The following is a 288,358-nucleotide window of genomic DNA, read 5'->3' on the forward strand; positions in this document are numbered from 1 at the left end:
TTTAGGATTCCTCTTTTAAATAAACCTCAAGTTTCATCAATCTTCTGCATTTGGGTTCTGCCTCAACTGCCACATAAGACACAGGGGCTCTAGATGAACAGTAGCGTGTGTTGCTAAATCTGCTGCATTTACATAATGGACTTCATTAATGTGCATACAGGGATGGATGCTATTTAGTCACCCCTGATATTTTTCTACGGTGCTCTCAAAAAATCAAGAAACGGTAATTACAGAAGTGTTCCAGAACTTTGATAAAACTATTTTTAATCAGAACAAACACTAATGGTTCAGAAAAGTTTCCTCCCTGCAGTAGATTTACTGTATATGAACAAGAAAAGATCAAAACACTTGGCTTTCAAAGGTTGAATAGTAATTTTCCCAAATACATGTTAATTCTTTACAAATATAGTTAGAAAATGAGAACACAGTTAACAGACTTCTTTCCATTTAATAAATATGATTGTAAATGCATAAAACAGTTACACACAGCACAGTTGAGGTCAACAAAAACACTGTAACACTTTTACCATCTCTTCTTATACAAAAGCTGTACAGTAATAAAAGTCTTTTTTTGTTGTTATTATGAATATTTCTCTACAAAAATAATAATTTTGCTAATTCTGCGGGGTGGAGGAGAGAGATGAGGAGAGTGTAGCTCAAAGCTAGTCCAGATATGGTTTCATCCTCAGGTGCTGTCCTAACCAGGAGGTCAAAGCTCCAGGACTTCCTGTCTGTTCAACCTGGCTTCCTCTCAGTGACAGTCAAATATAGAAGGTGCTTTTATCATGGCTGACCTCCTCATTTTGTCTGGCAGAGTCATTTTCTTTCCCCCGGGGTTCAGATTAGGATTTTCAGACTGTTATGTACAGTATGAGGTTCCAGGCTAGTGAGTACCAGCCTGAGGGAGACAAAGTCAGAGGCAGACAGACAGAGAGAGGCGGAAACTCCTTTTCTGAGTTCAACACTCACTAAATCCTCCCAATATACACACTTACATTCTCACTCTTGCAAAACTGCTTGAATTCTGAAGTAGCCAGTACTTCAAAGCCTGAATGTCAAGGTCTCTATGACAGAACTTTACTGTAACTTAAATAAGAAATGATATGTGGATAAAATGAAGACCTCGGCCATGTTTTGCTGATGCTCCTATATGCAATTATAATGTACAAAGTACTGCTGAGGCTAATACCTGCCAGTATTTTGAGATAAAGTGACAAGTTAATTAAATTCTGATTTGATGAAAGTAAAGTAATTACACTTTATCCCGCGATTGTGTGTTAAATTGCAGTGACGTTCATCCAGGATTTAGATGTCAAGGGTTGTCGAAATGATATCAGATTTTAGTTTCACGATTATCATGACGAAAATAACACAATGGTCTTATTGCAATATAGAAGGATATTTTGAACAAAACACGGGACAACGTTATCTGTCGGTTTGAGCTTTGAATTTGTTTTCAGCAAATGAACTGTAGTCAAAATATGAGTGAGTTGCGGTGGAGAGTTTGTAACCATAACAGTACCAAAAGAGCAATTATGCTTACAGACTCTCCACCTCAATTATTAACAAGATTGTCTACATTATTAACGTGATGTCAATATTCCGTTTTTGCAAGGACATGGTTACCTTGAATACCGATACACTGTGACAGTCTAACTTGGAACCATGATTCTTGGTGGTTCTTGTTGGAAGTCATTTTCGGGCTCAACTTCGACATGAAGACATTTTTTCCTGGATAAGTTAGAAAACTTGATCTGCCGGTGGAAGGGAAACACAGTTGATAATTGCGCGAGCACTTCAACCCAATATCAAAAGCAGTTTACCAATTTTTCAAAATTAGATATAAAGATTTCAACAAAATGTTCTTAAAAGTGTTGAACAGTTCAGATTCGACAGTCAGTTTTTGACTCCTGGAAAGTATGAAAAACAAGTGGTTTCCCTCAAAACTACAATATCTCTGAAGTGTCCCCTCAACCTAGACACAAACATTTAAGCTGCTCTGTATGATAACATTTAATCACTCATTTTCTTTCACCTCCACTCACTGGACCTTTCCTGAAACCGTCCCTGAGGAGAACTGAGCGTACGGCTGGATTATACAGAGCCAAGTATTTCTGAGCTTCCGACCAAACATAGTTTTACCGTTGTTGTAGCAGTATAAGTACAAGTCTCACTGAGAAGTCATGCAGGGAAAAGATTGTGTAACGGTGAGTAACTGGAATACAAATAATGATATTTATGGTGAAGTATCGCCTGAAGTGTTAAGCAAGTTTAACAAAAATACTTTCCGTAGCTTCAAGATAAACGGGCAAATGCATCAGGGGACCAGCATCCCGTCTCCAGAGCCATCCTGCCAACGTAAACGTCTTAGCCTTGCTTTGCTGTACTTCCTATAGCAGCCTGCCTTGCCTGATATCCCACAATGCCTTGAGAAGTGAGTCCTGCTCGTGACGCGCGTGCTGTCCTGTCATCACTGCTTGATGGCTTTGTTACGCAGGGCCTTTGTGAATAATGGTTACCACAGTTGCAGCTGTACAGAGGCAGTTCTCCAAATAACAGTGTGTCTGCTCTACCTCCACAAAGTAACAGGACAAAAGTAATCCTATGAAAGTTGCTTGAAAAGATTTGAGAAGCATCAATCAGGCTTTTACATCTGTCAGATTTTGTACCAAAGTACCAGTGGGCTCGACGGTCCTCTGAACAAGCTAATCATCCATGCGGCCTGCTAGCAGCTGTGCTCCATTTCTCCTGCTTGTACAGAGCGATATAACGAGCCGGGATGAAGGTGCCTGCTACTCCAAAGCGGGCCGGCACATTAGCCTAAATGTGTCGCCAACCTTAGCCGGCCTTGAGCTTGACTGGCCACATTAAGCATTCAAGAAGTCAACCTCTTCTCATTCCATCCAATACAACACACTTAATGTGTTACGTCCTGAAAAAGCACTCTTCCATCTCTCTCTCTCTCTCGCTCGCTCTCTCTCATCGCCATGCTCTTTGCCTTTTACAGCTAAAGCACTCCTTTCAACTACCACCATGAATCTGAGCTTTGATGAATTGGACTCTGCCTCCAGAGGGGACGTCAGCTGTGATCGTCTGTGGCTGAGGACGACTTTGGAATAGTTTTTATTAAGGGACAGTCCTCCTGCCCCCCCCCCCCCATGTTTCTTCTTCTTCTTCTTCTATTCCTAAAATGAGTAATGTCTCTTGATATTCTGGGGATCACTTGCGGCGAGTGGTCTCTTACTTTGAAGCACAAAACATTTTACAAACTGGCATGTATCATAAATACAACCAGAAGAATAACAGTAGAGTTTAAATTAATCGAGAACATTGTTAATAAATTTAAATCAGAAAAGAATCAGTAGAAAATGTGTATTGTGCCATGAGTCAGCTTTCCAAGAAACAATGGACTGAAGGCTTTGAGGAACCCTATTCATTAATTAAAACAGCGTCTCTGTTAAGTATGACATTTGTTATTGAAATACACACATTTCTAACATAGATGAATATTCATGATTAACAAATTAAATGTGTAATTCACTTCAATAACAAAAGTATATCATAAATAATACACTACTGCTGATAGCAAACCAATCTTAGCTATGTAAGCAAAAATCTAAACATTGTTTATGACATTTCTTTTTTTTTTTACCCAGTTTCTTGGTCATGCTGGCGTTCCCTCGAAATTATGTATTTGACTAGATGACATTTTTAAAATGTTATCAATTTATTGGACATATGATAAAAAGAAAAAAAGAAAACCTGTACACAGTTTCTTCTGGTTTGAACGGAGCACAGTATGTGTCAGCAGGGTCCAACATGCACAGGTATAAAGCTCAAAACCATTGTGTCCCAAAATGGTAAAAAATATCTATGATGCAGCTGGAGGGGTCATCCAGTCCACACTTCAGACGATGTATGTGGGGAGTTCTGTGGAGAATTTCACATGTACAAGAGGTTTCATACATCCTGGAGGAAACAGAAAAAAAGGTATGAGAGGATGGTTTTCTAGAGGCTGATGGCGTGACAGCAGGGGATGCTTTAAAGCTCCACCCCCAGCTGACTTACTATTTGAATTTAGCTGGTATTTATGTTAAAGTGATGTAGCACTGAGTCCAAAACCTGGCCGTGATTAGCATGGTTGAACATCTTAGTCCTTCGTCTGAAAGTCACTGGTATTTTTGAACATGTTTCTGGTTACATGCCTGAAACTAGGTCAGTGCTTCATACTGGTGTGACATATTTTAATGACTCGTTCTACAGAATGAAATATATTGACCTGCACTGGCATTACATGTGCTTTACGCTTCACAAGTCATGACAGCAGTCCTCATTTGTGAAGATCATTATTATTATGAGCAAGAAATGAACTTTCGTGTGTAAATCTGCCAGTAGCTTGAGGTTGAGGTCACTCATGGCAATGCTAGCTAGGTTAGCCTACAAAAACGCATCATCCCTGCATCACTCTATTACCCTATGATTCCTACTCATGATATTCAACAATAGATAGATGGATAGATAGATTTCTATGGTTTGAAATGGACTGATGAAAGCGGAGTATGTCAGCTGCTCTACCAAAACAATGAGTTAAAAGAGGCTAAAAAGCCCCAAAGAGCTGAGTGCAACTTGCTGACTTAAACAAAAAAAAAATAATAATTTAAAAAAATAATAATAATAATACTCATCCTCAACATGTCATTCTCTTGATGATGATTTGTTGATGAATCAAGACAGCAGTTTGTTTGTTTTTCTATTACAGGTTTTCTGTTGTACATCTAAATATGTACACAATGTTGAATAAAGCTAGGTTTAAATTCTTGTTTCATTATACAAATAAAAGTCCAACATTTGGTGTTGCTAAGTCCTACTTTTTTGGTCAGGGAATGAAAAGAGAGGAAAAAAGTCCTTGCAGGTTTAGCATAAAAATCCACTGGGAACTTCCCCAGATCGTCTCTTATATTAAGACCATTTTTTTCTGCAAGTTTCTGAAATGTTTATGCAAATCCCCTATTATCTCATTAAATCTGTGCTCATCCACCAGTCTAAAAGAACTCATTTGAAGACAGAAAAATAACTAAAAATATCAGAACCAGCCAGTGCATGAAAATTATGGTGGTTTTTGGGTTTGTTTGTTTTTTGCCTGTAGTGTCCCGTCTTGAAGTAAAGAAAAAATGATAAGTAACTTCTTTTCTCTCGTGCTTCTTTTCAAAGACAAGTAAACCGAAGCTATTGAACAGCCATGCAAAGTTTTTTTTGGAGTGTTGGACATAAAAATGAACATGGAAAACATTTAAATTGGAGGACAAAGAACAGAAAAGGTTATGCATTTGTATTGGCAGAATGCACTGAATAGTTCATTAGTAAGAAGTCTGTAGTTCCTCTCTGTTGTTTCAGCGGATGGTGTGATGAGGATGACAAAGAGATGAACTGATGCCAGAGGTGGGAGGCCACAGACAACTAGTAGTCTCTTCTCCTAACTCTTTTATAATCAAGCTTGAGACTTTAGTTTGAACGTATTTGAGCAGAATCATTGATTTTTTCCCCTTCAATCAAAGAAGTGATGTTGTCACATAGATCCAACTATTTCAAGTTTGCGCTGCGTATTAGATCATATTATATTACATTTTTATTCATTTATAAATTTATCATTCATAGGGGTCATCTGCAGAACTGTCCTCCAAATGGCTTCTATCTATACCTCAAATACATTTTTGAGCCTATGCTCATTGGGTAAAGTTGATAATCAGTACATCTACTGATTCTTTCACTGATCACTTTTTTAATGACACAAAAGTGCACTTCTGCTGAGTCTGAGACAGGCAGAGTCAAATAGATTTGTGTCTTTATTTTCAAGTCGTTATCAACTGTTCGACTGAGGAGCAACTTTACTGTTGATCGTACTCGTTTAGCTTTAGTTTCCATGCACTCCTGGAGCGGACCCTTTCACTTCTGAGAAACACAACAAAAAGCACAGGATGAGTCTCAAAACACAACAAAAACATGATCACACTTACGTGGAACAAATGGCAAACAATGAAGTCAAAAAAGAAAATCAGATGCCAGAAAGTCAACCGTTCTGTGGCTGCATATTTACCGACGGGCCGTGAGTTAAACTCTGTGTCCAGAGTCTCCAAAGAATGCACCAAGTCCCGCTGTGAGCTGGGCGTGGCCTCTGTTGGATCAGCTGGACTCATCATTTCTTGTTCTTTTTCGTTCTGCATCTGCGCATAGACGTTGAGGCCTGGGATCTTCCTTGAGAAAAGATTTACAGTGAGGCAAGGGGACACAAGGAGCAGCCAAAATGAAACAACCAGAGCCAGGCTATGGTGACCTGTCATTTTATATCTCTGTTTTTTTTGGTTTTTTTGGGGGAGGGGGGGGTTACTTTCATTATTGATTTCTGTTTTTTTCCCCCAATATATTTTATTTTATCTCTAAATTGACATAAGTACCTGACCACACCTGACATCGACATACTACATATATTATTTGTGATTCAGTGGAACTCTATATTGGTCATGGTTCTAACATTAAAAGCAAATGGTATAAATATGCAGATAAATAACAATAATATAGAGGTGGTGTGAAAAACAGCTCATTTTATAATCTAATTTTAATCATTTAAAAAAGGAGAACCAAAGTGAACTGCGGCCAATGCACACACAGCCTTGTTCTCCGACACACTTTTATATGACTGTTAAAATAAGAAATTAGAATGAGAAAAATACAAGGACAATTTAAGATTCTATTTTGATGAAGTGTGAGTGGATTATAATTTAAAATAAAGCACGGAAAATAGGCAGGAATCTAAATATAGGCAACCATTAGCCAAAGGGCAGGATATATCCTTTGGAACATGATGTCCACTGGAGTGGACGCATCTATTTTTAGTTACAGAGGGAAAAAAGGACAAGAGTCCCCCTCCAGTTAAGATGTGTTTTTATTCCTCTTCCTGCAGTTGAATGTTTGAGATTTACTGTTCAGAGTGATGAATGTGCAGAATTTGACACAAGAAGACGCATTCGGAACTGAAATGTCCACTTCCTCTGTGCTCATTTGAGAATTTGAATTCTTTTCACGAGGTGGTCGAACAAGCATCATTCAGTATGGAAGGAAATCCAGGTCTAACATTCAAAGATTTTTAATGTAGCAATGATACTTTCAATGCAATATGCTTGTTTGGAAAGGATCTTTGAAATTAGCATCAAAGGAAAGGAAAGCATCATCTTATTTAGTGAAAAATATTTCTACACCTTTATAATGTGATATCGCAAAATGACACACGCAAAGATAATCGTCAAATTGCTTCACACTGATCTATTTAAGGTTTTGCTCCACTGGATTCAGTACAACAGTTAATATGATACTTTTGAAATTCAAAGTTTATATTTGTCTATAAAAGGGCGGTTGCTAACAAGTGGCTGAACGAGACAGCAAATGTCATGCTGAGAGCAGAAGTACGAGGCTAGTTGTCATGCATCGTTCGTGCGGCGCCACCATATCTTTGTACTTCTAAAGATGGAATCTAAACTCCATATTTGTCAGCAGTCTCATAATTTTTTTGTTCACTGCAGAGCTCATTTTTAATCCTAAATCTAATGTAAAGTCCATTTGGCTTTTGGCGGAGGGAACCCATGACGATGCTAACTTCCAGGTTGGCCTACAGAAACACATCGTCCCTGCAACACTCTTGTGAACTCTTGGGCAGTTGGTCTCCTGGTTGTTGGCTTATATGTGGCGCCTGTCAAGGATACTGTGCATTAAGGGGTTAATGGGCATCTAATAAATATCGAAAGTTTTGTTCTTTTCTCTAACTGTCCGTGCATTTTCATGACCCTTTGGTGCCCTTTTCCCTCGCAACTGCACCTTGGCGAGCTGACATGATTTAGCATTTGAGAAAGGTCAGCTGCGCACAATCAAAGGGCTTAATATTGATAATAACTGAAGGCTGAGTGACATTTATTTTGCAAAGAATGACCTGACAAAAAGAATTTCCATGGGATCCTTGCAGGTGTGGGAGTGAAAAGCCATATCTCTGCCGAGAGTGCACAGGCGTGGGAGTTTGAGTGGCAGATATCAAACCCTGTAGCAGTGCTAGCAGCTAACCCCCCTCCCCCCAACACAAGTACACACACACACACACCTACCCCCACCTCTCTATCTCAAAGACATGGCGTTTCATTAATACTTTACCTCTTGAATTTGTAGATGACAAATACAGCTAAACCCACAACCACTACTGATAGCAGCATTAGCATGGCAGAGCTACTGTGGTTCTCGCTGGTGTCCACTAGAGGTGCTGCAGAGACAGGAAGACAAGTAGCACACAGCGTAAACAATACAACAATGGGCAGCAGCTGTATTTCCACCTAGCTGAATCATGCAACGAGCAGTGACAATAAAAGGATAGCTAACACCTATAAATCACAGAAGAATTGTTTTAATATACAGTAGTATGGACTTCTCTTACTCTTTATCTTATAAGCAGCATCCCCAATAGAAGGAGGCACACATACTTGTAACGATGCTCACTCTCTGAATGTCTCTGTGTAGCTACATGGTGGGAGCCAATCAGACACAGGGTTGGAGTTATTAGTGAAAGGGGGGGCAGCAAAGATGATAAAAATATACTGTCCACTGTGTCTGGATCTTCTGATAGGCTTGTGATGTACTGTCCACTTCCTGCAGGAGGTACCAGAGCAGCTTTACACGGGCAGCTAAGCTTGTTTACCTGCTGATAGGTGCGCAGCGTACACGGTGACCTGGACCCCCGGCCGCAGTGTGAACTGGACAAGGTTTTGATTCAAGGCACTGAGCATAATCTCGGAGAGCTGTCAGGGGCACAGAGGGATACGTGGTTTGAGTGGTGTGACATGTCCGTAGCCCTGATCAAAGGATTTAAGTCCAAATATGGCTTATTGAAAGGTTAAAGAATGATAGGCCTTAATCACAGCAACCCCTGTGGCATAGGATGACACGGTAAACACAGGCGCAGAGCAGCACTTTGATAGGCCAAAACCATGAACCACCAACAGACTGAGGAGCCCACAACCACGTTTTTATAACCTGCCTGCAAACTGAAAAAAGATCTTAAGGCCAGAAAACTGGTGGATACGAGTGTTAATGTGAGGCATCAGCAGGACTGTGACTATTGATAAAATAGCTATCTTCATATTGAACTAGATTTTGTCGCAGGATGTTGTGATATAGCAACGTAAGACAATATGTAATTTAATATTAAACTAGACAACATATATCGAACTACATATTGTCTTAGGATGTTGGGTTAGAGCACATGGAAGTTAAAGTTTTTCTGGGTTTTAAAGGTTGCATTAAAGTAAAGTGATGTCATATCCTGATTTGAACAGATTGTTAAGATATTCTATTCACATTACTGGTGATTGTTTCTCAGAAATTACATTGTGTTATATATTTTGTCAGGGAACCAAAACACATCCCCCTTCATCAGCACTACAGTAGTGATACCAAAGTATTTGATAAAAACATAAAATATTGTGATTTGTGTGAAAACTGTGGGAGTTTCAGCGTACAGACATGTTAAACAAGCAGTAAAATAAATGTAGGTTAAATACAGTAAGTCAAGATATCTGATGTTTTCAGCTTCATACTGACATTTGCATTCTGCGGTCATTCAGCCTTTGGTTGAATACACCAAGATAAAGAAGTACCAATTTTCTCTCATTAAAGTCGTTTTTTTGTGTGTTGGGTTTTTTTTTTCGTAAGGCACCTTAGAAATGACAGACAGATTACTTTATTAATCCCTTTTGGACGTTCCGCCGGGGAAATTGCAATAATATAAATATGCAGATTATTTCCCTTGTTTGTAATTCATCCCAACACAGCAGATTTTTGGCACGGATGCTGTGAAGAGGGTCCATCATTAGAACCCAAGGGAGGAAATAGATCTTTGAATCAAATAGGATTCCTGAATTCAGGGGTTCCTGTACTGGTGGCCATGGGTTAAATGTGAGAGGTCAGGTGAATATAACCAGCAGATGAAACGTCTTTCGCTGAGTTTTGTTCTTGTGAAATTCTTCATAATTCTATCCCTGATTGGGGAAGGCAGTTCAACAGAAACAAAGAGGCCAGTGACAGTTCTGAACGATCATATGAGGCCACACAGAGGCAAAAAGGTGAACGCAAAACAATGACACATAATTACATGATAAAGTTGTCATGGTGTGGTGAAAGCATCCGGGGGGAACATTAACATTCATGTGTTCATGCCCATGACATGGAAGTCCAGTGTTGATCTCCAACAAAATATCAAGCTCTGAATATTCTTTCAGTGAGTTCCCATTAAATCCTTGAGCCTTTATTAATCCACTGACAACTTGTGGTAGCTTTAAGGAAAGCTAAGCAGGCATTCCACACCCGGCTAGAGACCAGCTGGTTCCGCGTGATCCCTCACCACCTCTGACTGGAAGCAGCAACAGAAGTGAATTCAAATCTGTGTGCTGCAGGTTAAGATGAGAACGTTACAACGGTCGCGTTTATTAGCTAGCCACTGAATTGACTTGTACAGAGTGTAAGCGGCCGTGACCCTAAGGAACCTACTTTCTTCCACCAACAACCCTTTCTGAGCTCCTGTGTTTATGTCAGACTCTTTGTCTGTGGGACCTCTCTGCTCTGATGTATAATGCATGAGATGCAGCCTTACTTGATCTCTTCTTGCCCGACTGGCAAGTAACCTTCTGCACCGAGAGCATGGAACTTTGATATAAATCAAGCAGATTAGCCCGACCTGAATACTGAGAGTCAGCGTCCAATCTCACGTCTTTCATTCAGACGATTATAAATCTGTCCTGTAGCTCACCTTCTCACACACACTAACTCAAATGTGATTCTTTAACTTTGATATTCATCTTTACCTCTGAAACAAACACAACTCTGAGGAAATTTGCAGCAGGATAAGCAGAATTACAAAAAAAGGAAGCAGAATTTTGTAACATTTGATGAAGGGATGAACCCATGACATTTTGGGGGAGATGAGTTTAACACAGCAAAAAGTTGCATTTTCCCACATGGAGTTTGGCTGACTTCACCCCGGCAGAAGCATGTCCTCTCTGAGTGCTTTCTGCCTTCACTCCTGCAGCACTTTTCAAGTTACAGCCTTCCAGAATAAAAGGAAATTGATGTCCATGGAACACAATAACATACAACAAACATAGGAACATGAAACAGCACTGGGCAACCTCTTGAACAGATGAAAGCGGAAGCATCAAGTGAAAGAAATAAACTCATTCATAACAGATGATGTTGATGTGTGCAGATAAAAATATACGAACTGATGAGATGAAAAAAAAATCAGAACATTTCAAACGAAATACATTAAAACAACAACCTTGAAAATAATATAGGAGTACAAATGAAACCCTAAAACAAGTGCAAATGACATTTTTAGTGACAGCCAGATGAAAAATTCAACAAAATCAAACTTATGCAGTCATGGAGAAGGAAAAGGGAGAAAAGACACAAAAATTAAAAAAAAAAATCCCACCGCAGATCCCATTTTTCACTCTGCAAAGGCTTCATATATCTCATCTGCCTCGTTTTCCAAATTAATTGTGATATGAGTAATTTCTTCAGTCCTTCACCCCCTTATGTTTCTTTGTAGTTTAAATTTAGACTCTGCTATGACTAATTACATTTTCCCACTGTATGCCAAGGTCAGTAAATCTATTATACATTATTATAAGTGCAGAGTATGCTACACTTTTAAGATGTCAACCTTGAATGAAGATTTATTACTGGCTTGCAGGGGAGAGGATCAGCCAGGTGTGAGGGGGGAGGGTTAGGGGTGGGAGCCAATTGATTTCCTTCCTTCCTTTCCGTCTCCACACATGCTGAGGAACTCTTCCCACTGAGAGCACATCCAATATGATTATCAGTCTCTATCTGTTATGTGAGGCTCAAAGCTAATTTGGTCCACCTTGATACACCAGTGATTCAATGAACTGATCAACCATGACCCTGTCTGCTGAGACCCCCCCCCCCCCCACACACACACACACACACATAGGAAGTGTCTTGAGGGAGTTGAAAAGCCATTCCCCTGATAACTTGTTAATAGTTGTCAGGCTTATTGATAAATCTATTTCTGAGGTTCCTCAGGCATGTTCTCGAATTAGACTCATGTAAAAATGTTGACATGCTCCAGTAGACCAATACTGACATCTGCTGGAGGAAAGAGGAACTCTGTTTTTAGGGCGTTATCGCTAGACAGACTGAGAGGCCTCCTCTATGAAAGACAAAACATTTAAAAGGATGTTTCTGTTCTAGATGGTCGAATTAGAAATTAAGGAGGAGAAATCCATCTGCCTACATTACCATGGAGAGTAGGGAAGGAATGTTTCTGGTGTAAACACGGTGATGGACACTGTTCTTACCTGATCTAAATGAGCCAAGTTCTTCTCTGGTTTGCCCTCCATCACCTGTTTGTCAAGCAGGAGGAAAAACTCTGCTGCAGTGGGCAAACCTGGCAGGACAGTGACCAGGAGCTGGTCCTCTCTCACACCTGTAGCCTGGCGGAGGACAACAGAGAGAGAGAGTCAGCGGTTACAACACATCAGTCAGCTGTCACCTGGTGAGACGCGTAACCTAGAGAGAAACTTATTACGCACACTGAGTCAATAGCAGAGATATTTGTCTTTGTATTATCCAGTCACTAGAACTGAGACAAACAGAAACTCTGGGTTGATCAAAATCTGCTCATTTGAGTTGCTTTTAACTTTGGGTAAAGGCATAAAAGCTGCGTGATAAATCCTTCAACTTTTAAACTGAACACAATTGTTCGAGTATTATTGACAAAGTCTAAAGAGACAGACATACTCTGAACATTGACCTTATTCTTAGTAAGACAATATTTGAATGAAGTGTTTTCATGAGTTTCTTATACCCAAATACAAAAGCTAGAGGTAACAGTGTATTCCTAATGGACATTGGACAATGCAAATTGTTTTGGGTTTTTTTTGGGGGGGGGGGGGGAGTTTGAAAGCTAGTTGTATAGCCTTCATTTCACTTTCTTCCCATTCTACTCTTCTGGCCTCTTGAAAAGAGATATTGTACATTTGATGTAACAAATGTGCCTTTGAGGGAAAATTCTTCAAACCTTTTCTTTTATTGTACCTCCATCTTTGAGTGTGTATAGCAAAAGAATATCTCTTCAACAGTTTTTAGTAGTTTTCTCTGATGGTTGCCCATCTTTTCTTTTATGTCTCAAGGGAATTCACTTCATATTTGTGTAAAATCATTTTAGCATGTATCTTTTTTAGAGGAGTGAGTTACACCCGTTTGTATCCTTAGCTTGCAGGTTCTCTCTAGGATCGACTTTTCACAAATATGAAGACATTTTCCAACATCAGTCCAACTGAAGCAAACATCCTGAAAACACAATGAATGCTGAAGTTCTGTTCAGTGTTTATGTCCGTATGGAAAATATCAACGTCATGATTAAAAAATACAAAAAAATAAAAACATTCTGTCTACTTATTGAAGAAAAAAAACAAAAACAATATCTATGTGCTACTAACAGCTTTGAAGTCATTCAGGGTCTTGTTAGCGTCACCGTGATGTATTTATGAGGATGCTCTGCCAGGGATGTACCAGTACATTCAAACTGTAATCGTTATTGACTTCAGTCGCTTGCTTTTACTGATTCTTCAGTCTCTGGTTCTTGTTCCAGCTCTTGCGTGTATCTGCTGCAACTTGCAAATATGGATGTTTTCAACCATCATGTCATATTTTCATCTGATAGTTTGTGTTTGTGCGTGTGTGCATGCGTGAGTGTGTGCGTGTCTTCCTCCTCCGAGGCTGAGGTTGTCATGAAAAAATGATGCCAATAACAAATAACAGAACAGACATGTTCACTGAAGACTGAAGAGTCAAGTATATTTTTGGCATCAAACTTTATTTTATGGGATCAAAAAGAGGGAAAAGATGATGCAACAGCCAGATTGCTTTTCCAAAAGAAAAATCTGACAATTGATGTTATGGGGATGTTGTAAAAAGCAGATAGTTAATGAGGCAAAACCTGTACCTGACATGTCTTGTGGGGTTGACTCATGTCTTACACTTGACAGACTGCAAGCATCCCTTCAGGTCGGGTCACATTGGGGGATTAAATCTTCTATACACCTAAACATCCAGTCTGTGTGGCCATGAACTCACCAAGTGTGTGCAAGCCGGTGCAATCAGCACACTCTTGAACTATATTTTCCCCCTCTTCTCTCACCGTCTTGTCATTTATCATCATAAAAGTCAGATTCACATCTGAAAGCCTCAGGGAGGTCACGCTGCACTCGTAGACCGTCACAGATCCAGTCAGACACCGCTGACAGTATTTACTCCAGTGAAACAATGTTTTCCCATGAAGAGACCTGAGAGCTTTACCTGGATAAGAGAGTTCTTGATGACTCGGCTGACATCCAGCCTCCACTCCGCAACATCGGGGTTGTGGTCGTCCAGATTTGATGAAAAGGCGAGAAGATGAGAGCGGAAATATTCTGCAGGCAAAATGATAAAAAAAAAATGAAATCCATGAAAGATGTTTTCATGTGTCAATAACTGCAGAGTGCATCCTTCCGAATGCTACTTTGTCTGATCCTGTTTATCTTCTTTGAAGAATAATTCAAACTTATTACAACTTGGGTCTTATTTTTGGCAGTTATTTCATGTCACACAATAGTCATCCAGGAAGGAACAAAGCAACTTTGATAATTACACATGCAGGAGCTGTTAGATGATTCAAATCAACAGTTAACGGTGTATCAAAGCATTTTATTTTGACAAGAAACCTAATTTGATCAAACCCAAACATCTTTGTAACATTCACCAAGGTTTGTGTGTCTGTCAGCAGGATCAAGTAAAAACTACGAGGTAGATTTTCAACAAAACTAAGCGAGGGGTGTGGTATGTGCAAGATCGAGCCTGTTACATTTAGGGGCACGTCAGTTGTAGCGCCACTTGGTGGCAATAGCAAATTACACGCTTTCTTTCACCCTTCTCCACCTGTTGTTTGGCCAGATCCATCTCAACTTTAGTTAGAATTTGCTTCATAGTAACTTTGTCATGTTGTTTCCTGTTTTATCTTGAAATCACTTTCGTTCCGTGTCTGGTTTGCCTTAATTCCTGTCCTTGTCTGTTTCTCTTCTTTTTTGTATGCTCACCTGTGTCTCGTTTGTGAATCAGTCTTTGCCTGTCCAGCCCTGTCCTCGTTCTTCAATCAACTCCTTCCCTGCCCTTGTGTTATCCCACGTTTCTTGTTGTGCGATGAGTTCAGTTTATCTAGTTTTGTCTCAGTTTTCAGCCTTGGACGGATTCTTTCGTTAGTATTTTGGCAATGAATCCCTTCAGTTTTTCTGTTACATCCTGCTATCTGTTGAGTCTTTGCATTTGGCTCCACCTGCCTCCATCAACCTTGACATGTAGCTGTCATTCAAGCCAAAATCACTATAAATATTTGTTCAAATGTGCACTGGTATAGTTCTAGTCGGCCACGGAGAGGCACCAGCCCAGATATTTTCAATTTCAACAAACATGATAATCATAGTTACTACTGTCAACTACTATCAGTTACGAACTGCTAATTCCCATTTACAGTATTTTTTTTTTTATTTTGCAGTATTCAAACTGCTAACACTGAAGTATTAACACAATCATTGTCAATTTGATACATTTAATACAAATTGTAATAAACTTTCTGATTTTTGAACGGTTTTTATTCTACAAGTTCCACAGATCTTAGGCCCAATGGGAGTGAGCTCCAGAGTTTAGGACGCATGGAATCAAAAGCCAAGTCTGCTTTAGTTTTAAGCCCCCAGCGATAAAAATCACATCAGAGGACCTTTGTATGTATGCAGGTGCGTCTGCATGCAGAGGGATATGTGGTACAAGAATCTTGAGTAAATGAACAAGTGGGTCAAAGCTGCACTAGGAAGTGAGTCTGTAAGACTCTGACTGATGTTTACAACAGACATATTGACTGTTCACCTTATGACCTGTCTGATTGTCTGGCACCTCACGTCTCCTGCTCCATTTGAAATGAAACCTTGTCAAATGTTAATAAGCAGTAACTACTGACTTCTTAACGTTATCTAAAAGCTGTTAACAGGAACACATTTTTAACATAACAATAACTCTTTAACAATGGTGATTTATGTCAAAGAATACGGTGCCAGATCACTCTGTCTGGTTACAGAGCTGCTGAATCCCAGAGGAGGGAGAGTCCCAGAGTCGGCTCACCGTGGACAGCAATGGCTTTCCGGTCCTGCAGAATAGTATTCCCTGCAGACACCTGCACAGTAACTGTATTGATGCCTTCCCGGGAGAATGTGCATGCCACACTTCCCTCGAGGGTGATCACTGGCTGCTGGGGGAAAGAAAGAGAGAGAAATAGGGTGAGGGAGATGACATGGGGAGAGTCAGAGTCTCTGGGCTCCCATGAGAGACCCTTATCAACGGCTGGTTAACATCTCACACTGCTGTTATTTACACTGCAGAGGTGTCAGCCTGCTGGCAGATTCATACACACACACACACACACACACACACACACACACACACACACACACACACACACACACACACACACACACACAGGAATGGGGATACACAGAGAGATTTGCAACGATCTGTGCCGTGCTGCACACAGTATCAGAGCCCGCTGAGAGTCTCCTATGTGACACCAGCAACTCCTTCCTGTCATTACTCATGTCTTTATTTGTTCTTCCAGCGGCTCCAAGTTGCTAATATGGCTGCGCTTTATTACCAACTGACATAACTGGCTGTCCTTGTAGAAGGCCCCTGTTGGTGCTGAACAAACACATTTACACAACTACAATTATGAAGACAGATTCTGGTGGCAGCGCTATAGTCCAGGGAGACGGAGTTAGTCTTACACAGCCTCTTTCATTATTGCTCCCCCTCCCTCTGCATGCATTTTGGAGGTAGGGACAGCAGTTCATAACTTACTGATTACATCACTCCTGTGCTGTGACCGTGGTTGAACAAGTCAACCGCTTCACATGCTCACATGTGTGACCCTGTAAAAATCCCAAAATCCCCATGACCTATGACCTGCACCAACGCTACAGTAGGAACATGGCTAAACCATACGTAAGTTGTACTGTCAGCAGCAGCAGAACAACCTGCGAGCCTCATTGAAACATTGCCTGCATATATATTATATATATATATATATCATATATTATAGTTTCAATGGATTTTTGATAATTGTATATAAATGCAATAGCTTGGAAGTGAAAAAATCAACGTTATGTTATGAATGTAATGTCTTTTCATGTCTTCGACAACCTCCTGCCAGTTGACAGCAACCAGCACTCAAAATTCAGGGGTGAGTTATTTGCTGTTGAATTTTATGCCATAAAATGAAATGTTAAAATATCTTCAGCTCATTTTAACCATAAACCTTCATTCAGGCATTTCATCAAAACCAATTCAACAATGCTTATTTCTGGGTTTTAGACCCAGACGGCAACAAGCTTGTTGTTGTACTTTATATGTCAACATATTTTGTCAAGATTTTTCAACCTCCCTGCACAAAACATGGCAACAAGGTAATGAGTCTCTTTGTAATTAAAGAGTCAGCAAACCCACTAGAGGTCTTTACAGCTATACCTGAACCATATGATCGGAGCCCCGACTCAGAGCAAGTATGGGATTGGTTCCGGGATTGTTTTACTTGGTTGCTGGGGCCTGTTCTGTTACGGTTGGTCTGTTTAACATTACGTGTGACTTATGAGCAAATGTGCGGCAGAGAAAGTGTCGGAGAGCAGAGGTGAGACTTTAAGAGTACATAGCCATGGTAACTAAAGAGACACCATCATTGTTCAAAAGGGTAACAGTGGAAATTGACAAACTTGTTTGTAATGTTTCACCATGACGACAATTACACTTTTAAAATGAAATATGAGTGGATTAGATGTTATTTTACCAACTTTCTTGGCAAGAAGGATGATTTATGTGTCCTGTCCAGGAAGAAATATATATATGTATAAACCATACAGTAAGAACTTGCAGAATAAGATGTTATGCATGGATCCGAATCCCAGTTCTGTTAGGAGCATCTTACATTTGCATGGGTGTAGGTCCCAGTTTTCAAATACTGACTGTTCAATTCTGGCTTTTTCTGGGACTCTTGGGGGCTCAGGAACAATTTCCAACTCTAAATCAGTAACAGTGAAACAGGCTTGCAATCTCTAGGAGATCAAGTGTGGAGTGTATGGCACCTCAGTGTTATTTCCGATCCACCAGATGTAGGTGACCGTTCCCACTTGGCTTGGCCAAAGAACAGCAGTCAGGTTCACTTCCTTATTCCTCACAGCCACAAAGGGAGCTGACAAATGGATGTACTCCAGCTGACCTATTCAAGCACACAAATGCATCACAGGGTTAACACACCGCAACACAATGCACAGAAAGGAAAAGAGAAAGGAGAAAACCACTTTTCTTTTGGTCAAAGGAAGGAGTGAGGGAGAGGCTTGAAGGTGAGGGACTTTGCTGGGAATTTTTTTCCTTTGCTAAGATGGTTAACTGCCATCTGTGAGCTATTTTTCATGCGTGGCACTCCTGGGCCTGTGGCGGCTCTATCTGTAGGGCTGGCACATAGGATTGACAGATTGGTGGGGGCGACGGTGCTCCCTGATCAATAAGTGAGCTCTGTTACATCTGTCACCCCCGAATACACCAGGGGTGGTCAGCCCTGTTACATATGGAGCAGCAGGGGCTTCTGCAAGCGGAGCAGCTATGAAGCATAAGCTGACTTGAGTGGAAATGTAATGGGATTTGTTCTATCTCACTTGTTTGTTTGGGTATGGAAAGGGAGCATGTTCTGTGAAGAGATAAAGTACAGAATGTGGTGCTCTGTACAGGCTGACAGCCACAATTTCACTAAATCTGATAAAAAAAAAAAAGAGCGGGGGCAGAAGCAAATGCATGAGACTTTGGTAGAACTCTTATCTGCATAAATACATATTTGTATGCACAAATCTCACAGAACTTGTCAATATCTCACATGTTATGTGCAGGTAGAGCACAGCGGTCTCTGAGCCGAGACTGTTCTCCCCAATGGCAGTCACCCGGTAGATTCCCACGGCTTTGTAGATGTGTTTGATTCCCTCCTCGATGGAGCTCACGTTGGAATACGTCAGAGCATGTCCGTCTCCAAAGTCCAGTGTGATGCTTGTCCTCGCCCCATCACCCTGGAGAGCACAAAGACTCTCAGGAAATTGTTCAGTCTTATCATTTCATAGGTGTTGGAGTTGTTAAGATTCATCTAAAAGCAAAGGACGCTTTCTCTTTCTTCCTGTTGAAATAAGAGCTTTACAGAGTCTGAAGCTTTTTTTGTCCCCATTCTGGTTTCCATCTAAATATATAGAAAATGTTCACGTCACTTTCACTCCCTTGGACCCACCACCCATAGGAGGGTTCTGGTGCAATGTGGCCTGGGTGGCAGTCCAAGGTGGGGCCTTGGCTCTCTGAACCCCAGACATGGAAGCTGGCTTTTAGGACATGGAACGTTACCTCTCTGGCGGGGAAGGAGCTGGAGCTGGTGGAAGAGATTGAGCGTTACCGGCTAGATATAGTCTGCCTCACCTCGACACATAGCTCTGGGTCCGGAACCCGAGTCCTTGAGAGAGTTGGACTCTCTCTTTTGCTGGAGTTGCTCCAGGTGAGAGGCGGAGGGTGGGGGTGGGCTATTTGGTTGCCCCTAGACTCTCTGCCTGTACGTTGGGGTTTACCCCCGTGGACGAAAGGGTTGCTTCCCTGCACCTCCGGATCGGGGAACGGGTCCTGACGGTGGTCTGCGCTTATGCGCCGAACACCAGTTCAGAGTTTCCACCCTTTTTGGAGTCCTTGGGAAGGGTATTGGATGGTTCCCCGGCTGGGGACTCCACTGTCCTACTGGGAGACTTCAACGCTCACGTGGGCAATGACAGCGTGACCTGGAAGGGCGTGATTGGGAGGAATGGCAGGCCCGACCTGAACTCGAGTGGTGTTCAGTTATTGGACTTCTGTGCAAGCCGCAGTTTGTCCATAACTAACACCATGTTCGAACATAAGGATGCCCACCGGTGCACGTGGCACCAGGACATCCAAGTTTGCAGGTCTATGATCGATTTTATAGTCGTATCATTTGACCTGTGACCACATGTTCTGGACACTCGGGTGAAGAGAGGAGCTGAGCTGTCAACTGATCACCATCTGGTGGTGAGTTGGATCAGGTGGCAGGGGAAGACGCCGCGCAGACCCGGCAGGCCCAAACGAGTAGTGAGGGTTTGTTGGGAACGCCTGGCGGAAGAACCTGTCAGAACGATCTTCAACTCCCACCTCCGGCAGAGCTTTGACCACATCCTGGGGGCAGTGGGGGACATTGAATCCGAATGGGCCATGTTCCGCTCTGCCATCGTCGAGGCGGCTGCTGTGAGCTGTGGCCGTAAGGCTGCTGGGGCCGGTCGCCTCGGGGGGAAGGTGGCAACTTGCCCTCACTGTTTACAGTGGGGATGGGAGGCTGCTGACATCAACTGGGGAGATAACTGGCGGTCGAAGGAGTACTTTGAGGAACTCCTCAATCCAACCAACACATACTCCATGGAGGAGACTTTGGGGAGTGCTGGGGGGGGGGGGGTTGTCCAATCTCCAGGGCAGAAGTTGCCGAGGCAGTTTAGCAACTCCGCGGTGACAGAGCTCCAGGGGTGGATGAGATCCGCCCTGGGTATCTCAAGGCTCTGGATGTTGTGGGGCTGTCCTGGTTGACACGTCTCTGCAACAGTGCGTGGACATCGGGGGCGGTGCCTTTGGAGTGGCAGACCGGGGTGGTGGTCCCCGTCTTTAAGAAAGGGGACCAGAGGGTGTGTTCCAACTTTCAGGGGATCACACACCTCAGCCTCCCTGGTAAGCTCTATGCCAGGGTACTGGAGAGGAGGGTCAGGGCGATAGTCGAACCTCAGATTGAGGAGGAGCAGTGTGGTTTTCGTCCCGGCCTGGGAACCGTGGATCAGCTCTTCACCCTCACTAGGGTGCTGGAGGGGGCATGGGAGTTTGTCCAACGAGTCCACATGTGTTTCGTGGATCTGGAGAAGGCTTACGACTGTGTTCCCAGGAGCACCCTGTGGGGGGTACTCTGGGAGTATGGGGTGGATGGCCCTTTACAAAGGGCCATTCGGTCAAGCGAGAGTCTAGTCCGCGTTGCCGGCAGTAAGTCTGACTTGTTCCCAGTGAGGGTTGGACTCCACCAAGGCTGCCCTTTGTCACCGGTTCTGTCCATAACCTTTATGGACAGAATTTCTAGGCGCAGCCGGGTGGTGGAGGGGGCCGAGTTCGGTGGCGGGAGGGTGTCATCTCTGCTGTTTGCAGATGACGTAGTCCTCTTAGCGCCATCGGGCCACGACCTCCAGCTCTTGCTGGGACAGTTTGCAGCCGAATGTGAAGCGGCTGGGATGAGAATCAGCACCTCCAAGTCTGAGGCCATGGTCCTCAGCTGGGAAAGGGTGGTTTGCCCACTCCAGGTTGGAGGGGTTGGTCCTACCTCAGGTGGAGGAGTTTAAGTATCTCGGGGTCTTGTTCACGAGTGAGGGTAGGATGGAGCGGGAGATTGACAGGCGGATTGGGGCAGCATCCGCAGTGATGCTGGTGCTAAACCAGTCCGTTGTGGTGAAGAGGGAACTAAGCCAGAAGGCGAGGCTCTCGATTTACCAGTCAATCTACGTTCCAACCCTTACCTATGGTCATGTGCTTTGGGTAATGACCAAAAGAACGAGATTGCGAATACAAGCGGCCGAAATGAGTTTCCTCCGCTGGGTGGCTGGGCTCTCCCTTAGAGATAGGGTGAGAAGCTCAGTCATTCAGGTGTGACTCAGAGTAGAGCTGCTGCTCCTCCATGTTGAGCGGAGTCAGTTGAGGTGGTTCGGGCATCTGGTGAGGATGCCCCCTGGACACCTCCCTTGGCATGCCCAACCAGAAGGAGGCCCCGAGGCCGACCCAGGACACGCTGGAGGGATTATATCTCTCGGCTGGCCTGGGAATGCCTCGGAATTCCCCCGGAAGAGCTGGTGGAAGTGGCTGGGGAGAGGACAGTCTGGGCTTCCTTGCTGAGGCTGCTGCCCCGCGACTCGGACCCACCGGATAAAGTGGTGGACAATGACGACGACAACTTTCAGAAATTTAGCGAAAGAAAATGCAAATGTAATCATGTTTCCATCCCCTAATCTTATGTGAATATAAGGTCTTTGTTAATTAAAATAAGCAGATTTTGAGCACAAAGTCATACATTTCTGAGAATATAGTTGTAATTTAATGATAATGAAGCCATGATTTCAGTCTCTAACTTTAAATATTTCATCTCTAGGCACATCAGCACCACATCATCGGAATCAGGAATTTGAAAAGAACATGCAAGAAACTGCGTCTATTCCAAAGAAAGGACATGACTGACAGGTTACCAAGGAGGCTGCCTGTACTGTTTAGTTTACTTCCGTAGCAGGTACCGTGATGTTTTATTTTTCTTGTAAAATTACGTCTTTATTCTCATAATATTGTGCGACAAAAATATTACTCATTAAAGTTTTTCCCTAAATGTGGCCCAAATAATCGGTCATATAATACTCTCGTCTATCACTGTAGAAGATGAGGTCATGGTGAAGTAAGCCAGCCAGTCAAACTTCAAAGGAATACAGATACAAAACAGTGAGAGGGATTTAAGAAGTACTGAGGGAAACAAAGAGCTTGGAACAACTAGTATTCCAGCTGTGCCACTGGAAGAGTTCTGGTAACAACCCGGATGACCACCATGAGGTCTGCCCATAACATGATCCAAGTGCATCAGTGTTTATTGGTTGAATCTGTTTCCATTGCATTTATTCATATCTATCTTGTATCGACACACAAACTTTTCCACCTCCAACAAGCGAAAAATAACCTTTTTTTGTAAGATCGTCTTTTGTAACAGGTATTCCAGGGGTCAAAGCTCCTCTAATGCCAAGAGAAAGCTGAACAGAGTTGTCTCAGTTTGCATTATGAACATAATGACATTAATTTGCCGTGATATCCGTGAAACTGAAGAAAAGTGGATTACCTCCTCCAGAAAAACAAGGAAGGTGACATTGGTGCCCAGCGTGGCTGTCAGTGTGCCCTCGCTGGTGACCAGGTGGAGACCTTTGGGGGCTTGCATGGGGCACTGCTGCCTGCGGGCAGTGTACTCCACACTGACTCCAGCTGTACAGTTGTTGGATACCACCTTCCTGTAGCTGGAGAAATGGTAAATGGTTTAATGGTAATAAATTCCATGTTATTTCACAAAGTCAGTGGGAAAGTCTCCCATCACAATTGCTGTGTTTACTCTGCTGTGGTCTACACACAACATATGGAGCAACCCATATGGATTATCCATATAGGTTAGAACAAACACTCAACAGAGAAAAGCTGTCCCTTAAGTGTCTGTAGAGTGAGAGAGAGAGAGTGTGTGTGTGTGTGTGTGTGTGTGTGTGTGTGTATACAGGGTGCCCTTTGACAGGTAATTGAAAAAAATATGTGAAGAGAATATTAATGTTCCGGAATCACAGAGCCATGCTATTCAGAGGGACAGGCTCTTGTGAAGGCGACACATCCACTCACACACAGACAAAAAAGCATTTTCAAAAAAGTCCTGAAAAATATTCGCTTTACGTATTTATACATAAGTGGATGTGATGACACTCCATATGTGAAGGGGCAGAAACTGTATAACTGACCGTATAAGCATTTGTTGCTGTTTTCCACTTGAAGGATATTAGTGTGCGCTTCAGGAATATCCTCAGGTTTTGTGTTCTTCATTTTTTTGGTCTACCCGCAGAGGAGGGTTGATTCAAGCAAACGCGTGAGATTCAGCATTTGTTAATTACGCATCAGTTTCAGCCATTTTTGGGACACCTGGTTATTTTCTTGATCACCAATTTTGCTTCTGTGGGATCAGATCAATGTGTGTGGAGTCAGAAAAGTGGAACCTGAACAGGTGTGTCATCTGATTTCCCACAAACTTGCAATCAAACTGCTGTGAGCTCATTTGAGTGTAAGCTGCAGGCTAGATGAGAGACAGCTCAACTTCTTCTTCTTCCTTCTTTTTTTTTGCAAAACAGACATATTGGTAGCCAGGTTCTGTATTATTCTTTCTTTAAGAGAAATACACAAATTAATGCTGCATTATTTGTTAACACAACTCAAAATGCAGTTTGAATCAAAGTTTATTGGTGGATCAAACCTTACTGGGTGAGCACAGAAGTCGTCACACCCTTTAAGCTTTATACAATTCAGGGGCTACATCCCCTAAAAGCTGCATTTTCAAAGGTTGTTCCATCTCACACCTTGAAATGTCACCTGGAAACGCAGCCTTCTTTGTGAGGGATCCTTCACAGCTTAACTTGGTCCAGAATAAATTTCACACCATGAGTGGAGATACTGAGTCAAGCTAAGTGTAACTGTATCGCTGTCGCTTGTGTCACACTACGGTAAAATCAATGATTCTTTTCAAAAGGGAGTCTGGACATTTAAAATGAGAAGACTTCAAAATGTCCCATTTCTATCACTGGAACTTCACTCTGAAGCAGAATGTGACTTTTTATTTTGGTTTTGGGACTGAAAACCTGAGCCTAGAGTGAGTATAAACAGACCAGGAAGTCAAGCCCAGAGTCAGCTGATCGTGGCCAGCCCACATCAGTTGATGAGCAGTTTCCTGCTTATTCAGTTGACTGTCTAAGCTCATTGTCTGCTATGGTCTTTTATTGATTAATGACATTCAGGGCGCCTTACCCAAGCGTCCTCTGTGTGGCGTCTGTCATCCCTGCCACCCAAATATTCTGTATCTGGATTAATTAATGTCACTTCTGCCGCCGTTCTCCCTGCCTTTGGCTCTCCATGTGTGGAAGTGCAGGGAGGTCCCAGGACCGACCCGTAACGACTAATTAAATTCACTGTAAATGACTTAGGTTATACTGACTGAAGTGGCCCTGACTGAACCAGAAACATACATCACATTTCAATAAATACGAATGAATTTTATTAAACTGATCAGCTCATTTTATTTTATCAAACTACATGACAGTTTTTATTAGCTGCATCTGAAAGTGAATAATATTGATTACATCTCTCTGTCATGTCAATGTTCTTTACAAATATTTGAAGCTTAAGTATAAAGTATTAAAATTAGCTCATGGAAAATGAGTATAATTAAGTTCAGCTGCGCGGCGGTGTTGGTGCTGGACCTGGATGAGCTGTCAATGTAATAAATTCTGGCTAGCTGTGTCAGCTGTCAGGGTTGCTCGGTGACAGTGTAGGCCAGAACGTCCCATTTCATCAACGTTCAGTGTAGCCTTCGTGGCCCGTGAAGAAAGCAGCAGCAGCCTACCCAAACCTCATAGACCACTGCGTGCAGGGATGCAGCTCCAGAATTGAGTCACGCTAGTGTTGTGTCACATGCAGCTGAGAGTGTGTACTTAAACAAATCTGTCTTTGTCAGCATTTGCTGCCTCTTAGCTTTTGTTTTCCCCTACATTCAAGAATCAACATATTTTTTTGCACCTTTTTAGTTTTGTATTTTCTGTTGTGAGCTGAAGATGTGAACAGAAGGCTGGTGGGAACATCCTTGACACACAGTCTAACATTTGTTTTTCATTGCCTTAAAGACACAGTTTGAAAACAGTACATAATTTGTTATCGTTCACACCTGCTGCAACATGATAGTTTTTAAAAGCGCTTATTTGATTATTCAGACCACATTTGCCCCTCTGTCCCCGAGAAACTAATTAATGTTCAGCTATTCAACTCAAATCCGTTCCTTGTACTCAAAGCTTGTGAGTTACTCTGTGTGTGTATGTGTGTGTTTGTGGTGTTCCGTCTTCCGTGTTTACCCAGTGCTGTTAAGGAACGTCATCCCGGTGGTGCAACTCCTGGACATCACTGATGGATGGAACCAAAAAGCAGGGGTGCACTTGCCATCGGTGCGTCTCTCGTAGCCATAATCACTGCAGTGATGCAAACAATACAAACACACGACATGGAAACAGTTGTCAAAGATTGATACGGTAGTCAGACGCAAATATTGCTGAGGTTCCATTTGGACAATCAAGATCAATAAAATAATATTTGTCTTTAAGAATCAAATTTCAACACAAAACAAGAGTGACTACAGCAATTCCTCTGTGTTTTATGGCTTTTTCAGAGATACACCGTTGTTTGTCCAACAAATTAAATGGCAGAGCAGCACTGTGTCCTCAAAATGATAGGGACAAATTGGCCCAATTAGTGCGACATGCACACAGATGCAAAAGTGTTGTGATTGTTAATGAAAGCTATTAAGCCTGGTGATTTATGGGTTTGATGGAGCTTATTCCAAGAGCTGCCTCACTCAAGAGACCTGCAAACACATTAAGAAAAAAAAAAGAAAAAAAGGAAGAACATTAGTACTGCTGCTAATTCAAAGAAAGCCGGATGTGGGAAAACATTTTCTGTGGAAGCTGTAACAGAAAGAGACAAAAGCAGCAGAGAGAGAAAGCAGCGGAGAGAGAAAGCAGCTGATGTTAAGAGTTTCTTTGTCCTTGTGAATGCTGACGAACATGTTCAGGTGAACTCAAACGGGAAAATACTCCACATTTATCATCTCGAGCATGTTAGCTGTGACGGTGATCCCAGTTTTCTTGAACCATGGGTAATTTATTTTTACAACTCTGACAAGACTAACTAATATATAAGATCTCTATTAATACATAGCCTGTGTTGTGTCTTCACTTGTTTTTCCAACATATACAGAACGTTTCATTGTGCTGACACTGACAACTTTGTGTGTTGCATTGAGTAGAAATAGTGTACATCAAGCAAATTCTTTTATGTGGAAGTAGTGACACTAGGGTGACAAATAGGGATCAGTCAGCAGTTGAAAATAGCCCTTAGCCAATGCACTATATTTTCCTCTTTTTAAATTGCTGTTAAGAATAACAATGCCCAGCTGTTGTAGGCTTTACGACTCTTGCACTATAAAACTACATATTCTAATTTCAAAAGTGCAATGGACAACATTTCTCAACACAACCTCCTGGTAAGTAGGTGTTTCCCTCTCTTGCTGCAAGCATCTATTCTACTGGTTACCAGGTTGACACAACTAACCACAGGTTGTCAGAGGTTCAAAAGATAGTCAATTCATGTGGTCAATCTCGTCGTGATACATTTGGTGACATTGTCACACTATATATAATATAAATTGCTATTGTTAGTTAGCAAACGTTAGCTTACGTAACGAGCAGAAAAGTGGTGACCTCAGCATGACTTTTAAGTTTTAGCATGACTTTTTGTTGTATTTCAGGAGCGTTACTTTTAACGTCTGATATGCAGTCAGCGCCCTTCATACTAGACAAGCGTCGCAGTAAAAGCAGCGCGGAGAAGAGCAGCAGTGTTTCTTTTGAGTTCTTGGTATGTTTTCAAACTCTGACCGAACAATGTTAGAACAATGATTAGATTGGAGCAGGGATTCCTAAAACGTGGTGGACGCACCCCTGGGGGTGTGTGAGATAGAAAATGGGATGGTGGTTTGGGCTGTTTTTTTAAGTGGGATTTTACCACACAATAAAGATGCGTAAGTAAACATTTCCTTTGTAAATTTAAAATCAAAAGCTGACATATTTATTAACAAATAAATGCAGCCTATTCAAAATGCACCTAATGTTAAGATGAAGTGTAGAAGAAGTTATCTTCTACACACTGTATGTGGCGTTTTGTTTCCTAAAGGTGAGGGCAATTGGCGGTGCATCAACCCTGTTGGGATATAGAAGGGGGTGCGCTGCCAAAAAGTTTGGGAACCACTGGATTAGAGGGATGATTAAAAACAATCATTAAATAAAATAAAAATAATATTAGACAAAAGCAGGTGCTAGCAGATTTTTTGGTGTGCCGGAAAAAGAGCTACAGAGTCGCACAAGTAGGATTGGATGAGATGGGATGGGTGTGAAAATCCGTGCCTCTATCAGGCTCCACTGCACACACAATGTATCAAAAGGTCACACGAAAGCACCCCAAGCTGTCGGTTCAATATATTTGGTTTGACATAAAGTAGGCAAGAGACGGTTAAAAGACAAGCAACACATTAAAAAGAAATATCTTCATGCCCTCATTTATGTTCCATCTGCTGGACCTCTTCCAGTCCCCATGCTTGTGAACTGTGCTGGAGCCCACCTAGCCCTCCTGTGCTGGGGCCAAGCAAACGCACAGGCCCACAGCTATGAATGTGGATCGAGGTGTGGGGCTGCAGAAAGATCTTGAAACCACTTTGCCTTCTCTTTGAAGGTTTCATTGAATAAGTGTTTAAAAAAAAGTTAGGGTGACGTCTTGGTTCCTTGTGAAAAACTATAATAAACCAGGATAATGTATAGTTTGTACTCTGTATAATTACTATGTATTAAGGCAGCTGGAGCAAAGAATTGGTCAGGTGGGCACACATGGGTCACTGGAAAACATTTTTTTTAAATGCTTTCCATCAATGGAATCCCAATCTCAACAGCAGATAGAATTTTCATACAACCCACCAGCTAAAAAAATATATTCTACTTGAGAATGTTCCAACATCTGTGAGTACCAGCAGCTCTTACAGTAAGTAGTACAGTAGCATCATTCTGTCTGCTGGGGAAAACAACTTTCAAAGTGTTACCTTTTCAAAAGACACCCAAACCATGCATGCGCTCCAAATACTTTTATTTTGGGTATGCATACTTCTACAGGAGTGGTAGGGTGTTAAATATAGCAGCTGAGAAAAAAGAACACCAGGTTAAAGTGCATCTTTTCACAAGACTCTTTCTTTCTTCTGAAACACCCAAATTTCCCAACTATATGCACCCGGATTTAATGCATTCTTTGCTTCAAGTCAGCTTCCAAACTCTAGCCTCTCTCTCAGTCTTGACAATGGAATGCTCATAACTGTGATTTTGAAAATACCCCCTTTAAACTGATACTTAGCCCAAAAATGTGTTTTTCCCTTCAAGTGCAAACAGGTGTCTTGAGCTCAAAATGACATTTACCCCCCGGCATCAGTTCTTTGTGACTGCAGAAAGCAGAAAGAGCTGAAAATGTATATTTAGCTTTAAGTTACAACAAGAGCCACCGCTGCAAAACAACAGCAAAACTGGCCAGAACACTTGTTTAGCGCCGGAACCAAACTAGAACACTTCTGCTTAAACGAGAACGAGAACTGAAGGTCATAGTTAGTTTGCTCAACGAAGTGCTTTGACGCTGTTGCTAGCAGTCAGTCGCCACCAGCTTCAAGCTAAAAATATCATTACCTTCTTATAATAATCACCTAAGTCATTTTTCAAGTTATTCAGAAAATACAAAAAAAATGGAGATAAAGCATTTGTCGTTTAAGGCCAAAAAATGAATAAAAAAGGCATGGTGGAAATAAAAAAATGTAATGGGGAGATTACTAATAACCTCAGGATAACTACTGTATATGTGAGTTTTTGGCTGTACTCCACCTCTACAGTGGAGATGCATACGGTACTGATTATCAGAAGGTTTTCAAAAAAGGTCAGCTCACCATTCAAAGTCAGCTTCGGTGCAGTCGCAGGGACCCGTTGTCATTGAGACAGAATACATCTTCCCCATAACACACCTGGATGTGGGCTTCAGCTTCCGGTAGATTCTTTTCACTCCCATGAGGCAAGGCTCACCCTGCAGGCCCATTTCAAAGAGAACCCAGAGGAAAGTTACACAGAGTAAAAAACAAAAAAAATCCAAACAAAAAACCAGCGCCTTCTGTCACACTTGCCACCATGAATAATTTAAATGAAGCAACTAGGCGTGCGTGCATCATGCTGTGTGAGAAAAGCGCCTTGTTTAACTCTGCTCGCCATGATTTATTTGCGGGCTCATGTTCTTTGCGATTGTCACACTGCAGACTGCGTTTTTTTTTTTTAATAGGATTTTTTTTTTTTTTATATGATACACAGGGTGAAGCTGACCAAATAAAAAGGAGCTTCTGTCGTAAAGCTTCCAGCCCCTGATCCATTTTTAGTAATGCATCTATGCATGGGAAGTGAATATGAAATCAGCTGGAGCCCAGAGAAGATGAAAAGTTAACACCAGCCTGTTTCACTGCAAACTATTAAACTGCTGCTTTTTATGGCAACATTCTGTCTTTGTGCATTAGGTGTCAGTAGTGAGACGCTTCAAAAAAGTCTGTTTCCACAAATAGACTGCCGGCTCCTGAAAAACCTCCCTAATTTTCCCAGTACATCTCCTCTCTGTTTTGAGATACTGTTTTTGAAGCGGATCAGACCTACAGGAGGAAGGTTATTAGCTCGGACTCCTTTCGTCTTCCCTGCTATATGTTTTGATCATTAGCAGTCTCTGAGCATATGGATGTCGAAACAAATTACCAAACTGGGCCGTGAATAAAGGAGCGAGTAAAGTCTCTGGCTCGGCTTCAAGCCTGACCAGGTTGAAGGGGTTTTGGGCAGGTTTAATGTATGCAGGGGAGTGTGTGTGTGTGTGTGTGTGTGTGTGTGGGGGGGGGGGGGGGGTCTCTCTGAGCATCAGCAGGAAGAGATGGAAAATCTGCATAAGTGCTTTGGGAACTGAGAACTGTCCAGCTCCAGTCCACACACTAAAGCGCTGCAGCTAAAAGGAGACATCAGTTGGTTATTACCTTAATAATCAAACCCAGCCCAAAGCTCGCAGGGACCAGATTTCATTTTCATGTAGAAGTATTTCATTGTGGAATAACAGTTAGTTCAGTTCAAACTTTAACATTCTTCAGGGCTTTTGTTGGATAACAGACTGGAGGTGCTAAGACACAATGGCTTGTTTTGACATCTTGGAAATTGTAACCTCAGGAATGGCAAGCAACTTTGCAGTAAGGTCCCTTGTGGTCTGGTTCTGACCCGTTTCGGGGGACGCAGCTTCTACTCACGCAGGGATATTTCAAGATAACAGACGTCACTCTTTGTTGGGGCGCTGTAATAGTAAGCTGTTATCGTGTCAGTCGAGGGACGTAGGTGGGCGGCCACAGTGATACGGGCATCTCTGTATGTTGAATGGCTCAATGTGTAGAAAAATGTTTAATTGTTATTGTATCACAAAGGAATGCAAACAGCCCAAACTCTGTCCACCCACCCAAGGCACTTTCCCTGCAGGGTGCCAACACTGGCCACAGCCTGCCTCTGTAGCTCGACCCCCTTTGCTACACACTGATGTCAAAAGTTGAGTGTGTCTAATAGTCGTAAAAAGGTTTACAAGGAAGACAGCTGAGAGGCCTCTGTGTCTGCTACAGACGCCCACGGGTGTCTTGTGTTTTGGTATAACATGCTGGGGGAGGCAGAGTCTCTACCTGACAAGCCGAGCGCAGTGAGATGGGGATGTGTTGAAGATATCTACCCAGCTTTGATGAAGTTAGGTTTTTACTACACTTGTCAGTGACAGGCCTGTAGCGACCACTGAGGACACATCCTTGCTATTTTTTTTTTTCCAGGGATTATGTTATTTTTCTGAATTTTATGCACGGGGGTAAGCTTTAACACTTGGATAGGGTAATAAATAACTTTTACATTGGAGGTATTTCTGTCCTATCCTAACTTCAGATAGGAAAAACTTCTCTAACTTCACAAAATTGTAAACTCTTTAAAACTTTAACTCTGTCCTAACTTCTACATTTACACCAGTCTGTTGCTCTTTCATTACTTTTCCACAACCATCAAAATGTCAAGAAGAAGAAGGTCATTTAGAGACGGATTTTAACGATGTGTTGTTGAAAACATACAGATCATCTTGGGCTCAATGAGGAGCAGAGTCGATGTCATAGAGCTCAAGAACGAGGTTCTGTAAATTAAAAAAATGCATTCATATTCTACAAAGAAGCATCTCACCACGAGCCAAAAGGTTGTGAAATGATGGTAAATGCTCAAGTTTGCACAATATCTATTTTGTTTAAAGAAAAAAAAGGCTTTAATGGGATTCACACGTCCTACACTACCCACAATTCTCAAGAACCTCCATGCTTGAAAGTGTGTGTTTAGTTTGATAAGATCTACTGAAACATGATTTCTCTTTCTGTTTCTATTCACAAGTTGATACTTTGATGCTAGCAACAACATAAAATGGTTATGAAATGTCGTCGTTAACACTTAAGATAATTATGTACACGCAGAGTCTTGTGTCTTTGGCCTTTTCTCCTCTTTCCTGTTATCTTGTCGTGCTGAATCTAATATTTTATGGTCACGATTCATCAGCTCGCTGCTTGGCTTGGTTCCAGCACAGAAACTCTTTGTATCAGCATTTGCTGAAATGTCAGTGGAGAAAGTGAATGCATGAAAGCTGCTGTTTATCTGTATGAGGAGATCCTGCGTATGTTTGTGCCCCTCACTACTACACAAGAGCAGAGGAGGACGACCACCGCGATGAAGGTACGATCCCGCCAAATACAAGGTTTGCAAAAGGCCCCAAAAAGCGGTGTGTGAAAAATGCACAGCCAAAATTTGGTTTATGTAAAACATGAAAAAATAACTTCATTTTGTTACTGCAAACTCTATTGAAAATCCATCCATTCATTGTCTTCCGCTTATTCCTATTAAGGGTTGCGGGGGGGCTGGAGCCTATCCCAGTGTCAACGAGCGAGAGGCGGGGTTCACCCTGGACAGGTCACCAGTCCATCGCAGGGCCAACATGAAGAGACGAACAACCATTCACACTCACATTCACACCTACGGTCAATTTAGAGTATCAATCAGCCTCGTCCCCAATCGCATGTCTTTGGATGGTGGGGAGAAGCCGGAATACCCGGAGAGAACCCACACAGTATGGAGAGAACATGGAGACTCTATTGAAAATAAAGGAAAATAAAACTTTCATGCTTTACTTTAATTTCATCCATTAAAAAAGACTGATAATGAAATTTAATCCTTGTAACCCTTCACTGATGCACATGTCAACTAGTTGTGTCTTATTATTAAATGGAAGTTTTTGGTGATCCACAAACTGTTGTAAACATAAAGTAGTCAAAAACATCCTATGAACTGGAGGGAATATTGACTTGAGCCACAATAAAAGCGATCAGGTAAAAGTGGTCCACATTTCAACTCAGGTACAGTTTTTCTTCCACCAGCAGGCAGGAATGTTTCAGGGTGTATGATAAACTAGTCTGTGCTGCCATGAATTGTACCTGGTTGTGTAGGTGCCACGTCTGATAATCCGCCTCTGTGCACCTCCGGTTGAAGATGGACCTGAAGTCTATTTTCACCAGCTGCCACTCGGAGCGATGACTGACGTGCCCAAATATCCTGGAAAACAGCCATGTGTGCAGTTGGTTGTTACACACAAGAGATGCTGCCACACAATGATGAAGCTGAAATGGCGCTCAAGGACAAATCCTGTACAGTGTCATCCAATCCAGGTCTTGTTGTTGCTGACGATAGGGGGTTGGACTGTGTGTGTGTGCGTGTGTGTGTGTGTGTGTGTGGGGGGGGGGTGATGATTTTAAATGCAGACTTCAAACTACAAGTAAGCAACAAACATGTCATTGATACTAGAAGCGGCCATTTGTTCCCAGTGGTGTTTTAAAAATCAAACTTTTGACTTTCCCTTCGGTGTGACTTCGGTGTCGACATCCTCCCACTCACAGAAAGGAGAGATAATGAAATCTAAACAAGTATGAAGCATAAGGAATGCACAGGGAGAGAGAAGAAGTCCATCAAATAAACAATACAGGGTGCTGCATTTAGTCCCCGTTCTGCTGTGTGTAGCTCCAAAAAAGTTCCCAAGAGCTCCTCCCTTCTTCCTCTTTGCCTTTCAGCCTGCAGAGCATGGTTTCATAGGACGCTGTCTCCACCATTGCTGCCAACCACTCTCTCAGAGTAGGAGACACATCTGTCTTCCAATGTCTTAGAGTTACTCTGGCGGCCGTGATCAGGCCCACCACAATAACCAAAAATGTTCCCTTAAATACATTTGGTAATTGAGACCTGTCCCCTATCAGACACATCTCAGGAGTCAAGGGGGCCACTAAACCGCTCCATTCACTCAGGAAATTCACAACGTCTGCCCAGAATGGAGCCACCAATGTACACTCCCATATTCAGTGCAAGAAGGTTCCCAGTCCTGTTTTACATTTCCAACACTTATTGTCAGTCAACAGTTTCATTCTATGTAAACTCACAGGAGTGTAATCGTATCTGTGTATAATCTTGTACTGTGTCAACTTCCCTCGTGCCTCCTTTACATTTTTCCCACAACCTGCCAGCATGTCCAGCCATTTCCCCGGAGCAAAATTTCTTCCCAGATCCCTCTGCCACAACAACTTTACATTAGCGGACTCCCCACTTACAGCAAGATTTGTTATTTTGTAAAATTGTGAGGCTGTGCAGCGGTCCGGTGACATTTTCACATTATCCATAATATAGTTCTCTGAAGAGTTACACAATCCCTAATTTGTAAATATTTCCAAAAATGTTGTTTTCCTTCAAGTTTAGAATGACTGATTAATTCCTCATTAGACATAAATTGTCCATTTTTATATAGATCTCCTATTGTACATAAACCTCTGGAGTGCCACTGCCTCCAGTACACCGACACCTTACCCATATGAATGGCAGGGTTAAACCACAATGAAGCGTAAGGCTGTACACAGTGTGAATCCTTATACATTTTATGTGCCTTGGCCCAGACTTCCCTAGAGTGGACTAATACAGGACTCTCTGTATCACTGCGCTGAGAGAGCATCTCCTTTACACTAAATGGTGAACACAACTCGCCAATTTAGCCATTTCAAAAGATATGGCATATAACCTCGGGTCCGGTAAACCTAAACCCCCCTTTTCCCTAGGAGAACAAAGTTTGCTTAGTTTAATTCGAGGCCTTTTGCCTTCCCACAGAAACTGTTTGACCACATCATCATATTTCTTAAAAATAGTGAGTGGTAACGTAATTGGCAACATCATCAACAGGTAATTAAATTGAGGAGCTATTATCATTTTGATTATATTAATTTTTCCCCACAACGTAAATTTAATCTTCACCCACTTCTCCAGATTTGTTTGGATTTTTTGTAACAGAGGATTAAAATTTAACCAAGGCAGCTCTGCCAGATCTTGACTAAGTTTAATACAGAGATATTTGATACCTTTAGATACCCACTTAAATTTAAATTTTTTCCACTATGTGTCAATGAAGTCAATGGCATCGCCTCAGATTTATTCCAATTAACTGTGTAACCTGACAGCTTAGAGTAGGACTGAATAGTTTCCATCAGGCATGGCAGGAATGTCTCAGGGTCCGTCACCACAGCTAAAATGTCATCTGCAAATAACAACAGTTTGTGTTCTTGGCCACCACATTCAACCCCTTGACACCTGTATGATTTCTAATATTGACAGCCAGAGTTTCCAAAAAAATTCTAAACAATAGGGGGCTCAAGGAACACCCAAACGTGTGTTTGAGCCTGTGCCTTGTTCTTTTTGTTTATTTGTTTGTTTTTGTTTTTATTTTTCTGAAAAATTCAATAAAAATTTGAATGACAAAAAAAAACAAACAAAAAACTTCTGACTTTTTCCAAAATGAGTCCATCAATGATCTGGTGAATTACTGGATGGACTGGGATTAGAATTAAAAAGACCATTTTTACTTCGAACCACCAAGGGGTCATTTGTACCCCTCATAGAAAACGTCTGTATAAGGCAGTACACCTGGTTATGTAACAGCCCGCATTGTTTGATAAGCAGGTGCTCGAACCATGAGGCTGAGGCGAGATTAGCGAGAACAAGCAATGAATATTCAATACATAATAGCAATCTTCCAGGACATAAGTGAGGGAGAAGAGGAGAGATCAGTGACTTGTCATTTTCACTTGACGAGGAGTTTTAGGACGATGATTTGACATTCCGGTCGTTTGTGGAATAACAAATAGGGACAAGAAGACGTGTTTATACCGTTTACTGTTTATACTAAACTCATTAGTTGCAGGTAACTACTGCTAACATGTACATGATCCAAGTGAGGAGATGAAGCGGCTTCACGTGTGTGTCATGGAGAGACGCGTGTAAGAAAGCTGTTTTTAATATATAAAGTAGCACGCTATAATCCACATTTTTTTGCTTTACAATAATTATTGTATTGTGTCATTTTTTAAATTTTTGAATATTTGTCATGACCTTCAGTTGATTGACAGATTAAATTAAAACAAATAGTGAGCGTAGTAGTGATCTTATTCAAGAAAACAGCACGTTAACATCCATTTTTTCTTCTTTTCTTCTTCTATTTAATCGTTTAAATGTGTTAATGACTAATTTAATTATTTTTTTGTCTGTGGCCTACAATTTCACACACATCAATATTATAATGAAGCAGCCTCAAGCAATTGTGAATGGAATAAAAGCCATAAACTGAATTTTAAATAGTTATTTTGTCAAGACTTATAATTCAAAAGAAATAGATGAAAATGAACAACTTAACTGCCTAAAGACAAGACATCTTAGAAGAAGCGTTAGATAAATACCACTCAGACGGCATCACACTAATAGATACGAGAGGAAGGGCGGGTCCCAACAAATGTACATTTTTTTTTCTCCTGTTTCAGAAGGTTTTGCAGCAAAATTGCTGCTCTACACTACAAGTGGGAAATATATTTAGAAAGTGATATTTTTTCAAGCTTGGTTTACATCCTCAGTAGGAACAAATCGGTGTGGAGCGAACTGCCGCAGACACAGTGAGGAAGTCGTGACGAATTAAGAGTGAGACTGACACATCATTTGTTTGGCCTTCAGAGTTTTTCGACAGAACGTAAAATATAGAATGACAAAAGCGTTGGCCTTTAAAACTTGGAATGTGATCTTTAGCGAGATTGAACAGATATATTATTATTAATATTATTAAAGAGTCAGGGACTGCATCGGAATGAATATGAATACATTCTTAATGGCCAGAAGCAACAAAAACCCCAAGGTTATGAGGCTAAGCAGATAAATATTCCATCTCCAGCTAAATGAAGTGGTTGTGTTTTTCTGCGCTGACCCCCCCTCACCATTCATACCACAACATATTTATCACAATCAATCTGTCAATTACCGGTCTGACGCGCCTGACCGGGGCACTTAAAAATGAGTCCAAAATGAGAGGAAAATGGTGCATGATGGGCTTATGAAAACTAATGGTGTTTCTGTCCGATGGGAGGTTGGGAGGTAGGAGGTTGAAGACTATTTGTTCTTAGTATGTGTGTGTGTGTGTGTGTGTGTGTGTGTGTGTGGACTACCAAGTAGTCCTGGTGGTAGCTGTACCCCCTCTGCTGCTCGCAGGAGCACCATCGACTATCGTGTTTGTCATATGTGGAGTCGTCAGCCACATTTTTTCTCTTGGCTCTGAGGAGGGGAAGAGCAGCAACCAGGACTCATACTCCCAACCAGCAACTACAGGTAAGACCGACTTTGTCTGTACGGACACCCAGCAAACCCGGGGAACCAGAAGGCTGTGCTACCTGGGCATTCTTACTATGTATTTACTTGCTTCCCACTTCCTCAGTCAGTCTGGAGTCACTGATGTCACGGCTGCAGAAACCCTTTGCTGTATCCCTTTCTGAAGTCCTACATCTCTCCTGCAGTCAGGGAGTGGTGCTGGGTCATGATATATGCACACACTCAGGGCTATTCTAATAATAAATGTGCACAAGCACAAAAGGAATGTCCATAAATCTGTTTTCTGAGGACACGCTGAGAGGCTCGACACACTTTTTAATCCTGTTAAAAACTTTTACAGCTGAAGTTTCTGGTCTGTTTCCTCAGCCAATTATTTGATCGTATTGATCATGTTCCTTCATGTTCTTCAAATGGACCGTCACGCTGTCACTGGCTGTCGAAGCATTGATCTGCTGTGATCATAATCTGGAGACAGACAGTTTTGATGTTGGGTAGACCTTGAGAGAGATGTTTTTATTCATGAAAAGGGAAACAGGCAGTCAGGAATGCTGAATCTATCAGGCTTGGGCAGAGATGTGGAGAGCACAGACTTGAGTTGAGGCACAAGAGAACACACAAACACACACACACACACACACAGACACACTTACATTCACACAGGCTATTTGCTGTTCCTTTGATACATGAAGTGTGATTGATAGATTTCAGTGTCAACAAATGTTCACTCACGTCATGATGAGAGTTTCCTCCCCAGGCTCTCCCAGCACCCCGTCCACAAACAGCGGCGTACTGGTGAAGCTGTACTTGTTCCACTGCCGTCCTTCGTCAAAGCTCAACCTGGAACATAAACAGCCATTTCACAAGGGGGCGTCACTAATCCCCAGACTGTGTGCTCAAGCTAATGACCCTGAGAGTTATCTAACAACTTTATTTCATATTCTGTGCAGCGCTCAGGCTCTGCTCAGTGAACACTGATCAGTGGAAGCTAGACTCATTATGACTTCAAACGCGGAAAGGTGAAACTGAATGACAATTGTCATTGTTTTCCGCAGCAAAGAATAATATCCTCCCCCAGCTCTAAGACAATCTCATTTGCCTTTGTTTGACTAACTTAAGACCGGGAGCTTCCTCTGAGGGGATTAGTCATGCTGTGACAAATGGCGCCTCTGTCATAATGACTCACCACAGGTGTCGGATGGGAAGCGGAGTGTGTCTTATTGCTACTAAGGCTCCTCCTTGGTCGAGATACAGCACCGCATACTCTTCATCGAAGATCTGCGGGGAAAAAAGTGGAAAAATGAGAGGGCTCACTGCAGTGGCCAACACACACATCTCTATAACCAGGCTGCATCATTAGCAAGGTAATTATACACCGCACAAGCACAGTAAACGTCAAGCTTTAACTTTACCACATCAGCTTTCATTGCTGCATTTAATCAGAAACAAGTCCAACAAATAGAAGATGCCAGGATCTGGCCTCCCACTTACATTGTGGATTAAATTACTCTTCAGGTTTCATTTGATTATGGATCTTTAAAAACTTGCTAGAGTATGCAGATAAAGGGCTACATCATAAAATAAAGCAGAGAGAGAGAGCGAGCAAGAGAGAGAGAGAGAGTGAAGAGCATGTCAGTTACTTTAGTAGCCTCCTCTAACAGGCCAGTGGATGTTTTAAAAATCAACTGGATACATTATTTGAAAAATTCATTGTTAAAAATTGTTTTTATGGAAATATTTTCAGAAAAACTTTTACATCTGGCCTGTTATGCATCAATAAGTTTATGCAATATCTCTTTGGACGGATATTACCAATAATTATGCATTCAAACAGGCAGTAAACCAGCATCGCTCGCAGTTCCTAAGCCCTATCTCTGATTTCAGTACCCTGCACTTGTGTTGTCTTGGCAGGATAAACCATATGGGCAACAAGGGCAACCATCAGGGAAACCAAACAGCCATACAACAAAGCAACCAAGGTTGCTGCTGTTGTTTCCTTTGTGTCTTTAACTCTGCATGATGTGCTTGGCTGCACTGTGTGAGCGCAAACAGTCCCAGTATGTGAAGAACAGGGCTCCAATATTTTCCCTAAGCTCTCAAATGATCAGAATCTCTGATATTTGTGTGTCTCAAATAATGTGCTTGTGGTGGTCCGGCACAATAAAAAAAACAACAAGAGGCTGTAGTCACCTGACAACCTCATGAACCCTGAAATCTACAGCAAAGCATGTGAGACTTTATGGTGTATTCAGTACTTTTCTATAGGCATATTCAGGCCTGTAACCGATATAGATATTTCATGAAGGCCAACAAAGGGGACACATCGACACACTGTATTGTGCTGACAAAAACAATTGAGTACGGCTACATTATTCAAAGGTTGGTTGGAAAAATGTCATGGTAATGACTGAATGAAAATTTTTGTTGACAATGTAAAAGAAGATTACATGACATAAACAAGTAAATAATTGAGTACAGACTAAAAAGCACCAAAAAGTCCCCAGGTGTGTTTCTGTTGTGGTTCTCAGAGGTTCCTGAGTACCCACCTCTCACATGGGGTTGACAGAGAGAACAGATGTTGAATAAATGCTAAGCTATCAGCTATCTTCAAATCTTCCTGAACCCCGCTTCTCACCCGTTGACGCTGGGATAGGCTCCAGCTCCCCGCGACCCTTAATGTAGGAATAAGCGGAAGACAATGGATGGTTGGATGGATGGATGGGAAATTGACCGTAGGTGTGGCTGTTAGTGTGAATGGTTGTCTGTCTCTTTGTGTTGGCCCTGTGATGGACTGGTGACCTGTCTAGGGTGAACCCTGCCTCTCGCCTGAAGGCAGCTGGGATAGGCTCCAGCCCCTTCACATGATAAGTGGTAAAAAAAGATGGATGGATGAATGGATGGAGCTTGCCATATTCAAGTTTTGAAGTCAATGCAGTTTTACACCTTCAGAGGTTTTCCAAGTGCAGAAGTCACTTCTTCATTATCCTGCAGCCCAAAAAAATCTGTGCACTCATGCTGTGAAGGATGCACGCATGCATCCTCACTGCATATTACTTTTTGTAAATAGGCTGTTACAAGTAAAACGTAAAAATTGATGAATGTTTTGTCACATACAAAGCATTTATACATCTGACCCCAAGCTTGGTCTAAATGCTTTACCTTCATTTTAAGCTTGTATTCAGTCACACAACAAATAGAACCAGGAGAGTCAATTGCCTCCCTGCACCTCAGGGCAAACCCACTTATGGATCAGATTGATTTCAGATAGGGCCTCTTGGGGTAAATCAGAACTCGCAGCACTTCATGATGAATGTTTGGATGACACAGATTAAATCACAATCAGCAGTTGGTAGCTACTGATGTGCACTTGAAAAGGTGTAAAAACATCAACATTTGCAGGCTGGACAGTACACGGCAGAAGTTGCAACACCTGCTCTCATTTGTCTACTGCTGTTCGTAGAAAAACAAGGTGAGAGGCTTGAAGCTTGCATGTTGTTTACATGTCCACAAAAATAATGTAATTCTCTTAAAAATGGTAATATAGGCATAAATGCTTCAAAATTCAATGGATCAGTTCCTAAAACAATGGGTAGCCATACCTGTCTCCATGTGTTGCCTGCGTCTGACGTGATATACACACTGACATTGCTGGTGGTCAGCTCTGCGCCGATGGAGCCTGCAATAGTGAATCACACACAGATCGGAGACAAGTGCATAATGTAGACACGGAAATAGATTCTGTTTAAGATCAAACAAATCCAAGAGGTGGTGGGACAATGGGGGGCTCCAGCATGTAGCCACAGACTCAGGTTGTAATTCGAGCACACCTGAAGATCTACCGAGCAGTGCCACATTCAAATTATCCTGTAAATGCGAATAACTGGATCCACCTTCCACTCGTTTGCACCATAGTACAGTGTTCACTCGTGTGCTCTCTCTAATGCAGTGCAAACTGTTCAGATTAATTTAATTTAGCCACTAATTGGTGCCAGGTTGGTGTGACATTCAAAGTTGTCTCCTTGTTTGAGTGCTTTTGACAAAGAGTTTTCTTTATATATAGTGATTTATATCTGTACGAGAATGTCATTGTCAGATGAGTGACTATGCACGTGCAATCCTGCACTTCCCTTGCCAGCATTTTGCTGTATTTCAGTGTGAACAGCCTGCTGGCAATGGCATACAATGGGTCATTGAGTAGGCAGAATGTGGTCCATCATGTTTGAGTATGTCGTGGGCAGCACATTCATACACAGTCCATAAAGACTCTAGACAGCTGGTCCATAGAAGCTGCAGGAGGTTGGAACTTATGTCATTGCAGTTCTGTATTGTAAAAAGGGCAGATAGGTGTCAGTATATGTAGAAATTATTCAATCACCGTATTTATATTTTGAATGACACGTGATCTTACTGGGGAAGAGTGACAGAGTGCAGATTGACAAGAGCATCATCTCCAATATAGACTGTTTCCTCTCGGTAATGTCAACACCAAAAATATATGAGCTGGGTATTTTGAGACTCCAAAGCGTCCTCAGTATTTAATATAGAAGCTGAAGTTTTAATAAAAATGATGTTCTTTTTCTCTTGTTGTTTCTTGGGGGGAAAAAAAACAAAAAAACATCTTCTAGTTTGATTTAGTTTTAGTTTCAGTATGCAGAAGTTTTGCACCTAATTCAAGAATTCAATTTTTCAATGAAATTATTTGTTTCATTTATATGATTCAAATGATTGTTATTATTATACAAATTAAAACTCAGTCTGTACTGACACATTTCTAACTTGCCAGCCTACAGTTTGTTACATAGAACCACCAGAAGATTTTGGAAAAGGGGGATGACAGGATGAACCATCAATCAGCGTCTATCACAGGCTAACTTCAACCTACCAGATAACTGATGCAACAGCAGCATGCTAATCACTTCAGGAGCCGCCACTGTTGTTTCCAATGGACAGTCGTGCTGTCGCCACACCCAAACCACGCCCACATCCCATCAAAGGATGCTGGTTTAACCACATTCGGAGGGGATGCAAGCCCGTAGCTTGAAGCATGACAAGATGGGTTCCGGTGTCGCCTCAGACATCCAGCTGCCTCGCGGGTTAAACACGTCTCTGCCATAGCAATATTACATAATTCACTCCTGGAGTGAATTATGTAATAATTGTCTATAGTTTACGCTACTGGACTCTTACATTATCACATTCCCCGATTTCACAAATCATACTGTAGCTGATGGCCAAATCTACTAATGATACAAAAAAAATCATAATTTCCATGAAGGTTGGACTTTTCATCCAAAGTGGGAGGTGAAGAATTTAACCAAAATCCCGCAGATGTCCTCTGCTGACTAATCACAGTCTTTAAAATCAATTCTTTTATCTCCACACTCCTAAAACCTGTTTCATTCAGTGTCCCCAAGGTCCAGACAGACAACCACACGCCATCTCCAGACACCTGAGGCGTGTGCTGATGTGTTATTGACAGTGAGGATGCATGCAGGAGTAAATATCACTGAGGTGTGAAGTTACCTGGGGGAGCTGCTGCTCTCCTATTCCATTGTTTATTTGTCTTCTGTACACTGAGACAATGAGGGTCCCCCCTCTCTTGGAGGGGAAACCAGGAGGTTTTCATAGTTTTTGGCTGTCTTTTGTCCTGTCATTTTGGCATGTTGTCAGACACCTGTGTGAGCATGGACTGATGCTGTCCATGAACAAACAATGGAAGGTAGAAAGAAGAGCCAAGCTTCCAAAGACAAATCCAGTTAAGAGCTGCAGTTCTACGCTGGAAATACTGCTGGTCTCAACTTTTTGTAAGAGCTCTTTTGATTTTGGAATTGATTTATGTCGTTTGTATCCTCAGAAAAAGATTGAATGTGTTTTTATGTATCTTTTGTTTTCCATTAGTGAATTAAATTTAAGCAAATAAGTTGATCGTTCGCCATTGCAGGTGCAGTTTGTTTTAGATATTGATGCACTACCTGCAACAAAAAAGAAATTAATGCCTGTTTTAAATAACAGCTTAAAAAAACATTTTAAAGATATAGAGGGAACAGAACGCTGATTAATTACTACGTGAGTGCAAAAGAGAAGTAAGAGAGAAAGGGACTGTCAGCGTGAAGAGACCCCCCACCTGAAGCGACAATGATCCCCGGCGCCGAGTCCCTGCTGGCTATGTTTCCAGATGTGTAGGGGTTTGCTGACACGTGGAGATGGAGATGTAATGAACAGTACGGCTGCGGAGAAGAAGAAATCAGAAACTTAATTATCAAAACTATCAAGCGGAGCTAACAGCATCTCTTCAGAAGACGCTTCAGAATAAAATGGCTGTTGCAGCGATTCGGATGCACAAACCTCCCGAGTCATAAGTTTTATCACAAACACCATTCCCCTATTGGCTGGTCTCACCATTAATTTTGATTGGGTTAACCTTTACTGACACAATTCTCATTACGACCCAGTGAAATGCCAATGGTGCAGTCCATGTTGTGACGGGCTGTTTGGAGGTTTATTAAAACTCTGACATTTCCTGACAAATGACTGTATAATATGTGTGGAAGGCGAGGCATGCCAATGAATCACTAATTGCTCTATCAAAAGAGGGTGATTACTTTTGTACATAAAGTTGTGATAAGAGAAGATGTAACATCAAGAAGATGTAACATCATCTCAGTTTGGCAGATCCTTAGTCAGAGGTGACTGAAACCATACTGGGAAAGGTTTATGAGGGTGCAGTAATAACAGTACTTGACAGTTAGTAATGCTTAACAACTGTCAGTTAACAGCTAACTACTGTGTCTATGTTACTAAAAATGCTCATATTATTGGTTATCATGAAGATGGATGGAAAAGTGGGGATCTACGGGGTGGGGGTGAAGGTTAGGGTGATGTTACTGTACAGGATATCACAACAAGGATCACAAAGGGAGTTAATAAACGTTTCATTATACTTTAGTAATGCTTACTCATCTCTGTAGTGGTAAGCATCAACTAAGTGTTACGAATGTACCCTTGCCTAGCAATTGAATGACCAAATATTTGCCGCTCAGATGAAACTTCTTGACTCTGAAAAACAACTGAGCCAGCAGGCTTTAAGGAAGGAAGACAGATAGAGCTATTGCATTTCTGTATGACACCTCCCTCTCTCTGCGTTTCTTAAATGGGAGGTCAGCCTATTGGACTGAATCAAAATGGCTGACCTTTCAGCTCAGCCGCCTCAGAGCACTCAGCTTTGACGAGCACTGCTCTTTCTGAGTTCAGCCTCTCACTGCTGCCGGGATCAGTCAACTCCTGTCAAGGCCTCTCTTTGATGGAAGCGCGCACTTGTAAAGGTGTGTGTGAAAAGACTCTCACCAGCACACAGTGGATGCTGTTGCCTCTCAGGTCTTTGCTGGGAGCCTGCAGTAACCTCCAGTCTCGGCCTCTGTTGTAGGTAATGTGCGTCTTCACTTGGTTATCTGTCTTTTTGTTGGCTAGGAACATCCCCTTTATTCCTGCTACCTGTAAATGCAGACAGCAAACGGCTCAGAGCTGCAACACAAATTCAGACATCACACGTCTGGAGAACATTATGTATTTCCATACCTTCCAGTCACTGCCATGAAATAAAAGCAATGCAGTGGAAAGCAAATCACAAGCCCCTGGGGGAACACAACCATGCTTACTTACCTCTTTTGTATTCCCAACAAACCCAAATAGAGCTACAAACAATGAGTGGGAAATGATCGACTGTCTGGGGATTTGCATGTAATCAATGTGTTTCTTAAACGAATCTGACTCCTTGCTGGACGCCAAGAGGAATAGCTCAGGGATGTTGAATGCAGTCAGTGACAGCCGCATCAGGCAATGAAATTCCACTTCTGTAACTGGCATACTCTTCAATCTCCCCTGGAGGGGAGATTTAGCATATCCTACGTTTTGGGTGCTGACCCCAATCAAGACACTGGATTTGATTCCATTGGCGAGGACACGGCGAGGCATGAGCAGCATCATCAGCTGCGTAATTATTTGATGCTGAGATATAGTTCGAGTTAACTTCATATATATATATATATATATATATATATAACAGAAAGCATCTAGCCAGCAGTGGTGGAAAAAGTACACACATTCATTGATAAAGTACATACTCATGTAAAAAGACTCTGGTAAAGTAGAATTCCACCTGTTTACGCAAATCAATGTGAAAAAATACACTTGATTTTCAAAAATTGTCTACTTAATGCCCGTCCACTGTGGTCCAGTGTCCTTAACATGCCTCTCTACTTATTTTTAATGAGTGAATACAGTCTTCTCTGTCCTTCTTTACATGTCGAAGCAAGGGGCCACCAATGATAACGCGCATTACTGCCACCTATGTGTGAGGTTGAAGAAGTCCCCTTGTCCCCTTTAACAAAACATTTTTATGTCATTTTTGTCTGTTGTGCATCAAACTAAAGCATCAAAAGTAAAGTCAAAACAAAACATCGTTACTTACTAACTTCTCATCTCTGCTTACCAGAGTGCAAAATAAAGTAATCAAAAGACACACTTTTTGTATGGTAAAAGGATAAATGGGCGTAGATAGATAGAGATATTGAAGAATACATATAGAGATAAAGTTAAGGTGCAGGATAGACCCATGTTTTATGGTGACAAATATAAGTTATATATTGAAGAAATAAGACTTATAGAGAATCAATTTCATACGTAGATGGAGCCAAAGTTGAGGAAACATGGAAATAAGTGAATGGATAACATAAGACACTTTTTTCAGATCTTTTTTTTAAAAGTCAGAAATGATTTAGTTCAAAGAAAGTAAAAGACACAGAAATGAAATATAAGGTAACTACTATTCAACATAGGCTGACGTGTCTTTAAATGTTTGGACACAAAGCCAGGTTTCAGAGCCACTGCAAAAGCTGCAGCACCCTTTATTCTTGTATGGATTATGTGCATTTTGTCCTCTGCAGTGATTCATCAGACAAAAAATCATTTCAGCCTCGCTAGTATCTCCATTCCTGACACAATCTCGTCTTCTCTTTGTTGATGTCAGCATTTCCAAGCGGCTTCGTATTCATACAATGAGCTCTGAAGTCTGAAGGCCTACAGCAGCACGGCTCGTCCTCAAGTGACAACACCACTCCATTTCTTCATGTCTGCCTCCCAGCAAGTACCGAGGCTCTCATCAGTCAGGCTTTTATTTGACTAAATGAAGACTGCAGACTTGCAGAAAAGAGCCACATGTTCAGCTCGCTCAGTTTACTCCCGCCACAGCGTGATACTGTCCTCACATGCACCTGGTTAAAGAGATTAGTCTTGTTTACCTCATACAGGTCAACCATGACGTTGCCTTCAGGGCCCATGCTGCTGACGACGTTCTCCAGAGCCAGAGTGTAGAAGACGCCAGACGTGTCTGACACATACAAGTTGTAGGTTTCATTCTGGTTCCATTCCTGTACGGCCGCCACCACGCGGTTTTCGTCCGTACTGATCACATGCAGGTCCTGGAAGGAAGAAAACGTTTCACATTTATCCTTTTCACTCCTTTCACGTTGTTTTTCAATCCTCAATCAGGCACGTAACTTTGTCTCAAGATATTTGTTATATTGTAATGATAAAACAAATATGATGAACTTTCATTTCATTATTACAATGTGTGCAACTGCAATATAAGTTTGTGGGTTTAATAGCATACACAGAATTAATGTATTACAATACTGAGAAAAACTGTAACTTATGTACCAAGAGAAATTGACGTATGGTTATTAAAGAATTTATTAACTGTTGGTTCTTAAAATGGAATGATATGCAATAATGTACAAGAAGGTTCATATCAGGTAAACAATATTCTGCTGAAATACGAAAATGATCTCATTGCTGTTACAGGCACAAGTACGCACACGGTAGGGGACAAAATGTACAACAGATATTACAAAAAATTTAATTTTCTCCACTAAAATGATCTTATTTTGTTAATAATTATTATTTAGGATCATAGATTAGTATAAATAATGTGTGAGATCACATTCCCACTAAAAGCATGCAGCTACTTTTATCGGCAGTACCCTTATGAAAACACACGACTTCACTCGGACACAAATATCTGCTAATATCTGTGGAAAAACAGGTCACAAAAGACACTTTCAAAACCTCCCTGAGCATCCAGATGGGTCTGTATGAATCTGACTCAAATCAGATTTCCAACCACTGCTAATGGGGTTTGGATCAGATGTGCAAAAAATCTGATTTCATGTGGTTTTTGGCTGTGAAAAGTGTCTAAAATCAATCTGGAACGCCACAAAGATTTGGACCAGCAGGCTGAACAAGACATGAGATCTATTTGTCATCAGTTGCAAGCGTTTTCATGCTGAGTCTGAGGTGCCACTAATTGATGAGTCCTACTACTGGATAGTATATATACAGGAAAAAACTTCATGATGCGGGGCTTTCACTGACTTATAGCTGACATATATAGTACATGCACATACAGAGTTATATAGTTACTTTGACGCATTCATATTAGACAAAAAAATAAACCCAATTATTTATACTACCAGTTACTAAAACTGGAATTTGCTTTCAGTTACTGACAACATGTCAGAGTCATCTGATCCAACTGCACTTGTCGCCTTTGGAAAACTACGATTTTATTGCTGCTGATGCCAGTTGCCACATGAAGGATACAAATCGCAACAGAACAGCAAGAACCATGTGAACACAAGTCTTATATGAACAAACAAATCAAACCTAGAAATAAGCAGCTGCGGAGGTTGGTTTTTTTCATGCTGAAATAAATCAAACACAACATGCATCTATAATTTAAACACAAATATGGTCCTTCAATGAAAAATGTGATCTTGTGTCCCAATGACAAATATTAAACTCCTGCTTGCTTCACCATGACCAAATATCAGAATGTCCACACATATTCTCCATATACATATTTTCAGTGGGAGAGCCCAGCGACTGTCACCACGGTGTTAGGCTCATTATGCAGCTGAGGCCATGCTGGGTCTGACTGTGCCAATAACACCTTGCAGTGAGCTGACAGCAACTCAGCGCCTTGGGCCTGATTGAATAAAACATGTTTAATTGTCAATGAGGATTTGAAAAACGAGGCCATGTGCACATGGAGTAGCGCGGAATAACAATTCCGGAAACACTGGGAGAGTTACTTTTGGCCTTGATTTGTCCATAAATTTACAGAGAGAGAGTGACATGCGGAGACGATGATGAGCTGCTGTTCTACTGTGACTTCAGCCCCTCTACCCTCCAGCTGCAGGTGACAGGGAAGTTCCTTTGACTGCACAAACCTGCAGCAGCACCAGAAACCAGCAGGTCCTGAGAACCAATCAATTATTGTTCACTGAGACCTAATGAGATCTCCTCATTTACACCGTAGTCTGGTTGAATACTCGGGGTGTTAATCTGAACTGCAAGAAAGCAAACTGTTTAACACACAATCCCTGATTGAGCACACACTGACCTGCAATTTTAAATTTTCACAGGGGAACAAAAACTATATTAGAGTGTGTGTTTTTTCTGCATGAGCATGCACACACACACACTTACACACACACACACACACACGCACATAAATGACTTATCAAGTGAATATTGTGTGGGGATTCCTCCCCCATAAACTCCCTGCCTTCCTGCTCCCGCTGCTGCATGAGGAGTGGGCGTGGCTCCGGCAGCTGCACACCTGGGAAGAATCACGTCATCACCCACCTACAAAACCGGCTCGTGGAGGCTTCACCCTTGCCAGTGGATTCCACGTCTTCTGTGGTTTGTTGGCCCTCTAAGAAGCTTCTAACTACGTACGCTAAGCAAGCTTGATCTCCTTCTTGGAGTATTCTGGCCTAGGCCATTAACATATTTATGTTGCTGTTGCCCACGTGTTCATCGGCTCTCTGCTTGTCTTCTCTCTTCGCAGTGCCTCCACGAGCCCACACCACGCCGGCCCTCCTCACAACCCATCACCTTCCAGTTTCCACCTTGTTTAATAAATCCATTTTCTATTGCACCCTCAACCCGTCTCCGATTTAAGCTCTTGGATCCTCCACTACAACCCCCGGTTTCATATCATCACATATTGAATTCAGTTGAAATGCCCATAATGTCCTTAAGAATGACTGCTTTTCAAAACAGTGAAAATATTGTGATGTAAGACTATATGATATTAAAAGCAAATAGCAAAGACTGCAATATGTCACCTTTGTAAGTTTTAACATCTAGTATCACCATTTAGATGCCCAATGTGGGGTTGGTTTAAAGGGGTTAATGTTTGCTCGGACTTTGGAAACTTTCCTGGTGTGAGTCGACGGACAGAGAGGAGCTTTGTCTGTCCATCGGCTGCTGCGGGAGCTGCAGCCCACCACCCACTCGCTGCTTTGCCCGCTGAATGAACCAGGGACCAGACATAACGCTCTCTCTCAGACCATCCTTTCTTTTAGTATTCTAACTTCTCACTGGAGTGTATACTCTGTATAAATTTGATAGCTCCCTTAAATTATTTACTTTATGATGGGAGAGGATTTTGTATGAGCTCCCTGAGCTTCCTTTCTGTCCCAGCACTCCACATTCTGCCTATTGATTATATTATTTGCTGTTTCATGGGGCAAATAAATCAATCAAATCTAAATCTAAACTAACAGGTCTGAGCAGCAAGACAGTTTCACAGCTAATAAAATGAATCACGGACCTTCTTTCAAAAAATTGGGAGAAAAGTAAATGACGTTGGCAAAGTCCCAACACCACAGGACTGAGACGCATTCACTGTCCCTCTGAGGGTGTCACCACAGTTCTCTGAATGTCTGGGTATTGATTTTGGGGCAATGACCTGTCTAGATAATCTTCAAATTAACAAACTATTAACTCTTATTTACAGTTTGTCATTAAAAACACTGTCTCTAACTTTGAATCATGCTAACATAATGTTCACCTTCCAGAGAGTCGCTGAGCTGGGCTGGGCTGAGTGGATATCCGTGCTTCATACTGTTTAATGGAGTAGTTAACAAAGTTTTCATTGAACCGTTCAAGAGGAATTTTCCAGTTATTAGTCAAACCCTCAGATATTCCTGTAGAGAAAGTCTTATGGCTTGAAAAGTCTCTATAAACAGATGAAAATTTAAATTAACGTCTTAGCATTATTTTCTTATGTGAGCAGGCTAGGAGAGGGATAATCACTGTTAATCAGGGATTAATGGTCTCTCCAGAGAACCGGTGTCCTCTTTTATTCCCGATAATAGACACTTCATATGGCGTTACCCTTGATTTAAGCCAAGCTGTGCTGGTTACCTTAGGCAGGGTGTACTTGGGCAGCTTCATGGGTGTGAAGACATCTCTTTTGGCGGACACATAGTAGATTGGCCTCCCTGCGGTTGACACCTTAAGGTGTCGTTGGGCAAACACATTAGAAACAAACAGAGAAAAATAAATAACACATTTTTCACAGGACAGTGACACATAAAGCTCCACTAATAGCACCTCTCCGAAAATGACCTTAGACATTTTCCACAAAATCCTCACATCTGCTGCCTGACACACACACACACACATGACTAATGATTTTTACTGAGCAAACTTGACATCACCTACCTGGACAAACACATACTCATCTTGCACCACCAGAGAATTGGGGTCAATGTACCCGGGGAATGGTTTGCCCTTGTTGGCATCTGTGCAGTTCTGCAGCTTGCAGGTAACATACAGCGCCTCTGCTCCACACACACACACACACACACACACACACACACACACACACACACACACACACACACGTCAAGCCAAGGCATCAGCGGTGGAATTAGCCATTGAAGAAAGGCAACCTTCACACAGAGACAAGCCACCCTTTTTTGGCTTCCTACATTACTTGTGTCAATAAAGTGGTCCCACTAATCTGTGAGCCAGGTGGAGGCGAAGACAGATGACCAGAGAGGCCAATTGCAGTCTCTGTCTTCAATCGTGGTGAGGAGAGAGAGCCTGTCCCTGCATGTTAGCTTCTGCCAAATACGTGTCGCCTTCCTCCACATGCACATGATCAATAGTGATGGCGTCTGGCTTCATGACCGCAACATCTGACACAACTGATGTTTGCTGTGTGTGGTTGTATGATTGGCTGTGCTCTGTCGAGATGGTGTCACAAAGGATGTTCTGACATAAAGGTGGGATCGGTCGGCGTGTTTGAAGACTTTACCACAACGCATCTTGCAGAATCTTTTTGTTCGATGCTGCCTGTGTGGTAAACACCAGTGTGTCTGTCACACTGCTGGCCCTGAGGCTGTAATGACGGCTGTCGGCTATAATTGTTCAAATCAAGATAACGTGATGCAACAGAGTCAATAAAGTAGAAGTTTATCTGGAAATATGGTTTCATTAAGTAAAACAAGTTTCAGGCTGAATTTGTATTTCTAGATGAAGGAAGGAAGAGATGACTAGAAGGATTTAGATATTATATTGAGTAAGCACATCAAGTAATCGTAAAAAAAATCAACCTGCATATCCCAATGTCCATTACCGTTCTGAGGATATATAAAAGCTGTCTTATGTATGCATTACTTTTCTCTCCATTGTCATTGTGTGACCCCCGACTCGTCCATCTCTGCTGTCCCTTTGCGTTACCCTTCAGCAGACCTCCCCACTCCTCTGTGCTTTAGCACAAGGCTCAACCATACAGCACGAAAGACTGAACTCAGAATTCAATTACTCACGTCCTTCAGAGATGCTGGTTTCCAGGTGAATTAAGCCCGGCTCTTTGTCCAAACCCATTTTTGACCTGAAAGGGAGACAAATGTGTTTCAGGAACATCTCAGTTGGTCTTAGGCCTCCAGGCAGATGCCAGCAAACATCGCTACTGTCTGACCTGCAGACTGTGCAATCAGTCAATGATTACTTTCAAGATACAAGAGATTCTGAATATGCAGTCGGGAAAGTTAGATAACAGGATGGCAACAGATATACTTCTAATACTCAAATGTTGTTTTATCAGGGTTTTGTTTTTTTTGTTTTTTTACTTTTTCATGTTCTGGATGTCTGAGATCAATCTCACCAAGCAGCAGAACCCATTTGATTAGAGGTGGCTCGAGATGAACCCTTTTATCCAGATATATTTTGGTTTGGGGTCAAGCTTCAATGATCAGACCCCAAAGGGAATAATTAAAAGATAATTAGAGATTTTTTTAAAATTTTTGTCACATTATTTTGTAATTTAAAAAAAAGTCTTTGACAGTATTCTGTATGATTTCATTGCTAATTTGTTAATCTATTTTTTTATCAGCAAAGTCACTTGGGATTTTGCATTAATGTGAGAAAAAGTGAAATAAAGATGAACTAAAATGAGCAAGTAATTACTAAATGATCATAAAATACAAGAGGGAACTCACAGTGTACACCTCCGCACATAAATTACAGAACTTCCTTGGCAGGGAAAATAATAATTTTTTATTTGTGAGAAGCCAGATATATTTATAAAGACTTAAATGATCAGTGATGCTGTTTGTGATTTTGTGTATTGCTGCTGATGCTTCTAGGAGACGACTATTTAAAGAAAAGTCAGATAAAGTGAGTTCTTTTTTCACTGAGGAGCCCCTGGAGGCTCAAGACCACTGGAGAACCCCAAACCCGACTTTGAGATGACCCACAGATGAAGTTACCCATGCATTAGCGCCCTTAGCATGATTCACTTATGTATCACTACAGGTACACATACACAGGTTATTGTTGTTTTTGTCATGAGTACTGTCACCGTCTGAATGTGACTATTGTGCAGAGAAAGCACTTTCCTTTTGGCTGAGAGAGAGGATTTTTTTAGAGCTTTTGCACCACAATCGATTGCAGCAACCAGTGACATGCAGAAGATCCATCGCATCCACTGACATTGACAGACCTTTGACTGATGCTGCTCTGGGTCCAAAGGGCTAAAAAGAATCCCCATACAGGCCTCAGTCAATCCCACTGAAAAATACTTCCAGAATTTCCACGTTACAGTGGATCTTCAGCATCTGTTCCAGGCAGCAGAACTCCTCCTCTTACCTCTCTTTACTTTGTAAATTAAATTGTACCAAAATCTCCTCTTGTAACATTCGAGGAAGACAGTGACAGTCATTTCCTGCATTAACAGCAATTCCAAATATGGCCACAAGGTCCCCTTTGTTTTGGTTAATGTGCCTGAAACTGAGCGCACAGCTATGCTACAATAGAGAACTCTTCTCAGTAACAAGGCAGTGCAGGTTAGGATGTCTATGTTCAGCTGCTCATGTACGACTAATGTTTCTACTCATGTAGATACCAGGCTCTGTCTGGTCGACATGAGCAACCGTGCAACAAAAGAACAGCGTGGAGTTCCGAAGGTCGACTCTGAGCAAACTGGCTAATCCCTGTTAACTGTTGGCACATGCCGCTAACCTCTACACATCCATTACTCGACATTACAGGAGGACAAGATTGCTAGATGATGTTGAACCCATCGTTTGCGTGTGAGTTGCATGAATATATAATCAGCTGTCACAATGTCCATAATTGCGTTCACCAGCGTTGTGAATCAGTTCAATAGGAAACATTTGTGGGGTTGAGTATTCATCACTTTTGTAATGTCTTTTCATCGAGCTCCTGGTGTGTAAAGGCCTTCACGACCAACCCTCACATGCGCATCTGGATATACTGGACCACTAAACACTGGCTGGAGATCAGTTTTGACTTAACTGTTTTCTGTACGCTAACATTTGAGGCCTACAGTCTCTTGCCTCACCCACTTTTGCCCTGCTATCCAAATCCAGATCATTTTGTTGGGAAACAGTATGAGATATCAATACTGACATCAACAATTCCAGCGATAAGGCATCCATGAGCACTGGCTGCATGCAGCCATCACTGTGTCTTCACGGTGGATGGCAGTTGAAAGTGTGAGGAAAACGAGGCTCAGGTTTGCCACCTGATCTAATTGTTCAGGGCCAGCGGAAAGTCCTGCTCCCACTTCCCCGAATGATGGAGGAAGACGTCCTGACATCATTAGGAGAGGGAAAGCCATTGATTTTCTCACTACAGTAGGGATGCCCGCAGATGGAATAGCATATAATCATTAGGGCATTAAATATGTATTAAAAAGACTGGAGGATCAGAGGGGAAGCAGAGAGACAGCACACACAAGGGGGAGGGGGGTAGAAGGACAGAGAAAGGATGAGAAAATGTGTCGACAGGTAGCACACACATAAATGTGGGAACATTAAAGGGAGTAGGTGTTATGGGACTGAGAAGCAGTCAGACGGAGACCACCGTGGCATTTCATCATTATCCTTATTGTTATACTTATTGATTTCCCAGATGAAAGACAACTGTGAATACGATGGCCTACTTAGCTAAACCATATTTCCATTATCACTGAATAATCTATTCAGTTACCCAAGAACAGTGTGAGGTAGGTGAGGACTAACTCTTTGAGTTAGTGGAGCTTCATGGTTTGTTTAAACTTTTATCTTTTCAGCACTTAGTGATGGCAGGCAGGAATCCCCTGGTGTGTGTCTGACACTGATTTGGACGACGATGTGTGTGAAAACTTGATATTGGAACAGGTGGCAATAAAACAGAAGTTAGTCAAAAACATCACGTGTAGGTGACTGCTGCCGTGGGGAATGAGCGTGATAACACACTAGACTTGCAAATTGATGGGATCTAAATGTTCACAGCGACCTGTGCTGTCGCCAGGCTCTGCTGACCACATCACAAATCAGCTTGTGAGGCTCCCTTAAATGTTTGGTTGCAACATGTGCAGCATACAAAGGCTCCCTCCGCAGCCTCATTACCAGACCTACCAAAACACCCATCACACAGGTGCCTCCCAAAATAAAACTGTGAAAGACTCTGCAGCAGCAGCCCGCCAGGCTCTCCTCTCTCCCGGCTGTCCTGCGTGTTAGTACCCCACCTCATGGTTACAGGCCAGAGCCACCGGTGTTATGTTCATCTTAGCCTCATGGTGAATTTCATTTTGATCAAAATCAATTGGGACCTAACTTTTTTAACATGTTGTCACATTGAATGATGTTTGATTACACTTGCACCTGCACAATTAATCACAAGAAGGTGCAATACTTTTAAAGCCTATAGTTTTGTGTCAAAAAAAGGGCCCACATTATGTAATCCTCACCTTTTCAGTACTGTATGTATATTTGGTTCCCTGATGTGCCCACTAACACACACACACACACACACACACACACACACACACACACACACACACACACACACACACACACAGAAATAAGAAATCATTGTGGGCTGGCTTGCATTGTAGTCTTGTGGGTCAACGATTCGTTCAGATTAGACGCCCCTTTAACGCATCATCATCAAGGGCCTTCACTGATTATTGTAATGAAATAGTTACACATCATTCTGCACATTCCATCCACAAGGCTTTTTTTTTTATTTCTTGAGGTGTTAAGGGACCCCCTTAAAGAAAAAGGGTGTGATATTTCCATCACGACCGAAGCAGCTGGCCAATCACGACATAGTGGGCCTTTCAGAGGAAGGGGCAGAAGGCCAAACAGTCTCTGACTGAGAGTTGGCTGGAGTCATGGCCTGTAGAGCTGTAAGTAGGAGCTGTTTGACCATGAACACATGCTCATGTTGTGAATTCACCATCCAGATGAAAAAAGATTACCAGCCCTTTAACTTCAGCATTGCGCTGCTTCAGACTCGTCCTGCCTAAACATCATTTTCTACAGATCTAGAACACACGATATGAAGTTGATACAAAACCACCACACCATAAAAGGGCTTTTCAATGAAAAACAAAATAATGCAGTAAAAAAAAATCAACATTTCAACTACTGCAAATCATATCAAAATATCAGTAAAAAAAAAAAAAAAATCCCAATTAGATATTTTTAAATGCACAGCCATAATTTCAAATTAAGCAATACACAATGTCAACAAGAAATATAACGTATGTATCATTGCACTGCTCCCAGCCATCCAAAGAAAAGGGAAATGTCAAACAATTCTTTAATAATAGTCATATCCATTTTCCCTCTTTTAATCAAGTACCCTGTAAGCAAGTTATAGAACAATGAAAAAATTTCTGCTCATGGAAAACGGTTGCATTAATCTTCATGAGCATAAGAATCATCTTAAGTGCCTGTAATTTGTCACAGAGAATGCATTGCTGACAAAATAAAAATGGCAGAAATTTATTTACGCCTGCAAAAATAAGCAGGCTAAGTGCAGGTGTGACGTGTTCTTTCTATGGACCTCTTCTGCTCTCTTTCCGTTCCAAATACCACAAAATGACATCATACACACAACCACAAGAAAGCTGTAGAAAGTTCTGAGGAAGCAGGCAGGGGATATTTTTTGCTATTTTGACAGACTACACTCAAAAGAGGTGTCAGATCCAATCAAGGTGGTGCTGGATACCAGCAATGTTACACTCATTCAACACAAACATGGGAACCAACACACCGTCCACCTTGACACCCTTCACATTTCACAAGTGAGTCACAGCAAACAAAGTCTGGAGTCAGAGAAATAATCTTGCATGCAAGCAGTTAACTTGACCCCTGATCCACTCCTCTGAAGGCATCGAGCACTTTGCTGTCCTTCTCACTCAACAACCAAACTTTCCTAACCCTGAAACACTCTGCTTTTTCTATTCAGGTTGGTAGGGCAAGGGAAGCAGGTCATTTTTATAAAGTACCCCTTAAGCCAAAAAAGAATGGGCATCCATGTAGTACAGGCCAGCTGCAGCACTTATCAAGTCGTGCACTTCATATTCCTTCAGAGGAGAAACAAGACAGGAACAGCTTTAAAAGTAAAGTATAATTATGACTTTTAAGGATATCATAAATAAAGTTTAGTATTACAATGTTAGTTTTGTTGTTTGTCTCCTCAGAACGAAGAGTTTGCAGCACAGAACCATAGTTTATTGGAGTGGAGAAAGTTTGATCTGTGTTGATCTTCCTCAGGTTGAATAGACACGATGGGCAGAAATCTCTAATGCTACATATTATAGGTCACATGACAGCCAGGAGAGGCACTTATCAATATGGCTGGAGGTAATTTGATGGAATCATCGTATTTCAAGCTGTCAATAGTGTCCTTTTTGTTCCAAGTGATTTTTTTGCCAGTGCATCTGTTGCCCAAATCTTTTGTCCTCATGTACAGACGAATTTTTCTTATTTGTCTCCTCTGAAAGTTTGTTGTCCAACTTGCTTGATGATGCACAGAGATTTCTTCTCAAATTGTTATTTTGAACCATGCAGAGAGAAAAAAAAAACTGATTACATCAATCTTGAGATGATGTATTTTATCTCGGAAGACAAGCAAACTGAGATTGGAGCCAACCAGATTTGGAAGGCTCGCTCCAGCTGGTCACATAATAAAACTGTCGGCCACAGAGGAAGATCAGGCATGTCAGACACATGAATAATGAAAACCTTAAAAACCTTTCTAGCTCATCCGCTGCTCACTGTGTGGAGAAGTGATGACAGTCTGGCCAGGATATTTCCAATATCGAAATCTCTCCTCATTGGAGTCCAACTTTAGTTTTACTGACTGTTGTAAAAAGTTATTGTTTGTGGCAACAAAACAGGAGGGTGTGTAAATCTGCAACTTTGCTTTGTCCCAATAGTGTAGCTGCAGGGAGCACGCGACCAGTCCTGCACGCTTGCAGAAACATTGTTCCTCTGTCACAATAGTAAGTTTAGCAGATGCTATGACTTTTAGCCCTGATATGTGCAATAACTGACTTCAGACTATTGTTATGGCTCTATGGTGAATAATCAAAACAGATAGAAATATGAAGAACCATGTTGAAAAAAAAGCTACAAAACAGAAACATCCCCATAAGTCGTGACACCTACTCAGTTTGGAGGCGGTGTTGTCACCGCGTCTTGTGAAATGACACAAATGTCTCGGAAACTGTGCGTCATTGCAGAAAACGTCTAGTGGGGCTAGACGAAGTGGAGCCAGCTGGCTGATGAGCAGCATAAACATGACCCGTCAGATGTATAAATAAATTAATAAAAATATTTTTTTTGAACAGTACAATGTGTTTAATTCGGGCCTGCGCCCCTGCATTAACTTTCAGATTCGGTCCTCCAAGAAATGATGAAATTGAAAAAGGCCACGTCATTCACGTGACTTACCTTTGACTATCATGCACAGGTTGACCTCTCTTTTAGTATTCAAGCTGTGTCTCAGGAACTGCACTGCATTTTCCTCAAGAGATTCACTGTCTAGTTCTAATGTGCTCTCTTCTTGCAAAACACTACTGCTTTGTCTGTTTTATGTTTGGGAAGTCTTTTTTGTGTCGCTGTTCACGAAGACCAAGAGAGTAGAGAGCTCTTTCACGTCAAGGCCTTTCCACACAGCTAACAAGTTACCAGCCAGCTCGGTAATGCACACGAGTAAATCATTGATATGTGCTTCTTATTTCCCTGCAGCTGAACTAAAGATCCTGAGCACTCCAACTGTGGACCTCCAGGGTTTGAGCCTGTGAGGCAGGTTGCTTGGTAAAATTGCCAGCAGCTTAAATGTCTTGATGCTTTTCTGGAAAGCAACTGCCCATTGCTGTACACCAACTGACTTGCTATGCCCTCTCTCCCCCACCACTTACTCAGCCAATCAGCGCCTTAACTGGCAGCAACTGTTAGAAAATGTCCCAACCTGTTTGACTGAGCACATCAGATTACATAAAGTGGCGGATGGAAATACATTTATTGATTTTACTGATCCGTCTCTATGATGTCACATGCATAATGCAATGTTGCCCTCCCCACTGGGAGGTTTTCAGAAGCGGGGCCTTTGTTCAGTTGGCATTGTAGTTATATCATCTCTTTTTTGTCTGTTTTAATTTTATTTTTGTTATTTCTGAGAATGTTGCCCTCTTGAAGTTGTTATAAGTCCGTAAAACTCACATTTCCAGATGCCTGAAAAAGTCTCTGCCCAAATATCATTAAAGAACCAAAATCTGCTAAATAACCACATGCAATAGCATAATATGAATATTTTATACATGCAGTAATATGCATTAGCATCCATCTTTACTAGTTTATCACCTCTTGTTTCCGTACTGTTTTATATATTTGATCTAGCTTTAATGTGTCTGCTTGTCCGTGAAGTTTTATAGGCTATGTACCACAGGCGACACCAAATTTCACTAAACAGTTGAAGTGAATTTGCGACCTGCTGACCAATCATGATTGATCAAATGAAACATCTGTGGCTGTGTTTTGATTAAAGAAAAGTAGTGTTGATGTCGTGATGTGAAATAAGATGTGCTGATTTATTTTGAACATGGACCAAAGTCTCGGTCTCTTGACAAAGAGACAAGGTTGCGTTTTCTTCACTGAGCAGATCAGGGAGCCTTTTCTAGGCTGCCTCATCCTGTGGTGTACCTGATGGAAGGCTGGGACCATCTCCACATCTCCACCTGAAACAGTATGTGACATGTGGGATGTGTTCTTCAGCGTGGAACGTGCTTTTAAACCAGCCACACTGGTTCCATTTGTTCAGGCCGTTTATCTGTGGTTCTGGCCACGACTACGGTCCCTGCAGCAAAAATGAAGCTGTTCTATGGAGATTCGCCCTTTTAAAATGCTTGGAAAAAGTGTTTGAAGGTGAAGAAAGAAGAAAAATAAACCTGCCATGAAAAAATAAAGATGTATGTGGCATGATTTTACACTTTTGATTATGATGTGTGTGTAAAATCACAATGTTTAATTCACAGAGAGTAACTGCAACCGAATCACTCAGCCCTAAAGTAAAACCACAGTGGATTTTTGCATCTCTGCCTCTTTGCTTGCCAACAGATTGTTAAACAGTGTCCAAAGCTCTGTACTCACCAGTAGAAACGATTGGGAGCCACTCTCTCATGCACCAGTTGCCACCTCCTTCCAAACTCCACCGAGCTGTAGAGCTGTAACGAGACAATCATGCACCAGTGGGTATTTAGTCACATAACTCTTTAACAGATGATCAAATTTACCATGTTGTACCACACAAGTTTGTCTTCTTCCTTAGTGGGTGTTTGCCCTGTAAATGATACACATTTGCAGAGGATTTTTCCTGATGTGCAAACATGTTGACGTACTTATAGCTCAGTCATCCTTTAAAGAGAGTGGGAGAGGAGCTTGAAGTTCAAGCTCCTCAACTGAACCAAGGAAATTAGATTAGAATGTACATTCTCAACAGTGCGGGGGAATAAAATGGCTTCAGTGTGTTTAGGGATACAAGCACAATTGTTTGCCTCCCAAAATGATAACCCATCACTGCAGAAACACACACTTACTAAACAATGTGCTACGAGTCACAATAGAGGAAACAGGGTGCAGGTTTTGCTGTAACATACGTGTGAGTGGGGGAGTCGGTTGAGAGGAGGAGGCCGCCCTCGATACCGCTACTGTTCATGGGTAAATCACTGGATTGCTGAGACTTCACTATGCTAAACAGAGAGGGCGCGGAAACGTTGGAAATCTCTGGGTAATCAAACTAACTGTCCATGAAAATAAGAGTGTGTTAATGTATCCTGCTGCCTGTTCTCACTGAGATGTCAGGAGTCCCCAGTCTCTGATATTTATTCAATATTGTTATTATAGTTTGTTTTAGCATGAATTTGACTCCTCACACTGTCAGCAAAACCGAAATCTATGTGGACCTAATCACGAAGCAAAAAATGTCCAATGACATTTTTAGAAATGATCATTCTCTCCCTCCTACAAATCACCATGGATATGCAGAACTATTTTTTTTTTCTTAATGTTGATGGCAAACTTTGTGCAATTTCTCCAGGAAAACAACTAAAACTGTATTGGAAAATCAATACTCAATGTGTCACTCAATAAAGTGAAACAAAAATCATTCCGAGAGCAGCTGATTGCAGTTTCAGCTGAAAATAAGCCCAGGTGACCTGTTCTTAGTGTCAAGACATTAAATCACTAATCTAATCATGATTCTAATTAATTGCATATATTGTAATAAATTAATCTACATTGATTGCATGTATAAGTTTTGCCGTTTTCTTTGATGGGTATTGACATGAGAAACAAGTAGCTTATTTTGTGTTTTACAGTAGAAAAACATAAGCATATTATTTTCATATTTGCAGGATACTGCTATTTTCACTATGATAAAAAAATGCAATAAATCTATGGTACATTAATGAAAGAGTGATATTTTATTTTTAAAGGAGTTAAATTCCATTGTCAAAAAAATGCTCAGATTTGAAGTTTCAGTTATGGGACTTCTGTGCTAGCCATGGATTGGCCGTATGCATATCAGCATAAAAGCAATACTACTTGGAACCTGAATGCCAAGGGTCAAAAGTCAGGGAATGAATTTTTGGTGAAATCATAGCATCAGTAGTCATATTTATCAGGAATTTCTCCTGCATCTCAGGGGAATCTGGGGAGATGAACTTGAATGTTCAATACATCCACTGTGACTGTGTGCAGCTGAGGTCAAAAGGTCATTGTTGACTGTCATGGCATCTGGGGGACCCCAGATGGTGCAGTTCTGCTTTTACATAAATGTAAAATATATATGTACTAGTGCAGTACTTGGTCTTTCTGTATGTCTGGAAATATGTACTGTATATATGACTGCTATACAATTATCCCACTGACTGATCAATGTCAAACGGAGCATGTGACCTGCTGGTGCCTGGAGGATCTGAGATGACACTGGAGGGCGATGTCTGAGATGACAGATGAAAATAATGACTGCGTGACATTGCACTGCATGCAGTATCCTCATCACACAGTCCATCCCAACTAGCTCAGAGCACTTGGCAGTCACAGTCCGGCACCCGGGGGAACTTGCCTCCACATTCAAAGCAGCTACACCAAACCTTGTGTGTGTGTGACCCCTGCGTGTCTGTAATCGGACGTTTCCTCTTTGTCGACACTTCCTCCTCTAAATCACTGTCTGCTTGCTCATCTATGAAGAGCAGATCAAAGACCTTTTGGGCTGTAAATCTTAATGCCAGTCAATGAAATAGCAGCTAGTAAAAGTACTACTATCGCTACCTCTACTCATGTTTCACGATCAGAACTTCATCTTTCGATCTAACGGTGAAAAATCTTTCTGTATCTGTATGTCTGTGACTTGATTGTGTCAATAAATGTTGACAAGGTCAGAGGTTATCAGGGAAATGTTATATCGAATTACTCACAGCCCTGCCCTTTAACCCTAGAACACTCATGTTAAAATTAGTAACGCCATCACTCACATCAGGTATATTTTACCTGAAATAATATCTCTGATAAAATATCCTTTTCATCAAAATTTATTGAAGGTCAACACTGTGTGGCAAACTGATTAATTTCCCAATATGCAATGTCACATAAAATGAAAAGAAGGTATCATGGGGGACCTCATAGAATGACATCACGTGGGTGAAAATCACCTGCGTTACTGTTCTAGGGTTAAACAACTGGCACTCAGAGTTGGGGACTTGCACACAAAGTGACTTCAGACTTGACAATAGATTCAACCCCAAAAGACCTCAGCCTTGAGTCAGACTTGAGGTTTGGGACTCGTGAACAATATCATTCATTTCATTTTGCGATGTAAAAAGGTCGTTCTGATGACCTGAATCTTATAATGCGCGTGTGTCATTGTCCATGTGCGATCCACCATCGCTAATCTGACTGGAAATAAACTACGTGCTGTCGGGCACCATGGTGAGGACATCCGCTGGAGCTGTTGCGTCCTATGGATATGACAAATCCACTCAATCTCTAAACCAACAAACTGCCAAGTGCAAAGTCTGTGGCATGAAAATAAAGGGTGCAGGATCGACAGCTTCAAAGTTCACAAGGCACCTTTGAAACTCATCCCGATAGGTCAGTCACCTGTGGTGAGCAACACGTTTAGCTCACTCATCCAACAGCTCTCTTACGTTACCGTCACTGTGCTGCAGCTGTCTGTCGCTGCAAGCAAAAATAAAAGTTACTGAATTCAAAGGAAATTCTTTTTGTGTTTTTTTCATGTTTCATCAGTGTTGCTACTTGATGAAGGAGGGATGTTAGTACACGACACTCTCGAGGTTCTTTAGATTTAGAGTAGAGTAGCTATGCTGTGTTCTACGCCGACCGACAGCAGACGACCATCCAATAACACCTTAAGAGACTGGAGACCCACCTTGAAACTCGAAGTCACCGACTTGAGACTTGACTCGGACCTGAGACCTGAGCAAAGACTTGTAAGCATCTCTGCTGGCACTGCATTTGGTGAAGGGGCAGGACATGCGGGAGTAATAACATCACATTAGGATTGGCTGCTTGGATGTTTGGTGACATCACCACAGATGGTGCCGCCCCTCAAACTAAATGCCACAGTCCAAGTTACAAATGCCAGTTTCAGAGAAACTCGGAGAGAAATGATGAATGTATGAATGAATTTGAATCAATGTATCTAAATAAGATGCTGTTCAATAACCAAACAGGGTATTGCTATGCATAAATATAAAGTACAATAAATCAGTGTATTTTTGTATTTTAGAGTGTAGCTGAGATGAAGGCCCGGGGGAAACTGCATACATTCATCTCTCTGGATGAGGAGGGACAAAAAAAAAAAAAAAAACGTGTTAGGATGCCATGGACATCAGGGCCAGAGAGGAGCTTACATCACAACAAGTGCAGCTCTGTCCAGTGGTGCTTCGCTGTTACACAAACACCTCACTGGAGCGTACACTGTAGAGAGGTTCATTTCTTTTCGTGACGACCTGCATAATTGACTTGTGCCAGCAGATGCTAAATACCTGTTGTATAATGTGTTATGTCACCACTCTGCTGCAGTCACACGCTGCTGCACATTCCAGGATGTCAGTGCTACTACTCCACATAGTTTATGTTCACCATCCACATGACCAGATGTCCACCAGGTGCCAGGAACAGAGGGAGTGGCCACACCTCTCCTGATGACCGCCAGGGTGGCTCATTCTGGAGGATGCATGGCCAGACCAGACAGTGGATGTGATGTAGAGCCCAAATGCAGGAGAGGAGGAGAAAAAGACCTCTCACACACCACTGCTGCACAGTATAAGTACTTTACTGGATCATAATAACACCCCAGGACAAATGACATCATCTTTCACAAGTGCATTGTAATAAATTCAACTGATATGAAGCAAATTGCTGCACATCTGATTTTTTCTTATAAAACATACTTGTGGCATTAATGGCGTTATATTGTTGCCTACTGATAGTTCAGGTCAGAGTGTTTCTAGGGACATTATATGCACTCACAGGGAGAACTGTCGCCAGCGTGATGGAAGCAAACACTTATATTTTAGAGACATCTGTTGGTTTTGGAGGTGAGATATGAAGTGTGACTGTTTAACCGATGTGAATATTATTGCAGATGTTTTTTTTTTTTAATTTCGTTTTTTTATTTAACCTTGATTTAACCAGGTAACACGAGGGTGACCTGCCTAAAATGTTAGCAGCACATGTCATTAGAACACATTAAAGGAAGTGACAGTATAAGTGAGCAAAATAGCATTTTCAGTAAAAAAAAAAGAAAAAAAAAGTGGGAGCTGTACCACAACAATAAAACAACATTTTAAGATTTTAAAAAGACAGGCACTGTTCAATGGCCTCACACTGTCTGTCCCTTGGGATAGAATGTAAGGCTCCGAGTGGAATAAGTTCAGGCAGTTTCAGTTCAGTCTGTAGCATGTTCCATACCGAGGGGGCAGCAAAGCTGAAAGCTCTTTTTTCCTAATTCATTTCTAAAATGAGGAACAGATAGAAGTGTGGTACAAGAATGCAATGGCTGCTTGTTCTCTGCAATAAAGTACACAAATAAGCTGGAATCACATGGTGTGAATGTATGATGCTGCTGTCTTTTTCCTATTTGTAAACTGCAGGACCAGCTGAGAGTCCACGACAAGTTTCCCTACAGGGACAATAAAGTATATGAAATGAAATGAATTAAAAGAGTCTTATAAATCAGGGTCAGCCAATGCGTGCACTCAAAGAAGGCAAGTTCGATCTCATATACAATCCATAGTGGTGGGTAAGACGACTACAGCCAGTGACAAATCTCAGTACCGAATGAAAAAAAGTGTCCAAGGACTCGAGACATTTGCATGACACACTCAACTAAAGCATGTCCCCATAGTCAAGAATGGGCAAGAAGGTCACTGACACAAATTTCTTTCTGACCCTGAGAGAGAAACAGGTTCTATTCCAGAAAAAGAACCCGAGCTTCACCCAAAGTTTAGTGACCAGAATATTAATGAGAGCGCCCGATCTAGGATAAAACCCAAGTATTTGTAATTTAAAGCCTGCTCTGTAGGTTTTCCTTTAGATGTTACAATATTTGTAATGTTCTGTGGTTCTTTAGACGATGGAAGACCAGATCAAATAAACGAGAGTGGATCACATTAAAAGCAGCTTGTATAGCCTGAGTGAGTGAGGTTAAACAGCAACAACTAATGGTGTTGTCTGCATAAAAATGAAAAAATGCATTTGACAGGTTATTACAGAGATTGTTTATATAGATTGAAAATAAACTGGGTTCCAGAACTGAACCTTGGGGCACCCCTTTGGTTATGTCCAGAAAAAAAAGGTGGTTCCAGCTACCTGAACACATTGTGTTCTGTTGGATAGATGGTTGCAAACCAAGCAGCTGCTTGCTTCGATAAACCAATGTAATGTAAGACTTGTAAGAGCAACTGTTTTCTAAAACCAGGTTGGAGTGGAGATAAAATATTATTTGATCCTAAAAATTCCTTTAGTTGGTCACAGATTATCCTCTCAAACATCCATCCATCCATTTTCTTCTGCTTATCCTGTTAAAGGTCGCGGGGGTGGGGGTGGAGCCTATCCCAGCAGCCTTCGGGCGAGAGGCAGGGTTCACCTTGGACGGGTCACCAGTCCATCGAAGGGCCAACACATAGAGACAGACAACCATTCACACTCACAGCCACACCTACGGTCAATTTAGAGTATCAATCAGCCTCGTCCCCTCTTGATGTCTTTGGACTGTGGAGGAAGCTGGAGTACCAGAGAGAACCCACACAGGAACAGGGAGAACATGGAGACTCCACACAGAAAGATTACGTACCTGAGCCAGGACTCAAACCAGGAACCTTCTTGCTGTGAGGTGACAGTGCTGACCACTGCACCACCGTGCCGCCCTTCCTCTCAAACAATTAAGCTAAAATACAGAATTCAGGAAATGGTCTCCAGTTAACTACTTTCATTTTTGTATTTTGGCCCCTTTTAACAGGGGGAGAATAAAGGCTGTCTTCCAGATTTTAGGAATTTTATTGCTGGTCAGACTAAGGTTAAAAACATGAGAGAGAGGCTCACAATAAAATCAGCAGCCAAATTTAAGAAAAATGGTTCAATTTTATCAGGTCCCGCTGCTTTGCTTGTGTCCAGCTTCTTTAGAGCATTGTTTACCTCAGTGACAAATACAGATGCGAAATCAAACAGGCAGGTGATGGGTCCACTCATAGCCCGCAGAGTCAAGGGTGTGCTGACACTCGCCAGACCAGCATTTGTCAGTTCAGGGTTTAGCGACTCAAACATCCAGCAAAAATAAAATGACCATAAAACAATTTAGTATGTCTGCCTTATCAGACAGTGTACCAGACTGAGTAATTAAAGAACTTGGCAAGTCATTAGTTGTCACATGATTTGAAGATTTTATGACTTGCCAAAATTTTTTAGTGTCTTTTATATTCTTTATGGATTCATTTGTCGAAGTCAGACTGAGCACTCTTAATAAAGGAAGTACATTTATTTCTGAGCTGGTGCTGGTCCCAAGCAATGTCTCTCTCTTTGAGGAGGTTCCCAGTTACAGGGGAAAACCAGGGATAATTTCAGCCCTTTACCCTAAATTTTCAAAAAGGAGCATGTTCACTGACTATACATCGGAATTCATCATAGAATCATCTACTCCACTCAAAGGCAGCTAAGTCATGCATAAAAGCTGAGGTGCAGAAGTTTTTCACATCTCTTTTGCGTATTATATTGGGCTTTGATTTTGGAAGCTTAGAGTTTCTTACAGCTGCGATGGTACAAGGATCACTCGGGTCGTGAGCAAACACACCTGTATCCGTGAAGTTGTGGGACGCGTTTGTTAAGATAGGGTCAAGTAAGGAAGATTTTGATGGGTCTTTGGTACTGGGCCGAGTTAAAGAATTGAGTTAAATTTAACGAGTCACGGACAACTGTTTGATTATCGGGTGAGGCAGTCAGCCAGTCAAGCTGTAAATCACCCACTGGAAAAAAAAAATGACTGGAATCAAACCAGTCACAAGACACAAGAGAGACGAGGGCTTCGGGGAGGCAGAAGGAGGTCCATAACAACCTATAACTGCTAAAGTTTGAGAACACGTTCAACGTTTGAAAAAGTGGCGGCAATAACGGCAGATTCTTATTCACATTTGGAGTAAAAACCTAAAGAATATAAAGAATAGGATTTTCCTCACAAACATGTAATGCTACAAAGTCAAATGAGTATATAAAATGAAAACAAAATCATCTGCACGGCGATCTTGCTCACTGCGACCTCACTGTGCTGCTGTTTTTTTTTTTATACAATATTCAAATAAGGGTGTTTAACGTGTTTCATCTCTGCAGGTTCTGAGCAAAATACATGATTGCTGCTTGTATTATTCACAAAGTACTGTGGGTGAATTCACCAATTAAAAACACTGCGAACAGAAGTAACGTAGCTGTTTATTTGCATCAAGAGTGGGGAGGCATGACTGGAGACTCATGTAGAGGCGCATTTACTGTGATTTCTGGTGCATTCATGTTGACCAGCCTCCTTGTCTGCTTGCGTGTGAGAAAGGTCAATCAGAGTTTATCGAAGTTGAAATAAAACTTGCATGTATAAAGGACACCGAGGTCACGTGCAGCAGCTCTGCTCTCCCAGTGAAACTGCTCACTGTAAGACTGCAGACTAGAACTGCAGAGGGTGTATTTTTTCATCCAGTGTACAGTCTACGGTGTGGCTACATATCAATACCAATCTATGTGGGATATTTCACATATTCGGATGGTTATTCAGTGAATGGGAAACTCTGAGAGTGACACATGGAGTCCTTCAGAAGCAGTCTTTGACAAAGCACAACAGCAAATCTGTTGACTCTGTAATTTAATGAGGCTTTAAGTGTATTTCAGCGTGTCTGGCTGGACTTTTTCCATTTTAAGCATGAGCAGCCATGCATGATGTGTAAACAATTATTCATTAGTGGATAACAAAAATGTGCCTCTGATTGTTTATATTAATTCATTTTGTGATGGTATTATTTACTCCATCCCAAAGGGTGAAGCATAGAGCTGCATGTAGAACACATCGTCTCGTTTTTATACCAGACAGATTATTATGTCTGTTTTGCTAATATAAATTTTATTGTTGAATTTTTTATGCGCTTCTGTGTATTTCACTATATTTTATTAAATACAAACTCATAAATCATAAGTGTAGCACTTGTCACTGCGTGAACAGAAATCAGCCAAAGACAGCAGTGCTCACATTAGGAAGCAGATACTTGTATTTTTTCCTCAAGTTGTGCTTCATTGGTTTACATACACAAACTTCACGCTCCCTGCGTGTTGCCCTTCATGACATCTGGTACAGGAGTCTTCTTGAGTCAAACGGCGAGAGATGAATGGCACACGTGATGAGATTTATCATGACATTCATACCAAGCTGTGCTAAGCAGATGCAAGAGGGATGAGGCTCACTTTAGCTCAAAGATGTGAGTGAGGATTAAGTGCTCTACTGCGTATGATGTCTTGCTCAAGAACACTTCAACAATGCTGGGGCTTAAACTACTGATTAATGGATGACCTACAAGTCCATTTAAAAACCTCCACCCCAGCAACAACTGTGTCTCCAAGGCTTGATGTTATCAAGTTTTCCATCCAATTCTGGTTAAGATAATATCTCATGCAAACAGAAGATCTCATGCAGTGTGACCTTCCCCTTTGACCTCTAAAAACTTTTCCGTTCATCCATCCAGTGTCCCAGCAGACATTTGCGTAAATCTGAAAATGTTTTCTAACAAATATCCCATCGATTAGAACAGGAGAGAAAGTCGTGCCAAGCCGCAAAGCAAGGCCATCTCATTAGAATTAATTCCAAAGAATAAATGATCTGTGATAAGTTGTTTTGACCTCATCATGAATCAAAATGGAAGTCAAACGTTTTTATGAATAATAATTTCTGTTATAGTTCAAAACGGTGTGATGTGCTTGAAACACAGTTATTCGCCACTTGAGTATTGGTTTATGATTTTATTCAAACATCTTTGACATTTATTTTTGTTTGATAGGACTGAGGAGCCATGACTGTATTATAGTGTAAACAAACACATACTCCATCCATCCGTTCATTCATCAATTTTTCTACCGCTCATCCAGTCAAGGGTCGGGAGGGGGTGGAGCCTATCCCTGCAGCCTTCAGGCGAGAGGTGGTTTCACCCTAAACGGGTCACCAGTCCATGGTAGGACCAACACATAGAGACAGACAACCATTCACACTCACAGCCACGCCTACGGTCAATTTAGAGTCTGGATTAATCTGGTCCCCTCTTGATGTCTTTGGACTGTGGGAGGAAGCTGGAGTACCAGAGAGAACCCAGCAGGAACAGGGAGAACATGGAGACTCCACACAGAAAGATCCCACGCTCCAGCCAGGACTCAGACCCGGAACCTTCTTGCTGTGAGGAGACAGTGCTGACCACTGCACCACCGCGTTGCGCCCCCCCCCCCAACACACACACACACACACACTACCATATAGCACAACTTCTCCTTGTAAAGGAGGACAGCTTCATTATTCATCTCAACTGAAACATTAGAGCCATTGAAGGGCTGAGCTGCAAGAAAAGCATTTTATTAATGCAAAAGGTCATTTGCAAATGTCTATAAATTGCACCTCTCGCTCGTTGTCTCTCTCAGGCTCTATCCGTCTCACTGTATCACACATCATTATTTCTTCCCTCACACATTAGCTGGTAATCATTGCATTAGTTGACAGTGGCGAGGCTTTTGATGAAGCAGTGATAGTAACAGTAATGACAGCTCTTCAGTAGCAATACCAAACGCTACCTTCATTGATACTTGGGAAATATTATACAACACAATTTTCTATTTTTCTTTGGTTAAAAAAAAAAAGAAATCACGAATGACTCAATTATGTCCCCCAAAACGAATTTGAATGAATAAAGGCAGGAGATAATGAAGTATAACAAGTCTCGATATATTCAAGTAGCTCATTTAGATTTAAATCAAACATCATCTGAGAAATTATTTTCGAAAACTTATAATAAATCTGACAAGACACTCAACACCAAGATATTCATAAATCAAGGATTCTCAAACTGGGGTCTCGGGACCTTGGGTGTCTTCAGGGGGATCCTCATTTTAATTTCACTTTTATTTAAACACTTGCAAACATTTATGAATCCCCATCACTGATCTGACTATGAAATATATCGTCTGATTTATTGGAATATTGTTTTCATTTAAAAATATTTCATCTATTTCAAATTTTTTGGGGCATATTTTAGTAATTTTCCTGTCTCTAATGTCTCTACTGTAAATTTCAGCTAAGCTCTCACTACTTTACTCGTGGCACTTCGTTGCTCATGAAAGAATTCTTGAACAAGGGATTAAAAAAGAAGTGAGCAAAAAAGCACAATAAATTAAGGATTTGACGAGACATGAACAAAAGCACTGTGTCCAGGGAGGAATGGGATGCTGTCTGAAGCATTCAAGTAGGTTTGCTTTCACAACCATCAAGGAAAAGTAAGAAACTAGATGAGGATCACCTCTTTCACTCTGTGCTGCTGCTGCTAGTAATCATTAACTCCTCTGGCTACATGAAGTTCTACATGCTTGTGTGTAAAAAAAAGAAACATTGGTTCATTCTTAAAAACGATTATATCAGTAAAGTGTCATTGTAAAATGTGATGATTCATTTGTGTGTTGGACAGACAGTCTTTGTTCCGCCTGTGCATGTTAAAATATGTCCAAATGAGGTGGCGCTGTCAGCAGCTCAGAAGCTTCAGGATTTAGCCAGTGAGATGATTTATTTCAGCTAAATAACAAATCCCTCTGAGTTGTTGCTAAACTTCTCCCCTGTGTGCTGTAGCCACAGGCCACAAACATGAGCTGAGTGGTGGCTCTTGAATCAGTTACTGGAACTTCTCACTCAACCAAATTTGAGAGCAGGCGATCTGTAGTTGGAGTTCTATTTATTTTTCTTTATGAACATTTCTCGGCACCTCCGTACACAATAGATTGAAGGCTAGCAGCATCATGTGCAAGGCACTTTTCTGCATCCACTCAGGAAGTGTTTTTGTGGCTGGGGAGACGATGCAGCACTGCTAAAGAGCCACCGTGTGTGTGTGTGTGTGTGTGTGTGTGTGTGTGTGTGGTACGACAACACCACCACCACTGAGAGGGGACGGTTGGAAAGAGTTGTACACATTGCCTGACTGGCTGTGACTTTCCCTCTGTCTCTCATATCTGCCACATGCTCTTGCTTTCTTCAAAACCCTCCTCAGAGAGGAGATCCAGAGTCTCAAGAGCAGGACAGCGCGCTTCAGGAACAGCACATATCCTGAGGCTGTTCGGTACTTGAATTCTGATGCAGGGGGACAAGGAGCAGCCAACATGCGCTTGAAAAAGTGGGAACTGCACAAAGTAACACACTTTAAAATGGATGTTGCAACACTGAAATGTTGCGACTTTCCTATGTTGATTTATTGATATTATGTCTGAGTGTGCATGTTACAGCTGTTTCCACTGTTCTTGTTTTGAATGTTTGCAGTTTTTATCGTTTTAAGAGGCAAATTCCTTCCAATTTCATCAACACGAAATTAAAATTTTTAATCTTGAACATAGTGATGATTACCGTAAATTCTGGACTATAAGCCGCGACTTTTTTTCGACGCTTCATGCCCCGCGGCTTATGCTCCGGTGCGTCTTATACGAGGATTTTACCTTCACCCTGGGGTGTGGCGGGCAGCAGCAGCGGGCAGTAATTCCCTATTGTTCCTGATGGTAGCTCCAAGTACCGTACTTAGGGAAATTCCTAGCCAAATGTTATGGTAATTTCTCTAAGTACTGTACTTGGAGCGTCCAGTCCATGCCGCGGTGCAGTGTAAAAAGAGCATCATACGATATTTTCAGTCATTTGTACTCACCCTCAAGATGGAGAGCAGAAGAAGGAATGCTTATGATGCAGCTTTCAAGTTAAAGGGAATCAATCTGGCGGTTAAAGATGGAAATAGAGCTGCAGCACGTAAGTTTGGCATAAACGAATCAATGGTGAGACGCTGGAGGCGGCAACATGACCAACTGACCCAATGCAAAAAGACGACAAAAGCTCTCAGAGGTCATAATAGCAGATGGCCCGGACTTGAAAATGCTCTGGAAGACTGGGTCATCACGCGAGAATGGGCGGCCGAGGTGTTTCCGCCGTGCACCGCGGCTTATTTACCGGTGCGGCTTATACGTGTTCAAAGTTGATTTTTTTCCCTAAAATAAGCATCTACGGCTTACTTAACGGTGCGCTCTATCGTCCGGAATTTACGGTAGCTTGCCATGAAGCCCTCCATGTGTAGCGGTGAAGGCAGAAGTTCAATGGGTTTTGTATTTTGTTTTTGTTCCAGTCTGAAATGTTTTCATATCTTAACAATATTACATGCAAACGTGGTTTCTGACATCATATGAAGGAAAATATCCATCCATCGTCATCTTCCGCTTATTCCTTACTAGTAAGAGTCGCGGGGGGCTGGAGCCTATCCCAGCATCTACAGGCGAGAGGCGGGGTTCACCCTGGACAGGTCGCCAGTCCATCGCAGGGCCAACATAGAGACAGACAACCATTCACACTCACAGTCATACCTACGGTCAATTTAGAGTATCAATCAGCCTCGTTCCCAAATTGCATGTCTTTGGATGGTGGGAAGAAGCCGGAGTACCAGAGAGAACCCACGCAGGCACAGGGAGAACATGGAGACTCCACACAGAAAGATCCCGCACCCAAACCAGGACTTGAAACCGGAACCTTCTTGCTGTGAGGCCACAGTGCTAACCACTGCACCACCGTGCAGCCTAGGAAAACATCTGTCATAAAAAATTAAATACCACCAAAAACTAAAAGTTCTTTAGCTCCAGCCAGTCTGTCCACCTGTCATCATCATCATCGCCTCACCTGAGACAAGCCCAAACAAGAGCCCAGCATAACTATTCCTGACTCAGCGAAATACTGTGAGGCCAAAATGACATAGTATGTCAAAGTTTGAGGAATAAATCAAACTTCTGACAAGCTAAATTCAAACTGGTCACTGTATTGATTATTCTTCACAGCAGACTTTGACAAAGGTGTGATTTTAGCAAAAAATGATTGACACCAATTTAAACGTTGGAAGAAATTCATAAATTTGGCTGCATGGTAGTAATCTGTCTGTCTGTCTATGATCATTTTTACCTGCCATTGCAAAAGACTTGTGTAATTTCATCAGCCCATTCGACTTAAACGCTTGAAGCATTATCTGTGTTCCTTCTTCTGGAGAAATGTGACTTCTTGAGAAAAATTGCAAGAACTACCTGAATTATAAAATTCATCCAACCAATAAACCTCATGAAGTCTGATGGTGTGCTTCGAGCCAAACTCTTGCGTAACAGGATTTCACATTTATCCAGCGTGCTCTGAGGCACTTGCAGCCTTGCTCACCTGACTTGACTCTTGGCCTCTTTTGATGCCTTTGAACAACAGACAGCAAAGCTAGCCTTGCATATTCTCTAACCTTCTGGTCATGGCTGTAGGCCAGAATCCAGTCCTCTTGCTCTGGGTGGAAGAGCAGACTTAGGATGTAGAAGTTCAGCCGGTACTTCTGGTAGGTTGCTCCTTCATCGGAGCTGATCAGGAGACTGCTCTCCACTTCTGGGTCGGTGAGCAGCATGATCTATGGAGAAAATGACATAGATAAGAGATTCGCAACTGCGGAAACAGATCAGTGTAGCACCATCACCTACACGTCCTCCTTTTAACCTTTCGTGAGCTCCACTTGGTACTGAAGGAACATTCAGGTCATTTTCATCCTGGGCCATTATGTGTGTGGGTTGAAATGACCGGCAACAGCTTCAACTAGCACGTACTAGCAACCGTCACAGTCCGTCCACGAAAAGTCCTTGTTCTTTTGATGCATTCATTTATTTTTCTTCAAGCTGAAAAATACCATAATTTCCTTTTAAGGGCAAACAAAAATGCTGGTAAAAAAAACTGGTAAAATTATGTTTTCTTTACGGAATTCTTTCCTTTCCTTTTCAAATTGACTTTATCACATGGGAACATAAATCAAGACTGATTACCATATCTGAAATATAAAGTGCATTATTAATTATTATTATTATTATTATTATTATTATTATTATTATCCATAACCTCAGATTTGCATGTGAACTGTTCCACTGATGATGCCATATCTTAAGAAATGATATATTTATTTTCGACATGGCGATAAAATCATTTTGATACATCTTGCAGCAAGTGTGTGTTTTTCCTCTAAGCGTTCTGTGTGTGTGTGTGTGTGTGTGTGTGTTATCATCCTATCTTTCTCTCTCTCCATTTTCACTGCCTGTGCTCAGTCAGGCCTTGAAAGCACTAATTTCCCATGAGCTTCAGTCTTTTCTTAGAGGTCCGTTTTTTTTTTTAGGGTCAAAATTCTGGCAGAGTCCCAACACAAATGACAAAGAAATCCCCAGATAATGTCAGATGCAAATATTATTGAATCATTCGACCTGAAGACACAAAAGACACTCATGGGTTTGTGCGACTGAATCTATATATTTCTGCAAGACTGAGAGACAATGAAATATTTCCGGCACATATTCTGCTCTAGGTGTCAGCTTCATGTATGAATGTATGTTGTAACATACAAAATTCTGGTCAGCATATTCTATCTTTAGCTTCCTGAAAAGTCATTAGGCTATAGAGTGAGTGCATGTGAGGTCACAGTGGACAGATGTCATTGTGGTTACACCCACTGAGCGGCAGAGAGATGAGTGGCGCCTTCAACTTTCACCTTGAATGCAGCAGGACGCCTGGGAAAATGGCTTCCACATCAGATGTATTTATGTGACTAAACTAACAAGAGCATTTAAAACATGTTTGACAAGAAATGACAGCCTTATCTGTGCAATGTTCTGCATGATGCCACATTTGTTTCTTCTTCGCTGATCCGCATGGTGGATCAGTGAAGACTTAACCAAAGCAAATGTGACTGCCTGAAAATCTGGTACTGACAGCGGACAACAGTTCTATGGTTTTGTTTTTTGTTTGTTTTTTCAGTGTTGAATGTTCATCTGGAATATCATGTTCAAAACCTGCAGTGTGAAGTATTTGTGCAACTAATATTCAGGCAACGCTACCTGTTACTCCAGCATCAAAATCAGGCCTCCAGAAAGCTAATTTCTAGTTATGCTAATAAGGATCTTAACATCTGACCCGACTGCTTTCAATTTATGTTGATAGTTTTGTCCTGGTTTTGTAGTTTCCCATATTGAAGGCGGCCATGTTTTTCCACTCTGACTGAGGGTGTGTTTTCCGTTGGGGAGTGGCTAGGGCAGGAAACAGGCATGATGATATGTTGTGATATATGATGGTCCATTTCCATTTCTTCGACAGAAACAAGATCTGACACCACAACTGTCTCTGGACTCCGAGCAAATATATGTATTACTTCTGTCTGTATGAGGCAGCTCTGCTTTGGTCCAATCATATTCAACGTCATGTCAGCTTTGTTTTCACCCTTCCATCAATCTGCAAATCAAAGGCAGAGTAAGGTGGGTCTTCACATCGTGCAAATTAGCATCCTGTCATTCAAACAGTCTGAGGTGCAACTCAGGGTTGACAGCTGGACATGAATCAATCTAAATGAAATTTGGCAACGCAAAAAGAAATGGACTGAAAAATGTGCATCCATCCTCTCACACTCCTCAAAGAGGACTCTGCTGCTTTGATTGATCCAAAGTCTGCAGCTCTCTCTCTCTCTCTCTCTCTCTCTCTCTCTCTCTCTCTCTCTCACCTGCTTGGACCTGCCCTGTGATCCAAATCTATCACCAAATTAAACTGGTCCCTCCTTGTCCCATGTGTGCTTCCATGCACGTTGGCCTGTTGAGTTTTTTTTTTAATAAACTGACCTTTGTGTTATTGAAAATTTTCACTGAGCTGCTGGAGGATTTATGTTTGAGCACCTTGATGCCTCATAGATCTTTTACTCAGAAATACCTGGAATTAATATATTAAACTGTCAGCCTATTGCAGAATACTAACACATTTGTGCCAGACACTGAGCAACAATAAAGTAGAGATTTTCTTCTCATTATAAAATGCTCTCTTATATTTTTTTTCCCCTTTACTGGATTTAGACAGTAAAGCCAAACTAATTTTATAAATGAATAAAAAAAAAATTACATGCTCAACAAAGACAGCACAATAGCAAAATACAGATGTTACTGAGGTTAAAATGTAAATTAAATAAATAAATGAAATAAATGATGATGGCTGTCTTTGTTCACACAGTTGTTTCAAATGATTCACGACAGAATGTTCATGGAAACTAAATGGCTTCTGTTCTTGAATGGTCAGTATTCTCTTTATGCAGGTACTCTCAGCACAGCCACTTATTCTGACCCAGCCGACCTCAGCCGTCTGCAAGGCTTGAGCTGGGTCAGGAGAGCACGTGAAAGTATTTTGGCTCTGTACCATTTAGTGGTCTGTGGTCCAATAATCAGCTAAGGGCTAATTTTAATATTTTATCTTGCTCATAAACCCCAATTTTCGTTTGTTGGACGAGAAAAAAAAGTCACATTTATTCAGAAAGTGCAGCCAGGTTTGAAGACCAAGTGTCCTTCTCATATGCAGACATTTCTGCAAGTATGTACAGTTTTCACGTCCGCTTAAGAAAAAAAAAATAGAATGAATGAAAAGATTAAAGGTGTGTGTTATTTTTGTCAATTACCACTATAAGCTGTGCCTCACGCCTCTGCTGCCAACTAGTCAATGAAGGTGTGAGAGCAGAGAGAGTACAGTCCCTGCATCACACACCAGGGCTTACATCTGATTTAGCCCTTGGCATGACAATCTGTCTGTGCCCATTATGTTGTCAGACAGCAGCAACAATGTGAATAAACATCACCCTCACAGTCAATATCCTCAATATGGCAGCTGCATATAGCAACGTGATTCTGTGTGCCAGTCATTTGTCAGCACTGGCTTGTGTAACAGCCACCGTGGGCCGGATAGGCAGACCCACTAACACCAGTTCATCAATCACACAGGGCAGATATAACCGCATGCTGACCAATCCAATCAAACACGGTCTGAAACACAAATCCCCATTCACGTGTCTCTAACTTTGAAATTGCAAAACAGCTTAAAAAATAAATACAATATTATAATTGGATGATGTGTTTCTGGAGAATGGAGGATAATGGGAACATTCTGTTATTCCACGAATATACATCGGAATATAAAATACACACAGGCTAGACGCTTTGTTTCAGGTTTATTCTCAAAACCACCTTTAATATTCTCAAGGCTGGAGGACAGAAGCCTCAATGTTTCCAGGAAATGATGGTGTGTAAATATGTGTGCTTGGCCTTTTTGGCATTCTCCAGTCATCCCTTCCTCTCAGTCCTTCCACACACAGCTTTCCTGCATGCACAAGAAGCCCCCACCGACTTTAACGTGGTGATTTTAAGGCAGCATGACATCCCATGAATTAATTTTGCGCATTATGAAAACAAAACAAATCATTCCACAAAAAGGTGCCTCAAATTCAGTTGGAGAATAGCTTTGCAAACAATAAGCATTCATGTTTTATATCCATATTTCATACAGAAATGCAGCTTATTCATGTTCTGGCTCATAGCTGTGGCTCAAAATTTCAAGCCCATGGTTAGCATTTCCTGTCACTTACATTAATCAGTATTTGAAGCTAAACAAACCAGTGTTTTCAATATGAAACTGTAGTAGGGGCACAACGAATACTCCCACATCCATACATTCCTTTTACTTAGAAACTTAACTATCAGCATAGAATTAAAAATTCTCAGGGAGTAAGAAGCAGTGGCACCACCCCCCCCCCAAAAAAAACAACAACAACAACAAAAAAACAATGTTTGCCAGGAAACATTTTTACAGTTACAGCAATAGGTGACTTTACACCATTCTTTCAAGCCCATTGTGATCAAATGTAGACCGGATGGATGGAAAACTGCCCATTCGGGCAACATTGGGGCTCGTGGGTTTGAAATAGTCCCCAATCAATGCTTCAAAAAAAAAAAAAAAATCAGCTAAAGCAAAATAATTTGGGGGGGGGGGGGTCACGGGTCAGTGCCACCCCGACATTCTAGGTCTCCACCAGATAGCTGAGAGAAAACAGAGCTAAGAGGAGGATGGGTTTACTGTCCCTAAGTGACTAAAAATTATGAATGAAACAGCAGCCTAGATTTTGACCAAAGTAATCGAGACAAAAATGGAAGGTCCACTTGTTAGATATTGACACTCAACTGAAATCACTTGGGCATGATGGGGAAATGTGCAAACCCTGAGAGCAGCAGGTAGGTTCCCCCCGCACCTGAGCGTCTTGCAGATGTACGCCCAGACTCACTGATTTGTCACCACTTTGTCTGAAGTTTCATGAGATGAATGACTGTCAACTGAAGCTGGAATAGAAATTGGTACAAGTTTGTCGACCTCCCTGACAATCCTCCATCCTCCTTGCTGTTGAATTTAAAAAAATAATAAATAATATAATGATAATAGGACGGCGCAGTGCTGAAGTGGTTAGCACTGTCGCCTCACAGCAAGAAGGTCCCAGGTTCAAGGATCTTTCTGTGTGGAGTCTCCATGTTCTCCCTGTTCCTGCGTGGGTTCTCTCTGGTACTCCGGCTTCCTCCCACAGTCCAAAGACATCAAGAGGGGACCAGGTTAATCCAGACTCTAAATTGACCGTAGGTGTGACTGTGAGTGTGAATGGTTGTCTGTCTAATGTGTTGGCCCTGTGATGGACTGGTGACCCGTCCAGGGTGAACACCGCCTCTCACCAGAAGGCTGCTGGGATAGGCTCCAGCCCCCCATGACTCTTAATGGGATAAGCAGTAGAAAATGGATGGATGGATGGATGGAAAATGACAATAATATCCTAAATAAATAACACATTAGGCAGTGTGTTGGCTGTGAAATATAGTGGATGTTTTGATCAGTATCAGTGCAGATTACTACATGATATGGTAATACTTAAGTGTTGCACCAAAGCACACACTCCGTGTATCTTGGTGCAATTTTTAATTTAGCTTTACCACGACATACAAAAACCTACTCAATGCCGTGTGCATATCGTTATATCAAACTGATGTATAGCGATGTAATATTCACATTTATTACAACTACATCTAACTGGAGGACACTAACATTTACATGTAACTTTTTTATATTTTGATCAACAGGGCTGATCACTGAACTGAATATGTCACCTGTGCTTGTTCAGCAGAGCCTATTCAGGACGTCCCAGATGGCTTCTGACACAACAATTTTGGTATCACAATTGTCAAAAAGCACCAACTTGTCTTTGCTTTACACCCACAAGCTTTTCAGTTTACAGTTTTCAACTGTGTTTGCCGGATGGATCATGAAACATCGGTCAGAGTCATAAACCTTTGTACCTGCATGGATTGTGAAACTTTAGCTAAAGCCGTTACACTAAAATCTTGCTGGGGTGAGCATCTGCAGGTGTTTATTACATGGGAGATGTTTTAAGTGAAGATTAGCACTTGCATTATTTCACTGATTTTTTTCCATCCATCCACTTCCCCTTATTGCTGTTAAGGGTCGTGGGGGGGGGTGGGGGGTGGAGCCTATCCCAGCAGCCTTCTGGTGAGAGGCGGGGTTCACCCTGGAAAGGTCGCCAGTCCATCACAGGGCCAACACATAGAGACAGACAACCATTCACACACACAGTCACACCTATGGTCAATCAGCCTCGTCCCCAATTGCATGTCTTTGGATGGTGGGAAGAAGCCGGAGTACCGGAGAGAACCCATGGAGGAACAGGGAGAACTCCTTATCCGTCATAAAAATGGCAAGGAAGAAAAATAATGTATGTATGTAACAGAAACACAACAGTCACACATGACATGACCAGAAATATGTTGTTCTTTTCCTGGAATAAGCATCACTGTGAGCTTGAATCCCATAAAACTTTTCATCAGTTTTGGATGATGTAAGTCTCCTCACATCCACACTTGATAGTTATTAGGCCATTAACAATTAGCTTTAAGGTCAGGGTCCAGCATTTACTGTAGTTGAATGCAGTCATCGCCTACTCACCGTCATGCCAACAGAAAGTTTTGCGACATTTTTTTAGTCCACAAAACGCTGCTGCCTCCATGCTGCAAGACGAGTGACATTTTATGGTTGTACTATGTATTTTTTTTCTGTCACCATTTCACTCCATGGTTTAGGAGATTACTGCAAAACCTTTTCCTGTGAAACTCAAAGAGTGTTTTGTGGACTAAAAAAATTCACCTGACATTCCCACAGTATGAGGGAGAGATGAATTTTCAATTTTGAGTGAACTATTACCTTTAAGGTTATGGTAAGAGGCTGGGGAATGCGTTATATCAGTGAAGGTCCTCGCAGAGATATACGTGCAAGTGTGGGTGTGGGTGTGGGTGTAAATTATGAGGCCAAAAAGGTTGAAAATGACAAAGGTTAATGAAGCATATGTGCAGGCTAGAGGACATTTAAGATGTGTGTAAAGAATACTTGAGCTAATTCTGCTGCTGCAGTACCATAAATACTCACAGTTAGAATATTAATGAAATCAACTTTTTCTTTTCCATTTCACACAGTCCTCCAGTAATTGGATTATGAGTCCTCTCTATAAATCTGTGCCTCATTTCCTGCCGTACCCGGCAATAAAATGTTGCTGTCAGACTTTGAGTGTGTTCATGTTGAGAAAGAACAGGACAACTACAAAAAAAACAGAAAAGAAAATAGCTTGTGATTTATTTTCTGTGGTCAAGTCAAGTTTGTAGCTTTACAGTGGCAGCAGTTAAACTGGGAAAGATTTAATATTGGTTAAGAACAGGCTTCACCCAATTCCTGTTTGTCATGATTTAAGTGCAAATAGAAAAGATCCACCGAAGGTTGCAGTTCTGAACTCAGACTGACAGGCGGCAGCAGGAACCTTGTATTTGACAGTAATTTAGCATGACAGAATACAACTGATACCCCTTTCCCACCGACAGAAAACGTGTTCTGTTCTGTCTACAAACCTTATTTTGAACCATTCCGAGCTTCCTGACCCTTCCATTAGGTTTGCAGCATGCAGGAACCGCATAATACTTGGAGGCTTTCACATGTTTCTACACCTGGCTTACTGTGCTCGGGTCAATAGGGGTATTTAAAACGATCAAGATGATAAGTTACCGATATCATAAAAGATAACAAGCTGAATTATCACAGCTCATTTTAATTCTCTTGCTTTCGACATATTTTTATGCACCTCACAAATATCAGAATCAACAAGCAGATCTAATTCATAATTCCCCATTTGGCTACTTAGGTTATATAAATCAGTGACAACGTCAAAATTTAAAAAAGGAGTCTAGCAGAGCAACAAATAAAATAATATTTATAATCGACAAAATATGTCTCAACTTAAACACCAACCGACCTGCCTCCACGTGGATTTTCTTGTGCCATACTGATGTCATAGGATTTCACTCTTTCCCAGGTTATAATTTCTACAGCCACTGGATGGCATCTGTTCCATCCATTTTCTTCCGCTTAGTCCTGTTAAGGGTCATGGGGGGGCTGGCGCCTATCCCAGCAGCTATGGGTGAGAAGCAGGGCCAACACATATAGACAGACAAACATTCACTCCTATGGTCAATTTAGATTATCAATCAGCCTCGTCCCCAATTGCATGTCTTTGGACGGTGGGAGGAAGCTGGAGTACCGGAGAGAACCCACACAGGCACAGGGAGAACATGCAAACTCCAGTGCCCGGGCCGGGACTCGAACCCGGAACCTTCTTGCTGTGAGGTGACAGTGCTAACCACTACACCACCGTGCCGCCCGGCATGTATTCCTCTCAAGTCAATAATAGCTTGTTTTCACCATGTGCACTCAGCTTGTGACAAAAGTAGAAACCTTGCAGTACTGCACTGTGGTTTTGTGGCTCCACTATGTGTGTCCTGTGACCTTGACCTCGACCACTAAAACAGTTCGTCCTTGAGGCAAAGTCGACGGACAGATGGACAAACAACCTAAAAACGTCATGCCACAATCCACAATCCCTGGCGTGTTAGAGGATTAATTTTCAATACATTTATCAGATGATTTGAAACTTAGGCCACATTCAATAAGAGCATCTGAAATTGCAGCACCGAATGAGAGAAAAAATGGAAACGCATAAAACGTAAAGCTCATCCCTGACATAAATGTCTGCGGGTAAGGTAAATATTTAAGACCCACCCAAAGCAGCACTGAGAGGAAAATGCAATATATAACTGTGAGTGTGGTGAGGCACACTGCCTCTGTTCTATACAATAGAAAGGATTATCTGCTTTATTTGTATAAATGCTCCTCCAAGCAACAGGGGGAACAGAGGATTTCCTCGCATCTGTATCAGCTGTGGCAAAGGGAAACAGAAGAGATAGCTTGGCATGTGCTTAGGCATGAGGCTGAGTCTGAGAATCCAAAGGGCAGTGAAATGGGTTTATAGCCAGGAGAGCGTATACACTAGAGGTTAATGAATGTCAGGTGTAAACATGGGCTGGACCAGCTAAAGGTTTCAGCATCTCCTGTCATCCCCTCTAGCTACAGATGTTACAAGGCAAGAGCCAAGTCTTAAATCCCCCCAGAAGCAGGTTTTGTCACATGGGTTACCCATCGTCTTGCACATAGTTTCATTTTTACATGAAGGGTCTTCCATTTGAGATTTCTGTTGTTATTCTAAAACATTGTAGGTGGACATCATTGAAACATGAGACTTGAATATGAAATGAGACAAAACCTCTCAATTTATGTTCCATAAGGTCACAAGCTTAAGGTAAAGCCCAAAAGAAGATCTCTGATACAAGCGGCTGAAATGAGTTTCCTCTGCAGGGTGTGGGGCTCAGACCTAGAGATACGCTTATGGATGTTGCATGTTTTTCAAATCAAGTGCATTTAAGGAGAGAATTTTTTTCCCAAGATTTACCACCGGCACACATTCTGAGATAAATAAGTGTTACGTTCTTGTAAATGGCCACAACTAATATTCAACGGAGCAGCAAGACAAAAGTTTCAAATTTCCTCTATTCTTGGGTTTGTGGTGTTCATGGCGTCAGCTTTGATAAACTCTGGCAGATGAAGGGTTGTGTCGTCCACACCTAATCGGCACTACTCGGTCAGTCTGTCTGTTCCTTCACATGACTGATTTTGCCCTCTTTCCAGTGATTCCCATCTCTCTTTTTTTCCACAGTCCTGTCTGAACCATGTGGATTCATAGTTTTGGACTTGAAAATTTGTGATTTTGTATCGTTATGGACTCAGTTTTCAGAATATGCTCTAAAACTTTTCTGTTGTAGCTGCTATCCATGATAATACATCTCTTCATTGATTTGTTCCGTTCTTGTGTTTTTAACATCAATGCTCTTTTTCTCAGACCGCCCATCTGAACCATCCTGTTACCACCTCCACTCAGCAGCAAGGTCCCTATTGTGAACTTATTTTCTGGCTCTCTGTGATATCCCTGCACGAGTCCTTATGCAGGTTTTATGGGCAACATTTTCATTTAAAAAATCTGATGTTTCAGTGTCTTAAAGTGAGTCCCAGCAGGTAAAGATGTCATTTCTTCAAACACATGCATGTTCTATAATATATAAGTTTATAATTTTGATAATTTTACAGTCATATAAAAAGTGTTATTCTGAAGTACGGGGGAAAAGTTACAGAATTTTTTTCCCCTATGCGCTCTACACAGGCTACTACAGCCAACTGCCATGTTCATGTCTAAACAGAACAACGATAAAACCATATAACCAGGTTTGTTTTTTTTTAATGACATTTACTGTTGCTGATTATTTGTGATGGGTCTTTACGGTTACACCTGCTTAGGTTCAGGCATGAAAAACAATTGATTAGGACAAAGAACTTCACTGCTCTGTGTTACAAACAGGACTTGAGCGGGACTCAAACTCCCGCCTGGACGTGCTGCTCACTGCTCTGTGGACTGGGTAGAAAGCAGAAGATGACATGCGCTGTCCTGCCAAAGACTTCTTCAAAGACTGTCCTGGTGGTTGCTCCACCCTGTCTGCTGCTCTGGGGAGCATCACCAGCTACCACACGCTTCCTTCGTCACATCATCGGACTGCACTATTCTCCCATTTCCCCTCTTCACAATTAAGCATCCTGACTCACCAGAGTAGGCGGGAGTTCAACGAAGATGTCACATGTTCTCATCGAGAACTCAAGGGTTGGTAAGCAGTTCAACAGACTGCTGCATGACCTGGGTGCTCACCGAGAGCCTCCTTCACGCAGGCTTCTGGGGTCTAGCCCTGTCATTTAGACTGTCAGGAACGGAACAGTTTGTTTCTGCTCATAGAAATTGCTATCGATCAAAAACTAAAGAAATGGTACATCATCTAAACCATTTTTAGGATTATCAAGCATGTCTTTTTTGTGGTAAATTTCACTGGAGATTCACAAGTCAAGACATGAAATGGTGTAGTTAAAGTTTGCCATAAGGGGAGTGAGGAAGGAGCCATCAGACTCAGACATTTGATATTCAAAATTATGACCTCCCTGTCTCTGTCTCTGTCTCTCTCTCTCCACTGCATCGACCAGGTGCTCTCAACTGTTTGATTCGGCTTATGAAACCCAGCACCTCTCCCTCGATCTGAGGCATTTAAGCCTGGCCTAATTGAACGCTGGTTGACATTTTAGCTCAGCCGAGCCGCTGCCAGACCTGACAAACAGTAACATGTCAGTTTCCGCCTTTCAGTGTAATTGGGTTTCATCTGGGCCTGCGAGCTAGCTAGTCCTCATGGGAGGACGTAGGTTGGAGGCTATGCAGGCTGAGTGCGAAAACACAAAGCTACGGATTCATTATTTATGAATGAGGCGAGTAAAAGACAAACACGACATATTTAGTTAATTAACCAACAGCATTCCCACTTTAGACATCTTGATCTGCCTTGTGCAATGATGAATTATTCACAGTGATCATTAATTAACAACATAACAACATATGCTATTTGGTGGATGGCTTTATTGAGAGTATGTTAGCATGAATTACTTGTCCTGTAGTGAGATTTGGATATCAATTCCGACAGCGTCAGAGATATTGTATGGCTTCCATGTTGGGAAAGTGGGCATTGTCCTGGAAAGACACGTAAAAGAACATTGATGGAATCCCAAAGCGCAGCTAGATTCAGCCTTCCCATCTGTTTTACCGCTGCAATTCTCCCCCCTTGTTTTATCACTCGGGCCTGTCAACCTGCCTCCATCTCTCTGTCCGTCTGGATTTGTGTCTCTTCCTCTGTCGATGGGTCTTCTCCTGGGCTCAGGCGTGCTCGCCTCTTTGCTCGCTGCAGCCATTTGGAGGCTGTGCCGTAGGGTTGACAGGTGTTAGATGCCGTCCACCCTCACCTCGAATGAAACCATCATCCTTTAGCCTGTCCTCGATTGTATCTCCACTGCTGTGTGTGCAGCGTTCCAGCCAGTAAAGCATGGCTGATTCGCTGCACTTCATTTGGCATTCGTCGTGTCCTTAAGAAGCCGTCGGCTGAAAGACAGTTCACCTCCATTTCCTCTGTCTATCCCTACACAGCATGCAGTTAAAGATAGTGGTACTTGCTGCAGGTGGGATTGCTCCAGGTATGGCTGCTGTGCATTTCCATGTCGTTTAAAATTCCCTTCTGCTGTTATCTACTTGATGCAACATCGTATGCTGAAAGTGGGAGGAAACAAGGTTAATTCTCTTTGTTTTTAATGTTCATGTTCCTTTAATGCTCAAAATGGAATATCTGCTCTGCTTTGGTATCAGCACATCTGTGAGTGTGTTTATGGATCCACCAGTGGCTGAGATGGTGAAGTCAGCACAGTCATGCACAAGGATCACCCTCAGCAAGTCTTTTGTTTGTTTGAAAGAGCAAATCACATTTGATGTATTATTAGAAAGGATAAGATGTGACACCTTTCCATTTAATACAAATGACTGCAAGTTATTTTTTAATGCCAACTCATTACTGTGCTTGAGTCAATAAATTATGTTTTGTGGTTGTTGTTTTTTATTCTTCTTATTATTATTCTAAGCACATTTGTCTTTAATTGACTTTTGGATAAGCAGGGAGACCCAGGTGTTATTGTTACAAATGACAGCTCATAATCAAGTGTCCAAGTGAACCACAGTAGAGCCGAGTGAGCCAGCAGGCACAACACGAGTCTCTGAATCCTATTTACTCCTATGACGTCCTACAGTGGCATGACCAAAGAACACGTAGGGAGGACAGAGCAGGAACTGCAAACATTCTTCCCCTTCTTCCATGATTTTAATTATTTCGCCCCATTTTGGGGTCGAGTTACAATGAATAATTTCCATTATAATCCATGTCATGCACACAGTTTTACCAATAAACATCCATGATATGTCTGTAATGTTCCTATGAGAAATATTTTCATGACCAAACATTGTCAGAAACATACAAAGTAAGCTATGTATGCTATGTATAACTGTAAGTAAGCCATGTGATTTGATACAATATGACTGGGCGGCATGGTGGTGCAGTGGTCAGCACTGTCGCCTCACAGCAAGAAGGTTCCGGTTTTGAGTCCCGGCTCGTGCACGGGATCTTTCTGTGTGGAGTCTCCATGTTCTCCCTGTGCCTGCGTAGGTTCTCTCCAGTACACCGGCTTCCTCCCACAGTCCAAAGACATCATGAGGGGACTAGGCTGATTGAATCCTCTAAATTATCCATAGGCATGGCTGTCTGTCTATATGTGTTAGCCCTGCGATGGACTGGTGACCCCACCTCTTGCCTGAATGCTGCCTGGATAGGCTCCAGCCCCTCCCCCCCACAATCCTTAACAGGATAAGAGGTAGAAAATGGATGGACAATTGGACAATATAAATGTATTAAAGTAAATCTCTCTGTCTCTGTCTCTCTCTTTATATTTCTATCTATCTATATCTATATCTATCTATATCTATATCTATACACACATATATCTACATATATACATATATATATATATAGTGCAGCTCATCCAGGATGGCACATCAGTGTGAGGTGTGGCAAGAAGGTTTGCTGTGTCTGTCAGCATAATGTCCAGAGCATGGAGGTGCTACCAGGAGACAGGCCAGAACATCAGGAGACGTGGAGGAGGCCATAGGAGGGCAACAACCCAGCAGGCCACAAATGTGCATGTGTCTGCTCAAATGGTCAGAAACAGTCTCCATGAGGGTGGTATGAGGGCCTGACATCCACAGGTGGGGGTTGGGCTTACAGCCCAACACCGTGCAGGACATTTGGCATTTGTCAGAGAACACCAAGATCGGCAAATTCACCACTGGTGCCCTGTGCTCTTCACAGATGAAAGCAGGTTCACACTGAGCACATGTGACAGACGTGACAGTCAGGAGACGCCATGGAGAAAGTTCTGCTGTCTGCAACATCTTCCATCATTACCGGTTTGCCGGTGGGTCAGTAATGGTGTGGGGTGGCATTTCTTTGGGGGGCCACACAGCCCCCCATGTGCTCGCCAGAGGTAGCCTGACTGCCATTAGGTACCGAGATGATATCCTCAGACCCATTGTGAGACCATATGCTGGTGCAGTTGGCCCTGGGTTCCTCCTCATGCAAGACAACGCTAGACCTCATGTGGCTGGAATTGGTTAGCAGTTCCTGCAAGATGAAGGCCTTGATGCTATGGACTGGCCCGCCCGTTCCCCAGACCTGAATCCAATTGAGCACATCTGGGACATCATGTCTCGCTCCAGGAGATGGCGGATGCTTTAGTCCAGGTCTGGGGGGAGATCCCTCAGGAGACCACCTGCCACCTCATCAGAAGCATGCCCAGGTGTTGTAGGGAGGTCATACAGGCACGTGGAGGCCACACACAACACTGAGTCTCATTTTGACTTTGTTTTAAGGACATTACATCAAAGTTGGATCAGCCTGTAGTGTGGTTGTCCACTTTAGTTTTGAGTGACTCCAAAACCAAACCTCCATGGGTTAAAAAAATTGATTTCTATTGATATTTTGTGTGATTTTATTATCAGCACATTCATCTATGTGAAGAACAAAGTATTTAAAAGGAATATTTCATTCATTCAGATCTAGGATGTGTTATTTTTAGTGTTCCTTTTTTTTTAGCAGTGTGTGTGCATGTGTGTATATGTATATATATACATACATATATATACATCTATCTATCTATCTATATATATCTATATGTATATATATACATATATCTATCTATCTATATGTATGTATGTATATATATATATATATATATATATATATATATATATATATATATATACATATACAAATACATATAGATATAGAGATATATATCTTTATATCTATATTATGGCATGCCGTTCAGGAAATTAATCTTTGAATATATTGAGTGAACCTCTGAATATATTGAATGAAACTCTGAATATATTGAATGAAACTCTGAATATATATACGAAACTCTGAATATATATACGAAACTCTGAATATATTGAAATAAACTCTGAATATATATATGAAACTCTGAATATATTGAATGAAACTCTGAATATATTGAATGAAACTCTGAATATATATACGAAACTTTGAATATATACATATATATATATATATATATATATATATATATATATATATATAATGAATCCTGAATATATGGAGTGAAACTCTGAATATATTGAATGAAACCCTGAATATATGGAATGAAACTTTGAATATATTGAATGAAACTTTGAATATATTGAATGAAACTCTGAATATATATACGAAACTCGACTGACGTCAGACTTCACGGCAGCGCCTGCGGGAGGCCATGTTTTTCCTTCATAAAAAAGCAGAACTATTAACGGAACACTCTGCTGTGTGTAGAGGTCCGTATTTAGATCTGTATGGTTCGCGCGATATAGTTTTCAGGTGGTTCAATGAAGGTAAAACAGTGATCGTATTTAGATCTGTGTGGTTCGCGCGATATAGTTTTCAGGTGGTTCAATGAAGGTAAAACAGTGATCGTATTTAGATCTGTATGGTTCGCTCGATATAGTTTTCAGGTGGTTCAATGAAGGTAAAACAGTGATCGTATTTAGATCTGTATGGTTCGCTCGATATAGTTTTCAGGTGGTTCAATGAAGGTTAAACAGTGATCGTATTTAGATCTGTATGGTTCGCTCGATATAGTTTTCAGGTGGTTCAATGAAGGTAAAACAGTGATCGTATTTAGATCTGTATGGTTCGCTCGATATAGTTTTCAGGTGGTTCAATGAAGGTAAAACAGTGATCGTATTTAGATCTGTATGGTTCGCTCGATATAGTTTTCAGGTGGTTCAATGAAGGTAAAACAGTGATCGTATTTAGATCTGTATGGTTCGCTCGATATAGTTTTCAGGTGGTTCAATGAAGGTAAAACAGTGATAGTATTTAGATCTGTATGGTTCGCTCGATATAGTTTTCAGGTGGTTCAATGAAGGTAAAACAGTGATCGTATTTAGATCTGTATGGTTCGCTCGATATAGTTTTCAGGTGGTTCAATGAAGGTAAAACAGTGATAGTATTTAGATCTGTATGGTTCGCTCGATATAGTTTTCAGGTGGTTCAATGAAGGTAAAACAGTGATCGTATTTAGATCTGTATGGTTCGCTCGATATAGTTTTCAGGTGGTTCAATGAAGGTAAAACAGTGATCGTATTTAGATCTGTATGGTTCGCTCGATATAGTTTTCAGGTGGTTCAATGAAGGTAAAACAGTGATCGTATTTAGATCTGTATGGTTCGCTCGATATAGTTTTCAGGTGGTTCAATGAAGGTAAAACAGTGATCGTATTTAGATCTGTATGGTTAGCTCGATATAGTTTTCAGGTGGTTCAATGAAGGTAAAACAGTGATCGTATTTAGATCTGTATGGTTCGCTTGATATAGTTTTCAGGTGGTTCAATGAAGGTAAAACAGTGATCGTATTTAGATCTGTATGGTTCGCTGGATATAGTTTTCAGGTGGTTCAATGAAGGTTAAACAGTGATCGTATTTAGATCTGTATGGTTCGCTTGATATAGTTTTCAGGTGGTTCAATGAAGGTAAAACAGTGATCGTATTCAGATCTGTATGGTTCGCTTGGTATAATTTTCAGGTGGTTCAATGAAGGTAAAACAGTGATCGGCCGTACGTAATGGCACTGCACCCTGACGCGGCACTTCTCCGGGACTGGAGAAGCTGCTGCGGCTGCAGGGATTTCGTGAACTGAAAGGGTAGCTCTTCATATATTGTTCATATACAGTAAGAATCGCCCACATTCATAGACCAATGCAGGCTGAACGTAAGTTTAGTACTGAACATATTTGATGATCGGCGACACATTGTCAGCTTTGGACACGTTACTCACACAGCGGACTGTGGACAGACAGACAAATGCAAATGAGATTTGCCGAAACCTTGAATATATTGAATGAAACTGTGAATATATATATATGAAACTCTGAATATATTGAATGAAACTGTGAATATATATGTATGAAACTTTGAATATATGGAATGAAACTCTGAATATATATATTCAGAGTTTCATTCCATATATTCAAAGTTTCATTCAATATATTCAGTTTCATTCAATATATTCAGAGTTTCACTCCATATATTCAGGATTCATTATTTATATATATATATATATTCAGAGTTTCATTCAATATATTCAGAGTTTATTTCAATATATTCAGAGTTTTGTGTATATATATATTCAGAGTTTCATTCAATATATTCAGAGTTTCATTCAATATATTCAGAGTTTCATTCAATATATTCAGATTTTCACAAATATATTCAGAATTTCTTTCAATATATTCAGAGTTTCGTATATATATTCAGAGTTTCATTCAATATATTCAGAGTTTCATTCAATATATTCAGATTTTCATATATATATTCAGAGTTTATTTCAATATATTCAGAGTTTCGTGTATATATATATTCAGAGTTTCATTCAATATATTCAGATTTTCATATATATATTCAGAGTTTATTTCAATATATTCAGAGTTTTGTGTATATATATATTCAGAGTTTCATTCAATATATTCAGAGTTTCATTCAATATATTCAGAGTTTCGTATATATATTCAGAGTTTCATTCAATATATTCAGAGTTTCATTCAATATATTCAGAGTTTCATTCAATATATTCAGAGGTTCACTCAATATATTCAAAGATTAATTTCCTGAACGGCATGCCATACTATATCTATCTATCTCTATCTCTCTCTCTCTGTCTCTCTCTCTCTCTATCTCTGTCTCTCTCTCTCTCTCTCTCTCTCTCTCTATATATATATATATATATATATCATTCAATGACTTTTCCTACTCTTTCATGACCATATAAACCCTGATTAATAATGATTTCTCTTTATCAGAATTATCCCTTCCATCTCTGGACTCACATAATAGATAACCTTCAGAAGGGACTCACAGGAAGAGATGCATGCTTGTAATTCAGCATAATAAACTCATTAATAACAGATTCACTCTGTGCTGTATTTAGTTCCTACCTTTGTTCTACAAAACAAGTCATTTAAAACAGGTCAATTTTAATTCATAGTCCAGTGAAAAAAGATGCAGAGTCAAAAATTCACTGATGTGTTGTAACTCTCGAAGTCTTTCATATTGATAACATTTAGACACGTGTCACTTGGTTGTCATCTTGTTTCAAACATTTAATTTGCTACATATATCAGCCTGGTCTTATCAATTCGTGTTGGTTTCTTAAATCAGTCGGCATGTTATTTCACACCATTGAGATTCCATACACCTCTATTGTACAGGCAGTATTTCATTTTCTCTAGAATCTTACAGAAAAAAAATGAATGGACATCCAGTTTTCACAGTGTCTCCAGTGACTTAATCAGATAAGATAAGATAAACCTTTATTCGTCCCTCAGTGGGGAAGTTGGCAAAAAAGACGTCATGTCATTTCCAGACATTGTTAAATATCTATATCAACCCAAAGCATTGTTTCTTCTTCCTAACCATACATTTTTTAGTGCCTAATCCTCACCCAAACACTCATAAAGTGCTGCATTTACTGTTGAAAAGAACAGGAATTTCGAGTATTTTGGAGACCACCGCCCTGAATCACTCAGCAGAGACCTGTGTTCTATCGTCTGGGTCCGCCTTGCATTGGCCTCGACCTCATGATTACTGTGGGAGACAGACGCACGACCCCAGTGGATAACCCCCCCCATCTACTGTTGCGTGTCATCATGTCCCTTTTACACCGGAGCTCTCTGGTCCCCTTCAAACAGACCCTGGAGTGTTTCGTTGGATAGTCTGGTTGGTTTGTGCTGGTGTGAAAGCTCAACTGAAATTAATTCTCAACAAAACAGGATTTTCGGATCATTTCCAAGTGAAAGGGAACAGACAAAATATACAAAAAAAAAACATTAATTTAATTGGCTTACACACAGGTGATAAAGCAGTGAGATGATGAAGCACAGTGGGACGCACATAAATGGATATAAAAAAGGAAAATAAACGCTGTGCTGTAGTTCGACAGTTTTATATGACACCACAGGACCTTTTATAATAACAGTGGAAAGGAAAGGAAAAGAAATGAAAGGTGTTGAGAGACTTTCCAGAGTTGGGGGGGGGGGACATTGAAGGTCAGGAGGTTAAGAACATAACTTGCATTTTAATATGACAAAAAGACCCACATCTCCAACAGAAACCCTCCCTTTTTGTAGTTGTGCGGGGGACAAAGTAAAAATACTGCATAAGCATTATAAAAGAAGTGCCTGTGGAATTCCGGCAGCTTTTGACCGCATGATGTTTGTTTATGAAGTTTGGTGTGCTTGACAAGGTGACAGTGTGAAAGCAAACCAAATTAAGTGTGCAAATTTGTTGCAACTCCTCCCCTGAGTCCACCCAACTATAGCTGCGACCTTCTGGTCCATCCAAAACCAGGACCCACAGGGCCGGGACATGAAGAATCCCATCAAACGATGGAACTGCTCAAATATAAATGAAGAATCTGTTTAAACATTGCATGTAATCTCTCCTCAAATGTCTTTAGACATATACTTTATACTATTTGACTGTAAAAAACAATATTCTGTCACTTGGCTGCCATGTTGGAAACAAGATGTCATTTTGCAGATGAATAACGCATCACCTCGTCACACTGGAAGTCTTTCTGACACGCAGGAAACTACAAACATGCAGAAATGCCAGGGTCCTTAAAATTACTTATTATGCGATGTCACTGTCAAATAGATAAATAAATAAGTGATGTATTGTCTATTTATAACCTATGATATTGCATTGCTTAAGGTGCCAGTGACCTTTTATTGTTTTTTTAAATGCACTTCCTATGATCACCTCACTTCAAATCTGTGTGTGTGTGTATTTTTACTTTTTAACCCCCAACACACACGCACGCACACACACACACACACACACACACACACACACACACACACACACACAAATCATCAACTTTCTCCTCCCTTTTCATACCCATCGACAACATTTTGCATCTTTTTTTGGAAATGTCAGCCTCCTCTCTGCAAGTGCACCTCTGGAAAGCCAACAGAACCTGAGAGGAGAGTTTCTCTGCATCATCCTTGACAGTATCTGCACACATCCACCTTCTTGTCCAGCTGCAGAAACATGAAAATCTACTAGCCTCACATGCTAAAGAATCTAGCAATAAAAAATAGCAAAATCACAAGCTTGACTGATTTATTATATCCTTGTTTATTCTACTGCCTTGTTTTTCTTTTCTTTGCTTTTCAGTTTTAATCTTCATCTGCCATTGCTGCCCTGTGATGAGCTGGTGACCTGTCCAGCTGGGATGGGCTCAAGCTCCCCCTGGCCTGAGTGTAAATTCTATTTCAAAAACCCGTGAATGACTCCTCTGATAATGTCTTACTCCTCCATGACCCTGATTATCTGACTAATTGGCTAAAATACAACATTCAAGCATATTTCTACTTTAAACAGTTAAAAAAAATGGAGTCATTTGTATCGTCCCAGTACCATCAGCAACATTCCAAGCAAAGGCAAACACTTTAAAACTCCCAGGAATATTGAAAAGTGGAGAGGGAATGTATTTGGGTGATACTGTCATCAGGTGTTCTCCTGCTTCATGAATATATCAACTCCTCCAACCTTCCTGTAAGATGAGACTCCAGTGCTGCAGATAAAAGCATCAATATTATACAGCAGATATTCATGTTTGAAATTCTTTCTGCTTTTTGCATCATACTGTGAGTCTTTGGACACTGTTTGTTTTGCGATTTTCTGTTTGTCCTTTGGTTCCACACTTTCTTGCTGTTTTTATTGCTGTTTTGAGGACATCTCAAGGATATGAAATATTGAGGTTCACTTTTAAGTCTACAAAAGTGATACAATGAATAGACGTGTTTGAAGTTCATCAGTGGGAGAGGTCTCATCTGACGTGAATTTCTATCTCACCCACCTGCCCATTGTTCTCGTCATCTGAAGCTATAATTGTGTTTGAACACGAAGCGCGTGCACTGACAAGCAGGCAGAAGGACACAAGCGAAGAGGCTTTTTTCATTGAGCTCAACAACTGTTGATGTAGTTGTAACACTCATGAGAAAAAGAAGTTACGTATTCCTTAAAGAGATTGGGAGCTGACAGGATCCATCTGTCACTCAGACACTTCCCGGTTGTTTCAGACAATTAGAGCAATAACCCATTTGTGTGAGAGTTCAGTCTCTGAGGGGTTTTGTTGTTTTTCTATCCAACATCTCCATCCCCATCCATTTGCTGCAATAACGCGCTCCCACCCAAAATCCCAGGCTAAAATCTGAAATCACTCCCCCTAATGTGCACCACAAATGTGTCCTCTCATGTGCGACCTCAAAATGAAGCCACAAGCTGAAAATTGTTGTAATTGTGTTTTTCAGTCTGGTTTCTCTCCACGGGTGAGCCACGAGCCAGCTCTCTCAACATGTTTTGCTTTGTCTCTCCTTTTTTCTTGCTCGACCAACAACTCGTCGACGCTCACTTGCTGTCTGTCACTTACTGTGCCCCACCACCACCACCACCTCTCGTATGTCTTTTCTTTTCTTCCTCGTCTGTATCTCTGTCTCTCCTGCTATCCTCCATTGCTTTGCTCCCTCTACTCCCTGCAGTCACAGAGGTCTGATCTACTTCCAGTCCTGCGTGAAGAAAGGGGCTTTTGTGTACCACCAGTAGCAGTCACATGGCGCCATGCCAGGGGGGTGGAGTGCCCTCCACATGCGTAAGCCAGGAGTAAGAGTCTGTGTGAATGAAGTACATCCATGATTTTTTGCTCTTATGATCTGTTTTGTTGTTTGGGCCACTCTCTAGTCCATGTTGATATGTTTAACCACTGCAGACACATCACAGCTTCCAGTAGGTGGCTGTATTGTCGATGGACGATGGTGAGCGCTGACCGCCCAGTCACTGGCAGTTCACGCGTGGTGGGGCATGTTAGCAGGGAGTACCATTCGTGTCCAGAGAGTAGTACTGTAGTACCCTGAGCTTGTTTACACTCTTGGGTAGCTGCAGTAAAAGCAGCATGGGGGGACAATGACAGTGCTTCTGTTGTTTTTTGGTTGTTGTTTTTTTTTTGCAGCAGTCCATCTTCAAACGCTGACTGAATGGTGTGGCAGACAGGTTAAAATTTTTAACTGACATGACAACAAGTTGCAACAGTTATTGTAGGTTGCAACAAAATTATTAAATCCAATGTTGGCGGCCCAGTGGTGCGTAATTCTATGTTTATGTAAGAGTGTTTGGTTTGAAGAGTAACATCCCATCAGGGTCCAGTGTGGTCTTGTGTTTAAACTGGTGCTGTTGAGCTTGTTGGCTTCCTGGAAGTACATGGTGCCTCCCTTCGGTCCCCTGAGCAGATCTGCCTCATTACAGTAGGAATGCTTCAAAACCTCCACAGTCCCACAGAGCACACACTCTTCATCGCAGGGAAATGTCTACCTGACCCCGCTTCCCTCGCACTTGCAGCATGTAATAGATCAGTGGGAGTGCTGCAGTGATACAGTTGAAGCTCCACAGTGAGACAAAATTCAATTGAGTTAACTGGAGTGGAATCAAACAACCAAGTCACAATGAATCTCTGAGTGCTAAAAAGTGCAAGAGAAAAGCTTGACAAGCATGTAGCGTTTGATGCTCACACCATCTTTCCACATTGTTCTCAGAGGTGGCGAGAGTACACACATTTATTACTCAAGCTGAAGTACAGATACTCATGTGAAAAAGGACAGGCTCTTATATGTACTCAAAAGTAAAAGTATCAAGTCTTTTTACTGCCCTCTCTGCAGAGTTGGGTAGTTGTTGCTCATGAGTAATACCGCTCCTTACCTGACTGACATCATTCTTTGCTACACTGGATGCTTGAGTGTCCCTGTTCTCCATGTATGAGTGACTCCGGCATCGTCTTCAGGCTTCTCAACTTTTGGCTTCTCAACCATTTTTAGGCCTTGAACCTGGGCCGGTGGTGAACCAAACATCCTGGCACTGCATATATAACTGTGGTGACGGAGCAGCATTACAGATCTCCTTAACCAAAACGCTCATCTGCTTCTCTTACTTTTTTATTGTTTTTGTCTGTTTTGCCTCAAAGCTTGTTTTTTACAATGTAAGTAGAAAGTATAGATATGTGTTAAAATCTTTAAAAAAAAATTGTTATAAGACAGTAAAGTACAGGTAGTTAAGAAATCTACTTAAGTAGAGTAACTAAGTATTTCTCTTTCCCATCTCTGATAGTCTCCATCAGTGCAATCAAAGTAGGAAGAACATTTTCTTTGAAGCGTTAGAACTAGCCAAGGTGGATGTAAATAAGGAGATCCAGATGTTCTGCCAGAACCAAACAGAACCACGACAGAGTGTCCAGGTAGTCCCTCCAATCATCTTTTCCTCAACACTTTTCCTTAACCCAGAATGAAAATGTCAAGAGGTTAAAGAAAGATGTGAAGAATTCATGAGAACGAGGGAACATTCACGTGGAACCTGAGAGCACCTGAGCTGGGTGATGTGATAATGTGGCGGTGGATGATTTGATGTGCGTTTGGCTGCTGTGGTGAAACCACAAAGTTCCTTGTGGAGCAGCTTAATATGTTAGGCCTACAAGTGTAGGCTACAAATCCTTCTCCTTAAGTCATTTGAGAAGCAAGTTTCAAGGTAGCTAAATGGAAAGTGCTAGATAGTACAAAAGTTGATGTAGCCTCAGTCCAAAGATGTTTTCAACTTATTTTTAAACAGAATAAACAAATAAGTCATGCATATTTATTAACTACCTGCAGCGATACCCCCTGCAGCAGAAACAATAAGTGCGTTGCCCCATTAAGAGAGACGCTGTGTTCATTTACACATGAGACACAGCAGCGTGACAGCACCGATCAGGGCTGTTTAAATCTCACCGCACAACAGAATCAGTGAGACAGATCTAGTGGTAATTCATGTTCTATGTTCCAGCTGATTTGTGTTGATTAACGTTGTCGATTCACTGTAAAGGTTTCTATGTGCACATTAGCATCCCTGCAGCAAATATAGAGGAACACTGAAGCAGCAAGACTTGACTAGTTCTAAACTTGACGGGACACGGGAAACTCTCCAGGGGGAACACTACTCAACTTTTAGCCTCTGAAATAAAGTTTTTGTGCAGACAAGTGGAAATATGAGTTGCTTTCTGGCTCTGTTTTAGTTTTCATTCAAATTGCTGATTTCAAGACAAAAATAGGAAAAGCACAAGGATTATTAGTATCAATGTCACAGAAAAAAAGCAAAAAAAAGAATTACAATTGTTTATGCTGCTAGCTAAACAGCTGGATACAGCTTTGGACAAAGGCTCGTCTGCGTCCCTTGTCCATCATGATTGTTTTCCCGAACAGCTGAATAGTCAACATTATCTTCATCTTTCATAAAGGATGGTCCAGGGTCAAGAGTGACATCTCTATCTGTTTCTTTGTCTGTATGTGGATAGTAGACAGGAAGTGGCCATGGTCTGGACAGGAAGGTTTTTTTCAATCAAACTAATTGTATTTGCGCTTTGGCCGCCTAGTAATCAGAGGGTTACTTGTCCAATCTTCAGCAGCCCCAGAGACGGTGTTGACAGTGTCCTTGAACAAGACACTGAAGCCTTAATTGCTGCTGATGCCGTCACCATCAGCTTATGAATGTGTTGGCAAGTTGGCACCTTGTATAGCCGGCTGTGCCAACAATGTTTGCGTGAATGACTGAATGGGAATGTGTTGTAAAAACACTTTGAGTGGTCAGTTGGCTAGAAAAGTGCTGTATAAATGCATTCATCAAGTCCTCAAGCAACAGGCAATTAGAATAAATCTGATGAACCCATATAAGGGCAGCAAACCTGTGTGCAGTGAACACACCACAAACATCAGAGCAGGCATGTTAGACCCTTTTAAAACCAAATCAAACTTTATTTTCATAGCACTATGTCACGCAGAAGCAGGTCAGCATGGTTTACATCACAAACCAATGAACAAAAACAAACAGAAACTTGCATTGAAACAACCAAATATGCAAACATACATAAAGCCGTAAGTGTGGCACAATCATTGCAGAGAAAGCTCGCTTGAAAGCCAACATATTTGTTAGGGATCCTCCCAGTGCTGTCCACGGCCCTCGTCCTCTGGCTGGGAGGACCAGCAGCACAGGTGCTGCTAATCGGCAATCAGCCACGCCTGCAGCCGATTACCAGCCCAGCTATAAGTGGAAGCCTAGGCCTGCATGGTAACTATACTGACAGGCTCGCTTTGGATTTTGGTGCCATTTTACCAACACTCTATTTTTTGCTCTGCGGATTTACTCGTGTTATTTTTCCCCTGTTTTTCCTTCCCTGAGAGTTTGTCTGTGACTCGAACGCCTCTCCAGAACCGCTCCACTGCCTCCTGAGTCCTCCTCCGTGAGTCCTCTGGCTCCCAAGACCTCAGTTCAGTTCCTCTGGGACCTCTGACCCCCAGTGTTAGGTCTTCCCACCCTGGACTGGTTAGCGCACTCCACATTTCACGCAGCACACCGTTACTTACACATCCCATTCATATAAAGCTTAAGCACCACATTCCCCCCATTCTAGCCTCCCTAGTGCAGAGTGGGTTTTTTCTCTATATCACTAATAAATAGCCTTTGGGCATTTTCCTTCATCACCGGTATCCTGTCTGTGGTTGCGCTACTCGGCTCCAAACTCAGTTCATTTCAGCGTAACAATATTCAGTGTAGATTTACAGGAACATTGTTGAGTGAAGTCGAAGATCAGCAAGTGATTCCATTTTTAGGTGCATGAATACTGAAAGCCAAGAAAAGACGACAAAGAAACGGGGTGAAGGAGAGTTTCTGATCGGATACGGTAATAAAGTGTGACTCACTGTCTGGTCTCAACATCATGTCTGTGCTCTGCCGCATTGCAATATCACATAGAACCCAGTGGCCATAATTTTAGATGGTGAATTCAAAGCGTTCCTCCCACTGTAGCTTAGCAACCACTAGCCAATAAGTACACTGATGGTGAGCCAGCAACTGGTAGTTCACTTCCTGCTGGGTCGGAGGGTTAGTCAGTGGTGTTGCACTCCATGAAGGTGGACATCCCCATTCATAAGAGGGTTGGCTTGATAATAATAATACCGACTTGATGTATCATAAGGAGCCATCTTCAAAAGCAATACGTTCTGACAACTAAACCACAATTTGTTGTGAAACTTTGAAACTGTGCGCTTCCACCAGCCAGTGGGCCATCATGTTCCTTCTGTCCATCACGCTGTTTGAACGCAATTGCTTTTTTTGTGAGGAGGATGAGATGGCATAGAAATCAAGCAATCGCCTTTAAGAAGTGAAAAATGAGTGAAATATTGCGAAATGAATAAATATTTCTAGTTTTCCATCAGTCAGTTGACTAATATCAGTAGCTACAAATGTTCTTCAGTGACTTATAGGACAACAAACAACTTTGCCCTGTTCAGACTTCTGAGTTTGGGTCAGTTTGCAAGCCTCATTGGATTTCTTTTTAGCTACACGGATAAGCTAGCATGTCAAGCGTGGCACCATTTTCTGGACCACCTTTGTAAACTTCAAATACCACGGTTATGATGTGTACCCCGGGTAGGACATGTGCTTCAATTACAGAAACCTGCTTTGCTTAACTGCTGGGTACTCTATATAACAAAGGACATAAAGAATGAACGAGGACCTCACCAACAACAACACACAGAGGAAAGTCACCCAACAACTTTTACTTTTGGATGTAGTGGAATGTCATACAGTGTTACAGATTTTTTTGTGAATATAAACTGGCTTGCTATTGTTAAGTCTGGCCACAACTTCACTTGTGTGTTGTTTCCTTTCTCTGTTTGTTGTCTCTTCCTTCCTTGTTTGTGTTTTTGTCTCCCCAGTGACATGGCCGTGACACGGGAGAGTATAGAAGTGCAAGAGCGGAAACTTCATTGCTTTTGTTGACAATAGTGCTGCCTGCCTTCACCTTGGACTGAATGTGTCAATGGAAGCAGCAAAAGAACAATGTCTACAGACTGACAGATCTGATGACCAAGAAGAAACTGTGGAGGGAAAAGTGGCATCATAAGTTCTGTGACAAGTTACCACGTATCTGCCTTGAAGTCTAGCAAGTTTTTCAGTCCAGAATGGCGGGGAATGCTGCAGTCCTTCTCCCTGACCTTGGCTCACTTCACACCATCTTCTGTCAGCGTGGCAGTATATCCACTCCTCACCAGATTGACTGCTTAATTATACTGGTAGTCTTCATTCTCACATGTCTTGTGTGTTATGTATTTTTGTTTGTCATCTTGTTCACGTTGCTCTGTGTCTAGGAGGTCAACCACTGCTCCCACTATCTCCACATCCCCTGCACGCCTCTGCTGATCATCATATTACTCGTCTGGAGCTTCAGTCTGTCACCAGCCAGCCAGCAGCTGCTGTCAGTTACCAGTTCAGGCAAGAAATACTTCAAAACTGGACCTACCAGGGTACCAGAAACATTTGCTAACTTAGCAAAGTTCCAGAAGTCCCCCTGTGCATCCGTTACCAGGCAGAGGTTAGAGGTTACCCACAGAGAGACAATATAGAAGTGGCCAGGCAGGAAATAAGAGGAATAAATACAGTACATGGATACGATTTCTTCACAACTCAGCAGCTTTTGGGAGATCAATGATGGTCTTAGTTTAAACTGTGTTTTACATTCAAAATACCAAGAAGACAATGGATTAGATTTAATTAAGTCAAACTAAAGAACATGTCTGTAAAATAAGAAGGAAATAGTTTGGATGGGATGATTAATCAGGCACTTCTGGACAGGAAATCCACTGATGTAGAGCACCCCGAGCAGAAGGAGGGAGAGTTGAAAAACTCTCCTCAGTTTACTGATAAAGTGCCCAAGAGGAATAAACTGAGAGGCAGGAGGCTGGACCGTGCCAGCAGCACGAGCTTGGCTCACCCAAGGAAGAAGAAAAAAGTGTTTCATTTACATGAAAACTAATAACCAAAAAACCTGCAGGTGCATTTTCAGATCCCTACTCATATCCCAAACCAGATACAGATCCAAGCTATAAATATTCCTACATGTTTTGGCCTTAGCAAGCCCCCTGCAATGAAGCAACCTGTGGTGAGGGGGTGACGTCCATTTGGCTCCAACCATGTGATGACTGCCTTCGGCCATGACTTCCATTTAGGATGCAGGGGATGCTGCGTGAGTTCAGAGCTTCATATTCACAGCCATCACACGTCAGCTCACATTATGCACAGCTGGGATGTGTTTGGGTACTTGTACTCCACTACATCTGAAGCCATCAGTTATTAGTCATTTTGAGACACTTTTTTTCCCCGCATTTACTTGATAAACATGGTGCACAAAATGTGAAACCTGCCAACTTTACATTTTTTTATGAGCATATTTTCAAACAAACAGGCAGACAGACGGAGCAAAAAAAAGACGAACAATATATATCCCATTTCATGGAGTCAGCATCCCAACACACACAAACGCACACACACACACACACACACACACACACACACACACACGCACGCACACACGCACGCACACACACAAGGGATTTTAAGAATTTGCCTCACAAAAAATTGGTATGTAAGGTCAGACTGCAGCATGAGTGGTCTTCTGCCACCTGAGATGCACTTGTGTCCTGAGAAGAGGCTCAAATTGTCCAAACAGACGACCTAAAATATACTCTTCCAACCAGCTGGTGGAGCCGCAGCTCCTGAATGAGGCAGCAGAACTCAGCCTCTCTTTCTTCACCTTAAAAAGGAATGAAAAAATTCTTTTTTTTACAGTGAGTGAGTGAGGAGCACAAGTCCTTGTCACAGTGATGAGGCATCCAGCAATTTTAGGGAAGGATGAGTTGACACAAATCCATTCACACCCTCTATGGGACAAGTGTTACAACTGTTGGTTGAATACTTTTGGGATTCCATCCATCCAATCATTTTCTACCACTTATCCTGTTAAGGGTCATGGGGGGGGGGGGGGGGGGGGGGGGGGGGGCTCAAGCCTATCACTGCAGCCTGTGGGTGAGAGGCGGGGTTCACCCTAGATGGGTCGCTTTTTGGATACCTTTACTGCAAAATATTCTCGGGAAGTTTCACCAGATTATGTTGCTTATCTGGCATGGTGTTGTGTTTTCTTTTCTTAAAGACCATTTTCTTTATTTTCTGTGACAATGTGGCTCATCTCAATTCCTATCCAGACACCAAAATTCTATTCAGGACATTTAAATCAAACCTGATCCTTCACACTATTTTAAAACAAAGATGACGAAGCTGATGCGCCTCAGTTATTCATATTTTCTTCCTTGGGTGGTAAAATGAAAATTCATGCAGGTTTTGCTTGCTTTAATCATTCCTTCAGTTAATATGAACCAATAAACTTTCCTTACTGGAACGGTTCTAATATAAGTAATCGTGAAAAATTGAAAAGTGAAAGTGTTGTTTCCCTTAACTGCTCCACAATAAGAAGAAAGAATAAAAAATAATAATGTGAGGCTTGGGCAGGCGGATTCAGAGATTTTGTGTTCTTGTTCCTGTCCGTAGCTGCGACTGTGGTTGAAATACTCTGTACTTATATCAGGGTGTTCCTCAAGCAATAACACTGTAACACCTATAATGAGTATGACTGCGGCGTAATATTCTCTTGACATCACTATGACAGGCTCTCCGTGTGGCGTGATCTCAGGGATGTCGCTGATGGACCTGCTAACTGGATCAGATGGGGAGTCAGGACTGAGGTATGGCTGCATTTTCTCCTCATGATAATAGAATAATCACCCTGAATCATCGACCCTCCTGAGTAGACTCATGTAAAGTAAGAACGCTGAGGACACGGCATTAACAGAGACAGATTGTTCCGAACATTACCATACCCAAACCCAGGAGAATGAGAGGGCAATGAGTGGCTGTGATTATGCTTGTCTTTGACCTCCTTTGTCTCACCTATAATTGATTTAGTTCAGAAAGACTTTTAATAAAAGGAAACTCTGCCACATCCATTAACATCACAGATTACTGCAGAGAGTACTTTCTTTGCAGCCAGATAACTGCCTGGGTTGGAAACATGTGTTAATATATGAACTACACCCTGTCTATTCAACTATTGGCTGATTAAATACATTTTGAACAGCTCCTGGAAATGGATGATTCCTCAAGATCCACCTCCTTCAAACTTTGAAACCGAAGGATTCTGTGAGACATTCTAAATCCAACAGTCATTCTAGAAACTAGATCCTTTTCTACATAATCCTGGAGAGGGTGGAGGCTTACGGTTCTTTGAGGAGTACCAGATCTTAAAGAGTCGTTCACTTCTGGGAACTGGGAGCTGTTCAAGAGAGCGCATCATTCTCTCTGCATTCCCTGCCATGCTGCTGAATAAAAACTGTAACCTCCTGTTGTTGCTCTGTGTGTGTGTGTGTGTGTGTGTGTGTGTGTGTGTGTGTATTTTACAGGTGAAGTTGAAGAGGACAAATGTTTAGTTTTAATTTATGACCAGGTTACGTTCAAAGAAACTAAAGTTCTGAAAATGCGTTGGTACATTGTATCAAGTGTATGTGGGTGACAGCTCAGGCAAAGATCTGCCCCCCAGGCCCCAAGAGCTCTTGCAATGTGCCCCCCCCCCCCTCCAACAATGTAACAGCACTACAGCATAATGAATCTTACTAAAACAGTTGAGAGTGAGAGAGGAAAAACATATCAATATAACCACCTGAAGTGATGAACAGTGTGTAGAAAAAGTGACAGTATTCAAAGTCAAAGTAAATAGAAACATTACCTTTCTCTTGTTGTTTGGGCTCACATACAAGTAACTGAGTATTGTCTTCGCTCCTACTTTGTCATTCAGCTTCTGGTATGTCGCTCCATAGTCGGTTGACCTGAAATTTAATCAGAAAGGTCTGATGAACACTTGATGAATTACTCTTTGCAATTAAAAATCCCCTTGAGGATTCTGTGCGAGAGGGGAAAGAGCAAAGATGTAATTAAGTGCCTTTTGTCCCTGACGCAGCAACACGAAACCCAGGCAGGAGTGCAGGGGCTGCATTGGTCACTGCAGGGTGGGGACTTGTATGTTTCCACTGCACACATTCACCCTGCACCTGAGCTCACACTTGATATGAAACTGTTGCCTGAGGTTCATGAAGGTTTATTTTTAGCCACTATGCAACACACACTACTATTACAGTGTACGCTTACATCATGTACATAAAGACCAGCTCAGTTTGTATGTCATTGTATTTAATATATAGATGTACGTACATGCATGAATCCTTTCCTTTATTTATTCTCCCAGCACAATTCTGGGGAAAATTCTTAAAACAAACCATGGACTTTGTCGCACAGGTGTTTGAGTCCCAATCATGACAGTTTCACAACTGTAACTTGACCAGCAATGTTTTCCTGACCCTACTGGAACACAGCAACTTTTTGGGAAGTGAGCTCATTTGCTGTCAAAGCAGAAGATACAGTAGATACTAGACTTCCCTCTTCTCTGCTGCGCTAGTGGGCTGAGACCCTCAGACACCTGCTAACTACTAATTAGCTTAGCAAAATTAACAGTAGTGGAAGGGAAGGGACTCAGGTTACAAAGGGGCTTATGTGATGCTACATCAAGTAATGCATTGCAAGGAAAGAAGTTCCAACCATCATAGTGGCTGACTAAGAAATTATGCTGCCTAATATTTTGAAATCATTTCATATTGAATTTTATGCACAACCCAAAGACTTCTTGGAAGAAAATACAGGTATTTGAATCGAGGTATACTAACACTACCTAGCCACAACTTTTCAATGCAAAACGACAAGGCTGTCCACATTGGCACTCTTTGGCCTGCAAGATGAAAAATTAACCAAATAATAGTAATAGTAATAATAATAATAATAATAACAATACAACAAATAACAGCAAAATGGGAGAAAAACACCACAAAAAATTTGGAGTGCTCTTTAAATATGTACGATCCCTAATTATTTATGATACATGATTTGATCAGGTGGATGTCAGTCTGATTCTGCAATTGGTAGCTAAATTTCTCATGTTACAGAATATTTCTGTTCTCCTGGTTCTGATTGTTTAAGAGTGACCTGCCAAAAATAACCTGAATTGTGATGGAGAGATCTAAAATAAAAACAAAAAACAAAACGCATTTTACTGTTGCTGAAACAATCTGACACTAACTTGACGATGTAAAACAAAGAGGAAAAAAATCAGGGATTTACCACTATTTTGCTTTTCAGCACCACCTCCATAATATTTCAGTTTTGTCTTTCAAGGGAAAAAAAAATTCCCTCGGCTCTCCTGAGCTAAGCTAACGAGTGGCCGTTGGTCTCTGAGGGTCTCAGCTCCGCGACGCTCACACAGAGGAGAGGGAGGAATCGGCTTCTTTTGTCAGGCTTGGAGGAGGACTGCATATTTAAACACAAGTGATTCTGTTTCTAAATCTCCCCAGACATTACCAACATTGACACAACATAAAATAATATTTTCCAACAGAAAATTCCATTCCAAGAAACTGATGTCAATGAAAATTTTTTCACGAATCACAAAAACAATCTTGTCCACCAACATGTGTTGAACCAGAGACTCACTCGAGGATTTGTGCCCATACAAGTAAAATTACGAGATTAAATTTTGTTGAGTGTTTTATGGATGCACACTTGAAGCATTGCGATAAAACAAATGAGCCGCTCAGGGAGTATTACTGCAGAAATGCAGTGATCGTAATTATAATCATGCGCAACGATAAACAGGGCGACAAGTAGAACAAGAAAATAACTGGCAAAATAACATATGTTCAAGATAAGTTGTTTTAATTAGGAAAAAGATACTCAAACCACATTTTGTGGTGGGAGTACTTTTAGTAGGTGTGTACCAAAGTATTTAAAGGAGGGGGGGGAGAGGAGAAGAAGCTAAAGCACCATTCTTTTCATTGCACTGAGAGTGTGTTTGTCAGTGACGTCACAGAAATGAGAATCAGTAGATAACAGGCGCTAGCAGCCATTTTGACACGTCAGTGGCGGGTACACACAAGTGTAATTGATTACATGAATTACAGGCCTGGTCCAGGTCATAGCTCTGGTGTTGTGTGTGCTGGCTCATTAGAATGGAGCTGTAATTAATTTAATCAATTACACCTATGTTCAGTCTGCTATGACACGTGTGTGTTTTGTGTTAATCCTGTTGTTAGCTACAGCTAACAAGCCACTCTAACACACTGATCAGTGCTCTCATCAATTCTATATCCAAAGCAGTCTTCGATGGACAAGAGTGCTGATGTTCACTGATTTCTGTAAAGTGCCGCTTTGAAAGCAAGAAAACAAAATTGTTTCAGACACAAGTTTGAAGTCATGTCATGTGATGTTGTTTTATAATGCAATTACAGAGTAACAAGACCTCACTCTTTTGATATTACAACTATGGGCTGTTTGATATTTTTGCTTGAAATTATGTCAATTATGTTGACACGTTAACAGATTTGAGCTGTGGAGAACTAACTGAAGAAATAAGCGGTGCAGCGGTAAAATGAATTCCTTAAAGAGACAAATTATATGTAAAAATAGAAATCATTCAGGAAACCTCAGCCAAGGTGAACTTTTTGACCCCAGTTTGGTGCACGGCTGTTATTTAAGATGGTGATGATGATGGGTGGGCACTCACACTTGGGCACACCATGTAGTGTGGCAGTGACACATTGCTGACACCTGAGTACGTTTGGATTTTGCATGGAGGAGGAGACAAAGCTGCACCGGATTGCGAATATCACCTCTGCATCAACTAGGTGGCGCTAGAGAACACAAACAATGTTACTGGACATCGTCTACATTCAATTTTGATGTAAATCAAAGACGTTTGTTAGTTACATTGTGCTTCCTTCACTTTTGGCTCTATCACTATGACAGTGACAGCAGCTTCCTGTTCCTTTGTAAAAGAACACAATTGGCCGGTTACAGTACGCTGGAGTCATCTCGCTGAGCAACAACACATCTTTACATTCATGTATTATATTAAAGGTCAGCTAGAATGAAAATCATCACTTTTCTGTTTTTGGTGTTTATTCAACATCCCCCTGTTGTGGGGAATACACACGAAGTGTGAGGCAGTGTCATAACCTCTGTTTGAAGGAGCTCCCCTTTTTTGAATCGCCGCGGGGAAATGGACCAATGCGTTTTTGGCTGAAGTGTTGCGTCACAGTTCAGTCAGTGCCCCCCCACTCACACACACTGAACCCACCCCATTCGCACACGCCCCTTCGACATATTTCGGGAGGGGGCGATTATGCGAGCGAGCGGAGTGAGTCGCTAATGCGACACAAACTGGAGACTGCAGCAGCAGCACTGACTGAGCAGATTGATTGAATGAATGGCCTCGATAGAATTGAGCCCTTTGTTTTATCTGCGCTGTCTGTCGCTAGCTGGCCTGGCCTGGCTTGAGGGGGAAGAAATCTCCCCAGCCAGCCAGGCCACCAAGGGGCCAGGTCACCGGGAAAACTCCCGGTTGTCCCGACGGCCACCCCGCCACTGCATATACGGCTGCATCCGCGAATGGGCCGTGGCTACTTGGTATCTTATCTTACGAATGTTGTTGTATGATATGGAATGTTGTCAATTGACAGTAGCAGTCACACTTAGCACCGGCGACAGTTTGCTGAGAAAGTGGGAGTACTTTCTTTTCAGTGACAGTGAGGGCAGCCAATCACCGAGTAGTAGTTAAATGAGGTTGCCAGATAAACAACGGCAAACGATCACCGTCAACTCATGCACTTGCATAAATAATGAGGTTGCCAGATGAGGTCAGAAACGACCCCAATAGGGACAAACGACGCATTCTAAACCCAACACGGTAACATAGCGGTTTCAGGGAGCCTTTTAGGAAGCTTCTGAGCCATTACAGACCCAACCATTTTTTGTGGGGTTACATATCACATCCCAGAACAAGAATTAATACCCTGTTCAACCTCTCTATGGCACCTTTAAGTACATAATTAACTCTGCAACTGTGCAGGAGTGCAGGTTCAGCAGAGCACTAATACGCACATGGGTGATGGTGGAGCGCTGCGCCAGGCTGCTGCAGGACCGGCGGCTGTCTGGATCAGCTGGAGAAACTCTCCACAGGAAAGTAGTGACATGTCTATGGCATTCTGCATAATATTGCGCTGGTCACAGTGTTTTTGGATGTTCTGATGTTCACAGCAGTTCCCTTGTGTCTCCTCCGCATAGATAGGCCCCCCTCTGACAATGTAATAATCATCTATTCATAATGATTGTCATTATTCAATAAAATATTAAAACATCCATGGGTGTTTTGATGACAGTAACCCTGCTGATACCATACTAAGTGATTTCAATCTAAATTGCATCTTCACACTTCTTTGGCTACCAAAACCAGAATATATTAGGAGTGGCATCCATCCATCATATATCCATCCATCCATCTGTCCATCCATCCATTCATCTGTCCATCCATCCTTGTCTACCACTTATCCTGTTTTTCAAAATCAGAACTAGACAAAGCTTTATTGCCAAGTACGATTGTACACATACGAGGAATTCGTTGTGGTGCTGTTAGTGTGTGCAATCTAATAAACTATTATGAAGTACAGAAAATATAACAATATAAATATACACACAGTCTGTTTTTTGGGGATAAAAGAGCAGTACAGCTGGCAGTGATAAATGACCAAAAAATCATGCAAATGGACAAGTAGTCCAAGTTCAAGTGCCCCCAAGTCCTATTCAGGTCACAGGGGGTGGAGCCTATCCCAGCAGCCTTCAGGCGAGAGGCGGGGTTCACCCTGGACAGGTCACCAGTCCATCACAGGGCCAACACATAGAGACAGACAACCGTTGGCTCTCCCAGCCACACCTACAGTCAATTTAGAGTCTGGATTAACCTGGTCCCCTCTTGATGTCTTTGGACTGTGGGAGGAAGCTGGAGTACCAGAGAGAACCCACACAGGAACAGGCAGAACATGGAGACTCACACAGAAAGACCCCGTGCTCCAGCCGGGACTTGAACCTCGAACCTTCTTCCAGTGAGGCGACAGTGCTGACCACTGCACCATCGGGGAGTGACTTTTAAATGACAAATGTTTTCAGCGGGCACATTTATGAATGGAAGGCTTTTCATATGTTCAGGTTAATAAATCAAACGTGAATCGTGTCATCAGATGTGTTGGTCCACAAATACCGTAAAAACACAAATGCAACCAAAACTAGGGTTGTAAAGCACAATCATAACATGAATCATGACATATCCATGTCAGAAAATTACAGTAATTGAATAATGAAAACAGAAAAATAAGTGGTTGTGGAATTTTGTAGCTGCTGTTCAGCTCCTGCTGGAGGTTTCACTTCTGTTCACATGCCTTTTTTGTATTTTTTAAATACTGTGTAACTTGCCAAATCGCTTCTTCACACTGTTTTTGAGTCTGTGCGTTGTGAAGTGTTTTCAGGTAAATATAGGGCATGTGTGCCATTAATTACCACCAACGCCTGCAGTCCAGACATGCAGTCTGACACGCTGTTACTCGTTGAACTGGTGAGTGAGTCTTGTGAGCTCCTGCCGTGCAGGTGAATTAGGGAAGAAAAACAACTTTGTTGTTCGTGTGGTGAGTCAGGGACAGGCTTAACCACCTAAGTTGCTCTGCTTTTCCTTTAATCAACACGATGATGCTGATCTAGAACTGTGACCACATTCATAATCAGTGTTTACACACTGTAAGCCTCATATTCATCCATTTTCTTTGCACTCTGCAAACAAATTTAGAAGGGCCTCAGGCAACTGTCATCACCAACAAAGCATCATTTACTTCCATTGAATAAATCAGAGCCTTCACAATAATCACTGAAGGCCAGAAGCTTTTCAGGTCTCTCTCTGTTTCTCAGTGACTCTCCCTTCACTCGTGTTTCTCTTCATTCTTTGGCTGCTATAACTGGCCTGAAAGTTCTATTTACAACCACAAAAAGCACCCAGGCTAAGGAACCAAACCGAGTGACAAGTTCTGTCAGTCTCTGGTGCTTCAGGCATCAGTGTGTGACCGACTGATGGATCCAAAATACACGAACCTAAAATAATATCTCATAAAAATGTAATATCTTTCTTTATTTCTTCAGCTTGAATGTTGAACCATTTGGGGTTTTTTTTGGCAGAAACTCAACGTTTACCTCCTCAGTCATGCATCCCACACTTCACCACTCTTGGAAAAACTCTTTCCAACTTGGACACTATTGTTTGCACTTCTTCATTTGTTAACTTCTTTGCTTTAGGACCCATGCATCTCTGGAGCAACGGCAGCACGGCACACTGAATATAAAGAGCAGTCACTTTAATGATTCTGTTTCACTCCCGTACATGATTGACAGATACCTATTAGTCATATATTGGATGGCCATTTTGTGTGTGCACTTCTTCTAAATTACTGTCCTCTATTCCAGAGGAATCTGTTCTTCGCAGTGCCTGCTACAGTTATTTTACTCTAAATGCTTTGTCATCATGGAGTTACTTCAGTATATCTAGAAGTATGAAAGGAAATCTAAAGCTTTGCTTTGTGGAAACCAGTTTGCACTGATATGTGGAAGTCACGTGATTTTCCAGCGTGGACACACGCATGTTGAATATTTTCCATGTTTTGATATCAAGCATGAATATTTCTTTTCAGTAATGAATATCCAATATATCTGAACATAATCAAGCAAATATTGTTTGAAAAAAATATTGAATTTGAAAAACAGACACAGACAAATGACAGACAAACTCAACAGGAAGACTGTCACTGTCCTCCATGCTGCTTCAGCTCCAGCTACCAAAGATTGTATACAAGCCAAGATAGAGAGCTCTGGTGCAGTTTTGACAACATCATTTCTTTATTTCCTGTGCAGTTCCTACATACGTCCCTTTGAAAATGACAAACTAGAGGGAAAAAATGACGACATCCAAAAATGGACAAACAACATCAACTCACAAATTGATGTTGATTTACGGGTTTGAATCATCGTGTGTGTGTGTGTGTGTGTGTGTGTGATTACGTGTTGTGAGTGAGGGATATAAGAAATACTTCTAAACTTCTGTATATGTCCTTTATCTTCCCACCACGATATTTGCTCTCCTTCAAGAACGCTGAGTTGAGTCTAATAGCTAGGAAGCACTTTCAGCTTTGTCCGATCATGCTATATAAGTCAGTATTGAGTTCATACCTAACATCAATACCGGATCAATGCATCCTCCCGACTGCCTGGCTTTAGCCTCCATGTCAGATACTTGATCTGATTGGTTGAAGTCAAGGAATACACGGTGACAGACAGATGGTTCAACTCCCTGCTCCGTTTTGTTTCTATGGGCAACTTGTCCGATGGTTCTATGAGACAAACTAGCTGACGTGTCAGGCTAGTCTGCCATGCTCCTGAAAATCAAGTTTTGATGAGGGAGTGGTTTCATGCATTAACAGATGTAGTTCTATAAAAACTGATGAAGGAGATGCAGGAAATTCTAGATTTTCTTATAAAGTACAATGTAAGTATTTCATGAGAGCCAGTTATAGCAGTTATAATTAGATAAGGCTGAATTACTAAGTCACATTTCTCTTTATTTCTTTGCCACGTCCTCCAATGGGAAATTTGAATTTTGTACCATTTCACACCATCTCCTGAAGCTTCAACCATTCCTTTGAGCAGTCAGGTCTAATTTATTTTTTGTGGCCTGAGGCTCAATCAAAGATATCTTCTAATTGACCATGAAGATTGTGATAAAGCTCAAAGTGTGCCAATCTTTAAAATGCAGCAAAGATGCTATTGAGCACCTTTTGTGATTTCAAATGAGGCAATCACTTGACATCTACTGATCTTTATTCTCTCCGCCTACTTTCAGTGTCGAGATTAAATCCAGGCTGAATTTCTTCTTTGAAGGGTTTCCTAAGAGCTCAGACAAACATCCATGAAAAAGCAGACATAATCATGGAACACTGACAATTTACTGCCCTTTGTGATGTATTGTGGCTGGTTTCCATGGTGAGGAGATGCATTGCCACAGGGTGAACTGTCCGAAATGAATCTGATATAATTCATCAGGTGAAACCATCAACAGCCCGCACCATGGGACAGTGACATCATCAGGTTATTGATCTGCCCCTCTGAGGCCTCTGTCAAAGAGTCACTTGATTTAGGGGGCCAATGACTTATTTTTAGTGTCACAGCAACTTTCAGAATAGACCAATAAAATGGCCTGTACTCCCCAAATTCCACGAAAATGAAAGTTGCATTAAATGGTAAATGGTAGTTTCTCAGGGACAATGATTCTGACTGAAGGTTGGCTTTTGAGAGGCCATTCTCTGGTTATGTGTGGGTGTAAAATGCAACTCTGGCTAACCTTTGGTCTATTGGGAGGCTGGTGCATGGAGCCAAGACCTCACACCTCCGAGTGTTCTCATGATACATTTGTAGTTTATCCAGCTCATGGAAATGCAGTATGATCACCCATGTAACTGTGAGGTAGAGGAGGAAAAGAGCTAGACATCAGGGAACTGGTGGCCATGTTGCAGACAACAAAACCAGTTGTTTTAGGCAAGAGAACCTGAATATTTTTAGTGGTATTTCTGGTGACAAATCCACTTGATAAGTGTGAGAGAACCTGACATTTTCAACCACATTTCCAATGACGAAACAGGTCCTTTTGGAGGAAATAATCATGTTTTCAAACGTATTCCTGGTGACAAAACAAGCTGTTTTGGACGAGACAATTGAGGCATTTCCGGCCGTTTTACAGGCGACAAAACCGATTGTCAAAACTATTGCATTTTGTTCCATTTCCCACTCTACAGACCAGACACCGCTGATGTTCCAGTCCTCAGTGCTGAGTATTATGCTTCTGAATCCTGTGATGTGTGGTACAGCTGCCTGGGACTGTCACCCTCCAAGTGAGAGCTGTACACCAAAACCCTGCTTGCTAGTCAGCAGCATCACGAGACTTTGGTCAAACCTATCACATGAGGCAACGCTGCTCATCTATGAATGAATATTATGTTACTACATTACATATTTCTCACTCAAAATGTGTTCAGAAATGTACTTTAGCACTTTAGCTTGCTTGCCTACAACTTGGATGCCAAACCGCTGCAGCACCTCTATTGTCTGTTGCTAAAAAGTTGAAGGATACACAAAAATAAGTAGCTGTTATATCATGTAAGAATGTTTATGCTTTTATGCTGTGGAGTTAATGAAACACTGTAAAGGAAAATATCAGTGCCATTACAGTGATATGGCTTATGGAGGAAAATGGAATCTGGGTAAGCTAGGAGGGCAAATGAGCTATTCCCTATTATATCTATAAAAAAAGCCTGACTCTTATCCTTTTGTTCTGTCTCCTTCTCTTTCACACACTCAGCTGAAAGCCTAACTCCCCCTTGAATCAACCCCTTGTCATCTTTCAGAAATAGATTAGAATTATGTCCACAGCCGCTCATTAAAAGGCTTAGACAGTATTTTAATTCTAATTTCCAAAGTGTACTAAACATTGACAGGCGGCTACTACGCAAAGTGTCTCTTCTTGGTCGGGGTTTGATTCATGGTGGCTTGGAGGACGAGGGCTGCCTGCATCTCAGGACAGTTAACGTGAGGTCACCAGCGGCATGAGCACACGGAAAACACCAACAGCTCTGCTTGAGACAAATAGCGGCTGAGCTGAGTGTTCCAGGAAGAATTTATGAAGCCCTCAGCATATTCAGACAGTATATCTTCTGAATAGCAGGCAAACTCATATCACTCCCTCCCTCTTCTTTCCCTCCTCCTCTTCTCTCTCTCTTTCTACACCCGCAATTCCATTCCATCATACCGCTGCCCTTCAACCATGTAGCTTCCAATCTTAAAGCCACACTGTTTAATAAGTACATCGGAAGATTGCAGTGGGTCTACGTGCACAGATCCAGTCCTGCTATAGTAACAGCTCAATTAGCTCATTTAATTGGACTACTGTCATTTTCCCATTATAAAGGAACTGGGAAGAATTGATTCATTGTCTCAAGTATGTCCGCATTTGGAACAGTGGGTTGCGGTACGTTATCTCTCTGCTTCTCTGTCGCAAACCAAAACAAGACGACCAGCAGCAAGTGGTTTCCCTGTCTAACTTAAAGGCAAAAACTATTATAAGACAATGGGCAACTTAAGTCCAGAAGATGTCCCCCGTTGTCTCTCCAGATACGCATCGTTTTCTCTGTATTGTGAAGTGCAGTGTTCCACTTAAACCCTGCATCAGGACTATGGAGCACCAAAGTGTATCCATCCATCCATCTTCAACCACTATCTCAAATCAGGTGCAGAGCAAGCAGTTCCATCATGGAACCCCAAACCTTCCTGGCCACATAAACCAGCTCTGACTTGAGATCCTGAGGCATTCCTATGTCAGCATCCAGCCCTCGTTCAGCCCTGCTTTCTCCTCCCAGCTGGACATGCCTGAACACTTTCTTATGATGTCCATGATGTGTATGATGAATAATTCAATTCCTAACAGTATATTAGTCCAACTAGTCCAAGTACAAGTTCACTCTGACAAACGTGTTTTCATGCATAAGTCAAGTTGTCATGAGACAAAAACAATGATTCCACTTTTTCCTGTATCTTATACACAGAAAGTCCACATCTCTGCAGGATGAAGTAACTCACCGGGTAAAACCTCCTATTATTGACTGTGTAACCACGTAAGGAAAGCAGCTCATATGATTTTCAAGCCCTTTTAATTGAGTATGAATGTTACTGATGTCAAAAATGACACCATCCTCAATCAGGATCACAACCAACATGTTTAAAAAGTGCAAATTGTAACTTCAGATTTTGCTTCATAAATAAATAGCTTTTGTCAATCAAATATTATTTGAATAATCCAAAGTTATTAAGCTTTACTGTAATTTCCATGGCTACAGTACACTTTAAACAGTGCAGGTTCGCCAAACCTTAGAAACTCAAAATGGGTTTGTCTATATACAACAATCTGACATACAGGCAAAGGAAGCTCAATGATTTGACAAAAACTAAACATACTTATTGAACATTAGCATGGTAGGCTAACTGTCAGTAATCAATGAAAGGAAGAAAAAGATTAAATTTGCTAGTCAGACCTTTAAGTTTTAGTTTTTTGGTCCCCGCAGAACACAAGTAGCTTAAAGACAACACATAAAAGAAGCAATAAGAAAGCTTGTTATATCAAAGCCTCCCAACATGAGATTTCACCTCACTTGTCCTTTGGCATAAACAGACATTCTCCCATCACATCACCTGATTTTGAGATCTTTCAAGCTGTGACTTCATGATGCCACTGGGGGCTACAACAGGCTGAGAGGTTTAACTTCAAACTCACTCTCAAGAAAGCTGCTTTTCTCTCTTAAATGTAGTTCTCTCTTGCCTGTGAATTGCCCACTAATGCTCTGCACTCTCATTATCCACTTTGCTCTTCAAAAAACATTATCTGCTGTCACTTAATGCACATGTGCCGATGATCACCCTGCTTTTACAAGCAAGGCATGCAAATGTATTTATATTGACCTCTACATTCTATGCAACAAATCCACCCTGCCGACATAATTTGATCCATCTGTCCATAAACAGAAACACGGTTGGCTTCTCCACTCGTGGTGGTCAAATTATGAGAAACAATTGTCAAAACCATACAGTCCAGTTAAACAGCACTGAAAACTGCAACCCCAGTGATAGATAGCATAGTTACGTTAATATTCCTCTGACATTCAAAATGGGTCATTATCAGCTTTATGAAACCAGAACTTAAGGCAGTGATGATGCATTTGATCACATTACAGCACAAGTAAACCATATATTGAAGTTGTCAATGAGTGTGTATTCAACCACAGACAACATGGTCAATCAACATAAGGGTGTTCTGAGTAGAAGTTAAATGACTAGGATTTTTTGATAACTCCTTTTTTTTCCATGTTAAAGTCTGAAAAATCAAGTTTATAAGCGGAGTTCCATGCACAGTGGTTGTATGCCTCTAACAGTGACCTTGACCTTTGACCGATCAGGTTGATCCTGAGTTCCAGTGGATGTTTGTTCTTTATTGGAAGCAGTTCTGTCAAGGTGTTGCAGAGGTGTCGTATTGATGAAAACGGGGCGTAGACAAAACCCAGAAAAATAAATGACTCCATTCTACACATATAATCACATGACATACGAGATAGTACACCAAACACGATAAAATGGTCCGTCCTGTTAGTAGTTTCTGACTCTTAGAACATAATAAAACAGTAAAACACCTCCTATAATATCCATATACCTAAACTGTATCTTTAACCACCTCACGAATGAAACCCAGATCATTTAGGTGTTCAGCCCCTCTGTGTCAGAGGACCCTTGCTGAACTCCCATAAAAACACTTGATTTGATTTCATTCGTCAATATCAGTCTTTCTATCAGAGCTCAACCCACCATTTACAAGCAGCTGGTTCTCAAGGTCACTTCCTCTTCCTCCCTCGACTCTTTCTGGCCATGAGCACAGACGCAGCGTAGCAAGTTGATGTTGGCGTAAAGTGGAATGTATGTTCAACCGTGTTGAAGCGAAAGATTGATTCATTCATTGGGAAGTTGCCTTATTTTAAAGGTATGTTTATTAATGCAAAGCTAAATCACAAGCTTTTCTAATGGGATTTGGTTTGAATGAATATTCATGAATATGACACGTCGCGCAACAGACGGTTTATTGATATTGGAATGATGATTAATTCCCTTGACCTTTTTGTTGGGCGGGTCTCTCTTTGGTGTGTATGTCTCCTCTCAACACACAAGATGACGAGCTGCCCGAGAACACCAACTCCGCAACTTTGGCAGGAAAACTGAACTGATTCATTCGCTGAATGGACGAAAAACCAAAAGAACCCCACAAGAACTCATCTCCCTTTTCCTTGCAACCTGGGGGAAACAGGAACCCTTCCTGTTGAGTTCAGTGGCCTTTTTTTCCTGTATATGTTGACGTTCATTATTTAAAACCGTAATACATATGTTTCAAGGTGACTTCCGTATTTGGTTTCTTGACATTCATGTGCAGTGAGCTCCTAGAGACAAACCTGATTTTCTGTTCCTTAATTTATATCACCCTCACTCACTGTTCAATTTAATGAAACATAGATGTAACACATGTATAAAGGATGTTCTACACGATGTTCTTTGATAACTAATATTCATATTCTTTCACCTCCATTCCCTGAGCCACCTCAGTTTCCTTTTAAACTCAATTTTACACGCTCACTTGACGGATCAGACCTCAGCCCTTTGAATGATATTTGAATAACAAAAGACAGTAACAATTCTGAAGTGTTTCGTAGTATTTAAAGTGTGCTGGAAAATAAGTGCCATTTTTAGACATCATGCTAAATGTAAGATGAAATAATCCTCAACAACAACAGCTTTTCTGATAAAGAAAGAAATTTGACACAAGGTTCAAATGCAGTGTTTGACTGCCCTCACGAGTTGAAAGTCGGGGTGGTGTTGATCCAACAAATGTTAAATTGATTTTGACGAGAGATGTCACACACCTCAACATGAGGATGCAAATGCAGGGGAAAAAAATTCTTCTGCTGCGACATCAAACATCAGAATTTTAATAGTTTTTAACTTGTCGTCTTTTTGACAGACCTGACAAGGAATGTTTGCAAATCTCAGTCATGATGCAGTATACTCTCATGGCACATACATGTACGTTTGACAAGTTATGCAAAATTACTTGTGCATAATCCTGCGAATGTCAGGCAATGGCAGCTAGGACAGGCTCAGCGATTTCAAACAATATCTGTTACAAAGGGTAACTTTGCTGTGGCAAAAAACTAAAACAGCTTGTATTCAACAATGCAGCCCGCAAAACGTTTTAGCCATAATTAATTTTCCTTTTGCAAAATGACATACAGTTGGGGTAGCTTGTTTGCTAAATAAATGATTTGAAATGACAAAGACAGAGCTTAGCATGTAAAACTAGGGGAACCATTACCAATTATCGCTACAGTTTTGTCAATGGGCAAAAAACAAGGTTCAATATAAGACATGAAATGGCCGAGTCAGTCTCCAGGTCATCCGCCAATTATCTTAGAAAGTCACTGCCCTCTCAAACAGTTGATCACGCAATTGATGGTTAAAAGTAAATTGAAACATGATTGTGTGAACTTCCTGAGAACTCGACTGTAAAGGGCACACAGGGTTTTTGTCCCTTCGCGAGCGCATCCACATCTCACGTCATGGCCATGCTGGACATTTCTCTTCTTCTCGTTAGGGAAATGAAACCTTTAAGACGGTTGCTACAGCTGTGTGTTTAAGGTCTGCTTAGATTTAGGCACACGATTAAAAAAAAAAAAAAAAAACAACACTTGGCCAGGACAGTTAAAAATAATGACTGCAAATGTCCTGATATATCACTTCTGGTTCATGATTTTGTGGGTTATATATGAATTCTAGTCTATTATTTTTAATTTTTGTGAGTATGAACAGTGATGAAGAAAAGCCTGACGTAAACTAGTACAAGTAATGTGTATTTTCTTCATTTGGTCGGAGCAGGAGTGGTCAAGACCCAGCAGATTTAAGGAAGTGGTACAATGTTCTCCGGTGCACCTGTTAACACACCCAACAGTGCTAATTTACACTTTAAATACCCTCTTTGCTCCTTTAAATGGATTTTCATGTTTTTGTTTTTTTTTTTGCTTCCCTCTGAGATCAGGATATTTCCCAAAATGAGCTGTGCTATTTCTGTGGTAATATTTTTTCATTGTCAACAATATGAAACATTTATTCAATGAGCATAATTAATTTAGCAGTTTTTGCTGTGACTTTCTGTCTTTGAGACATGAATGCAGACATTTTTCTTCTCAAAAGGGCATCTTCCAAAATTACATCAGGACTCGGGAGTGGCCAGCGCTCCAAGCAAGGCTATGCAGTGTTCAAGGATAGTCCAGGTAATTTGCTGAATAACTCTGTCAGCCCCAGTGGCATTGATTTGTGGCATTCAAGTGAGGGATTTCTGGTGCCCACAGACACTGAAACCAATTGAGGACAGAGCCATCAGCCCAGACTCCTCACTTAGCAGATCTGTCTTGGACACTCGCCTTCTTTTTAAGCTGTTCCTTTATTTTATACACGGATGTGTGTGTGCTCCTCAGTTCTGAGAGCAGAGCTGGGAGCCACTCAAACCCCAGGAATAAAAACCCAAGTCTACCAGTCCTGCTGACCTATTTGTTCTGTCGAAGCCATAGCTGCTGGAGGCCTCGTGTCATGTTGTGTGAGAGACTTACCTCCATAATGAACTCTCAGTCACGCTGTTGAGGTTGAAGTCAAATAATTTTGTCAGCATCAAAATCACCTGTGGAACAAGACAAAAAGATGTAATCAATACACAGACCAATCGATCGAATGTCTGGTGAACAAACTGAACGGTGTCAATGCAAGATCGACAGGAGGGAAAACACACAGTCTTCACGTAAGAGGCTAAGGACTCATTGGCATGCGTTCGTCATGAGTTCCACCTCCTCTGTGTGGGTGGGTACAGTTAGAGAAGCCCGTTGGAATGAACAATTTTCAAGTGACTTTTTGCCTGTGAGACGATCACTCTACTCCACAGTACCCCGACAGAACAGGCACCCTGAACAACCAGAGGAGGCGCTAGTGCGGCCTCTTACAGAGAGTGGTGTGGTCTGTCATACACAGGACCACGCAGTATAACATTACGGTATCTCCAGGATTGCACTCTCCAAAATACATATCAACATTGTTGTTTGATAGATGACTCACATGAGCCCTCATTTAAAAATCTCCGCTGGGGCAGGCCGTTATTCCTAAAAAGCCCTAAGAGCTGGGACAGAGTTGTCAGAATCCTTGACTGGTGGTGTGTCATATTCAGAGATGAAAGGTTTTGTTTTAGGAAGTCAGCATGAATAATGGGATATAGCCTAGCTGTGATTCAGGTGGCACAGACTAGAGCTCAGGTTAAGGAGGCGTTTTTGTCGTATGGGAATCTGTGGTATGTGCATCTTCAAGAAAACTGAGGACCGGGTGTCTTTCCCAAACCCTCGGTACTGTCTTGAAGAAAAAGTCATCGAATTTGCTGCTCTCTGTCGTACAAAATCAATCTAACTCACCCAGCAGTCAATTTCCTTTTACCTACATATACCTGAGTGTAAAGAGTAAAGTCACCATTATGAAACTTCATTATGTGGAGCAATGCAGGTTATTTTGTGTGTTGTATTGATGTATTGTTGCTTCCCTTAACAGCAACTTTGACTTTTCTTGTTTGACTTTTCAGAGCTGCTGCTTTCATCCATTATAAATGTCCCTGCAGCAAATATTTGTGACAGGTAAGCAGCAAAACTAAACTAGAGTTATGAACTTGACAGACCATGGAAACACAGTTTAACAGATCTAAATGGATTGCAAACACTCCAAATGCACCACACACCTTACAGTTAATGGCTTTCAGGGGCAATGGACATTCCCCCACCAACTCTGGGTTACAATGGCAGTCAACAGTTCCATCCATCCAATGGTCAATTTAGAGTATCCAATTAACCTAGTCCACATTTGTATGTCTGTGGACTGTGGGAGGAAGCCAGAGTACCCAGAGAGAACCCACGCAGGCACAGGGAGAACACGCAGACTCCACACAAAAAGATCCCGTGCTGGAGCCGGGACTCGAACCCGGAACCTTCTTGCGTTGAGGCGCTGACCACTGCACCCCCCTGCCGCCTGTCAACAGTTACACAGCTTGCTAATATTACATTATTGTACAATTGTTCATATCGAATGCTGTGTCTGTGGCCCTGGCGTATACAACCCATCCTCCTTGCCAGCTGGTAACATAAATATCTGTCATCTCCCATGTTAATTGAACCAGCACAGCTAATCCATGTGGTATTTCAACTTAAAGGTCTGCTTGTTGCCATGGTGACAGATGACAAACAAAATGTATTCTGAATCATTTTTTGTAATTTGGTTCTATCTAAAATGAGAACTTTGCCTGTTTGCCCTTTAGAACAATGAGTGCCCGTTCATTACCACTGCAGCTAATATTAGCATTGCTAATTTGCTATCATCTGTGTCTAACTGCTCTGTGACCCTTACAGAAAAGCCGCACTCACTCAAGCATTCTCATCATGGCTCGGTCTCCTTGGATATAAACATAATATTAGATGGACCCAGAACCAGAAATAATGAAACAGGACTTAGATGACCACATAAAGTATCAATCCAAACTTGTACTGGACTTGTACTCTTTCCCCCTGCAATAAATTCACTTATTTCACTTCACGCAGCCTGCTTGTGCCTGCATGGAAGTCCAGGAACTGATAGGTTGCAACAAAGGCTTTCGCAGCAACAAAATGCTGAATCATTGGCACAAATCCCTTCTGAAATCAAACACCTGCACTTTGAAATACAGAACATCACATTAAACTGCTTTAACTGCCATTTCAGGGTATTAACTGAGGACTTTTTGTTTCACATTGATTAGTTTCAGGTTTGTGACACGAAACAACGTGAAACAAGGTGTTTTCTTTCTTTGACAGAATAAACCTCAATTTAGTTCAGCAGCAGAGATCTCCACCCACGCTGCTCTGTCACGAGCTTCTGAGGACTCCGGTATGTACCAGAATATACTTTACTGTTTAATGGGTTCCCCTCTACTTGTTTCAATCTCATTACTTAATCATAGGAGATTGATTCTAAACACTCGGCTGTAAATATTCCTGATTCCGCTAACACCTTCAAGGTGCATGAGATGAGGGAAAGTGGGTCAGCCAAAGTCTTCGGGGGAAAACAGAGGCAGAAGCATCACATTTAGCTCCGAGCATAAAGAAGTACAGCAGCACAGAAACTCATCTATTTACTCAGTGACTGGAGGTGTATTTGAAATGGATAAAACTCCTCACAGGGAATGCTGCAGTTTCACTTTAATATAGTCTTTTTTTTAACAGTGTCATTACTCCTCTAGCTCAGCTGTTAGGTTTTACATTGGTAACCGTGTGAAAATCTTGTCGAAGCTTTGAGAGTTATCTGTTGACTTTTGTGCATTGTGGGTAACCTCAGGCACGATGGTCAGGCGATATGGCGCAGGTGATAAGATTCGCTTGTACTTCCTTGTCTTCAACTGTGTTATTTGGTGAACTGCGGTATAAACTTGACAGCCGATACACAATGATGTTTCCAAATGAATGAAGTTACTGTGAGTAAAAACACAAGTTCATTCATGTGCCAAGCTGTCCTACAGTGTAACCACACATTTTTAATGACAAAGTAACACTGACACCCATCCATTACTCCTTGGCCAGAATAAAGCATTGGCATTTCTGTGAACCACGCTTTAATCTCGAATTTTTAACATCCTAGTGGTATGCAAAAGACAGAGCAAATTTACTGAGAGAAGATGTGTATTGACAACTGGATTTCCTGAAAGTGGTATTACAACGTCTCAAAAAGCTCTTTACCAAACCAACCGTACCATCCACACCTGCTGCTCCCCGGGGATGACAGGCGGTGTAGGACTGAGCGCTAGAGAACAAAGGTTATCGCAGAGCAGTCATACAGCTGCCCCAGTCAAGTGATCTAAAGATGGCTGCTGTCTCAGAAGCACCAGAAAATGTGGCCGTTAATGTTGTTTTGTAGTTCCACATTTTTAAACTTTATATCTCTATATTTTATTATCTTCCACAATGGCTTCTTGAAATTATATTCACCGTAGGAAAATAATGCTTTATGGTGTATATACTAAATGCAGAATACACCATCTGTTGCACCAAAGTCCCACAGTCCCGTCTGGACTGTAGATTCTTAGTTTTCTGTATCGATCAAGGACCTTTTGGCTGGGAGTTTTGAAGCTGAAAAAATCACTTCCCCCTTGTGTCCATTTTACTTCCTGTCATCTGTTTCTTGCCCTTTTTGTGTGATCACCTGGGTCTCATTGGTTCAGTAGTCCTTGTTAGTCACAAACCTGTTCCTGGTCTCTTAACCAATCAGCTCCTTCCCATCTCTGTCATCCCACCTGGTTCTGGATTGAGTTTTGTATCAGTCCTCGCCTTACACAGTTCATCAGTGCATTTGGGTCCACCTTCCTCCTTGTACCCGAGAAATTAATTCATCTGTTCAAAATGGCCTTAAAAAACAGTAAACATCTGGCTTTCGTCTGCAGTGGGAACTGGTTTAACCAGCATTGTCAGGAATTTATCTGCTCAGCTGTGATGAATGCAAAGTCACTCAGAGTTGCCATCCAACTTCAACATCTTTGTGTCATCTCAGCCCCAAATTTAACCCGTCAGTGTTTGAGCAGAGTTCTGCCATCATTCAGTAGATGTTGAGTTTGAGAAAACAGCCCGGAGCAGAAAGAATACAACACAAACAGTATCACTGTCCTCCATGCTGCTTTTACTATTGAGTGTAACGAAGCCCAAGATAATACACTCTGGAGCTATGTTGACAACAGCTTTCACTTCTCTCCAGTGTTGTGACTGTGTTCATGAGGTCACGTGGCAACACATCAATCAGCTTTCAAAACCAGGTTTAATTGTGTGTGAAAAACACACATCTACAAGCGTGTGTGTGTGGGTGTGGGTGTGCGTGCACAGTGGGAAAAAGGTATTTTATATTATTTAGCACACCTCCTCCTACCCAGATTCTCACTCACAACCAAAAGATGACTTCTAAGATCCTACAAGAATCCAGTCTTGATTTGCTAAACACTGACACAAACATAGCAAGCTGGTAGAAACATAGCCAACTTAAACCCTACTGGTGGACATATTCCTTATATTTTATATTTTTTTGCATGTTATATATTGTTGTATCACACAACCTTAGCTGTGCTCTTGGCATCAGCCTCCCCTTCACCGGGCTGGCTGTATTACCAGTTACTGAGCAGTAGCTGAGCAAGTGAATGACTTGTGTGACTTTGTGAAACACTTGGATCAGCATGGGGTTCCTGTGAATACAAGCTGAACAGATGCACCTTGGGTAGTTGAATGAAATTGCGAGGTTGGAGCTCCTGTGATCAAGCTTATTAAATATGCTCTAACATCTGTAGCCTGAAAAACACTGCAAACGTGCGGCGCACTCAGCTGACCCGGCTAGCAGGGGTTGGAGTGTTCTTAAGGATGTGCTGCAAAAAAAAAACACACTAGCATAACAACAAGTTGTGAAAAGCACTGATTAAGAGTGATCCAGGAAGTAAGAGGGTGTTGTCAGTGTGGGGAGAACTAGCCCAGGGAATGAATAACCTTAAATGTCTAGACAAGACTAGACCTTTGCATGCTAATGACTGACCAAGTCCATTTAGCTGCCCAGCTGGAGGCTGAATTCACACTCACACCACACAGCTTCTCTCTTCCTCTGTATTCCTTCACTGTCTTTCCCACCCTCCCCTTGTGTCTAAACACCATCTTCTGGGGTGAGCTGACGTGCGTGCGTGCGCGTGTGTGTGTGTGTTTGTGTGTGTGCGCACACGCATGCGTGTGGTGAGAGTAAGTGATGAAGGTAAGGGTAACAGTCCATTTATGTTTGTAACCTCTCCGAGCCATGACTGTGTGTCGATGTAGGTGAAGGTGAGGTAGCAGCTTTCACAGCTCTCACCTGGCCCTTGTGGTTCCAGTGTGTTTGTGTGCATATGTTTGTGTGCTCACTTTGGCTCCACATTCTGGGTAGAATCCTCTAAAAGGCGGAGGTAGAAGCCGGGTGACTTGGCTTCATTAGTTGAAGGGCAGTGTGTGTGCAGGCCCTTCTGTCTACCACATATGGAGACTATGTGGGCCGTCCTCAGCGAGTGGCCCTGTCAGATGGGCTCCCACTGGAAAGTGCATATGCTCCATCTCTGACCATGCCAATTAGGCCGCTGGGCTTCTCACACTGTAAATACTATGAAGAGGAAAGGTTCCCCTCTGTCAGGGCCAGCAGAGACGGCCTCTGGCCAGACACACACTCTGTCCTGGCCTTTTGGAGATGGGCAGAAGAGCATGAAGGCATCTAGAGATGCTGGCTGTCACGATTTACAGTTTCAAGACGAGTTGCAGTTAACAGAGACTTCACTGTTAATGCAGTGAGCATTAAAAGCATGTTGTGCTGTACATGCTAACACTTTTTACAATAAAAAGTAACACTTTCTCATAGTGAAGTAATTAAAGAGTAAAGTGAGAGGATGTACTAAAGTGTTAATCAAGGATCCAGGTGAGCAGAGCTGTGACTAAAAGGTAATGTGGGAACACTGCAGACCTCTGGTGACAGACAGAGGTCTGACAGAATCATCACTAGAATTATCACTGCGCAACTCATCACCAGATTGCTATGATGGCCACGACACAAGGTTGCATTTATCTGCATTTACTGCAGTGGGAACTAGCTGGTCATCCACCTGCCTTCCTTGCTGCTGCATCGCTACATCAACTCCTCTTGTCGGAAGATGGAGAGATGCAAGCAGCAGAGCAGTAGGGCCCGTCTGTTGCAGCAGGACCAGACCTGAAGCTCACTGCCCCCTTCCTGAGCCAACATGGACACTGCTGGAGGCCTAGGCTGTACTGCTGAGCCTGCTGGAAGAACAGGAACCCCAGAGCCACATCTGAGCTGTAAAATCAGGGGTTTTTTTTATTTGTTTTTTTTGGGGTGTGTGTGTGTGTGTGTGTGGACAAGAAGAAATCTATGAACTATTAGAGTTGCAAATCATCCCAGAGAGATCTGTTATGAGCATGAGGAGAAATTATCTGTAATCTGTTGTGTGTTTACTTCTTCTCCAAATGGTGGCTAATATGAATTTAAAAAATTGATACCACAATAGCTTCATATGATGACCAGAGACACTGAGAAGATGCTGAAAAGACTTTTAGACAGTGAGAGTGAGTTAAACTGAGACAAGTTAGCGTTGAAAGAAGTAACAGAGATACGAGAGCTTCAGGACTGCCAAGCATATCAGAATGTTCAAGAGACACGCACAGGACGAACCTTGCTGAGTTGGTGGCAAGTTAAACAGCAGCATAAGTGCTCATTCAAACAAGAGTAAAATGACTCAGCACTTTCACTTGCAGGAGTGAGGTACTTTTAGCATCCGCTGAAAATATAATTTCAACCAGATACAGTGGTCCAGACCACCAGTGTGCTAACCTGGTGGACCATCTGTGCCTTGCAAGGTCAGAGGTTGAGTTCTGCAGTTACATCTGGGACCCGCTCTTATTTGGATTCACTATGCGAGGGTGGCAGACTTGTCTTGACAGACAAGCTACTATTTCTCTAATAACTGCACTCACTGTTATCAATGTTACTACTTGCTGCTTCAAGAAATACCTTTTTTTTCTATTATGCTTCGCCAGAGGGGTCATCAACTACAAGGACCAGTTGCATTACTGTTGACTGCCTGCGGAGCTGTTCGACGTCTGATAGGTTCGATAATTCTTCTACTTCCTCTCAGTACTTTTACATAGCAAGGGATCCAGATGTAGCTGCAGGGTGCAACTCACGCGCTTGCCAGATATGGATGGTCTCACCAGGCTACCTGAGTGCCAGCTATGAGGAGTTTCATTAGGTCATCTGGGTTGTTTCCAAATTTGAGCTTTTACTATGTTGAATTGATAAAGATTGGGATGATAGTTAACAACACAAAGCTTTTCTAAAAAAGTGCTGTGTGCAGTGTCCAATAATTAAAACTGTTTAATATGGATGAAAATTTCAAAAACCTTTAAAGCTGCACAAAATATTTTATGTCTATAAAAAGGAGAAATCTGTGCACCACATAACAGTTGTGTGAAAGTGTGATTTTATGAATGACTGTATTCAGATTTGCTGGGTTTCATCTATGTCATGCTTTCATTCATTTCATCTGCATGCTGTCATGCTGGTGCAGTGTTTATTTATGGGTGTGATTTGGGATAAAATCTGGTTTTATAGTTATAGTGTTTTATTTTATCATTGCTTGTTGGTTTTATTTGGAGATGTTAGGTAGAATGACACTGATGTTTTGTGTTATTTCTGGTAACCTCCTGCTGCTGCTGTTGATGATATGACACTTAAAGCAAATTACCTGCATCTGTTCGCATCCCAGCCCATGTGACAGACACTGCCTCAGCCAATCACATTCAAGGATGTAGCCACAGGGGGCAAAAAGTGGGCAGTGACGGGAGCGAAAATAGGTGGAAAACTCAAAACAAGAGAAGGATCAAAGAGGGTTGGCAAAATGAACGAATGCACAGAAAAAAAAACCCCAGCAGCGAGCGTGAAAGTGGATGGACGCCGGAGCGTCACCAAGAAGCCAGCAAGCAGAGAGATAAAAGCATGTGACACACTCATCTGCCTGGCTGTGTGAATTCCCCGCGGGTTCTAAGTAACACTCTGGTACAAGAGACAAACGGTAGTTGCAGAGATGTTGCCGGACCGGTCGTGTCTGATCTGCCTTCAGGGGTCCCTGGTTGTGTGGACGTGTCTGCCGCTGTCAAAAAGGGTGAGAAACAGCTTGTACGCCACCTTTTTACGTTTCCTTACTTTAAGTACTTTGACTTTAAAGTTCTCCTTTCTAGTAATGGACTTAAAGATTTCCTCCTGTTTCATATTATTTTCTCAGCTCACTGTACATGTAAAGTTTGAACCCTCTGTGAAAGAAACTTTCTCAGGATTAATGTTTTAAACTCCTTGGTCACACAGCATTGCTGGAGTTAAGAATTTGCACAATATAGCAATAGTATCTAATTACTTTATTCCCACTATACACACACATCCAGTGAGCGTCAATAACATTCCCCAACAACTATACATGCAATCAGCTTCAAACTTGGGACGTGCATTTAAGGGATCCCAAAAAAGTGCAGCGCAAGCTTAAAGTTTGGATGAGGTGTCATAATATTTTGGCAGGAACTTACTTCAATTTTCAACTCTGGCAGTGGTGACAGTGAATAATCGATCAGCACCAGCTTGAAGCAGCAACAAGCCTTGAAGTTAAAGGTCATACCAAAGTACTACAGAGAATAATCACTTACTGCAGTTCATCAGTATCATTCATGTGATTGTTTTGTCTGGAACCCAAATTTACTGTCTAATGTCGCCCCATCGCTCCCCTGACTTTTATGTCCTGATACTGCAGACATCTGCTTTCATTGGAAAAGTGTGGATAAAACAACCAACGGAAATGCTCAGCACCAAACAGCACACGAGCAAAGGTATAAAGAGCCAGAGATGTCCTCTAAGGAGTTGATGAAGCTCCTTACTGGTGACTAAATTTCATTCTCAAGAAATGGACAGGGAATGCACTTTAGAATGCAAAATGTTGATTTAACGTCTTCAAATCTGCAAATATATATATATATATATGCTGCAGGCTCTCAAAACACATGAACCCTTTTTAAACAGAATTCGCCAAATTAGTGGCCAAGGTAGAGGCAGGAATTTGCCGTCTTGTCCGTGTGAAATGGAGGCGTGATATTCCTCTTCTCAAAAAGTCACAACTTGTCTGGGGGTAAACATGTGACGTGACACGCAGCTCCAAGTTGCGCGTGAACAGTGACGTACAACATGTGTCAGAAGAATGTTTAGCCCAGTGACAATCCTAAGTCTCAAAACAGCAGCCCGCCGCTCTGGCTGCCAGCAGTGTTGGTGTTGACATTCTCGAGGTGTTTGATGCGAGATGCGTTATGTTTGCGATTTTGCGTCATCATCAACACCTCCGCCCACCTCACACCTAACCGGCACATTAACAGCTTGGATTTACATAATAGTAAAAGCGACAATAAGTATACCCTCGGAGGAGGAATATTGCCAGGCCAAAATTGACCCCCAATTTTCTGCACTCTGTCTAAAACCTTGGACTGAGCTGCCAAAAAAGACAGGCAAATTAGTGGATTGCTGTCCAGTGTAAAAGCGACCGTAGAAGATTCCAGTACACGCAATGCTCTTTACAACGCATTTCGAGTGACAAGTTTCATCAGGAAGTGACCATTTATTCAAGGGAAACTCCGAGTGATATTTTCTTTTATATTTACAGGAACGCCCTGATCACATTCACCCAGTTACACATTCTTACTTGGAACCTGCTCACTACAACCACAAATCTGCTGCCAGGGAGCAGCTTCAGGGGTCAGGGTTAGGGCCCTTGCTCAAGGGCACCTCAGTGGTGGTAATAAGGGTGAGGCAAATGCTGGTTCTCCACTTTTTTCATCCATATTGATCCTGACGGTCCTGCCATCCTGCAGTCACAAGCTTACTTCTCTTACCTTTTGGCAACCACTGACTAATGACTGGCTAAATTTGTTGTATTATCTTGAATTAGCAAATTTGCGCTGACTGGCTTCATGTGGGCGATTTCTCACTCATCTCAGAGGAGACGTGCAAGATCTGTAGTTTTACTTTTTAATCACTGTTCATAGTTTAAGCACACAAATATTGCAGATTTTGGGAAGTTGTATTTGTGTATTTCTGTGTAAAGCTCTTCATTATTAGGGCCCAAAACTTCATGTAGATCACTGGTTTTGGTTTCCCCGCATGGGAGCACTAAGACGTCGATGATAAAAACAAACCCATATTTTCAAGATGATGCGAGCTTTACCTTCTGACTAGACCTGTGACTATGGAACATCTGTATTTTACATTGTAATGGCAGAATTTTGATTGTGATGAAACCCTTGATGGAAAAAGTGGGCGACACCCTAGGTCCCCCTGCTGGCCAGCTACCCCTGCACAGTTTCATACAACTGAGGAGCTTCTACACTGGCCCCATGATTCTGAAGGAAGGGAAATTGTGTTTTAAACAAGGGACAATTAGGAGGTTCTTACTAAAAGTTTTCAAACTTGCAAAGAGGTTGCAGGGATGCAAACAGAAGCCTCAGCTCAGACTCGGAATCAGTAACATCTGTCTGCAAAGCTTTAGGTGTTGAAAATATCTCCCCATTATTTCTTTTAATCAAAAGTGTGCCTTTGCTGCCAGCAAACACTGTTATCTCCTATACGGTTTGATAATTGTCCTTGGATGGAGGAGAGGAAATATCATCATGGATCAAAAGTCCCAAACACGCATATACAAACAACAATTACCTTTTTCCTGGGGCATAAGAAGGCTGAATAAACAAATATGAAATGCAGAGTATTAGTGCACGTTCTAAAGCTCCCGAAACGGTAAATGTGCTGGGTTCATGTTCTGCAGGGCATTATGAACTATTTGTTTTTCCTCACATCTAATTTTTGTAATCACATGAGACCAGATTTCTCTAGGGGACTGATCTTTTTGCACTGTTTCATTACTGGAGGTTAAAAAAAAAAAAAAAAAAAGGCACAAGAAAATGATTCTGACACAGAAGAGGATGCTAAGAGAAGAAGAAAAAAGTTTCGCAGCACACAGATGCATTTACTGAAAGCGGTTTGGCGGTTTCTTTTTAATCAGTAACTTCATTCTAAAATGAAAAGTCACAGAGGAGAAGAAGTGCAATACACACTCATAATAATGCAAACAAGCTTTACCTGACGACATTTCCAGATACTTCCAACTGTCAGACTCGGGGGAGGGGGGGCAGCACTCGTCTGTGTGGATAAGCCTGTCACATCTTCCTGTGGAAAATTCCCCACTTGTGACTTGTGCCTTGCATAAAAGCGTGGCATGTTTTTCAGTTGCCTCTCACATATCTAAAAAAAAACCCTGTCTTCATGCAGATCGAGATTGATCAAGGGCTATCAGAGGTGCATGTCCCATCCCATGCCAGTGTTCAGCAATCTGGGCTGCTTATTAGTCAGCAGATAATCGGTCTTCTGTGGCCTCATTTAGCTGGATTTCTTTCCATCTTCATTCGAATGCGCAGATGCTTGGTGCCATTTAAAAATGTGGAGTGTCTTATGTTGTGTCATCAAACACTCAAATCTCGTGTCTGTATTTATTCTCTTGCAACAGATCATTTTTGTCAAGTTTGCAGGGATGCAAATAGCTGTGTTGTGACTCTACCTGCAGTTTTATGCGCCTGATTCGCGCAGACCTGTCACCTTTGTTTTGTTTGTTTCTGAGGACGAAGCATCTTTGCGAGTCATTCTCGTGATCTGTAGCTATTCGATGCTCCTAATTGGTTCCTTAACCTACTTTGAAACTTGGAGATTTTTCTTCCACAGTGTCTTGGATGAAGTCAGTGTATGAATATTATTGCAATTAAGGAGCTGATCCTTCAAGTGTGGAGTTGCTAGTGTATTTTATGAGATGAAAGGCTTAAGGAAGACATCAGGGTTGCGGTATATAAGCAGTAGAACTAGCTATACACATGTTAAATGTACTGCATGATTATGCACATTTTTTTTTTTATATGACAGAGCTGCAGAGCTACAGGGCCTTCTCTGCACTGCAGGTTGCCTTTTGCTGTATGAATTAATCACATGACCTAAAACTGTATAAACTTATACATGCATATATATTACAGGACTTTTTTTTATAGGGTGTGTTATCTGTATTTACCCTTGCATGAAAAGTTTCTGGTTAAAAAAACAACAACAACAAAAAAAAAACTTTCAAAGCTGTAGAGGAGTGATATGCCTGCAAAGAATATCTATTTAGGCCATAAATCACTGTTTCGGACATTGTCATAAGGGGAGATAACACTTAACACAATTATTGAGAAGAAATTCGAGGACACTTGTCCTGCTGATAAGAGAATATCAGTCTGAGTGTGTAATACGTTCCCTGCGCTGAATGAAAAGATGAATGACAGCCTTGGATAACAAAAACTGGGTTACTCACCTCACTCATATGTAGCATCCAGAAATATCCTCTCCCTATTCTGATCAGTTGAACAAACAGAGTGAATTTATGAATTTCAAAAACATGCATCCATTTCAATGCGTCAAGTTTTTTTTTTCTCCCCTCTTCTCTCTCTTTTTTTTTTTCTTCAGTGCTGTATAAAAAGCATATGGTGCTTTCTGGACCGTAAACCTCTTTGAAATATGTAAGAACTGCTGAGGGCACTGTGACACCTCCCACACGTGCATTTGTCCTCCACAGCATTATAGAGAAAATGGACTGGACTCAAAATGAGAGATCTGTCATGTTATCATTTCTGATGACTTCTCTAGTCTTTGACACACTGTCCCTTTTGGGGAAATCTGATCTCAGGGACGTGAGTATTAATAACGCGCCGCTTTTAAGGACATTTCCTGTGTCATGCCTATGCACTTTTAAAGCTTCCATTGTGGAGAGATGATATGTCATGTGCCTATGCTTCAATGTCACTGGTGGCGATTGTTTCCAAAATGCCAAAACAACAAAAGATCTCATGTTACAATCAAAGAGAATCAAATACGTCACAATCAAAGAGTTTTTGAAGACGCTAGAGGAGAGAAATAGCAAAGCAATGTCAGAATCTTGGTTCAGTTCACCAAAGTCTCCCAAGCTGGCCTTGTAGCACTGGGTTTTGGATTGACAACTGGATATATGCTGGTAATACACATAAGTAGACAAGGTTTCAGCTCCTGGCTCAGAAATCCACCTCCAAATCGTGTGATCGTGAGATTGAGGCCGGCATGGAGCTGAGCCTGACAGCAGAATGCAGATCTCGGCTAAGCAACGCAAAGGAGTGAGAAATGCAAGCAAGACATCACCAAGTATTTTTCTGTTCAGCAGAATATTTTATGATGAACAGCACAAACAGTTCTGAGGTTAAAGGTGCAATATTTATAGGCTAGGAAATGAAATTTGTATATTAAAAAAAGACTTTCCCAACCAACAATGTCCAGAAGTAAGCTTCAGCGACATGCTAAAGTTACCCATTCATAGCACTGCAGAGATACAGACTGCTAAACACTCACTTGTAAAACAGCTCCCGCCACTCGATGCCAATACTGACTCCCTTCATCCTGTAGGATGAAGAAGAGCCTGATGTGACTGTTGCGTCAGTAGTTACTGTGTTGTTGCGATAACAGTTTTCAGTACGCGTGACTGTAGTTGTAACTGAATTGTAAAGCTACTCTGTGAGCATATAGTGACACAACCATTGCAGTATCATTTGGACCAAGGTGAAAATTGGTCCAATACTGCCCCCCATATGACTGGACAAGGATGTGGCCATTAATAAATTACAACTTTAAGGTCTGGTTAGGTTTAGTCAAAAAAAACCTTTGGGTAAAATTTTTTTTCCGGTGTCTTGCCAAAAACGAGAAATGTGGCTGAAAATCTGGCTAAAAGCACCCAGTTTTGTTGCCAGAAACACAGGAAAATAATGTTCCAATGTCTTGCTAACAAACCTGGATGAGAATAACTTCACCTGTTGGAAAGCCAGTTCCTCGTTGTTGGTTCCTCTTTCTTGTTCCTCTGTGTGATTTCAGTGTAAAATCAACACCGTGCCAATAAAATAAGTGTACAGTCGAAGTTTCTGGAGACTCATTGATGTGATATATATATATATATATATATATATATACAGTATATAATATTTCTATAATATCACATATATTGTCAAAAAGCAAAAAATGTGCTGTGAAATGATTTAAGAAAATCATAGACAGAGGAAAATAGCTAAACCAGCGCTGTCAGGAGTACCACTGGGGGCCTAATTGTTTAACAGGCCTATAAAGGAATCTACAATAACATCCTCCCCAACCAAAATGTGGTAATAATGAAAAAGAAATAATCTGTCAACTCTCTCAAAGAGAATTAGATCTCATTGATTTAGCTTGATTTCTTCCAGTTTGGATGCTTTAGGGCTGGGTAGCTGTTGCCCAAGGCGAAGCTAGATTAAAAGAAGTCCCCTCAGGACCTGCCAGGAGAGCAAACCGATGGTGGTAACTAACAAGCTCTTATGTTTCCTTCCATCTCTCCCTTTGTTCCCATTATTCTGAATTAAAGATTCCCTATTCTCATCATTTGCATTTGATTAGAGGTGATTAGACGAGGCTGCGATGCTAAAAGAAGCACTTCCTCAGAGCTCCTCCACCTTACCTGAGCTACAACTTAATCAGCACAGACAACAATGCAGAACTGACATTGACCCTCTTTTGTTGTTTGCCTCTTCTTCTTCTGCATCATCAAAGCTGTGTTTAAATTGCTCTCTTGCAAAAATGTTATACATGAAATTCATTTGTGTGAGATATCTGGAGTGAGGCTGACAGAGCTTTCAGGGAGGAGCGTCAACGCGTCTGTTAATGCGAAGGTGTCAGGCTGGTCGTAACCTTGTCTCAATGCCATGCTAATGAGATGATCAAGCACTGTCCCCCGGGAGCGCAGAAGAAGCCAAGTACATAGATAGCGGAATCACTGGCCACACAAGAGTCTGGAGCAACAGAGGACATGAAGACTTATATAACTACTGTACACACACACACTACAGCCTAACACACATCAGCAGATCCAGGCAGAGTTTCAGTCAGGAAGGTCAAAATCAAGGTGTCACACTTCTCTAGGGTTGAGCTGGCCTTGGCATGTGATCCATCTCCTCATGATACCAGTCATGACCAAGACTTCAACCCAGCCCACACAGGAAGTCACTCAAGGCCAGGCTGTCAAACCCACCATGGCGCTTGGCTGCAGTGTGTGTGTGTGTGTGTGTGTGTGTGTGTGTGTGTGTGTGTGTGTGTGTGTGTGTGTGTGTGTGTACATGCTGAGGCAGAAGGCATGCTGGCTCCCTGATTAGAAGAATAAATCCACGGACAAATAAGCGAACTTGGTAAGGCTGAGGGTGAAAGGAAAGCAAGTGAATCACAAGAATTGAGTCCTTTCTGTCTTTAAGATTCATCTGTGGCAGCTCGCTCAGATGCATTGATCTCAGCAGGTGTCATTACCTGCAGGTTAATGTTGAGGAAATGAGTAAACAGTGGCCTGTCAGCGCGGCATTGATGACTGGGAGCCTTTCGATTTGAACTTCAGTTCAATACAACTGATGGATTCCTCACTTTGCAGTCACTATACAGCAGAATATCTCTCAAACCATAATACCTTTTATTATTAATGGTTAGTGTGTTACGCTGAATTGAAGTGGCATCAGTGATTAAGAAAGCACATCCATCCAAGCCGGTGAGCATGTGTATATGCAATGTGGACTTTCAATCAGGGATATAAATGTTTTTATTTTTCTAAGTCTAGTCGTGCCATACATCAAACTGTCCTGACAAGATAAACAAGCGGATGAGTCAATGAAAGCAGGCATCCAGTTTATCCAATATTAAAAGATACATCATTCAACACAATTAACAACATACAGATGATGTCGAGCCTGGAAAACACACCAGTCGCGACCGTTTCAGTGTTGTGGGTCAGGTTTTATGTGAGGGCTGAAAAAATCACGAGGCAATTTCACTAATAACTACGATGCCGATTTTTGAATCCACTTTGACATGTGAGGTATTTGCTGAGGAGAGCACCAAGTTTGGTCTAAAAGAAAAAATTAGTTTTGTCTCCAATAAAATGTTTTATCAATTTCCCCTTCTTTTACATATTTCTCCCAGTGTCTGATGGAACACATGATTTATAAGCAATAGTGAACAAAGGACACAACCCCAGTACTTCAAATATAGATATTCCTGGTTCAATGTTACTCTACTACAAGTGAAAGTTGCACAGTGTGGAGTTAAAATACTGGAGATGCTAACGGTTGCGATAAGAGAATCAGAGGGATAAAGGCCTCAAAAAAGAAAAAAAGTTGATTCTGAAAGTTAGATGAGAAATCGAAAACGATCAGCGGTCCTGTGAGGTCTTGATTCAACATGTGGCCACTCACTTATACGTGACTGAGATCAATATGGGCCTCTGGAAAAAAAAAAACCATGTTACACTAAATCTCTGGAAATGGCTTGAAAAACACAAAATGCAATCAAATCCATGAATGGGAAGTAGTTACACGTTTTACATATCTTTTCATTAGGCCTCTTATTTCTATATTTTTTCATTTACTTATCTATTATATCAGGAAGGATAATGAAATTTGGAAAAACCAAATTATGATGATCCTATAAGCATCCAAAAACAAAACAATAAGAAATGTTAGAGGGTAAAGGGGGGTGTATTACTCCAGCTTGTCCCAGCATGTGATGGGTTAAAGCAGTCCTTCTCAAATGGTGGGGCGCGCCACTGCGATGCCGGGGGGGCCACGTGTGAGTCCGGGGAATATGCTTTATTTTTTTGGCCTTAATTGAATAAAGTGTAATTGCACATCGGCTACAGTAGGTGGCAGTGGTGCTGTCATTGTCAGAGTGTCTGCAGGGAGTATTAGTTCTATGGTGTAAGTTTTTTGTTTTTTTGGGGGGGGTGGGCGGGGGTTTGGACCGAGCATGCACACACACAGCACAGAGCGGTAGATCTGAAGCGCAGTGCACAAACCCTCAAGAGACACCATGGGATGAAAAGAAAGACGGAGAGAGACGGAGATAACGAGACAAATGACAGTCTCCCGAAAGCTAAGACAAGGAAATATGACGAATGTAGTGCTTGGCTACGGTGGGAGACAAACAAAAAACAATGTTAATAAAGTTATTCTTTGTTGTAAGTTGGTCAAAAAATGTTTTACAGTTGAAAAGCTAGAAAATTATTCTTGAATTCCAGGCAAATTGATGCACTTGAAATCTTTTCTGTTACAGACTATTCTTTGTTGTAAGTAGATCCAGATTTCTTTTTTTGTTTTCTTTAATGTTAATAAGGCTACAGTGTATGCAGAGGTGTCCATCCATCCAGCCATGTATCCATTTTCTTCCACTTATCCTGTAAAGGGTCACAGGGGGAGGTGGAGCCTATCTTAGCAGCTTTCGGGCAAGAGGCGGGGTTCAGCCTGGACAGCTCATCAGTCCATCACAGGGCCAACACATACAGACAGACAACCATTGGCTCTCCCAGCCACACCTACGGTCAATTTAGAGTATCAATCAGCCTCGTCCCCTCTTGATGTCTTTGGACTGTGGGAGGAAGCTGGAGTACCAGAGAGAACCCACGCAGGCACAGGGAGAACATGCAGACTCCACACAGAAAGATCCCGTGCCTCAAACCCGGAATCTTCTTGCTGTGAGGGAACAGTGCTGACCACTGCACCACTGTGCTGCCACACAGAGGTGTGCTTACAGTACAACAATTAGACAATATAGACAAATAATTCTAAGTAAATAATTCTCTTATAGTCTTGGCAGAGAGTTGGGGGGGGGGGGGGCGTGACATTTTTTCTTCTTTCTGGGGGGGGGGGGGGCATAACAGAAACTAATTGAGAAACACTGGGTTAAAGAGAAGCAAATGTTGATCCAAAATCAACTCTAAAATATGTTGTTAAACAGGTGGAGGCCTGCTGATCAGATTCCATCATGTTGTAGTTTTTAATGGCATTCCTCGGTCCAGGTGCTGTCCGTGATGTTTAATTTGAGCTTGCACTGATGAGTGGACGCAAGTGGAAATTTTCAACTGGACCCGTTCCAAGTTAATGCATAAATTAATCCGAGGCAGACTGGGAGGGGAATGCCAGTTCTGTTGCAGGAACAAACTCTAAATACAGCTCCAGGATAGAAAGCAATAAACTGCAGAGTTATTGGTAAACCATAAGTTTCCACTTTGTTATCTGCTGGCATATTTATTGCTTACTGTTGCTTCCTGCTGCCACAAAACAAAGACTCGGCTCACCTGCAGAAGGGTGGCGTGAACCAGTGTGACTGTCTGAGGTCAGCTAAAATCAGCAGAGTCCTCAGGGAGGCTCGAGGCAGATATACTGAAATTAATTACCTGCTGACAGACATTTTCTCAATAATGACATATTGACCAAGTATGACATGCATAATAAAAAGTAGGACGCTCACTTTGTTTCAATCAGTTCATTTTAAACACAATCGTGAGATGTTTTCTGGAATGAAATAAAAACACGTGTTGTCGATTCATTCGTCTAGAAGATGTCTGAAAAAGCCCATGTGTTTTTGTCTCTCTAACATTTTGAATTTGAAGGAGTGGAGCTGTCAGCTTCACGTGCAGACCCGATGAAATGAAGCCTATCTGGACGGCGATCAAATTAGAGCATGAATCTGTGAATCCGTGAAAGGTCGTCACCGAATTTGTCAAATGGTCGCGAACAGATTGATTTGTGGGCTTTGACACTCCTCAGTAAATCTGCACAGTTCTACTGAGTAAATGTCATTTTCAAATATTCTCCACAGTGGAAGAAATATGAATGGAGGGGCTTTACCCACCTCAGTAAAATCTAATTGCCAATTTATCTAGGAGAAGCTGTAGGATCTCCATCGTCACAATTCCTTTCCTTCTTTCACTAAATTTGCTGTATCAGCACTTCACTGTATTTTGCCTGATCAATTTGCGCGTCTGCATATTTACCTTCTATGATTAAATATTGGCTCAGCTCTGGCGAAGGTAATTGTTACTCACAAGCAGGACTACATGGTGTGAGAGGACTGTAGTAAGGCAACCACTGAGTTCCAAACCCAGATGGGAAATTTGAGACAGTCAGAGAGAGAAGGTAAGGAGACAACAGCTACATCATTGAGCTGCAGTGCATGCGGGTCTGCCTTGTTAAAACTATAATACGCTGAAAATGAATACAGATCCTTAGATATTGGCTTTGTTTGGAATCTCTATTAAAGTTTATATCTGGTGAAAAATATGACTTCATCTCCGAGGTTGAACATGACTTAAAGGCTGCGTGTCACAAAACAGAAACACAGCGATGCCACAGTGGGAATGTTTGCCTGTTGTTCCCTCCTTGGTCTATCATATTTGTAAAAGACGTTGAAATAGTTTCATGTTCAACCTTTTGATGAACCTTTCGAGATAATTTCAAGTCATTTCACTCATTTAGGAACCTTCCTAAGCTAACAGAAGTACTTTGAGGGTACAGTTTCTGGTACCATAGTGTGCCAACTCTTGAAGCCCTGCCCTGTGCCTGGCGCAAAGCAGCACAGCAAAGGTGTCATCGCTTGGCTTCTAAATGACATGGCTGTCATTTTCTGTCCATGTTGTTTAACTAGGAAATTCATTCGCACCCATTTGGGTTCATGGGTGATGGCCGTGTTGATCGCAGAAAGAGTTGCAGTCAAGCAAATTGTTGACGGCTTCGCAAAATGTTTGCACCACTGACCGGCAAAAAGCAGGGCTAAGATCTATAGTGTAGTTTGTTTTTTGTTTTTTTTCTGAAACTGAATGGGCCCAAAGTAAGTAAGTATAAGCTGCATCAGCCCACGTACACTGCCTGTTACACAAACGGGGCCACGCAGCAACACAAATGACGGCTAACAAACCTTTCCAAAGTAAAAGATTATTATTGCAAGCATCGCATCTGCTCCGCCTCAGGGGGTTTTGGGGAATTCCTGCTGCAATGGCAGTCGTGGTGAGTTCTTTATTGTGTTTTGTACTGAGGTGTTATTTCATTAATGGTTTACTTTGAAGATTAGAGAGGAAGCGTTCAATGGTTTTGTCTTTTCATGTGCACCAGAACGTCCCTGCATGAAGCAAATATCATGGGACATTTCACCAACAGGTCTAAAAGCTGTAACTTTAACCTGACAGGACAGAGGAGCCGTGTGCACAGGGTAAACTCTCCAGAGGAACAACTCTTACTCACTGATCTGAAATATTCTGAGACGAGTGAAAAACAAGTTGTTCCCTCAGCATAAAATAAGTTTGATTCTAAAACTCACCAGATTCACCTCTAAAATAGCAATTTACCAGGGGGAAGCTGGCTCTTAAATCACCTAAAATCATACTCTGCCTTTCAAGTACTCACAAGTAGGGGTGTTAAACTCAACTTTTTTTTTTTCATTTTCTCCTACATTTCTTCTTTGTTCCACCAGAATTCAGAAAGAGCTGGCAACATGTACTTAGTTTGAAGCTAATGCTGCCTATTGACCACCAAGTACAAACTACAGCAAAACGGCCCAAAAAAATCATTCACGGAAGCACAAAGTTCAACCAGTTGGTTTAAGAATCCACTCGCTTGCATTTGTCAGTGTTTGTGAACATCAGGACTGAACTCAAGGACGGGGACGAGAGTTGGTAAACTGACATTTTTGGACACGTTTGCTGATGACTGTACTTAGTTGCTATGAGGTGCCTTCAGCTTCATCATTTGTGGAGGCAGAAAAAAGTGATGCAGCTTTGAAGAAAAAGCATCTTAGAGAGTTTAAGAAACCACTTTGTATCTACTTTGGAGGCAAAATACTTGGGTCAAGGATGGCTTTACAAGGACGGGGTGGTGACACTATGTTGCACAAAACACCTAAGATTAGTTAAGAGACAAACGACAAACGCTTTTGCATTTTGTGCTGGACTTCATTGCCAGAATATTATGTTTTGAACTGATCTGAATGTCTTCAGCACAACTACAAATCACTTGGTCGGTTCCCTTCAGACCCCGCCTTTCAGATGGCTCAAATAGGCCCCACTTGGTCCCAAGCAAAGTTGGTGGTAAATGGGTCAACTTCCTGGCTAAAAGTTACTCTGGTCACAACATCCACTGTATGCTTAAGCCTTCCTTCTGCTTAGATCAGACCTCTCTGGAGCAGATGCAAAGTTCTGAATATTACTGTTCTTGTCACCATTGTTTATATGAAGCACATCTGAAGAGACGCTGCTCTCTTCAGATGGTAGTTGATTGATGTTGGAGGATGATTTCCACACAGACCGTACCAGAAGAGGCCAGGGAATCCTCTCAAAACACAGAGGAGGACCCCTGTGGGGTCGATGGATTTCTTTCCTTCAAAGAAATGTCTGTCTTTGCTTTTTTCAGGAGTTCTTTCCACTCACCTTCTGAACGAATGCTTCCTCAGTCCGAACAATTATTTCTGGACTCTGTTATTCGTCTGCAAGTCTTATTCGTAATTTTCTTTGAATGTTTGATAGTCTTGAGCTGTATGTAGAGCTCCATTCATTTCCCTATCCACTTGTGAAATTTACTTTTTATTAATTATGTTAAGTTACAAATTAGACTGTCATATACTGTGGTTGCTTGGCTACTCACATCTCTGAGAAGTTTGGCAGACGTTCAGTTGATGCAACCTATGTCTGTTGATGCTGTCCCTCTTTATCCACAGTTAACTTGTCTAAATGTGTATTTATTTCTCAAGGATTTTGGATGAGAATGATTACTTCTGCAAGCTCTGTCACTTTTACATTTTGTTTTTATATACTGATGTTCATTAATATGTGTCATTCCAATCAAATCAAGAGAAAGAAGAAAGAAGTTAAAGCGAATGCAACATACCTGAAACCAGCGGTGATTCAAGTCACTTTAATGTTTAAAATCTACATTTCTTGTGCTCTGCTTGAAATGATTTTAAATATTGATGATGTTTTGGGTTCTACAAGTGTATGAGGCTGACTTCTAACATCCAACCCACACAGTTTGATATGTACCATGGCCGACCATGTTTGTTCCATAATGTCTTGTTCATTTGGCCGGCATTCTGTACCCAACCAGACACAATACGCCTCCTTGGCCTTGACTTCAAGTAATGTGGACTGATGCCAGGTGCATTTTGGCCTCATGTACAGCGACCTCTGGGCTGATGAAAACAGGCAAATATTTTTCATGTTTTTGTCTTTCACCATTTGCTCTCGTTCTGAATCTTGATCCAAGTACCAGTCCTACAGTTTATGGTGTAACCTTGACCAGAATGAGCCTGAATCAGATATTTCACAACTGGACAGCTCCAAAGTAGTCAGTTCATACCTGGCAGTAGAATGCATCACTCGTGATCAGGTCTCACTTCCCTGCATTATATGCGAATACATTTGTGTGGCGTTTCCTTTTGCAGAGACAAAATACATTGTTGTTTTTCGCCGGTGAACGAATGGTGCCGGGCCTTCAATTGTTTACCTCTCTGAAACAAGAATGTAAACAGACAATAGACAGTGTTCAAATATGTTGCAAAAATAGAAGGCAATTCTAAAACGTGGCAGCTTCACACACCTGGCAGCACTGGACATTTAGACCATCAATTTTCAAGATTGTCACCAAAGATTACTGTCACCATTTCAGCAAGCCCATCCATTTTTAGTCAGTAAAGTATATGAAATATAGTCATATTCTTCCCTTCTGTTGGTGAGTTCTGGCACTGAAGGATACTGGCCAGTGAAGTGCTTTTATAGAACGTTGTGATGCCACAGTGAATTTGACCTTCTGGATATAAAATCTCATCACGCCATCATTTTGTCCAACTAGATATTTTGGTGAAATTTTGTCATAATCAGAGGATTCATTCTTGAGTTATGGCCAACGGCTTTGTTTTTTTAGGACACGGTGATCTTTGACCACCAGAATCTGATCAGTTCATTCTTGGGTTGTGCCAAATTGGAAAGGAAAAACAAATCCCTCAAGGGGTAACCGGGCTATTACATCCATGAGAAATGGAGGGACAGAGAGATGGACAACCTGGAATCATAATGCCTCAAGCCACAGTTGTCACAGCAACTGGAACGTACAAATCGTCTAGATACACAAATACAAGCCAGTCACTGAAGGTGGGAGAAAAACAAATAAGGTGGAGTGGGAAATGGGTCAGCACTCACTGATTGATGGATGGATGGGTTGAAATATTAGTATCATCAAAGCACCATAGGCTCAGAAAAGTTATTGTCATCTTTTTTAAAAACAGTTCATATATATATATATATATACACACAACAAGCAGCATTATACAACTGAAGGCTGTAGTTAAGGTCCGAGTTCTTCCGCTTATCCTGTTAAGGGTCATGGGGGGGTGGAGCCTATCCCAGCAGCTACAGGCGAGAGGTGAGGTTCACCTTGGACAGGTCGCCAGTCCATCACAGGGCCAACACATATAGACAGACAACCATTCACACTCACAGCCACACCTACAGTCAATTTAGAGTATCAATCAGCCTCGTCCCCTCTTGATGTCTTGGGACTGTGGGAGGAAGCTGGAGTACCAGAGAGAACCCACACAGGAACAGGGAGAACATGGAGACTCCACACAGAAAGATCCTGTGCTCCAGCTGGGACTCGAACCTGGAACCTTCTTGCTGTGAGGTGACAGTGCTAACCACTGCACCACTGTGCCGCCAAAAATCATGATTTGAGTTATAATAATTTTTTTTTTAAAAGCTGGAAATGTCTCCATCATCCTGAAGAAAACGTCTGTTTTTTTTTTTCAGCAGAAACGACAACAAATGTTTGTTGGTTGTCCTGATAAAAAGCCTGACAATGTCTTCAATTTTCACAAAAATTCTCAGTCAGGGTCAGCTGTTCATTTCCCAACATCTCACTCCGGCCAAATGTTTAATTTTGTTTATCACACAAAAGATGTTGCATTACTTTTCATAGGAAAAAATAAGAGAGGGTTAATGAGAACTGCCTGATACCAGTACAAGAATGAAGCTTGTGAAACTGCCCAATGTCTGCCACTTCTTCTTCCTTTGATTAGTACAACAATCACAGCCAACCAAGAGTAAATACAGAAGATACTCCTCCTCCTGTGTGTGTGTGTGTGTGTGTGTGTGTGTGTGTGTGTGTGTGTGTGTACAAACATCTTCCCTTCCAAAGAGACAGCAGCTGCAGACGGAACACAGACTGATGGCTAAGACTCAAACAAGCAGCCGTCCTGACTCTTTTTCAGCTACCTGCTTCATGAATGCTAACCTGAGTATTCCCAGCTCCAAGTGGTTTGGTAATATCTTTTTACATCTTATTCATATAATCCTTTATGCAGCCCCTGACCCGCCTTGTCTCTTCAGTTTCACCCTTGTTGAACAGCTCAGGAGGGGGTAGGGCGGGGCGCTGGATAATGGAGGGAACCATCATTTTCCTTTTTTCTTTCTTTGTATTTACCACTGTACGTTTTGCCATGTCTACATCCTGCTGTGCAATTTGGGGTCAATCTTCACATCTTGTTGCACCTCATTCTCCCTCCATCTCATTTCATTTAAGGTAGCACTGCTCCATCTACTGTATTTGCTTGAACCATTTTCTTTCCACTGTTCTAAGACATTCCACCCAATCAACCCCTTCTCGTTAACCAGAGGGTCCAGTGGCAGCACAGGACTATTTTTACGCTGATGTGTGCAATTAGGCCGACTTGTGGTGGGCTGGAGGCAAGCGGAGCACAGCCCATCAACATGGCACTGCATGATTGCTCTAACTGGACCTGTAGCACAAGCCAATGGTGGCTGCATGTGATATGGCCGAATGAGAAGCCTGAAGATATCCATGTGTCTGGTAATGCTAGCTCTTCCAAAAGCGGCGCTGGGTTGTTGAGACAATGTTTTGTCCTTTAGTTGAATCTGTTGTTTCTCCAAGGCCTTGCTCCTATATGCTCTGCTACACTTCTGTGAAATGTTATCTATAATAAGCATGCACCTCTTGAATATGCGCACTGCAAGAAGGGCATTAGAATAAAGGTACTTTAATGACTTCATGCTTCGTTATATGTAAGAGTGCTGCATAAAAGTTAGATGCAAAGAGCCATTCATGAATGCTTTGTGTGACCCTCAAAGCGGCCATGAATAAATGATTACCAAACACATTTGCTGACTACCATTACTAACAGGTAACTCAGCATTAACTAACTATAATTAACTCATGTTAATACATTGAGAAAATGTCTTATTTAGAGGTCATTGTTTACTTGACTCTACACATGCTGCAAAATAGCAACATGAACATCAAGCCATGTGCATAAATATAGTCTTTTATCAATATTGTGGCCACTTTACACTGTAAAAACATAATTATTATTTATAAATACACAAAAAAGCTTTGAATGAAACTTTTCCTTCAAAGTAAAGGAACATTTGATCCCTGGGATTAATCTTCATCTCAAGGTACTCAAAATGAGTCATTTGAATATATATATATATATATATATATATATATATATATATATATATATATATATATATATATATATATATATATATATATATACAATTTGAGATATCTCCATACTTACATACATACATATATATATATGAATGCTTATACATGCTCCCTTCCCCCACTATCTTGCTTTTTCTAAATAATTAATCAGCTTAAATGTCTCATTTTAGAATAACGAACTCAAACGAGTCATCAATATTCATCACATCTTCCTCAAGCTCCTCACACATCTTCCAATAGAAAAAGCGATACAGAAAAGAAAATACTCAGTTTGTATTCCTTAAGGTAACTTTAAATTGAGAGAATTTAAACTTCTTCCTCCCATCCAACATTTGTGTCTGTTAAAAGCGAATTAACAGACTGGTAAAGGAAGAATATTGCAACAGACATATTCAGGAATGAAGAGGAAGATAAAGCAGGGGCCCAATTTTTCGGGAGTAAAATTACCTTTCAGTATTCAGAAATATGAGCTGGTGTTGCTATATCTGGACCCAGTAAGTTGACTCAAAACTGATCATTTTTTGGGAGGTAATCTTCTTATCTGCCATCCTCCCTGGAGCCGGACGGTCCTACAGGGACCAGCTAACCGCGAGTTAGCTCAGGAGTTAGCAAGAAGTGTTGAAGTAATTGTGGTGACGCTGAACGATGCCTGTAGCTTGAAGTTACCATTAAGGTGCACATAGTCAGCGCCAGGGTAGGACTTGGTTGGGCCATAGCCCCATCAAGAATTGTGTTAGCCTTACCATTAGCCCTACCAACCCCCCCCCCAAAAAAAAAAAATAGGGGGGGGGGGTCTTCACCCTGGAGGACATCCAGGCTCAGGCCCTAAAAACCAAGAAAAGTACGGAGTTCAACAGCTCCACCATGTCATAATGGCATTCATGCAGCTGCGATGACAACTGTCATTAATCTGGGTTCACTAACAGACTGCGACTGTTCTGAGATCAGTGGGGAACTTGTCAGTCCGTATGTAACTCATGTGAGCATGCTTGTTGTGTATGCTCGGCATCATCAACATCTTTGCCTCCAGTCACAAAGACCGGCAGATTTTACTCGTTTGAAAACCTCCATCTGCTGAGTTTTAACATTGTTTTTTGTTTTTGGTAACTTTGCTGACTTTGTTATTGCGATTTGCATGTTGCCTGTTTCATGCTCTTGTTTGCTGTGGTTTTGTTGCCGAATTAAAATATTTAATTTGTTGAAGATGTGTTTTGACTCTTGGCTGATGTGTGGTAGACTATATGTGGCTTGAAGGACAACTCGTGAAAATGTGCGGCGTTGAATTGGGTGATCTGCGAGTCAAAGTTGGCCGTATTGGCCCGCTCTGACCTCACGTTGGTCTCATCGCCTTCTATATCTGCTGTATTTTCACTCGGATCCAGCTGCTGTGCTGGTAACCTATTAACTAACTAGCGTCTCTCTCTCTCTGTCTGTGCTTGTGTGTCTCTAGCTGTTGGAGGGTGTTATTTTATTGAATATATTTACATTGAAATTCTAGCGTTGATTTGAGCCCCACCACCGTATGGGTCAGCCCACCATAGTTGAACCAGGAAAAAGTACTCTGGCACTGCCACTGAAGGTACATCATCCTGCGGTTGACGTTCGTAGTTACGTGGACAGAGTCTCCTTTGGGAAAGAGCCGATGAGCAGGACCAAAGAGGCAACAACAAGGCATAAGAAACAGAGCCCAGATCTCAGTGATAGTGTGCTGTTTGATTGACAGATCATGGCAAACCTCTAATTTCATACAAATGGTTCTCTAATGAATATGGTGGAGATTGAGCTCCTCCCAACTGAAATCCTGTGCTTCAAGGAAGATTAGTTTTCTTCATGCTGGTAATAATCAAGTACATTTTAAGATCCATAACCTGAGACACGCCACCAACTGAGGGTCCTGAGGAGAGGGATTTTATTCCAGTGATATAATAGAAGTTACAGTACATTTAATCCCCTTGAAACTGTATTTTATTTACAAATAATTAGTCAATACGTTACCCATCGTCTCATACCCGAGCCTTCAGTGTGTCAGTGCTGCCACAGCACATTTGTAAAGATGTGTTAAATCCATCGGCTGTGCTTTGTGCAGTGGCAGACGCTTCTCTCCAGTATGCTGAAGTCTGGCGCTCTAATAGTGAGTTGTTTCACTGCATAGATCTCATTACTTAAAATCCTCAGCTCTGAAGCAGAAGGTCAGGGATCAGCAAATCCTCACTTCTGGCCAGGCTTATGATTACATTCTGATGCAATTTTTCCTCTCCAATTCCTTGATTATGACACTCCTGCCTGCCAATTTGATATCTCATCCGTCTACATTCACACACATTCACTCGGTTGCTATTTTCACTGCTGGGCTGCTTTTCCAAAACAATTTGTAGCTTACTTGGTTCAAAACCATTGGTTTTAAAACCACTCAAGGATTCGGTGAGTGGGATTCGACACATTAGATATTTCATTTTTTGCCTGTTTGGGGAAAAGCGTGAAGTGACCACCAACATCTTAGCCAAAGAAGTTTTGTAAATCAAATCCCATTTTGAAGCTTTAACAAGTCTCGAACTGATAAGTGGATCTGATGTGTTGCTTAGTTTGACGTTTGCATGTTGTAGAGAGATGAAACCTTTTAATGGCCCAGTAACTTTGACATCTCCAAATATACATGGAATACTTTTAAAGATGGTAGAATATGACAAAATAGTTAAATAAAACACTGCTATGCAGCAATTTTTTTTCTTCTTCACTTGAATTTACAAAAACTTTACAGGGGACAAAGTATCGGTACACGGGCCTTTACTGGGCTATTTTAGACAAAAGAGACAGTCTTGGTCCATGGGGGTGTACCTACCTATCAGGTCACACCTATACTGTATAATTGTGAGTTAACGTCCATGCACTGGGACTTGAGAACCAGTTGAAGAGATTTAGGTGGTTGAAGGTCAATGAAACGCCACGGTACTGTGACGACAACAATAGTGATATTTCTAGTTCTTACGTAGATAAAACAACTTAAACTATGCTTCACCAAACCAAGACCTAAAGAGTGAAAATGGTTCCATGCTTATTTATAATTACAAAAGCAACATTGTTGGATACACAATTAAGAGACTAGCGCCCACAGTCAAATGATACACAGGCACACATGCTGTCCCCACCGAAATCTAATGCACATCTTGGAAGCTTTTCCAGCAACTCCATAATGGTGTCACAAAAACAGCATCAGATGATGCATAATTAGGAGTCTCTGAGGTGAAAAATGTCCTCGCAGCCAGACAAACAGGTGGCAAATGTGATTATGGTGGTGTCAAGGTGGAGAGAATCTGTATCAGCTTGGAGCTGTTCATGGAGGCACCGCAGACGTGATTTATAGACAAACTGTACTGATCCAGCATCAATAAAGCAATCCAGCATCTTGTTCACCCACACAGCATTTCATTAAAGGGTTAACACGTATTTTGACACTTAAATGTCAGGGTTAGATCCACCAAGCATATACAAATTAAAGCTGTGGCTAATCGTCAATGCACTTTGGGAATTGCAGCCTGCATAAATGCAACTTTAATGTTGTCTATTATTCCACAACCTAATTCCCTTTGATGCAGCCTTTCTTAGGGACCTTTAAAAAGGCGAGCTGCTTAGTGAGAGCCATAAAGATTCAAGGGTGAATAATGTCCTGGCTTTCCTTATCAGGGGCTGACACGCAAGCTGCCAAAGTATTACCATACCAAGCTGCAGTGCATTATTATGACTTAGCAGATTTGTTGGTGTCAGCAAAACAAATTTGCAAGGCTACGACAGCACGCACACCTGTGATCTTAAGACATTACAGACAAATAGAAAAGAGTGAAGGATGATACAAGAGCGGCGGCCTTTGAGATTACATTCATTACCTTCGCCAAGGAGGTTATGTTTGCATCCGCGTCTGTCGGTTTGTCTGTTTGTTTGTCAGCAAGAATGAGCAGAAACAAGCTGGCCTCCATATTTACCTTGATGGAGGAGAGTAGAATGGGCCGGGGGGGGGGGGGGGCGGGGGCTGAGATGATAGGGTCGCACACCAGTCACAGCAGTGGAATTGTTTGTTATGGTTTCCTTGACTTGATTTGATGAAATTGTACATAACAAGTATTTGAGAGTAACTCGGACTATTATTGGGTTCCTAACTCATCGTATCAACCGTTACCTTTTACTGTGTATCGATGTATTTACTTGAAGGAATAAATAAGTTGTATCTGACCTCTAGAGCACTCCCGGAGTTGTTCTTCTAATGTGACCACATCCTGTAGTTTAAAGGTTTGTTAGTCAGAACGGGAGCCTCAGCCTTTGTGTACTTTTATGTCTGCACAGGAGTTAATGGCTGCGTTTGAATGCGCTGCAATATTTCTAATATTAGCCTGATCAGACCAATACTCCGATTAACATGCTGCCATGGAAACAGCATTTCTAACCTAGAAAGAATAAGGTCATTGTAGGACGGGGAAATAATTGGATTAAGGAGTGGAATATTCTGATTTTAGCCACATTATTCAAGTGTGTTGCGTAAACATAATTGCACAACACGAACAGCAGTCAAACAGTGAACGTTACATACTCGGTGCTACGCAGAAGTTTTGAATAATTAGCGACAAATCATTCAGTCACATCCTGACAGAAGTGGTTTGACATTAAATTCTGCAGGGAACGGTAACACAGAATTAAGTGATGTAATGTGAGCATGTCCTCTTGTAAAAATTGATATGAAAGGAATATTCTGTTAATACTTCGATGGAAATAACATCTTTTTAAGGTCAATAGTCAGATTACTGTAGTTCAAGCGAACATAGTCATTGAGTATTTGAACTGAATGTCAAAAACACTGGCTGAGACACTACTTCTTCAACAATAAAGACATAGTAATCTATACTAGATGAGGCAAAAAGTGTGTAATAGCATTGATGTCATTATCAGATGCCACTCCATACCAAGGAGACCGTTTCAGGATGAGGAGACCCTTACGTAACGATTAGCACAAATGAACCAGCGCTATACATTTTCATTGATTGAAGATTAACTCTTCATGTAAGTGAAGCCTCTTTCAAAGGAGAATGGCTTAGTGTGACCATGAGTACGTTCCCTTTTGCCTCCCTCCGCGCCGATTAGTGTCAGCAAATCTATGACGTCCATGGGCAGCGCTTCACAGCAGAGCTCTGCTTCTGCTGACTGCCCCGAGTGGGCAGACGCTGCCAACACAGCGGCTGAGGCATCCAAGATGCCATCTAACATGCTGTCACACATAAGGGGTCTCAAATTTATTCAACAGATTTAGGTGATCAACATGTCTATATGCTGTTAGGTTTGATGCTGCAAAATTATTTACCAGAGCAAATGAGAAGCCTCTTAATTGCTTGCGGTGTCACATGAAAAATGAGCATCCTGTTTATGGCAAACTGGAGATGTTATAGGTGAGAAATCAGAGGTGAGCAGAACACGCCTGAAGTACCTTCAGGCTCAGGCCCTAATAAATTCAGGAAATGATTCCCATTTGCTTACAGGTACTGCAAAGTCTTGTATTTAATAGAAGCTGCAGACTTCACTGTCTTTTTGAAAACAAGGGCATAATGTGCAAACAGAAAACACTGAATAGATCTAAAGTCAGGCCGAATTATATTACAGAAGTTTCACTTTTATCCATACATATTATCTGGGTTTTATTGCTCATGAATTAAACATTAGAGTACATTAGGAGGCAATTTCACCAATTTACGAATTATGGCTTAGCTTAAATTCTCTAACTGATTCCATAAAACAGCAACATTAGATGCATTCTAAAGACAAACGGGAGACTACAGACACGTCCCTTTGTCACTTTGCACTTTTAGGCTTGTGTAACAAATAAACATGAGGCTGCAGTCTAAGAAAAGCACCAAATCATGGTTATACAATGTTTAAACCATCTATCCAGAATCACAGTAAAACCACGAGACTGTACTTTGTTTAATGCCTTGACAAACAATAATCAAAGGGGCAATTATTGAGGAATACTGTAAGTTCAGGGGTACTTTGTGTAATCCTTCCAGAGGGAAAGGAACTAACAAAACACACTGTTTAGTCCTACATCCTCTTAAATGTTGGTGTTAAAGCAATTACCAAAGAGCTGGGGACTTGTGTAGGAATATTAAAATGTTAACCTAAAAGCAAATGTGCTTAGCATTATACCGCCAAACGTAATCCCTCCCCTCTGTCATCGATTTAAGGAGAAACATCTCATTAGGGCCCAGCAACACACTGATCTCCACACAACAGCTGGCAAGGGTGCCATAAAGGGGCCGTCATGGCTGGTGCTCCTCACATTGACTCTCAGTTTTTGAATAGCGTGGCTCTTCTCCAGCTGAAGAGCAACGCACTCTTCACTGTGACGGCTGCCAAGGTCATGTCTGATGGAAATGAAAACAATGAAGCAGCAGTTTGTTTCTCATGTCTCAGGGTGTATGTTGCAGCGCAGGCCGCCACTGATCCCCAGAATGCGCAGTGATAGTTCTTCTTCATTTTACTCAACTTGCAGCTGATCACAACATCAGGATAAGTCATTACTCTCTCAATATGTGAATGAATAGGCTTACACGGCTAACACCCTGGAGCCGAGGGGTTGGAGGGATTGGAGGGGCGGGAGGAACGAAATTTAAGGGAGACAAATGTTTGAAATGTTTGCTTCTCCCCTGGATGTTTCCTAGACATTCATTCATTTGTGGTGGTCTGCTGCAACACAATCCAAAAAGGCCAGACACGCAAATTTAAGACACAAGACGCTGAATGTGCATCTGCAGCACTTTGAGCTGACCAGAAGAATCAACTCAGTGGTGCATTCAGGTGAACAATGTAAACTCAGAACTATCCACAAGCAAGTGGGGCTTCATAGCGCAGCATTCTGAAATCGCACTGAAATGGACATGACATGAAAGTTACTTTGTTTAGATGCATGCATCTGTCACTACAAGTGACATGACAATCACATAGCACAATCACAGAATCTCCATCCATCCATCCATTGTCTTCCGCTTATTCCTGTAAAGGGTCGTGGGGGGGCTGGAGCCTATCCCAGCGGCTACGGGCGAGAGGCGGGGTTCACCCTGGACAGGTCGAATCACAGAATCTGACCTTCAAATTTAATAAAACAATCAAATTAATAGTTGCAGCACTTTTCACTGATCTCCAGCATATTCGACAAGCCTCTTTATTGGATAGTTCCGTTTTGTTTTCCTTTTCCAGTGCTGTGGGAAATAATAAAATGTAAATGAAGTGTGGCTGACGTTGGTGAATATTGAGCTCGTGTTGAGTGGGGCACCTCAGAAAAGCCGTAGCTCTGAGGCCTGTGCTCCCATGGGACTGCTGGCCAACATTAAAAGAAACAAAACATGCAGCAATCGGGAAATAAATATATACAATTTTCATCCTCTCCTACTGCGATTTTGCACAAAACTCCCACTTTCCCTCAACCCTTCAGTGATTCTGCTTGAGTGGACAAAGTGCAATTTGTCATTTTGCAACAGATGGAATGCAGTTTTAAAGTGTGCAGTCATGCACGCAATGCTTTGTATTAGGTGCACTTTGCAACAAAAGTCCAGCACCCGATGTGTTAGTGCATTAGGCCCTCAGCCACCCTCTGTTTGGCACAGAGATATGGAACAGCAGGGGACCAGTGAGTTTTAACTACAAGAAGATAAGTGAATAGCACAGGCCTTAATTTAAATTTGCAGCTAATCAAGAGGTTATTTATGTAAATTTTGTCCTGTCCCACTGAGGGACTTCCCACTGGCATCAACTGCTTCCTCCGCAACTCAACTGAATCATTTTTTTATTACTATTATTATTAGAATACTCGCTGAAAGATTCTTCATTTACTCACTTGTGATTCAATCAAGACACAACTGAGGCCTTATGCATTTATACAACTCATCAACAGCACATGAGCTTGAGTGTGTTTAGGCTGTACAAAAGTCTATACTTGCGAATGAATCATGCTCCTATGGTGATATTTTGGGCACAAAGTAAGACACAGAGAGCTTTTAGTACTGTGGTCAGGCGAGTGATTTGAGTTAAGAAATTTGCCACGTCATTAACGATGGAAAATAAGAATCGTCATCGTTTTGCACCTAAACTCTTTCTTGATTTTTACATTACGTCAATGGAGACCTGACCATAGTGATGAATAGCAACACTTCCTGCCAGCATCTCTCAGGAGACAACTATTGAGCATCAAAATCAATCATTGTAAATTCTACTGATTTTATACTATTTATGAGGGGAGAAAAAAAACAAAAAAAACATTACAAATGATGTGGAGGTTGCAACACACCCAAAAACATACACCTCCTTATCAGTAAGCTAAATGATGCCAGTGTGTGAGCCTCCCTCTCTACCCCGAGGTTGGAAGCGCCTCTCACCCAGAACCTGGCATGCGCACGCTGTAAATACATTTTGAAGACTGACAGCTGTAGAGAGCCAGTTGTTGCAGGACGGCCTGCTATTGAGCATTCTAATGAGATCAAATAGATTTATAGGAATCCTTTACTGCTGACAAGGTGTTTCTTCTAGCCTGCATCTTAAGGCCCTGCCCAATATGACAAGGACTTCTGGGGACACTCGAACATCTCTTATCCAATCTGGAAACAAAGTGGCACCATTAAATTCATCAGTACATGATCCAGAGCAGGGCTGGGGATTATGTTTCTCTAGATCTGATTTTAAAGAGATGATGAGGTCTAAAGGGACCTTGAAGTACAGGTGGATAGCACTCTGAATGTCATAATACAGAGCTGTAAAAAAACAAATGAGGAGCTTCGATCAGAGACCAATTGCTGTGTAGTGCTGTCAAACAAAAAAATACAGACGTGCACAAGACAAATGTGCACAGTTTAAAAAAAAAGGACTAAAGTCTCTAAGCCTAAGTTTGCTATTTTACTACATTCTGAACTCAGCTCAGATAAAATTACTTTTCATCAGCTTGACACAGGATATCTTAGTTGAGACCACAATACAAATCAGATACAAATCTGATCTATCAGAATCTTTAAAAGCGTGTGTGCATCTGCCTGGGAGCCAGTTTAACTGTTAACAACTGACTTGAAACATGACAGTGAAGGTAAATCAATAATGTAAGACTTCCCTCAATGCTACCGCCATCAAAGCTCAGTGTTCATGCATGCAGGTACAAACACACTGTGTGGCCAAGTGCATTCTGGTTGCTGTAGGTTCCTTTTATGAGCAAAGGAACATCACACCACTGTGTCTTGAAGATGATCTCAAAATAACACGTTAAATGACCACATGACATGGATTATGTGCTGGTGCTAAATGAGTTAATCATGTTATTACAGAGTCAATATGGCAACAATGGCATCAAACATGAGAAAGTCTGTCATGGGGAAGCTGCAGGTTGGGACTGTGCAGCTGGGGCTCGGGGTTCCGTTTACAGCTCTGGGTTTCACAGTTTGGTCAGTCGTCCACGGCATAGTTCACCGCCGATGGCTGACGGTCGAGCCCTCTCCCAACAACGCTTAAAAGACTTGTGTGTTTGGGGAATTGTGCCCCCCGCCCCCCAGAGTGACTGTAAGGCAGGACATCAGATTTGGACTTGTAAGGGGGGGGGGGGAGGAGGGAATAAGCTGTAGCTGCTTGTCATTACCTTAACATTCTGTCTTGATGTCCCATTTATGCTTTTCTCATTAAATCTGCTTGTTTGGGCAAACCAAGACTGCTTGGTTACATCAGTGGGTCCCTGTTTGTACAAGTCTTTCAAACAAGTGGATAAAAGCTTAACTAACAATTCACTTGCACTTAATGTCCATAGGGTTATGGTAGTATATCTATCTATCTATCTATCTATCTATCTCTCTCTCTCTCTCTCTCTCTCTCTCTCTCTCTATATATATATATATATATATATATACACACAAAACCCTGAAAAAGACATATCTTTTCTGCTTTGATGCTGTGAGTGGGTTCAGTTATGGTTAATTACTTATGTGACATGGGAATTTAATATTTTTGAGTTGAGATGTCTTCTTTTGGGACCATTCCAATCCAATGTGAAGCCAGATTGCAGACCTCGTGTGTACGATGCATAATGTTCCTAGAGGAGGTGTATGGTTTTAGGATCCACTCTCTCACTGAGGACTGCTTGCATCACTTTCAAAGATAAGACAGTGTGGGCAAGTAAAGTCAGGGGAGAAGGCATGGCACTTGCTTAAATGTCATACTGTCTATTTAATTTGCATGTGGGAAGCATCAGGACCAGAGAGACTGCCAAGTTGCCAACAGCAGCTTTTTTCCATATTGGCTCCAGCGTGACGGGAGGAGAATGTGGATCCTTCAGGAGACAGTAAATTGGATGAGTTATTGTACATAAACATCATTTACTGAAGACAAACAAAAAACTTTATTTCTGGAGATTAGAATTTAAATCATATTTTATCTACGTTCTGTTTCCAATTGATAGTCAAATCTGTACAGATGATTCACACAATTGAGACACCCCCCCATCCCCCGCCCCCTGCCACTCTTTCTCCAAAGAGAAGCTCTTTGAAAATCTTACAATTTGCAATTTTCACTAAGACAAACAGAAACTGCAATTCCTTGAGGGGACTTCTTCAAATCTGGCACAAACATCAACTAGGACTCAGGGATGAAGTAAGGAGCCTTTGGTGGTCAAAGGTGAACGTCACTGTGATGCACAACAGTAATAACAGTTTATTTATTGACTTTCTTAACTGAGTTCACCCAAATTTTGTGTTCAGCATCGTGAAAGGTTACATTTTTTTTTAGATTTTTGCATCTGCCTTGACAGAGGCTCTTGTGTGCTCTTCTTGTTCATGTTTGTTTGTTGTTGTTGTTGTTGTTTTTATTGTGACATTCATGTTCCAGACACACCCGAGCCACAAGAGACTTTACGGCGCGCCAATCTCTGTTCCATGTGCCCTGAAACGTCTGTGGTTATTGTAATTATCCAAGCTAGTCAAATCAGAGCAAACAGAGCCAAATATCACAGGCAGGAGAAACAAAATGAAGTCTGTTCTCTGGGAATGAGGGAAAAAAAAAAAACTTGACATAGAACAAACCCAGCTCGGAAAAAAAAAATCACTGTTTCTGCCTCGCTGTTCATGTCTGTCGTGTTGGTTTACCCTTCTCTTCTTCACTCACGCAGTCTCCCTGCAGAGACTAATTATTTTCTGAACTTTTACCTACTCCAACCCCCACAAAAAAGAACTACACTTCGAGTTAATTTTATTGAGTAAACTAAAATAGTTCAGTGATAATTTCCCACATATACTTATTTTTCTTTGTGTACAAATATATCAGCGCTAATTTGTGTACTTCTTGGTTGGGCCACCTTAAGGTTATACAATTTGAAGTGTACAGTAAAAGAAGTCAGCTTTGACAGCACAACTCGTTTTTTTCTTAATTTTTAAAGTAAAACACAGTGGCAGTAAAGTCCTATATGTACAATTTATCTAAGTACTTTGAAGTATGCTGTAAGTAAACATATAGATATGTTGTTTTTATGTAATAGTTGTCGATGAAGTACGCAGTACTAGCTACTTACTAATTTAGTTAAGTTATAGACTCAAGTTTTCCATCAGAGAAGTAAACACAACTAGTTAACTTGAAATATGTAAATATACTGCGAGCAACACTGCAAGTCAACTCACAAGTGTACTGCTCAGTGGTTATTATGTACTTTTAGTGATTTTTGTTGATGGTAGAATACTTTTACAGTGGGGATTGACATGTTTCTATTTCATCTCATTCGCTGTAAGAAGTTGATTGCAACAGGTTTTAATGACATCAACTGCATTTGAATCTCTCACCATGCAATTCTGTCACGTCGGTTCAATTCAGAGGACAGAGTACTCACAACTACAGTTTTGGAAGGTGAGACTACTTTAATTTCCTCTAATTTATCTCCCTCTAGAGATTAAGTACAAGCCAGTCAGTGTAAGGATACTTAAATGTATCTCTGGTAAAATTAATGTCTACTCTCTTTTTAAGCTGAAAAGAAGTAACCTGATTCCATGCGAGAATAAACTTCTTTCTAGAGTGTTCTCTATCCATCAAAAGAGAACAACAAGAATTGAGTGAAGTTGTGAATGACAGGGATGACATTTTTTTTTCCCTTCTTGGCTTTCATTTTTTTATTCTCAACCAGGCTTTGTTATTGTTGTTGTTTATGTATGTTACCCCAGGTTTATTTATATGGCTTTCTGCTGCCATCTTTTTTTAGGGGTACAGAGGGAGAATTTCTCAGTATGAGGATACTTGATGGGTGTTTTTGGCGATATATCAAATGCAAGATTGTGCAAGCGGTGTATATATTTTCATGCATGTCTTCAATATAGCCTAAATATATCAGTCTGCGTGACAGCCAGCGTAGTCACAGCTGTAGCGGTAGAGACAGAATTAAAAATGACTCTCACCTGAGTTCATCCGGCTAATAGCTAAAGTCAATTTATAGCACAACGTGGCAGCACTTGTTGGCTGAACCACATCCTGATCGTCTTACAAAGACCAGTTCTTCACGACCTAACTTTTGAAAATGGGAGGTTACTCAATTGGAAGGATTTACTACCATTTTTTTAAAACTGTCATCTCGTGAGTGTTGTTGTCCTTTACAGCATGTGCAGATTATAAACCCACGCACAGTTTATAATCCGTACTCATGGATCTGTAATCTGGATCTGATTTCCACGTGTCTCTTGTATTTGTCTCGTCAAAAACCTCAGGTGCTCCATCATGCCTACGTCCCAGACTTACTCCATTAATGCAGCTCAGAATCCAAATTGTCAAATATGATCACATTTAGAATAAAACAGTCTTGAAAGCAGGGTTTGCTTGAGGGTGTGGCCACCTTGTGATTGACAGCGAGCAACCAATAAGTTCACGCCTGGTTGTTGTGAAGACTCAAATAAGCCAAAGTAAAGGTTTCCAAATCCAGGAACTAATGGGTGACACCACGGCTACCTCTTTACTTGGCTGTCATCACGGTGAATTAGCAGTAATAATAACTCTCTCAATAAAAGTATTTTTCAGTCAGGCTGCCAGCACTCCTCCTCTGAGCAGGAACAGCACCGAGTGTCAAACACTCTCACGGCTTTTATTTGCCTTATTCAAATTTCCAGACATGGGCGGATTGCAGATGACAAGACGTATGTGTTTTTGTTTGTTATGAGAAGCACATCTTTGGCTAAAATGGAAAACAAATTTACACGCAGACTCACAGTTCCATGCTAATGATTCATAATGTTTTATTAATGCAAAATATTCCCTGCCAAGGATCTAAACAAACTGTGGCAATTTAGTTCTTCCAATGTGTGATATCAATCACTTCCACCTGGAAATAATCATTCATCAATGCCGGTTTCATTTCTAAAAGAGGCTCATAGGACCAGAGGCAGCAGCTGCACAGGTTTGAAGGAAGAAGAAGTTTCTTTGATGGCCTGACAACATTTTCTGAAGTCTTTGTGTGCTAAATCGTGTGCCGGGAGAGTAATACTTCCATCATAAGCATGTACTTTGGTGTTTGTATGCCATGTGACTAAAAACTATCTTATTCTCCAGAGTGATTGTTGCTCAAAAGTCCTGGTGTAACAAGCAGAGCATAAAACAAAGCAATTGGATAGCAGCACTGTGTTTTTCCACAAACTAAAGACATATTCACATGCAATAATTGAAATAATTTAAGAGGTTATTTGCCACAGGAAAGATGATCTTGTCTTAGAACTTGTCGGTCTATGCTGTAGAAAGGTGCACACAAAGGGGGGCTGTGGTGTTCCTCTTTGAGGTAGAAAACCTGCAACAACTTGAATCCTGCTATGCTTCCATCACACTGATGCCATGTTCCTTTTACACTGAAACACAGACGTGACATCACACCAGAGGAGAAAGTGTTGCAATAGAAACGGAAAAAAGCAGAAACCACACATTGATAGCGAGCATGATACCTGATTCTGGATAACTTCCACGTGTTGCCAATCAAGTTCATTACTTCCACATGTCACTGATGCTGTCTGCCAATAAGAGCTGTACAGGAAGCAGCATCGATGGAAGATTCATGAGCTTAAACGTCCATTTGACACTGCAGGCGGTGTGAAAAGTATAATTACTGGTTCAAATAGTGTTGTCTTGTTTTATTGTGTTAAATAAGTTAAGCAAAAGGAATAAAACGTTTGTCCTTCCCCTTAACCTGTCCAAAGTTCCCTTCAGTGACACATAGCAGTCCATCAAACTACCAAGAGCGTTCCCTCTCAAGCGCTCACTGACCACAGAATCTCGAATCTGTGAATTCAAACAACCATTTACCCACAGGTGAGTGCCGGCAAACATGGAGGGGAGTTTGGTTAAAGTTTGAAAATGTCCAAAGGCTACCCTTCAAGTGAGAGGATCTTTTTTCTCCAACCCCTAAATATTGTTATTGAATTACTCTTATAAAAAAAAAGTGCACAGGGTTTTTTTTTTCTGATTCTCTGCCAACAGTTTTCTGCCAGAAAAAACTCCTTTGTGGACACTGGCCTTTACACTCCCAAGCTGGTTAAAAAAAAAATACCAGCACTACCAACTGCAATGTTTGCTGAAGTTCATTCTTTTCCCATCACGAAGAAGCACAATAATATTTATTGGCACATCCTCGCATGGGCGGATATTTCCTGTCACCGTTGGGAGGGACGATAAAACGAGATGTTTCTCAAGAGCAACTCCTGAAGGAGACAACAAAGGTGTAGTTTTATGAAATATATGGAGGAAACCTTTATTACTACTATATATTGGATCAACTGGATGAACTTCAGGGTGGAGTATATTCAAATCATATTTTGGTGGGATTTTTATGTATCCTGTATCAAAAACACTCCTCTTAACGCCCCTTTTCATAATGGAAACATAATTCATTCATCTGATTATTTATTTGCACTCTCTTCTTTTGGATATGGGCATATTATCAAAATTAGCTAGATTTGATTGAAATTCATATCTATTTCTATATATACATACATATATATATATATACATACATTATATGTATATATTTATTTTTTCATAGTTTCTGAGTATCACACTATTTTCTTCTGGACTCAAACAAATGGTTCTCTAATACAGAGCCACACGACTTCTAATCACTTTTCCTTCTCAACTCTGTCTAAATCAACCTCAAACAGAGCAGTTTGAGGGATGGCAAATGGTTAATAAGCTGCAACACGATTAATAAAAGATCCTCCCATTTCTGAGTTTACTAGATCAGAAATCCTATGAGTCAAATTTGTCAATTTGCATTTCAACAAATACAAACATCCCTGCAAAAAGCATCCAGCAAGGCCCATTCTATGGGAATCAATGCATTATTATTTCATTTCAAGATCTTAATATCTGAGTAGCGCTCTACAGTATGCCAACTCCTAAACACACTAAAGGGACAGGGCTGCATCCTAATGTCAACCAAACGTTACAGATGCTGAATACGCACTTGTCTACATGTCAATAAAAGCTAAAATGTTACTGATGTGTGTGTCAAATACTCTTGGCAGTCACTAGTGAATGATGGCTGCCAGTCTGACCTTCACAAGTTTCCCTGCACAGTCTGCTGAGAGGGAGGAGGAAGAGAGGGAAATATGTCGGCCTGCTGCCAGTTCAGGGAGATCAATCACTTCAGACAGGTCATTGTTCTTTCCAGTGCTTAAAAGTGTGAAATGAGGAGGGTGCTGCAGGCAGGAGGCTTGGGTGCTGGCCGGCCAGTCACTGGTACCCCTGGGTGACTCATGAAGGTGGGAGGATGATCTCTCTCTTTGTTCCAATCAAACACTTGTTTGAATGCCTCACTTCAAATAATATCTAGACTTTATATCCTCCATGACAGCCTGCCCCGGCTCAAAGATACAAATCCTCCAACACATACAAGGCATCTGTTCCAACTCTTTCAGTTGTCTAGGGTTAGGACAAAAATCATGGTTTGCATTCAAATGAGCAACGTTGTGACAGAAACAGGTAGTCAACACTCACTACTGGCGACGTACATTCAAGAGCCTGCTCCCACTGCAGCTGCAACAAAAATCATTCTCAAATCATATAAAAAAATATTCCCTCCCAACAGTCACGGTACAATAGCAACTGTCAAAACATTTTCTTTTCTCCGTAGCCTTGAACATCCATCAATCCATCCACTGATCCCACCGTTCCATCCATCCATCTATCCATCGTCGTCTTCCGCTTATTCCTTACTAGTAAGGGTCTCGGGGGGGCTGGAGCCTATCCCAGCATCTACGGGCGAGAGGCTGGGTTCACCCTGGACAGGTCGCCAGTCCATCGCGGGGCCAACATAGAGAGACAGACAACCATTCACACCTACGGTCAATTTAGAGAATCAATCAGCCTAGTCCCCAAATTGCATGTCTTTGGATGGTGGGAAGAAGCCGGAGTACCAGAGAGAACCAACGCAGGCACGGGGAGAACATGGAGACTCCACACAGAAAGATCCCGCGCCCGAGCCGGGACTCGAACCTAGAACCTTCTTGCTGTGAGGCGACAGTGCTGACCACTGCACCACCGTGCAGCCTGATCCCACCGTTCCTTCTTCATATTTCCTCGTCTTATATTGATGGCATATGACAGGAGGTCAGGTGTCCTGTAGGCATAATTACTTCGGCCACTAGATGGCATCAGTCACTTATACATGAATATCGTCACCTTCTTAAAATAATTCCATCCATCCATGTTCTTCCGCTTATCCTGATCAGGGTTGCGGGGATTGGCTTTCAGGCGAGAGGCGGGGTTCACCCTGGACAGCCGCCAGTCCATGGCAGGGCCAACACATATAGACAGACAACCATTGGCTCTCACAGTCACGCCTATGTTCAATTTAGAGTATCCAGTTATCTTAGTCGCCATTTGCATGTCTTTGGACTGTGGGAAGAAGCCGGAGTACCCGGAGAGAACCCACGCAGGCTTAGGGAGAACATGGAGACTCCACACAGAAAGATCCCGTGCCTGAGCCAGGACTTGAACCCAGAACCTTCTTTCTGTGAGGCGACCATGCTGACCACTGCACCACCGTGCCGCCCTTTTTAAAGTAATTGCCAAAGTTCATTTTTTGACAAAAATTTTGTGAAGGCAATGATATTGAGCGTTTGACTCTTGTATTTTAAAGACTTCTGCTCATTTTTCTGAGAACAGGTGTCACAAAAACCTGGAACCAAGAGTATGAGATGAGGGGCTGTGATCTGTGAAGTTCTGCTTGGTCTTCAACAGCATAAACACTGGACGCACTGAATCTGTTTGCTCATGTCTGTGCGTCACATTCTCATTTTGAAGTCATGATTTTTCAGCTTTTGGTGTCTGTAACCTGGTCTTCAGTTTTATTTTGAAAGTTCTGCTCATGTTTTTATTAGGTTCAGCTTTTCATTGCATTCCAAGCGCTTTTTCATGGTTGGCACCACCCAAAGAGCAGAGGTTTTAATTTGTTCTCTTTGAGGGTATCACCTTCCCTTCCCCTTCTCCAGTTGCCTTTTGCTCAGTGTTTTGTTGTGCCATTGTGTTCTGCTTTACTCTGACAGTAATCCCTTGGTTTTGTTTTCTTTTTAAATATGTGAGTTGACACCTGCCTCCAAGACTGATTTTGGTTCCTCTCTTTTTTCTGTCTTTTTTTTGTTGTATGTTATTTATATATTTCTGTATGTATCATGTACACAGATAAAGATTATCCAGCCAGTTGGGCGAGGGGTGCTATTGCACCATTCCAAACATGTGTTCTCAACCATTTCAATCAATCATTCAGCCTGAGCTCATGAGAGGGAGCTTTGTGCTGTGTCCAGTTAATTGAGTAGCTTCTGGGTTGTTAGCTAATTAAGATTGAACACACATGAGTTGTTAGCAAGAGTTTCGTGCCACACAAGTGACACAAACACATTTTAGGCTGGAAGCGCCTTCATCGGGCATCAGGGTGCTGGACCAAAATAAAACAGACTTTTGTGCAGCAACAGATTGAATAGAAATAAGTTAGTGTGTGTGTGTGTGTGTGTGTGTGTGTGTGTGCGCATGCGTGTGTGTATACATGGCTACCGAAATCAAAAGGGATATCCATAATTAGGCACTAAGAATGGCAATCATGCAATTTAGTTGTAGACTCCATAGAGGGGAGACTGAAACACACTCTCATGTTTCTCTGTAGGAGCTCCACTCGGCAGGTCCATCCCGCAGTAGCTCCTCCCTCTCCTTCCAGAGAACACCTCCCTCTCAGTACCCCCCCCCCCCCACTCAGTCCCTGCTAAATCTGAGTGATGGTCAGACTTGTATCTCTAACCTGCCCGTGGGTGGCAGGCTCATGGGGTACTTTTGCTGGAAGTCTGTAACTCACAATGAGTTGTGAGCTTGGCAGTCTGTAAGGTGTTCAGGAGGACCCCCCACCCCCACCCCCCAATCACACTGTCCCCTCGTCCTCAACTGCAGCCTCACCCATGCAGGGCAGCCAGAGAGGAGGCCAACTGTGCACTACTGCAAATGGCGCTATAACAACTGTGATTGAGGGTTCAGGCTGCAGCAGAGAAGAGTGGAGATGATGACACAAGTTTCAGTTATCAACAGAGATCACTTTTGTTCGTCTTTCCCCATCTGTATCTTACACCCTCGTTCATGAGTGTGTAACAGGACGAACTCAGAGCTGTTTTAGCTTTTTTTTCTGTGTGTGTTTTGGCATCAGGAATCCCCTCAAGCTGGTCATGCAGATGACGCCCAGCCTGCAACACTGAGAGATGGAGCCCCACTGCCATCATAGCCGGGGTCCGATGACCTCGGGGAGCAGGATTTCTGCTGGTCAGAATATAAACAAATACCTCATAGTTCAATGCTTAAATATCTTAACCTTTGCTTTTCCCACTTCTGCAGGTTATTCTCCACTGCATGCCCAGAGGCATCAGGAGATCAAGATTTGTACTGTATCTTGAATTATTTATCAGTCTGCAACATTTTGGTATCAACTCCAGCAGGAACAAGACCATAACCTTGCACTTAAGCTAGTTATCTCCAAAGTATTTTTTGTTCATATTCTTGAAGACTTCCAGTGATTCCAACCTGCCATAAGAGATCACATCTGACAAGCTCTCTAACAGGCTCTGGGCTCCAGGTTTTTGTCCGGAACATGGATGGGATGCAAATTCAAACCAGTAACCACATGGTGACAAACGTGTCCCCAGAGATGGCAGTAACTGTTGAGCATATCATTAAACACCGACAACACTTCGCTGCACCTCTCCCAACCACTCCAAACAACGGGGAAGGCACACCTCTGACCTCAGACATCATCGACCCTGATTTGGACCCATTACTCAATGCTTTCAACACTTTTGCACCAGGTCTCTACGACCCTGGAAAGCAACATAGAAGTGACACCTGTGACCCAAGCATCAGCTGGTAATAGTTGGGTTTCCATCACCCTGTTTATTTTGAACATTTTTAAATATCGCATTGGGAGAGTAGAGCTGGAGATGCCAAAATAAGAAAAAAAAAAAAGATTGCAAAAAATGGTTTACGCTCACTGGGGGATGAAAACACATTGGTGGAATATTCTTACAGTGAAGACTGAACTCATGGGACAGCGGTTTCCTGACAGTGTCTGTCCAGTTTCCTAATAACGTGTAACAACATGCTTGGTAACAACAACAGATACATGAGGAGAACAAAACATTCCTCATTAATATTCCATACATTACAAAAAAATATTCATAATACTGCATGTAACCATGTTGCCAGGGTGGCTACTTGTTTTATTCCTCTACTCTTCTTCTACTGTATATTTTATTACAGCCATGTTACTGTCATCTCCCAACAAAATTAGTGTAGTTTCTCTGGTCCAACCACTTGACGAAAATACACCTATTTGCAGAGGTTTTTTTTTCTTTTGAAGAAGTTTTCAAAAGATTCACTTCACATTGACATGGAAACCTGACTTCTTGACCTTCTTCAGCTGTGCCTCCAAATCCGCTGCCACACTCTCGTGTCACCGTCCAACAGTATTGTCAGAAAATTGCACATCCTCAACAGCAAACCATGGTCAGCCTCGACAAAAGTTTCTTTCACAACATCGCTGTCCTTGAAAGGCTTCTTGTGTCTAGCAAACTTGTAACTGACCCAATAAAATGCTATCGTTGGAACCTTTTTGTTGGTGTTAGGCCTGGAAAAAATCCTGCACTGTCTGGGTCCGTGGAGCTGTTTTAGCCATTAAATCTCTCTCATAGCGTTTGTGAACCCTCTCCAAACGTTGTTCCAAATTGCTCATCTTTGGCAGGGCCTTGGTTGCGCTGCAAATGAGACAGATTTGAGAAAACAAAACAAAACAAAAAAAACAAAATGATCCTCCTCCTACTCTGGTTGAAAATGTTACATTATTGCTTTTTGCATTCTGCCATATTTTGTGTCAAATTGTGACAGCTTTCTACTTCCAGTCACATCCAGGCCCTTACAAGTTAACGCTGAGTTGCTAGGCAACATAACCTGAGCGCCCCATTGCTTGACAAATGGCCAACAGAAACACCCTGATGTGTTGAAGATCTGTTCTTTTACATGATGTGTTGAAGTATATCAGAGAGCAAATGTTGGGAAGAAGAGCACAGGCAGGCAAACGTGAGACACATACTTAACAATAAAGATGAGAGGAATTCTACACTTGTTGCAATCAACTGGAAATCAGTCCACCGTCAACTGCAATCAACTGGTTTGGCACCTTCGGTATGCAATAGTAGTAATGACCTTGATGGGTGAGCTGGTACAACTTCTAGCCCTGGCTTGAGTTTTCAAAACTATCAGACTAAAAGTGTGTTCAGTGTTACTGAATACTCCATTACTACAACACTGTTACTAAACAAACATTGATGAATGATGTTACAGTAATACCAATCATTGTGTTTTATGTTGTTTTATGTATGCTATTACTAGACACCAAACTGGTCCCAGCCTGCCATTTTAATGCTTGTGTAGAAAAACAGGTTTTCTGTCATCAAACGTCAAAACTTTTCCCTCTCAAATTTTCTATTTCCACTTCTTTCCTGAAATAAACTGAAATGCACACACAAACACACACACACACACACAAGGATTTATTGCAGCACTGTTGTATCATCCTGCATTGCATTATTCTAGGTACTGTAGACCTAACAAATTAGCAAGTATGCACTTACAGAGCAGGAGTTAGTTGTTATGAGTGGAAGGATGCACACCTTTAATTTGCTCCTATCGCTTTATATATGTCTCTGCTGCTCACAGGATGTGCATCACAAGCAGATGTACATATCGTTGTTTTCTTGATCCAACAGGCGAGGAAATGCTGAGATGCTGCTTGAAGTAGAGAAAATCGTGCCTGTATTTACAACAGAGAAAAAAATATTTGACAGGGAGAAGAGGAAGACAGAAACCGTCATGAATGAGAATGAGGGGGTGAGATGGAGAAGTCACAGCCACTGTAATGCTGGAAACGTGCGTCTGATGAGATGGGGGGGTTATCAGGGCAATTTGCGAATTGCGGCAGTCGATTCTGGTTTATCATGTATGTTGCACATATTTCACGCAGGAATTGTCATTTGATGGCTTGTTGGAATACAGCGAGGATCGGCGAGAGAGGCGAGCGGACATCACCACGCAGGTGAAAAGATTCCTGAGTGACACAAAAATCACTGATCAAACACTCCCTGAGCAAACTATTGACTGAAAGATCCATCAAGATAGAAGTGAGATTAGGGGTGAGCGCATGATGAAAACTTTACAGGTAGAGGAGAATCGGGGCTAAATCCTCTTTTAACCAACGCAGCGTAAAACCCCGGGGACAAGCGAGGGATTTGTTTCACAAATAATGGCCGCATGCAGAGAATTATCAACCCATATTGATCTCTAATTGTTAGATGAAAGTGTAGCGAATCCAACCTATCAAAAATAATTATGCATTTTACAGTATCAGGGGGACGTTTTCAAAAATGTAACATTTGACCAGTCCTCCAGTGGCCATGTGAAATCAATATGGCTGAATTAATGGGCAACTTAACAGGGCACTTAAAACCCTCTTAACAGGACAGATAAAAAGCCAGTGAACTTTGAAAGGTAATGAACATTCTTTATCCCCGAAAAGCTGCTGGCTTTATTAGCTGAAACAAATGGAGAGGGCACTTAAATTAGACACTAAAACTGCCTTCTAAATACATTAAGGGGGATAGAAATACAACAGAGGTGTTCTGCAGCAAAATCAAATGTGCAGACAGGCGAGCAGACACCCGAGCGATGATCTGTGTTCTAAAACCTCTTACCTGAGAACCCAATAAATGCTCCTCAAACACAGAGACAGTCTGAGACCATCAGCAGCGTCAGAGTGACGTTCAGTTACTTCGGTTATTCGATTACTTGCAAAGCAACACGTCCTTCTCTTCCTCACGGTGAGAAACAGGAGTTCCCTGCAGACGAATCACTTGCATCTTTTTTAACAGTGAGTTGCAATGCTTTACTTCTTTTACTTTTCAAACTGAGGGACACTAGGGTACATTTCTATCAAGTCCGGACCCCCTTTTTCTGGCTATGGGGCTGCTGACAGGTGTTCAAGTCATGTTTAACACAGCAGGTCACTTTAGTTTCTTTCTGTTCTTCACCGCGACTTTGCAGCTTGAGGTCAGCGTTTTCACTCTTCTTTTTGAATCCATGAAAGATTAATATTACCTTTTGGTTTTCATGAACTTTTAACATTGTTGAAAAGAGAATTATCTTTAAAATCGAATTTCCAATCTACTCAAACCAGGTGATTTGAAGTTAACGGGACCTATGGCAGCATGTCACTTCAGCGCTGAGGATCAGTTAAAGGCGGAAGGAAGGAAGAAATTAAGCTGATGGAGAACTGCAGATGTTGAACAATCTTTTGTCAACACACACAGTAGGAGGTGGAGGTGCCACCCAGAACAGCTAGTTTAAATATTTACCTATCTGTATGTTCAGACAAGCCCAACACGGAACTGATCCGCTACCACCCTTCTCACATCTGGTGTATTTTTTCACTAGGTTGTGAGAGAAGGCGTCAATGCGAATACACACACACACACACACACAAGGACGGAATTCTGCATCTGTAAAAGACTTGATTGACGATGGCGTTCTCTGCCCAGCTTATATTTGTGGTGTGTCAACAGATAGTGAGAGAGACAAGGTGGACAAACACACACACACACACACACACACACACACACACACACACACACACACACACACCAGATAAACAGAGTAAGAGGGAGAGTGGAGAGGAGCACAGTTTCTTGACCGTCACTGAGACGTGTCCTCCAGAATCAAGGTTGCGGTTCTTGGGAGAACCCTGCAGCCCTTCGCAGCGCCTCCACACATATACACAGCCGAGAACAGCAGCTCCGTCCCTCTTGAATACACACACGCAATGTTCTCGATATTTGTAGAAAAACAAACATTTGTAAAAAAAAATTTGCATTTCCAAATATCTTATTCCCTAACTAGTATACAAAATATATTGGATTGTAGAAAGTGCAACAAGCAAAACTCTTCTTTGTCTCGGGGGGGGGGGGGGTCAGAATCCTGGCCCACCAAACCTGACCTGCACCCTCACTCTTCAGACACCATCTCACAACCTCCACAGTTGTATTTTTTGGTGAGTTGGTGTAAAGACCGAAGCATTAGCAACTCTCATCCAGTGAGTTCAAAATGTGATTGCCTTTGTAATCCTGGAAATGATTTTTTCACTCACAGTCCAGAATGTAAATAACTCTGGAAAAACCCAACAATATCACCCTCTAATGAGAAACAAGTCAGTCTCATTTCTCAGTAAATCAATCCAATTTTTAGGAACAGATTAATTGCTAACTCCATTAATTGACTCACGAGAAGAGCACCGAGGAGGACCCCAGGAAAACCTCATCTGCATAATGGTCATTCACTTGAGATCCACGTTTTTAGTGACTCTCACCTCAGCTACTCGTCTGTGTTGCTGATTTTTGACTGGAGCTGCAAACCTTAGTAAATTATACAGAGCTGTGATGGGAGCCCCACTCCCACTAGCAGATGGGTCCTTTTGCTACAATCAGTGTGCTAAATACTGGATAGTACAAACTTTAATGAGTTCAATGCAAACTTTCTCTCACTCCCTCACAGCTGCTCTGCCTCAGAGTCACAAATCAATCCATTATTACAGGTAAAACAACAGCCGAGCGAGAGGGAGGCAACCGTGGTCATTAGTGCTGACAAATGAAAGCCTTGGGGATCCACGGCAATTCATCTACAGCAGAATATTCAGCCCCCAAACCATGAAGAAGAGGAGCAGGAGGAAGAGGTTACAGAACCCAAATCCCATTCGGAGGATATAATACTGAACACACAGCAGCTACTATGACACTACAATCAAAGAAAATTATTTAAAGACAAATATTCCAATATAATAATCACATTCGCCCATATATGTCACCCTACAACATTTTGGCATTTTTCAGTGAAAGTGTCAAGTTTCTCTGTGCTCACCAAAAATCTCATTTCAAGAGACAATTTTCAAGGAAATGTAACAAAAATGCTTAGGAGGTCCATGATGATCCTGGTCCGAAATTCAGCAATGAGGAACTTTAAAGTCTCCAAATGACAACCAATGTGTGTGAACTTTATAGAGATGAGGTGGTATCTTAGGATAATAACAATACTTGTTCAAATCTCCAGTGCAGGCGTTAGAGACATCCTGGACAATGTCAGCCACCCTCTGCACACTGTCACCACCAGCCAGAGAAGCCTGTTCAGCCAGAGGCTGCTCCTCCCCAAGTGCAGGACCAACAGACTGAAGAACTCCTTCATTCCCCGAGCCATTAAACTGTTAAACTCCTCACTGGAGGGGGTGGGGGGCAACAGAAGGACTGGAGGAGAGGGCTGAGCACCAATAACCTGCCCTGATAACAACCGGACACTCATGTGCAATACAAGTCCTGCATATTATTATTTTAATTATTATTATTATTATAATAACTATTGTTATATTTTTATATTTATTACATCATATTATATCATCATCATTATTACTGTTATAATAAGAACAATTAATATTATTATTATTCCTGTTACTATGCACATATACATAATCATCCAGGTACACATAGGCACACGCACGTGTATATATGCATATATAATATATATATTGTGAATATATATATATAGTGAATATATATATATATAGTCTTTGTTTTCTCTTCTTTGCTGTTTTTCAATAGGGTTTCATTTATGTCTATTCTATGATAACAGTGCTGTAAATGAATGTTTAGGAGAGTGCAATTTCCCTGGTCCAAAAGGGATTAATAAAGTAGTCTGTCTGTCTGTCTGTCTAGAGTACGAGCTGAGGCCAGTTGATTTTTGCCATGTAATACCACTTTTTTCCTCCAGAGGTGATAGTGAGTCACTGCCTCAGGTGAGTTGTGGCTCCCAGGGGGCTACGGGTGAATTACAGGAATTACTTGTATCAGTTCTCTCATTCTTTCAGTCACCATCCAAAGCTCCTGAGTGGAGGAGAGTTTGGGAATTTTTATCAACAAAAATTGTCACCCTTTCCATTTTTTGTGAGGCAGCTGGTTTCTCAAGGTCATGACATCACAAGATCATGGGAGAAACCATCTCATTGGTCTTCATGTTATGTATTTGTGATGGAATCCAAGTGGTTTGGGCCAATCAGCATCCTTTGATGAGAAATGTTCGATGCTAATGTAGCATCAGTTTTAGCACACCAGCCTGCCCTTGACTGCCCTTTTCTGAACTGTGGCTATGGATGACTTTTCAGATTGTGAGGTGGAACATACCATCTGATGTGTCAGGCTTAACTTGTAGGTAATATACAAATTCTTTCACTTAAGTCTCCTTCAGAACAAATCCATTTTTTTTAAACAACAAGAGGTTTCAAGACTCCAGTACATTGGAAAAAGCATTCCAGCTAGTTAATATGGCTGAATCATGTTCTTTAACACAGATACACAGAGTCATTTTCACTGGTTGTGCTCTGTAAAAATGCTCCATTACAGTCTATTCTACCACATGGACAGACAGTTCCCCCTCTAAAAAAAAAAGGGGAAAAAGAAGGAGCATAAATCATAGGAGGTAGCCTCTGTTGTGGAGAGCTCAGAAGCTCTAGGTTGAGTTGCTTCGAGCTCCCAGTTGCCCTGAGCCCTACAGAAAGCAAAGGCTGAGGCCTATAGCATCTCTAGAATCTCTGGGGCATCCAATGACAGGTTTAACAATATCAGCTACAGCCACTGTTATTTAGGGCTTCATTTAGCTGGATCCACACTCTTTGGGAATACAGACCAAAAGGAAATGCTATTATTCAACGGTCTCTGGACTGCACAGTCCTGTCAATCGAAGTAAATCACACATGAGTTATTGTCTCCTCCTGTTTTTCCCCCCAGACTCTTTGGTTTAAGCACAACCTTGAAGAGTAACTCCACCATTCTGCACAACAAGGAATTATTATTTTATTTTTTTTCTGGACAAAGAAGTTCACTCCAGCTCTCCAGTGAACAAAAATCACCTCTCGTGATTACTTTCCTGTCAGTAGCCAGTATTCAATTCAAATGCGTCAACGTCTGTTTCCAAATTTGAAGGAAATCAGTCAAGAAATATTAATTTATATGCGTGAGAGAAAATCCAATACTGTAAGAAACGACATCGACTAGCTCAACAAGCAGACCAGGATAATTTATGGCTGGAGATTACTGGAGTATGATGTCGATAGACCACTGATATGTTCAAATAAATGCTTGTTATGTTCAAGGACAGCTGCTAGCTGACAGTCTCCGTCTGGATGTGACTATTTGGATGAAAACACAGCGAGAGCAGCAAGAGCTTTGAAAACAAGGGAACAAGAGGATAGGTCAGAAATAACCTACAGCTGCCATACTGGCCATAGGAATTATGACCACAGGAGATTAACTGACGCCAATGCAAGTGGAGAGAAGTCTGGATTTGGAGTTGGAGGGCGTGGTGGATGGATTGATAGGTGACTGCAGAGTAGGAGACTCAGTTGTGGCTGCTGAGCAGGGAGAGCTGTTTTGATGTTTGCTGCTATTTAATTCTGTTTTGATGGAATATTTGGATACGTCCAGCTGCAGCAGGAGCAGGCTGTGGATTTTATGTCACCAGTGGTGAGGTTTGGCTTCCTGCTTCTGTCAGAACAGGGCTCACTTTCCCTCACACCACCACCACCTTAACTAAACCTAACTGTGCCTAAAATAATTGTGTAATTTTGCACCAAAATCTGGTTTCGTGCATTGAAGCTGACATCAGAAATAAACTCTTAGAACCCAACTTGCCTTGCAACTTGTACTAAGGGCCATAAATAATAAACTGTTTCTTTAAATATGATAGCTTTATGAATACATAAACATGATGTAGAGGAAGTGTTGGGAGAAATCTACATGCTACACTCACAATCATGTTTAATGAATGTGTTCTAAAAATAAGACTGCTGAATACCAAAGGGTCATGCAGCACTTGAGCCCTAATTTAGAAGACAAAACATGATATGTTCATACAGATCTGGATTCTCCTCAGCAAAATGTTATTTCAGTACTTCAAGTTCCGGCCAGATTTCTGCTTGCCGTATGTTGGTATCTTAAGTCTGGCATTTCCGTCACTCTGGACCAGTGTATCCATGCTGGGGGTCTTAAGAGGGTAGCAGAAAAAAAAATAATGGAAGAGGTTCAGTAAATACATAATAATAATAATAATAATAATACATTGAATTTGTATGGTCTTCACTTCAGCCAAGACAAATAACAGCTGTAGTATTAAAGCATTTGAGAAAAGGAAACTGATTGAAAATAAAAAGATGTGGGCTGTTCTGGGAGTTAACCAAAGACCTGCTGATAGAACAGCACCTCAAAGGAAGGAGCAGTTCTGGGATGATCCAAGAAGGAGCTCCAGAGGTGTGGGGGGGAAGGAGCAGAAGGCCCTGCTGCCCTCTGTTGCCCAGACATGTGTAGGGAGGGAAGTGGAGTTGAAGGGAAGGACAAGAGCAGTGGGAACGCAAGGGGTTGATGGTGAGATCACATCACTGCTTAAGGCTTTGTTACTCAGGAGGACTTTGGAGTCTGTGGACCAGGAGCCAGTGGAGTACATTGGTGGATTCATTAAAAAAAAAAAAAAAAAAATCTTACCTTTGTACTACCTGTTTAACCCAAACCATGATTTATTTCCCTGAACCTAAGGCGCGTTGATACCTCAACTTAACCAAATTGCAGCATGGAACTGAAAATCAAAGAACAATTAATATGTTACATTTTTCTTTAAATGTTTTCTGATAAAAACCCTTCAGGCAGCTGATGGGACTGATCATTTTTCATGTCACAATGCCTCTAAAATCCTTCAACTGTGCAGACTTGGTGGAATCAAATGTCTGGATCCGGGTAAAAAAAATAAAAGAAAACATATGAAGACATCACAAATCAGATTTAAGCAGATAAACCAAGTAAAAGAGTTCCATTCCTTTGTGTGAACACAACCAAATCCTCACTAATATCTTAACACCTCTGAGAAGAACCTTAATATTATAACAAATTAATGTAACAACCAGAGACCAAACATTTGTCTGATGAGCTCTTAGCACAGGAATGAGAAATGATGGTGCATAATGTGTTGTAATTATGCAGAGTAATGAAGAAAGCTCTATTCTCTGCAGCTCGTCGATAGAGAAAACAAACCCAGTTCAGCACAGAGCGCCGTGTTTGAGGCCATCTGCATTATGGCGATAACAAAGGGACTCATTGGACCTCAAAAGAAAAACGGCTAAAAGTCGTATGATTTGCTTTCACCATGACGTGGCTGTGACCCCTATTTCAGATTTGATTGGTGCTTGGAAATCAGAACCTCACCCAGAGCCCTTGAAGGTGACAGGACAATGCACACAGGACATTCTCCTTCTTTCAACATCCAGGATTGTTATTTTATTTGATTGGTTTGATCTATTTTTATACAGCCCTGAGTGGCCACAAGGAGAAAAAAATTTGCATCAATTTAATTAATTCACACCCACAAGATGTAACCTGTACCTTCAAGAAGCCATGCCATGTCTTTCCTCAGCTTAACTGATTCATGTCAGTATGTACTAATTTAGCACCACTTCATTATTTTGAAGCCATAAAATGATACTTGTTCCCTCACTTTGATTAATTTGTGAGTAGTCAAAACATCCATCCATCCATCTATTTTATCCTGCTTATCCTGTTAAGGGTCGCGGGGGGGGGGGGGGTCTGAAGCCTATCCCAGCTGCCTTCGGGCGAGAGGCGGGGTTCACCCTGGACGGCTCGCCAGTCCATGGCAGGGCCAACACATATAGACTGACAACCATTCACGCTCACAGCCACGCCTACGGTCAATTTAGAGTATCAATCAGCCTCGTCCCCCTCTCATACCCAGAGAGAACCCACGCAGGGACAACATGCAAACTCCACACAGAGAGACCCGAATGCTCGAGCCAGGGCTCAAAGTGGGAACCTTGTTGCTGTGAAGCGACAGTGCTAACCACTGTACCACTGTGCCGCACAAAGTCAAAACGTGTGGTATCAAAATTACTTGATTGAGTTGTAAATTTTGTCCACAAAATTCTTCTTTCATAAAGTAATGTGATGCTGAGTATAATGTGTTCTAAAAATAGACATTATTATTATTATTATTGTAAAAATATGTCAGTGCCTCGATGGTCACTCCGGGCCTCCATATATTTGTCCTCCTTCTGGATCATTTGCTGTTTAATCAGCAACTTACTGTATTGTCACACAGACCTTGATCTGCTGGTTGTGACTCTAGTGACGATATGACTGAATATTATTGCATTTTTTTTCAGACTCACAAACTGAAAAAGACATCGAAATCCATCTCAAAATTAAAAGTAATCGTAATGTGGAAAGTCCATTTCAAGAAGATGTTCTTCATTCAGTATTTTAATACTTGTCCCTGTCTGCTTCTCCTCTCCTGTGGCCCTCAAACCACTGTCACGCTTCCAAAATCAGTCATGATATTAAAACAGGACACAGTTTTAACTGCTATTTGTCTTTGAGGAAATCGACATGCTTTTGATCTTTATACAGGCTAAGGAGAGATGGAACACTCTTCTAATTTTCACCATGACCGAAAGAAAATGGCTTCCACAGTTTCGACAGATTAAAGGAAACAGCCTTTATTCTTTATTCAAGTCTCTCCTTTTTCATTTCAAACTTGCTGATGACTGTTTTGTGTGTGTGTGTGTGTGTGTGTGTGTGCGTGCGTGCGTGCGTGCGTGTGGAGGGGGGGGGGGCTTCAACTGGTAAGTAAATTGCATTTACTCAGGGTTAAGACATGATTACATCACATGTGCTTGAGTCATCATCGCTCTGCCTAAATGTATACACGAGTCAATCTCAGGCCCTAATGAGGAGTAAAGTGAGTGAAAAGAGACACAAAAGATTCTCTCTGAACCACAAATTACACTTCCTTACCAAGAGTTAGCTTAAAGCCAGTGAATGATTGAAATGGCTTTCATTTTCACCAAAGCCTTTAATAATAAACTTACATTGTAGTCATATGTTACATCCAGAGGCCCTTTCAGGACATGGTATATTAAACCCATGACTTAGTAAATGTGTTACATGTAGTTTTCTTCTCATTTTCTAATGAAGATGCCGGTCATTCTGCGGGGAGTGATAAAATGCTTCCATGCGAGCACAACTGCGGCCTAAACGGAGCTACAGCGCAACATTAATCTCCCCATATGCAATGAGGAGGTGTGAAAAAGAATTACAAATTACAATATGGCGCACATCAGAGCTGAAACTCCTGCCTGGTTGATGTCTGGCTTGATGTAATGACTCCACAGAATGACTGATGGATATACACAACCTGTCGGCTCCTCTAGGGGCTGATGGGCTGCAGTCAGAATAAAAAATGCCACTGACATTTTAAAGAGAGTTATGGTCCTCTGGGGATCAGAGAGAAGCATCATACAGTTGCACGCCGCAGGAATCACTACCAACATGGGATTCAAATGACTGCTGAGAGCTGGATGATCACCCCCCGCACACAACGCACACACACACACACACACACTCTCCCACGCACACGGAGGCCTAAAGAACCGCTACATGCCAATATAAAGCAAAAGAAAGCAGATGGCTGTCCAATTTGCAGCTAAATGGAGTTAGATTGCAAATGATTCATTCTCAATTTCATCCAATTTCTCGATTTGTCACACACAATGTGTAATTGTGAATCTAAACAGGGCTCAGCTAATCGCTCAGCTCTGCCTGGTGAAGAGGAGAAGTTCCATGATGGATCACAACAGCTGCTTTCCAGACTTTAGGCTCCAGGAAATGTTGTGATACTCGTTTGCGTTGGCTGCTCTGTAATTACAGCAAAATATCAACTAAGTGGCTAAGGGTTCAAGTAGAGGGCCTTTATGCATTATTCACCTGCCACCGTTCTATATCAGCTGACTTCAACTTTCTCACACATGAGAGCTTGTCACTTCAATATGCCAAGGCCGCGCTGTCGATCATCACAAATAATTCAAGCGTCACGGTGTTGGCTAACAGATCCCAGAGGTAATCGGAATGAGAGGCAACTACCCATGCTGTTTGTTTTCCTAAGGAGTTGCAGGTCTGCATGAAAACCTGAAGGCCACGCATTTGCTACACTTAAGTTGTGTACATGATATAGAAGCCGGCATCCTCCAAACCAAAGCTGAACTGTCACGCCATCAAGCATTTTAACAGAGAGGGAGGTTTGTGGTCTTGCTGATGGAGCCGTCCAACTCAGTCTCACTACAGCTCATTTAACAGTCAAGAAATATAACCCTGCTGATTGGTGCGTGGGAATTTATCAGAGAATGTCTTTCAATTGTAAGTAGTGTCCTCACCTTCTGTGTTAATGTGGTGAGGTGGACACAAAGAATAACACTCATGAAATAACAGGACATTTATTGTTGGACAATGATGGTTTATGATGCAAACAACCACTCAGAGGAAATACCTAAAGTATGTCTCCATGATGTACCTTACACAGAGACCTTGACCTTTGACCTCCAAAAGTTTTCACTACATCCTTGAGTCCTAGTGGACATTTGTGCCAAATTTGAAGATATTCCCTAAGGGAATCCCTGAGATATTGAGTTCATTTGAGGTTAAAGTGACCTTGACCTTTGACCACCAACGTAATTTCAAGTTTGTCCTTTTTCAGTTTAAGTCCAACTGGAGGCTCGTGGCAGCTTTGGAAATGTTCTCTCGCTGAGATATAACATGAGAGGGACAGCCAGTCTGGAAACATGCTCTGGCCTGCAGTGTGAAGCCATAAAAAAGGTCACTTTAAAAAAATATATAAAATATGCTTAACAAGTAGCATCTCCCTAAGATAGAAGGCCTTGTTGTTAAGAATATATAAAAGTTAAATTTTTCGCAGTTGAAATGCATTACTTAGAAAATCAAGCTGGGTACCCTGAAAAAGACAAATTGTGACTATTACAGAAATTGCAGCAAGACTGGGGAGGGATCCAAAAATGCCTCCACAGCCCGTTTCCCACAGGACTACGTTACCTGGGGATCTCATGTGATTTACAAGTGGCTAATAAGCAGTTTCATGGTCCTGTGCTGCCAACTTGGTGACTTTCTTGCTAAATCTTCTTGGTGACTTTCATTGTGAAAAAGCGACTAGCGACAAATCTAGCAACTTGCTCCAGTCCCGGTTTCCATGAGAGCACGCATCACTGCCGTCTCCAGCGAGCAGCAGGTGCTGCTGTGAGCCCCTCCCCCATCCCAAAGCACTCCCAGGTGGTCAGTCACACAAGTGTCACAGAGCAGCTCATGCTGCGGTCAGAGACCCGTACCGCTCCACTTCCAGGCTGTAAACAAATTGCGCATCCGCAAAGCCGCTACATTCAGATGGCGAGTTATGCAAATTGGGTGATGACATCATTTAGCAACTTCAAGCATGTTGGCAACACTGTGTACATGAAGCAGAGTACACCTCATGGATTAAAGTGGTTTGAAAAAATGAATTTGGACAAATTGGACTGGGCTAAAATTGGTATCGGCAGGTCGAACTCCATGAAAAACCAGAAAATCTGAATCAGCCCCCCCAAAAAATGGCAATGGATGCATCCCTAATCCACATGAATGAACAGCAGGAATTTGAGCTGAAATGATGGTACGCCCATCACCTGCTGCACGTTCATTTGTCACTTTGAGATGACGTGCAACAGTTCTAGCTTATTTCTTGATGTGAGGACTTGGATCCAGCATCACTCTACAGTGATGACATTTATCCTTAATCATGTTGATCCACAGATATCGGGATCGTGGTCTCAGTGGAAAGTTGGCAACAGACTTGTGTGTGTTGGAGTCAGCAGTCAACTGGAGCAGTCAAGTGTTTTGCTGATGAAATAATGTATTTGCTTGCCTGGGTTCCATTGATAGCTGATTCATTAAATCATCTTCAAGTTCACGTTAGCATTTGAAATCTGTTTTGCAACCGAACCGTCACTAACTCATCCCATTAAATTGCTGTTTAAGCAAACATTTCATTTGGATTCATCATTAAGTCTGAAGACACAGACTGTTAATGAAGTTTAATTATTCAAACACACTGACTTCTGCCACATTAATTTATATGAAAAAGGCCCTCATATCTCCTTGCTGTGACATTGCTTTGGTTAAAATCATCCAGATGAGCTAAATATGTGTATAAAGACAGGCAGCATTAGCGAAGGAGACTGAAAACATTAATCATTGAAATTAACAAGTGCGTGATTGATGGCAATGAGGGAAAGAAAAAAAAAAGGAGAGAACACCTCAACTCTCATCCCCCGTGAGTTCCATTCGTTCAACACTCTCACGGTTACTGGAGATGTGTGTTTTATCAGTGTCGTTATTACCTTAACAAATCATGCAGAAATTCCAGCTATGTTGATGTGGGTTCTACTGTACGAGTGGAGATGTAAACAGCCAACTGTCAGAAAACTAGAAAAAATATGCTGTGCCCGCTGTCTGTGTACTTCATGAAACTGCCAGAAGCCAAAATAAAAATGCGCAGAGTGCAATAAATACACTTTTTTTTATTAGAGGAAAAAAGGAGACCTTGAGAGAGATAACTCACAGGTTTGACAAACGTATCTTTTAGATATCATCGGCATAGCAAGACGTTGCCATCTGTCATTGAAAGGTGTTCTAATTAAAGCTGCTCTAATTATCCTTTCCATATGGATTGTGGTTGACAAGACAGAAGACTCCTTTTTCCATCTAATGACACAATACCTGCATCATTCTGACCCGATCACCATTTCTCCGGCAATTAAAAAAAACCTGGAAATGCCGGTAGATGCAGCATGCCTCCATCGCTCATCATTTGTGCATGTATCACTTTATTTCTTGGTTTTTTTTTTTCTCCACAGATCAACTCATCAGCACAGCGCTGAAGGATCAAACAGGGTGGAGTCTGCTTGAGGTGTGAATATGAAGGAGTTCTCCATTGAGGAATACGGTAATAATAAGACCTCCACTTGAACTAAGCAAGGTTCTTGAAGCCCCCGGGTGGAGAGAAAAGCAAAAGGAAATCTCATTAGGCACAATACTTCTTTCTACCCTGCTGCCCCATCACAATGTCGAGTTAAAGAAATCCCAGCAGTCAGGTTTAAGGACACTAAGAATAAAAGCAGCAACCTGAAGAAACAAAGACGTGCCGCTCGCCTCCATGTGCCTCGGTGGCACTGAAACAGACGCTTAAAAAAAGAAAAAAGCTGCCGATCTGCAAATTTCCCGCCATGAGATGAAGTAAAAGCACTCGAACCAGCAATATTTTAAATTCCCAGGTGCAGAAACGGAAGCTCCTGCACACCAAGCACATATAAACACAAAAAAGTCTTCCCAAGATAAAAGGGGGGGGGGGGGGGCTCCTCGAGATAAAAATAGTCAGCTTCAAACAAGACTAGACTTTGTCAGGTGGTTACTGAGAACAGAAACCTCTCAACTGTGCTGCTGAGGACGCCTGTGAAACAATCCTGGTGCTGCTACTAATGTACTTTAATTTTGTTCTCAGATGTACCACGAGGTTCTCCTTAGTGGCTCACTCACTTCTTGAAGTTGCTTTGATTAAAACTCCATCACGACCCCTCTCTCCATCATGGGTCAATGGATGCAAGAGGTTGGTATGTATGATGAGCTCATTCCACAACACTGCTTTGAGTGTGTTTATGGAGGCAGCACGGTGGCTAGCACTGTCGCCTCACAGCAAGAAGGTTCCGGTACTCCAAATTGACTGTAGGCGTGGCTGTGTGAGTGAATGGTTGTCCGTCTCTATGTGTTGGCCCTGCGATGGACTGGGGACCTGTCCAGGGTGAACCCCGTCGCAGGCCCAAAAGCTGCTGAGATAGGCTCCACTCCCCCACCCCCCGCGACCCTTAACAGGATAAGTGGTAGAAAATGGATGGATGGATGGATGTGTTTATGGAGGAGGAACGCAGGAGAGAGTGAAGAAAATGAGCCATAATTAAGTATGCTCTTTTTTCCCAAGCGCTCGAATCAGTCATGCCAGTAAAAAGCAGCAGGAGCTTCGGAGGAGGTTTGCGCTGGACTGCTGCCTTAAGCACCCAACAGCTCTCATTATTATATAACAGCAGGACATACATTACTTTTGTTAGCCACTTGAGGGCAACACTACATGGTAGAAATGTGACGTTTTATAACCTTCAAGTTTGACGCAATATTACAGGCTTTTCTCATTCAACTCAAACATTCATTCTCACTACATGCCCACAAAAAGCAATGCATTTGAATTCATATATAAAATGAAGAGGAGCAAGACGACAAAAACAGCTGTTTTTAGTGACACCACCGAGACACCTGCAGCTGTTCTGTATTCATCTGTATTTTAACCCAGACCATGATATTTCTTGCACATAAACCAAGTGTTTTTTTTGTGTCTAAACCTTGCCAGACCTTAACCACAACATTGTGGGTTCTATCTTCAAATATTCCATTAACCACTGAGATATTATTATTATCCTGCATTGAGCTTGAGAAAAGCAAAGCAAAAGCAAAAGCAACACCTGATCCAACCAATGAGCTGTGTGGACACAGGTTGATTGATTTAAGTAGATTCAGGTGTTGCTTTTCCTCGGTTGGAACGAAAACCTGCAGCCACACGGCCCTTTACTGGACCAGTTTGACACTTGTGCTGTACGCTGTAAAAAAAAAAAAAGCGTGGTGAACTGCGTTACAGCGAGTGACCACTCTATACTGTTTTAAAATTTCTCTGCAAAAAGTACAGCAGCAACAGCTGGAGCCTGCAGTGCCTGCATGCATCACCGTATACAGAAAGTAGGTTTTTTATATTAAAATATTGAATTGCTAAATTTGAGCAAATATAAGTTAAAAGCAAAAAAAAAACTTCGCAGCGAAGAGATTTTTAAAAAAAAAATTAGAGGTAAATTAGATTTATATAAATGATAAACAGGGGGTTTGTAGAGGTTCACAGTTCCAGAAATTAAATGTAATCAAACTTTACTTCTTTACTCCTTCTCTTACTGTACAATGCTATATTTACCACATGAACACTCCAGTTGGTGCAACTCATTCCTTGTCCTCAGCAACCATCGAGAACCTGCAACGCTGCCTCCCAGGGAATGAGGAGATCTGATGGAAGCCTCTGGATTGAGGGGATCATGACGGATAGATAGCACATGACATCAAATTCCATGACGACGTTGGCGGGTGTGGCAGGTTTTGTTTTTTAAATTTTTTTTTTTTTTTTAGACTGGCCAAGCTAGCATACTCTTTATTACTTCACTTGAGTTTTCCTAACAAAGTGAAGTTGGAGTGTAGTTCTTTTTGCTCAGGAAAAGAGGATAATGGAGCTGTCATTATTTTAAGTCATTAACCAGAGGCCTGGACACCCACTGGGTTTGATGCATGTCCAGCAATCCATCAAACAGTCACTGAGATATTTTGGTCCAACACACTGCTGCCATCCTCACATTCATAATACTTCTATCCCCCAAAAATTGAGTATTTATTTCTATTTTATTGGATCCTGTTGGATCCTGTGCTCTGATCTCTTTTGCAAGTGAGACCTTGATCTTAATATGTCCCCCTGATTAAATAAATGTGTCGCCCTGATTAAATAAAATATATGCAGGAAATAGATTAATAATGTTGTTTGAGCGTAGATTTAACATAAAAAAAACAGTACTGCAGATATATTCTATACATATTTAAACAGTATTTTGTCCCTACAGTACTACTCATGTTCTCTACTATGTGTTGCATATACTTAGGTTTTCTGGGAGCTTCATCCACTCAAGGAGACTTTTGCATCTTACACACAACAGCTCCATAATGTAAAGACCACACTTATAAAAATACACACACTACATCTAAAAACTTTTTTTTTTCATTTGTCTCCAGGCATTCTAAACAAATTCATACCTCAATGTCGTTTGAATTTGGCTTATGTTCAAGGTTATGAATCTTTCCAGACTTACATAAATAATTCAATAGCCATTGCTTGTACGTCTTTAATCCTCGCTTTTATCCGTTTTCCCGTCCAATTATATCTGCTCACCTGCACCAGCCATGTTTATAGGTCACATTTGTGCATTTTCCTGGGGAAGGAAGCAGGTTTGTGCATCTCAATTTCCAAACAGCGTGGATGCATTGTCATTTTCATCGGCAATTCTTCTGTTTCTGCACCTCCCATCTCTAACCTGATTCAGTCAAAATCTGACAGCAGAGAGTGAGATGGAGGAAAAAACAATGGGGGGGGGGGGGGTGTTAGGAAATGCCCCCACATAAATACTGTTCTTTTCTCTGCCACTGAGCAGTGGAAGCAGTGCCAAAAGTCAACTTTAATTCCATCACTTTAATGTTGTATTGTTGAACTGATGGGGAACTGGAGGCCTTTTGTCCTTGTAGGTGCGCATTCAAAATGTGAGTTATAAGAAAAGAGAGAAAAATCACACAGTAATATTGCACACAGCTGGCTTATTTATTATAGATTATTCTATTTGTCAACTGCACCCAATCAATCAGCCGAACTCGATTAATTTTGCTGTGATTTGCTGGCTCCTTCTGCATGCTGGAGGCACAAAAACGTAATACAGGACAGAAAAAGAAACATCTTTGTAAGCTCAAGACAGCTACAGTATTTGTGAGTGAGGCAAAATGTACTTTTTAGGTGAAGTATCAAAAATGGCTCGAACAAAAACTGTACACACTGTACTTGATTTGGAGTCTACTAATTTGTTTTAAGCTAACAAACAGCGACAGATGCCAAGCACCAAACTCTGCGAACCAGGCCCACACGAGGGGAAAAAGTTCAGCGCAACGATATGCCACCAAGTGGTGAAACCCTGGATGCTCGGATTTCACTTTGTAACCAGATTCTTAGGGGTAGGAGCTGTTAAAATGGACCACATTGATACCTATGATACTTCTATCTGTGATACTCAAAGGGTTCCATAATATCGCCTCTCATTCACACCAATGATGTTTCTATCAAGTGAGTAAAGAAGGCTACATGGTGCGTATTACTGTCAGAAGATGGCGGCATAGGTCATTATAGGTTAAAGTGTCTGTAACTGTTGGTGAAAAAATGGAGCGAGGTCTTGAGAAGGTACTTTTGTTTGGACAGTTGTCATTGTTATTTGGTGTTAGCTACTGACCGTGTTTCTGCTTCTCCAGAGATGAAGGGAAAGTCTGGAAATATGAAGATGAGGCAAATGAATATGACAGCTGGTCATTCCTGTGAGTTAAGGTTTATTAATAATAATGATCATCATCATCATCATCAGAAGAAGAAGAATACGTTATTAATCCCACACAGGGGATATTTAGGCAGTTATAGCAGCATTGACAGAGGGAAGAAGAAAGGATAATAGAAATTAGGAGAAAGAAAAATATTTATAAATGAAGATACAAAAATAAAATAAATGAATATTAAAATGTATTTTGGACCATTTACTGAAAAAGTATTTACATAAAGTATAAAAAATAGAAATATGTAATTGCACAAATAATTGCACATTGCTGAAAACAGACACGTGAATGTTCAGTGTGCAGTTGTACAGTCTGATGGCTGCAGGCAGGAAGGACCTGTGGTCGCTCCTTGCACTGAGGGTGCAGCAGTCTGGAGCTGAAGGAGCTGCTCAGGGTCTCCACAGTGTGGTGCAGGGGGTGGGAGGTGTTGTTTAAGACGGATGTCATCTTGGCCAACAGCCTTCTGTCCATCACCTCCTGGATGGAGTCTAGTGAACAGCCCAGGACAGAGCCTGCTCTCCTCACCAGTTTGTCCAGACTCTTCCCGTCCCTGTCCGTGACACCACTACCCCACCACACGATGGCGTAGCGCTGCTGAGGCCACCACAGTGTCGTAAACAGTCTAGAGTTGGGCCCTGCTAACCGACTCTGCGACTCTGGCCCTTCTTGTAGAGGGCATTGGTGTTATCAGTCCAGTCCAGTTTATTGTTCATGTGAGCACCCAGGTACTTGAATGAGTCCACAGTCTCAATGTCTGCATGTTGTCTGGAGTTTATTCGAATTAGATGCTTCACTCTCTTGTTTTGCAAATACACCGCCTTTTGGAAGAATGGACAAAACTGGCTCAAGCGAATGTAAAAAAAAAAACCAAAAAACTTTTGCCAATTTGAGGTTGTTTTCACACTTCATGCTGTTTTAAGAAGACGCAAAACTGCACAATATGTGTGTAGATTCCTTTTACTGCATATTTGCAAACCATGAAAAACTAGAATTATAACATGTGCTTATATGTGTTAATTACAGTGACCTTGACCTTTCCACTCCTAGTGGACATTTGTGACAAATTTGGAGAAATTTCTCCCCTGGGCATTACTGAGACATCATATGAAGGAGAACAGGACTGACGGGCGGATGATCTGAAGTCATACATAATAATAAAAAAGCAGATCTGCCTTCAAATTGATTGGGTTTTCACTCTATGAGCTTTAATGAAAACTAGCCTTGCAGTTTTGTGGATAATCCTGCTGAAGGACAAACTAAGTAGCAAACAATGAAGAAAACAGCACCGGAAGTTTCCATGAGAACTGCAGACATGTAACACTGTGGCTTAGAGGTACGCGGCCCCTGGGATGTTTTACACGAGCGTCTGACTGAGCAGCTTCCTAAAGATCAAGTGAATAGATGTGCTTGTACAGCTGCTTCTGTTAGTAACCTTGTATGGGCTTGCAGGGGGAATGTGCATTATACGAGGAAAGTGGCCACATCACTTTGAGCCCCGACGTCCCTCAGCATGCTATTTGCTGCAATGCAGTCAGTCATTTGACCATTGATTGTTCCTTTCTTGATTTACAGCAATCACACGCTGGAGAAGAGTAGAAAAGGCACCATGGCCTGAGTGCATTGATGGACTTTTGAATTTAAATCTGTCCTGATTGGTGGGACTGTGGGAAGATTTGCTGTCATGTTATGATCCAACCTCGTTGGACTAGTTTATGCTGTGTGATGGATTTATGTTGGGAGGATGTGCATTCATCTGTTATTGATTTATTGATAGTACAGGGGGTGGAGTGGCTGTCCGCTCATTGACCTCCCAGCTTCCCCAGAGACTGTGTTGAAGTGTCCTTGAGCAAGACACTGAATCTCCAATTGCTCCTGTGTGTGAGAGAGGCATTAAATGTAAAGTGCTTTAAGTGTGAGGTAGAGGAGGCAGCCACAGGGAAATGTGTCAGCTACAGTGTTTATTTTATTTGCCCTTGTAGGATTCTTTATTTCCATGTCCAGTTGTCTCCAGAAGGCTTCAGGGGAAGGGCTGAGTGATGTACCCCCATGTAAGGGCCATCTGTCCTGAAGGATCCTACCTGACTCTGGCCCCTACACCCAGGCCACGGGCACCTGGCAAAGCTGGCGAGGACTGACTTGTCTGTTTGCCAGATATGGAAAGATAGCGCTTTGATTTGGACGGGCTCACTCAGCATGGAGGTCCTCTGGCTGGAAGGTTATCAAATGGAGCAAAGGAAGGTCAGAGGGCAACTCTGCTGGAACTTCAAATGCATCATGTCACACTCAAGCATGCTTCTGAAAGAGGGAAGCAGGGACAGTCGAGCTTGGCTGATAAAGTGGTTTGGCCAGTAAAATGGGTAGTCCATCAGGGGTGTATAAGTACTGGCATATATGTAGTTGTATGAATCATTATGACAATTAAGTTGAATTTAAAATGTAAAAGATCCTTCCTCCATTACATATTTTTGTCATAAATGTTGGCTGAGTACATTTGAAGGATGATTGCACAAAGAATACTGGTTAATATATAAATTTGAGTATTTCTTACTCCCCAATACCACCAGCACCAGCCCCCAAAATGTGGTATTAGTCAAGATCTAGTTATCAAAGTATTCAAAGTGATATTACTCTTCAGTACACTCATGTCCATCCTTTTGGACAGTAAAGTTCATTGCTAAATAGTAAATTATTGTGCCTCCAGTACATGTCTTTGTCAGACGTGTTGGATAACCACATTTGAGGGATCATAATTTGTATTAATATTTAATATACACTGATACCAAATTTTATAACTGGCTAGTAGTGAGGGGGTGGGGAGTTTCAGGTCAAATTTCTAATTCAATTTTTTCAACACTAAAACAAAACTTTTGTTTATTAAGCCTCTTCCATGGCCTGTGGGTGGGGAGAAAAGCACACTGACAACCAGCGGTCAGTCAGTCCAGTCATCAGGCTGCCTCTCATTAAATGTTTATACCCACAAAAACAATACGGGGGGAGGATCGGCTCTCATAAAGGTGGGTGGGTGCGGCTCTTAAAAATCTACGACCCGTACATCACCGTTCCCTTGTATCTGTAGTGGCATCTGCCAGAAAAATCCTGTATTGGTCAGACCAGACTAAAAGTTGAAACGTCCTTCAAAATCAGGAGAACAGATTCCAACTTGACCAAATAGAGAATTTTTACTCTTTTAAGCTGCAGATATTTTGTGCCACAGAGCACTAATGGCAGCGGGCTGAGGTATCATATGTGCTGTTGTTCAGGGCAATAAAGGAACATGTCTGCTAGTGTAATGGTGGGGCTTTTTCTTGACTCAGACAAATAAAATCTAACATTCTACCCTCATTGGATTTAACTAAGGACTCCTGATGGAGGAGGACAGAGTTGACAAACGACTGGCTCAATCTGACAGAGCAAGGAAGTCCATGCCTTCTCTTCACTTGTGTATTAATGGATAGAATCTCCTGCTTTCTTCAAGCAGAGAAAGATCTTTTTTAATAGTTTAACATCTGTGAGCATCCAAAGAGGTCTCTATTAAAGCACAAATCAACAAGACACTAACAGAACTGCTCTGTTGACCTCCTGCACCGACATGTCTGACTGATGGCGTGCAGCCTCCAAGTATCTGCTCCTCCAGTTCGGTTGTGATTAACAGTCAGATGTGGACTGGAGATCACGTGCCGTATTCACAAAGGACCTCACTTCTGACACACAGTATTTTTAAAACCTCCGCTATGAAATCACTGAACCTGAAGGGCTGTTGGTAGAAAATGTGTTTCTAATCAGAATACTTTCATCTCTAGAGTAAAACACGGGATTTTGTCCTCCTCTTTATCATCTCTGACCATCACCCCCACACACACACACACACACACACACACACACACACACACACACACACACACACACACACACACACACACACACACATACTCTTGTCAGTAATACATGATCCACCAACTACAGTAGAGGTTATACACTTTAGGCCTATTTTTGTCTGTTTTGTCTACAACGACACGCTTTAGTCTGCAAACCGAGCGTCTGCTTGTATCGCTGCAGCGTGTGTGTATTGAAGATGAGGTTGGGCTGTTCAGTCTGAACCAGAGCAGGAAACAAGCGTTGGTGCTCAGCAGTGTGTGAGCTATGAAATGAAATTAGAACATCAAACACCAAACCACAATTCCAATAATCACAGGACGCGCAGTTATTTGTTTGAAATACAATTTAAGATCCGGTTTCATGATTGTAATGAATCAAGTTAATTGTTGTCGATTTGAGGTCATATTCTGACAGGTAGCAGGACCAGAGGTCGTGTACAGGAAAGTTGCGTACAAACAAAACAACAACAGTTGTGATTTATCGAAACAAACCCTTTGGCAAACCCTGAAACGTGCATACTAACATTTTGGAGACAGAGATGATGATGAGGTGGTGAATTAATTCCAGATTCTCTTAAAGTTCACTAACATCCAGCAGTGTTTTTTACTAAATGCACTTGTAGTGATCTATTTTTGTCACATAAACATCTTTGAATTTAAAGTTATGTAAAGACAAAATTAAATCACAGCCTATCACGTCGGCTCCATGAATCTTCAGCGCCTTTTCTCCGTCACATCCTCCACCACTAGTGGAGTGAATAGGAGAGAGCCAGACTGTGTAATGATCGTGTTCTTTGAATCAAGAATCACATTCAAACACTGGAGAATCAGCTGTTACAATATCACCTGATGCTGTGACATCACCGAGCACCATTTTGTTTTTTCGTGCAGCTTTAGCGTGTGAGATTGCTGCAGTGAGAACCAGCTGTCACACAGAAACACAGTGGCAGCACACACACGGTCCTATCCCCCTTCATCCCTCTCATCTTTATCAATTAGCAAAGTCTGTAAATAAAGCTGTGAGAGTTCTCTTACCAAATAATAATAATAATAATAATAATTTTATTTAATACATGTTTGACGCCTTCTGGTTTATTCATATTATATCTACACACTCACACATATGCATTTCAGCACTCAGTCTTCAGAAGTATAGAAAGATACTCATGAAGTGAATAATTAAATCCAGGTCTGCTGTGAACACATGAATACTGAGGCGACACTTTGGGGTTGTTGCAGGGATTCACCCTTCAACCTCAGATCAGCCGGCTGGTGTCCTTCAACCTTCATGAAATGCTTTGATCATTTAATGGGACCATTTCATGTGAACGTGGGCGTGTCAATGGCGTGAATGTGAGGCAGATGCACACATTTCCAGGTAGACTGTGATATATGAAAGGGAGCTGCTGGCAGGTGAGAGCATGCACATCATTTTCATTTTTTTTTCTCGTGTGTGTAGAATGAATACACTGTTTTATGAAAGATACCTCAGACTAGTGTCACGATCCTTGTCTCGTGCTTCCTGTTTTATTTTGTAGTCATTTCCTGTCTTCCTGACCTCCCTCTTGTGATTACCTCATGTGTCTCACCTGGTTGATTGCCACACCCGCGCCTTGTTCCCTCATGTATTTAACCCGTGTTTTCCCCTGATCGTCCTGGTTCCATTGCGTTTTGTGACGTTCTCTTAGTTCATGTGGTGCGTGCCTTGTTGTTTTATTGTAAGTCTCCAGTCACGTCGTCAGTATCCAGTCACGTCAAGTCTCCAGCCTCAGTTTCAATAAACCTGTTTTGTGCACCTCAACACTGCCTGCAATTGGGTCTCCCTCATCATCCCACCACAAACAACCCCAAACCCTAATAACTAGTTACTGTTTACCATACAAAAACTGGAAATATGTTGATGAATAATGGTCAAAATTATCTGTGTATCATATATCTGTCAACTACCCACTCCATTGACATTTTACAGTAAATTTGTAGCTCGTCTATTTTACCTGTTTCTTGTCCTTTGTAGTTTATCACATCCCACAAGTTATGTTTTCTAAATGTTATTGCTTCTGCATTTAAGGTTACTCTGTAAAGCACCTTGAATTCATGAAAGAGCTGCACAAGTGAAGGTGTTGTTCTTGCATATTTTCTGGATGAAACTGACAGTGTAGATTTGGCCTGTTGTCATCAACTTAAGTTGAAGAACCTTTGTGGCTGGTGATTATTGTTCGGAGGACATGCTGATTTAACTGAAGAAAAAGGAAGTCATTTTCATTTGAAGGCCTGACAATGATATGAATATCACCAGACTTGAAGGTGCTGTGTCTGTGTGATTCAGGGGACTAATACTGCCGCTCACGCATCGCACACAAAATGCTTTCGACTAAGGACATTTTGATAAGGATAAATAAATGTTATTGTTTTGCAAAATAATTTCCCCACCTCCTCTGTACTGATAAAACGCTGAAAAATTATCAAGGTAAGATAAGGTAGGATTCGGAGTCAGGTAGTGCTTAGGTAAGCTTTGACTTTATTATTCTGTCGTCACATCTAATCTCGCCTCTGATCAAATGAGTGAATCCCACTGCCTCAAATCACCACTGATGTTCCTAAATGACAGTCAAACACTGTGAGAATCTATTCCAAAGCCATTCTCTGCTCGGATCAATAGGTTTGTTAACATCCTTCGATCGGGGGAATATTGGAAGCACGGTGCTGGATTCACCTCCTGCTCCTCTCATCTGCCTCACGCTATCACACACGCTATCACACACCTCCACACTCAGGCAAGTGGTGAGTCAAAGATATGAAGTGCCTCCCAGCGCTCACACAATGATAATCTCGTGGAGGGGCTCGCTCACACGCTTGATTTGAAACTTTCTTTTGACTCTGCATTATTTTAACAGCAGAGAGAGGTATGAAACGTGTGACAGGGCAACGCGGCGCTCAGTTAGGACTGATGACCTCACTTTTTTCATCAAGAGAGGCCTGATTTCTTTTCAATACCGCTTCAGACTGGAAGAACAAGATCCCTGTACACCTGGAGTCTAATAGGACGACCCAGGGTCTGCCCTGGTCTCTAGTCCCCATTTAGCTCAATCATTTTTTTTGTTTGGGCCATCGAGGATTGGGTTCTGATCAGATGATAAGAGGAGGACACATGAACATTCGAAAGACTGGATCACAAGTTCAAATCTAAAGGATATCAATTCTCCTATGGTGGTCAGAGCTTTGATTTACCCAAAATTCAAAGGAAATTTGGAGTTTCCTGGAACTAGTAAGTGCTTAGCGCCACAACCAAAAATTTATATCAAGGTATATTTTTCGTTTATTTTTGAGTCTGACGATTTCACTGCATGCCCCCCTCGCACGACTGAATCTTCATCCAAAAACTATTAGAGCCTCCTGCAGTTTGCAGGAACAACTTTCCACACTTTGTGTGTTTACTCTGGCCCTACACAATGATGATTAAAAAGCATCCACCTTTTTTTTTTTTTTGCTTATAACAATCTTGATTTCTGGAATTCTGAAGATTAGAATCTATGAATTTGTTGTTCTTTGTGATTATTAAGAAAGAAGAAGAAAATATTGACACTCAATAAAGGAAAATAAGAGAAAAAATATTTTAAACATTCCATGCTTTTATGGAAATAGATTTAATAGCTCACAAAGTGTAACTGAATTCACCATGAATTCTCACACACTTTTCCAGACAAAGAGATGTACATTGAAGACTTTACGAGGTGCTCCTGAATGCACCACAACGGCTCTTGTTTATAGTCGATGTTTTACAAAGTGTCGTAGATCTTTAAGTGGAGATGGTGTGATCTCAGGTGTAGAGGGTGTGATGTGTTCTGCAGGGGAACAGCTCAGACTTGGTGGAGCAGAGTGCGAGCGTCGGCGTCTGTATGGAAGTGTTGGGGGGAGCGGACAATGTCTGCGTGTGTGTTACGGACGGCGCGTGTTTCTTCACACAATGTTTGCTCTCGCTCTCAGGACAGCTGGAGACGGGGATAGAGTAAGGGGAGATTGTCCTGTAGTCAAACGACAGAGTCGTTCTCTTTAGACAGATTAAAAACAAGTTGAATTATGTTAAAGGTAAGAATGTTAATGATGGCCGATGAAACATAACAAAACAAAACAAACCAAAAGCGTAAGATTCAAACCAAGAGATCCAACACGACACACATCATGTGTTTGGTCAGCGCAGTTCACATGTGATGACTTCACATAAATGTTTCATTTCATTGATCTGGTCCAGACTCCCTTAAGAAATCTGTGAAAACAATTATTGTTCAGACCCGGCTGTCAGGCCTGAGCCTCCAGGAAGCAGACGATCACGTCCTGGTCCTGCAGCTTCAAATGGACTCTGCTGCCTCTGCACCTCTGCTGGTGGAAGAAAGCAGCATCTTGAGTTGCATTTTTGAAGCGCCGCCTCATCTTATCGCATGTGAGTCACATCTTCCTTTGAGCGGCGAGCTGATTGTTACTGTAACAGTTGACCCCACAATTACATGGCTTTATAACTTACTTTTGATGGTTGTTTGAAGGGCTTAATGTGCTGTTTGATTTGCGCATATTTGCTAATACGAGGACGAAGACCCCTACATGGGGAAATTCCGCTAAAGATCAGTGAGCAAGCTAAGCCATCTGCTACAATCCTCCAGGATGAGAGTGGTCCACAACAGAGGGTTTACATGAAACATTGACGGATAATTACAGGAAATAATTGGTAAATGATGGCATTATGCACTAAAAAAACAACAATCTTAGCCGGGTGGTGAGTGTGACACTCATTATTGTTGCACGGCTATGATGAAAACACAACCTGTCTATATTTGTTTGTGCTGACTGCACCCACAGTCATCATTTGAATGCTTCCTATCATTATTTGAGAATGTAGGACATGCACTAACTCGCAGAGAGGTGACATTTTCTCTGCAGCTTTTCTGAGCAGTTAATAGCAGATGGCTATTTTCTCAAAACGATGCAGCCCTAATACTGTGTCAACAAGCTTACTTCGCTACTGTCTAATGGGCTCTGATGGTTGGATCAGGCTTCAAGAACTGTGACACGAGGAGCCGGGCCGATCAAAGCATCATCTGAGGGATACATGGTAATTCACTTGGTAATGACAGGGTTGAAGTAAATGTGTTTCGACATTAGCAGATGTGGCAGGTACTGTACCTCCAGATGTCTTCATCCGTCCCCGGTCGGTCTTTTCAAGGATGACTCAAAACACAGATGGGGCCTGCCAAAAAGCAGGAAGTGATTTCTTTTTCTAACCAAGTATTCCTGGTTCATAAAACACAGGGGCACCTCTTGCAGTATGTTGCCAGTGGCAGGGAAAAAAAAAAAAAAAGTTCCTGCAGAGCTTGAGCCAAAACTCAGCCAGAATGTAGGACACTTTGAGAGTTGCCCAACTTCTTAAACAATGTTCCTACATGATGCTGAGTTCCTTGACTCATTTGTAAAATCCACTTGGTCAATAGAGACAGCTCAGTTTTCATTGCACAGGTCTCTCCTTAATGAATTCTCATTATTGTCTGTGCCCTGTCATTTAATCTCGTACACGGTGCACTTGCACTAGCGTGACAGCTAAACAATGACTGAACAATCTGAGGAACGGGACAGCTTGTAGCGTTGAATTATTGACGATATATAACACAAAATAATATTTAAGAAAGATGCCATCTTTCAGCATCATTTTTAGTGACAAGCACAAAGATACCACCATTTCCAAACCCGCAACAGACAGCTGACTGCTAGTTAGCGTAGCTTCAATGAAGTGCAGCAGCAGTGAGCACTTTTCTCCAAAATAGACATTGACTGCATAATAGAACTGGGGATGTGCTTAATATTCGCTATGAAAAAAATTGTTTTTAAGTTTATTTGGTGACTTGAGTAGCAGTCAGCTACCTGGTGGGGGTCTGGAGAAAGGAGGCAGGAGCTGTACCTGCTTCTCCTTCTCTGTCTAGCTCCAAAACTGATGCACAGTAGGTATATTTCCCCAAACTGGTGCGTGTTCCTTTAAGAGAGATCTGTAGAATCCACTCATCAATCAGTATAATAATTATTAACAATAATTTGGCAGGTAAATTGTGCTCTTTCTTTATTTGTACACCCTGTATAGTCAGCGCCAAAAAAAGAAATGTGTGATAGAGAGCACGGATTTATCACCAGTTGTGTGTGTGATCTGGTATCTTCTACCACTCAATGTTCACACTTATTCATACGCACCTTGTCAATATCAAGAGCTTGAGTGGGCAACAAAGGGTTTCTTCATGAATCTCATTCTGTGACATGCACAGAAAGAGGCAGTAAAATACTGCTGCTACTCAAATTCAAAGGGTGTGTGCGTATGTGTGTGTGTGTGTGTGTGTGTGTGTGTGTGTGTGTGTGAAACCACTTTGTCTCATGTTATATCAGACATGACCAACTTGACTGGTCTCAATGTTCCAAATGTTCAAAAATGGCGATCAGGCATTTATTTTAGTTGTATTGCAGGGGGAGCAGCTCTTTCTGCTCCTTTCTGCAGTGCAACATCGACAAATAAAACAGTCTTTTTACTTTGCAAACCGATGTCTTGTATTTTTTTACTGCCTATTTCATCACCAAAGGCACGACAAACTAGGTACTGTAAAGACAAATGATGTGAAATAAAATAAGGTCAAATTAGCATTGTTTTAAACCCCGTAAACATGTTTTTTGACATCAAAATGAAATATCAAAATGATTCTTGCATTCATGAAACACTGGCATTTGGGAAGTGCTGAACAGCTTGTAAAACCACGATGGCATTTCTAGCTTTGCATAAGCTGTAAGCCAAGGCGTCAGAAGGTTAACTGCTCTTCGCCGTCCATTTGGCAGCATTATCTCAGCTCATGCAAATGTAGAATACCTATTTGAGAATGTATATTTGCACAATTGGTTCTGCTGACAGAAAATAGCACAAATGTTGTAAGTTATGTCTCAAATAGCAGTTTTCAATTTCAAAGATCTACAGTAAGATATTTTTATATCAAAAAGTGTCATATAAAAATGGCAAATGGGAAATGGAAGACTTTATATCCATTTGTACTCTGATTATCTCGGGCAGGAGTATCCACACTTCTCCTATGTCACTGTTAGTGGCATGTAAACAGCCATAATTCATCCACTAATAGCGGCCTACCTACAGGAAATTACACAAATGGAGAAATCTGTGTGTCAAACCTCATGTATCACAATCACTAACGGAACCAAACCTCACTGAACAAAATGTCTTGAAGCATTTGATTTTGCATTCAAGTCAGTTTGACTTAAAACCCGCAGAGAAGCGAATGATGACATGAAGCAGACCGCCGGCTCATTTCACAGCCTCCTCATACAAGGCGTGTGCGTTGTGTTCTAAAAAAAAGTTTACCTACACAAACTGAAAAGCACTCAGGGAGCAAATGTGTCTGTCAAAATGAACCTTCAGCCCCCTAAAGCTGCCAGCTGCGATGAGCGTGGTGGTTCCCTAGAGCAAAGAAAAACCGGTGAGTTTGGTGTTTGCATGAAGGAGCAGACTAATGCATGCGCTGTGATGCAAACATCACATCATCCATCCAGTAGGAAGGAGCAGAAAGACACATAATATTCCAGTGCATCATGCAAATACAACACAGTACAATTTGGATGTAAATCAAATGCTGATTGTTACATCGGGCCAGTATCAAACAAAGGTGCATAAGTAGCATGCTATTTCCTCAGTCATTTCACTTGCAAGCAGAATGCATCTTGTGCACTCTGCATGCTATCTAACACAGTTTTGTAAGACATTAGGGCAGTGCCTACATCATTTATTTCTACTTTAACCCAAACCCTAACTGAGTAGGGGTTTTTTTTTTGTGCCTGAACCCAACCAGACCTTAAACACAGAGCTGTCAAACCAATCAGAAGATATTGGATTTTCAACTGAAAAGAAAAATAATCAACGATGTTCTCAAAGCAATTTAATTGCTGTGGTTTGCAGCTCTGATTGATGTTCAGTGTTGTGATGAAAAGCTCTGCCCAACGTTAGCCTTGACCTAGTGATCGCTGCACGGGAGACAGACACACGAGCCAGGAGCCAAACCCTCATTGGTCACCAGTATGTACGTTACAGTCCATCCAAACTCAAAACCACCACAACATGTCTGGGTCGTGAGACTTTGGTGAAACAATGACTCTATTTGAATATGAATGAGGATTACATTACTGCGTATCCTATTTCTGGCACAACTATTTAAGGAACATACTTTAGTTACCGGGGCGGCACGATGGTGCAGTGGTCGGGATCTTTCTGTGTGGAGTTTGCATGTTCTCCCTGTGCCGCACGCTCCCGAAAGCCGCTGGAATAGGCTCCACCCCCACCCCACCCCCCACCTCTCACCCCCCCACCCCCGCTGTTGTTTACTTGGCTACTATGTTAGATACAGCCTATCCCTGCTGCCTTCGGGCGAGAGGTGGGGTTTACCCTGGACGGGTCGCTGTGTCCCCAAAACGTAGACATGACACACAAAATGTTACTAAAAGTGGCATGTCAGTCAGATCACGTTGATCACTCTAACCTCCTGTACCCACTAGGTGGCACTATGACTAAAGCTTAAACTTTAGCTTGTAGCTCTACAAGCCTGTTAAAGATCTGACCATGCAGGGTTCAGTTGCAACAGTTTCCTGTTTCCATATCAAAATATGCCCCCTCATCATGGTAAAGCCACACCAAGTCTGAAAACAACAACCTGCCATTTCCTGCTGTCACCGGGTGGCGCTATGACTAACTATCCAAAGTTCAACAGGTTGTCCTATTTTCACCCCTGCGTCAAGTTTGGTGAAAATCGGCCTCATGGTGGTAATCAAAGCCTGCTGACAGATCCCATAAGTATGATCATGGATGTACATCTATCACTTATTAGTAGGCTCCAGCCTTTTATCAGCAGAAACTTATCAGTGCAGTAAAACACCCCCATGGCTGATAGGGGGGCCACCACCTATTTATTCAGTTATGATCAGATGGTTGAACTTTGAGAGATTCTAGGAAGATCTTAAGTACTCATGTAGGTCAAATGCACCTCCATTTACTGTACATGTGTCACTTCTTCATGTGGATATAACCTTATGAAAATGATGTGATCCACCTTGAGCAGACACAGACGTCTCCAGCAACTGTGTCTGAATGACTTCCTGCATAAATTTGACTGTAATTTAATTGCAGTCCTATGTTGTGGCTTCCAACTGCCACCTGCATCGCCCCCCCACCCTTTTTTTTTTCCCTGCTGTTACACCGGCCCGCGCTCCCCTTCCGTGAACCAGTCTGCCATCCAGTCCCCCATCAAGCTGGTTTGCTCTCCCTGCCTCCCCTACCAGAAGCTTCCCTCTTCAGCTGTTATCAACATTTCCACGTTTCCCACATTTTGTATTGTATTGTTTGCTAGTGGCGAGTCTCACCCCAGGTAGTTGTGATGTCTCGGCCGATAATCAGCTCCTCTGTGGAGAATATGAATGAGATTTTCACTTCTGCAACCAAAGTGGGCGGTCACTGTTGAGCTCTTCTGCCAAGACTTATAATAGTAGGTCATTTGTGCCAAACTGCGATGGACGACAAATCAAAAACAGCACACTGCAAAGATTCCATTTATTTGCTAATGCCACCCAAGTGGCTCGACCGAGGTACATAACCTGGTTCAATGAATCTGGTGTTGAGACCGTCAGCCAACCCTATTAAACTCTGGAGCTGACTGTCAGGTGTTTTTCTCGCAGCAGTCAAGTGCATTCTGATATTCAGCTGTGCTGCGTCTCCGCCATCTGCAGGGACGATCTCTCACAGCTATTAGACTGATCAACATCCTTACACACACACTCTCCCTCTCTGTCAGCAACACCATAATTACAGGATCAGATTTAAGTGCCTATTTTCGATCGTACTGTGTACTCTGAATTTCACATTACCAATTAAAATTCATTGTGCTGATTTGCAGCTCTAATGCCGTATTATGCACTCCCACTAAACAGAGGTGTTAACGCAGCTGTTAGTCACACACTGAAATAAGCATTTCAAATGCCATGTGTTTGATGAATTTACGGTCATGTTTCATAGATCTTAATTAAAAGTAACAAAGACTGCGCAGCAGACAGTTACTTGTAACTTTTCTAATGATGCTAATAGACACAAGAATATGAATATTCAAAACAGGACGCTTTAATTATTGATTCCATTTCTACATTTTAGTTCAGCCATTCAGAGGCAGTTAGAAGAGGTCTCAAGCCTGCAAACACACGCTCACACACACACACACACGCGCGCACGCGCACACACATGTAATGGATGCTCTACACAAGTCCTTAAGAGCCTTGGCAGCTAACAATCAAACTTCCCCATACAGCAAGATAACAAACGCATTTCAGCACAAATGCCATTGTCCACATAGCATTTGTTAGGAAGCAGGGACTGCATTGATCCTAATGAATGGCAATATGATAGGGCCTCATTAAAAGCTGTGTGTACGGCTGTGTCAGACCATCGGCAGGGAAATGTGTGGGCTGTTGTAAAGGCAGACAAAATAAGAAAGGGCTCGGTTGTGTTCATTTTTGAGCATTAAGTATTGGTATGCATCATTTAAGGAGCATGAGTGGGCAACACAAGGTCCCTTCATGAATCTTATGTTGTAAAACACACACACACACACACACACAAACACTCACGCAAGCTTGCCCATGTGTTGGAAAGGACAGTTTCAAGGCCTGATTTTCTGGGCTATTTCTACCACTATGTCTGGATGTTATATCAGACTCGGTCAATTAACTTGACTGGCCTCATCTGCTTCTCTCAGTCAACATATTCAGCTCTAGGAACAAGAAAAAAACAGCTTTTCATCTTCACTTTCAGGCACATTCCTGTGGTTTACAGATTGCCAGGAATTCAATTTGTGGCACAGAAATGTCCTTTGCAATTGTGAACCCGATCAGCAGGTGAAATGGGACTCTCTGCCTGGAAGAAGGCCTGTGACTGCCTCACAGTAGCATCAAACAGCATCCTTGTCGATCTGAATTATTAGGAAGGGGAAAGATGTTTCAAAGAACGCAGATAATATGTAAACTCCATGACCAACAACTGAGTCTTTTTGCCTCTGGCTGAACCTTTGCAGTCAGACGATATCAGGTACATCTCATTGAACTCGATCCTGATGGTTTTTTTTTTTAAATATATTTTGAAATCTATTTAACTCTGTGCCTGTACTTATAAACCCTGCGTTGTTTATAGATTACATTTGCTCCCTTACCTATCGCAAATGTCCAGACAAAATCTGATCTGCAAGGTTGCACTGAGCTGCAGCTCATCCTCTGAACTGTGCTTCACTTCTTTCCTAGGAGTGTGTGCAGCACGCCACTCTCCCCCCACAGCCATCACCTCAATCACCATCATTCACATCAAAGTGTCAATCACCTCACAGGCCAGTGGAGCAGCTGCAGTAATGTCACAGGACGCAGCAGACAATACACTTCCCTGATGTCTGTGAAGACTTAATGACACTGCAGAATACAGTACACGAACTGTAGCTAACCCCCCCCCACACACACACACACATACATACACACATGCAAGCATTCATGTGCAAGTCCAGGTCCATATTTAGGGTTGTGTTCTGAAAGACTGCTTCCACTCTGGTTTGAGTTCCAGGTCTGGGTTTTTATGTCTTTTTTTATCTTCCTTTGCTCTTTATTAGCCAAGGACAACGGACTAACTACACTGGTAGCAGACATGTCACGTTAGATGGCCCCAACGAATGGAGTACTTCAAGATTTGTACGTCAGCATCACACTTTGTCAGGTCTTTGCAGTGTTTCTTTTGTGTGGAGTTTAGAACAGTAACACCGCCAACTGAAATACACTGGTGACTCGCAGTTTTAAAGCTGTTACTCTGGACGCCCCGCAGCACAAACTGAGGTGTTTCTATGAAGACTGTCATTTTAAATGCCTGGATACAACAGCCTTGAAACATTATATGTTGGGCTGGCCCTCATCCTGCTCAAATCTAAGACTGAGACGAATTGATTTAAATTGATATATTGAGACGTCTGTGTAGGTTCTCATTCATCCAGGTCATCGTAGATCGAAGCGAAGTAAAATCTGGTCAACTGGACGTAAGTTTATCTTAAAGACGTATCACCTCTCATCCGAGAGGCTTCTTCAGTTCTAGTGAAGAGTGTGGAAACTCCAGCTTATAAACCTATGTGGGAGTGGTCAGTGCTATTGTGGTGGAAACGACCCTCCCGAGACTCACCTGGCCTCCCCAAACGACAGTCGTTGTGCGGTGTCAGGGAGTGTCAGGGAGTTTCCACACTCTTCACTAGAACTGAAGAAGCCTCTCGGATGAGAGGTGAAACGTCTTTAAGATAAACTTACGTCCAGTTGACCAGATTTTACTTCACTTCGATCTGATATATTGAGACTTTTCTCCAACCATGGTGAGTCATTTTAACCAGCAAAATTCCTCAAATGAACCCGCATGTCAGTGTACTGGTGTCACTTACTGGCTCGTCGTCATTTCTGAGCTCCGAAAATCTCTCTCTCTCTCTCTCTCTCTCTCTCTCTCTCTCTCTCCCTCTCCCTCTCACACACACACATAAACACACACGTTATGGTACAGTGTTTCAGGCCCACAATACCCACTTTAATGTTGTAGTTTCAGAACTGTCACGTTGATGGCACTGAGGAAAAGGTACTTGTGACATCCCTCAACAGAAAAATACTAAAGACTAAACATACATCACCGGAGTGTAAATTCACAGGAGCATGTTTCTCCTGCTCCCTCTGAACTTGCGACATGCTGGTACTGTTACCGCCAGCACTGAGCTACCATCAGGCCACCTCCAAGTCATGCTACAATAGACAGGTACTAAACAAACAAACCCTCCACACTGAGAATGTCATAATGGGAAATGTGCTTCACAAAAGACTGTATAGTTAAGTTTATTTAGCTTGCTGCTAAATAAATGACAGTGCAGTAATTTCAGTAAATATTACATCAGTTTGGCTAACTGGACTGCTTCTGCATCCCTTGGTATGTTGTTAATCCACAACTGTTGTAATTGACACCGTGCTGCTTCATGCTAAGTCGGGTTCTTAAAAGGAGGCTTTTAACATTCCCCCAGGGTGAATGGGGAGACAAGACAGAGGCGAGGAAGAATCGCAGGATGTAACAGTGTTGCAAGAAACACAAATAGCAAGCAGAGAAAGTGATTCAAGATTTAAAGAAAGTTAAATGGGGGAAGAAAAACACATGCAGCAGTCTGAACATGCACACGTTGTCAGAGGGAGGCCAGCGGACTGGTCAGGTGTAACATACAGTTGCGTCTAGGTTAGAAATCCTTTAAGAGGCACAACCTGTTACATAAAAGTAAACACAAGGGCGGCCCACCAACAAAACTGAAAACAGAAGACTCAACCAGCTTGAAAATGTCAGATCTATAGATAAAGCACCCACGCAGCACCACTGCTACTACATATTTCCGTGCTTTTAAAATCCTCTGAAGCTCAATTTTTATGCGTTTATTTGCTCCTTTCAAATCGGCACTCGCTGAGGACATTTGTTTCACTGAAATCTAACATTCTGCACCTCTAAATATGCAGTGCTTCACAGTTCCAATGGCAGAAATCTTAAAACAAACAGAAAGATAAGTCTGCTTCCAACTGCAGAATTGCATGTTATTTTTTAAATCTGCTTTATGAAAACTGTTTTTTTGCAAGATTTAAAATGAAGCAACAAATTTTAAGGTTAGGGTTGTTTAACCCTTCACAGTTTTCAGTTTATAATTTCAGTTTATTAGGATAGCCCCTTGAGATGCACGATCTCGTTTTTGAGGGGTTAGTTTGCACCGTCTCGTTTTCGAGGGGTTAGTTATGATTATCTTTCCTGATGGAACAGTACATCGCACATGAATTGTTCAGTGGCCACAGGAAACTTAGTAGTCTGTTTCTAAAGATTCTAGACATGATGAACATCGTTTTGCAATACTTTTTTGTTATAGCAACCACGGTTTGCATTCCAGAAGAGTGCTGATCACATGGTCACTCTCAGGCGACGTTTTGAAATACTCCATTACTGCTCCTTGTGCCGCCTCGACTGTTGCTTTTCCATCTCCGTCTATGACTTTCAGATGCTCATTGATAACAGCAGTTGTTTGATGGTTGGTAGCGTGATGCAAGGATCACCTGCTGAATGCTGCAGGCCGGCGCTGATGTGTGGGAAAGTCGTCAAGTCAAGTCAATTTTATTTCTATAGCGCCAAATCACAAAAAAAGTTCTCTCATGACACTTTACAGGTAGAGCAGGTCCAGTACCACACTCCTTCAATGAATCTACACCCAACAGTTCTCCATGACCAAGCACATCCTGCAACAGCAGCCACCAAAACCTTCCTTTAAAAGGCAGGAACGTGGAGCAGATCCAGGATCAGTGGGGACGGCCTTCTGCTTTGACCGGTTGGGGGGAAAGAGAGCAGGAGAGCGGGGCAGAGACAAAGATAGACAATGGAGGAAGACAGATATGCAGAAGGAAAGAGTGGGACAGAGATAAAGAGAGAGAGAAGGGAAGAGACTGATGGACAGACGGGGACGTGAGCAGGTGGAGCTACGGGTGGCAGCTTGAGCCTCTTCAGAACCGTAATCAGGGAAAGAGAGCTGATTTGTTAAATACATTTTATGGAATTATTTTGACATTTTGGTTCTTAAGGAGAGAATCAAGTCTTTCACATCATAAAGATCAAGTCACTCGAGCTCACATCTGTGGCATCTAATACCATCTCCCTCCAGTAGTCGGGGTAGGAAGGGAGCAGAGAGGCCCACCCACCACTACTGACCAAGTGTGCAGTGGTAGGGAAGCGTTTCAGACTGCACACCATTCTCTGGGATTTGCATACATGTACTTCAACAATTATTTCAACACTTAGTAAAAAGTATTTTCAATCGGACAAGCTGAAAACAGAACATCACTTCCATTTTAGTTTGAATCCTCTCGTTTAAGATTTTCCGACTCTTCTACATTTCATCAAGACTTCTAGTGTTTGATGCAATTAATGCATGAAGAATAACGTTTTCAAATTAAATGGCTTGAAATCCAAAGACACAAAAATAAAAACCCCTTAATTTCTGCAGGTAAAAGACAGATCCTCCCGCTAACAGTGAATGGAAGAGGCCTCACTACTATTGTGGAGGCAGCGAGAGATGGGCAGAAATCACGTTGTTTCTGGGTTAAAAAAAAGAAGAAGAAACGGGACGGTCTCCGGAGTGAGTAAAGACACTAACTGAAATGAAGTGTACATTACTGAGGCTCTTCCACCAGGCCAGACTGAGAGCACCCCGACATAGTACGTGTTTTTTTGTTATGTCCATGGCTTTCCTGCTGAAAGATTTGCACACCTCTAGGGACTTTTACGGCACATAATTCAGACAAAGGGAAATAATGACTTATTTGTCTGAATTTCACAAGGGATTCAAACTTCTAGATAGAGGAAGGGACTGGGAAGCTCGTTTGTTTATGGGCATATGCAGCCTGATGGCAAGTAAACGCTACTCAGTGGAGCTTGACAGCGTCCGCCTGCATGATCACTCCCAGGCACATACCCAAAGGATTGCTTAGCCCACACAGCAGCTACGGTTACATTTGTTGTTTCAATGTGTTTTATGTTTGCTTTTTTCTCTCGGCAGGAAGTGCTAAGTATCAGGTCTGAAAGCACACAGATTAAACACTGCTTTAGTCACAATTGGATGTTCACAACCTGATTTTGTAATTACAGCATTACAAGGGATGGGGATGGTTGGTGCATGTGAGCAAGTGGAGAGAAAGAGAGAGAGAGAGAGAGAGAGAAAAACACAAACTCAGATTAAAACCACAAAACATAGGGAAACATATCAAAAGTACTTCATCTATCCTGGCTTGTTCTTGGTGGGATATCATCAAAGGCTGTGTCGTGAAAATCAAGTACAAATCGATGTAAAAACCGCAAAAATGAAAGTCCTGCCAAGTCAAAGTTTTGAATACATTTGAATAAATGACAGAATCAGAAACAGAATCGCAGGGAGATGAAGGGATTGTTTTTAAGATCAATGAAACAAGTACTGCATTGTCAGTCGTCTCGCTCCAATGACTCTCCTTCTCACAGAAAACTACAAATGTAAGAAAGTTGTGTTTTCAGGTTGCCACCGAGTCCCAGGAGACATTTTGTATTATATCTGAAGATTAGGCATTCTGGGGGGTTTGCCGCTTTTTATCCACTAAAACAAATTCCAGGTCATCTTTGAATCCCAGTGAACTTTTAGGCCAAATTTCTTTCACAGTTCTTGCAATATTGCGGTAAAGAGAATAGGACAAATATTGCGCACATACAGTATGAGGGGACAATGACCATTGACCACCAAAATCTTTTCATTTCATCTTTAAGTCCCATTTTAAATTTGTCCCAAATGTAAAGAAAGACTCTGAAGACGTTTCAGATCGCGGGACAAATGGACAACCTGCACGCCAAACAGACGCATAACAAGTTCTGGGAAACTACAATGAGCTACACAGCAGAGTACTTGAAACATGTTACCATTCTTATTGTGGCCGGCCACAGGATTAACAAAGCCAATTCTGATAGAAACATCTGATTTGCTCCAGAGTATTAAAGAGTAAAATCTGCAGTCTTCCCCACTACGACGGGGCGCAGCAGGCTGCCACTGAGAGCTGACCACTCCAGATGCCACACTGGGAAAACTCTGCATCTGTGAGAACCACTCATGACTAAAGTTGCAAATACAATCACAGATTTAACCTCTTTTGAACCCAGTAAGCCAGAGAAGTTGAAACATGATTTTCACCTAAAGGAGCTGGACAGATGAGGCTGTGAAACCACCAGACAGGGACCGTCTACAAAGTGCAGCACCAAGATGGATACTGCATCACAGCGGGTGATGCTCCCAACTATTTACCCACAGTTTTACAGATTACAGATGTAATGTTTTGTACTGTAGTTATTACAATTAACTTTTAGCATTTATTTAAGGGTCCAGTTTGATTAAAGGTCGTTCTTGTCGTTGTGTTTTTTTCTGATTCCTAAAATAAAGGGAATTCATGCCACTGCATCACTTTTGATAAGTTACTTTCGATGTCCTCAACCGTAACCTCTTTACCCCTTTACATCCCCAACAAAAAAAAATTGTCAATTTAGCATATGTCCGTTCTAAATTGCTTTTTGGATTTCTGCCATCTTGGATGAGCAGCTTGCAAATGTGTTCCCTTTATTGCTCATCCTACAACTTCATGTGATGTTGAGATCCCTCGTATGTCTAACAACCAGAATATCACTGCTTAGCACAGATATGACTTTGGTGAAACAAGTCGGGAGTTGGCGGTGAGATGAGTGTTGCCATGGTGATGAGAATGCATACATAACCATAAATAGATTCTCTCAACACCTAGAGAGGTACTGCGAGACTGTCAGCCAGGCATATGTGAGTGAGTTCCTCACAACACTTTGGAGAGCGTCATGTGATTCCATCCTCATTAATTGGTGCCAAATTCTTTTTTTACACTCGTATGTGTGTGTGATAACTGAGACATTCTTGTTGTCTCAGTTGGTTTTCGTTCTCTAATTTACCTGCCTCTGCATGCTCTTATTGGACGCTATGCAGCAGGATATGTCTCACATCTCTGGAAGCTAACAAGGCCCAAGAGTAAACTATTTGACTGATAGACGACATGTCAGCGCGAATCCGTCTGAGTGACAGTCCAAAGTGCTGTATGCCTGACATTTCACAATGTAAATAATACAGTCCCGGTGCATGTTTTACATCTATCCCAGCAATATGTCACCGGCCCCCACAGCAGGGCTGCTCTTTGCCTGTAACCTTTTCTCTGAATCTCAATGCTGCTCTAAACACTTGGCAAGTATTTATCTTATCGGTTACATTTTTCTTTCAGTTGGCATGACTTTCTCTTTGAAAATGGTTGGTGTAGGTTTAGGTAATACTGACACTGAATTATTCCGGTGATTCTTACAGAGAATCAAACGTGAAACAGCCCAGTCAACTTACACTGTGTCCAGTTTTTGAAACGTCCGACACGTCATTGTCCATTTCTGTCCACCTGGTTGAGGTGGAGCAGGACTTAAATACAGAGACAGGAGGCAGGTGATGAGGAACGAAAGCTGATGAAGACAAAACTAAAGACTGAATTTACAAACTCCAGGTTTGACCAAACCGGTTCTGATGGCTTGGCTAGCAACCGCACTGCACTGCAGGATCATGTGGGTGCGGTGACGGCCCAGCCAGAACATTTGGGAGCACAAAATGTCACTGGGAATATGTGGAGTCAATGGAATTCCTCGGGATGTGCCGGTGGTTCAGTCTTTATGGTCTGGTTATGAAGACAAATGGGGATATTTGACCTGGAGCCCAACTTTGAGCATCTAGTTGAAGGCTTACGGGGATGGTGTTAACATAGGAAGATATTGAGGAGTGAAAGCACCACACTGCCAGACTAGTGACTTGGATCAGCCAAGAAACACCGGCTCCTTATAAAATAGCTCCTTTAATAATCCAAAATCCAGCCAAGAAAAAGATAGGTGGTGTCAGTCTGCTGGGTCCATGTTGGTCGGATCTCCTTGTCATGGTGGAGGATGGAGCAGGACTCAGCAGAGGCAGGACATGAGGGACTCAAGCTGCTTGTTTCTTAGAATCACACAAAATTCCTAATTTAAGAACTCTGAATGAGACTAAAGAAACAGACAAGTGAAAGAGGCACAACAAACAGCAGGGTGAACCAAACAGAACACTAAACATGACATGAAACCGTCGTGAGAGCACGCCGCTGATTGGAATAGAAACTCCGCCAGCAGGGCTGACTGATAAGACACAGGGGCGCACAGAAAAAAGGCCAAGAACGAGCCAAAGACAGGAAGTCCAGCAAGCCAAACATAGAAGGGAGTAAATTTCAAAATAAAACAGGAACTGTCAGAATCAGAATGTCTGAATATAAAACAAACATCAGCACCCAAAATGGAGACTAAGGAGAACAAAGAACAAGATAGGATCATGATATTAAGACTTTACAGTCCAAAACCCTGCAGGTAAGTTCAGAAACAACCAAGACACAACTCAAAAACACTTCTTGATAGCAAACATGGCTTAAAGCAGATCTTTTTTTTGTGTTTGCATTACATTTGAAAATATTACATGCACTTTTGTTCCCGTTTATCTATTTATTCTCTCTCTCCCTCTTATTTACAATTTAACACAGTTTTAATCCAGCACAGATGAATTAACATGGCTGCAAAACTATATAAAAACAGCTTTACAAATAAAACCATTGTTTTGCATTGCATTAACATTTTTCACCTACTCTTTTCCTCTTCTTTTTAAAGACTCTTCTGAATTTCTAATTCTAACTTTAAATCTTTCACTTCCCAAACAAATCACAAATCTTTTGCATTTGATGCTCAATAGTACAAATATTTGTGAACTATTTTAATCTTCCCAAAGTTGTAGGCTTCGAGTTTTAAGATATGTTTCACATATCGATTGTGTGGGTTTGATAGAAATGCAGCCAACAGAATGCTGTCAGCTCACTTCTGCCCTCAGCTGAAGCGCCTCTGATCTCTCAGCCAACAGAGCGTGAGGTGGGAGGGGCTTAGATTAAGCTGCTAGCACAAAGACTCATGGGAATCGTAATGTTCAGTTTATTGTGTTGTGATTGTCGTTTCAAGTAGTTATGTTCACATTTTAATTGTCATGGAAGCAAAATGTGTGTTTGTGTTCAAGAAATACGCAAGAAATCAACTGAGATGGCCGTCAAGGACGCCACACGTAAGTCCTCAGCTCACACAAATGACATTTTGACGAGATCGTAAACAAAGCTGTTTCTACGTAATCATCTGTGCCTTTCCTAAGTTATATTTAAGTGCCATTGTTACAAGTAGCGAGCAACAGATACTTAAAATATCAAAAGTATTTCACTAGAAAAAATGGCTCAGTTGAGTTTTTAACTCATCATATAATTTAACATGAGCAATATATGTTGTTACTATACAGCTCATAACCACAAAACACTTCAGCCTAACATCTATCCATTTTCTACTGCTTATCCTGTTTAGGGTTGCGAGGGGTGGAGCCTATCCCAGCAGCCTTGAGGTGAGAGGCGGGGTTCACCCTGGACAGGTCACCAGTCCATCACGGGGCCAACACATAGAGACAGACAACCATTCACACTCACAGCCACACCTACGGTCAATTTAGAGTATCAATCAGCCTAGTCCCCTCTTGATGTCTTTGGACTGTGGGAGGAAGCCGGAGTACCAAAGAGAACCCACGCAGGAACAGGGAGAACATGGAGACTCCACACAGAAAGACCCCGTGCTCCAACCTTCTGCAAGGCGACAATGCAGACCACGGCTCCACCGTGCCATCCCACGTCTGACTAGTATAGGCAAAAACATGTGTGTCTGAGAGTGCATGCAACTTAAGGGGCATGGCAACTTTTGGGGGAAGTACACCCATTTTCCATCCTCCCCAAAGCCAGGCGAGGAGATGCATATCCTTCTCTCCTCTGTACTGAAGTAGAGAGCTGACACACTCAAAGACTGGCTGGCTGCTCAGATAAGCACAATGAATGGCAGTGGGTGCAAAATTTAAGCAAACCTACTAGGGGTGTAACGAATTGTTTTAACAAGGATTCCATTTGTATCACAATTCTTGGTTACAGATACGATTCAAGGATGGTATTGGTTCATTTAGAAAGATACAACCTGAAACGTTTCAGTGACTTGAAATCGATTCAGTACCTTTTTAGCCAAAAGTTCTATCAGTGTGACTGTGTCATAGATACCTGGATACTGAACAGTGCAGGGTGTTTCCTAGATTTCTGATGTTCCTTGTATGGGAATCATGCATAAATGAATTATGGACATAAACAAACAACAAGCAAACAACAATTAATGGCAAATGCATTCACGTTTATTAAAATAATGTGCAACCAACGATTCACGTTGAATTAACAGGAAGTTAAAACTTTTATGCTCTTATTTTCAATATTCAATAGATTTTCATTAAAAATAGAGTAAGTGCAACCAACATTTGAACAGTGGGTTTACCTGCTACTTCTGCTTTAGTCTTGCAACATAAAAGTAGTACAATAATTTAAGTCAAATTTAAAGAGTAATCAACATCTCTTCAGGTTGATTTACTAGCAGGTTTACCTGCAACTTTTGCTTTTACATGTCCTACAAACAGCAAGCGACTTATTTAGAACAGCTCCGTCTTTGCAAAAGTCAAAGTTTTTTCCACACGGCGGACTGCAAATTGTGGCTTGATCATTTCTCCCTCGCCGGCTTCTCCTCTGTTATCCCCCACGCTACGCTTTGTTGTTGTGAAATTCACGCTGCCTCTGGTGCGTGGCGATGACATCGCCAACAGGCAGACTGAAATGAGTCATTGTCCTCACGAAAACACATGTATGTAAACTTGTCATGCTTAAATCGAACGTGTTATTTTCTAGTATTGATACAATCAATTAATTACATTTTTAAAATGATTTTAGATCAATATATGTCCTCCGGAAGGCCAACTTGCCAAGCACAGATCAATCTAGTTGGATCATAGGAATATAAATCGACACATCGGTGTAGTGGACAAATCATTACAGCCCTAATACCTACGTCTTTTTCTGTTTTGTCTGCAATGACAACTAAGGTTGCGAGTAACATTTGCAATGACAATAAAGCATAAATTTACAAGATTATGCAATTTCAGAATTGGAATCATAGCCAGAACTACTTTCCTAACTGGTGCAGTGATTTGACATAGCATCACAAAAGCCCCATCAATTCAAAAGTGTATTTCCCAAAAGATTTATGTGTTGCTTTAAAAAAAAAAAGAAGCTTGAATTTACTATTGGGGTTTTATTTTTCTAGTTCAGGCTATTGTCTATCAGTAATGATAACATTGCACTCATCAAAGTGATCGCAGTGATAGCTGGCGGTGACGTTTCATTTTATTGTTCTTGAATTGTAAATACGACTGCAGTATTAAAAGTATTACAGTTATTCAGGGTATTTCAACATATTACTCTGAAGCTGTTGTGTCTGGAGTTCAGGTGATGTATGTTCCCTATACGTAACAATCAGTGTTGGTGGTGTAAAGCACAGCATCAGCGTTTAACATGACATTAAATATTCAGTTACTTGAAATGAATGAAAGAAATTTCCTGCATTAACTGTAACTTTAAAAGGAGTAATTTGTCAGCTCTACATTTGAATGAGATGTATGACTCTAGATTTTCTCCATTGCAGAGGGCCTTAAGATCTTTCTTTACCAGCTGTGCTGTCCACCTACACAATTGAACATGAGTTCACAGAGGTTCTTTAAGCGCTGTCAAATGTCTTTGTAGAAAAATGTAGGGAACCCACTAACTGAGGCAGACGCAGACAAGGAAATGTTCAAAGAAGCTGGAGACAATACAACTAGAGTACACGCACACAGAATTATCCCACAGAACAGAGTGAAACGTGTATAACCACAGTTTTCCAGCATCGGCGCATGATCTGAACATTAGGAAAACACACGATCAATTCATGCGCTGAAACAAGAGCCAAGACAACACAAGTGTCTCTCAGTATTTAGTGTGAGTTACTCTCCTGGTCATTAGTTTTATCCCTCTACATTATTTTTCATCTCTGTCTGTCACATTCTCATCATCTCGTTATCTCAGGGATGCCTTGAGTTTGTTTGAATTTGGCACAAACATCCTCTGGAACTTTAGGATGAACTGAGAAGATTTTAGTGGTCAAAGGTTAAAGGGCATGGTCACTGTGACATCCCATGTATACAATTTATATCCCTGTTTCATTAGCCTGATATCTCAAGAGCCCTTGAAATTCTTCAAATTCGCCACAAAGCTCCACATGGGATTAGAAATGACCTGAAAAAAATTTGGAGGTCAAAACTTAAAGGTCTCATAAGTGACCTCAAGTCACATGACCTTCCTGCTGCTTTCATTCCAACTGATGATTGAACTTTTATCTTTAAATACTGTTTTTAGCTTGAGGGAACATATCCAAATTTGCAGCAAATGTCCAATGGTACTCAAGGATGAACTGAGCACATTTCGGAGGTCAAAGGTTACCGTAAATCACGTGAACACAGTATCTTTGGAATGTGATGAGCGAATTTCCTCAAATTGGTCACAATCATCGACTGGGACTCAGGGATTAACTGAAAAGATTTTGGTGGTCAAAGGTTAGTGTGACAGAGGCCCAACGTGGTTGCCCTACCCCCTGCCCAATCCGACGTACAGGTTTCTACTACTGTGGGATGGTTACGAGGCTGACCGTGCAAATGCCTTGAAAATTAGGAGCAGAAGCGCCTTTATCTGTGTCCTTTACACTAAGCTGTTTGAAATGCAGTTGACTCATCTGTTTATTTATACAGAAGCTCCGACTGTAAAGACAAAGGATGTGTGTTCCCGCTTAAAACATACATATTTAATGCTGGATCCACTGTTCTCGCTTGCTCAAGTAAATTGTTTACGTCAACTGAAAGAGCAGGGCCACATTGTTTCATGGTTGCACAAGTAGCACATTCACATGACAAAATCAAACAGCTGCTAACATTAATGACTGTTTGCTTCGGAGGGTAAACACAGAAACAGGGAAGCAATGATAGAAGAAGGGGAGACGAAATCTGGTATTCCCAGGATTTGTGTGTCTTTACTTCCACTGTTGGGTCATGTTATTACCATGTAGTTGTTAAGCCCACGGACAAACTTGAAGCAGAGGATGGAATTGCAGTCAGAGGCGATGTGGAGTGTATGGGTGCCGGCGATACCTGTTAGACTAATAGTTGTTTTTTTTCTCAGACATGGACTAAGTGGTGCTGGTGTAGTCAAGACACTGAATTATATTTCACCAAAATGCTACAGGATGGCAGATTTTTTTGGGGAGGGGGTTCATATGTTGTATTGTTGTGTTATGCATTAAGATGGCAATTTGACTCTGAGGGAGCAGTCGTCCTCGCAGTAAATAAATACATTCAACACCTGCTCAATCTGATTAAGACTTCGTTCACGTTAATGACTCTAAAACAATGATTGGAAATTGCATTACTGGAATTATCACTTGGAATGTAACCTGAAGCATGTTTGCCTCAAATTCAACTCAGAATAAACATTTGCTTTGTCCTCTGTTTCTGCTGTGTAAATCCAATACTTTTCATCTTAAAGAAGGAACACAAGCAGACGCGGCAGCAGATGAACCAACAAATGAGAAGTGTTGCATCATGGGTTGCACTGCAGAATGACATGTCTTGCAGCCCTGGCAGTGGCCACGTAGAGGTAGATACGCTGTACCTTACTACTCATCATGACTCATCTACAGACTCTGACGCCAGCTACACTTTCGTCTATGTCGGGTTTTGTTGGCAAATGCTGTTCACTCCCAGGAGCCTGCCAGTGGTGAGCCATCCTCACACACAGCAGCCCGAAGAACATGCTGCATATCAACTTTACCTGCACACCAGCCAGCATCCATCACTCATGTGATAACACCCACCCTCTCTCTCTCTCTCTCTCTCTCACACACACACACACACACACACACACACACACACACACACACACACACACTGATGTGCTTGATCAGACAAGTTTGAAAATGAATAATTGTACAAATGTCATTGCTGAGTGTCAGTACCAATAACAAAACAATATTTCAAAGTCCAAACTGATTTATCAGCAGTTACTGGCCCCACAGGAGACTCAGTAGTCCGTCATTTTTTTCAACTAACTTCCTCTGATGTAAGACTTGACTTTGATTTGCTCTGCTGCACATCATTTTGAACTAAATCTCTTTACATTGCAAGCGCATTTTCACAATTTCTGAAGCATTTTATGAACTTATTAATCCATGAATTCAAAAAAAAGTCAGCATGTTTAATTTATAACCAGAATCACAATAAAAGATTACAATGTATCTTCTCCTCCTGTGGGCTCCCAGACGTTGAGGCTGCAGTTAGTAGGGCTACACCGAAGGAATGCCAATGGAGTCAAATACCATCGTGCAACAGGATCGGAGCAGCGGGGAGGCCAGGTAACAAGCTGAGAGGCTGACCCAAGCACAAGAATACACTAGCCGTTATTACAGAGTAGCCATTACTGCAGTGTTACATGAATACATAGTAGCCATTACCACACTATTATATCCACGCCAGGTAGATATTGCTGCATCCCATGAATGCTAATTCTCCTCCTAAACCCTTCAAGGTAAATATCGTACTGTTTATTCCACCAAATTTATCCTAATTACTGGATTGCAGACATGGTAAAACCTAAAGAAGTTTATGTACTTTCAAATCTGACACTTTCACCTTCAAGAAGACACAATCAGAGCAGCACAACTGGAACACACGCAACATTCAGTGACCTTTACGGGTCAACCGTTCAAGGGTTGAACTCTCCAAAATACACAAATGTTATGCAGAACATATACTTTTACTTTTGAGACTAAGTAAACTCAAAATCAAATACTTCTTTACTTTTACAAAAAATAATTTTGAATGCATACCTTCATTTTCACCAGAGTACTACTCTATTTAAATGAAGGAACTGCATAACCCTTCCATCAACGATTCTTTGTTATTACTACATTATTACACAAGAAGTGATTAGTTAATACTATATCATTTCACAAGTATTCAGTATTCAATCCTACACTATAGCACAACATTTAGTAATCATATTATTCTACGACTATGTAGTATTTTACTTCCATACCAATAGGAGTTAGTATGGAACTTTTAGTCGTTTTAGTCATCATTACTAAAATGATGGATGGGCACTCAGTAGTCATTGCTACACTGTCACATGTGAACATTACTATGTTACTACACAAGTACTCACAGGTCATTACTGTATTATTATTGTACAAATGGGTCAACTCATTCCTTCATTGTTAGACAAGTACTCAGGAGTGATTACTTCATTATTACAATAGTTCTCAGTTGGCATTACTATATTATTACAAAAGTAGGCCTACTCATTACTTCATTGATAGATTAATACTCAGTATTCATTAGTTCAAGTATCCAGTGGTCATTTCTATATTATCACACAGATACTCAGCAGTTATTATAATAATATTACACTATTACACATTAAGTATTCAGTTGTTATTGCTATATTATTACACAGGTAGGTCTAATCATTACTACATTATTTGATCAGTAGATTCTTCACCTGAAAATATGTCAGCAAAACACAGTCATCACAAACGCAACAGATACAGCGCAAAAACGGAGGAGTGCCAATCGTACCACACAACAACTTCTACTCGAGTATCTGCCTGCAATGTTTAATGACTCCATTGTGAAATGGTTGTGACCTCATCACGTGGACAACATCTGTCCACGGGCAGACTGATAAGTTAGTCGAGCTCACTGATTCATCTGCTGAAAGCTGGGAGAGTGGTCCAGCGGGTGCTCACGTATGCTAAAGTCATATATGATGAATATGTTTTTTCAACAAACACATTTTTCTTCATCAAATGAAGCCAAAGTTCAAACACTGACCAACTCTTTGGTAATGTTTTACATTCCTTGATGCTGCAAACACATGCACAAAAGCGGTTCAACACGTGTGCAGCTGCTGGTGTCGACTGCTCCACCCTGAACACTGACATGGAGCAAATAATTGAGCAACTCATTACCTGTGGAGGCTAGAGAGCCTCCCTCCCTCCCTCATGTAGCACCCTAACCTCTTCTTTTATGCTCAAGCCAGATCTCCTCCCCCCTTGCAAGGTTACAGGAGGAGTTCAACAAGCAAGGCAGCTAGGAAGAGAAGACTGACCACTCTCAGCTCCAAACACTGCAGGCACTTCAGGCCTGTGGCTCAGGAAAGGGAGGAACGTGTCTGAAATTGCTTCTCCCCTCTCACAAGCGGCAGGGCAGCTGGAAAATCCAGAAAATCCTGCCCTCTGGTCAGAGATGCTGCACTGTACCCAGCATCAGACACTCTCCCTCTCACTACCAACGCACACATTTTACACTTCTGAATCAGCCTCATTTTCATTTGTGGTGAGGACCATGCATCTTAAATAATGCTGATAAAATATTCATGAATTAAAGGTGAGCTGTGTTATTCTATTTTACACTGAAACACATGTTTCCTCACAGATGTGAGAGAATGAAAAGCAGCAACCCACAACCAGCAGATTACATTTGAATTAAAGTGTAGGACCGCGTGAAGTTTTTCATTGTTCCTGTTTTTTTCTTTGTCTTCGTTTGTTTTGATTTTCACTCACACATGTACTCACAGCCTCATACCAGTCTGTGTTGTGCCCATCGGACACCAACAGAAAGCGCATTTGGATTCCTTCATAGCCAGAGGTGCTTAAAGTGGACATAATAAATCACTTACACTGCTGTTCTGGCCAGACCAGTGGACCATCGCCTGGTTGTGAGATGAATCGCCGGTCAAGGCAAAGGTAGAACTGTTAAGTTTTAGCTCCTCCTGCCTCGGGCCGGCGGCTCTCCGTTCCTCTCCGCTCCAGCGCAGCTCAGAGCGCATCACTCGGCTGCGTCCAGCCGCCGGGCTTATGCCCTCATCCGGCTCTTGCCTCTGGCTTGGACCGGGGGATCTGAATCCATCATCACCGCTCCTTCTGGTGCGCTTTCTGTACCGGTTAGCAGCCCCTGCATCATCTCCTGCATTGTACTGACCACTCATGATTCCAGCATGAGAAACTTTCATCTTTGCAAACTGTCCCTCACTGATGTCAGTCCTCCCTCTCAGCCGAGGCTCGGTGTTCTCCGCCCGCCCTGGAGCGCACTCAGCGCAACGGAGCTGCCGAGTTCGGTCACCTGCAGCCGCGGATCTCCCTGCCCCGTCTCCTTGTCCGAAAACTTCTTCCTTTAATCCTGTTGCAGATTCACGCGTATCATATCTCACCAGTAATTCGTGCGCACGCCACTTCTCTCCAAGATGGCATGACCTGCAGGTTATCTCAGCTTGGTCGGCTTGAAATAAACAGAACCAAATCAGTAGCGGAAACCAAAGCGCACCGCGCCACTTTGGGCTGAATATGACGCTCCTCTCCATTGCAGGCAGCGGAGAAGAAGGATGCTGAGGATACAAGTCCTTTATCCCACTCTCCTCTCTGCCTCTTCGGCTCTAAATTGTTGCCGCTCGGCTGTGTGAAGATGGAAGTGCTGCGCAAGTTGTGGCGTTGCCCAAATGCAGTGTTGTAAAAAGTGCTGCTGAGCTTAAGTGGTCCAAGTTGAAGGATTTGATCAAATGAAGCCTCGCACGCATGGGGGAGGAGCTGAGGATCCAGAGATGGAGGATAATGTTGCTACTGTCTTTCTCCATATTTGTTATTTCCCTCCACATGCTCGCCAGTTTTGTTCTGATGCTCTTTTATTTCTTTCTCTCACAGCCACATTTTCTGTCAAACTACAAAGACCTTGTTTTTTTCTACTCCTGCTGCAGATTTTATCACCAAGCCTCCCTTCAGGCAAAGTTAATCACTTAATGTAGAAAAATCAAACCACAATAATTCTACCGAGATTAACATTTTTAGGCGTCAACAGGGGCTTTCAGTAACAGGAAAATATCAATATGTTTCCAATTCAATGCGGTGTCATACATGGCAGACTTTATGACTTATTGAACGGTCATAAAAAATTCAACAGGAAAATGAGATTTTTACACTACATATCTCCAAGTGCATGCATTTTATAGCTCCATCCCTGCGGAATTTCTTAAAACTGGAGAATCACCTGTAAGGTTGAATATGCTTATTTATGCTTGGCCAAAATAAAAGAATAAAAAGGGAGACATGTTTAACAGTAGTCATGTGTCGGATGACAAGAAAGAGTGTAACTGGCGGAAACAACAAGGCTGGAAGTTCATCTTTCTGATGGCAGCCCTGCAGCTCTCTGTCTAATGACTGGCGTTTATGGTGATTGCTGCTGAGTACTTAGTAGCACAAAGGGGTATACAAATGGTCGCAGACTACTACAACAGTTGGCTGCTTTCTAGTTCACAGCAGAGAGGATGCTGTCATGAGGGAATAAAATGGGTAGATTGTGCCTCTGAATGTAGGAGGAAATATCTATAGGGTGCTTTAAAGCAAGAGTCAGGACTGTGAATCTTACTGAATCTTCACACAAAACATTCATATCCTCCTGAGACGTTTATTTCTGACACATGTGGCGAAGCTGATCAACCACAGGATATAAAAACACAGTTAGAGGATGCTCATGCTGATGATGACCCATCTGGGATGATGACAGCGCAAACTGCTCATTCTGTCACATACTTCCTCTGCGCTCAGCCTGTGCGAGTACCCCGATCATACTGCAATGGCAATACACATCCCTATAATTTTACATATTCCGATAGCATTGGATTATCCTTACATGTTACACATCCCAATACCTGTTACATCCTGACATGTTACATAGATCAATACCATCACATGTACTAATAATGTTATATATCCTGACATTCTAAAGAATAATCAATTTAGGCAACTGGACTCACCTCTTGTGGGTGAAGACGTTTCTCCTCTCATCCAAGAAGCTTCTTCAGTTCTAATTTTCTGGTGGGAAGTATCAGGTATATATCCACCCACCTGATACTTCCCACCAGAAAATTAGAACTGAAGAGGCTTCTTGGATGAGAGGAGAAACGTCTTCACCCACAAGAGGTGAGTCCAGTTGCCTAAATTGGTTACTCTTGAGAATTACAATGGCCTGGATGACTGGGAATATACACAAATATATATATATATCCTGACATGCTACATATCCCAAGTGTTACATATGCTATACTGTTACATATCCTGATTGTGTTTCATATCCCAATAACATTACAAATCCCAATAATGTTGCATATCTGAATGACCTTCCATATCTTGACAGCAGGGCTGCACGGTGGTGCCTCACAGCAAGAAGGTTCCGAGTTTGAGTCCCGGCTCGGGCACTGGATCTTTCTGTGTGGAGTCTGCATGTTCTCCCTGTTCCTGTGTGGGTTCTCTCCGGGTACTCCAGTTTCCTCCCACCGTCCAAAGACATGTAATTTGGGGACTAGGCTGATTGATACTCTAAATTGACCGTAGGTGGGAATGTGAGTGTGAATGGTTGTTCGTCTCTCTATGTTGGCCCTGCGATGGACTGGCGACCTGTCCAGGGTGAACCCCGCCTCTCGCCCGTAGATGCTGGGATAGGCTCCAGCCCCCCCCGTGACCCTTAATGTGTAGGAATAAGCGGAAGATGACGATGGATGGATGAATCTTGATAGCATTACATATCCCAATATCATGAATGTTACATCTTCTGGTTACAATACATATCTTGGTATCATTACATATTAAGGAAAAGATACACATCATGTAAACAATGTATATCCCGATGTTGAGTCATAATCTGATAATGATATCAGGATAATGATCAAGGCAAAGATACATCACATTAATGACACATGGAAGGATGATGCAAATCCCAATATAGAATGTTTTCAATCAGCCTCATCCCCTCTCGACGTCTTTGGATGGTGGGAAGAAGCTGGAGTACCAGAGAGAACCCACGCAGGCACGGGGAGAACATGGAGACTCCACACAGAAAGATCCCGCGCACGAGCCGGGACTCGAACCCGCAACCTTCTTGCTGAGAGGCCACAGTGCTGACCACTGCACCACCGTGCAGCCCGTTTTCTGTGAATTTGATGAATAAATTATTGTAAAACACCAAACCGAAGGGCCCTTTTTCTTCTTTCTTATAACTTTCTCAGCAAAGAAAGGGAATCAAATTATATTTGATTATTTTTCCCTTCTTAAGAAATGTAGTTAAAATTTTTGATCAAACAAACTAAAAACCTTTTCTGTTTCCCTGTATTTGCAGGGATTACTGTTGTACTCCAGGGTTAACTCTGCATGGCAGCAAGGGAAGAAGTGAGGCAGAATCTGAAGATGTTGAGGCTGGTCACCTGACTTTCACGCATGAGTCTGGATCCAGTCAGTGCCTGAACATCAATAAAGCACAACTTCAATTTTTCCCTAAACTTAAAGCTGCACCAGATATTGTTCAACATGTATTGAATGACATCATGTAATTGCAGAGGCATCATTCGTGCTGATGAAACTACGGAGAGTAACAAGTGGTTGTGCAGGGTCTTCATGAAGCCCCCTTTGGCTCTGTGGAGCTGTGTAGTGGTTTCAGCACCTCGTTTAGCATCCTGCTGGGGAACATGGTGAAGCATTTAACAGCTAAAGAGCCAGAAAATACCCTCAGGAGTTGAGTGGGAGAAAAAAAAAAAACCCAAGCTAAACAAGAATGATTAATTGTACGCAACAACACAAATGAAGGATAAGGTTGCTCTGTAACTGCTGGTTGTGTGAATAGCAATATAAAGTTCATCCAAGGGAGTAAATCATCAATCAAGTGGCAAAAAGTGAATGTTAATGTTCCCAGTCTGACTCTTTTCGATTCCAGGGCTGTACAGCAACAGACAGCTCTTAGTCTTGTTGACTAGTGATTCTGGTGTCATAGCTGTGAAGATGTTATGAATACAATCCTTACATCCTGAAATGTATTGAAATGATCCATACCTTCAGCTTGAGTCCATCACGTTTGTTGTCTCATTCAGAAAAGTCTCTCTCTGAAGTCTCCCGAGAGTCGACATGTTGATACAGACACGCTGATGTTGTGGCTGGTTGTGCTAACACTTGTGTTGACACAGTGCCCCTTGTCGTTCTTGGCTCTGCAGCGACTATTTTAACTGGGATGATGACTGCCAGTCAAACAGTACAGCAAATCCTAAGTCCTTTTCTTAAAATATGTTATAAATACTGTTTGTGGAAATTAAAAAAAAAAAAAACAGCAAGAAAGCAGTAGCAGTCTACAAGTCTTGACTTCATCCTACGTTTTTGAGCAAAATATGTAAGACCATTCATAGATGGATTACCGCATGGGCAAAGTGGGTATGTGCCCAGGGCCCAAGAGCCAATAGGGGCCCTTGGCCCTCGGAGTTGGTTTTTGTTTTTGTTTTTTTGGTACAAATAAAAAAATATCAGAATGAATGTGGTTCTCAAAATGTAGTCCATCCATCCCTCCATTTTCTACCACTTATCCTGTTAAGGGTTGTGGGGGTGGAGCCTATCCCAGCAGCTTTTGGGCGAGAGGCGGGGTTCACCCTGGACGGGTCACCAGTCCATCACAGGGCCAACACATACAGACAGACAACCATTGGCTCTCACATTCATACCTACGGTCAATTTAGAGTCTGGATTAACCTGGTCCCCTCTTGATGTCTTTGGACTGTGGAGGAAGCTGGAGTACCAGAGAGAACCCACGCAGGCACAGGGAGAACATGGAGACTCCACACAGACAGACCCCGTGCCCGAGCTGTGACTCGAACCCGGAACCTTCTTGCTCAGAGGTGACAGTGCAGACCACTGCACCACCGTGCCGCTTCAAAATGTAGAATGAAAATATTATCATTTCAATGTTTTTGAAAATATAATGTGTGACGGCACAATGATATGCTCCATATGCTGGGGGTCCAGTGCACGTGTTTTAAAATGGAGAAGCAGGCACTCTGTGGAACCCTGAAACAGAAACAAAAGCAAGCATAAGAAATTTTCACCAGAAAAGGGAGGCAAGGTGATGGGAGTCTTAGCAGCGATGCTGGTACTACTGCTCATAACACTCGTATTCACTAACGCTCGTATTCACTAACACTCGTATTCGCTGATGGGCGTATTATGGACCGATTTAAGTGCAACACAGTGAAAACAACCAGCCAGTTTCACATACACATCTTCCATTACACCAGTAAGATGACTACAGGACTTCTCTCTTTTTTTTCCTCCCGATTCCAACGTATGGCAGCTTCCATACCTTGCCATACCTATGCTGCAGACCTAAAATGACCAATTTTGCGTGTTTCCTGGTCTTGGCATGTGTGTAATGGGAAGAGTGCCTTTGTGCTTGCACTGTTTGCGTGTATAGGAAGGGTCCGTGGCGGATTTGTGTCCAGGGCTTGTGGTCACGATACTCCGTCTATGAGAAGATTTATTTACCAAGTTTGAGTTGTTACTGCAAACTATTCTTGCAATATTATTTATTTATATATTTTTAAAATTTTCTCTAAATATTTTCATGTTCGAAATAAAGGATTGATTCCTTCATTCCCATATATTCTGTATAAAGCAAAATGCTGTTCCAAAAAGGGAGATTACCTGCTGGAGACATCCATTTCTCTTTTCCATTAAGTTGTCAGGCAATTACAACAGCAGTTTGAGTTTGTCAGTGTGGAAGAATGCTCTTTTGGTGGGTATAATTTGACAGTAGCCACTGGCCCCATTGGATTACATGACAGCGTGCTCTGCAGTTCTAGCCTTCTCCAAAACTAATAAATCATTACCAGATGCATTAATAATCTGTTAATACACATTAACTAAGAATTAATGCACCATTATTAATGCACCTTTAGTGTAAAGTTCTGCCCCGTCTCATGCGTCTGACCCAGATTTGGCTCAAACAGGAATTCAAAACAAAAAATGTAATTTGATCAACTCACAAAGAATTTATTTTGGTCAGAATTCATCAAGAGCTGCGAGCTGTTCTTTCACTCAGCACAGTCCCATGTGTCAGATGTAGCCTAATTTATGAAGTTCAGTACATTTTTTTTTTAGAAGTAATAGGGTAAAACATATTATTTCTAATGATTTATGATCAAAAAATAGAGACAACTTTCAAGTGAAAATTTGTTCTTTTTTTTTTTTTTTTTCCTTCCCTGTATGTGTTTCAGAAAAATCACTGGAAAAGAGAGTGTGAAGTAAATAGGTCAATCAGGTGACAACATCATTTTAAAAGCCATAAATACTCCCAGACAGAGAGAGTATCAGCTCATCGTTGGAAGACATTCATGGGGATCACTCATCTTATGTGGGTCAAATTAGCCTTTACATCTCGCAGTGAAACAGACGTCTAATTAATGTCAGCCATGAACCTTTTTTAGGGAGGAAGGATCCTTTTCCTCCCAACACACTAAACATAGTAAGTGTTTGCTTCGTCCATGGCTCACAGCATTAGGTAGACATATTGTGTTGGATTAATGGTCCTGCAATGGACAAGGGCCCACATGGTTCACATACACTTATCAACCAGTTTTAGTGTATCAGTTTCTGTGGGAGTGTGTGCACCTCCTGCAGTAAACATCCGCTACCGCATCATCACCTGTCCCCGCCTGGGCTCGCCATCCATTCACAGGGAATCGATTTCCTGCCAATAGCAGAAATGGATTTTTTGAAGAAGTTGCAGGAGGCGATATGCCGGCCTAAACTGTCTGATTTGTATGTACGCGGTCAGACTTTGAATGCACAACAAAGCGGTGAGCCTCCAAAATCACAGGAAAGTGTTCCTCTATGCTAATGCAAGCATGGAGGATATGCCCTGCGGCTTTGCAGATACTTAACACATTTCATAGCCTTTCCAGAGGCACTTCTTGCTTTCAGTCCGTCCTCATCTCACACAAAGTACATGTACTTGTAATCCTTGCAACACATGTTTTTTTGATGGTTTTAGAAATACAGCGACAGTCATGTGACCTGTCTGGATTTTTAAATTAATCTCCTTTGACCTTTTTTCCTTCTATTAGATGTCATTCAATCAAAGACATAACCCAGACTCATGAAGTCGCTTTTTTACAACATGGTTCCACCTCCCTGGCTCAGCTCCCATGGTTACCCTCAGCTGTTAAAAGCGTTGGCGCAATAACAAGAATTGGACTCAGTGGAACAAAAAGTGATTTTTTTTTTGGGTGGTGGGGGGTGGGGGGCAAGCATTCCTTTTCCTAACAGAAGTGATTAAAGCAGACCTATAAATGTTTGTGTTTTCAGGGTTCAAAGTGAGTGGTGATTGTGAAGGAGGAAGGAAGGAAGGGGGTGGGATTAGGTAGATGGCTCTTTTATATTCTCTGTGTTCCACTCAAATGGAAAGTTACTCCAGATAAATAAGTTTCGCAGTCATACTTTATTGGTATGCATTCACAGCAGAGAGCAGACACGGGGTCAGGAGCAATCAGTTTGTCATGGAGACGGGTTCAGCATCTCAGTTCAGCATCCTTCATTTTCCAACACGTTTTGGCATGTTTGTGTCTCAGCCTGCCATTAATTGCAAAACTGTCCACCCATAACAATATGAGTTTCTGAGCATCAGACGGCAGCCTAAATCAAAACCGATCCTTAAAAGACATAAAAAAAACAGCCTACAGAAACAGACCAGTGGTTAGTTAGGACTCCATTTCCAATTCATGAAGTGAATTTCAAGCAGTGTCCCAAATTGGCTGAGCAGGGCTGCAGCTCAGCTCTGTATTGTCAAGACATCTGAACGGCAATAATTGGATAATCCAGGGCTGGCATGGCTTGGAGATAGTGGCCATTTAGCATCTTAAGGGTCGCTGGTTCGATCCTTACTTCCCCATATGACCATATCAAAGTATCCTTGAGCAAGATACTGAGCCCCTAATGCTCCTCTTGGCCCTGCGACAGACTGTCCGTCCAGGGTGAACCCTGCCTCTCACCCAATGTCAGCTGGGACAAGCAGTACAGAAAATGGACGGATGAATAATTGGATAATCCATTGGAGTGAAACTCCAAATTAAAGACAGTGAGTCATTTCCCAATATGAGTAGGAACAGTTCTGAGTAAAACTGTCATCTTGAATAAGGTACAGTTGGTGCCCAGCTATTCGTCTGCAGTCACAGCTTTCACAGCCGTTCATGCCAAACTGCGCTGTCTCCAATAGCACTTCAGGGGGTGGATCCCTTTATCAGAACCCTTGTTGCATTGTCCTAAATTCACTTATGGAAAATATAAAAGCCTCAAACTGATGTTTCTTGCAGAATAGCTCAATGAAACGTGATGTGTAGAAATGTTAATTGTCAGTGAACAACAGCAGAAGAAGCAGGGATTCCACTGCCGATTCAAAGAGGCATTCCACCACACAGTGACTCCTTTCATGCAGTTCAGGAAATATGCATATTTCTTACACAAAGGCAGCTCTCAGCAGTAACATTCTTCTACCCTGGAAACTTCAATGCCTCTGTGACTCCTCCACTGGCCATCAGCAGTGCCTTCGATATTTGGAGCAGAAACTGAATCCACCTGCTGATTATTCTCATAGCTGTCTTCAGCCACAGATACGCCAGTAGCCATGTTCCTTTGTTCGTTTGTAGAGGAAGAATACGTGATGAGTGGTGAGAGCTATTTTGGGGGGGGGGGGGGGGGGCTGTCACCATAGTTTGAGTTCTCATCAACATCAGCCTTGAGTGGGTGATAGAAAAAAAAAAAGTTTTGAAAAGCCAGGTAGGATTAAGAGCAAGATCTCTCTTAATCCATTTGAGGGGCCAAATGAGTGACTGCTGTAAAAGCTTTCCTACCGCAGCTAAAATATTAATATTTGCTGCTCAGGAACATTCCCAGTATCCTTGGAGTGAGGCGGTGATAATTATTAATGAATCTCATTTTCAGACCTCTGTGTGAGATGTTCAAAGTGCCTTTGACCTTCAGAAGGAAGACTTAGTCATGGAGAATTCCCTTGCAGCTCATCTCCATCACGTTCGCCACAGCGTCGGTGTTCTAAATCAACAGAAGATGACACAGTTCTGTTTGAATAGACTGATAAGGCTTTGACGCTCAAGGCAAGGACAACATCCAGCATCATGTCTCAGTTACAGACATGTTTGAGGAGGCAAGAGGTCCTCCAGGATAAAAACTATGCTACAGTAAACAATCCGACAGTTTACTGACAGCGTCAGGAGACCATGTTTTCAACTCAAACCCAGCAAGTGTGAAAAAGCGATCACAGATGGGGTAATTCTGCTTTCAAGTGGGATTATATAACTTGTGCTGAACGTGGTGGAAACGGCTGGATATTGGAACACTGAATTTTGCTTTTTCTTGAGTCACTTGTGTCACAGCTGCTCTGATCAATACTTCCATATTGAAAATGGATCAAGGGACTATGAAGGATGTGAAAGGTGTTAAAAAAAAACACACACAGCTAATTACCACCTGACCGTTCAAGTCTCCTCTATGGACATTCCTTTCTGACAGAGATGGAAAAAAAAGGTTAGAATAATGCTTAGATGATATCCCAATGGTGAATCATATTTTTGAGTTGCGAGGTTGAGGTCCCATTATGACTCTTTGTCTTACAGTCACATTTATTAGATCTCACAATTTCCCATTTCCGTCTCAGATTTTGCCATGGGAATATTTTAATTATCAAAGGCTATGGGTTTTCTTTTTTAATCTTTTTTAATTTCTTCTTCTTGTGGAAAAGTGCTTCCATGTCTCTCAGCTTTGGTCAGTGGTTTCCAAAGTGGGCAAGAATCCGCTAGATGGTGGTGAATAGTCACACAATCCCATCCCGAACATATTGATTTTTATTTTTGGACTCTTTAATTTGACATCATCACAGACTCACGATCATCAGGGAGTTTTGATCTCTTGTTAGTCAGCATTTTTCTTCGTTTTCCTGTTTGGTTCCTTTTATATTTTTGCATCATTTGCCTCTCGTGTCTGTTTGCTTTACTTCCTGTCTTTGTCTTTTTCCCACCTTTTTGAGTGACTCACCTGTGTGGTGTTACAGAATCGGAGTGTTTGTCAGCCAGTCAGCTCCTTCCCTACTCTCATGTGCTCCAACCCCTTTCTCTTTGTGATTATTGCAGTTGGTTTTTTTTTGTTTCACTCTGTCAGATGTTCAGGGTGAACTAACATCCTGCTGTTCCTGTGCTCCTTGTTCAATTGCCTGTTTGTTAGTTTGCTTTGAAGTCTGTTCTAGTTTGCGTCTAAGTTTAGTTTTAGTTTATCATGATCATTTAATCATCTTCCGTTCCTCGTCTCCTGTCTGTCTCGATGGCACTTCCACAGCTGTGACTGTAATCTGAAATAAATACATACTTTTTCATTTTTGATTTTTGAATTTCTTTTCTGATTTTGACTTTTAATATTCCATGATATATTTGGATACATATTCAATCATGAAGAGGATCAGCCATAGAATTTCAATGAAGCTTTTGTACAAACTATTTTTGATCTGCAATATCTTGAATAATCAGAAAATCAAATGAAGGAGAGTAAACAAAGAACAAAGTCATTACACGAGGTGAGTAACTATTGATGCAAGTGTGTACAACCTGCCTACACTTGCAAGTGCAAATGAGACACTGCAACCATGTCATCCATCTTGACAATGCCCATCCAAGCCCGAAGAATTTTTTTTTTAATGTAATTAAAGTTTTCGGGTCGCTGAAACTCAGAAATCAGATTTCAGTATTCTTTTGTTTGGGGATGGCCAGCTTTGATTCTTCAGTTGCATCCTACTTTGGCTCTTTCTCACCGCCCACCACCTCCGCCCTGGGTTCCAGCCCAGTAGACAGCTGTTCTCAATGGTTGATGCTCTAATAAACTCATTGTATGCTGCCTGAACAACAGCAAACACATCCAAAGTTGGGGACTGGTTGAACAAGTTGGAGTGCAGCCGTTGAAGAGCAGGGGTGCTGCCAGGGACTTTGGGCCCCGTGAGAAGATATCACATTGGGCCCCTGTCACCCAAAAGGCAACACGAGGCCTGTGCAATTATTGCAGTGACATCTGTAGAAACCAAAAGCTCCACTCAAACCGTTAAACAACGACTGCTGTAGGTCTGCAGTTCTTGTCAGCCAATCCCCAATTTAAGATATTGCTGAGAGTGAACTGTGTAAATTTAACACCAGCATGTCACTGTGCTCCCCTCCTCCTCTTCATCTCCGCCTGGTCTTCACAGAGTCATTGGTTCCTTCATTCATAGCCATCCTCCTCCAACATCACCTCCAGTGTCTGGAGTCCACGGGGGTGATGTCCATGTCGAGTCTAAGCACAAAAGACTCATCCATGCATTTTCTACCACTTATCCTGTTAAAGGTCGTGGGGGTGGAGCCTATCCCAGTAGCCTTCGGGCGAGAGTTGGTGTTCACCCTGGACGGGTCACCAGTCCATCACAGGGCCAACACATACAGAACGACAACCATTGGCTCTCCCAGCCACGCCTACGGTCAATTTAGATTCTGGATTAACCTGGTCCCCTATTGATGTCTTTGGACTGTGGGAGGAAGACCCCGTGCCCGAGCCAGGGCTCGAACCCAGAACCTTCTTGCTGTGAGGCAACAGTGCCAACCACTGCACCACTGTGCCGCCCCACTAAAGACTATAGTCATAATATGTAATAAATATAATATTTTTGGACAAATGGACAAATGGACAAATGGACATGCTATCCGGCGACACAGTGGTGCAGTGGTTAGCACTGTTGCCTCACAGCAAAAAGGCTCCGGGTTCAGGCACGGGCTCGGCTCAGGTACAGGATCTTTCTGTGTGGAGTTTGCATGTTCTCCCTGTGCCTGGGTGTGCAATATATTTATTTAATAATATTCAATTATATAATCACTCTTTTTATTCCTTTCGTCATGACCCCTTATTGGTCATGGGCCCTTAGAATCATCCTGTACTCATATGGCACCTCTGCTAAAGAGCCTCACTCACTCATTCATTGCCAAGAATGAGAGCTACGGTATGTTTAAGTTCAAACATCACCTACTTTGAATGTAATGCCGATCTTTAAGTCTGAGTTTAAGAACAAACATTGGAATCGTTCCACTTAGGGCACAAACATCCAATGCTCTAAACAGTTTATCTACCATAGCTTCCTTCACAAGAAAGCCAATGGGGAAAATCTTAGGGGGCTGCAGTCCATCAAGTGATGGATGGTGGAGGGACATAAAAATTGGAAAAAGGATTTCCTTTGGAGGCAAAATCAGTAAATGCACTTAAAGCAGGATGAAAATTCAATCGTTTTTACAAGAGGAAATCTGAGATTTAGGTGTAAAACTACGATGATTTTTTTTTTTTTTTTTTTTACATATTTGACATCTATAAAGAGATAAATGAAAAATAACATGGAAGGAACACACCATCAATACCCATGGTCTATCAATTTTAGTAGCAGACAAGCAGATAGATACCCTTCTCTCCTTTCTGTGCACCAGAACCCCATCACACAGCAGACTGCTAGTTAGCTTAGCTGCTATGAAAAGCTAGCTTTGGGGTCTGGTAACGTACAGTCTTGAAATTCAAATACACGTCTCGGCAAAAACAGTCTTTGCCTGCAAGTAAAGAAGTAGGGTTACGTAACATTTACAGTGGGGAAAAAAAAATCTCAGGAGAGATAATATTATAAGATAAATATCTGGAACAACTTTGCCTCAGCCTCTCCAATGCTTCCAAGGCCTGCAGGTCCTCCTCTGTGTATATTTTGTTTAGAGAGATCAGGACCAGAGTCTTGGTTTGTCCATAAGTAATCTTCCTCTTCCTTTCATAGAAAGTCAGTCATGACTCTCAGCAGCAGTTGCTCTTCTTCTTCTTCTCCTCTTTTGAGGTGTTCACTACGCTGATCGGGAAACTAGCTGCAGTTTTTTATCTGATGCTAAAATAGTGAATGGTGAGCACAACCACGGTTCTTCTGATGGAGGAAAACACTGGTTTGGATGAAGGTGTATTTGATAGCTTTAAGCACTGCACCGTTGCTTGTGTTCATTGTTGCTAAGCTAACTAGCCAGTAGCACTGTCACTCACACAGAGAGGAGAAAAGGGTGTCTAGCTGCTGGTATGGCTCTAAAAATGCATGAGCAACACATACATTTCCATTTTAAATGAGGCTTAAAACATTATACTGTGAGTAACAGCAAACTTGTTCATAAGAACATTTCATGAATGAGGCCTAATGTTCTCTCTCCCACCATCAACACAAGAATTGAGTGTTTCTCGGCAAGTGAGTTCATGTAGGAAGGCATTAGTAATTCTCAGGAGCAGCAGCCCCTTGATAGAACAGATGTGTCCTAATATCCACTCCAGCGGCTTCCAGTAATTATGGCCAGTATATCAGTTAGGGCAAAGATGGAAGATATCGGAGATTTTCTAATAACATCATTTTTTTGATAACAAGAGCCAGAAGTTGAATTTGAGCTGAGAAAATAACATATAGCCCACTGTATGTCTTTATAAACATTCGGCCCTCATTTATATGGAGCTTGTATGTACCTGCTTAGCCATTTCAAGAACTTGTTAAAGCCATAAACAACAAAATGTCTTGATTATTTGTTCCAGAAACATTAGGTCATAACACAGAAAGATGTTGTCACCTCTTCTTGTCATTATTCAGTGACACCTCACATCAGGGAACACACATTAATAGCTGCTGCGAAGTGAGACAGACTGCTTATTAGGCATGCTCAGACTGAACTGAAAGACCTCCCATTGCCTTGCAAATATTCTGCAGCCAAATTATAGCTTAATTGAACTTTTCACAATCATACCTCTGCAAACTATTCCCAGGGTCAAAGTTGACTGGATGGCGGAGGGCGCTGAAACTTAAAGACATCATTAGTATGTCTCGTCTCATAATTATCCTCTTAGGCTGGTGGCTCTGCTCAGATGTGAGGTCAATTACAAATACACTTATTTGCATGAAGGTGCATGTTAGTGGGTCACGTGCAATTTCAACCTCAGAAACAAAGGGATCAATTATCTGCCAACAGCACTATGCTTTCCGGCAGATGGGATCCCTCGGAATCCTGATCATTATTCAGCCAAAGGGGACAGAGAGAGAGAGAGAGAGAGAGAGAGAGAGAGAGCGAAGTTGATAGTTGAAACACAATTTTCCCTTTAACAAATCAGCTTGTAAAACACACCCTTGTGCAGTTCATTAATGCCAGTAATGTCATCCAGTAATTGCTCCTGCAGCTTTATTTGCTAACATTAGATAATGTCAGCATTCATTGAGAAGAGATGCTGTTTGCTGCTTTTACAACAATTCTTTTTTACTATTACATGTGTTAGCACGTCACTGCTGAACAGCTCAGTTTTAAAAATAACCCGATGTACAGTGGAAATGGTCATCATAATCTACATAATCCTCAGTTTTCTATTAAAGTGAACTTCGCCAAGCCAGCAGAGTATAAAGCCAACATTCAGCTGCTCTAGTCAATAATGCCTTTGTATATAATTGTATTTTATCATATAAATCTAGATAGAGGCAGAGATATATAGATGACAATATCATCCTATGTAATGAAATTTGCATAATGCTGAACCAGCAGTGTCAAACAGCAAACAGCATTTTTTTTTTTCATGGACATCTACATCTGTCTCTTAAATTATCATATGAAAAAAGTCCCTATTTTAATGATTCAAATTTATAGTCCACTCCAGTTTCCTTGTTGCTCCACATGACAATACACCGTCAGATGCAAAGGAGGCGGTACATTTTACAGTAAAGTGCTCCAGATATTCATTTCCGGTGTGTATTTATATTGGACCAGTGGTTTTCTAACACACAGAGGATTTCACAGCCCTCACTTTTGTCTTTTAAGTGGAAAGCAAAGCCAAAGACATCCACTGAAAACTTCTAAAAGTCATTGCATGGCTGTGTGACTATTAGAAACACAGTAAAGGTACACAGAGCTCGTACGACTAGACTGGCTGCTGATGTTCTACAGTGTGTGAGGGTTAAATCTCTGCCTAAGAACATTTAATGAATGAGGTCCTTGGTCACGTTTTGTCTGACACAGTGGCAACACAATTCTCCTTGTTCCTCGGATTCCTTCACCTGTGAAAATAAATAACATGCTTGTTTCTGAAAGGGCTTCACAGTAAATTTGAGCAGGACAGCTGTGCATATATAGTACGCTGAGTAATTGGGCCCACCATGCATATTTATGACTAAATAGACACCCCGTCAGCCGCTGGATTTATTAGTGAGAGTTGTGGTTTTGGCAGCGACTGTGCACTGCAATCTATGGCTTTATAAAAAGGCTTTAGCGAGCAAAACGGTCAATATGTCTTCCCTATTAGAATATCAACAGCGTGCTCATGTCATCATGAGCCTGGAGAACCCCTGACGGTCCGTGGTAGAGAAGACATGGCGATTGAGCAAAAAGAGCTGACCACCTTGGTGATGGGGTTCTCTTGATGACAGACATTCAAACGTATTCAAGAGCAAGATGCCCTGCTGCTGCCATGTTGGAAAAGTGAAAACAAATGCCTGTTGCTGACCAGTTTGGTCACCGGTAGCACCGCACCTCCATATATCATATATATGGCACTGACTAAGACATTCCATATATTTAATAGGTTTCTGGACAAAAGACTTATGTGTACAGTACTTACAGGATTTAGGAGGGAGAAAAGAACACCAACTGTCCTCTTACCCTGTTTTTATTGTAAAGCAGCAGACCAAGCTGACGTGAAACATCCCCCCAAAACAATCATTATCTTGTTTTGTTTCCTGACTGAAATGGGCTTCCATAGAACTTGATCGATCAAAAATAACAAAATACTGATCAGTGTAGCGTTTAGATAACCTCAGCTTCTATAGCCCATTTAGGCACACACACACACATACGAACATGAATATTAAAGCCCACGCTCTCAATTTTCTTTACCAACTTTTTTCTATTTGATCATCATACAAAAAATGTATTCTTTGAATGGATTAAAAAACATTCATTTTTCAACTTCCGAATGATGATAAATACGTGTGTGTGTGTGTGTGTGTGTGTGCGCACAAATGTATGCTAGTTTTCTTGTTCTTTTGGTGTGCATGCTAAGGGGGCATATAGTGGAAAGATTAAATGCAAGCTTTACGTGAAATGATGACCCTGAGTAGAAATGAATGTGGGGGGGGAGCAACAACTGAGAAACCTTTATTACTTTTCTCATAAACAGAGAATTGCTGGCAGACAATGCATATTGATGTTCTCCAATAATGAATGTTGATATGTAAATAATTCATATCAACAACTAAGACCAAGGTTCACAACTGATGGTATGGGGGCTTTATAACCTTCAAACTTTGAATATTCATGAAGACTTCATGTAATCCTGGCTTGTTTTGATTGAAATATGTCTAATAAAAGTTGTTGTACGGTATTATGTGGAAATGTCTGAGCAGGAACACTTTATTAACAAGCTGACAGGAAGGAACTACAGCAAAGTTACAACAGTAACACTGTAGAGGATGGTTAAAAAGCGTTGATATGACAGATAGAGCTGTCAGGACCACAGGACTGCGCTGATCCGACCACCTAACATGCTGCATGGCTCTGTCTATACCCTGGAGGCACGCTTAGTGTGATCGCATTTACAAGTCAGTGACTGGATCGCTGCAGGAAGTGCAGCGTCTGCTGTTTTGTCTGTCTACACCTCTGAATGACGCATGAGAAAACACAACATCACAAGCAATATTAAAAGGTCATTGTCTAATTAGATAACACTTGTTATGCTGATTAAAACTCTGTAGTATACAACACACTGTTGAGAAACTCATCTGTGTGGATTTAATCATTTGTGACGAGACCTTGAGGTGTTTTTTTTTCAGAAACTCACAGAATGGCTTTGGCACTGGTGTAAATATTTACGCACTTTTACACCAAACTTTGAATGGCAAACATCTCTCTTATAACTGGTAATTCTTTCAGCAGTGGTTTCTAAATGTTTTAAAGTCCCGTAACACAACCTCTTGCTTTGTATCACCTCTAACATCACAGATAGCACTAGCTCCAACAGTGGCTAAGCTACCAAAGCTACCATTAATGCTAGCTCTATCAGCCCCAGGCTAGATGGTATAGTTAACCAGGACCCAGGTGTTAACTGCTCCCATGACAGAATCTGCTGCACCGATGATTATCCATATTTGAGCTCATTAGGCTAGATCGGGTGTTGCGGGCCTTATTTTCTGATCCAAGAGAAAACAGATAAAGGTCTGTAGGGTGCACCTCTCCAGGAGACTCACATGTGGCGATATGCTGCTTCTGACTTATTTTTGCCCGTAGGTGTATGGAGTGATAATATGGGCTAGAGAAAAAACATAAAACACAACTTTACTTTTGATACGGGATTTTGAGAAGATACTACATTCAGATAGATTCTACATGATGTGGGCTACATGAAATAGGTCTTCGCGGGTCCATACTCATATACCTTTAAATGTATGAACCTGACCTATAAAAGACCCGTCGAGCATTCTAGAATTACAGTAAGTCCTGGACCCAACAGAACTGCAAAAACAAGGACCTGGACCCATCTGAGATCCAGTTCTTATATGTAATGCCAGACCTGACTTATACCTATGTCACATTGGTACAAGTTTAACATTAATTTGAAAATTAAATCAAATTTTGTTTCGTACCTATTTTTGTGTTAGACCTTCCATCTCTAGCCATAATACATGCAATCCATCCTCCACTATCCTGGTTTTCTGTTGATGTTTCCTCCTTTGCTGATGGAAGCAATTTCACTCACCCACGCAGTGACGTTCTTCATCTTAAAAGTCTACGTTGTGTCATGGAAGACAAACACGACCTGTTTTGAATCAGTTGCCTATAACGTGACAAATATGACTTAGATTGCTTGGCCTCTTGAAATATAAATATGATTCCCAATCCCAACTGTTTATGTTGGTATTGTTAACTTGCTGCCACCATCTGGTCTGCTCTCTCATCCTCCCAGAACCAAGAATAAACATGTCCACACAATGGCAGAAAACACTCTCACACTCACACTCACACACACACACACACACTCACACACACACACACACACACACACACACACACACACACACACACACACACACACACACACACATAGCAGCAGCAGAAGTAGCACAGCACTTCAGCACTTGTTTTGATCAAAGCTGGTTCTTTTTTGATCCACTTGGAAATTAAACATATTGTTAATCAGGCCTGGGATTGGTTGCATTAGAACCAGATCCAACCCGGTTCCAACTGGGCATTGTAATCATGGCCCCTGGATCTTGGGTCTTTGGGTCTGAGGTAACCCGTAAAGACCCTCCGGTTTCCTCCCACAGTCCAAAGACGTGCAAATGGGGACTAGGCTGGTTGGATACTCTAAATTCACCGTAGGTGTGAGTGTGAATGGTTGTCTGTCTCTATGTGTTGGCCCTGCCATGGACTGGCGACCTGTCCAGGGTAAACCCCGCCTCTCGCCCGAAAGCCGCTGGGATAGGCTCCACTCCCCCACCCCGCGACCCTTAACAGGAAAAGCGGAAGAAAATGGATGGATGGATGGATGGATGGATGGATGGATGGATGGTAACCTGTGAAGACCTCTGGTGCATACTCTTGGGGGCACACGTACCCCGGTTTGGTAAAGGAGCAATAAGATTGTGTTTTTTTTACTTTTTTAAAAAAAAAAACTTCCCCTGTTGACACAATGCATATTAACATAGAGAATGGTATTCATGTCAGATTAAATTTTTAATTCATGAAATGTTTCATGGATTAATATTTCATCATCAAACTGCTGCCACACATCAAATACACAGACAGAGCATATGTGAAAGCTTTCTGTACTGTTTCAGGTGTTGAAATACGCGAGGATTCAGACTGCTAATGACAGTGTAGGAAGAACTGTTGCAGTGTTTCATCTCAGGGGTCAGTAATGGAGGTGGGAAAATCAAGTGTTAGTAAGAAGTTTCTGATTTACAAAAAGTCATGCAGGTGAGAATTTGTATTTTTTGAGTGCATCATGATATTTGTGTCACTCCTAAGTATCACTTAAAAAAATAATCACTTAACATCTGAAGCAAAGTGTTCACATGCTCCAAAAGAACAGCAATATTACAGTACAGTGTTAAATCACACCTATTCATAGGGCTGGAAATATTCTGTAGCGGTTTGTGTTATCTGTCAGTGTGTAGATTTGAACGATATTTTCTTCTTGCTGGGACAAAATCCAATTTTTATTTACTTATACACAGAAAATAGCAAGGTCACCTGGTGAATATTTCACAAATAAATCTTCCCTTTTGAGTTTGTTCAAACTGTAAAGATACATTTTTTTTCAAAAGAATAAGAAGAAAAGCTCCAGGATCTAAATATGACAGGTTGGACAGATTTAAAGGTTTCAGATTGTATAACGAGGCAACAAGTCACTGTAGCAGGAAGGAGCCCCAGTTGTGTCTGTGGTGACCGTAGTTACAGCCTAAGTTGGGGAGGGGGTTTACCCTACACAAAGCTTGTCACCATGGGTGAATGTTGGAATGTTCGTAAATCAACTGATAGTTTGATAGTTTCACCCCATTAGCTCATGCTCAGGAAGATAGCATGTCCTTTTCCCCAATCTCTTCTCATGTCCTGCTCCTTATTTACCTGGACTATGAGGCACTAACTTCTTCATATCGGTTACGAATTGCACCTTTAATCAATCCAATCACTCCTTTGTATGTGGCCTTGCTTCTTTTGTTGTCTGCACATTCACAGTATGCCTGCTCTTTAAAATGACTAATTCCTTGCTTAGTTAAGGTGCATGGTGACAGATAGACCAGAAAATGTAACAGGCTTGATTGTCTCTCTTGAAGCAGTTCCGTAAATATTCAATACACAGTGATTTGCCACAAGGGTCTTTGGGAGTAGACCCTGGTGAGTTGTGATATCCTGATTGCAGTTAATCAAATAAAATCCCTGCAGGTTTCACACGAGGCTCAACAGTTCCGGTCCTTAACTGAGGCGCAGCTCTCAAGGGCAAGAGGTCTCATTTTAACTGCTGTTTGTTGTACTTTAGTACATCATTTCTGCTGCATAACATGCACAGATACATAGCAGATTAAAATGGATAATGCCATAAATAGAGTGCTGCTGCCAAACAGGGGGTGGGCCTCCTCTCAGTTTAAGCATGCCCTCCAGTAACAATAAAGAAATATTGGAAGCAGAGGAATGTGTAATGTGAAAACTATAAATGAGGGACAAAGAAAAATGTTTCGCCCTGATTTCTTTTTATCTAGTTCACTGTCTTTCTCCCTGCATGTGTCTGGACCGCCATCATCATGACACCGTGCAACACATAATTTTTAACGCAGCCATTTTAAATTATTCACCACCTTTGCAATTTTCATGAGAGAGGTGATTACATAGTGAAATGGTACTCCGGGCAAAACAGGAAAGAATTTCTCTACAGCATTAGCACTTCTCTGGCAAAAGCAGCAGAGGACTTCCCAACATGCTAAAAGTAGAAAAGAAAAAAAAAAACCTTTTAAAAGATATTCAAATTCAGTTCCAAGCATCAAAACTGTCTCTCCATCGCATCCTCTAATGAGGGTCACGACCTCTGGCAGGACATATGCACCAGTCAAAGATCCCTGTGCACAGGGAGTGTGGAAATGATGCATGAATAATGGAGATTAAGTCATTTCAAACTACACAAGAGAGTCTGCAAATTGAAAGTTCGGTCAGTGACTTGAATTGCATCATGAGAACCTTGCTTTTAAACTGCTGATCTGGATCAAAATGAGAAAGTTATCATCAGCAACAAGCAAATGAAATCCAAAATCAGTAGCTGCAATATTCTTAAGTCAGATCAATCGAAGTAGTCCAGCTCAATGTCATGGTGTTCACATTCCTTACATCACTTGTCTTGCGTTGGGGTCAGTGATAGATGACCATAACCGTTTCTGTTCTCAGAATAGATGCAACCAGGGAATTGAGAACTCATGAAGACGTGATGGAGCCATTGGGTCAAACGACCCCTCGGTAATGACTCAAAAACGAATGTAATCCAAAATGAATGAAGATAGATTTAATATTATTCTAACATCTCCCAAAATATATCAGAGTTTTGTTCATGAGGAAGGGGACAATAGAGACGGAACTGGTCAGAGAAATTGGAGTAGTGGGAGTGATTTTGCACTCATGTTACTGTACTGTTGTGACAGAAATGGAGCCAGAAAGAATCTCTCTATCTACCAGTCTATCAGTCTTTATTTCAACTGGAACCTCTGGTCTAGGCTGGTCATGAAATATTGGTCATGACCAAAAGAACCTGATTGCAAATACAAGCAGCTAAAAGTGAAAAGTTCAACTTCAGAGACATTAGAGTTTCACTGCTTGACTGCTTGGGGGTTCGGGCATCTAGTCAGAGAGCCACCTGGGCTCCTCCCTTGGGAGGAGTTCCAGGCATGTCCAGCTAGGAGGAGGCGACGGGACAGAGAGAGGACCAGGTGGAGGGACTACATCTCCTTCCTGGTCTGGGAATGCCTCAGGATCCCCAAATCAGAACTGGTTGATGTGGCCTGGGAAAGAGAGGGCAGGGTTCCCCTGCTGGAACTTTTCCTGCCGCCAACGGGATGAGGGACTGTTCCCATACTAATGTTGTATAAATACAGCAATGACGCCTCAAGAGGAGAACACAAACACATTGAATTAACCACATTATGTAGTCAAATTAGAGTCAGATCCTTTTGTTGTGGTGAACACGTCACTCTGCATGCAGGATGTTAAATCAGGGACTTTGTGTGCTAACCAGGACAAAGGACCCAAACTAAATAAAATCATAACACAAAGTCTCCCACGTAGCTCATGCATGACTGGAAATATTGACACCCGTGGAAAGAGTCAATCTAAATTAGAACTTACATCAAAACATTAGACAACATTCAACCAACTGCTGCTGTATACTGTAATTTTTGAACATACATTTGGTGAAGCAATATGATGCTACATTTTCTCAGCATTCTCTCTCAGTGTTCTCTGGAGGCAGAGGAGTTTGAGGCTGTTGCAGAAGAGATTTTTATTTACCGGAGTTTAATTTGTTTCCCGTACATACACTATATGTTCCTACTTTTACTGCCCGGTTAAAGTGAGAGTGTAATCCACGGTCCCGCGAGCACACAGATTGTAAAAATGTGTGCTTGAGAGAACTGGCGCTTGGAGTTTAGAAGAGTGTCAGTTCTGCTCTGATGGGCTTGGGAAGTCCTGAAATCTCACAGCTGGGGTGATCTGTCTTCGTCCGCAGGCCCAATGAAAGAAAGATAGATGAATTCAATAAAGGTGGTCTTGAGAAATCTGCAGTGAATGATTAAGAATGATAAATGAAGACTCGGCCACGGGGTTTTTGCAGGACCAAGTTTCATGTGACATCCATTATATCATCAATGGTAAAAATGGGCTTTTCAAAGCACACTGAGGCAACAGCCTAAGAGGACTGTGTAAACTCCTGCCATATTCCTGCATGCGCTGTCACAGTACACAGAAGAATATTATCATTTAAGCCATTGTCTTTAAAAAAACAGATCTGGCAATAAGAGCAGTAGCAGCCCTGTGATGAATGTTTCACTCTCTTTGATAATTAGGCAACAATTTGTCACATTCCCTATTCATGAAAATGCTGAATGCAAATGTTTTTACCTTGACCTGCATTCTTTGAATGTATTAAAAAAAATTCATTTTTCAGTTTCTGTATGATGATGAATGTGTGCATGTGTGCGTGTGTGTGTGTGTGTGTGTGTGTGTGTGTGTGTGTGTGTGTGTGTGTGTGTTTGCGTGTGTGTGTGTGTGTGTGTGTGTGTGTGTGTGTGTGTTACCTATTGGGATTTTTTTCTGGTAAAAACGCCAACCTTATCTAGTCCTCATGGGGACCAAAGACTGGTACTGGTACCACTAAGGCAGCACAATGAAATTTCTTTGTTCCTGGTTAAAGTTAGACTGGGAGTTGAGGTTAGGTTTATGTAACAGTTAGGGTTAAAAATCAGGGCTGTCCAAATGAATGGAAATCAGTGGAATGTCATAAGAAAGATAGTTGCACAAACTTTACAAATGAACAGTACTTTTATGATTTTTCTTAAATGCAATTGTTAGAGGAACGAAGCTTTTGGTGCAGTCCAAGAGCACATCACTTCAACATCACCACAGCTAGATTGCACCTCTGTTCTTGGATCCTGATGTATAATGTCTAACTTTTGTTTAGCCACTTGTTAGCAACCAGACTTTATTCCTTATTTTTGAGTTTGAGACAAGGAAACCAGACATTCAGCTATGCTAGTTTACTTCAAGGTTTTAGGAGTTAAGCCTGGAATACACTGGAGAGGTGCACGATGCGGTCTGTCAACACCGTGGAGCCGGTATTTACCAGTTACACTGACACCATTTGTCCTGGCCATAGACACATGCTATATTGCCTGCCCCGCAGCACAAACAGTTATTTTGGTTCCTTTTGTGTCATTTCAAATGCCCAGAAAACAGAAAAATAGAAGAAAAACAAAGAAATGCAGTGGATGCTACAAGTGTGGTGATTCCAACTGATTGCAATGATTATTGGCTGCAGCAGCCATCACTACGATCCCGTTGCGTATCCCTGATGGTCTGGGTGTGCGTCAGGCTTCATTCCTATTGTTCACTAATGCTGAAGATCTAAAGGGCTCCATATGTTGCATGTTCACCGTGCTCGCTAGATGAGATGAGACTATTTCTGAAGACACATAGTCTCTAAAACAAGCTGTCAAACCTCCAGAAAAAGCATGATACCTGTGATGGAGAAAACACTTCAAAGCAAGCTCTCCTTAGGAAGATACAAGGGACCTTTCAATGTACTGTACTTTCCTGCTGATGCACACTTTTTGTTTTTCAATTTCTTTTGGTCGCTGCGGCAAACAAGTGTATGGGATTGTCAGTCTCCTATCAGATGTTGTTTTAAAGGCATTGATTTTTTTTTTTCCAACATGAAAGTGGTTTGGCTACACCAGAAACGATCCCTTTGGGATTTTAAGGGTGTTAAAATTTCCAAGCGGTTTTACAAAACATATGCCCCCCTTCAGCCTTTTGGGGAAGGCGATGCTTTCTAGGGGACATATTAATTCTTCAGCCAGATAGCTGGGCTTGATTGATTCAAAGTCTATTCTTAGTTGGCATTTAGCTTAGCGCTAAATGATTTTCAGCTCGAACTGTTTCTCTGTCCTTGTCTGTCTCTCTATTCTCCCTCCACATCTGTGCTTCCGTCTCTTTCCCTTGCTGGCATCCTTTCCTGTCTCCCTCCATCGTTTCTTCTCCTCTATCCTCTCTCCCCTCATCCTATCTATCTTGCACCCTAATTACATCTCTTTCCCCTTTCCTACGCTTGCCTCTCCTCCCTCCATCACTCCTAATTCCTCTGTGTAAAAAGTTGCGGCTCGCGATCTGACTGGCTAAGAACAGCTGCCTCTTCAATTGCTCAGGCATAGACAGATCTTGTTAGAGGGGTGGACAAACTACTTCTTAGCCAGGCCGTCATTCTCTCCTCTGAGAAGTTTAGTCCTCCCAGTTAGCTACACTTGAGTGCTCCAGACATGGAGATACAAGGTAGCATTACTGTTGAGGAAGAAAAAAAAGGGTTTCATTGAAGAGGGTCACAGGTCCCAGTTATATCCATGAAGGGTTTTTTTCAGCCTCTTTGGGAAATGAGCTGTGCTGCTAAAAATGAATTCTGCAGTGAGATGTATATTAGCCACCAGAGAAGATGATGACAATGAGGCAGCCGCTGCAGAAAAAGCTGCCGCCTCTGGCTAGACCGTCACCACCTTAAATACTCGCTCAGCTGGAGATGTCCCTAGCTTGATCAACGTGCTACAGTATCTGTTAACTGCTGCAATTTATGTCAAATTTCCATCTGTTGGTGGTGCAGTATGTACCTTGGAGCCAATGCTTCACAAAGATAATTATTGTTACACAGCAGGTGAAAGGGAGTGCTTACCTTTAAGTGTTCACTGTTCTGGCCAAAAACCCAAATGAGCAAACAAATGTTCACTTTGGCCTCTTTTTTGGTCACCATGGTGATGCTAATGGCAGCTCAGGTCACATTTCTACATCCCATTTGGCAATCTGGAGGTATAAACCTGTAGATTATATTCTTCATTTATGCTATCATTCCAATTGTAACTATATCATCCTGGTTCCACACTGCGGTTTTGCTGTGTTAATCTATTCTGTTGACACATCTATTGCATGTCCTTCCGTTCATTTTCAGGTGGTCCATTAGATTTCTTCCATTTTTCCCCCATTCAAGGTTTTTTGGGGGAAATTGTACAGATCGTAAAGCCCCCTGCAGCAAATGTGTGATATGCGGCTACATGAAAAAAATTCACTTTGACGTTTTCAAGTTACTTATTTACTAGCTTTGCACTGCTACTTCCAGAAAATATTCACAGCCTTGCACACAAATCCACCACTGGAAAAGCCTCCTGCCTTCTCATCTGCTTTTATAAGATATCAGCTAAGTGCCAGAGATGAAAATGAAAGTAATACAACCACAAGCTTTATGAAATACTCCCTTGAACCCTATGATTTATATAGCTTGCATTGAGACTCCTGGTTCCCTTCAGGGTTTACATTAGCAGGTGTGGCCTACCTACCATACCAGCACTTGGTGGATGTATAGGTAGGGACCCAGGGAAGTGCAGGGTCAGATTTGAGGTTCTTCAGATGAGTTTAAACCTTAATTTGGCTAAATGCTGTTTTATTTCTGTGAAACCTCAGGGTAGCGTCAGAATGTTTGTGTGCCAGCTGCCTTGGTTTGATTAGGAAGTTACTCTAGATGCTTGTTGTTTGAACTGGGAGTGGAACTGAACCGGAAGTGACCATATTCCATGGATCAGTAAACTGGGCCCCCAGCAATGACAACTTCCTGCCAACTATTTTGATCATCTGACTGCCGTCCATCCATTTTCTACCACTTATCCTGTTTAAACTCCACACTGAAGCCAGGGCTCGACCTCAGAACCTTCTTGCTGTGAGGCGACAGTGCTAACCTCTTGAATGATATTCAAAACTGTACAGCTTGAGTGGCCCACATGAGCCTCTGGTTTGTGTGTTTAGTCTTTCCATGAACTAGGATGAATATACCTGTCTTTCCATTCTACTGTTTGTCCTATTATGGTCAACTTTCCTCCTCAGACTTTTTAGTAGTGATTTTTTTCTTATTAGCCATCAGTGTTTAGCATGTTTGTAAGGAGACACTCTTAGCAGTGTTTTGTCAATCAATTTCTCATTTTTGCTTTGGATTACACCAAGTGTGACAATCTGATGTCCTTGCCTGCCATCTAAGTTTAGTTTTTTTTTTGTTTTTTTTATTGTTTGTCCAAAAAAAAATCTGTTCTCTTTTTGCAGTAGAAGTTGATAAGATCATACACGGTATTTTGGACACACAACTGTAAATTGAAATTGTACCGTGTGCACTCTGCATGTTAAGAGCTAAAAGGTTGGCTGGTGGTTGATACAAGAGGTACCTATTCTTTTGGTCAGCAAACCCATTTACTATTGTTGCCACAGCAATGCATGGCCATCACTTCAGTGTAGTTTCTCATGGAGAAGGGAAGGGAATTGACCTGGAGAGTTTGTCCTTTTCATGCATTTCATTTTTGGCAGGTGTGAACACAACAATTGCACTTGAATGTGGAGGAAAAAAAGGACTCAAGAACTGTTGAGGGTTGGTGAAAACCTCACCCAACCTAATTGACCCTATCAGGTGAACGAGTTTGAACTCAACAGCTCCTGTAACCAAGCTTGTTTCTCATTTTTAGATGCGGCAGAACACACAAACTGTAGCAGTTTGCAAAAAGTAGTTGAAATTTGTTTCAGCTGTGAAGACAGGACCTTCATTCTGTAGTTACTGTTTTGCTTCCACATCAAACACATCTGATGCCCTCTCATGGTTTGTAGTGACACGTTTGGTTTCAGATTTTTCTCTGTATAAAATCAAACCTAACATAATAATCCATTATTCCTTTTGTAGTTTTTAACATCATTGCCACCCAGTCCAAAGTCATGTCGTACAGTAAAAATGATATTTGCATGAATAGTAGGTCACTTCATGTGAACAGTTTGCTGCTTAAGAATTAAATATTTCTCTCAGTCAGGGTCAATATTGGACTCGCTCTGATAGCTAATGAATAGAATGAATATTGTGTTACATTTTTGGTGCCAGTGGCCAAAAAATATCAAGCCAGTTTTAAACAGGAATGACAGCTCTGATAGTTTGTCAGAAGGAGAGATGATCAGAGGACAGTTGGGCTGCTTTTTGTTATGTAAGAGCGGCAGAGAACTGAAAATAAAACTCAAACCACTGAAATTCATGCATTACCAAGGAGCTATACGAGTACTGGCAACTGAAATTAGCATCCTGCAGCCCTTAGTTTCCTGAAATACTATATATTTTGTGGCATTGTGGGTGCAGTATGCACATCACGGGTCACTGCAGTTATCCCCTAGTGGAGGGGAGCTGCAGGGTGTAATGCAGATGATCACAGCTTGGATCTTCATGCCTCAGCGCAGGAGGCGCTAACCAAGCTACCCTTATGCAGTTAAAATGTGTCTAAATCAAAAACGGTTATGAGGACGAGAAATACACAGTTTGATTGACTGGATGTCAACATTTGCTGAAAAGTAGCAGTGTCACACTCATAACTGGGTGGCAAATGGTTTCCCTCAGCTGCTCCTACTTGTTGAACCAGTAAAGTAATACACTCCTGTCAGGACCACTTAAGTCACCAAGAAAAATCGATTACAGTAATTTGACTGTATGACTCTGTTCTGCTCTGCTCCAGGGCAAACACTTAAAAAAAAAAAAAGAAGTTACGATTGCTTTAGGCAGTTTTTGGCCGTTTCCAAATGCAAAAGGTGAGACAGGAGCAGTGTTTTTGAGGAGGCTCTGATGAAGCAGCAGAATGCAACATGGCTCATAGCACTTGGCAAAAAAGAACAACTAGAACCTGTCCAACTGAAGGTAAACGCTCAGTATCCATCCATATTTTTGTCAGACAGATGGTTTCTTTTTTTTTTTTGTTAGAACCACAGCCATTACAACATTTACTAATTTTCTAACGTTGCCCATCTTCTGGTGGCATTACATGGATGAGTTTATTTGCTACGATTAGCTTGGTGGAAACACACCTGATGCCCATAAATGGGTCACACTTGATAGGGAGCAGGAGTGCACACATACCCAGATTAAGCAGGGAAAAACCCAACACTCGATATGTGCAGTGAACGTGTATGTAAACCTCAGAGACGAAACAATGAGTGGTAAGTGTAGATTAAGCTCTTCATACCAAGAACTGAGTGGCTGTGCAGTCTGTGATACTGTCTAAAAAGATGGGCCTGTAACTCATTTATGAATCACACCCCTGTGCAGTAAAACCCCATGCATTTCACCAGAATATTTAATACATGTGGTTAAGGTGTCCAGGAGCTTCATGATAATTACAATAACAGTAATACTTCCTACAGTGTGCATTTGTAATTTATGCAGCCTGTCAGTGCTGTTCACTTTTATGTAGGTCATTCTGAGTGGCTGATTTATGAAAGCTGCGAGCGAAACTTCTTATCTGTCCAGTTTTATACCTCCATTAGGCCCTCTTTGGGTATTACTGATGGGTCTGCAGAGATGCATCATTCATGTCACTGCTTCTGACACCAGTCTGCTAGATCAAAACCTGAGGCCATGGCATCGCATCTCCTCTTCCTCCACCAGTTCCCTCTTTCTCTCCCCTCACTTTGCCCATCAACTGTATAATCACATCTTCGTCCTTTTCCTCTCTGATCATTTATAAAGATGTGTGGAGGTAAGTGTTAGGGACAATAACAGCTTTATGTCTAAAAGTGCAGTTGTGGAGCAGCTTGCCAACAAGGGAACAGCTGCTGGACAAACTTCGAATCCCAAACGTGTAATCCAACATTTGGTACATGTAGGTTGGTCGATGATCCACCTTTATGATTCCCCTTCAACTTTTCAATTTTATGACACTCCCTCTGTGGAATGAATGAGAAAATTACATTAATTAAGCTTCAGATTTTACCATTCGTACAGACAGAACTCAATTTACTAGGAGCAGCATTGATTAGGAAAGAATGACCAACCTCTTCATTTGGACATTAAAAACTAACAATTTCAGTTCATGTGCTCATGCATTACAGCTGCTGCTGTTGAAGAATGTGAATACGATTAAGAATATGCAGGTGAGGGAACTTAAAATGGTTGCATTTTATATCAAAATCGGTTGATCCTTGTCAAGGGAACATTAACATTACAGGTGCTTCGTTCAAGTATGTCAGAGATATAATAAAGATGAAGCATCTAAAAAGCAATACATTTGGGTCACAGAAAATGTTGGTGTTTTCCATAAAAACATACTGAAATATGGCTCAATGAATAAATATATATACTTTTGACAAAGTTAAAAATAATGACCTTTTTCACCTTCAAAATGTGTTGTCCATCAAGGAATCTATCATTCGTAGCTGTTACACCTTTGCAGATGTTAGCAATCTTGCATTCCCTGTAACACCTGTACAGATCTCACACTATATAGCAGCCAAGGACCATCACACTGCCTCATGTTTGACAGCCATCATCTTTTTTATCCACTGCATCTCACAGATTTTCTTTTGCGTGATCCAACCACCTCAAACTCGGATTTGTCCAGCCACTTTATTTCCGGTCTATCCCCATTCAGTGTTTGAGTTCATTTGCCCATCTTAATCTTTTCTCTCAGTTAGCCGGTCCAACACTTTTTCTTTGCATCTCTAGAAGGCCAGCATCCTGCAGTCACCTCCTCAGTGCTGATATTGAGACTGTGTGTTTTCGGAGTATGATTTAAAGAAGCTGCCAGTTGAGGACCTGTGAGGCATCTGTTTTTCAGAGTAGAAAATTAACCTTTGTACATGATTTGTCACAGACTGTTGGTGTTCAGTTCAGACTGTTGGTTTTTAGTTTTTTTGTTGTTTTTGTGATGGATTCATTTCAGGAATTTTATTTCATACCCTAGGGCTCTGTTTTTTGTATTGTTGAATATTGATCCTTGTTGTCCCTTCCTGTCAGTCTTTTTAGTTTCTGTTCCATCCAGCCATCCATTTCTACCACTTACTGTACCCTCTTAAGGGTCACTGGAGGCTTGAGCCTATCCCAGCTGCCTAGTTTCTGTTTTATTTTGAAAATCTCCTCTCAGCACTTTACTTCCTGCCTCTGTCTGTTTTTCTTACTTGTTTCCTGTGATCGCCTGTGTCATGTCTGGTGGTCTGTCTTCGTCAGCCACAGCCCTGTTCCCAGTGTCTCTTGGCCAATCAGCCCCGTCCCTGCCCTGTGCCTGGCTCTTAGTGTGTCATGAGGGGGTTTGTTCACCTTTGCCACCTGTCAGCCCTCTCTGGTTCTAGTTTTGTCTGTTTTAAAAGTAGTCTTTTATTAATTTTCATCAGCAAATATCATGTTCTTTACATCAGTTCCAGCCTGCCATCACGGCATCAAACCTGACAGATAATCTTGCATTAGGAAACACAACATGTCATTGGAGCACAGGATTAGTGGCTGCTGATGGTGATGGACCAGTGTACACCTGTCTAGATGTTCCATTAAAAATCTGCCGTTTCCAGCTATGGTTGTCATTCACATTAGCAATGTCTGCTCTTTTACTCCTATTTTGATGTTTTTCTGTTGAGTTGATGCTATTTATCATGTCCAATCAGTGTGGCAAGATAAATTATTTCATAAGACGATGTCACTCAGGAATGCACAGTTGAGAATAGAATTTAAAAGATTATTGGTAATGACATCTGACAAACAAGGTATACTGCAGCGTGTCAATGCTCATGTTTTTCTGTGCAGCAGCAGCAGCGGTGGCAGCTTACCCTGTCTCTAGTATAAGCTTGTTGCGACACATTCAAGGAAAGTTTTGTAACTAGAGGGCACTTACAGACCACACATATCCACCAAAGCAATATGGCATCATCTGATTAAGTACCAAATCGATTCTTTCTAGTCTAAATTCTGTCTGGATCAACATCCATCCACAATTTTTGGAGCTATCCAGCAGACAGACAGTCTCAGTGCTGGTGATCACATGACCTTCTAAACAGAGGTTAAAATGCGCCATTGTGTCAAATAGTTCGATCAATTTTAAACCAAATTACTTCTGTTCAATTCTCAAACTGCATATTTGTTTGCAAATTTCAGTTCAGTCATCGCGTGTGGAGTGAGTAATCTCCGGAAGCATCTTCCCACTCTTCTCTTGAATGCTGCAGGCAGGATTCTTTCTGTCTGTTCTCACACACTGATGACTCCTCTACTCACGCAGCTTGATCAGCGACTGATGGATAAATCCAATGTGGAACCACATCCAGGATGATGAGGATGATTTGCTATGACTGAATTCAGCCTTTGCCCTGATTTGAGCAGCCAAGCAGGTAAAATAGTGGAGGACAAGGGGCAGACCTCTGCCTGAAACCTGCAGATAGAGGCTCACAAAAAGTCATAATGGCAGTGGCGGCTCCTGAAAAAATCTCAGGGGAGGCAATTTTTTTCTGTCAGTGATTAAGGTGACCCATTCAATATGTAGATTAAACAAGGTTGTATCAGTTTGTTGAAGGATGATTGACATCCCTCTTTTGTTCACTAGAGAGACAACACAACAGAAAGACAGCCCCTTTTGCTGCATAAGTTACAGGTGGAAAACTATGGAAGAAAGTTGCATCCATGAGCTGTCATAAGCAGAAATGTGTGGGTCCACAGTTATTCGACTAATTTACATGAATCCAATGATGTAAAGCAGCTCAACAGGACAAAAGATATGTTCAGAAACAACATAAAGACAGGGGCAGCATATTAAGCCAATTATTTATTGACTGATCTTGAAAGTATTGGCTTACAAAAGAAGAATAACTTCAAAAACACGATATCTTTACATTCCTCAACATTGCAAAATCTGCCTTTCCACAATAAAATGAAATCACTAAAGAATACAGCATCTCAGTGCGGTATTTGTTCAGATCTCAGGATCAGCAGCATCAGGAGCAGCTTTCACAACCTTTACAACAAGGTAGTACTACGGTGGCCCGGAAGTGCAAAACAACATTACAAAATGTGAAACACTTTTACAAAGCTTGAGACAAATTTACATTTGAGAAAACAGTTTTATGTGTCTTAAAAAAATATATTAACAAAGCACATTTACAAACACTGAAAACAAATTTACAAGTGGCAGAACACTTTTACAAATGGCAAGACAATTTTACATTTCACAAAACAATTTTACAAGTGACGAAACACTTTGACAAGTCCTGAAACAAATTTACAAATAAAATTTGAACTGGAAAAGGAATGTACCAGCTCTAGTGTGGGAACCTGAATGGGCCAATCACCTGGAGCGGACAACTCATGGTTCTGTATATGCATTGATATACACTGATGGAAGATGGACAGCGCTCGAGTGATATTTTGCCCTTTTTGTGGAAAACATATGAGCCAAATACTTTATGCACTGCTATAGAATATCTGGTCCCTCCACCTTGTCCATGCCTCTTAAAAACTCTAAAGAGCGACCACACAAACAACAAAACTGAGTCAGTTAGCTCATATGTTTTCCACAAAATCGGCAAAATATCCCTTGAGCGCTGTCCATCCTCCATTGGCAACAAAATCCTAAATAAGCCTCTTCAGCTAATCACCCTGTTCAGCCCAGGAACTGGTACATTCCTTTTCCGGGTGAAATTTTATTTGTAAATGAGTTTCGGGACTTGTAAAAGTGTTTCGCCATTTGTAAATTTGTTTTCAGTCTTTTTAAAAGTGTTTTGTTCAAGTATTTTTTCATGACGCATAAAACTCTTTTAGGCGGCACGGTGGTGCAGTGGTCAGCACCGTCGCCTCACAGCAAGAATGTTCCGGGTTCGAGTCCCGGTTTGAGCACAGGATCTTTCTGTGTGGAGTCTCCATGTTCTCCCTGTGCCTGCATGGCATAAACTGACTGTAGGCGTGGCTGTGAGTGTGAATGGTTGTCTGTCTATATGTGTTGGCCCTCAGATGGACTGGTGAACCCCGCCTCTCCCCCAGAGGCCACTGGGATAGGCTCCACCCTCATTGATAAACTGGTAATAAGCAATTTGTATGGACTTGCATGACTGAACAACCATATTTTTATGGTTTTAATTAGATTAATGAATATGAACATGAACAGTGATGAAGAAAATCATCTGCAAAAACGAGATATTCTGGCCATGGATTTGCAAAATGAACACTGATCTCCTTGCCATTTCTTTAGAGTTGCAAAAAATGAACCATTATTCTGGCCAGTTGTATAGATTCATAAAATTAACAAACATTCTCTGGCCATTCATATAGACTTGTAAAAATGAACATGAAAAGAACATATCAAACATGAACAGAAACCTTTTTTTTTAACTATTTAAAGTATTTAAAAACGTGTGTGTGTGACAGAAAGAAAAAGGGAGAAAGAAAGAGTGAAAGACAGAGAGCAAGAGAGAGAAAAAGAGAGATAGAGAGTACATTACTTGTACTGAAACTTTGCTCATGTCTCTTTCAGTGCAGCAAAGCGGTCACTGACTCTGTCATTGAAATCAAGCATGTTGAAGACTAGTTCTCTCTCCATGGAAAGCATGGCTAGTTCATTCAGATGTTTGCATTTGGCAGAAAAGGCTTAACTCTTTTCAAAGTAGAGAAACATCTCTCAGCTTCAGACGTTGTCATGGGAGTAGTTCTGAGGATGTTCAACAGACTCACAGAGAACGTCTCCTGGAGGTTGTAGCTCATCGCAGCCTGAGATGCCAGTGCACCATTATTCTCATAGATCAGAGACAGCTCCATCCTGAGCACGGCTTTGTTCAGCATGGGGGCATGCCGGCACAGTGTCATTCAAAGCCACAACAGGAAATGAATGGCAGTACTTTTCAAACATATCTCCTTATAGTAAGGTATCACTCACAAGGTGGCCAGTGAAAGAGAACCTGGGAGAGAGCCAGGATGGTATCACAGCCCTCTTCACACAGCCTCTGCCTCTGCTCCTCTCTCAAGCAGTCCTTGCAGCTGCTGTTCAGAGGACTCCCTGAAGGCAAACAAACAAATAATTTGGTTATGTACAATACTGTGGTCACGTATTATGCACATTAATATACTTTATCCACTCAAAAAGTACAAGGATTCCTGTAAACCCACTTAAAAGAGGCCGGGAGTTAGCGTTAAACACTTTGGTGTTTAAGATATCCATTGTGGCTCACCTAACCAGAATGTTCAGCAGAGTGTAAAGCAAGCTTAATTCCACCTCTGGCCATGTTATGAAAGTAACGTAATTCATGACACAAATGCACTAATGCAGTCTCCTTTTATGCATAATGTTATCATGGCAAAGCTCTGCTTTAAGTATGAAGGAATATGTGTGTGTGTGTGTGTGTGTGTGTGTGTGTGTATATATATATATACATACTTTTTAATTGTAGTTTAATCTTACCTTATAGCCTGCATGCTGCTTGTGAAGCTCTCCAGGGGTCATTCGATGAAGATAGCATGGTCTTCTGGAGGTTTTGATGTTTACATGGGGCATATTTTTGCAGAAAAGCCACAGAAAAAAATGTAAAATCCTCATCCTGTTGCATTCTCACATAGCCAGATGCCTCTCTTGTGGTCAAATTCACCCAAAGAACCTACACGGATGGCTTTGAAATACTCTCGGGAGATCATCTCTGTTCTCATACACTGGGTTGACGATCCTGTTATTAAAATTCTATCTAGTTCCATCACTTCTAGGCAGTCTTTGTGAAACAATCTGGTCCAGAATGCTGGTACGTTTCGGTGACCGGAAAAAAGAAAAAAAAAGTTATGCTTGCTGCATAATTAAATTCAGCTGTTGTGCAGAGCAATGCACATGATCAGCATTCTTGAAATGCTCATGCACTTTTTGCTGCACACCAGTCGTCTCTCCTCTCTTCACACTGGCTCCATCAATAAGCTTTTGCAATGAGTTTCACTTTGTCATCTTTGCCAAAACAATCGTTCAGTCTCTCCAAAAGCACATCGACAATTGAGTCTGACGTTGACTCAACTATTGGGATGAACTAAAGAAAACGTTCCCGGACTGCGTAGTTGTTGTCCATGAAAAATGCCAGGGTTGGTGGAGTTTTTTTCATTCATTTCATTTTTGCCTCACAAAGCAAGCTCAAACACCCCACAGAATTTCACACACTGGATTAGCCTGGTGAGGATGGGACCGTTCTTGCACACCTCATCACTATGGCGATGAACAGCTAGCCTGTACCCTTCATCCAGCTGAGTAGCAATGTTCATCCTCCCAAAAGATGAAAATTTCAAGCAGCTACCCACGTGGAGCTTGATAGCTCGTGTTTCTTTATTTTTTCAAATAGATGGTGCATATCTGTTACACCAGTCAACGTCCAAGCATTGCTGTCTGCTGTACCACCTTCAGGGTGAAAAAAGGCTACTTCACAGCCTGCTAGCCACGTTTTTTTTCTCATACCAATTTGTAGAAAATCCTCAGGTGTAAGTCTTCCCCCCATTTGTAGAAACGTTGAATGGTTAAATTTGGTCTTGGAGGTCCTGGATTTGAATGCTGACTAAAAGGAACTTCTTTTATAGACACAATCAAAGACACAAGCACTGAATGCTAGCCATGATTTGGAGAGTAATAGTAAGTGAAGAAGTTGCCACTCTTTTCTCAGTTACGTATCACAAATGCATGTAAGTGCAAGGCCCCCCCACCACCACCACCACCTAGGACACCTATGATTTCCTGGATAGAATACACTCACAAGCCCATTCTCACCACTGACAATGCCTGTATACTAATATCAACACAGTAAAGGCTCTCAAAGTGATGAGGTCAGGTTCTAGGAAGAGGAACTCCAACAGCTGCTCAGCCTTCACCATTGATGAGAGATATTTCTTACAGATACGAGGGGTCAGCAATGGGCCACTGACATCAGATTGAAATCACTCTCGAAGAGATTCCTGGACAACATAGATGGAACTTGACCACAAACAAACTCATAGACGTGTTCAATGTCCATCATCCATCAATTAAACTCAGATACAAATGACAGAGTTGATTTCCAAGAAATAAAAACCACAGCTGAATGAATGCTAATAATTTACTTCAAACCAGTGGGCGCACGTGCACCTTTATCATTCAAAGCACATGTTTAAAGGTGTTCGAAAATCACAACTCATCCCTTTTAACCACCACAAAACACCTGCAATCAGACACACACGCTAACAATGTCCTTTCCACTCCACAACATCCATCACAACTGTATACAGTGGAGGGAAATAAAGTTTACTGAATACAGTACACACAATGTCAGCCATAACATTGGAGAGATATGCAACAATATAAAGACCAGGTCACTGGTCCTTGGGAAAGGCGAGACCCCGCTGATGCAACACTTCCAAATACATCCTGTTCATCAGGGACTCAAACTATCCAGCGTAGGCACTGGTGTGTATCAAAGAAGGAGCTTGTGTTTCCCCATTAACTCCACAGTTTGTTTGGCTACTGTGTGCATGATATATTTGATTAAAACATGACATGTAAGCAATCTGGGTTGGACTTCAAGTAATTCATATTTTAAAAGACCATATAAAAAAAAAATCTACAAACTGTTACATTTTAGCCAAAACAACAAATACACCTTAGTGTTCTCAGCCTTTAGTTAAAGTAGAGAAAGTATGAGTGTAAAATATATTTGATAGAGTTCATCAGTTCTTCAAAAGGATATATAAAAGTCATTCTCAGCCAAGATGTCACCTATGCCCTTCTTGCACCAAGCCCTCACAGTGTAGAATATAAACCTGATCTTGATGTCAGTCCCTGAAGATTTTTTTCTTTCACTGATTGTGATTATTCTCATGCTCTATCAGCTCTAGATGATGTGAAATTATGATCATAAATGCAAAATATATCAGCTTCCAGGAGCTTAACACTGTCCCCAGTGTCAAAATCAAACCTCTGCCCTTGTTGATGGACAATGTTTTCTGCAACATAAAGACATCCTCCTCTGTGATTTTGGAAGGTGTACCTTTAAAGGACACTTAAAAATGGAGGAAAAAAATAATGATCATGGTTGCTGTATTCTGAATCTACAGATACTGTAGGATTGTCTGTTTTTGTTACATATCACTTGGGAAATATGACATCTGCCTGTCAAAAGATTCAAATAATGTAACACATTGATGGACACACACCTGTTTTAAGGAGAAATGGCACAGTCCAGTACAACCAGTATGTTTACTGAACAGTCTAAAGGAGCGAAAGTGGAGAACAATGAGTGGACGGCAGCGCCATCCAGAATTACCAGCCTCATCTGTCATTTAGCGGAGAGTAACATGGCCTATCACAGGGCAACAGACAAATTGTATGACCCACCCAAGGGGCATTTTCAGGACAGGTGGAGCTGATGGCTAAATAGCTTCTCTCAATTTAATCTAATAAAAAATCACTTAGGGTTAGCTCTGGCTTCAGCCCACCTCAATGGACTTGATTAAATGGAAATCAAACACAAAATAGCTCACAGTTTGCGTTAGTCCAAGATAATTGAAGAGTTTTTGCAGCCAAGGCAAGGAAAGTTCATCTTTGGGGGTGTGTCAGTGTATTATTTGATTATACCTGAGATGCATGCCTGTACATTTGCATGTGTTTTGTGAAACCCACAAGGGGTGGGGGCACCTTTGTTATGTAGCCCTGGGTGCCAGATTGTCTTGCTCTGGCCCTGTCCAAGCTACTTGGTTTTTGATGACCCTGAATGGGGCAGAGCCTCCTGAGAAGGCACAGAGGGAGAGGGAGAGGTTAGGGAAAGAGAGGCAGAGGGGCCTGTGTTCGATTGGGCCCTTTTATCCAAATTTGTTCCAACTGCCACTTTTAAGACACTTAGTAGCAGGTTTGAGGAAGCAGGCAGGAAATTGTGATTGTGGTATTTTAATTCTAAAATAACAAAAGTAAGTAGACACAAGAAGAAAATATGTCAAAAAAGGAAGGTGAAACAGTAAGGAGCACAACAGAGCATCTGACCGAGACTGACACAGAAAACAGAACTGAAGTACATACTGACGTATTCAGACAACTAGAAAAAGGTGGAGAACATGTGTGCAGGGGAGAAGCTGAAAGGACAAGAAACTTGATGAAGATAAGCAATCGAGGCCCAAGTGATCACACCAAGAAGGCAAAAGTACCAAGGCAGCTGAGAAATACAAGAGGACACTCCAGGGATGTGTATTCAAAATAAAACAGGACCTTACAGAGAAAGACCAAAACTCCATGATGATTCAAAACTCAAACTCAAAAGTGACAGCAATTTAACGCACGGCCCAGAGCCATCAAGCCTCTGATAGAGAACCGGAGCCCATAAAAAACACAACCTGAAAAGAATGAGTGGAGGTTTTCTTTTGATATTGCATTGCAACATACTCAAAACACTGTAAAGCGGAAGATGATATACTAACTGAGCTCAACTATCAAATGCCACTGAAATCACCTTCTACCAACTTCGTAGATTTCAGATTTGAAGCATGCGTCACAGGTTGTGAGCTTTGTGTTTGCCTTTAAAAGTATATTGTGTACTCTGTGAGGGCACAAGTGTGTCTTCAAACATAAGACACATAGTGTTGGATGTCGCTGTGTGTGCAACAGTCCTCTTTTTAAACCGTTGGAAAAAACATTTCAACAACTGCCTGTGAAGAGGAATTTCTGATATTTCTTGTATTTGCAAAGTCAGAAGTGTTTCTCAGAAAAGGACAAGCATCCAGACACGCAGGAAAGACTCTCGGCTATCAAAAGAACATGGCCGTTTGTCTGGCTCATAATGAATGCAGACAATCGCACAGCCAGATATCTGAATATCTTTGTCCGCATCCTTGTCTGAAATTATGCAAACTGAGGTTATTAGACATCAAATAACAGGGGACGCTTCAGCAAATATCTTCATTGTTAAGGGTAATATATACACACAAACACACACACACATATATATATATATATATATATATATATATATGTATATGTTTATATTAGGTTTACTCATCCTGTGCTTTAATTGGATGTAATAAAAGTACTAGCGATGCAAAAAGTTTTCTGAGACTGCAGAGTGGGCGATGTATACAGGACATAAGCGTTGAGAGCCCAACACTTCTCATAGAACTAATTTAGCCTCTGTTTGAAAAACAAGCTGTTAAGAAAATCCACAGGGGTAACATGATAATTGTGCATGTGCCATATCCATCAAGTCCTCTCTTGAGCCTTTTCAGGGTTTCCACCCTCTTACTCAGCTGGCGAAGAAAGTATTAACTCAGATACTGCAGCACAGCGACTAAACCAGCAAATTGCTAATTGTCAAATTTGCTCACATGTCAGCGTATTCTAAATAGGGCTTATGAAGAGAAAAAAGCTGCTAGCACAGCCGAGAGCAGTAAGAGTGGCGAGATGGAGCTGCGGTGGTCCTGGGACTGCTGCTAGCTGCGGGCTGAGCGGGGGCGGAGGATCGTGAATAGTCCTCTTCATTGCCAGAGTAGCTCTGAACAATGCAGGGAAGTCAAGAGAAACATTGCACATTCAGAAGAAGTGAACAAACTTTTGAACATTTCTTTGTGGCCCCCTTTGGGAGATTAAGTCCTTGAGCATCGAATGGCACAAATCAGTGCTTTTTACTGAACAAGAGGAGGCTCTCCTCCCTCCTCGTCCAGGGACATCCTCCTCCTGAAGTGCTTTCAAGGCACTGATGAAAAGAATACATGATACAAAGACGAGATCTGAAGGGTGATGGTCATTTGGCATTAAAAACAGTTAGGTAATAGATGTAGCAGGGAGGAGACAAATTCTTGACTAAAACAAGGACAGATAATGTTCTTTTTAGGATCTCAAACGTCTGAATATGTGACATATGAACATGAATGAATGAATTATGTTAGGGAGGCTAAACCATTCACACACGCTTCCACCTGCTCCAGAGTGGCTGTACAGCCAGCACACACTTCCTCTCCTCCTCTCCTGACTCTGTCCAGTCCACTGCCCACTGTGATTAACATCTATTCATGGTTCATTCCTGCAGTTCAGTTACTTTGTTTCATCCGTTGGCTCCTACCTTAATTTGTTTCATAAACTACTTTCATGGGTGTAAATTGGAGGAATTGGCTCATACTGAACACAATATGTCCCATGACTCTCGCTGCTTCTGCAATAGAGGTTCAGCAGCCTCATTCACTCCCACTCTGGCTGTTTCCATGAATCACACAGTCAATTTTAAAAATAGATAAATAAACCTCCTGTGCCGTGATGGGACAGGGCTGCTTGTTTTAGGGAGAAAGAAAGGGTGGAGGAAGAGGGGGGGGGGGGCAAATGAGGAATAAACCTTGATGTTATGCATCACCAATTCAAACAGCACAGGTAGGAATGAACATGTCTGCCTGGACTGTGTCATCCAGGACAAGAATCAGAGATTTGGCCCATGAATAGAAGTCAACACTGTGAATTATGACTAAAAATGACTCAAAAATAAATAATCAGATGACACAAAGCCTGGACGAAGCTGAGATTTGAGCCAACAACTTTTTTGTTCCCAGAGAGCTAATTTACCTCCTGAGGTAAACGTCACCTTCACGTCCACTGGAGTGAGAGAGGCTGATCTAATCGAGGAGTAAAGCAGCTGTAGAACTGGATGGAATGCTGGGGGACTGAGAGCGTTTTCAGTCTGACTCGAAGAAACTGCACACTGTATGAGATTTAAACGAGTTTAAACAATTCTGGAACCAAGGAAAATATTGTTAACTTCACCTCGACAATATGGAGATGCCTGTAAGTTATTTTATTTCATTTGTGTTAAAATTTGGAAATCTTCCCCGCTAAACTGCACATTTAACATGAGAAGAGAATTTCATCCATGAGCGTTGATGATTGATTGAGTAAGAATGGCGGTAGCTGTTTACAGTCCTGCTAACTGAAAGGTGTTAACGCTCTCAGTTTTGTTTTGAGTTACCTTCTGGTTTTGAATGCTAAATTATTTATGACCACCGCACACATCTGGTTTAAGCCCCACCCATTCTGAGAACTGAGACAAACTATCCCTGATGTAATTGTTTTTGAGCACAGAACTCAACAAAAAAAAATTACTTGTTACTTTTTAATCTCACAAGACTATCTTCTCACATCTTCACACAAGCACATGCTGCCCTTTTTTAACTTAAAATTCAAAGTTTTAGAAAAAAAAAAGAAAGAAAGAAAGAAAAATGACGGGTTGTGTTTACACATGATTCTAATAAAAGCCCAGGCCTGGCTTAGGCGATCCATCCCAGTGCTTTCTCCCTTAATAAGACAAGAAGGATGCCAATTATGGGCCCTTTGCTGTACACTCAACTCCCAGACCTCCCCTCTAAATTGGAGGCTTGAGCTGTCGATGTGGATGGAATGTCTACTCTGTCTTGCACATCCACAAGTTTCTGTGGGGCAGATTTCCGTGTGTGTGTGTGTGTGTGTGTGTGTGTGTGTGTGTGTGTGTGGAAGGTAACACCAAAATGTTGATTCATCATCAGTTGTCACTGTCGGGGGCCATGGAAGGACTATGGGATGCTGCAAGAGGAAGTAATGGTTACTTCATGGCAGGATTAGGAGGACACAAAGTGCAACGTGGTGGGCGGGGTCATCATCTATCACTGTACCAATGATTTACCGATGATCCCCAGATGATTGTGTTAATTGGCTTGATTGTCTGATGTTACTCTGACATAATTATTTAGCAGTGCTGAGGCTATACAGAGTTTGTCTGTAACCATGTGGGGAATGAAAATTTGAAAGGGATAATAAGGACAGTAAAATTTCTCTTATCGTTTTCTGTGTCCTGTTGTGTTTCACATGATATGAGATTTCTTAACTTGGTATGTTTGTGGTCTGACTGTTTATTTACTGAGTGACCTTTAGTTGAGTCTCAAAAAAACATGAAAAATGAATCACACCTGTGTTTATCAGAGCAAACACTCTGAAGGCTGCAGGATCACACACACTACAGCTTCGCATTTAATAAAACTCCCAGTATTTAGCGGAGGTGCACTATTTTGTTGCTCGTTAAAGAAATCTGAATACCTTTGTCAGTTACAAGAGGGGCAACAGTTTATCCGATATACATCACAGTAATTAATCCCAGTAACACTCCATTATCCACAGTGTGTGAGTTGTAATGAACTCAACTTAATATTGTGTAATTAAACTTAATTGACTTGGAAGAAATTTAAGTTGTTGCATCTTAACCAGGGCTGCACGGTGGTGCAGTGGTTAGCACTGTGGCCTCACAGCAAGAAGGTTCCGGGTTCGAGTCCCGGCTCGGGCACGGAATCTTTCTGTGTGGAGTTTGCATGTTCTCCCCGTGTCTGCGTGGGTTCTCTCCGGGTACTCGCTCCGGCTTCCTCCCACAGTCCAAAAACATGCAATTGGGGACGAGGCTGATTGAATACTCTAAATTGACCGTAGGTATGAATGTGAGTGTGAATGGTTGTTCGTCTCTCTATGTTGGCCCTGCGATGGACTGGCGACCTGTCCAGGGTGTACCCCGCCTCTCGCCCGTTGACGCTGGGATAGGCTCCAGCCCCCCGCGACCGGAAGATGACGATGGATGCATCTTAACCACTGTCTTGAAAACGTATGTCTGCGACCTTAGTGTCTCTCCCTACTCTCATCACAAGCCTGGTCAAATTTATACAGTTAATATGGTATGTTAGAGGACCTGTAAACTGAACAAATATGACAAGAAAACATTTTATTTTATTGGTCATATTTAGCTATTAGTCCACTGTAACATTCATCACCATTGTACAGTGGAGAATAACATAATTTTGTCTCTGGTGTTTCTATATAGGCGGCACGGTGGTGCAGTGGTCAGCGCTGTCGCCTCACAGCAAGAAGGTTTCGGGTTCGAGCCCCGGCTGGAGCACGGGATCTTTCTGTGTGGAGTCTCCATGTTCTCCCTGTTCCTGTGTGGGTTCTCTCTGGTACTCCAGCTTCCTCCCACAGTCCAAAGACATCAAGAGGGGACGAGGCTGACTGATACTCTAAATTGACTGTAGGTGTGGACTGGCGACTCATCCAGGGTGAACCCCGCCTCTCCCCCGAATGAAACTGAGAAAGGCTCCACCTCCCACCCTCCGCGAACCTTAAGAGGATACGTGGGGAAATGGATGGACGTCTATGTACTCTAGATTAGTTCATGGACACTTTTTAAAAATGTGTTATTGTTTGTAATTTACAAATAACCCTTTTGGATACAATCAGTTTATGGATTGTTGAGAGTTCTGGGGGCCATAAACCTGCTCAATTCATGAGGAGTTGTTTTTGTCTGAAATCTACAAAGAGAATTGATAGGATCTTTACATAAATCATTTTGGTTACTATTTTGATGCAACTTAAGGGTTTCTGTAATTACATACATAATACTTCAAAAATTATTTATATAATGTCTGAAAAGTATTCGGAACAACAAAGTTTGAATGAGTAACCAACTTAAAAATGTGTGTATATCACTTCTTAAAATGGCTGTAATCACAAATACCTTTGATTGTAGAGGAAAACTCATTCCTCTAACTTCATAGAGTTAAGTTTAAGTTGTCATAGTTTAAAAATGATGGATGCAATGATTGTTTTTTTTTTTCATTTTGATGTTGTACAGCATAAAGTAAAATAAAGTTGAAAAGACTGGAGTTCATGTAGTCGCTGTGATTAAGCTAATGATTACTAGCTTAATGACTTATTAATGAAAGGGAATTTTCTCTGCACCAGTCACAACAGCCCACTTCACTTAATTACAGGTAAACATCATTTTTGCGGATGTTTTAATACATTATGTCAAGTGGACCACACATATTTTCTGTCTATCCTCCAGTCATCAGATAGCGTTTGTGTTAATCCTTTTCTTTCATGATTGACAAGCAAAACCTCAACTTGTTGCTAGGGCTTATTTGAGAGCAGCTTAAAGGATGAATACAAGTAAATGTTTGGTGGGAGGAAGTTGACTCACCTATCAATGAAGCATTGTGGTGACAGTACAATCCTACTGTACTGTCGCTTTTTAAAATTTTCCTGGGACAGAATGTCAGTAGGCCAAGCAAATATTACTGGGTTCTACTTTCACGGCAGTAAGGGCTGTTTCAAGCATTTATTTTCTCCTAAGGCTACCACGGTAATATCATTACAGGTGCTTTCCATAGCAGACATTTTGACATGTCAGCAGGTAACTTGTAATTGATCAAATGAATTACTGTTTTGAGCGGCACGGTGGTGCAGTGGTTTGCACTGTCGCCTCACAGCAAGAAGGTTCTGGGTTTGAGTCTGGGCTCGAGCACAGGATCTTGGCTGTGATTGTGAATGGTTGTCTGTCTCTATGTGTTGGCCCTGTCATGGACTGGTGACCCGTCCAGGGTGAACCCTGCCTCTCACCTGAAGGCTACTGGGAGAAAATGGATGGATGAAGTACTGTTTTGTAATATGTAACCAACATGAATAAGACCAGAGCCCTGCCCCGCCAAAATGGAACATTTGTCATGTTATTAATTACACCAGTGTGAACCCTGCAATGACGCGTCAACATTGCTGCTGTGAAAAGGGTCTATTGTTGACAAATTACCTGGGTTTACATGGAGCCTAATATTCCAATTAGAATCGGATTAGAAGCCCAAACCGAATAAAAATGTTCCATATAAACACCTCAATCCGAATAAAGAGGCCCAAACCGAATGGAATTTCATTCGGTTTCACAGGGGTAGAATATTCCTTTTCCCAAACCGATCAGATGTAAAATCTTATCATGTAAACGGTGAAACGGAATGCTGTCAGGCTGTGTTCTTTCTGCACATGCTCTGTCTTGACGTAAATGACGTTTCCTCACTTGAAAAAATGGCGGCTTCCAAGCAGCGGTGCACGCAGAACTGGTCTGCGGCGGAGACTTTATTTTTACCCTTAAAGATCTGAACATTATCGCACGCTTAGATGGTAGGAAAAAAAGAAATTCTGATCTGTTCAAAAAAGTCCACGTCAAGCTCAACGAAAACGGGCAGCACGGGCCAACACCGCGAAATAAAAACAAAAAGGCCCCCTTCTGTACGCTGTCTCCTCTTCCTTGCTTCCATTAGATGCGCCTTCGTATCAAGCTTTTGCTTGAATAAATGTGTCAACACAATCGGAACGACTGTGCTGATCACACGATGGACCTCCATCATTGATCAGTCACGTAATGTTTACATCGCTCTGCATGTGACACGGCCGTAAAACGACACATGTAAACACCAGGTCGGAATAGATCACGTCACATGTAAACAGTAGACCCAAGCTCTTCAATTGGAATAATTTCAATCGGAATGAAGAAAAAGTCTGCATGTAAACGTGGCTAGTGTTGCCTTCTTAAAATAATTGCCCGAGTATTTTTTTTCATTTTTCAGAAAACACAAAAAACCAAAGACAAAATACCATAAGGAGTTTTTTTCAGAAGAAAATAGTCAAAAAATGACGTAAGCAATTATTCTAAGAAGGTGACACAATGCAACAACATGAAAAAGTGCTGAACATCTAGTTTTTCAGGTCACGAAGAGTTGAATGTTCAACTTTGAGTTAGAATGAACTCATCAACTACAAACAACAGTGGAGGAGAAGCAGGCAATGGGATTTGCCATTTTCAAAGCCCTCTCAGGCACTATTTTAGAGGAATTCCTGCTGTTTTCAGCTGAGGAAAACAACTTTATTGAACTTGCAGTCAGACTCCTTTGTAGAGATCACTTGTTGAGATCGTTGAGTGCTACAAACACCCGACAAACAGATTGACAAGAACTTGAACTGTGATTGTAATACATGCAACCTTCAACAATGGCCGGCTGAGAGTTTCTGCAAATCACTTTGGGCCCTGTCTTAAGCATAATGTGAGCTGGTGCTTGGTCAAGCGCAAGCATCATTGCTAGTTTGACAATTCATACAACATTAATATGATAATTCATATGAAAATTTCACACCAAGCGCCCTAAACCTTCCGCAGTGTGTCTGCGCCAGCATGTGCTCAAGTATGTTAATAGGGAACGACACGTGGCACTCTGCATGGTTTGATTAATGTCGCACCCGAAACATACCTATGAATAATTATGTGTCTACTGACTGCCTTGCTCTCTGATCACACACCCTGTTAATACCAAAATAAGGCTTAACACACCCTGAACATACATCGCACAGTCAGTTTCATCCACCTGGTGCCTTAGATCACTTCAATCGGCCCATTCTGTATGTGGACAAGACACTCCTGATTTTATTTTACAAATATTTTATTGAGTCCACTGGAACTTTTTCTGTAAACTCTTAGTAAGGAAGCAAACTGTATAGGGACCAAAACTAGCTTGTCTGATATTGTTAAAGTTGCCAGGAAGGTAATTGGCATGTGGCAGGTTTCTTTAACTGACAGACTGGTTCTACAGAAGGCCCAGCCAATCTGGACCAGCTCTGGACACCCACTGCTGAACAGATCCACTCTTTTCCCCTCTGGCCACAGATATAGTCTCCCCAGGGTGGAAGGTAATAGGTTTGAAATGTCCTTTGTTCTAAGTGCAATCCATGTGCTGAAACTAAACTAAATCCCTCACTGTTGTACTCAGGGGCACATAATTAGGGCCTGAGCCTTAAGGTACTTCAGGCGAAGACCCTATTATGTTTGCTCGGCAGAGCAACACATTAGCAGCACTAAAAACACACACTAAACAGTGTCCCAGCCCCCCCCCCCCCCCCAACACCCATGAGGCAGCTGGGCAAGACGGCCCCAAGCTGGTTTTCACATACACACCCATTCAAAACCTGGTACTAGACTGTTCTTGCTGTTAATGAGCACACGCATTATGCACATAACGCATGGCTAAACATTCACTAATCCAAAAAAACAAACACCACAAAAGTCTATAGCGCCACCTAGGGAGCCACACAACTAAAAGATAATTTCTTATAATTTGGAACGCTATAACTCACACCCACGAACATGGGACCAACACCGTTGGACTTTTCTCATGAAAATGCAACATTCATACACTCTGACCCCTCACCTATCTACAACAGAATGTCCACAAATTGGACAAAACTGTCAAAAAAATTTTTTTCCCCCAACAAAATCTATCTCCTCCTAGGGCATTAATGGCATCACTTCCAAACTTTCACACATTACTCTCCCAACTGTGCTGATTAAAAGTTGCTGAAGAATTTTATATGAATCGCTCGGTTTGGATTTTATAAGCCCTCGAAGTGGGGGAGACACGTTTCACGCTTACAATGGAAGTCAATGGGGAGACCGTGTCCTCTCAGGGTACATACTGTCAAACAAACGCTTCTCACATCTACACCATACATCCCACAGCTTTTATAAACACACCACTGCATTCCTGACAAAAATCCCTACAAAAATATGGTATTATGTGTCACTTTTCACCAACGTATGCGACTTATTCCACTTTTCCACACTACAATTCTGTTGATCCTCCTCTCTCTCCACTCTAGCACAGATCAAAGACAGAGCAGTGGGGGAGGGGTTCTTAAAGGGCCAGCTCTCAGCTCTGCTCTCACTCTAGCACAGATCAAAGAAAGAGCAGTGGGGGAGGGGTTCTTAAAGGGCCAGCTCTCAGCTCTGCTCTCACTCTAGCACAGATCAAAGACAGAGCAGTGGGGGAGGGGTTCTTAAAGGGCCAGCTCTCAGCTCTGCTCTCACTCTCTGATCAGACTCAGGCTTCTATCTCCTAAACTACAAGGCCTCAACATTTGACCAACACACCGTTGGATTCGGGCCGGTGTCAACAACGCGGCCATAGGCCCTAACAATGCTGCTTGCAGCTTTAATTAGGATTACCATTCCAATAGTTTGTATTGCTTTAATTAACACAACTATTTTGTTTGTTTTTGTTGCTACTGCAACTGCTGCGAATATTGTCCAACATCCATTATATGGCATACTACAACGACTGGCTTCTTTCCCCTTGTGAGACAATAAAAAATGGAACTCGATTTACTTGAATTGGATTGACAGGCCGTGATATACAGCAATGTTGCTCATAAATGTTTCCCTCCAGTTGCGTATCCGTACACAAGGACTTACATCCCATTCACGTAAATGCGTATATGTCAGAATTTCTTCACATTTACTTCAAACCTCCACTGGGAGTTAAGGATTATCAAAAAACATTTTAGTGGTCAAAGGTCCCTGTGACAGGAACGCAGCTTGGAGACATATGACTGTGATGAGGTACTTCTAGTTCTATTTGTTAAGCATAAAGATAGTTGATGTCTGGTTGCTTAAATGCAATCCCCAGACTGGACTGTGGGATGATAACGTTCTTCACCCTGACAGAGTAATGGGGGATGCATTTTCTTCTCTTACTCTCATGCCAAGGTACCCATAATCTAGTTTTCTGTGTTCTCGAGTGCCTCGACCTTCCACACCTCCCAAAACTCAATTTCACAAAAGTATGAGTTATTGATTCCATACAGATGCAGTCATGTCTGAGCTGCAACATTACAACTTCCTTAATCTCAGGCATAAAGGAAGAACGAAACACGGCAAGCATAAGCCATAAATCTACACCTGCAAAAAATCCTCCCACTCAAGCTTCACACTGCTGATGTATTAAAAGCAATCGGGCGTAAACATCCCTTGATAGACTCGGGGGAGTGCGAAACAAACCTCCCTCTTATTCAGTATGTAAAACCACAAATTGTACTTACTGTGATATTTACTACACCGATCCTCACAACATAGCAAAAACAGCTGAGTTAAACACTTGAATTCCCAACAGGGTGAGTCTGAGACCTTTCTGACCTCTAGAAAAGGGAAGCTTACCGTAGCATGGCAACGCAAATGGCAGCCTATTATATGTGTGCTCAAACTCTCTCAGCTGTGTCAGTTCAACTTTGGCGAACGTGTTGGTGGTCCGATAATACAACAGCAGAGAATGGGGGCATGGGTGAAGCACTCAGCTCGAACTTTGGTTGCCCATGCATGAACTTCAGGTCCTTGGAGGTGCTGAGGGGTAACAGTGCTCAGCATATGTTAAGTCAGGTAGTAGTTTTAATAGGATGATGATGTCATAGGGAGTCTATAATGAACAATTAATATCATAACAAGCTTGCCCCTGTTGATCTGGATGCATAAAAATAGGCCTTGATGTTCCATATTCAGTAAGCAGCAATAATTGCATTACCAATCTGCTCATTAGCTAACTCACAGACGACAGTCACTCTCACTTTTTAAGTGTAAAAGCATATTCAAATTAGAAGCACTCCTCCAGACAGCAAGAAGCCTTTATCTAATAGTGTGGCATCCCTACCACGCTGTGTGCCTGCCTTTCAAGGAGAAGATGATAGAGCCAGTAATATATCACAGAGAATACTAACCACTCTCCCCCAACAGAGTTGAAGAGGTGAACTATTTCCCCCCTAAGGGATATTTTCAGAGGGCTTTAATATGGATGAAAACATGGAAGTGAATGGACAGTCATACTCAGGATGTCCTCTAAAACTGCAGACACTTTTTGTTGGTTTTGGCTTTAGCACCAGCAGGGAGGATTCCTCAGTCTGTTTCATGACAAAGCAGGGTTAATTAAAGCTCCGTATTGATGATTGGTTTTTAATAATGAGAATGCAGATAAGTGGGACCCCCTTAGCATTTGATAATTCACTGGAAGAAGGAGGTGCGCCATGACTTACACCATTCTCTGCATTCATTTCCAAAGTCAAAAACCCAGATTAGCTCCCCCGCTTTTAATTACTTGGGTTTCTCTACATTGGCACTGGCTGCTAAATGGCTTTGATTCCTGTAGCTTTGAACTCTTTTATGCGTGCATGTGCGTTTATGTGTGTGTGTGTGTGTGTTTGTGTGTGTGTGTGTGTGCGCGTGTGTCTGAGAATGCACATGCAGGAGAGAGGCAGCAAAAGAAAAAGTGTGAGCTAAGCCTAGCGTGGCCTAGACTGCAGTCAGATGGAATCCATGCAGCTCATTAGTTGTATTTCTGTTCTTGAACAAAAGAAGAGGCTAAACAATACTGTAATTGATTTCCAAGCTGGCTCTCTCAGCCTTCCTTTAATGAATAATTACTTGAAATGAGCACTCAGCGGCAGAGAAAGACGGTAGGGTGGCTATTTTTATAAGGAACGCACATTTATTTCATTATTTATCACTTTTTGTGCGTGTCTGTTAAAAACACGACTAGACAAGTGACACAGAAAGTACATCTATCACGGGCGCTCAGAGAGGGTGCGCTGCCGCTAAATGTCACAGGCAGACATCGGAAATACAAGCCAATTAGCGGCTCCCCATTGATCCCTCTCTGCCTCGAGATGGACAAAAGTGTGAATAATGCCGCAGTTTTTATCTCTGCAATTCTTTGTCAAAACCAGCAGCTACTCACAGAGTTTGTCTCTTAGATTTACCTACAGAATAGCAAATATGCAAAACACGCAGAGATCCTCTTTTATGCTGCATCAGTCCCACTGGTGGATGGTATTTATTCACCTTGAAGACCAGCTGAAAAATAGTCCTTAGTGTCCCATTTTACACAGTTTTGAGAGACAATCATTTGTGCTTCTGATTTAAATTCTGGCTTATCTGTAGTTAAATCTTCTTTGAAGTTTCAAAGTAGGGGTGCTGGAGTCAGAGGTGCTTGGAAGAAGTCTGTAATGACTTCAAATTAAAAGCTGCAGTAGCACAATATTATTATTATATTATTTGATGGCCAACAACATTTTAAAGCAGATTTTTTTAAAAAATGCTAAATGACAAAGCAACATGGTTAAGCAACTACACTTCATCTGGTTGGCACTGAAGGAAAAGCCAGGAAAATGTTTGGAACATTAAACTTGATCAGACAATGACTTAAAGATATAGGAAGTTAACAAAGGCAAAGTGGCTAAAGTCAGTTAATTAGATTTCATTTATAATCAGTAGACCATGCAAAATCCTCTGTCCAAAGACCCTCAATCAGTGTAAGTAAATGTCCTTTTTCCAACTTTAGTTCTTACTGTCTTTTCATTTAAGGTATGAGACAAACATATTCTTATTACGCCATTACACAGGACTTTCAATCGATTGTTCAGATAAAGGTATTGATTATGCAACTGTCTGAGTCAAGTAGTAAAGTATTGAATTTAATTAAACAGCATGAGTAATTGATAACATTTCTCTTTTTGTCACACGGTGTCCAACCCAGTAAGTTTTTGTTTGATGAATAAACTGAGGTCTATTTTTGTTACAAAACTCTCTCAGAAGTTTAACTGGTCAGTGTTGTTTGCATTCACAGCTCAGTATGATTGAGATTGTTTGTTGTTTAGGAATCGGTTAGACAAGAGCAGCGGCTGGACATCAGCGCTGCTTCTGTCTGTGCCAGTTTAGGTTGTAAGTAGTTTTAAAACCCTGCAGAGAGGCACTCGATAGAACCCCTCAAGACATTTCTTAAATTCAATCGAGATGAGCTTGAATGTTTCATGATCTTCTGTGACAGCCATTGAAGAAGCTCATCACCCTCTGTGCTGCGAGGAAGGCGTTCCTCCCACTTCTTTCACATACAAACATACACATATCATTCTAAAGGAATCGTTACATGCTACTGTGAAATTTTTACAAGCTCTGTGGGTTCATAATATCATTCATAGTATCACAGTGAAGGTTATTCCAAAGATACTGATTGTGTTTGTGTGTTTCATTAAAGCGAGAATGGATGCTAGAGTATTTTGTCAGGTGTGTTATTCAAATTGTAATCTAGTGGTCTGATTTAGTGAGCTCGGCACTGCTGCTTCCACTGCCGGGCAATAAAAAATACATGAATGGTAACATTTACCTACTTTTTACATCCATGTGAAATTCCTATTTAAATGATGATTCTCAACGTTGATTAAATTTGATCAACATGACTGCAGAGTTTTGTTTTCTTTATACAGTACCAGTTACAAGTTTGGACACACCTTCTCAATTCATGTTTTTTAAAGACATTGAAGATATGAAGCAAGGTATCTGGAATTATGTAGCAAAGAAAAATTGTTAAATAACTGTAAAAATGTTGTATATTTTAGATTCCTCAAAGTAGCCACCCATCTGGGTTTGAGCCCCGGCTCAAGCACAGGGTCCTTCTGTGTGGAGTCTGCATGTTCTCTGTGTTCCTGCGTGGGTTCTCTCTGGTACTCCAGCTTCCTCCCGCAGTCCAAAGACATCAAGAGGGGTCTAGGCTGATTGTAGGTGTGGTTGTGAGTGTGAATGGTTGTCTGTCCATATGTGTTGGCCCTGCGATGGACTGGTGACCCGTCTAGGGTGAACCCCGCCTCTCACCTGAAGGCTGCTGGGATAGGCTCCACCCCCCCCCCGAACCTTAACAGGATAAGCGGAATTAAATGGATGGATGGATGAAAGTAGCCACCCTTTGCTTTGTTGACAGCACTGCAAACCCTTGGCCATCTCTCAAAAGCAAATGTTGGCTCTTCAAGACAGCAATGTCAGCTGTTTAAAAATGTGACATGTTTGCCACAGCAGCAGCAGGGCCTTCAGCTCCCGTGGATGACGCTGGTGGATATGACATGCAGCAAAACCTGCAGTAAGCTGGACTGCTTTCTTTTGTCTGAGGCTAGAGCAGCAATCTGATGAAATGCCAATAAAATATTTCTGGCTAATGTTGTGGCCAAGGTATAACTAGGTTAAGTTTGTATTGTAAATGCAGGATTTTATAAGACATTACTTGGGTTTACATGGAGATGAATAATCTGATTACACAGATTCCATGATGCATTCTATAGAAAGGTATCCAAGGAGGTAGGTATCCATTCATAAACTACAACTTGTCAGGATTTGGGGGTTGAGGATGGTGAGGGAATGATGGAGACCCAATTGCAGACAGTGTAGGGCGGTGCACAAAAGAGGTTTATTGAGAGACGGGGTAACTTGAGACAGGGGAACTTGAGACCTGACGACTGTGGACCTGAGACCTGATGACTGTAGATGGGGAATGAGGGCGAAGGCTGGAGACGTGGTGTGAGGCTGGAGATGTGGCGTGAGGCAGGAGGCTTGATGTGAGGTTGAAGACTTGACATGAGTAGAGACAGAACGTGAACCTAACAATACAAGACAGCTCCCAGACAGCCCAAAAATACCCCAAAAAAACGCCACCAGGGTGGGTGGAGGGTGGCCAGGAGGCAGGAAAGGGCAAGAAAACACCAGTGAATCAAAAACAAAACCCCTCTCACTCACCACACCCGTGAGCAGAACCACCACAGTGTCGGGGGGGGGCGGCCAGGGGGCTGCACAGAGACCACGGAGAATCAGGGGGGCGGCCGGGAGGCCGCGCAGACCACGGAGAGTCAGGGGGCCGCACCAGGAGGCACTGAGCACCCGGGGGGAGGCCCAAGGTGCCATGAAGAGCCACATGAGCAAGAGAGGTGTCCGCCTGGACCGAGAACAGGAGAGGTGTCCACTCAGCCCTTCGGAGCGGGAACAGGAGAGGCGTCCACTCGGACCTTCGGAGCGAGAACAGGAGAGGCGTCCACTCGGACCCGGAACAGCGCCCGCCAGGACCCTCGAAGTGGGAACAGTAGTGACGCCCACCAGGACCATTAGCGGCAAAGCAGGAGCAGCGCCAGCCAGGACCCTCGGCGCCAGAACAGGAGTGACCCCCGCCAGGACCCTTGGTGGCGGAGCAGGAGGAGCAGCCGTTGCGATGGGGATGGAGCCCGCTAGAACCCTCGGCGGAGTAGGAGTTGAGCCAGCCAGGACCCTCGGCGGAGTAGGAGTTGAGCCAGCCAGGACCCTCGGCGGAGTAGGAGTTGAGCCAGCCAGGACCCTCGGCGCCAGAACAGGATTGACACCCGCCAGGACCCTTGGTGGCAGAGCAGAGGTAGCAGCAGCTGCTGGGCTTGGGCTAAGGGCTGGACCCGGCTGCCTAGGAGCACTAGGGTGGCCAGCCTTCTCCTTCACCTCAGGCCGGGAGCTCCTGGGCCTCCCGGATGGGGGCCGAGCTGATCTGTGGGCTCACTGCACCTGGAGGCCAGCCAGGACCCTTGGCGGCGCCAGGACAGGAGTGGCGCCCGCCAGGACCCTTGGCGGCGGGGAAGGTGTAGCAGCTGCTGGGCTTGGGATGAGGGCTGAACCTGGCTGCCTAGGAGCATGAAGGTGGCCAGCCCTCTCACCTCCCTGAGGCCGGGAGCTCCTGGGACTCCTGGATGGGGGTCATGCCGACCTGCAGGCTCGCTGCACCGAGCGAGGACCCCGAAGGCCAGCCGGGTGCCCGTGAAGTACTCCTCCCCTTGTGACTCCCTTTCTAGAGTCCTTTTTGCCATCATAGCAAAGTACTCAAAAAGAGTCATCATGCGTGGGGGGGAACCTGTCCGCTGGGTCTTTGTTGGTTGGGTCATTCTGTCAGGATTTGGGGGTTGAGGATGGTGAGGGAATGATGGAGACCCAATTGCAGACAGTGTAGGGCGGTGCACAAAAGAGGTTTATTGAGAGACGGGGGAACTTGGGACCTGACGGCTGTAGACGGGGGAACTTGGGACCTGACGGCTGTAGACGGGGAATGAGGCATGAGACGTGGCGTGAGGCAGGAGGCTTGACATGAGGCAGGAGGCTTGACGTAAGGTTGAGGACTTGACGTGAGGTTGAAGACTTGACGTGACTAGAGACAGAACTTGAGACAGACCGTGAACCTAACAATACAAGACAGCAGAACCAACAGCAACAAACAACCAGCGACAACGACAACGACAACGACAACGACAGCGACAGCGACAGCGACAATGACCCAACAGCCTAACAGGGGAAAACACACGGGTGAAATACAAGAGGGGAAACAAGACACAGGTGGTGCAATCAACCAGGTGAGACACATGAGGTAATCACAGGAGGGAGGTCAGGAAGACAGGACATTACTACAAAATAAAACAGGAAGCATGAGACAGGGATCGTGACACAACTATTCAGTAAAATAATCAAATTATTCATGTCCATGTAAACCCAATCATTGTGTAGCCTAAAATTGTTCTTTCTCTCTCCCTCATTCATTTGTCATCATCCCTCTTAAGTTTTCAGTTCCTACACAGCTATTTTCATCTTGGAGATTGGACAATAATAAAATCTCTCTCTCTTGTACATACATACACAGAGTTCCAGTTCAAAATTCATTCAGGAGTGCAGCTGCATTCAGACTTTTTGACGAGGTAAATCCAATTTATTGAGCACTACTCTTGGAAGAGTGAGCATTTGATCCTTGATTTCTCGTCTTTATTCTTTCTTTCTCTTTTCCTCCTGAAACACATAGGTAAACCCAGAAGGGTGAACGCTGCTTGAAATGGTGGAGTACTTTTTGTAGTGTAAATAAACGTCAATTTTTGGAAGTATTTGATGTAGAATAGAATAGAATTCAACTTTATTGTCATTGCACATGTCACAAGTACAGAGCAACAAAATACAGTGTCTACTCTCACTGATTCCTGTTACCTCATTGCATGACTTTAGGTATATCTTTTAAAGACTTGCACAGTTGGTAGGCCTATACACATTAAAAAGACTGAGAAGATGATTATTTTGTCCCAGTCCGCCCCTGGTTCCCACTGATCCTTCATCTGCTCAATGTTCCCACCTGTTAAAAGGAAGTTTTTTGTGGCTGCCGTTGCAGGATGTGCTTGCTGATGGAGAATTGTTGGGTGTTAATTCATTGAAGGAGTGTGGTGCTGGACCTGCTCTACTTCTAAAATCTGTCATGAGATAATGTTTGTTGTGATTTGGCACTAAACAAGTTAAACTGACTTATTGTAGTCGCTGTAAGGTCATAATAATTGCATTCACAATAATTATATCAGTATCATCACTACTACTAATAATAATGGGGGTAAACAATGATGACTATGCTTTGTTATTATATCATCATTACTACTATCATATAAGAGTCATCATCATAACAATTGTAATAATCACACAAATAACAAATATAACAACAGTAATAACGAGTTGCCTCATGGGTGTTGGGGGGGGGGCTGGGACACTGTTTAGTGTGTGTTTTTAGTGTTTTTAGTGCTGCTAATGTGTTGCTCTGCCGAGCAAACATAATAGTACCTTCAGGCTCAGGCCCTAATAATAAATAACAAATATAATACTTGCAATGTGGCTTGTTGAGAGGTTGAGGGTTGGGCAAAGGGGCCTAATGACGAACAAACTGGACTGTTTATTTTCAAAATATTGTTTTTTTTTCCATTTGAGATGTGGTCTAACAACAAGTTGGACCATTTTGATACAGTGAGGCTTTATCGGATTTGAGTTGAGTATGGTGGTATTTTTGACAACCTTATAGTGATCCAAGTTCGTTTAACTTTGTCAGGTGTAGGGATGAGAATCGATAACCGGTTCTTTTTTAGAACCGGTTCCCAGTGATGAGATTCCAAGGAATCGCTTGCCTGCCCCCTTGACGATTCTGCTTATTGGTTCCTCTTACATCTCTATGCATGATGACATAGTACGCGAGAAAGGTCTTTTGGTTCAGAACTTTCCAGCATGGCGTTGAGGCAAAAGTACTCCAGAGTTTGGCTGTATTGCACATGAAAAGATGACACTGGGGCTACTTGCAACACTTGCAAAGCTTTAATTTTGTCTAAGGGGGGGGGGATACTTCCAGTATGCAGAAGCATTTGTCCACCTAGCCTGCAATTAATTTGCGGAAATGTAACGTGTGTAGCGAAGAGGAGACTCATAGAGGAAAAGGAAAAGCAGAGCCAATGTCTCAGCGTCATCTGCTTTAAATGCTGAAGGTAACATTTAACTCCTCCAGGTCCTGTCTGTTGTGTAGATGTTAGCGCCATGTTAACATCATGGCGTCACAATATAAATACTCTCCATCTCCTTAAATTACATTTAGATGAGGATGACTGCCAGAATCATGCTCGCTCAGAGGCTGGCTCTCACACTGGCTTGGAGGCTGCAGCAGGTAGCTTTCGAGCACCTTTGGCGGCCCGCTCCATCGAGGCAGGGAAGAGTAAAATGACAGAGATGCACAAAAACTGCTAATATGTCAATGTTAGCTGCAATTGTGTTTTTGTTTAATATGATCATTTTTACAGAAGTATGGTTTGTTTTATGTCCAAGTTAGTTTTGGGTCAAGTTGAATGCAAACCAGTGGAAATATTCCCAGATGTTGTTATAATTTTTATTCAATTTCCTAAGGACCCTCATATCTTGCGAGGTAAACAAACACTGCATTAGGCCACTAGGCCCCTTGACATTAAAGAAGTAACTCGACTAAACTTTTTTGCTAAAGTTACATTACAAATTATTAGTGCATGGATATGCCATATCTTCTGTCCAAAGTTGACAATATCAAAGAGTTAATGCAAACAAACCCATTTTGTATTACTTTATTTCTCACTCAATGAGAATTGATAATCGTATCGATAAGCAGTATCGATAATGGAATTGGAATCACCAGATTCTTAACAATTCCCATCCCTCGTCAGGTGGCAGTTCAACATAGATGTCTTTACAGACAAACAGTTGGGGGGACAAAAATGCTGCAAGACAGAATGGGGGAGAACTTTCCACTGACTGATTTATAGAATGACTGAAGGAGTGGGCAGAGCCATGGAAGAAGTCATCAGAGACGTCAACTGTGGAATGGCTGCAACCTGAGTTGTGGGTCAATCCCAGTTTGACCATTGTCTGTGAGGTGTAGTGTACTACTTTGTGTAGTATTTTGAAATGAATAAGCAAGAATTTGGAGTTTGAAGTCACTGAGAACAGATTCGTTTCTCGTGGGTAATAATAGTGGAACCAGCTATACCTTTTTCCCCAGTGCTGGTCAGTATGATGAGATTATCACCACTTTTAAGGGGGTCTTATAGACGCTTCAAAGGTTTTCCAAGCTGCTAATGAGTTGAACAGCCAATATGACTTGAGAGTATTGTGTTGATTTTGATCTTGAGCCAATGCTTTACTTACCAGTATTGTATGAAGATGTTTCTTCAGATATTATACATGTCTTGAAGACAGACTTTATGCAATTTATGGTTTTGGAAGTAATTATATTTTTTAATTGACTTTGAGGAAAAAGTCAGATGAGTGATAGTTCTTGGCAGTTATGCTGCTCTATGACTATCCACGGGTGATAATTATCCATTTGCTGCCAATTCACAATGTACTGATGATGATTTGAAATAGTAGTCAGAGCCACAAAATTTCCTGGGTGGTAGGAAATTTTTCTTGATTGGTAAAATATCTCTATCTAAACTCAAGATTGTCATATATTTTGCCCAGTAATCTGCTGAGTGACATAAACCACAACTGCACCTCCACTGACTACCATCTTAAAATTGAAAATGATTTTCAAGAGGAGACAGGGAAGAACCTGTTGTTTGAAAAGGAAAAGCTTCCTCATTGGGGGTCACACAAGAATTTATGCCATTGTGTTAAGGAAGTTCCCCTGTATGGACTGAAAATAAAGTTTTAAGGTTTGCAGGCACAGTTTGGATGATAGAAGCCATTGTTTGAGAGGGCTTTTCCCCATTGGTTTTCAGTGTTAAATAAAAAGAGTTTATTCATTGATGGCTGCCATCCCACACAGGTGATTTGGCGGGAGTAACCATAGCAACATTCCAGCAAACACATATCATTAGTCAAGTCCAGACAAAGAGGCAGTGTACGCTTTAACACTTTTATTGCGGAGGTATACAAGTGTACAAAATCAAGATGCAAATTAAATTTGACTTACTCACCGACACTTCATTGTAAAAGCAAACACTTAATCCCACATCAAAAACAAACCATATTCAAGCAGTCGAAGAAATGCCATTTTGTGCACACTTGATGCTATTGAAGGCCTAGTTACGGTGGCCCTGAAGGGCAAAACACGACATTTCCCAAAACACAAAAACCTTTCACAAAACACAACGACATTTGACAAGACACAATGACATTTGACAAAACATTAAAACATTTGACAAATCACAAAAACATTTCTCAAAACAAAATAATATTTCACAAAGCAGGACATTTGACACAAAACAATGACATGTCATGTTTTGTGAAATTTCGTTGTGTTTTGTCAAATGTCCTGTTTTGTCAAATGTCCTGTTTTATGAAATGTTGTTGTGTTTTGCCCCTCCGGGCCACCGTACCTATCAGATGACCTCTTTGCATTAGACTTTGAAAATATTTAAATTATAAATATGTATCCAAAAATAAATAGATAAAACAAAAATTTAGATAGACATTAAGGGGTCTAAGGGCAGAGGATGTTGTTATGATGCCATGTAAAGCCCTTTGAGACAAACTGTTTGTGAAAACGGGCTATACAAATAAAATTGCCTTGCCTTGCCATTACATATAGCTAGTCGATGCATGTACATTAAAAGTTCAATGGCTATGATGGGCTGGTAGTTTTCTTCCGCTTATTCCTGTTAAGGGTCGTGGGGGGGGGACACACTGGAGGCTATTCTAGTGACTTTCAGGTGAGAGATGGGGTTCACCCTGGACAGGTCACCAGTCCATTGCAGGGCCAACACATAGAGACAGACAACCAATCACACTCAGTCATACACGGTCAATTTAGGGTATCCAATCAGCCTCGTCCCCTCTTGATGTCTAAAGAACCCAAACCTTCTTGCTGTGAGGCAACAGTGCTAACCATTGCACCACTGTGCCATCTGGATTGTATCTTATGTGTCACTAATCACTCTTGCACTGATACTTTGGTCTGTCCCCACACACACACACCTTTACACATGAGTGCCCTGATCACTCGTTAGTCTCAGTGAACATGAAGCTGATCTGCAGGTACTGTTGGTCCGGGCAGGCATCCACAAAGGCATCCATGTATTGTACAATGCACCTTTTTATTTAAAAATGTACACACAAATATGAATATGAAGCCTACAGACACCATAACCTCAGATAACTTCTGAGACTCCTGCACCGTATTCCTTGGGTTAAACTTAAAAAGAACTTCCTCTTCCTCTGTTGCTTGAGATGCACTCACAGGGTCATCTTCTCCAGTAACTCCAGGACTACTCTTTGTTGGAAATATAGAACGTGTTTTGAAGTTATGGGACAGAGAAGTAAGATAGTACAATGGTGATTTTAGCAGACAAGTGTTCCATCCATTGTCGTCTTCCACTTATTCCTTACTAGTAAGGGTCGCGGGGGGGGGCTGGAGCTTATCCTAGCATCTACGGGCGAGAGGCGGGGTTCACCCTGGACAGGTCGCCAGTCCATTGCAGGGCCAACAAACAGAGACAAACAAGCATTCACACTCACATTCATACCTACGGTCAATTTAGAGAATCCAATCAGCCTAGTCCCCACATTGCATGTCTTTGGACGGTGGGAGGAAGCCAGAGTACCTGGAAAGAACCCACGCAGGCGCGTGGAGAACATGGAGACTCCACACAGAAAGATCCCGCGCCTGAGCCGGGACTCGAACCCGGAACCCTCTTGCTGTGAGGCCACAGTGCTAACCACTGCACCACCGTGCAGCCCAGACAAGTGTTCAAGACATGCAAAAGATTGTGATTTTTCCTTTTAAAGATGTATTCACACCAAACACGATGTGAATTTTAGTGCCGGTTTATTCGCGCAAATTTGATCGCTGGATAATTTGTTTTTATTTGCGTCATTCGCACAAACTTTTTCCCCTGCGAGGAGAATTTATTTCTGCCATTTCTTTCCATCATCAATTATGGCTGACCTAACAACCGTTGCTGGCTTGTATCTGTTGTGGAAGTCCCAGATACGGCGGAAAACAAACGCCGCTGCAGAAGCGAATGAATGAAATTCGCGTCGCATTATTTGCGTCATTTGCGTCGCCCAGCAAGTATACATGTGAATTTGCGTCTCAAAGCCTCTCAACATAGACTTTACATGTAAAGTTGTCGCGCAAAATTTGAGTCGTATTTGGTTGCGACGCCTTAACATTCTTTAGATACCTACTGCTTATGAATGAAAACTTACAGCTGCAAACTCAAACGTGGCACTGGTGCAGATGCAGAAAGCATATTGTTGAGGAAGTAGACAGGCAATGATTACAAAGATATAAGACAAAGCTGTTTAAATCACAATCCCCTCCAGCCCACAACACTGCCCCCACCTCTGCCCATCAGCAGGAAGATCCATTCGATTCCTTACATTCAGCCTAAACCAACCACCACATCCCACTGTATAAATTTACCATAAGCAAGAAGATGCCACAGCTTGTTCCATTTGATTGCACAGGGAATGTCTGCAAAGTAAGTCAGAGTTAATCAAATATGATGCTGACAGCCAATACATTATTATATGCAGTGTATCACAAATATTTGCAAAATTATAACTGGCATGTACACTAAAACCTTTTTCTGTCGTCTCCGACCAAGGCCCTGGAGAACCACTCCTGCAAATTGTCTGAAAGACATCATGTATTATGATGACCGTCATTTTACAAATCATACAAGTTGGCTGACATGTAATGTGGAAAAAAGCTCATGGCCAACACCTGAAGCCATAAAATTAGACTTTTGCTGTAACTGAGACCTGAAGCCATAGGACGAGGCTTTTTCTTTTCCTGAAATCTGAAGCCATAGAATGAGGCCTCTTTTAACAAACAATGTGTGTGTATCTAACTATGTTGACCTGTAATCTGTATGATTTAAGACTGTTACACTTAAGCAATAATTCCCAAGAGGCTACAGTATTATACACGACACTTTAGTCTTAACTTGCATTCCAGTGGTGATATGTGTAGTAACTGATGTGAAGTTACTGATATAGTACTAACGTACACACTGCATCAACCTTAAACAATCACAGGTCAGAAAAATTGCGTCCCTCTTTTTGACTAATAAAACCTGCAAAACTGCCTGGGGGCTACCACTACTGGCATGTGAAAGTGAGAGAAAGCTAAGAACTTCAACTGTACACAGAGAATGTATTGGGTTGCCTACTCCATGCTGAGATGACAACGGCATCTTTTGATCCCACAGTCTCCTAGAAAAATGAGGTTCTCATGGACATGAAATCCTACCCATTATATTTCCAGTGATTGATTTTCTGCATCTTTATTACATACTAAGGCATTGTGCAATTTACTGGCAAACTGGCCAATCCCAATCTTTTAGACTCTTCAAGGAAATGTGTACGTAGTTACTTTCAAGCTGTTCTTCACAACCCAGGCTCCAAAAATCCTCCCTTGTGAGGGAGAACCCATGACTTAATACCAGGATTTCATGTCCTGGCAGTTGTTTGTCCAGCACATAGTTCAGCTAAAGATAAAGAAATTATTTCAGTGAGTCTGTTGTTTTTGTTAATCTGGACGACTATGGTAACATGTCTCTGTTAGCACACACCAGTTTATGCTGGAGGGGCCCCAGGTCATTGGACCACAGTGGACACTGACTCCCATACAAGTGGTCTTCGTGCCATCCACCTGCTGCATAGCCATGCACTTCATTGTTAGGGTTTGTGGTTTGGGCTGGTTACAGAAAAATAGGCGTGAGTAATTTCCACTAAGTACAACATATGCTACTACAGTTATATGAACGTAATTAATGCAACCTTTTGGGTGAAAGTACGGTCTCAGACATCCGTTGTTCGTTTGCTCTACTTTGCTTTACATTTTAACGGTGGCAACCCCCTTGCTGGTCACCAATGTCAACATGAACGGCCCTTGGTGGCGGTTTTGGAGAGAATTCCCCCTTTTTCCATTTTAATGAAGTCTCCCCAATCAGGACCTCGTCCCCTGCCTCCAGAAAGCACTCATGCACCCTTTTCTTCCTTTTGGCCTCAAAAGTGTTTTACTATTTGGCCTGTGTTCTTTCAATGTTGCTGCACATCTGACAGATAAAACACATACAAAATTTGTAGACTTCAACAAATACAATTGCAGTTGCCTTTGATATACCTCTGTACCAACCTTTTCAGTTAGCTCCTTCAAAGGTGCCAGGCTCACCCTAAGTGTCTATGGTAACCAACACCACCACAGCTACATTTCTGCTGCTCACTTGGTCTTTGACTTTAAAGACAGTTTAATATATTGATGCTACATGAAGTTAATGTTTTCCAGCATGGCTGCCATGGCACCCTCCCAGGTGTAGGACACAACAACTGTAGCCCACCTGACTTGCCATTTGGCGCTGTATCAATATGGACTTTAAAAGGCTTCAGAGAAGTGAAGAATTGCTCAATGTTCTTCTCTGTGGTTGAAAAAGTCAGTCCAGCATATTAACAACAACATCGCGATGGTGAAAGTCTGAGTTATGCGCACTTTAACAACCATGGTTTTGTTGTCCATTACTCTGTGGATATGTTTAGGAACTGGACTCAGGCACAGTAAAACTAGTGCCCATGGTCAGAGACTGGCCTCTGGCCTCCCATCCACTGCAGTGGCCTCTCAATGTATGCTCTGATCTCATCAGGACTGCTCTAAAGGATCTAAATATATCTTTATCCTACCCTGTTCCTATCCGTCTTCAGAGCTACGGAGAGTGATGTCATTGATAGAGTGCAAGAGGAGCTGAAAGTCCTCTAAATGTTTTCTTTTTATATTATCCTCAGAGCCACAATTTTAACTTTTGAAACATAATTTCTTCTCACACTCCAAGGAAAACGTCCATCCATCCATCCATTCATTCATTTACTACCGCTTATCTTGTTTAGGGCCGCAGGGAGCTGGAGCCTATCCCAGTTGCCTTCAGGCAAGAAGCAGGGTTCACCCTGGAAAGGTCGCCAGTCCATCGCAGGGCCAACACATATAGAAAGACAACCATTCACTTCCACAGCCACACCTACAGTCAATTTAGAGCATCCAATCAGCCTCGTCCCCTCTTGATATCTTTGGACTGTGGGAGGAAGTCAAGAGTAGTGCAGAGAACCCACGCAGATCAGGGAGAACATGGAGACTCACATAGAAAGATCCCGTGCTTGAACGCGTAAGCTTGTTGCTGTGAGGCGACAGTGCTAACCACTGCACCACTGTGCCACCCCCTTTACTAAGAACATACACTACAAACAAACACTATATGTTTTGTGTTTTCTGACTGTCAGTGTATGTGTATGGTAGGGCCAGGTATGTGGTTGGATGAGAAAAAGAGGGGGCGGGGTGTGTGAGGAAGACAGGGGCCCGGTGTGTGTGTGTGTGTGTGTGTGTGTGTGTGTGAGTGAGGGGCTGAGATTGAGTGAGAGCTGGATTTGTAGATCAACTCTGTGTTGTCCTTTTTAACACGTCCGGTGGGACAGACATGGACGGATGAATGATCATTCATTTGACATTTAAAACAACATCCTGAACAATCAATCAAATCACAATAGTCTACTGAAATAGGTGATGTCCATGCACTCATATCTTCTGACAAAACACAACCAGATAGGAAACTGAATCCATCATAACACAATGTCCCATACCGTAGCAGTCTCAGAAGATAATTGGAGTATAAAGAACTTTGATCCTGACACTTGGGTCTCCTGCGTTTTCACGTATCTGCAATGTTGCTCTCCTGATGAATGCTGTCTGATGTCAAACAGCCCACCGTGTGTCACTGAAAACACGCACCGACAGGCTGTGCAATTTTCTCTGGGGTCATCTCCACTGACACGGTCTAGCAAAGGATGCACCTCTTCCTACTCACGTCTGTATTTTTTGCAAGCGTTTCCCCTTTGGAGGAATGGAGATGAGTCCAGGGTGCAGCAGACATTTTAAAAAGTCGCGGGTTTATTTTGAGCAGTGCCAGTATTTGTTGTCTGTCTCCATGCAACTGTGACAGCACCACGCGCAGGCAGCCAGGCACAGACGCACAGAGGACTTGAGTGGAGGGGTGTTTGTGTCCTGGGTAGATCCTGCCACAATTTAGTATTTCCTGTTATTTTTTGTTCATTATTGTTAGATTTAGTGTTATGTGTGAGTCGGACATGTGTATTGGACATTTATAAAAATACAAATTACAAATTGCATCCTGTATTGTTTCAATGGATGCAATATTCAATTGCCAAATAAAGAACCATTCTGTATTTTCCAAACAGGTGGCAACCCTATGTGCCATGCAAATGGAGCAGGTGCACCAGGTCACAGGCCAATTAAAAATTTTTCAAGGGGAAAATTTCCTGGTTGTTTCTGTTCTTTCTTTCCTTATGAGTTGAGTATAAAATTACTCTTCGTCTTCCACTTTTGCTGTCTCCAGGAGAAAAGATGTAAATGTTTCTGGAGAACCAGCCAGGTCAGTAAAGGATGCCCACTCTCTGCTTCGGAATTTCCTTAAGTCTTTGTCTGTTAGGAGTGAGGTGGTGAACCGTCATCTGCAGGGAGGGGTTGGGTCTTTATCCTGCACAAAATTAAAACTTGTTGGTCCACGGTCTGAAATGATGAGTGGATAGATTTCTGGGTTATTTAAGATAGGAGAGTTAGTATGAAGTAATCTATTCTTCAATAACTTAATGAGATGAGAAGTAGGAATATTTTCTGTTTTGGGGGTTCATGGATCACAAAAAAATCAAGACTTAAAATGTCTGCAAATATTTGTCACTAGATTGAATGTTTGATCAAACCAAATTCTTTTTCACAAACATTGATTGTATCATTTATAGAGTTCTGAAAAAGTAACTTGGATACAAAAAAAATGACCATAAAAAAAACAAAAAAAGGGGAACAGAGAGAAACCCATTGTTATGGTCCTCTTACATAAAATAGAAAAAAAAAGAGAACATAAAGGGACACCATAACCAGCATATCAATGAAAAAAAAGTCAGCTTATTAGACACATAAAAATCTACTTATCAAAAGAACCAAAAAAAGTGTTAAGGGTCCAGCCCAGGTGTGGGGAACCATGTGCCATGGAGGGCCATGTGTATGCAGGTTTTCCTTCCAACCAAACACTTCAACAGGTGATTTCCACTGATTAACACACCTTCAGCCCCAGAAGAGTGTTAATCAGTGGAATCACCTGCTAAAGTGTTTGGTTGGAAGGAAAACCTGCATACACACGGCACTCCATGGCACATGATTGCCCACCACTGGTCCAGCCAAACAAAACAGAATGAGGACTTCCTCCAGACAGTCGAATCCAGTTGGTCCTCTTAAGGTAACCTACAAAAAAATGAAACCACACTATACACTTAGCTTACCCAAGCTAACATAAAAAAAAAAACCTGCAAAGGCTAAATGCTACTCATGGTGTAAAAAAAAAAGATAAAGAATGAGAGCTGTTGGATCAGACCTCTCTCTCTGTCTGATCGTGTGTCTGTCTCCCTGCTCCTCCCAATCTCCTCCTTTTGAAGGCACCTGTGTGTGTGATATGCAGCACACCTGTGCCCGATTGACAGGGGGGACACATGCAGGTCAGAACAGCACCCACATAACATCCATAAAGAAAGAGGGAACATTCACAACTAAAAACAGGTCTATCAAAATGTAGTACTGTGGGTGTGTAAATATATAAATGTTGGTGAGAATGTAAAAGAGGTGTGTGTGTGTGTGTGTGTGTGTGTGTGTGTGTGTGTGTGTGTGTGTATGTGTGTGTGGAGGGCTGGAAGGAGAGATCAGGGAAGACTGGAAAAAGGGAGAGGGAGATAACAAGGGGTATAACATTCGCAGGGCTAGCAGTTACATGCCCGTAGGGCAAGATTTTTTTCCTCCAATGTTCAGTTTGTTGTCCTTCAATATTAAGTTAACAACCACCAGTGATGCTCTTTTTGTGTTCTGCCTGTTCTATTAAGTATAGGATACAGCATTTTCCACATTTCATTTAATTCTTTGGAAACTGGTCATTCATCCTGTATATTGTTCCTGTCAGTTCACATCATTTGCTTTTACCAGATCATTTCATTGAGTACATTGTCTCAAATGATGTATACAGGACATCCATAGATTTGAGAACACCGACCTGTGTATCAGTGTTGAGGAGGTCCACGGTCCTTTGTCCTTTTTCTTGGATTGGTGGCTGGATCCTTTGTATCCATTGCATAGTTATGGTAACCTGTAAATTATTGAATAATACAGCGTGTGTGTATGAAAACAGAAACGATGGGCAGTTTTCTTGGAAAGTAGTGAATCTTAAGTTTTAACTTGGTAGTAGATGACGCCATGCTGGTTCTGAAATCTTGCAACAGTGTCGCTGTTGTAGCACCACCCCCTCTACTGCTCTGGGAAGCACCTCGGACGACTACTGCTTCCGCCATCATGTATGGAGTTTTTGGCCACACCGCTTCTATTGTCAAGTTCCAGGAGAAGGGCATAATATATATTGTATAGGATCACACTACTCCCCCTGCTCCCCCTCCCCCCTCTGACAAGCAGCCGACCAACCAGAGGAGTCACTCTTGCAATGACCAGTAAACCCACCCTCACCTGGCTTCCCACCCACTGACTCAGCCAATTATGATCCAGACCAAGCAGAGGCAAAATGGGGAAATCAACTACCGGGTGCCATGTTGGTGGATAAGCAAACAGACCACCTATTAATGACTTAACACATGAATTTATAGCTACTATAAAAGTGCACTTTAATACAAAAAGTAAAAAGTAGGATAGACAAAACAGTAAACTGTCAGGATGCCTATAAGTTCACTTGCAGTTCACAGTATAGTTACAGTGAAAAATACGAGCTTGATGTTACGTAGTTTTGAACTCAAAATTATACATTCTTAATAATTAAATTGGAGCAATGAAGTATCAAGAACTATTGAAGAAGCACGTTTGCTTGTAGAATACCAGTACATTTCTATCAATATACTTGGTCCCTAATTAAACTTTAAATTAACTGAAGTTTACAAGATAAAATGAGCTCAGAGTGTAGTTGTGAGGAGTATGTGCCTGTAGCTGGGCTGTAGCTACCCATGGAGCAACGAAGGTAATCAGGTTGCAGAAGTGACAGTGGGCCAGTTGCAGCCAAATGTAAGGGGGCGAGCCTGGCGATCAATACGAGTCAGGGATCGCGAGCAGACAAAGGTTTTTTAGTAGCAGGCAGCACTAATTGAAATCAATTGCTAATCTGATGACAGTTCTTAACCTTCACACCCCCGAGGATTCACAAACAAGTGCGAATCATGGTGGTGGAGCAGCAGCCGTCTCTCTACAATTACTTTCTCCTGCAGCGCCATTGTTTTTTTGCTGATTCACACTTTCTCAGATGCCTAACTAAGTCATTCAATGAGGTTCCATCTCCCTGGATCAATACCATAGAAGTACTAACATTCTGTTTTAATGGCGAGTCTGCTTTATGTGTTGTGTAATCAATAGAACCATACAGGTGAATCACATATGCACGAGAACATCCTGTCACCAGTATATGAGGTCATTCAGCTGGTAATTGATTCATTCACTGAGGAAATAGAGGTGTCAAATAACACTATAGAATGAAAATGTCATTGATATAGATGTACATGGGTCAGGTGAGCGGGGTGTCCATCAAATGGGACTGAACCCAATTTACATGCAATTACATGCAATGCCCTCAAAAGTGCTTGTTAATTGATGAAGATGAAGAAGTCCATTTTATGTGGAAGAAGGGGCCAATGGTGAGGCGTTTACCGGAGTGCCAGCCCAAGAAAGAAGACCCCGGACACTCAATCGCCAGATGCCAATAAACAATCAGCACTAAAATGCATACTGCATCATGGAAATTTGTTACGGAAAAATTGTAACCATATATCTTAAAATGTCATGTCTCCACGTGAAGCCTTAAAGGGTCCAAGTGACAGATACCATGTTGCATCACGCTATCTTTAACTCAGATATCGGTTCACTTAAAAACAAGAAAAGCCTGCAAGCTGTAGTTCACTTTAAAGTGCTATTAATTGTCAATCATCAGACAAACTCAGACAAAGGAACAGACATTTGTAAAGATAGAAAGTTCATGTAGATGCTATCAGGTAGAATGACAAATCTCATACGTGACACTCTGACAATGACTGACAGTGATTAAGATTGTAAACACGTTAGGCCCTATGACTTTAATTTTGTTTAAAGGTTGCACGCCATCTCATTGAGAAATATGCTTACACTCCACTACTTTTTTGAGCCAGGCATGCACATGGAGACACTTCCCACCTTTTTACGTGTATTGAGGAGCTACAAGACAGAAGACCGCTAGTTAGCTTAGCAGCAATGATGGCTAGTAGTGACGTGTAGGAGTGAACCATTTCAAAAGTCATCAAATACACTTACACAAATACCCTAGCATTAGGGTTGAGCCTGATATTTGGGATCAGAAAAAGATTGTTTAAAATGTTATGTTACCAGGGCTGCACGGTGGTGCAGTTGTTAGCACTGTCGCCTCACAGCAAGAAGGTTCTGGGTTTGAGTCCTGGTGCCGGCACGGGATCTTTCTGTGTGGAGTTTGCATGTTCTCCCTGTTCCTGCGTGGGTTCTCTCCGGGTAGTCCGGCTTCTTCAAACCATCCAAAGACATGCAATTGGGGACTAGGCTGATTGGATACTCTAAATTAGAAGCCCAAACCGAATAAAAATGTTCCATATAAACACCTCAATCCAAATAAAGAGGCCCAAACCGAATGGAATTTCATTCGGTTTCACAGGGGTAGAATATTCCTTTTCCCAAACCGATCAGATGTAAAATCTTATCATGTAAACGATGAAACGGAATGCTGTCAGGCTGTGTTCTCTCTGCGCATGCTCTGTCTTGACGTAAATGCGCAGTGACGTTTCCTCACTTGATAAAAATGGCGGCTTCCAAGCAGCAGTGCATGCAGAACTGGCCAGCGGTGGAGAGTTTATTTTTAATACAAACTCTCAAAGACCTGAACATTATCGCACGCTTAGACGGTAGGAAAAAAATTAATTCTGAACTGTTCAAAAAAGTCCACAAAAAACTCAATGAAGCCGGCCTCGACCAAAGCGTCGAACAAATTAAAAAACCGCTGGAAAACTCTGAAGACCGGCTACTACAAGGCTAAACAGCACAACAACAAAAGTGGATATGATCCCACAAACTTTCCGTTTTTCAAGCCGAATGGACAAAATTATGTGTGGTTCCGATTAAATGAAGTGGCACATGTAAACACCAGATCGGAATAGATCACGTCACATGTAAACAGTTGACCCGAACTCTTCAATCGGAATAATTTCAATCGGAATGAAGAAAAAGTCTGCATGTAAACGTGGCTAATGTTAGCCCTGTGATGGACTGGCGACCTGTCCAGGGTGAACCCCGCCTCTCGCCCGTAGACGCTGGGATAGGCTCCAGACCCCCTGCGACCCTTAACAGCAATAAGCGGAAAACGATGGATGGATGTTACCAGATACATACACACTTTTTTGACCAGGTGCATTGATTTAATGCATCAAAAGACTCATTGTAACTTTGGTCCAAAAAAAGGTGTGTTGAAGCGTAGAAAAGTGACTGCAGATTCTATGATGAGGATTCAGGACAAACAAAGATCCTGATCTATCTGAACCAGAAACTAGACAGAGAAGGACTTGCATGCAAGAGGCTTTGGGAGTCAAAAGTAGTTCAGGGTATGTATCTGAAGAAATATTAAAATCTTATGATCATCTTTTTTTTTTTTACAGTCAATGTGCATTTGATGACTTTTGTGATGTACAGTATGCTCTTGTGCCACATCATTACAGACAAGCTAACTAGCAGTCAGCCATCCGTCAGGGGTTTGAAGTAAGGCACCAGAGTGGAGAGGTGGCTAATAATATGTTTGTCTGGCACTAGAAATGATAGACAAACATGCTTCCCAAAAAGTTGGCATGTTCCTTCAAGCCAAATTAAAGTTTTTGTTTCAGCATTGAACTACAGTAAGTGACAAAGTTCTTGAGCAGCCTTGTGTAAAAACAAAGACTCACATTTGAAGTAGATTGGTGACTGAACAGTTCGAGGAGTCGCTCTCTGGGCATCTTTCAGTTTAGTGCGCACTCGCTATTTATTTATTTATTTTTGCAGCAAAGCACCACTCTAGAGTTTTATTATTGCAACGCCAGTTAGCCCACAGCTATATTTTCATTATTCAGTCCAGTGTTCGCACAAGAGCTCCTCTCAGCTTGAATTGTCAGTGAGTAGGAGTAGGCTACGCACTTGTCAAGTGTGTTGCACTGAGCTTATCGCCACAAAGAGTTTAAATACATGTCATGGAGCAAATTATATCACAATGATAAGATATTTCTATATGGAAAGATTCAGAGTTGCTCCTCAGTGGTATTTCCCTCCGTGGTGATGTCAAAGGCACAGAATGATGTAAGTTTATTGATCTGCGATGCTGGAAATTAAGCATGCAGGTAAAGCAGACCAGTTGTACCTTTGTGCTGTCAGAACTGTGGGAATCAAAGCAATCTTTTATTTAGATGAGGTGAACTCTTTTATGTCTTCATCATCTCTGAAGTTATATTTTCAAACAAGACAAGACATTTCATTTGCACCAGCCGTTGCTTAGTGACGGGTTTTTACAAGGTCCTTGGAAAACTACAAAAGGGGCTTTCTTGTCTCATTTGAAATCAGAACAGTGCATCTGTATTTGAACAAGGCTTTGATACATGCACAGACACACTCCCTAATCCTTCTGCTTAATCCCTCCATTGGCTGGGACAAGGACACGTTGACAATTTAAGACCTCTTCCCTCAAACTCTCTTAAATAGTCCTGTTGACCGATCACAACATAGTCTCCAGGATTTAGAAACATGCTTTTAATTAATCAGCTTGTAATGGGCAACCCATTTGGGTAAATATATTCTCAACGAGCTGACATTTCCTCTGACCAGCAGATAGATCTGGCAAGTGAGATCCTGAAAAGTTTGGGCTGTACTTTGCTAAAGTCTGTTTGAGCTGCGTGGAGTGTTTCATAGCCCAGAGTAAAACTGTGGTTATGGTTTTAGTTTTCAGTTACAATACTTTTGGGAAATTTTTGCCTTGAGACACAAAACAAAACTCATGAATGTGTAAATGCGGCGTTTTATGTTAATGTATTTAGATAGCACGTACATGACATTATACAGTTGTATATGAATTCTAAAGGTCTTTTTTGGAATTGTTGTTGGATGTTTTTCTTAACATGAAAAAAGGGAAATATTTAGAAACTTGATTTTCCATATTTGATATGTTACAATGCATTGCACCATTAT

General features: G+C 41.8%; 1 protein-coding gene and 1 long non-coding RNA gene across 8 annotated transcripts; one reads left to right on the forward strand and one right to left on the reverse strand.

The window, feature by feature from the left end:
- Positions 1-291: 291 nt before the first annotated feature.
- Positions 292-216,880, reverse strand: sorcs1 (sortilin-related VPS10 domain containing receptor 1). 7 transcript variants are annotated; one of them, XM_086210513.1, is made up of 28 exons: positions 216,028-216,880; positions 120,462-120,529; positions 104,975-105,074; positions 74,197-74,355; positions 60,251-60,324; positions 52,127-52,191; positions 51,015-51,133; positions 50,715-50,804; positions 46,739-46,918; positions 44,787-44,933; positions 43,567-43,669; positions 41,042-41,118; positions 38,629-38,720; positions 38,175-38,282; positions 33,206-33,323; positions 29,588-29,721; positions 25,920-26,033; positions 23,114-23,285; positions 19,055-19,241; positions 18,270-18,403; positions 16,264-16,390; positions 14,413-14,525; positions 12,411-12,545; positions 8,732-8,831; positions 8,194-8,299; positions 6,095-6,252; positions 5,902-5,949; positions 292-3,969 (listed from the first exon to the last, which is right to left on the reverse strand). In XM_086210513.1, exons 1-27 carry the CDS (start codon positions 216,706-216,708, stop codon positions 5,912-5,914), a joined length of 3,699 nt encoding a protein of 1,232 aa, XP_086066639.1. In that variant the 5' UTR covers positions 216,709-216,880; the 3' UTR covers positions 292-3,969; positions 5,902-5,911. The 7 variants fall into 7 exon arrangements, 5 of the variants coding, with proteins under 5 accessions (XP_086066639.1, XP_086066638.1, XP_086066637.1 ...); XR_015117522.1 differs by lacking the exon at positions 5,902-5,949 and having other exon boundaries at positions 6,095-6,248; XM_086210512.1 differs by lacking the exon at positions 5,902-5,949 and having other exon boundaries at positions 16,264-16,387.
- On the forward strand, positions 99,451-101,609 carry LOC147256865 (uncharacterized). The gene is made up of 4 exons (XR_015117524.1): positions 99,451-99,681; positions 99,969-100,039; positions 101,079-101,435; positions 101,511-101,609. It is a non-coding gene; the product is annotated as an uncharacterized LOC147256865 (long non-coding RNA).
- Positions 216,881-288,358: the final 71,478 nt, after the last annotated feature.

The sequence above is a fragment of the Aulostomus chinensis genome, chromosome 8, assembly GCF_037954235.1.
Source record: "Aulostomus chinensis isolate RoL2024-O1b breed Wild chromosome 8, RoL_Achi_v1.0, whole genome shotgun sequence".
Taxonomy (NCBI): Eukaryota; Metazoa; Chordata; class Actinopteri; order Syngnathiformes; family Aulostomidae; genus Aulostomus; species Aulostomus chinensis.

Coding starts and splice junctions, on each gene's coding strand:
- sorcs1 (XM_086210511.1), bottom strand. CDS start 216,708: ATGGAGAGGAGCGTCATATTCAGCCCAAAGTGGCGCGGTGCGCTTTGG. Junction 38,721..41,041: donor CAGGCAACACATGGAGACAG/GTATGGCTACCC, acceptor TTTTCCCCGCAG/ATCTTCGATGAAGAGTATGC. Junction 29,722..33,205: donor CGTGGCACCTACACAACCAG/GTACAATTCATG, acceptor ATGGGCCTGCAG/GGTGAGCCTTGCCTCATGGG.